Source organism: Anomaloglossus baeobatrachus, chromosome 12, assembly GCF_048569485.1.
Source record: "Anomaloglossus baeobatrachus isolate aAnoBae1 chromosome 12, aAnoBae1.hap1, whole genome shotgun sequence".
NCBI lineage: Eukaryota > Metazoa > Chordata > Amphibia > Anura > Aromobatidae > Anomaloglossus > Anomaloglossus baeobatrachus.
The window spans coordinates 105,331,000-105,619,357 of NC_134364.1; the positions used below are offsets into that span (position 1 = coordinate 105,331,000).

The window sequence follows — 288,358 nt, forward strand, 5'->3', positions numbered from 1 at the left end:
TCGAGACGACTAGGTCACCGTAGGCTCGTCCCACGGCTACATCTAGTTGTGTGTCAGGATTTGGTCTAGAATCTGTTAAGGTTCCAGCCACTCTGTTACCATTTGGGATTCCGCATTTTTTGGGATCATTCCCTGCTGGGAGTGTCTGTATACTTAGCTCCATGATTCTGCAAGATATTGTGTTTGTCATGCTTTGTATTAATTCAGTCCCTCATCTGTATTAGTGTTTTTGGATCCCAGTAACATTTGAGTGCTGGTACAGTTGGGGGAGAGGTTGTGTGACCTCGGGATTTTTCCATAACAGAAGTGCTAGTATATATTAGGGTTTTTTATGGTTGCAGACAGTTGCTCCTTCCTATGCTTTCCTATAAAGATAGTGTGGGCCTCACCTTTGCTGAATCCGTCTTTTCTAGCTTTGTATTGTGTTTTTCTATATCACAGTAGCCTTTACATGTGGGGGGGGGGCTATCTATCTTTGGGAACTGCTCCGAGGCAGATTAGCTTTCTTATATCTCTATCTGTAAGAATACTTAGTTCTCCGGTGGTGTCGAGACGACTAGGTCATCATAGGCTCATCCCACGGCTACTTCTTGTTGTGTGTCAGGATTAGGTCTGCAATCCGTTAAGTTTCCAGCCACTCTGTTACCATTTGGGATTCCGCATTTTTTGATCCTCGTTGGTCCCTGAATCATAACAGCGGACCCTGTGGGGAGGTAAGTGTCTGAACCCCGATCCTAGTTTACTGCTAATGCTCCCGGATTATTTGGTTCCATGAAGTCCGTGTAGGTGTCCTCAGCGGGCAGATATTTATCAAACCGTTTGAAACTGATGCTTGACCTAGGGCCCTGTGCCCCGTGCGTGCTCCGGTCCCAGCAGTATCTCCGGTACCTGTCCTGGCGACCTCTCTCCTGTGCCCCCAGGTTACCGTTACACGGACCAAACTCAGGCACGTCCGCACACCTCTTTTGTGTGTCGCTCGACTCACTACCGACTAACTGCTGACCCCTCCCACTAGGCTGGCTATACCCAGGGACTCGTTCCCATGGTGACTATCCCCTTACATGGTTAACCCTATATGCCCAGTGTGGAGTGCAGAACTAGGATTTTGGTCGTGTTTATGTGGAATCGGAACTGGTACTCCAGGACCCAGGGGGTAGGTCCTGCATCCCCAAGACGATGCAGTTCGCTGTAGTGCCCTGAGGGTCTCAGGGACGCTACAGTAGCGTGAACCCTGTGGTGTTGCAGTCTCTGGTCCTGTCCCCGGTTCTCCCATTGCTACTGAGTCTCGGATTTGTAAGGTCAGCGAGGTCCTTGATGGTCCCCTTGCTGTGCAGGTGTTAACAGGCCTGCCTGGAGTTTCTGCCTATCCTAGGGTCTTGTACCCCATCAGTGCGTAGTTCCGGGAGAACTCCACCGGCAACTACTCTTCTGGGCACCAGGTTACTGCTCACTCCAAGTCAGTCCATCTCTTCACGTCCATCTTCACTCCTCAACTCTCTTTCTCTGACTGTCCACAGTCTGCCCCTCCCACCTGGTCAACTAGTGGACTGGACTGGCTCCACCTCTATGCGGCCATCCATTGGTCCGACCCTAGCCTTGTACCATTCTATGGGGGATTGGTGAGGAAAACTGAGATTTTGTGAAGTGTTTGTGTGTGACCGGCACTGGTCTTCCAGGGCCCTAGGGGATAGGCCCTGCATCCTGGTGAGGATGCAGTACCTTGTAGCTCCCTGATGGCTTCAGGGGCGCTACATATATTTTTTCAAACTTGTACTATTTCTGTTATTCCTCTTGGAAGTGAATGGCGAATTTGACACCTGGGTGTTATCATTCCCGTTATCAATGGGAATTATCCAACACAGATAGATAGATGGATGGATAGATAATGGATGGATAGATAGATAGATATGAGAGATAGATATGAGAGATGAATAGACAGAAATGATTGATCGATAAATAGATGATGGATAGATAGATGATAGAAAGAGAGATATAGATAGAGAGAGAGATAGATAATGTAACATCTACCTGGAACCACAGACTCAGACGGGCTGTAATGGACAGGATAGAGGAAAACCGCTCACAAAGCAGGATCCCGAGAACACTGAAACCCTTTAACCGCTATACAGGGATCTGGACTTACACAGGGCCCCGGAGATCGCTACCTATGGAAGGCTGCAGTTCAGATGAGAGTAGTCGACAGGCATTGTCAAACCAGGAGGTACAAAAAGGGACAAAATCGGCATCGGCAGGCAAGAGCGTAGTCAGGAAATCAGGCTAAGGTCAAACTGGAGACGTCAGCAAGGTACAAAAACGGCAGGCAGGAGAGTAGTCATAGATCAGGCAGAGGTCAAAACACAGGGATCAATATACAGAGCAGGACGAGAACCAGAAACAAGGAAGACAGGAGGGAGAATAAGAAGGGTGTGGTGCCTTCTCATTCGCTGCAGCTGAAAGGTGGTAACTTCAGCAGTCAGCCAATGGTACTGCAGGTCCCAGGGAAACCCAGCTTAGAGGATGAGAGGAGCCTGCGCCCACCAGAGCCACTGGCACTAACTCCTCTCCCATCACCAGCCCTGTCCATGGTGGGAATAAGGAGGCACCTGGTGATCGAAGCAGATATCACAGGAGTGGACTCTGGTCTGGACGTGACAGAATGGATAGATAGATAGATAGATAGACAGAGGGATAGATAGAGGGATAGATAGAAGGATAGATAGAAGGATAGATAGAGGGATAGATAGAAGGATAGATAGAGGGATAGAGGGATGGATGGATGGAGGGATAGAGGGATAGATGAAAGATAGATAGATCTATCTCATTGTCAACCTAAGGTAGATAAATGGATGTAATCAGATGCAGATAATTTTATAGAAAAATGATGGCTAATCACATATAGAATTAGATTGATCGCTATAGATCCTTTGATATTAGATGTGATTAGATAACTCGATATTACGATCGTGCATTTATCATCATTAGGATTTATAATTTGCCGTTGATCATTTTTCTGTTTTATTACACAGTGTAAACACATATAGATATTTTTCATGGACGTGTTGATTTTCTCCATTTTGGGGCTTTTGCAGATAATGTGACCTCCGCGGCCAATTATTCTTTTCAGCAAAATGTCCTTATTTTCTAATCCATCTTAAACCAGTGAGTGCAGTGACAGACAAAGGCTTGGGCAGGCCATGAGCAGCGTGTGGGCTGAATGTGGACGTCGTGCGGACTCTTAAGCTCCCAGGGGAGATGCCACAAGGGATTTCTATTACATACTTAAGGTCTTAACACAAGATGGTCTCGTAAAGACCCCGTAATGAATTTCTTGGTGGCACACAAGCCTCCCGCTAATGCTTTTTATGCAGATGTATGGAAAACGTCATTGGTATTGATTGTGGCCTCAGTAATGGATCCCAGATATTACAATGACACCGTTATCCTGCCATCAGATACCAGGATTATGTTACAAGTATTTAGCTTTTTCTTAATTTTTCTGGCAACATAGCCAGACGAGGTCTTGTTTTTTGTGAGACGAGCTGCTGTTTTGAATGACACCATTCTTTATTACTTTTACAGAAAAACATGCTTTAAAATGGTGAAAAGAATGCAATTTTGCCATTGTGCTTCAGGTTTTATTTTTATAGTTTTCAGTTGTGCAATAAAAGTGACCTGGTAAGATGATTCCTCTGTAGTGGGGTAACTAAAGTCTGATGGGCCCTGGTACAAAATTCGGACCTGGGCATTCCCCTGCTTGCTGGTCAGATGTATGGGCCCATGTAGCATTCTAAATCCTATAAAAACACACAAAATGCCCCCTATCGTGTACTAATGTCCCCCATCCTGAGTCCAATCTCTTATGTATGTCCCCCCATCCTGGTATATATGTCTCCCATCCTGGTATATATTCCCCATCCTGGTATATATGTTCCCTATCCTGGTATATATGTCCCCATCCTGGTATATATGTCCCTCACCCGCGTATATATGCTTACCATCCTAGGCCCCATCTTGGTGTATATATATTTCCCATTCTGGTATATATGTCCCCAATCCCGGTCTATATCATCCTAGGCCCCATCCTGGTATATACAGTATATTTCCCATCCTGGTATATATGTTCCCCATCCAAGTATCTACAGTATGTCCATAATCGTGGAATATATGCTTAGCATTCAAGGCCCCATCCAGGTATTTATATTTCCCATCCTGGCATCTATGTCCCCATCCTAGTATATGTTGAGACATATATATATATGTATATATATATATATATATATATATATATATATATATCATGTCCCCATTCTAGTATCTATGTCCCCATCCTGGTATATATGTATATATGTCCTTATCCTGGGTCCCTCCCTGTATATATGTCGTTATCCTGGGCCACTTCCTGGTATATTTGTCCATATCCTGGGTCTATCCCTGGTAGATATGTCTTTATTCTGGGTCCTTTCTGGTATATATAGTCCACCTTCTGTGTTTGCAGTGGTTTGCAGCTGACGTCAGTCTGGCTGCTATGGGGACGCGTGAGTTCACTGTCATGCACTCCCAGTCACGGGCACCCTGACATTAGTTGCTGACCTCTGCTTGGCTGGCAGCGTGTATTGCAGTGCAGGGACCCAACGGATCTCCGTGCTGCAATGCATTTCAGCTGGATGTACAACTTCGGAGGCATATACAGCTAAAGGAGGTGCTGGGGGTCAGCGGGCCCCCTCCACCCCCAGGTCCAGTCGCGACCTTTGCAATCATGACTGCTACACCCCTTGTTCTTCCAATATTTTTTATATTTTTTTTCACCGTTTCACTGAACTTAGAATTTTTTTTGCCCATTTTTCTTGACAGTGTATGACACAATCAAAAGTTTTCATATGGCTGAGGGGACGGAAAATTAAAAAAGTTATAGCTCTTGGGAAAAGGAGAGTAAAAAACTAAAGCATATGATCAAAAAATACATATTATGCGTGTGTGCATGATGCCTCATTTTCTGTGTATTACTACATTGTATACAACACTTAGATGATTGCACAAAGTATATTTCAAATTTTATCAAGGACATGTATAATTAATGCACGGTAGGGATCATACATCACAAGCCCACAATAGGCTGCCACATTTCATCACATTCAGGTATATGCTAAACCTGCCATTACCTTAAATGATTTTCTTCAACAGTATCCACCAACAGGAGATGTTTTTTAACCAATAAAAAAATGTTTCACTCAAATGTATTTATCCAAAAATCTGATTAACAGTGCAGTACAAGGCAGAAAATGGCATAGGTTGGGTATCTCTGAACCATCTTCACCCTTATTTGCCCTTCGTATAGAAGTTATTCGGCCTTTATATGAAGAATTGTGTTTCGAGACAACCCCTTATGGAAAGACATAGCCTTTTGGCAATGTACAGCTAGGTTACCATCCCGTTTTTGAAATATTTTTTTGGCATATATACACCAAACAAATAAATAGGCCTCATTTGTACTGTTGTATGCCAAAATGTCTACTTTTGGCCTATACCCAGTCTGTAAAATTGTACTATACAGAGATTTAAAGACCCACTACACAGTAGATGACCATCAACCCAACCAGCTGCTATTTTCCATCTGAAGTTTTTGGTGTCTTCCTACACTCTCCACACAATTAGGCCTACCACAGCGATCAAATGATTGTTGGACAAATGATGGCTTGGCCAGTCGTTCGGTCAGAAGCCTGCTGAGCTGGATCTCCAGTATGGTCGAGCACTCTGATATCCTCCACCAGAGAACCATCACTAGACGTGTCTGCCAACAGCTTACCTCCAGGAGACATTACGATCGACAGTCTGAAATTGAACATGCTCGATCAATATTTCCCTAAACAAATAGTCCAGGTGCCCCCATACACACTGGCCAAAACCACCAATATCAACAGTAGTCTATTGAATGGAGAACTTTAATGTTGGGGAGAGAGAGGGATCAGGATGTTGGAATTAAGCCAATAAATCCTTTTTTTGAAAAGAGATGAGATACTCCCCATTGAAAACATATGAACCATCAACCAAACTGAGCCCTCATCTGTATGGGGCAGTTGAGAGAGATGGCTGTCTACCAAACTATTGTTCGGCCATCAGTTACCTCATCTATGTGGCCAGCTTTATTCAGAATCTTCTTCCACAAAGTTATCATGATGTAGACCTCTGTAACCACCAGGGTTTAAAGGATTTAGACCCATGGTAAGCCGTTGGTTCTTCACATAGAATAACCTCTTTAAGGCTTAATTGTTGAATGTTTTGAGTGCTCTGTTCACACAAGAGCAAAAGGGGTTTTCATACTATAGTTTAAAGTTTCTTCCCTATGTTACCAGCCATTGCTACATTCTCAAAGGTTGCCAGTCTCCTAGGAGCAGTGCTTGAACCAGTAGATCCAGTCATAACACTGCTCCAATGGTCCAGAAGCAAAGCTGCCTCTGCATGAATCACCGGAGAGTACATAGTTTGAACCAGCAGCTCTACCATGCTGCTAGCCAAAACTGTCAATCGTTCAGGATCACGTCGCTCCCTCCCCAGGAGGCAGGAAGCTGGGAGACAGGGGAGCAATGTGCTCCAGAACATTGATCTTGAGTAAGCCCCTGTAAAACTTTAACCTAGAATATAGACAGGACCTTTGACACATAATTTTTTTCATTGGTGCCAGATAGATTCAGGTATTTTTGACATTATTAATAGTGCTGAAGACTGCATCATTCTTTCGAAAAACGCTGGAAAGTTTGAACAAACCCCGGTAATATATACAGAACCTTTAGTATTCGTCACACCATGCCATTCTTCATCTCAACTTGCATTGTTAATCAGATATTTTTTCTAAAAGAACACATATTGTTTGAAAAACTCTAAAAGTTACACTGAAATGGACCAATGATGAAATCCCCATCGGCTCCATCATATTGTAAAGCCCTCCAGTTAATAATGTTACCAACTCTTCCCTTCTTATTATGGTAATAATCCTTGACCTCCCATGGGTTCAGCACTTTGTCCCACACGTGGACATCTGTGATTTCTCCCATACCCAACTTTGGTTTCCCACCTAGAAAAATTTGTCCTGGTCCTATAAAAATCCTAGGATTGACGTATTCTATTCCTCTTTTCTCAAACTCTTTTATCTCAATTATCTTTCCGTTAACCCAAAGCACCATCTTGGCGTTAAGGGAATCCCAGCTCAGACAAATACTTCTCCTTGGTCTAATGTCATCAGTTGGAAAATTAATATCCACTCTTTGTCCTTTCATCCAGATCAGGCCAGTGTTGGCGTCGGGATCGCCACCGAGAATGATAAAGAAGTAGTCGTGTCGGGCTCCACTCAGCATGCTGAACATGATGCTCTCAGTCATATTTGTGCAGGACCTTAGACAGACGGTGAACTTGGAAAGTTGGCCTCCTTCATAAGTGAGTTCTGCAGGGAAACTGTAGTTCTTGGCGAAAATGAGTGACTTGCAAGCCATGTCTGTATTGGAACAAGTTAATTATTGTGGTTACTACAAGGCACGATATATCAGTGTTGTGACCTAAGATATTTACTTCCCCAATGCGCTCCTTTTCTCGAAGGGTAAGTTGACATATGTATCACCTGGCTTCTTACAACTCTCCTACTTCTTCCATGTACTGCCCACCAACTACATAACCTTGGCTTGACTGACAACTTTCCTGACAACTGCAATTTTACCACATACCTGGATCTGTTTCATCATTGTTAAATGAACATTGGCTTTATGACTATGTTTATTGCACAACTCTGGTTTAGTACTTATCTTTTGCTATTTACTATTTGTTAAAATTTGCAACCATCCTTGAGATATTAACACTTTTGTTTTGTTTACAGTTCACTGACTAGGAGATTGACCACAGCTGTTATCTAACTTGTAAGTGCTGCGCTAAGGCTGGTCGTACTCCAGCAATCCTGGCCAGTTTTGAACTCATGCTTACAAGCTCACTAGAAAAGAGCTTGTAAGCACTGCACTCTTTTTTGTTTTTTTTTTGTTTTTTTTTGTTTAGCACTGGTGGTGTAATGATGACTATGGGATAGCGGGGAACTGGGGCTTCTAAGCTGTCCCACAAGCTAGAGGGTCCCTATGCTATCCCTAACCTCAGGGATACTACTGATGGTGGAGAGGCTTGATACTCTTTCCTGGTCCTGCTCCTGACCAGTCCTGATCTGATTACCCCTCCCCCCAGGGAGGGACGGGGCAGGAGTGAGATGAAACCAAGAGATAAAGACAAGACAGACAAGGGAAAACCAAAACTCTTGTCACACAGCAGGCACACACAAAGGTTAAGACAAAAAGAGATTTAGGAGGAAAACAAGAGCAGGAAGGAAGCTACAAAACAACAGGGGTAAACTCTACAACTGCACTAGCAATGAGCACACCTTTCACCAATAAGTCTGGGACGCCACACCTCACACACCAACAAAAACATAGTTACATAGGTTGAAAAAAAGCCCTTGGTCCAGTTACTTCAACCTTCCTCCACTAATTATACATTTGTCATTAAGTCATTTATAACCAACAATGTTGTGTGTACTGAGGAAATCATCCAGCCCTGATATAAAAGCTTTTATAGTATCTGCCATTACTACCTCTTGTGGTAGGGCATTCCACAGTCTGACTGCTCTAACAAACTATAGCTGGCATGGGTGGAAGGATTCAACCACCATAAATACGATAGAAGCAGATGTGATAGGCCTCCCCACAACATGTGATAAAAGTAGCAAGCAAACCAGCAGTGATTAAAGCCCACTTTACACGTTGCAATTAGTTGTACAATCGCATTTGCGATGTGACACGCCCAGGTTGCATACGGGATCTTATGAGATTGCACGTTGGTCGTTCATTTGCTGTCACACGAGCGTTAGTAGTCTATGTTAAATTGGTCAATTTTGTGTGCGATCCTTTAGATCATGTGCTCTGTGACGTATGCATTGGGCACCTTTTTTTTTTTTTTTATTTATTGACTTGCCAAGCGTGTGTACTGTGTAGGGATGCGTTTTTACTATGTCATCTGCCGTTCAGCTCTGCTACATGGCCGCTAACAGCAGACACAGACAGCCATGTAGCAGAGCTGAATGGCAGATGACAGCAGACACAGACAGCCATGTAGCAGAGCTGAATGGCAGATGACAGCAGCCACAGACAGCCATGTAGCAGAGCTGAATGGCAGATGACAGCAGACACAGACAGAGCCGCACTGTCAGAATGAACTCGGGTGAACTTTACCCGACTTCATTGTCATGCTGCGGCTCTGTCTGTGTCGCGTCCTGATTAGCGGTCACCTGTGAAGGACTCACCGGTGACCGCTAATCTCCTAAGTGACTGAAGTTAGCAGCCCTCTCTCATACTCACCGATCCCCGATCCCCGGCGCTGCACGGCGTTCACACTGCTCCGGCAGCTTTTACTGTTTTGAAAAAGCCGGCCGCCCATTAAACAATCTCGTATTCCCTGCTTTCCACGCCCACCGGCGCCTGTGATTGGTTACAGTGAGACACGCCCCCCACTCTGAGTGACAGGTGTCACACTGCACCCAATCACAGCAGCCGGTGGGCGGGTCTATACTGTGTAGTGAAATAAATAATTAAATAATTAAAAAAAACGGCGTGCGGTTCCCCCCAATTTTAATACCAGCCAGATAAAGCCATACGGCTGCAGGCTGGTATTCTCAGGATGGGGAGCTCCACGTTATGGGGAGCCCCCCAGCCTAACAATATCAGCCTGCAGCCGCCCAGAATTGCCGCATACATTATATGCGACAGTTCTGGGACTGTACCCGGCTCTTCCCGATTTGCCCTGGTGCGTTGGCAAATCGGGGTAATAAGGAGTTATTGGCAGCCCATAGCTGCCAATAAGTCCTAGATTAATCATGTCAGGCGTTTATGAGACACCCTCCATGATTAATCTGTACATTACAGTAAATAAACACACACGCCCGAAAAAATCCTTTATTAGAAATAAAAAACACAAACATATACCCTGGTTCACCACTTTAATCAGCCCCAAAAAGCCCTCCTTGTCCGGCGTAATCCAGGATGCTCCAGCGTCGCTTCCAGCGCTGCTGCATGGAGGTGACCAGAGCTGCAGCAGACACAGCCGCTCCGGTCACCTCCACACAGCTAATGAACACAGCCGAGCGATCAGCTGCTGCCACTGAGGTTACCCGCTGTCACTGGATCCAGCGGTGGCCGTGGGTAACCTCAGTGACAGCTCAGCTGATCGCGCTACTCACCTCAGTTGCTGCGTGGAGGTGATAGGAGCGGCGGTGAGTAGCGCGATCAGCTGAGCTGTCACTGAGGTTACCCGCGGCCACCGCTGGATCCAGTGACAGCGGGTAACCTCAGTGACAGCAGCTGATTGCGCGGCTGTTTTCATTACCTGCGTGGAGGTGACCGGAGCGGCGGTGTATTCTGCAGCTCCGGTCACCTCCATGCAGCAGCGCTGGAAGCGACGCTGGAGCATCCTGGATTACGCCGGACATGGAGGGCTTTTTGGGGCTGATTAAAGTGGTGAACCAGGGTATATGTTTGTGTTTTTTATTTCTAATAAAGGATTTTTTCTGGTGTGTGTGTTTATTTACTGTAATTTACAGATTAATCATGGAGGGTGTCTCATAGACGCCTGACATGATTAATCTAGGACTTATTGGCAGCTATGGGCTGCCAATAACTCCTTATTACCCCGATTTGCCAACGCACCAGGGCAAATCAGGAAGAGCCGGGTACAGTCCCAGAACTGCCGCATCTAATGTATGCGGCAATTCTGGGCGGCTGCTGACTGATATTGTTAGGCTGGGGGGCTCCCCATAACGTGGAGCTCCCCATCCTGAGAATACCAGCCTTCAGCCGTATGGCTTTATCTGGCTGGTATTAAAATTGGGGGGAACCGCACGCCGTTTTTTTTAATTATTTAATTATTTATTTCACTACACAGTATAGACCCGCCCACCGGCTGCTGTGATTGGGTGCAGTGTGACACCTGTCACTCAGCATGGGGGGCGTGTCTCACTGTAACCAATCACAGGCGCCGGTGGGCGTGGAAAGCAGGGAATACGAGATTGTTTAATGGGCGGCCGGCTTTTTCAAAACAGTAAAAGCCGCCGGAGCAGTGTGAATGCAGAGATAGTGACGGACTGACAGAGATTAGTGAATGACAGACATTGTGAGGCGCTTCAGAACGCAGCTTTTCAGCTGCGCTCTGAAGCGGACCTTTTGTAAGCTGCGGTGCAGAGCGCACACCTGCGCACATAGCCTCAGACACCAAAATCGTATGAGGCATGTCACATGTTACAATTCACTAGGTTCGTGCAACAAAACGCTCAATTCTAGAGAATGATACGATGTGTTTGCGATCAACGGTTTTGCGTTTAATCCTGATCGCACGTAGCTGTCACACGCAGATACCTCACAAACGATGCCGGATGTGCGTCACTTACAACTTGACCCCAACGACGGATTGTGAGATATATTGAAGCGTGTGTAGCGGGCTTAACTCTTGCTAGCCTGCCTGTGAATCAGCAGACAGTAGGTCAACACTCGAGGAGTCTGCCTGTGTTGGTCTCAGACACCAGAGAATCCATCAAGCAGAGTATCAGATTTCAATCTGAACAGCGCCAAATGCCACCATGACAGTCTTGGAAGTTTGTGCAAAACTCTGTGCGACAGGTGGTCAATATCCAAGCCAATGAGAAAAAAGTGTTAATATATCAAGAACGGCTGAAAATTGTAGTAAGCAGTACATTGAAAAATTGCTTGCATTGACAAGCACTAGAGCAAAACACCTAATTCTATAGCTGAGAATAACCCTCTAACCACTAGCCTAACCGGTGACATATAAATCTAGGGGCCAACAGTGGACTTTGATATTTCAGCACATGAGATAATAGCAATATGAAACAGCATAAGATGGACCCTTCCTATCAGCCCTCTCTTCTGCATGTACAGTTTTGACTACTGTAGAAGTAGATTGGTGTAATGTTGCAGGAGTCTAAACTTACCTGTCTGACCCAGGATGCCAGAAACACTTGCAAAAATGAGTAGAATGATCATCGTCTCCATTTCCTACGGATAGAAGAGCATGAGGACATGTCATTGTGACATATTCAGAATTTAGACTGTACAGATAGTGTGTGTCATCACATCAGACAAGAATAATTTATTTGACGCTATAGGTTTTAAACAACTTGACTAACGAGTGCAACCCAAAAATTGTAGTTAAGATATTTGTTGTTTTTAGTTTTAGAAATCCTAAACTGGACACATGGGACTCTGTTACATTCAAAAGTTAAAATGTCTTTTTGGATTGACTAGTTCCCTTTTGAATCGAAAAAAAACCCCAAACTAAACCATCAAAACATAACTAGTGTAGATAATCTCAGGATGGCGGCACAAAGTATAGCAAAACGCTTCCTGTTACCTAATACTCTAACACTCCCCTCAAAAACCCACATCGCAGCTGTCATAATAACTGAAGGGGTCTTCATGGCCCAAGACAAAAAGATTAAAAAAAAGGAACTAAATTACAGCAAAAGAACTGTAACAAGTTTCTTCCGTGACCACATTGCCCAAGGCTTGTTATGCTTTGCATTTTCAGAAGATATCAAACTCAATGACTAAATAATTTTCACGCTCAAACTTTTTTAAAATTAAGCTCCCACTACACAGACTACAATTGGTTGACTAAAAAAATCACCAAATCGACTTATACTTAGAACCTTACATCCTCTAGATCAAATTACTTATTTGTAGAGACTCAGATTTGCCCACCAGGGTACCCGAGGATCCACCGGTGGGTCAAGACTCTGGCATGATATTGAATCCCTAATACAACATGATTCAAAGATCTAGTAGACTATGGTCTTCTTCTTATTAAACCCATAAAACCCAAGATTATTTGTTCTGGGTGGCCCCTTAGAATGATTTTGGGGTCCAAGAAACCCCAATTTGGTGCTTTTTGTAAACTAGGACTACAGAAAAAAAATAGTAGTTATTTTTCTTTTTCTTATACTGTAGAAATTAAGTTATTTTTTAAGTGTTGTACGTTGAATGTTTTACTCATTTTAATCCTTGTTCTTCATCAGTACACAATATCAAATTTCCAAAATATTCTCTTACCAAATAATTTTTTTAAGTATCCAGAAATCAATATTTGGGAGGATCAAAGTGTAAAAACATACAAAACCAGTGTAGGACAAGGGGGCACAAAGACCCCCCAGTGACATTGACCTTGAGGGTCCACTGTTCAGCTACAAGCAAATATTACATTACCTTTTTTCACAAATTTACCTCTGCTTCTATATACAGTTAGGTCCAAAAATATTTGGACAGTGACACAAGTTTTGTTATTTTAGTTGTTTACAAAAACATGTTCAGAAATACAATTATATATATAATATGGGCTTAAAGTGCACACTCCCAGCTGCAATATGAGAGTTTTCACATCCAAATCGGAGAAAGGGTTTAGGAATCATAGCTCTGAAATGCATAGCCTCCTCTTTTTCAAGAGACCAAAAGTAATTGGACAAGGGACTCTAAGGGCTGCAATTAACTCTGAAGGCGTCTCCCTCATTAACCTGTAATCAATGAAGTAGTTAAAAGGTCTGGGGTTGATTACAGGTGTGTGGTTTTGCATTTGGAAGCTGTTGCTGTGACCAGACAACATGCGGTCTAAGGAACTCTCAATTGAGGTGAAGCAGAACATACTGAGGCTGAAAAAAAAGAAAAAATCCATCAGAGAGATAGCAGACATGCTTGGAGTAGCAAAATCAACAGTCGAGTACATTCTGAGAAAAAAGGAATTGACTGGTGAGCTTGGGAACTCAAAAAGGCCTGGGCGTCCACGGATGACAACAGTGGTGGATGATCGCCGCATACTTTCTTTGGTGAAGAAGAACCCGTTCACAACATCAACTGAAGTCCAGAACACTCTCAGTGAAGTAGGTGTATCTGTCTCTAAGTCAACAGTAAAGAGAAGACTCCATGAAAGTAAATACAAAGGGTTCACATCTAGATGCAAACCATTCATCAATTCCAAAAATAGACAGGCCAGAGTTAAATTTGCTGAAAAACACCTCATGAAGCCAGCTCAGTTCTGGAAAAGTATTCTATGGACAGATGAGACAAAGATCAACCTGTACCAGAATGATGGGAAGAAAAAAGTTTGGAGAAGAAAGGGAACGGCACATGATCCAAGGCACACCACATCCTCTGTAAAACATGGTGGAGGCAACGTGATGGCATGGGCATGCATGGCTTTCAATGGCACTGGGTCACTTGTGTTTATTGATGACATAACAGCAGACAAGAGTAGCCGGATGAATTCTGAAGTGTACCGGGATATACTTTCAGCCCAGATTCAGCCAAATGCCGCAAAGTTGATCGGACGGCGCTTCATAGTACAAATGGACAATGATCCCAAGCATACAGCCAAAGCTACCCAGGAGTTCATGAGTGCAAAAAAAGGGAACATTCTGCAATGGCCAAGTCAATCACTAGATCTTAACCCAATTGAGCATGCATTTCACTTGCTCAAATCCAGACTTAAGACGGAAAGACCCACAAACAAGCAAGACCTGAAGGCTGCGGCTGTAAAGGCCTGGCAAAGCATTAAGAAGGAGGAAACCCAGCGTTTGGTGATGTCCATGGGTTCCAGACTTAAGGCAGTGATTGCCTCCAAAGGATTCGCAACAAAATATTGAAAATAAAAATATTTTGTTTGGGTTTGGTTTATTTGTCCAATTACTTTTGACCTCCTAAAATGTGGAGTGTTTGTAAAGAAATGTGTACAATTACTACAATTTCTATCAGATATTTTTGATCAAACCTTCAAATTAAACGTTACAATCTGCACTTGAATTCTGTTGTAGAGGTTTCATTTCAAATCCAATTTGGTGGCATGCAGAGCCCAACTCGCGAAAATTGTGTCACTGTCCAAATATTTCTGGACCTAACTGTAATAATATATAATGAAAAAATCCCTAATTTAGGTGTCATGCAACGACCGAGTATTTCAAAAAGACCTTCCATGCAATAGGAAAATGCAATGCATGTAGGTCAAAACACCACAGCAATAATACAATACAATAACAAAAAATAGAAAATATTTCTCAAGTAATAATACAGTGTCTAGGCTCAATGTGATAAAGCACAGGGTTTGTTAAATGGCAACAGCAGAAATTGATGGAAAATAAAGGACCATTATAGGTAATCAATAACCACTACAGGAATCACAGTATAAGGGTATAAAGTCAATCTTAGAAAGTCCTGTGATCCTGTTAAAGTATAAAGCCATCAATGTAAATAGTAATCCTATAGCCAGAATAGCATATCTGCATAAGAAAACGTTAATGTGGTAATTATTTGTATTAAGGGTCTGTTAAGTCTGCGTGCGTGCAGCCCGACGTGCGTTTCGTTGTGATCTGACTTCCTTTGGGGGGAAGTTGATGTTTGAATGTATATAATAAGCCTGGTAGTTTGTTGAATGAATGATGAGATGTTGCTTTTGTCTGCACATAGTGAATCGAAGGTATGGTGCCACTCACTACTCATGTTAAGGATAAGAGAAGGTCTACTTGGAAATTCACCTGTTACCTGGTGGGCCAGTTTGAGCCTCTTTAAAACCTATATTGTTTCATGATTTTCTAACTTGATTCAAACTCGTGGCCCCTTTCTTAGTAGCGGTTCTGGCAGTAATTGCTGAAGCTTATGGCCAAGAGACATATTCTCTAAACAGATATTATCCAAAATGGACACACTTGTCCGTAAATGACAAGGAGATTGCCCATGATTTTAGGCAATGTCACAAACTTTCAATCAACTGTATTTCTATACAATTTACCCTTAGATGAGCATGTATATTATATGTTTTCAATATGTGTTGCCCCCTTCTTTCAATACCTTAAACCACCATGTTTTACGATATATCCCTCAATATTACGAACGAACGAACGTACCTTCAAAGAAGCCCACTCTTGCACTGCTCTCTGTACAGTCCTGCACTACTTTTGCTTCCCTGAGAATGTAGACATTGTATGAGGACAGATTTAAAGATTATGTATTTTAGCTTTTATGTTTATTTTATTAAGGAGCGTCACACCTTCAGTAAAGCTAGTGGGGTTTGTGAGCAACAAGCAAATATTCTTGTCATGCATCCAAAATCTGATAGAGTAAGAAAAAAATATTGTGAATAAGAGGTTTGTGCAGAGAAACAAGGGTCAGAGGGTGCTCTTGTGCCCTGGCCTGGCTGTCTTTAGAAAGACCGAACGGACCAGTGCTCATCCCACTGAACCCCTGTATTCCTTCACCATGGGCAGAACACTACACAGGCAACAGGTATCACACTCTGGTAAGACTTTATTGGGTCACCAAATGGCCAACAGCATATATTACATTCCCAGCAAGAACACAAGATAGTGCAAGCAACAGAGTATCGCCCATCTGCTGGCGCTCCATGGATTAGAATGTTTGAGACTTCGGAGCATACACAGTCAATTATGCCAGTCAGCAGCACCCCGCTTTTGTCAGACACCCACTGAGAGGAGATAGCAGCAAGCTTAGGAAGCTGACTGAGCACAGCGAGGCATGTAGCGAAGTGACAGGCTCATTGTGAGCTCAGTGTTGATATGTGGAGCAGTTCTGGTATCTTCCAGCTGGAACTATGGATCCTAGGCTGAAGTCCTGTAGAATGACACATGGTGACAGAAGCAGTCCCTTTTATTTATATCTCTCAGCTCCCATTTTAGGTCCCATTTTAGGGCATTGTGTCCCACAAGATTGGGAGGAAGATAATCATGGATGTTTCCTCATTGTTTGTTGATTTAGTTAGACTGTATAACTGTCCTTCAAATTCAGACTAGTATACTGCAAGGTCCTGATGCAATCCATAATCCGCAGACATTCCACAGAAAGAGGCACCAAACAGTCTTACATAAAACAATAGTTAATGTCTCTTGATTTACTGAAGAAGGAACAATACATCTGCCATAATTAATAATAGTTCATCCACGCACAAGTGGCCAGATTTTCCTCATTTACGCTAAGTCATCAGAGTTTGTAGCTTAAATATTGAGCAAATCTATATCAGGGTAGCTTAACGAGCACTTGGAATCTCAAGAAGCTCATTGTTGAGGTCAACAAGATGAATTCCACTGATCGAAATATAGCCAGAATAGATAAAGACATTGTTAAGGGAGTAATGATTTTAGAAGATAGATTTCTGATACTGTGTTTTTTGTGCTCATCTCTGATTGGAATGGTAACAAAATTGGTTTGAGTCCAATCTAGAGAGGAGCAGATCGATCTGTTGAGGATTGAGTTAGAATAGAATTTCCTTAAATTTGCTGTTACATGTGAATTCAAACATTTTGAGATTTGATTTCACAATTTCCAAAAAAGAAGGTTTTTGACACCATCTCCCACACTGATGAAGCATCAGAGAGTGGGTGAATGTTATTTTCACCAACCAATTGGGCTTTCCTAATATTCCCTATAACTAAAACATAATATCCCAGATTAAAGGCCACTTTACACACAGAGATAAATCTTTGGCAGATCTGTGGTTGCAGTGAAATCATGGACATATTGTTCCATTTGTACACAGCCACAAACCTGGCACTGATTGTCCACAATTTCACTGCAACCTGCCAAAGATTTATCTCTGTGTGTAAAGTGGCCTTAACAAGTGGATTTTCATACCTTGTACATTGGTGGTCAGTACAACACTTGTTCATCGGAAATTAGAAGTCCCCACTGGAGAATAGTTGGGTGCAGGACTGGTGATATGTACGATAGAGCTGGATTCCATCACTATCACTAAGTAAGACAGATCTTATTGAAACAAAATGTATTATTCTTGTGGTCTCTGACTCTTTCTCTCTCCTCTTATAGAGGGGTCAGGTTTATGCCCACCCCTGCAGAAGTAGCCGGCACATGGGTAATCCATGTTAGATGTGTAAATATTGAATTGTGTGTACTCTGTAATAGCCACCAGGTGGCAGTGTTATAGCTTAGCTGTTATGGCATCTGGGTGGGCAGGGAGAGAGAGTAATCAGAGGAGAAGAGTAGTGGATATAAAAGGGAGAGACAGAGTAGGAAGGAGGAGAGTCCCCCAGTTGGAGTTGTGATAAAAGCCCTTTTAAAGATACTGACCCTAAGGGTCACCCCTGTGATCGTGACACGTGGGATCCGCTTAGGATTAGTTTACTACGTTCCCAAGAAGAGGGCTATAGTCCTGACAGTCGGGGTCTAGCATTTGTATTGTCTGGCTCGGAATACTCCAAGATTTCCTCACCCAACTGAAGGTCAGTGCACTCTCAAGGAGTAGGATATGGCTGGATCCTGGTCTGGACATGAATGGAAGAGCACTGTCGGTTGCGGTCCTTCGTGTGCATTAGCGTTCCCTGTGGGTAGGTTGAAGTGGCTCAACGGACTTAATGAACCAGTCGGTGCCAGCGTGAAGTTGAGTGAAGGAATGAGAGGCCTAGAGGTGTCAGACAGAACCCAGGTGCCTGAAGTACGGACAGCTGCTAAATTGTATAATATACTGAGGTGTGGAAGGAATCCCCATGGGATGTGTAATGGTACCAGTGGAACGCGGATCGAAATAATGCAAGAGTGGAAGAACAATAAAGCTTACATGTTTGGAAGAAGAACCTCTGCCTTGACTATTTATTGAGAGGAAGAAAATGGTGTCACCTGAACAGTTGCTGAGTTCTCCTGTGTGGTGCGGCGACGAGGAGGCAAGGGGATAACGAACGGCTGCACTGCAGCCTGTTGACCCCTGCAACCATGACTACTACCATTGCTTACCCCATGCCCACCACCACACTCTCTCCATTCTCTTTTCTCCCCTCTCTCCCTACTCTTTTTTCTCTTTCCTCTCTCTCTCGTCTTTATACCTCTCTCTCGTATCTGCCTCGTCTCTCCCCTCTTTATCCCTTTTTTACCCGCTATTCTAACTGCAAGGTGAAAACTGGCTCATTAGTAGGGCAGCAGAACTATTTAAAGAATATTGTTTCTTATCCTGCATATGTAGCGGGCGGAGGGGCGCACTCGCCACGCTCTGGTCCGGGGCTTCTGCTGCTGCTGCTCGGTGGCTCGAGCGGTGGGCCGGACCCGGGGACTCGAGCAGCGCTCCTTACCCGTTAGTGAAAAGGGGTGGTTTGGTTAGGGAGATTGTTCGTGATGCCACCCACGGGACGTGGTGATGATGGCACCACCGCTGCTGGTGACGGGGATCCCGGGAGAGATGGCAGGGAGCAGCTAAGATGTTGTCCCCTCTGTGGGTAGGGGGTCGGTGCTCCCGGGGCCCGGTGATGTAACGGGGAGGCTGGATGGCTGGGGTGCAGGGTTGCAGGGACAGCACGGCGCGGTGCCGAATGGCACTGGTGTACTCAATCAGACAATCACTGACAGAGTCGCTGGTAAACCAAAACGGCCGGATGGACGGGTCCCGCAGCCGGCTGCAGTGTTGTTGTTGTGCTCTCCCCAGACGGCTGATGGTGGCTGTCTTTCCCTACACGTTTTAGAATGTTCTGACTCCTGTGGTTGCCCACCGGTAGTCTGCTCCCCGGCGTATAGGTGCCGTAGGAGCCCGTTTTGCCCACAGGCGCTGGCCCTTGGATCTCTAGCCTGTGGCGGTGGCTGTATATCCTCTCTGGGTGGACTGTTGCCTTCAATCGGGACTTGGTTGTTAGGAAACCCCTGGGGTTCCTGTCACACTTGGATTTGACTATTGACGGCGGCTCCAAGCCTGGTCGGGGTCCGATGGCCCTGCCTTTGTGCTTAGCTTCACTCCGTTCCCCGGTCCGGTACCGGCGGGCCGACGCTTGACCCCGGTCCTTACGGCTTTGCGGAGTTCCACCAACTCCTGCAGTTGGCCACCACCGTCTGCCAACCTTGCTGCCAGTGCCTGGGCTCCTACCCAGGCACACGCAGACGTTTTACTCCTCTCACTTTCACCTCCAGGACTAATCTGACACTTTTCCCGCCTCCAGGCCTGTGAACTCCTCGGTGGGTGGGGCCAACCGCCTGGCTCCGCCCCACCTGGTGTGGACATCAGGCCCTGGAGGGAGGCAACAAGGATTTTTGATTGACTGTTGTAACTGTCTAGGGTGGGGGGTGTGTGTGTTGGTATGTATGTGACTAACTGGCTAGTCCAGGGCGTCACACATATTTGAGTTAGAGACATTGGGTAACTGTAAGGCACAAAAACTAGAAAAGTATCTACTACCATTTAACTCAGGTGCCATTTTGCATATCCATTTTTAACTGTCCTGCCACCTCTCATGCTCCCTCTCTGATCGGTTACAATCTGACTTCTGAGTGTATCCTTCCACTAATGTCACCAAAGACCTACAAACTGTCAAAGCAAAGCAACACTAATCTGTCCTCTTCCTTCTGGACCTGTCCTCTGCCTTTGACACAGTGGACCATTTCCTCCTACTACAGATTCTCTTATCTCTTGGCATAACAGACTTGGCCCTATCTTTGATCTCTTCATACCTAACTAACCGGACATTCAGTGACATTCCCACTCTAACACTACCTCCTCATCTCGCCCCTGTCGGTGTCCCCTAAGGTTGCATTTTTGGATCCCTCCTCTTGTCTATCTTCACCTTTGGCTTGGGACAGCTAAAAGAGTCATATGGCTTTCAGTAACATCTCTATGCTGATGATACACAGATCTAACTCAAAAATATTTTCAAGATTCGCATATTCCTTACCCAAGATCTTGGAAAAACACTAGTGCATGTCCTCATCATCTCCATCCTTGACTACTGCAACCTCCTGCTCTGTGGAATCCCTACTAACATTCTTGTACCCATGCAATCTATCCTAAACTCTGTTGCCCAACTAATCCACCTCACCCCCCACTATTCCCCGGCCTCTTCACTCTACCAATCCCGTCATTGGTTTTACATTGGCCAAATAATCCAGTTCAAAACCCTAAAAATGACATACAAAGCCATCCACAACCTGTTCAGAGCTGCAACGTTACTGGAGTATCAAAAAGCATAAGGTGTGCCATACTCAGGGACATAGCCAAGGTAAGGAAAGCTGAAAAATGACCACCTTTGAACAAGAAAAATGAGCTAAAACGTCAAGACTGGGCCAAGAAATATCTTAAGACTGATTTTTTTTTTAAAGGTTTTATGGACTGATGAAATGAGAGTGACTCTTGATGAGCCAGATGGATGGGCCAGAGGCTGGATCAGTAAAGGGCAGAGCGCTCCACTCCGACTCAGACGCCAGCAAGGTGGAGGTGGGGTACTGGTATGGGCTGTTATCATCAAAGATTAACTTGTAGGATCTTTTCGGGTTGAGGACTCCCAGACCTACTGTCAGTTTCTGGAAGACAACTTCTTCAAGCAGTGGTACAGGAAGAAGTCGGTATAATTCAAGAAAAACATGATTTTCATGCAGGACAATGCTCCATCACATGCACCCAACTACTCCACAGCGAGGATGGCCAGTTAAGGCCTAAAAAATGAAAAAATAATGGCATGGCCCCCTTGTTCACCTGATCTGAACCCCATAGAGAACCTGTGGTCCCTCATAAAATGTGAGCTCTACAGTGAGGGAAAACAGTCCACCTCTCGGAGCAGTGTCTGGAGGCTGTGGTGGCTGCTGCGCACAATGTTGATGGTAAACAGATCAAGCAATGACAGAATCTATGGATGGTCGGCTGCTGAGTGTCATCAGAAAGAAAAGGGGCTATATTGGTCACTAATTTTTTGGGGTTTTGTTTTTCCATGTCAGAAATGTTTATTTCTAAATTTTGTGCAGTTCTATTGGTTTACCTGGTGAAAATAAACAAGTGAGATGGGAATAGATTTGGTTTTTATTAAGTTGCCTAATAATTCTGCACAGTAATAGTTACCTGCACAAACAGATATCCTCCTAAGATAGAAAATCTAAAAAAAAAAACAACCCTCCAACTTCCAAAAATATTAAGCTTTGATATTTATGAGTCTTTTGGGTTGATTGAGAACATAGTTGTTGATCAATAATAAAAAAAAAAATCCTCTAAAATACAACTTGCCTAATAATTCTGCACACGGTGTAAAGTGCTATGGAATAAATGGTGCTTTAATAATAATAATAATAATAATAATAATTTTGGGCTCTACTGTGTAGAGGGTAGATATTGTAGGATAAGATGTACCTCATCATGAAAACCAGCGCAAGAGAAAAGTGAAGACTTGTACTCCCGTTCAGAGTCCTCATTGAGGTCAATGTATTAAATATATATATACAGTATATTTGCTTTTCGAGCACGGAGTTGCTTTGTGACTCTCTGTGAACTCCGTCACTCTGTAAACTTACATCTCGTCTCCTGTTAGTAATTTTGGACACTTTCCAGAAGATTATGTGACCCTTTACAAACAGTATATTCTGCACTTTTAACACATTTGTTGATTGAACTGTTGGACCAAGAAAACTAAATATTTGACTTTATTTTATAATGATATATGACCATTTATTATTATTTTTAACCCCTTAAAAATGTATGTCCTTTTTCAGTGAATTGCTGATCACTAAGACCCCCACCAATCCTGAAGACAGGACACTAAAATGCCTTCTTAGAGCAAACCCATGACACTGAATCCTTTATTATCCACGGGACTGACAGCAATAGTCCAGAACTCTACAAGGCTATCTCCGGCAGTAACATAGACAACAAATATGTGCCACCTCTTGTAACGCCCTTACTGGTTTCCCTGCACCTGTTCTAGGTATCAAAATAGAAAGGATCCTACAGCAATTTTTTTTAAATTATTTAAATAAATAATTAAAGAAAAAAAGGCATAGCGTCTACCCTATTTTTTGATAACCATCCATGGTAAAGCAGACAGGTGGGAGCTAATATTATCAGGATGGGAGGAGCCATAGATATTGAACTTCCCCAACCTAAATACCAGCCCGCAGCTGCCCAGAAATAGCACATCACATTAGATGTGCCGGTCCTCACACTTTCCCCGGCGTATCCCAATTGCCCAGGTACGGTGGTAATCAGGGTAATATAAGGCACTAATGACAGCTGTGATTTGTCAAAAAATCACAGCTGCCATTAAGTCCTTAGTAATGGGAGACATCTATGAGACACTCCCATTACTAATCCTGTAAGTGAAAAGAAATAAAACACAAAAGCTGGAAAAATCCTTTATTTGAAATAAAATACACACACCCATTTATTAATCCCAAAAACACCCTTGCAGATCCAACGTAGTCCATACAAAGTCCCATGACGATCTTCAGCTTTGCTAAATCCAGAGGATGCAGAGAGGGAAAATATGTCTGCTCTCTGTAGGCTCTGGGAATCACTGACAGCCGAGCGGAACCTAGCTATGAGCAGGTGACATCACTCAGTTCACTGGAGGTCACACCCAGGTTCCCACAGTGTGACTTCAGGTGACCTGACTGCCAGAGTATCCCACAGTCCGGCACTCAGTTCACCTGAGGTCACACTGGATGCTCCTCTGCTGCCCTCAATGAATGTTGAAGCTGCTGCCACAATGTAGGATTGTGGGTCACGGCCGTGTTCTGCAGTCCAACAATCCAGCAGCACTTTCACTGAGGGCAGCAGTGGAGCCCCCAGTGGGACCTCAAGTGACCTGATGGCCGGACTGTCTGACTGTGTGTCATGGCCGTGTCCTGCAGTAAGGTCACCTGAGGTCACACCATGGGAGTCCAAGTGAACTGACTCCTCCTCCCAGCTAGGTCCCATTGGCTGTCAGGGATTCTGGAGCCTGCAGAGAGTAGACATGTTTTCCGTCTCTGCAGCCTCTGGATGTAGCAGAGCTGAGGATCATTTTGAGACTTTGTATGGATTATGTAAGATCTGCAAGGGTGTTTGGGGGGTTAATAAAGGAGTGAAAGATAGTGTGTGTATTTTATTATAAATAAAGGATTTTTTTTGGTGTTTGTGTGTTATTTCCTTACACTTGCAGGATTAGTAATGGTTAGAGAGGAGTGGACCTGTGGAAGTTTGGGTTTTGTGGTCCAGATGAACTTTTTTAAAGTTCTGTTTTGGACCCAAACTTGACCTAAACTTTATTTGAAGTCACTGATTGGCAGTTTGGGTGTCCGCCCACAGGCACCTAGCCATAAACAGAACAATTCTGGGAGAAGGTTGGTGCGTTTTTCCCATTTTTGGGGGGGTGAACATTACATTTGATCACGATGTTATCCCCAGTGCGGGCCATTCAAACACTGCAAGTGGCTTGCACTGGCCCGGAAAACGTGCATACGTTAGCACAGCAAAGTGAGTGATTTGAATTCGTAAAGCACCTGAACTCCGAACCCACATTTTGTTTTCTTGGAAAAGTCTGAGTTCGTAACGAGCACCAAACTTCAGGTTCACTTATTTCTAGTAATAACCAACCAAGTACACTAAAGGGGGCTTTACACGGTAGCGATATCACTAGCAATTTGTAGCGATAGCGAGTGTGGAAGTACCCGTCCCCGTCGCGCATGCGATTGTTTGTGATCGCTGCCGTAGTGAACATTATCGCTACGGCAGCGTCACACATACTTACCAGGTCGGCGGCGTCGCTGTGACTGCCGAACAATCCCTCCTTCAAGGGGGAGGGACGTTCGGCATCACAGCGACGTCACCGCAACATCACTAAGCGGCCGGCCAATCAAAGCGGAGGGGCGGAGATGAGCAGGACGTAACATCCCGCCCACCTCCTTCCTTCCGCATTGTGGCCGGCGGCAGGTAAGGAGACGTTCCTCGCTCCTGCGGTGTCACACATAGCGATGTGTGCTGCCGCATGAGCGATGAACCACCTGGATAAACAACCCTTACCGATTTTTGAGTTTGGGACGACCTCTCCATGGTGAACGATTTTCACCATTTTTAGGTCGCTTAAGGTCGCTGGTCGGTGTCCCACGCTGCGATATCGTTAATGACGCTGGATGTGCGTCACTAACAACTTGACCCCGACGACAAAACATTAACGATATCGTACCGTGTAAAGCCCCCTTTACTGTCATCCCTACTTAAAATAATTCCCCTTTTACAAGAGAAGCCCCAGGGCACGGGACCGGGCAATGGCCACCAGAGTGACATTCCCATTTGCAACCGCTTGGGACCAAGTACCCCCTTCCCTGGGCGACACAGCTGCATCCTCTAGGTGTTGTTTTACCCGCGTTGGCTATTAAAATAGGGTGGGAGCACACGTCATTTTTTAAAATTATTAATTTTTACACTACGATATAGCAAGCAGTAACTAGTTAGAAATAGTCACAGGGCAGGATGCGTGTATAGCAGACCTCCAGTGCATAAAAGACTGATGTAGTATGTGCCCTAGGTTCTGGGGTGTGGCATGAACTAACTACTTTGCCCTGCTGAAATTCACCCTAATTTGGATGCCGATAAGGACAAAAAAACATGGCCAAAACATGACAAAGTAGATTGCTCCTGAGCTGAACACAGCTGCATAAAATTTTGATAGCACATCAAGCAACAAATAAAGCTGCAAGGTCCTACCCATCCTGCCACTGGAAGAGAGATCTGATGTGGAAAATATCATTGTATGGGGACACCACACGAAGTGTGAACCTACAGAAGAGATTTTACTCAGGGGTATTTTGTTGACAGTGGCTGTGAAGTGGTCTATGAAAAAAGAATCTCTAAGCAAGATCAAGACTGATGGACTGGTGGAGTCCAGTTCACGTCTGGACGTTGCAATTGCGCCTATTTCAAAAATTGGTGTTATGGAGTATGCTACCCTATCTGGAGCCATAATCCGTGATGAGAGAGATCTACAGTGAGGAGGAGGATAGTGTATAGGTGTCCACTTCTAGGGTCTTGCTGGATGAGACAAGGTCCCATATCTGGGAACTATGGCATGAAACTGTCCAAATCAAGAATGTAGGTTCTGCCAATTAAGGACACTACTGGGGTAATAAGACTCCAAGTGCCAGTCCCTGCAGGCTTTGGCAGTGTGACCAACCCAGACAACTGGGTAGCCATGGCTGATCTACCTCAAACATTTGTTATGTGGCTCCAAATTTTCTAGTTAAATATACTCCTGCACTTTATCTGAGCTAACAACATTTCTACTGTTGATAAGAGAAATGGATCGTAATTGCCAAATGTTATCTCGAGTCATTTAGAAAGGTGAGCAAATTGCTTCAGAAGTAAAAACGGTTAAACGTCCGACCACATCCTGTTCCATCAAACATAACCAATAACTAACCGATAGATAAGGCTTAACGGTATATAAAGGCTACACCGAGTACAGGAGCATATACCTCAGATCATTGTTGTAAACGAGAGAGAGAAAGAGAAAACCGAGGGGACAATTGTAAGTAGATTTATACCTTTAATTGCTTGGTGTTACATGACCTGATTGTTGGTTAATTATTGCTTTGTGACCAGTATATACGTCATGCTGATCTCGCAGGTAGTAGTTTGGTGTAGAAACATAGTCGGTAGTGATGAGCGAACATGACCATGCTCAGGGGCTTGGTTCTCGTAAAGAGCAGTTAGACATTCGGACGGGCTTGACTCATGTACAAAGTATAATGAAAGCAAATGGAGAACTTGAGCATCTTTCCGAAAGCTCTTTCGGAAAAATGCCCCAGTTCCTCATTGACTTCCATTATACTAGGTACACGAGTTGCACCCATCCGAGCTTCTGACTTCTCGTTAAGAGTACCAAACACCAGAGTATGGTAGTGCTCTCTCATCACTAACAGCCAGGCTTCTACTGAAAGTACAGGTACCAATTTCCGCAGTTTAACCTCAGACGCTGCAGTTGTCGCAGGCGGCGGGGCGCTGCGCTCGCTAACACTCGGGTCCGGCGCTGCTGCTGCTGCTCGGTGGCTCGAGCGGTGGGCCAGATCCGGGGACTCGAGTGGTGCTCCTCGCCCGTGAGTGAAAAGGGGGTGTTTGGTTGGGGATTTAGTCCGTGACGCCACCCACGGGTTGTGGTGAAGATGGGCACCACCGCTGCTGGTGACGGGGATCTTGGGAGCAATGGTAGGGAGCAGCTGGGATGTTGTTTTCCCTCTCCGTGGGTAGGGGGTCGGTGGTCCCGGGGCCTGGTGGTGTGACGGGGAGGCAGGGTTGGTGAGGTGCAGGGTTGCAGGGACAGCGCGGCACGGTGCCGGACTGCACTGGTGTACTCACTCAGTCAATGACTGACAAAGTCTCTGGTAAACCAAAACGGCCGGATGGACGGGTCACGCAGCCGGCTGCAGTGTTGTTGTTGTGCTCTCCCCGGACGGCTGATGGTGGCTGTCTTTCCCTGCACCTTTAGAATGATGTTCTGACTCCTGTGGTTGCCCACTGGTAGTCCGCTCCCCGGCGTATATGTGCCGTAGGAGCCCGTTTTGCCCGCAGGCGCTGGCCCTTGGATCTCTAGCCTGTGGCGGTGGCTGTATATCCTCACGGTGTGAGCGGTTGCCTTCAATCGGGACTTGGTTGTTAGGAAACCCCTGGGGTTCCTGTCACATTCGGATTTGACTATTGACGGCGGCTCCAAGCCTGGTCGGGGTCCGATGGCCCTGCCTGTGTGCTTAGCTTCACTCTGTTCCCAGGTCCAGTACCGGCGGGCCAACGCCCGACTCCGGTCCTTACGGCTCTGCGGAGTTCCACCAACTCCTGCATACGGCCACCACCGTCTGCCAACCTTGCTGTCAGTGCCTGGGCTCCTACCCAGACACCTCAAGTGTTCACTCCTCTCACTTCTATTTCCAAAACTCAACTATCTGACACTTTTCCCGCCTCCAGGCCTGTGAACTCCTCGATGGGTGGGGCCAACCGCCTGGCTCCGCCCCACCTGGTGTGGACATCAGACCCTGGAGGGAGGCAACAAGGGTTTTTGGTTGACTGTTGTAACTGCCTAGGGTGGGGGGTGTGTGCATGTTGTTATGTATGTGACTACCTGGCTAGTCCATGGCGTCACCCAGTCAGAATTGATCACTGCACCTAAGCGGTTAGACAGAGAACGTTCCCACTGTCATGAGATTATTATTACCTTATCAGGGCAGACAGCAGCCTAAGGTTGTTCCATCTTAGTGCACCTAATAGTCCCTGCCAGGTAAAGGGACTAATATTGTCATGGCAGTCAGGGGCATCAAGTTTTTCCATCCCTTGACGTTTTTTCCAGGTGGGTCAACCTGACGAGGTTTTCAAGCTCAACCACTTCGGGAAATGTTAGAAGGTTCATTTTCCTGAAGTACAGTATCTCTTTGTAGCTTGTAGTTTGTGGGTGTCTTTTGAGTGTTTTGGGGGGGGGGGGGCAAAATCTTTTTTTTAGCCTTCCAATTGACATATTTTGTAAGTAAGGCGCATCTTCCAAGATGCCTGAAGAGTTTTCTTCTTGCTTGTTTAACCTCTTGGTGTTTTTGGAAAACTGAAGTGGGTAGAAGACACTCAAAAGAATAGCAAATAGTTTATATCTAGAAAAATGTTTATGTTCATTTGAGCATTTTCTCAGCGATTTTTCAGGACTTTTTTTTTTAAACTGGACCTGCGTTAAATCCACCTGAAAAAAACGTCTTGTGAACATACCCAAAATTCTCCTATTAGACCCTGCAAGATGTAACATCAAATAGGGTTAATACATGTTTGTTTGTTTTTTTTGTTTTTTTCTGCATGAAAAAAAGCATAAAAAGCCAAAAAAATCGCAGTAGTTCCATGTTAATTATGCATTTTGTTGCATTTTTGTTAATCTATTTTGATCAAATTATTTAAAGGAATTTTACATTTTAGGAAAATTCCTGTACCCAGTTGAAATTTATTTTAAAAAGTCAAACTGTCTTTACTCACTCTCCCCAGGTCCAGCTCTGATTCTAAGCTGTTGCGCCCAGTGTATATTATTGACTGCAGCGCTGATGTCACATTGATATTGCTGCAGCCAAGCAGTGAGCTCAGTATCTCTGTCAACTTCACGTCACGCTGCAGACAATAACAGACACTGGGAGCAACGGCGGAGACTCGCCACTGGACCTGGGAAGAATGAATAAAGCAAAATTAGATTTTTTTGTAAACAAACTGCAGCTGAAAGACAGGGGTTTTCTGGAAATCCCTTTTAAGTTCAAGTTCCCTTATAATACTGCAGTAAAATGTAAGAAAATGTAAAAATATTGTAAAAAAAAAAGATAAAAAATTAACTAAAAAATATCTATCTACAGTATGTATTTAATATATAAATCTGAGTGTATGTATGTGTGTGTGTGTGTGTGTATGTCCGCTACAGGAATCCGCAATGTCGCATTTACAATCACAAAAGTATGTACATCCACCTTATTTGACTCCGGGAACGTCATAGATTGTTTTGAGGGTAAAATTGAACCCCGCACTTTACAGTGATTCGCCAAAAAACCTGCTTACATTAAAGTCAATGGAGGTGGGAATGGATCTGTTATTATAGACTCTTTATGGACAGAGAGAGACACACAATAGACCCACACAAACACACACAGAAAGAGACCAACACACAGAGACACACACACAGAAAGAGACCCACCCGCATACAGAGACACACACACACACACACACAGAAAGAGACCCACCCGCACACAGAGACGCACACACACAGAAATATGCACACACACAAAGAGAGACCCACACACACAAAAGTAGACCCACACACACAGAAAGAGACCCACCCACACACAGAAAGAGACGCACACACACAGAAAGATGCACACACACACAGAGACCCACACACACAAAAATAGACACACACACAGAAAGAGACCCACCCACACACAGAAAGAGACGCGCACACACAGAAAGATGCACACACACAAAGAGAGACCCACACACAAAAATAGACACACACACAGAAAGAGACCCACCCACACACAGAAAGAGACGCGCACACACAGAAAGATGCACACACACAAAGAGAGACCCACACACACAAAAATAGACACACACACAGAAATAGACCCACCCACACACAGAAAGAGACCCATACATACAGAAAGAGACATACACATGTATAAAGATACATATACAGAAAGAAACATACACACAGAAAGACACACACACACACATACACACACACAGAAAGAGGCACATGGAGAAAAAGACACACACATAAACTGTTTGAATGTTTGAGGTAATAAATTGGCTGTTTTGACAGTTACCCTGGATATTTATCATGTGGCCTATAGGCAACGAAGGACATAGTATTACCCCACACATAAGCTTCTTATACTATTTCAGTGAGGAGTGGGAAAGGGGGGAAGTGGGAGAGAGACTTAGTTACCATCCAGATTCTTTAATGTGTATATATACAGTACATTGTGCAGGAGAAAAGCCCCACGAAAACAATCTTCCGCCTTAATTACCGCACTTATCAATATTCCCTGTTATTTAGTCCATATAGTGAACAGGATAAACAAGTATTACAAAATTGTTGTTTTTCCTTCTGGACTGATCCTTCCTTCTCAAAATTCTCAGTTCTTGGGTAAAAATCAGTCTTTGGCAAATACAGAATTTGCCACTATTGAGATAGGGGATGGCAGTTGGTGCCTTTAGAATGCTATGAAGGGGGAGGATCTAGAGCCAGATTCACATTCTGCAGCAAGTTCTCCTGACGTGAAAGTTACGGTTCTCCATAAAACATAAGCACCAACTGCCATCTCCTGAGTTTTCCTCTAGCTCCTCCCCCTCTGTAGGATTCTAAAGGCACCAACTGCCATCTCCTGAGTTTTCCTCTAGCTCCTCCCCCTCTGTAGGATGCTAAAGGCACCAACTGCCATCTCCTATCTCCGTAATGGGAAAATCTGTCTTTCCTGAATATGAAATTTTCAGCTTTTACCCAGGAATTGAGATTGAAAAATCAGTCCAGGAGGAGAAAGAAGCAAAGTTCTCCAATAAGATATATTACAAAGTTTCCTATTGTCATACATACTATGGATTTATTAAGTTAAAAAATAAAACGACAGTGACTCATTAAGTCGTGCTGCACATACCGATCATCTATGTAACCATGAAATTATATTAATCTTTTCCAGATCATGAAGAGAATAATCTGCTTATTTATTTTTGCCAGCGTCCCTGGTATTCTGGGACAGATCGGTGAGTTAAAGACATGGCAGCGCTAAAGTGTATAACTGTAAATGTTGGGACGTTTTCCAAAACATTTTGTCATCTCTGTTCAGTTTTTGGGGGGTAAATCTTTATTTTTTTGACAGTCAGATCAGGGTCTTGATAATTTTCTAAGAACTCATTCAGACATTTGTGCCAACCAGTCTGATCACTGGTCTCATGGACTTGAGAGGGACAGTCTCATAAATATATGAAGCTGTCATGCTTGGGTGACTAGAGCCACGGCAACTCCTTACTTAGCGTTCTGTGCTCAGACCAAATGGCATGGACGTACAGCTATGGACAGTATGGTGTGGTGTGGACAGGTAATTACAGCAGAGAAATATATAAAGCTATGACCCCCTGGTGTGGACAGGTAATTACAGCAGAGAAATATATAAAGCTATGACCCCCTGGTGTGGACAGGTAATTACAGCAGAGAAATATATAAAGCTATGACCCCCTGGTGTGGACAGGTAATTACAGCAGAGAAATATATGAAACTGTGACCCCTTCCTGGTGTGGACAAGTAATTACAGCAGAGAAATATATAAAGCTATGACCCCCTGGTGTGGACAGGTAATTACAGCAGAGAAATATATGAAAATTTTACACCCTCCCACCCTGGTGTGGACAGGTAATTACAGCAGAGAAATATATGAAACTGTGACCCCGCCTGGTGTGGACAGGTAATTACAGCAGGGAAATATATGAAACTGTGACCCCCCTGGTGTGGACAGGTAATTACAGCAGATACATATATAAAACTGTGACCCCTTCCTGGTGTGGACAGGTAATTACAGCAGAGAAATATATGAAACTGTGACCCCCCCCCTGGCATGGACAGGTAATTACAGCAGAGAAATATATGAAACTGTGACCCCCCCTGGTGTGGACAGGTAATTACAGCAGAGAAATATATGAAACTGTGACCCCACCTGGTGTGGACAGGTAATTACAGCAGAGAAATATATGAAACAGTGACACCCCCCCCTGGTATGGATAGGTAATTACAGCAGAGAAATATATGAAACTGTGACCCCACCTGGTTTGGACAGGTAATTACAACAGAGAAATATATGAAACTGTGACACCCCCCCCCCTGGTGTGGACAGGTAATTACAGCAGAGAAATATATGAAACTGTGACCCCACCTGGTGTGGACAGGTAATTACAGCAGAGAAATATATGAAACTGTGACACACCCCCCCTGGTGTGGACAGGTAATTACAGCAGAGAAATATATGAAACCGTGACCCCCCCTGGTGTCGACAGGTAATTACAGCAGATAAATATATAAGTCTGTGACCCCCTGGTCTGGACAGGTAATTAAAACAGAGAATTATATTTAACTGTAACCCCCTGGTGTGGACAGGTAATTACACCAGAGAAATATATGAAACTGTGACCCCCCCCTGGTGTGGACAGGTAATTACAGCAGAGAAATATATGAAGCTGTCATGCTCACGTGAGAAGAGCCGTGACAACTCCATACTTTAGCACTCTGTGCTCAGACCAAATGGCATGGATGTACAGCTATGACCCCCTGGTGTGTGAGGTAATTACAGCAGAGAAATATATGAAGCTGTGACACCCTTGTGTGGACAGGTAAGTACAACAGAGATTTATTTATGCAGAGGTTGGGAATTACATTTTCCAGGCTCAAACTTTCCCTGATCAAAGTAGGATCATAGGTTTTTTGGAGCAAGCATAGTTATGCATATTGGGTTTGCATCAATGAGATAATTATGGTAGACACATTTTCTGCATGATGCTTATGAGGGGAAAAACTTGCAGTTTTTTGAAAATTGTAAAGCCTGCCTATGAGCTCCAAATTAATATTGCTCAGCTGGATGATGCCATGCATGCCATGTTTCATCTCCATAGAAAGATAGACTCGTGATAAGAAACATGACCATGATATATTTCCATAGCATCGGGGATCATATAGGTTTATTCTTGTGAGAATTGTCACACCAAAGGAGTCTGAGTGTTGATGCCTAGATGTAAAGAAAATTGCCAAACCAGAGATTGCTAAAGACTGGTGCCTATGTGTAAGGGACTATGATGTTATAATTGAGTAAGTAGAACATAAGAGTGCCGAAGATTGCCAGACAAGAGCTACCGTTGAGCATTGCTGTCAAGAGAAGTGACAAGGAGACATATGACAAGTAGAGATGAGCAAACCTGAGGTTCGGAAACCGACTTAAAAAAAAAAAACAAGTTCGGGTTAAAAATTTTAGTGAGTTACAACTGCAAACCACTCAAGCGAGCAGCGCTGTGCTTGAGTATGAGTGATGCTTAGCCCTGTGCGAGCCGCGTTTAGTGTTTGAACGGCTCACATTTGGGGTAAAATCAACTGATTTTTCAAAAAATTGAAAAACCTTGCCACCCTCCCATGGAAGTGTTTTGCTTGTGGCTTCCTGCATGTGGGCGGAGACACAAACTGCCCAATTACTGACTTCCATTGAGGTTTGGTTAAGTCAGGGTCACAAACCGACCCTTTACGAAGGTTTGAATGCACCTGGTGAACTGAACCTCCAAAGGTTACCTCATCTTTAGTGACAAGCACTGTTAGTTTATGCTGTGACAACTGATAAAGAGAGTTTACAAGATTGAAGGAAGTGCAGCTGAAGTGAATGCCAGCAGACTGTTGCAGGCACACGTAAGATTGAAGGAAGTGCTGCTGAAGTGACTACCAGCAGACTGTTGCAGGCACACGTTGGATTGAAGGAAGTGCTGCTGCAGTGAATGCCAGCAGACTGTTGCAGGCACACGTTAGATGGAAGGAAGTGCTGCTGAAGTGAATGACAGCAGACTGTTGCAGGCACACGTAAAATTGAAGGAAGTGCAGCTGAAGTGAATGCCAGCAGACTGTTGCAAGCACACGTAAGATTGAAGGAAGTGCTGCTGAAGTGACTACCAGAAGACTGTTGCAGGTACACATTAGATTGAAGGAAGTGCTGCTGAAGTGATTGCCAGCAGACTGTTGCAGGCACATGTAAGATTGAAGGAAGTGCTGCTGAAATGAATACCAGCAGACTGTTGCACGCACACGTAAGATTGAAGGAAGTGCTGCTGAAGTGAATGCCAGCAGACTGTTGTAGGCACACGTTAGATTGAAGGAAGTGCTGCTGAAGTGAATGCCAGCAGACTGTTGCAGGCACACGTTAAAGGTCACATCTGCAAGTAAATCATTTTTTGAGGTGACAGTGTAAAGAGGCAAACCTAGCACCCTTTAACCATATATTACTTTCAATCGATCTCTAATTTTTGATCTTCTTCTTTCACAGATATGGACGGTAAAGCATTCTCGTTTTATGAGAGACGCACTGACTCTTTGAAAATGATACCTGCGTCAAAAAGCTTCAGTGAATTTACCACTTGCCTAAAATCATGCACCAACCTGAATGAGAACAACTTGCTCATACAACTGCTCAGTAAAGACAACTCCACTCGCTTTTTAGTCTTGTTTTTCTCCAGTCCCACAAAGACTGGAGTCCACATCCTCATTCATTACAACAATTTTGCAGAAAATTTCCAACTCAGTGACTCGAAAACGTGGAGCGACAACTGTCTGACATTTAATTTTTGTAGTGGAAAGCTGGTCCTGTTCCTTAACGGGAAGGAACATAAGATCTTAGGGCTGGGGCGCACTAAGCAAAATCACGTTACCGCACAGACTATTTTACTTGGGAAGACCAAAGCTTACCCAAACACAGATGTGGCTCAGATTACAAATTTTAACATTTGGAGTTCGGCAATGACTGAACGGGACATAGAAAGGGCTGCAAAGCAAAACAAGGGAGGGGATATCATTAACTGGCGGTCAATACTTTTTGAATCAGACCATGCCATCTCCATAGAACAGCCCAAGTGTTCTGCAAAGGATATATTCACTGCCAAATAATAAAAAAAGAAATTCCTGGAAATTACCAGAAAATTCTTTAAATCCGTCCTGAATTTCTGCTGATTGTTTCCAGCAGAGAACTGAAGAATAATATGGAATTTTATAAGATCCGGAGGTGAAGAGAGCAAGAAAATATCAGTGATGGCAGATTTTATGTCACCTTTGCTTATAGAAGTTATAGCTTTTTCAAGGAGGTCCGATAATCCAAAATATTGGATTATCTGTCTTGTCCAATATAGGAAAGTGGCTTATATGCAGCCTATACATGTATTGGTTGCTTATTCATTTGAATGCGTATTATGTAGTACCAAAACTCTCCACTAGTGGCTGCTGTAGGAATAGTGTTTCGCCAGCCAAAGCTTCATCTGGTGATACAAACAATGTTATTGTAGCCATGTTATTGTAGACTAAATTATTTTTTGCAGATCAATATTGACTTTACCAGATTTTATGTCACCAATTAACCTTTGCTTGTAAAAGTTATAGCTTTAGTATGGATGTACGATAATCCAAAATATTTGATTATCTGTCTTATCCAATATAGGAAAGTGGCTTTATATACAGCTTATACATGTATTGGTTGCTTATTAGTGATGAGCGAGTACTAAAAAGCTCGGGTGCTCGAAGCTCGGGCCGAGCCTCCCAAGATATTCGTGTACTCGGGCCGAGCAACGAGCCCAATGTTATCCTATGGGAGACCCGAGTATTTTTGTGAAATGACCACCGGCAGCATGTAGAAACCCTAAAAATGTCACAAAAGTCTCAGAAGAGTGCTCAAATGACATGGCAACAGCATGGGGAAGACCCCTTGAAGCATTTATCACTCAAAAGTCACAGCTGTGAACAATTTTGTCCGCGTTTCACGCCATTTTTACGGACTCACCAGAAAACCTTCCAAAATGACCCCAAAATGATTTTTCATGGCAGAAATGTTAAGGGCACATACCCAATAGTGAGATAGAGCTGGTGTATGTTACTTTTTGAGATTAATACATGAAAGATTTTACGTGAAAACATTGTGTGGCACTCCGATGTCCCTGAGAAGAGACGTACATGAAGGCCTCTTGAGTCTAATGTGCCCATTTTGAGGAAGTGAGTCTTTGTAGTATTTTCCTTTGCCAGGGCAGTCCAAAATTGTGAGGTTCACCAATGCCCCTGCATACAGACGTGCATGAGGGCCTGTAAACCTGAAGTGCCCATTGTAAGGAAGTGGGTCTATTTTAGTATAGCCCTTTGCCAGGGCATCCAAAAATTGGGAGGCTCCACGTTGTCCCTGGATAGAGACGTGCATGATGGCCTGTAAACCTGAAGTGCCCATTGTAAGGAAGTGGGTCTATTGTAGTATAGCCCTTAGGCAGGGCAGCCAAAAATTTGGAGGCTCCACATTGTCCCTGGATAGAGACGTGCATGATGGCCTGTAAACCTGAAGTGCCCATTGTAAGGAAGTGGGTCTATTGTAGTATAGCCCTTTGCCAGGGCAGCCAAAAATTGGGAGGCTCCACGTTGTCCCTGGATAGAGACGTGCATGATGGCCTGTAAACCTGAAGTGCCCATTGTAAGGAAGTGGGTCTATTGTAGTATAGCCCTTAGGCAGGGCAGCCAAAAATTGGGAGGCTCCACATTGTCCCTGGATAGAGACGTGCATGATGGCCTGTAAACCTGAAGTGCCCATTGTAAGGAAGTGGGTCTATTGTAGTATAGCCCTTAGGCAGGGCAGCCAAAAATTGGGAGGCTCCACATTGTCCCTGGATAGAGACGTGCATGATGGCCTGTAAACCTGAAGTGCCCATTGTAAGGAAGTGGGTCTATTGTAGTATAGCCCTTAGGCAGGGCAGCCAAAAATTGGGAGGCTCCACGTTGTCCCTGGGTAGAGACGTGCATGAGGGCCTGTAAACCTGAAGTGCCCATTGTAAGGAAGTGGGTCTATTTTAGTATAGCCCTTTGCCAGGGCAGCCAAAAATTGGGAGGCTCCACGTTGTCCCTGGATAGAGACGTGCATGATGGCCTGTAAACCTGAAGTGCCCATTGTAAGGAAGTGGGTCTATTTTAGTATAGCCCTTTGCCAGGGCAGCCAAAAATTGGGAGGCTCCACGTTGTCCCTGGATAGAGACGTGCATGATGGCCTGTAAACCTGAAGTGCCCATTGTAAGGAAGTGGGTCTATTGTAGTATAGCCCTTAGGCAGGGCAGCCAAAAATTGGGAGGCTCCACATTGTCCCTGGATAGAGACGTGCATGATGGCCTGTAAACCTGAAGTGTCCATTGTCAGGAAGTGGGTGTATTATAGTATAGCCCTTAGGCAGGGCAGCCAAAAATTGGGAGGCTCCACATTGTCCCTGGGTAGAGACCTGCATGAGGGCCTCAAAACATTAAGTGTCCATTGTCAGGAAGTGGGTGTATTATAGTATAGCCCTTAGGCAGGGCAGCCAAAAATTGGGAGGCTCCACATTGTCCCTGGGTAGAGACGTGCATGAGGGCCTCAAAACATTAAGTGTCCATTGTCAGGAAGTGGGTGTATTATAGTATAGCCCTTAGGCAGGGCAGCCAAAAATTGGGAGGCTCCACATTGTCCCTGGGTAGAGACGTGCATGAGGGCCTCAAAACATTAAGTGTCCATTGTCAGGAAGTGGGTGTATTATAGTATAGCCCTTAGGCAGGGCAGCCAAAAATTGGGAGGCTCCACGTTGTCCCTGGGTAGAGACGTGCATGAGGGCCTCAAAACATTGTTCCCATTGCAAAGGAGCGGGTCTCCTGTCGTTGTAATGTCCATTCTGCAAAGAATGGGCGAAAAAATTTACCACTGGGGGTATACCTGAAACAAAGGCCTAAGTATTGCAATTTGTAACGGTCATCATCATGGTGGCGCATGAGGAGAAGGAGGAGCAGTCCAGCGATTATCCAAAGTCCAGAAGTGTGTACCCATGGGTGAGTGGAGGTACATGGCAAACTTTAAATTCCGCTCTCATTTGCTGGTGGTGTGGTGAAGTCTGGCCCAATCCAACCCTTGTTCATCTTGATCAGAGTCAGCCTGTCAGCATTTTCAGTTGACAGGCGGGTGCGTTTATCTGTAATGATTCCACCTGCGGCACTAAAAACACGCTCTGACAAAACGCTAGCAGCAGGGCAGGCCAGGACTTCCAAGGCGTAGAGAGCCAATTCATGCCACGTGTCCAGCTTGGATACCCAATAATTGTAAGGCACAGAGGAATGTCGGAGTACAGTTGTTCGATCTGCAAGGTACTCCTTCAGCATCTGGGCAAACTTAGGATTTCTTGTGGCACTACCCCGCACCTCAGGGGCTGTGGTACGTGAGGGGCTGAGAAAACTGTCCCACATCTTAAAGACTGTTCCCCTACCTCTGGCGGATTGGACTTGTGCCTCTCTCGGCTGTACGCCTCGGTTGTCCACTGATTCCTGACCTATGCCGCTAGCGTTTTGTGAGGGGAATGCTTTGCCTACTTCCGTGACTATGGCCTTCCGGAACTGCTGCATTTTGGTTGACCTTTCCTCCACGGGAATAAGAGACAAAAAGTTCTCCTTGTAGCGTGGGTCTAACAGTGTTACCAACCAGTAATGATTGTCGGCCAAGATGTTCTTAACGCGAGGGTCACGAGACAGGCAGCTTACCATAAAGTCAGCCATGTGCGCCAGACTCTTAACAGCCAGGACTTCAGTAGCCTGACCAACAAGATGACTGAACATGCTGTCCTCCTCCTCCTCCTCCTCCTCCTCCTCCTCATCTACCCTGTCCTCTGGCCAGCCACGCTGAACCGAGGATATGACTGGTGTGCATGTCATATCCTCAATTTGGCCGGAGAGTTGCTCCATGTCTTCATCCTCCTCCTCGTCATAGTCCTCCACTGTACGTTGTGATGAGACGAGGCTGGGCTGTGTGTTATCACCCACATTCACTACTGTTTCTTGCTGCAACTCATCGCGCTCCGCCTGCAATGCATCATGTTTGTTTTTCAGCAGAGACCGTTTTAGAAGGCAGAGTAGCGGTATGGTGACGCTAATAATGGCGTCATCACCACTCACCATCTTGGTGGAGTCCTCAAAGTTTTGGAGGATGGTACATAGGTCTGACATCCATCTCCACTCCTCAGGTGTTATGTGTGGAGTTTGACCCATTTCCCGACGGCTTAGGTGATGCAGGTACTCAACAACTGCCCTCTTCTGCTCACATATCCTGACCAACATGTGCAGAGTTGAATTCCAACGCGTGGGGACATCACACACCAGTCTGTGAGCCGGAAGATGCAAACGGCGCTGAAAGCCGGCAAGGCCGGCTGAAGCAGTAGGTGACTTTCGAAAATGTGCAGACAGGCGGCGAACTTTTACCAGCAGATCAGACAGCTCTGGGTATGACTTTATAAACCGCTGAACCACGAGGTTGAGCACATGGGCCACGCATGGAACATGTGTCAGCTGGCCTCGCCTCAAAGCCACCACCAGGTTGCGGCCATTGTCACACACGACCTTTCCTGGCTTTAGGTTCAGAGGTGTGAGCCAGTGATCTGCCTGCTGTTTCAGAGCTGTCCACAGCTCTTCTGCATTGTGGGGTTTGTCACCTATGCAGATTAGCTTCAGCACAGCCTGTTGCCGCTTCGCCGAGGCAGTGCTGCAGTGCTTCCAGCTTGTGACTGGTGTGGTGGGTACAGTGGATGAGGATGCGCAGGAGGAGGAGGAGGCTGAAGAGCATGACATTCCGGAGCTGTAGAGTGTGGGTGAAACACTGACTGAGGTAGGGCCTGCAAACCTTGGTGTGGGAAGGACGTGTTCCGTCCCTCGCTCAGACTGGGTCCCAGCTTCCACAATATTAACCCAGTGTGCCGTCAACGAGATGTAGCGGCCTTGCCCACAAGCACTTGTCCACGTGTCTGTGGTTAGGTGGACCTTGGGTGAAACAGCGTTGTTCAGGGCACGTGTGATGTTTTGTGACACGTGGTTATGCAACGCGGGGACGGCACACCGGGAGAAATAGTGGCGGCTGGGGACCGAGTAACGTGGGACAGCTGCCGCCATCAGGTCACGGAATGCTTCTGTCTCCACCAGCCTAAAAGGCAACATTTCCAGCGCAAGCAGTCGCGAAATGTTAGCATTTAGAACTGTGGCATGTGGGGTGTTGGCAGTGTATTTGCGCCTGCGTTCAAAGGTTTGCTGAATGGATAACTGAACGCTGCGCTGGGACAAGGACGTGCTTGATGATGGTGTTCTTTCTGCGTAGGCAACTGCAGGTGCAGGAGTGGAGGAGGCTTGTTCGCAGGCAGCATGGACAGGGGATTGGCTCGCATGCACAACCTGCGAAGACGTAGCAGTGACATCAGCAAGCACTGCTCCTCGACACTGTTGTACTTCCCACAAAGTCGGGTGCTTGGCTGACATGTGCCTGATCATGCTGGTGGTGGTCAGGCTGCTAGTTTTGGTACCCCTGCTGATGCTGGCACGGCAGGTGTTGCAAATGGCCTTTTTTGAATCATCTGGATCCAACTTAAAAAACTGCCAGACTCTGGAAGACCTAACATTTGTACAGGCACCTTGTGTCGTCGTGTTGTTCCGGGGAATGGTTGCCTGACTTCTGCCTGGGGCCACCACCCTGCTTCTTACTGCCTGTTGTGATGCTACGCCTCCCTCCCCCTGTGCACTGCTGTCCTCGCTCTGCATATCCTCCTGCCAGGTTGGGTCAGTTACTGGATCATCCACCACGTCGTCTTCCTCTTCCGCACCCTGCTCCTCCTCCTGACTTCCTGACAATTGTGTCTCATCATCGTCCACCACTTGTTGAGACACGTTGCCAACTTCGTGAGAACGTGGCTGCTCAAATATTTGGCCATCTGTACAGACGATCTCCTCATGACCCACTTCAATATGAGCTGGCGAGAGGCCAGAATGTGTGAATGGAAACGTGAACAGCTCTTCCGAGTGTCCAAGTGTGGGATCATTAATGTCCGAGGAGGACGTGTACTCAGCCTGGTGGTAGGAAGGAGGATCAGGTTCAGAAATGTGCGGTGCAGTATCACGGCTACTGACACTTGACCGTGTGGAAGACAGAGTGTTTGTGGTGGTGCCAATCTGACTGGAAGCATTATCTGCTATCCAACTAACAACCTGTTGACACTGGTCTTGGTTCAAGAGCGGTGTACTGCTGCGGTCCCCAAGAATTTGGGACAGGACGTGCGAGCGACTAGATGTGGCCCTTTGTTGTGGCGAAATTAGAGCTTGCCCACGACCTCGGCCTCTGCCTGCACCACCATCACGTCCACTTCCTTGTTCCTTGCCAATGCCCTTGCGCATTTTGCAATGCTGTGCACTGCTGACGTGTATATTCACTACTTGTGCGTTATATCAAAGTTTCTGGAAATTGCACACAAGTGCACCTGTACGCTGCCACCAACAGGCACACACGTGCGGTTTTAAAAACCAAGCACGGACGCAATAAGAACCTAACAGGTTTTTTTGGGGAGCGACAATTACAGACAAGTCAGACACTATCTGGACTGTTTTACACTGTGTACACCAGCCCCAGATATGATGAAGGCTGGTATACGGTCACCACTACCCTGCCTGCCTGCCTGCCTGTATACTGGTACAATAGTCCTGACAAGGACTCTTTTGGTCACTAGCCTGTATTCAGACCTGGCTATACCCTGCCTGTATATAGCAACAATAGTCCTGAGAAGGACTCTGCTACTGTACTCCGACCTGGCTATACCCTGCCTGCCTGTATACAACTAGAATAGTCCTGAGAAGGACTTTTGGTCACACTGTTTGCAGCCCTGCAACTGAAAAAGCTATAAAGGGCCGCAAAGCTTTCCCTGAATCAGCGACACTCTCCCTACACTGACTGTCTGGATAGCTGTGAGCAGAGCACAGCGCGCCCGCCGGTATAAAGGCTCGGTCACGCTGTGCAGGCCGGCCAATCACTGCAATTCCACAACTAACAGGGCTGTGGCATTGCAGTGGTCTGCCAGCCAATCCCTGCATGAGGGCTGGCTCTCAAAAGAGCGCCAACATGCAGAAATGAAGACCACGAGTACAGCACGAGTATCGCGAGATTACTCGGTCCCCGCCGAGCAGCCCGAGTACAGCGATACTCGTGCGAGTACCGAGTAGTTACAAGCATGCTCGCTCATCACTATTGCTTATTCATTTGAATACGTATTATGTAGTACCAAATCTCTCCACTAGTGGCTGCTGCAGGGAATAGTGCAGCCAAAGCTTCATCTGGTGATACACACAATACGTGCTGGTTTATAATGTTAATGATAGATTGCAGCAATTTTATTGTAGACTAAATTAATTTTTGCTGACCAAGATTGAATTTAGCAGTCTTTATGTCACCAATTAACCTTTGATTATAAAAGTTGTAGCTTTTTCTTGGAGGTCCGGTAATCCAAAATATTTGATTATCTGTCTTGTCCAATATAGGCAAATGGCTTATATACAGCTTATGCATGTATTAGATGGTTGCTTATTCATTATGTAGTACCAAATCTCTCTAATAGTGGCTGCTGCAGGAAGAATGTTTCTCCAGCCAAGGCTTCATCTGGTGATGCAAACAATATATGCTGGTTTATAATGTTAATGATAAATTGCAGCCATTTTATTGTAGACTAAATCAATTTTTGCCAACCAATCGTGAATTTAGCAGTTTTTATGTCACCAATTAACCTTTGCTTATAAAAGTTATAGATTTATCATGCAGGTCCGATAATCCAAAATATTGGATTATTTGTCTTGTCCAATGTAGGAAAGTGGCTTACACATGTATTGGTTGCTTATTCCTTTGAATGTGTATTATATAGTACCAAATCTCTCTACTAGTGGCTGCTGCAGGAATAGTGTTTCGCCAGCCAAACCTTCATCCGGTGTTACAAACAATATGTGCTGGTTTATAATGTTAATGATAGATTGCAGCCATGTTATTGTAGACTAAAGTAATTTTTGCTGACCAATATTGAATGTAGCAGTTTTTATGTCACCAATTAACCTTTTCTTATAAAAGTTATAGCTTTTTCATGGAAGTCAACTAATCCAAAATATTTGATTATCTGTCTTGTCCAATATAGGAAAGTGTCTTATATACAGATTATGCATGTATTAGATGGTCACTTATTCATTCTGCAGTACCACATCTCTCCACTAGTGGCTGCTGCAGGAATAGCGTTTCGCCAGCCAAAGCTTCATCTGGTGAGACAAACAATATGTGCTGGTTTATAATGTTAATGATAGATTGCAGACATTTTATTGCAGACTAAATTAATTTTTGCTGACCAATATTAAATTTAGAAGTTGTCAGTGATTTGTAGATGAAATGCTTACTACTGAGAAAAGCTGCGGCATATAACAAAGCTTGGAATAGATTACAACTAAAGCTTCATCTGGTGGTAAAAACTGAACTAATGTTGATCACAGCAATTTTATTTTATTATAACCTGAATAATAAATTTTATGCACACAACCATAGGCTATGACACGCAGATTTTTTTCGGAGTGTTTGGAGCAGAAACTCAGCTTCAAAAACTTAGTAGTGGGTATATACCCCAAAAAAGCTTCAGAAAACGTTTCAGGAAAAAAAAAATGTTGAGGATTCATAAAACTCCATGTGAACCTAGTCTTAGCGAGACTGAACAGGAGAAGGCTGTGCTGCACAGTAGGAGGCTACAATCATGACTGTGAGGTGGGGGGAGGGGGCTGCAATTTCTTTCTGAAAATGATGATGGTCCCAACACCCACCAAACAAAAAGAAAATAGAAATCTTCAGATTGACCACTGGGGCAGCTTTAGACGCTATTTAAAGAATAGTTTTCAGCAGGCTCATTATCATCAGAGGCAGGATTACAATGACATGTAATGGCTGTAATACAATAGGCGATCTCATACTTTACCCTATCCAATGACCTTTGCACATGCTTATTAGATGTTTCCATGAAAATAAAAAGGGGCAGAGTCAGTCTAATGGTGCTAATGTACATGTGCATTTCCTGAAACCTCAAGTTCCTGAAAATTGCAAGATTCGCATTTTTATTTTCAACACAGATCATGATAAGAGGAAGAAAAAAAAGGCAATATTTCTTAAAAAATACATGTAACACAATAACAAAAAGTTATTTTCTTGACACATATCACCTTCAATGGGAATTGTAAAATTTGTGTGGTGAGCTCCCTCTAGTGGTGGCAACAGGGAAGCGCTATGATTTTTAGATTTTTGCTTTTGCGCAGAAAAAACTGTTCATTATTGTAAAATAAGGCTTCTGAATGAAGAAAAAATATAAATAAAAAATGCAAAAATAAAATGCTTTAAGGCAATCAAAGTCTTGCTATCTTTCATCTATATTGTTAAGAGTATACAGAAACGTATATAGAATATATTTGAGTTAATTTAAGACAACTATCAGCTAATTTATTTTTTTTTCCAGTATCCAGATAGGCAAATGAAAATAATGGGATTTTTTTTTTTGCAAAAAACTGTTTTACAATATACACAAAAAATGCAGAAATACAGGATAGGAGCATTAGAGCTTACAGGTCAACTGCGCCATCTGGTGTTGACAAAGCGGTATTATGGTCCTGTTTTAAAGCGTTTCCCACCACCATGTATATAAAATGTACTTTTTTTTTTAAATGTAAAACTTTGACCCTTTCCTTTTATGAGTTATAAAAAAAATCTCTGATACCAGTTTCTGCTATTGTCTGCTGTTGTGCTCACAACGCTGCCGCAAATCAGTTGGTTCAGCAGCTCGTGTCATCAATTTGGGCAGAGCCGTGGAGCTCGCTGACTGGCTGCAGTGCTGTCGACAATGCAAGCAATCAGTTTATAGTGATGGCTCGTACACTGGCGTTAAAGAGCGCAATGGCGGCCTCTGTGTGAATGACGTAGAATTCGTCATCCACATAGGGCTGAGAAGGACGGCAATGGAAGGAAGACAGAAGGCACCAGACCCAAGACCAGCGATGCCTATCTGACCCGACTGCCCCGCAGGTGAGTATAATACAACCTGCTTTTTTATGTTATAAAAATCGTCTTGGGCTCTTATATACAGTACTAGCTGTAGTACCCGGCGTTGCCCGGGATAGTAACTGTCTCTCTGTCTCTCTCCCAGTATCTCTGTTTGTCTCTGTCTGTCTGTCTCTGTCTGTCTCTCTCCCAGTCTCTTTCTGTGTGTCTGTCTCTGTGTATGTCTCTGTCTGTCTCTTTCCCCGTCTGTCTCTTTCCCCATCTGTCTCTGTCTGTCTCTTTCCAGGTCTGCCTCGTTCCAGGTCTGCCTCGTTCCAGGTCTGCCTCGTTCCAGGTCTGCCTCGTTCCAGGTCTGCCTCGTTCCAGGTCTGCCTCGTTCCAGGTCTGTCTCGTTCCAGGTCTGTCTCGTTCCAGGTCTGTCTCGTTCCAGGTCTGTCTCGTTCCAGGTCTGTCTCGTTCCAGGTCTGTCTCGTTCCAGGTCTGTCTCGTTCCAGGTCTGTCTCGTTTCAGGTCTGTCTCGTTCCAGGTCTCTTTCCCTGTCTCTTTCCTTGTCTCTGTTTCTTTCCCTGTCTCTTTCCCTGTCTCTTTCCTTGTCTCTTTCCTTGTCTCTTTCCTTGTCTCTTTCCTTGTCTCTTTCCTTGTCTCTTTCTCTGTCTCTTTCCTTGTCTCTTTCCTTGTCTCTTTCCTTGTCTCTTTCCTTGTCTCTTTCCTTGTCTCTTTCCTTGTCTCTTTCCTTGTCTCTGTCTCTTTCCTTGTTTTTCTCTTTCCCTGTCTGTGCCTGTCTATTTCCCTGTCTGTCTGTGACTGTCTGTCTGTCTGCTGCTTGTCTCTCTCTCTGTCTCTTTCCTTGTCTGTCTCTGTCTGTCTCTTTCTCTCTCTCTCTCTCTATCCGTCTCCCCACCGACATCTTATTACCTCACATATAAGCTTCTTATACTAACAATTTCCTTTGTTTTTATAGCAACCAATTATAGCTCCTATTAATAACCTGTAGCTCGCAGCTCCATTGACTTTAATGGAGGCAGTTTTTTTGGAGAGTAACTGTACAGCACGGGGTAAAATTGTCCCGTCAAAACATAGTCATAGTCTATGATGTTCTCTGAGTCACATGGGGCATCTGTGCAAAAGTTTGTGATTGTAAATAAGATGGTGCAAATTCCTTTAGCGGTCATACACACACATACATACAGACAGACACATACATACATACACTCAGCTTTATATATTAGATTCTAGAATGCTGTATATAAGGGCCCACTGGTGGTGGCCACAGCTTATAAGGAACAAATCTGGTGACAGTTTCCTGTTACGAGGGGGACCCGGGGAAGCGTGCCAAGATGGGAAATGGACTGCTTCCGCCGGTCAAGGTCCACTGTGCGGTGTAAGGGACCGCCGCTATGGTGGGTGAAGAGTGAGCGGGTTGCTGCTAGCGATCGTCTGGAATGTCACAGACGATCTATGTACACCGATCTGCCCTAACCCCTGAGGGTTGTATGGCACAGATCTCACGGCTCGGTGTACCTGTTGCACGGGGAAGCACAGAGGTGCCCACGCACGTGTGCCAGTGGAAGTCACGAGAATATGGCACGAGGGTAGCACAGAGGTGCCCACGCACGTGTGCTTTCAATAACCAGGTGACTCCAATGGAGACTTGAGGAGCTCACCTGGGACAGGAACACGGCCTGTTGACGGGGGTACTGCCGGAGCAGCAAGGGCCAAGCCCACAAGAGACAGTAATGCCTGAGCAGTGGCGTGGCAGCACGCTGCCAGACATCCAAACATAGAAGGACGGTCGCGCGCCGCCATGATGGCAGGGGGAGCTTTTAAGGAGGTGCAGCTCCACCCGAGGGCGGGCGCGAGGCGGAGATGACGGACTTGACCCAATCAGGGTCCACGACGTCCCAGCCTGGCCAGTCAGGATTCACCACGTCACCAGCCTTGTCATCAAGCCGTGTGACGTCAGTGAGCGAATCAGGACCCACCACGCATTGCACATGCTCACCCTCCTGCCTCTGGGAAATAGAGGCGGGATCCTCGGTCTCACAATGTGCAGAGATAACGGGAATCTCACTGCTTCCCTGAGCAGTAAACCTCTGCACATTGCGCAGCCTCGCAGACCTTCGGGGCCGCTGAGCAGGAGAGTCTGCAGCAGGCCAGGAATGGGAGACCGCTTCACTCCTTGTAACAGGAGAACCACTAGGTGTCACCCTTCTGCTGCCTCTCTGAGAAGGTATCTCCTGCACACTGCGCAGTCTGGCAGACCTTCGGCGCTGCTGAGCAGGAGTGCTCGTGGCAGGCAAGGAATGGGAGACTGCCTCAGTCCTTGCCTCAGGAGAGCCACGAGATGTAACATTACCCCCCCGTCTAGGCCCCCCCCCCTGTCTGTGCGCGAACGCCGCTATCAAACCCGGGGCGCGGATATGATCCTCCAACTCCCAGGATCTATGCTCCGGACCATGGCCGGCCCACTCCACGAGGTAGTACCTCTTGCCCTGTATGACTTTTGTCTCCACAAGTTTTGCCACCTCAGGGTCGTCGGACGGGGAGTCGGTTTCAGCCGGCAGGGACCCCGAGAATTTATTAAGTCGTACGGGTTTCAGGAGGGACACGTGAAAGGTGTTGGCTATAGCCCAGCGTGGAGGGAGCTGGAGTCGATATGCCACTGGGTTTACCTGCTGTAGTACTTTAAACGGACCCAGATACCTAGGGGCGAATTTGGCTGCCTGTACCCGTAGGTTAACATTCTTAGAGGACAGCCATACTAGGTCACCAGGGGCGAAGGATGGTGCAGGGCGGCGGCGAACATCAGCCGTTGTCACCATCCGGTCTTTGGCCCTTTTAAGAGCCTCTTGGGTATCATCCCAGATCTCCCGGGCCTTGGTCGCCCAATCCTCCACTCTAGTATCGGGTGACGTAATGGGCATCGGAACCGGGATTCTGGGATGTTGTCCGTTATTGAGTAGGAACGGAGTCTGGCCAGAGGATTCATGGACCGAATTGTTAATGGCAAATTCGGCCCAAGGAAGGAGGTTAGCCCAGTTGTCGTGGTGCGCGGATATAAAATGGCGGAGGTAAGTTACCAAGGTCTGATTAGTCCTCTCCACTAGTCCATTGGTCTCGGGATGGTATGCGGAGGAGATGTTCAGCTCTATCTGCAGGAGCTTACAGAGCTCTCTCCAGAAGCGAGACGCGAACTGGGGACCCCGGTCGCTCACCACCTTGTCAGGCATGCCATGCAACCTAAATACATGCCGAATGAACAAGGTGGCGAGAGCACATGACGTCGGGAGTCGTGGGAGAGGCACCAAGTGGACCATTTTAGAGAAGTGGTCCGTGATGACCCATACGACCCTGTGCCCTGCTGACTTGGGCAGATTTCCCAGGAAGTCCATCCCTACCACTTCCCAGGGACGATCCGGCACTGGCAGTGGGTGAAGAAGACCTGCCGGTCTCTGCCGGGACGGCTTATTCCGAGCACACGACATACAGGCTCCCACATATTCCTGTATGTCCTGGGGTAGTCTCGGCCACCAATAATGCCTGGTCACCAGGTCTCTGGTCCTTTTGACCCCGAAGTGACCCCCGACCTTGGAGGCATGGGCCCACGATAGCACCTCGTTCCGTAGTTCAGGGGGAACGAGGGTTTTGCCAGGTGGCACCTGGTCCAAAGAAGTGGGAGTGACCATCCTCAAGCTGTCCGGGGGTAGTATAAGACGAGGCTCCTCCTCGTCCTCCTCCAACACAACCATACAACGTGACAAGGCATCGGCCCGTACGTTCTTCTCACCGGCCAGGTGGCGGATAATAAAGCGGAACCGGGAGAAGAATAAAGACCAACGGGCCTGCCTTGGGTTTAGGCGTTGTGCTGTCTGGAGGTATGTGAGGTTTTTGTGGTCAGAAAAAACCTCAAATGGATGCTTCGCACCCTCCAGGAGATGCCGCCATTCCTGGAATGCTAGTTTCATCGCCAGTAACTCCCTATCCCCTATGGAGTAGTTCCTCTCGGCCGGAGAAAAGGTCTTGGAGAAAAAGAAACACGGATGTTTCCTTCCTCGTTCGTTTTTCTGGTACAGGACTGCACCTGCACCGACCGAAGAGGCGTCTACCTCCAGTAGGAAGGGTTTGGAGATGTCTGGACGATGAAGGATGGGAGCTCTGGAGAAGTGAGTTTTGAGAGTGTGAAATGCCTCTACCGTTTCCCGTGTCCATGCTTTGGGATTAGCGCCCTTGCGGGTAAGGGCAATGATGGGTGCTGCCACCGTCGAGAAGTTGGGAATGAACTGGCGATAATAATTGATAAACCCCAAGAATCGCTGGATCGCCTTCAGCGAGCGGGGCTCAGGCCAGTTCATCACTGTCTCCAACTTCCCCGGATCCATTGCTAACCCCTGACTGGACACTATGTACCCCAGGAACGGCAAGGATTCCTGTTCAAAAACGCACTTTTCCAGCTTAGCATATAACGAATGGGTGCGGAGCCTCTTAAGTACTCGGATGACATCCCTCCGATGGGTGGTAAGATCGGGGGAGAAGATAAGAATGTCATCCAGGTATGCAACCACGGAAAGATACAAATCCCGGAAAATGTCATTCACAAAGTCTTGAAATACGGCGGGGGCATTGCAGAGTCCGAAGGGCATTACTAGATACTCATAGTGACCGTCCCTGGTGTTAAAGGCGGTCTTCCACTCATCGCCCTTTCGGACTCGCACTAGATTATACGCCCCGCGTAGATCCAGCTTTGTGAAGACCTTTGCCCCGCGGAATCGATCAAATAGCTCAGTAATGAGGGGCAAAGGGTATTTGTTCTTGATTGTGATTGCATTTAATCCCCTGTAATCGATACAGGGGCGCAGATCCCCTTCCTTCTTCTGCACAAAAAAGAACCCTGCACCAGCCGGTGAAATAGACTTGCGAATGAACCCCTTCGCCAGGGGGTCCAAATATATTTGGACATAGCCTCCGTCTCTGGAGCAGAGAGTGGATACACTCTGCCCCTAGGGGGCTCGGAGCCTGGCTTCAGGTCTATTCGGCAATCATATGGCCGGTGGGGAGGAAGAGTATCTGCGGCCCTTTTGGAAAAGACATCCCTGTAGGCCTCATAAGGTGTCGGTAAACCCGGCCCCTCAGTATTCCCTGAGGACCCAACCGACCTAATGGTAGCGGGTGGTTCGGTAGTCACGAGGTGCTCTCTACAGGATCCTGCCCAGGATGAGATCTCCCCTGTTGCCCAGTTGAGTATAGGAGCATGCTGTCTCAACCAGGGAAGACCCAGTAGGATCTCATCCGTCCCCCCTGGAAGCACCAGGAAGGACACCTGCTCATGGTGTCCCGGTGGTACATCCATCCTGAGAGGGATGGTGATCTGGGTGATAGGATCGAGTAGTATGGACCCGTCGACTACCCGGACCCTGAGTGGCTTGGGCAACAGAACCAGGGGAACTGAGTATCGGGTTGCCAGGGAGGTCGAGATGAAATTGCCTTCAGCGCCTGAGTCCAAGCAAGCCAGGGCAGAGAAGAGAGTAGTGCCGAACTGCAACTGGGCGCTGATAGTCAACCTAGAGGGAGAAGTAGCGTCTAGAGTCCCCCCTCTGATAGAAACTAGACGCTGTCTTTTCCCGATGGTTTGGGACATAGGGTAGCTATGTGTCCCCTCTGCCCACAGGAAAAGCAGATGACACAAGACCGAGAACCTGGGGCAGAGGAGACCACCTTGGACACTTCCATTGACTCCACGGAGTCGCCTACAGGACTGGCTGGGGGACCTGTCTGATGGAAGACGGGAGTCAGACGCTTTTTAGGCCGAGAAGACGTGGGTGCTGAAGAGACCTCGAGCCTTCGCTCCGCCTGTAAGATGTCTATGCGAGAGGCAACCTGAATCAAGGACTCTAAAGTGGCAGGCACCTCACGTGTGGCCAGTGCGTCTTTGACAAACCCTGCCAGGCCCTCCCAAAACACAGGGACAAGGACCTTATCCGGCCAGTCCAGCTCTGCGGCCAGTGTCCTAAAGTGTACAGCAAAGTCCCCGACTGAAGCAGACCCTTGCCGAAGTCGTAGGAGGCGCAGCGCGGAATCGTGGGTGACTTGAGGCCCGAGGAACACCATTCTCATGGCCCCAAGATAAGCTGCTAAGTTATTCACCACACGATCTCCGCGCTCCCACAACGGCGTGGACCACTTCAGCGCTCTCCCTGTGAGCAGGGACTGGACGAAGGCTACCTTCGCCTTCTCGGTAGCGTAAAGAGTCGCGGACAGCTCTAAGTAGGTGGTAACCTGGTTTATAAACCCACGGCACTCAGAGCTGTTGCCGCTAAAGCGCTCTGGAAGCGCAAGGCGAGGAGACCTGCCGCCCAATAGCACAGCCTGGGTAGCCGCCTGGGTGGCGACTGTCGTCAGAGTAGTCTTATCGGAGGAAGACTGCTCCACTGCTGCCAATCGTGACTCCAACTGCTGCACATAACGCAGCAACTGCTGCTGCTCTTCAGCCATAGCCAGACCTTTGGCGCGACCGTAATGTTACGAGGGGGACCCGGGGAAGCGTGCCAAGATGGGAAATGGACTGCTTCCGCCGGTCAAGGTCCACTGTGCGGTGTAAGGGACCGCCGCTATGGTGGGTGAAGAGTGAGCGGGTTGCTGCTAGCGATCGTCTGGAATGTCACAGACGATCTATGTACACCGATCTGCCCTAACCCCTGAGGGTTGTATGGCACAGATCTCACGGCTCGGTGTACCTGTTGCACGGGGAAGCACAGAGGTGCCCACGCACGTGTGCCAGTGGAAGTCACGAGAATATGGCACGAGGGTAGCACAGAGGTGCCCACGCACGTGTGCTTTCAATAACCAGGTGAGTCCAATGGAGACTTGAGGAGCTCACCTGGGACAGGAACACGGCCTGTTGACGGGGGTACTGCCGGAGCAGCAAGGGCCAAGCCCACAAGAGACAGTAATGCCTGAGCAGTGGCGTGGCAGCACGCTGCCAGACATCCAAACTTAGAAGGACGGTCGCGCGCCGCCATGATGGCAGGGGGAGCTTTTAAGGAGGTGCAGCTCCACCCGAGGGCGGGCGCGAGGCGGAGATGACGGACTTGACCCAATCAGGGTCCACGACGTCCCAGCCTGGCCAGTCAGGATTCACCACGTCACCAGCCTTGTCATCAAGCCGTGTGACGTCAGTGAGCGAATCAGGACCCACCACGCATTGCACATGCTCACCCTCCTGCCTCTGGGAAATAGAGGCGGGATCCTCGGTCTCACAATGTGCAGAGATAATGGGAATCTCACTGCTTCCCTGAGCAGTAAACCTCTGCACATTGCGCAGCCTCGCAGACCTTCGGGGCCGCTGAGCAGGAGAGTCTGCGGCAGGCCAGGAATGGGAGACCGCTTCACTCCTTGTAACAGGAGAACCACTAGGTGTCACCCTTCTGCTGCCTCTCTGAGAAGGTATCTCCTGCACACTGCGCAGTCTGGCAGACCTTCGGCGCTGCTGAGCAGGAGTGCTCGTGGCAGGCAAGGAATGGGAGACTGCCTCAGTCCTTGCCTCAGGAGAGCCACGAGATGTAACAGTTTCCCTTTAACCTCTAAAATGCCACTGTCAATTTCTGACAGCGGCATTTAACACGTTTTGGCAGAGGGAACGCGTCATTCCCCAATCTCATCAGTGCACTAGTGATGTGATTGCGGGGCACCGATGGGTTGTCATGATAGATGGTTCCACTGATTACCTCTGTCATTATTATACTCCTATAAATAATGCCAGTGACAAGTGCTCATAGGAGATCATGATTATTGCTATACCTAGCACTGCTGATGCACTGCTATGTATAGCACAAGCGATCAGATGATTACAACTACAAGTCCCCTATAGGGACAATAAAAATTGGATTTTTTTTTTAAATCTGAAAACAATAAAAACACAAGTTCAAATCACCAATCTTTAACCTAATTAAAAAGAAAACAAGAAAAATACAAATATTTGGTATTGCTCCATTCAGAAATATCTGACCTATTAAAATCTAAAATAAAATAATCAGACTGGTAAATGGCGTAACATGAAAGAAATGTTATTGTTCTAAGAATAATGGGAGGAAAAAATGAAGACAAGAACCGAAACTTGCAAGGTTGTGACGGGTTAAACTGTTTTTATTAGGAGAAATGTGGCCTTTAATAAAGTAGATAAGAGGTTGTGGGGGACATAATGCAGGATATATCGAGCTGTGGTGGCCATCATACAGCATATAGGAATTAGTAGGCACCATCATACAGTGTATAGAGAGCAGTGGGGATCTTCATTGTCATGCCAGGGTGGTGAGCCGTGCGGCGCAAAAGAAGGGAAGAAACCAGGGACAAGGGTAGACATGGTGGCCCTGACAGTAGGGGTTAGTAGTAGTAGAGTAGGTAGGGGTGACCCCTAAACACCTGAGACTTAACCCTGCACACCCTATTGCCCCTAGACAGATCCTCCCCCCCCCATGCACGAATAGGTGTCTAAGCCATGGCTAATGAGCTGGGCATCAAGACTCTAGTCTTACTACTACAATAACACAACACTGGGAAAGAGACAAACAACAGACGGAACTCTAAAGCTTCCACAAGGATAACTTTTCCCGGGAGGTCAGCATAGAAGAACTATAACTGGCACATAGGAGAGTAAGGAGTAAGTTTAAATAATACAAGGGACTGGCAGCAAGGTGCAGTAGACGAGATCAGAGCTTTATGGAACCTCCGCAGGATCAGATAGGAACTCTTAACCCCTTCAGCACCAAATGAAAAAAAATCTGCTGTACTCATGTTAAAGAGGACCTACAATCTGCTAATCGCTGTGACCTTCCAATCCTGGATACCACAAAGGGCTCCGCCAGAAGCGACACAATCGTGGAACTGTAAGGACCATCATACAGTGTATGGGGTGCAGTAGGGACCATCATACAGTGTATAGGGAGCTGTAGGGACCATCATAAAGTGTAAAGGGAGTGGTGGGGACCTTGATACATTATATAAGGAGCTATGGGGACCATCATACCGCATATAGAAATCTGTAGGGACCATCATACAGTGCATAGGCAGCTGTCGGGATCATCATTCAGCATCTGTGGAGCTGTGGGGTCCATCATACAGTATATAGGACTCTGTAGGAACCATCATACAGTGTATAGAGAGGTGAAAGGACCAACATACACTGTGGGACCATCACACAGTATAAAGGCAGCTGTAAGGACTATTATACAATATATAAGGGGTCTGTGGGGGGGACTCAAGTCATTATCTCTTGTAAATGGGTGCATTATTAGTTTTGATTGGGGCTTTCAGTGTGAATTATGATATAACATTTAAAGGAGCATAATGGGCATTATTACTTGCTAGGTAGCACAGTGGGGGCTTCAATACATTCTATGGAACAGGATTATATTTAGAGGCCTCTATCTGGTGCACTGTCTTTGTAGTGTTAATTGGGAGAGAGGTGTGAAGATCTGAGGTTGTGGGTTGTATTAATCAGCTTGGCAGGTTAAAGATGCAGTTATTTGTATTCTTCTGTCCACGGTCTTAGAGAAAATCCGGGCACATGGCCAAAACGAGATGCCCCCAGTCCACAAGATCCTAAACTGGGATTGGCAGTTCCACTGCACCTGTACTAAGCGATGCCCACTGTCCCCCAACTTTTGGTTGGCCCACAGCTCTTGTATCTCCCGCCGTTATGGTCTGCAGTCACAGCCTATGCTGTTCCATGATTGTAGTGCGTGTATCCTGTTCCAGCCGGCAACAACTCCCCTCCCTTTGTCAGTGTTTTAAGTACCCCCAGCCACCCCCATGTTCGAGCCCGGCTCCTGGGAATACACCGCAATGATAACTGTTCATAAGTGGAGGCATTTTCCTGAGGTAGAATCCCTCACCAGGGTGTGCATGTGAAAGCCCCTGTGCTGACAGCTCCAATGGGTCTCCATAATGGGACTAGTGTCTGGGAAAACAATGGCTTAATTGAGGCCTCTGTGACTGACTCGCCCACCCCAGGGCTTTGGGACACCCGGTGTCGGGCCGGACTAGTCCAGGGGTAGTAAGTGGTGGCAGGGCCCAACTCCGTGACCCTGGCGGGGTCAACTAATATGGCAGTTGTGGGGGTGGTAACTTTAATTACTGTTTGTGGAAATATTCGTGACGCCACCTGTGGATTGCGGCTATAGAGCCGCCGCTGCTGGATGAGACCTCCGGGGCTGATGGATTAGCAGCTGGGATGGTTCTGCTCCCCACAGGTGGAGCGGTACCCCGGGGCAACCGTTGGTGCTTATTAAAGTCTATGGTGCTTTTGTGGATGGTGCAGTGCAGGGCAAAATAAAGAAGGCAACACCAGGGGGTGCAGTTTTAAGGTTTTTTACTCACTGTTCCAGGGCTGCAGCAAACTGGTTGCCCACTGTTGTGCTGGGATCCTCTGTCAGGGACCTCTGCCGATCCCGGGTAGTTCTTAGAGTAAATGCCGGTGCACCCTTGGTTGTGTCTCCTTCCTAGACTGACTTCAAAGCCTTGACCTTTATAGATAAACTCGTCTCGGCCTCCACCATAGGGTCTGGTCAAGAAGGCTTGCCTGGATGGAATCTTGCCCTCTTCCCAGGGGATCTACGGTGGGTTGTGGCCCTGGGTGCTTGCAACCACCCTGGGCCTTCAGTGTTTACTTTTGGAAATGTTTTTCTTCCCTTAGTTTCTAGGGACCTTTCTCTGGATGCATTGATATTCAAGTGTTCTGTTTACTGTTTTAGTACAGTGTGTCCGAATCCTGAGATATATCTGTCGCGGGCGGGGAGGAGGGTGTCAGCACACCGCGCTCACCCCTTCTGCTCGGGTCCGGCAGTTGCTCCTGGTGGCTCGAGCTGCGGGCCGGATCCCGGGGTGTCTCGAGCGACACTCCTCGCCCGTGAGTGAAAAGGGGGGTGGTGTTTGTTGGGATTATAGTTCGTGACGCCACCCACGGTTGTGGTGATGGCACCACCGCTGCTCAGTGTGGGGGGTCCCGGGGATGGTGATGGGAGCAGCCAGGTGTTGTGTTGCCCCTCCGTGGGTAGGGGTTGGTGATCCCGGGGCCCGGTGAAGAGATGTGAAGTGTAGGGCCTGGAGGGCGCAGGGACGCGGGGGCAGCGCTATGCCTTGCGGCACTGTGGTACTCACTCAGCCTGAGACACGGACACAGTTTGTACGGTAAACCAACGGCTGGTAGGACGGTCCCACAGACGGTTGCACCTGCACTCCCGGTAGGTGACGGTGACGTCTCTCTTCCTTGCACCTGTTTGACTGATGGTAGCGGTGGATTCCCTCCGGTTACCCGCTCCCCGACTGCAATCTGGGCCGGAGGAGCTCTACACTTTGCCCGCAGGCGCTGGCCCTGGGGAAACTGGTGCCTTGGCGGTGGCGGTGTCTCCCCGGTAATGGTCGGGCTGTTGCCGTCAATCGGGACTTTGTTGCTGGGGGATCTGCGTCCCCTTCGCTGACGGATTCGGCAAATTGGGCGACTCCTAGCCTTGCTGGGGTCCGAGAGGCCCCTGCCCTGGTGCTGACTGTCCTTCGGAACACTGCTCCAGACCACCGGGCACACAGCCAACGGGGTCCTTCCAGGAACTTCCAAACGGTCCCCCTCCGGACAGTCACCGCCGTCGCTGACCTTGCTGTTCTAGCCCTACACACAGCCGGGCTCTCAGGCTTCTCCTTCTCTCTGCTCTGTCACCACTTCTTGCTTTCCTCCTTTTCCACTTTCCTTTCCTTCACTTTCACTTCTGGTTGTTTCCTCTAGCCCCTGCCTGGGCTACTCTGCTGTTCACTCCTTCATGTCCCTGACAGTTCTGCCTGGTTACTTCCTGCCTCCAGAGTTGTGAGCTCCTTGGTGGGCGGAGCCAACCGCCTGGCCCACCCCCTGGTGTGCATCACAGACTCCTGGAGGGAGGCAACAAGGATTTCTGGTTAGCAGGTGTGCCTACCTGGAGTGTGGGGTGTAGTGGTGTTGTTATCTGTGTCCCCTGGCTTGCCCAGGGCGACACATATCTATCATGGATCTCAAAGCCAGAGAAACACTTTGGTTGAATAAGGCATCAAATTTATTCAAACAGGGAGCCCCGTCTGTCTTATCTGAAAATCTGGTTGACAATAAGGAGCACCTGAGACAATATAGAAACCTGGTACAAAAAAAGACGAGACTATGGTGGAATAAGGCCTCCCTCACTAATTATCATTCTCAGAAAATAATACCAAGGGGACTGAGAGTACAAGTGTTTCCTTCCTTTGAACTTAATAATGAGTTATTAACCAACAGATGGATTAGAGCTGCTGAGACATGTTCCCTTGAATTTATTCAAATTATTATAGAAAATAAGCTAATATCATTAAACAAAATTGATGAAGATCTGGAGGCTCTGATGCTTACCATCAAAAAAGATATGGCTGTAGACCAGATAAATAAATATATGGTTGATTTAGAAAAAGAAATTGACAAATGGGAGCAGGAAATAAGCCAAACTAAGTTAAAATATAAAAAAGCAAAAAAGAAAATATCATTACTTACAGCAAGATGGAATTGCAGCTGTATATTGCTCAGACCAAAAGACTACTACTCCTCCAGCAGGATACAGCTAAACCCCCACTAGGTGGAGGCAACACAGGTGCAGGTGGAGCCATTCACACTCACTTCCAAATATGGAGGAGGTGATGGCTGGATGGTAAAACTGCACACTGGTGGCTTGCATAGAGCACTGTTCACACTAGCAGATGCACAGTCACAAACCCGCAGCCTATTAGGTGACGCCCATACTATTAGATCAGGCGGGCTGCCAAGCCGTACCCCCACTGTGCGCTACGTAGGGACAGAAACTCTGATAGCAAGGCCTAACAAAAAGGGGCCTGGCTGTATCCTGTACAAAAAAGTCTTTGAGGTTTTTTGTTAGCGTTATGGCCATAAGACGTAAGCCTACAACCCTCGTCACGGGAACCTCATGCTTGTAGGTCCCTACACTATATATAATATAAAAAAAAAAATATTTGGAAGTGAGTGTGAATGGCTCCACCTGCACCTGTGTTGCCTCCACCTAGTGGGGGTTTAGCTGTATCCTGCTGGAGGAGTAGTAGTCTTTTGGTCTGAGCAATATACAGCTGCAATTCCATCTTGCTGTAAGTAATGATATTTTCTTTTTTGCTTTTTTATATTATATATAGTGTAGGGACCTACAAGCATGAGGTTCCCGTGACGAGGGTTGTAGGCTTACGTCTTATGGCCATAACGCTAACAAAAAACCTCAAAGACTTTTTTGTACAGGATACAGCCAGGCCCCTTTTTGTTAGGCCTTGCTATCAGAGTTTCTGTCCCTACGTAGCGCACAGTGGGGGTACGGCTTGGCAGCCCGCCTGATCTAATAGTATGGGCGTCACCTAATAGGCTGCGGGTTTGTGACTGTGCATCTGCTAGTGTGAACAGTGCTCTATGCAAGCCACCAGTGTGCAGTTTTACCATCCAGCCATCACCTCCTCCATATTTGGAAGTGAGTGTGAATGGCTCCACCTGCACCTGTGTTGCCTCCACCTAGTGGGGTTTAGCTGTATCCTGCTGGAGGAGTAGTAGTCTTTTGGTCTGAGCAATATACAAACTAAGTTAAAGAAATATCAACGAGACCTTGACGATTACGAAAATAAAAAAGTCTTTAAATGGCAGCAAAAGGGCCATAATATGCCCAAATACAGAAAAATCAATCTGGAACCACCAATGCAGCAATGTCCGACAGCTATGCGTCATCTAGCGATATGGATGAAGGTAGTGAGATATCGTTTAGAACCAGAGCCAAAAATTAAACTGGATCTAAATATCATGATGACATGTTTAAACCGAGAGATGGTAGACCTCACAAGGGACAAGATCACTACAAGGTAATTAATTTGTCTGAATATAATCTGACAGATGGGTGTGTTGGAGAGGGGTCGCACCTTCTCTCCCTCTCAACCTATGGATACGTTCACAGCGGTGAAAGACATTCATTTATTTTCCCGGAAGTTGATTTTACGCCGTCTACACCATAAATCTAGTGGAGGCGAACTGTTTAATACATCGGTTGAGAGGGAAGCATTGGAGACATTGGAATCTCTAGAAAGAGAGAGTGACACTACCCCCACAAGCCAGTTTCCAATGCACCTCATCCACAAGTCAAAAACTTTTCCATCACTTAGTTTGTGCCCGGCGGTGGATGTGTTTACCGAATTGGTTTGTGGAGATATTGAGCGGATGCGATTGGATGGATTTTCATCAAAATCTAATTTGAGTAAAGTAGAAAAAGAAGCACTTCAAGATCTCAGTCAACTAGAAAATGTGTTGTTTAAACCAGCCGACAAAGGCGGAAATCTAGTTGTCTGGCCGTCAATTTTGTATGAGAAACAAGCTTATAAATTACTAAACGACGGCAAGTGCTATAAACAATTGCCCAACAATCCGACCGCTCAGTACCAAAACAAATTGGTTTCCATTTTGGAGAAGGCTTTTGAGGATGGAATAATTCCAAAAAATGTTTAAATCTTGTGAAGAAACTCCATCCTCGTCTGCCGACTTTGTATTTGATCCCAAAAATCTATAAAGACCCTAGAGACCCTCCGGGACGACCCATAATATCGGGCAATGGCAGTTTATGCGAACACTTTCTCAAGCCTATTGTGGCAACCTTACCATCATATATTCAGGACACTACTTCCGCTTTGCGGAGAATAAGCCACATTCAGGTTGAGGGAGAGATGATCATGGTGACAGCTGACGTGGAAGCCTTGTATACATCTATTAAACATGCTGATGGGCTCCGAGCCACAAAAATGGTTTTTACAGACCAGCAATGTTGACGTGTCCATTTCTGAACTCCTACTGACCCTTTTGAAATTTGTTTTACATCACAATTTTTTTACTTTTAATAAAAGGGTTTATTTACAGTTACAAGGCACAGCGATGGGGGCCTCATGTGCCCCCTCGTATGCTAATTTATTTTTAGGTCTTTGGGAGCGCCACCTTTTTTCTGGCGACATTACATCAGCGGTGTCGGGAGTTCAGGAATGGATGCGTTACATTGATGACATCTGGTTTCTTTGGTCTGGATCTGAGTGTGGCTTAGTTGAGTTTATGAATGAGCTCAACAATAACGAATTAAATATCAAACTCACCTACAAATACGGCAGACGTCTTGAATTTCTGGACCTCCAAATTGAGGTCATGGATGACGGCTTTATACAAACAGACATGTTTCGCAAGCCGACTGCAACGAATTCTTTGTTGCATGCCACCTCATCCCACTTGCCTTCTCTGATATATGGTATCCCCATTGGACAATTTTTGAGGGCCAAAAGGATATGTTCTAGTAAAGCAACCTTTGAATCTCAATCAAGGGATATTTCCCGTAGATTCATTGAACGTGGATGTAGCAGGAGAAGTATCAAAAATGGCTATAAACGTGCAAAGAACAGCAATAGAAATGATCTCCTCTTTGCATCCACAAATAGATCTAAGGCAGGGCCTGAAGTGACTAGAGTAATAACAACGTATAACTCACAGTGGAGCGTACCTTACTTGGTTTATATCTGCATTTAAGTCCCAGCCCGCTGGTGGTGCGCATGCGCCGGTTTCCGCTCCTCATATTTCCTGATGTGCGCCTTATATGGGACAATGCGTGTCATGCTGCGTCCCAGCGCGTGCATTCAAGAAAGTAATTCACACAGAGGTAGGCGGGGACCGCCCCGCGCGCCGACGTCACCAGCGTCATGTGACAGGGGCGTTTATGGAGGCTCGTCCAGATCGCTCCTGCCATTGGCTGCTCCACGGAGTTAAATGCCCGGACATCTCCCCACCCTGACACGCCCCTTTTGAAGAAGCGAGGCAAAACGGCGTCAGGGGTGGTGGAGCGCTCGCCCAGGTCACCTTCTCCTCCAGGTATATTGGGTATATTGTCCTTAGTTGCACTATTCAGTGTTATTTGTTATTTGTGCAGGCTGCTATAATTGTATGCTGATCTTACTGGCCATTAACTGTTAAGACTCATAGTGATAATATTTCAACATAGCCAGCCTTTAGTGATTTGCTGAAAGGCAGCCAGCATTAAAGGACCTTTTATCACCTGCCTACCAGCACAGAAATTTGTATTACTGTGAATCAGTGTGCTTTATGCACACTGTGGACATTTATCACATTACATTATATATATATATTTATCACATTATATTTTATCTGTTGCTGGTCGGTAGTTGTCATAGCCTTAATATTCTCATGAATAGTAGCACTTTATCTACAATTCATAATTACGTTGCCATCTGCTGCATGACACAGTGGCTATGTTTTAATTGGGTTTATGTATACCCCAGAAATAAATAAATATACATTGTCCCTGTTATCAGCCAGCAGTGGCTACATTTAGTGACATATGCTTGTGGATTTATCCATGTATTTTTAGGGGTTATTACCTGGGGATGATGTGCTCCGCTTTGTGGTTTTTTTCCTGTTTTAATATGTGTGTATTTGTATCAATAAAGTTTTGTACTTTTAATGATATATTATGCATTTGGCTTTCACTTCTTACCTGAACATTATGGTGCTCAGGTTGTTGGTTTTGATCAGAATTGAAGTGTATATTATAGAGGACAATTGATATTCAAGCGTCCCTGGATGCAGCCTGATCCCTCAACCCGATGTTCTAGTGGAACAGGCCACGAGCTTGGAAGCCTTCCGTGGCCCTGGAATCCTTTCTTCACAGTCTGTGGTGTCACCTGAGCCTAGCTGGGCCCCAGGGTCTCCACCAGGAAGCTTCACTCTCTGTCACTTTTCTGAGGTATCAACCTCTCTCTCCTTCTCCAACTCCTCACTCTCCAACTCTCCACTTCTAACTGCTCTTGACCTTCCTGTATCTGCTCTCACTTTCTGTTGGCTCCTCCCACTTTCCCCGTTGCTAGGCCCTACCCTATGGGAGAAGAGATGGGTCTTACGGCCCCCCAGCATACAGCATGGGGGTAGCTGCCACTGTCTCCGGTCCCAAAATATGCCTAACAATAGGTGTAGTGTGAATTTGCCTGTGAACCGGCGTTTACCCTTGTCCTTACCCAGGATGGGACATCACACCTCTGGCTGGGGTGCAATGTTTCTGTGGCGACGGAAGCCTCAGGGGCGCTACATGACCTTATTGAGAAAAATTGAATGATTACTTTATTCTAATTACCAATCCCATGCCTGGCCTTCTGTGTACATAAGAATCAGCTGACAAGTCTACTGTCTCATGGCTCTGGATGAGCATGGTTTGTGTATGTATGAACGGTCACCCACGGCGCACCTCCCGATCCATTAACAGTTTATTATGCATAAAAAGATGATCAAGAAAATATCTAATAAAACACAATAAGATTGCAGTAACCATCGCTCCGTGCAAGAAAAATCTGCATCCCCTAGATCCGTGGCCTCAGATCACCGTCTTTAGTTCGCAACCAGCTACTCATAAGGGGTAATCATAGCAATGACATGTGATTACTTTTCCATGGTGGAAGAGCAGGCAGGATAGGAAGTTGCGCAGGTTGGGGACAGTGCTAGAAATATGAGACGTCAATGTGTATTTGTTCTGTCTTTGAGTCCACAACAACAGCGACACATATGACAACCGCTGTGCCCATGTGGTGCCCCTGAGGTTCTGGTCGCCACAGGGTACTGCACCTCAATTAAGGTATGGTATCTATCTCAGGTAAGGAGGGGGTTAATCACCGGTGTTTCACATTCACACACTACATACAGCCTAGGAGCCTTCACCCAGGTGGGTTGACTAAAGGCCGCTTTACACGCTACGACATCGCTAGCAATTGCTAGCGATGTCGAGCATGATAGCACCTGCCCCCGTCGTTGTAACGATATGTGGTGATCACTGCCATAGCGAACATTATCGCTACGGCAGCACCACACGCACATACCTGTGCAGCGACGTCACTGTGACCGGCAAACCGCCTCCTTTCTAAGGGGGCGGTTCGTTCAGCGTCACAGCAGCGTCACTGAACCGCCGCCCAATAGAAAAGGAGGGAAGGAGATGAGCGGCCGGAACATGCCGCCCACCTCGTTCCTTCCTCCTTTTCCAGTGGACGCAGGTAAGGAGATGTTTGTCGTCCCAGCGGTGTCACACATAGCGATGTGTGCTGCCGCAGGAACGACAAACAACATCGTTACTGCAGCAGCAACGATAATTGGGAAGAGGGGCCATGTCACCGATGAGCGTTTGTGAACGTTTTTGCGACGATTCAAAATCGCTCATAGGTGTCACACACAATGACATCGCTAAAGTGGCCAGATGGGCGTCACAAATTCCGTGACTTCCAATGAGATCGCTTTGGCGATTTCGTAGCGTGTAAATCCACCTTTAGGGTAGGCAGGGGGGTGGTCATAACAGTCATGGGACTTCCCGGTCACTAAAGCCAGCCACCTGGGTGGCGGTTTCCACCTGGGGTAGAAAGAGGCGCAACACACTCATATCAAAAACAGACCCATCCGGACCATAGTTCTGGCAAGACATCTCTGGAAAACTTGGGAGTTTACTGGGCCCGGGGCTTGGAATGGGAGCTCACCCAGGGTACCTAACTGCGGAGGGGAACACCCTAGAAATAGGACTTTCACTCCTTCTGCCTTCAAACCTGCCCCAGAGAGGAATCCTGCAGCAGCGGCTACTATTGGCTGTATGGCGCCCCTGCGGCTACCGTCACCACAGGAACATTGCACCCCAGCCAGAGGTGTGATGTCCCATCCTGGGTAAAGAAGGGGGTAAACACCGGTCCATAGGTAAATTTGCACTACACCCATTGTTAGGTACACACAGGGACCGGGGATAGTGGCAGCCACCCCCCATGCTGCATGCTGGGGGGGCCGTAAGACCCATCCCTTCTCCCATAGGGTGGGACTTAGCAACTGGGTAGGTGGGAGGAGCCAACAGAGTGTAGAGCAGATGCAGGAAGGTCAAGTTTCAGTTTGCAGACAGAGGAGGGAGTGAGAGGAGTTGAAGTGAGGAGGAGAGCTGAGAGAAGTGAGAAGTGAAACATAAGGAGAAAGTGACGCTTCCTGGTGGAGACCCTGGGACCCAGCTAGGTCCAGGTGATACCACAGCAGAGAAATGCAGAAGGGATTCCAGGGCCACTGCAAGGCTTTCAAGCACAGGGCCTGTTCCACAGAAAGATCAGGTGGAGGCATCAAGCTGCAGACAGGGGACGGTCCCTAGAAACTGGAGGAAGAGAATTCAGTTCCAAAGGTAAAAACCGAGGCCCAGGGTGGTTGCAAGCACCCAGGGCCACAGCCCACTGCAGAACCCCTGGGAAGAGGGCGAAGTTCCAGCTAGGCGAGCCCCCTTGTCCGGAGGCTGTAGTGGAGGCCAAGCCAGGTTCATCCAGCAAAGGCAAGGCTTAGAAGACAGCTGAAGAGAGGAACACAATAGAAGGGTGCACCGGCTTTTATTCCCAGATCTACCCGGGATCAGTGGAGGTCCCTGACAGGGGCTTCCAGCAGTCCAAAGGCACAGTGCACCATAACCCAGGAACTGTGAGTAAACATCTTGAAACTGCACCCCCTGGTGTTGCCTCTGTTATTTCGCCTGCATTGCACCATCTACAACACCCCCATAGACTCTTACAAGCACCAACTGTTGCCCCGGGGTCTAGCTCCACCTGTGGGGAGGAGTACCACCATTGCTGCCGTTCCATCACCCCCGGAGGCCCCATACAGCAGCGGCGGCTTAATAGCCGCAAACCACAGGTGGCGTCACGAATATAAACTTTAAGCACCCCCACTGAAGCCATATTAGTTGACCCCACCAGGGTCATGGAGTCGGGCCCCGCCACCACTGACAACCCCCGGACTAGTCCGGCCCGGCACCGGGTGTCCCATAGCCCTGGGGTGGGCGAGTGAGCTGCATACCACAGGTGGCGTCATAACAAACTTTTCACAAATACCCCACTTCCCCCCACAATTTACTGTACACCTCGGGGAAACGGAACCAGTTAAGGCCATCCCGTGACAACGCCTGATACGACCCAAAACGGTCCGGCGACTGGTAGTGTGTCGCCCTGGGCAAGCCAGGGGACACAGGTCACAACACCACCACACCCCACACTCCAGGTAGGCACATCTGCTAACCAGAAATCCTTGTTGCCTTCCTCCAGGAGTCTGTTGATGCACACCAGGGGGTGGGCCAGGCGGTTGGCTCCGCCCACCGAGGAGCTCACAACTCTGGAGGCAGGAAGTTCCAGGCAGAACTGTCAGGGAGGAGGAAGTGGAAGGAGTGGAGGAGTAGCCCAGGCAGGGCTGAAGTAAACAGCAAGTGGAAAGTGAAGGAAGGAAAAGTGGAAAAGCAGGAGAGCAAGAAGTGGTGACAGAGCAGAGAGTGTGCAGAGCCTGAGAGCCCAGCTTTGTGTAGGGCCAGAACAGCAAGATCAGCGACGGCGGTGACTGTCTGGAGGGGGACCGTTTGGAAGTTCCTGGAAGGACCCCGTTGGCTGTGTGCCCGGTGGTCTGGAGCAGTGTTCCGAAGGACAGTCAGCACCAGGGCAGGGGCCTCTCGGACCCCGGCAAGGCTAGGAGTCGCCAAATTTGCCGAATCCGTCAGTGAAGGGGACGTAGATCCCCCAACAACCGAGTCCCGATTGACGGCAACAGCCCAACCATTACCGGGGAGACACCGCCACCGCCAGGGCACCAGTTTCCCCAGGGCCAGCGCCTGCGGGCAAAGTGTAGAGCTCCTCCGGCCCAGATTGCAGTCGGGGAGCGGGTAACCGGAGGGAATCCACCGCTACCATCAGACAACACAGGTGCAAGGAAGAGAGACGTCACCGTCACCTACCGGGAGTGCAGGTGCAGCCGTCTGTGGGACCGTCCTACCAGCCGTTGGTTTACCGTACAAACTGTGTCCGTGTCTCAGGCTGAGTGAGTACCACAGTGCCGCAAGGCACAGCGCTGCCCCCGCGTCCCTGCGCCCACCGGGCCCTACACTTTACATCTCTTCACTGGGCCCCGGGATCACCAACCCCTACCCACGGAGGGGCAACACAACACCTAGCTGCTCCGCATCACCATCCCCGGGACCCCCATACTGAGCAGCGGTGGTGCAATCACCACAACCGTGGGTGGCGTCATGAACTATAACAATCCCCACACCCAACAAACACCCCCTTTCACTCACGGGCGAGGAGTGTCGCTCGAGGCACCCCGGGATCCGGCCCACAGCTCGAGCCACCAGGAGCAGCTGCCGGACCCGAGCAGAAGGGGTGAGCGCGGTGTGCCGACACCCTCCTCCCCGCCCGCGACAGTAGGTTAACCACCTGCCCACTGGGCGCTACATTTGGCGTCATGAACAGGATATTATGCACATTAAACCGGGTACTGTGCGCCTACAAAACTGTGTTAAACCGGATTATTTGGTGTTGAACCATTCAATAACAAAAAGGACAGTCGCCATTTATTATTCTGCGCAGGAAAATATAGGGCATGCTTCATAGGCGGAGCCTGTAAAAGAGGGCGAAAGTGAGACAGGAGCCCAGATAAGCACGTGACAGGAGTGAGTCCCGCTGCCGGAAGGATGTCTGAGGAGGAGAATCAAGCTGCTCCCACTGCTGAGGCTGTAGCACCAGTAGTAGCTCCGGTGATACTATTTTCCATGCCTTACCTCCCAGGAGCAGCCTGGCTCCCCAGTACTCGGGGGAGGCCTATACTCTGACTGATTTGAAGGAGAGAATGTACAGCTTATTCCAGGTGTATCCAATGTTGGAAGATCAAAAGACCAGCATCCTTATTGGCCAACTAACCGGAGTGGCTTGGCGTGAAGTTAAAGGTGGTGTCACACACAGCGACAACGACGTCGCTGCTACGTCACCATTTTCTGTGACGTTGCAGCGACGTCCCATCGCTGTCACTGTGTGTGACATCCAGCAACGACCTGGCCCCTGCTGTGAGGTCGCCGCTCGTTGCTGAATGTCCAGCTTCATTTTTTGGTCGTCGCTCTCCCGCTGTGACGCACAGATCGCTGTGTGTGACAGTGAGAGAGCGACGAAATGAAGCGAGCAGGGAGCAGGAGCCGGCGTCTGGCAGCTGCGGTAAGCTGTAACTAAGGTAAACATCGGGTAACCAAGGTGGTTACCCGATATTTACCTTCGTTACCAGCCTCCGCCGCTCTCATGCTGCCAGCGCCGGCTCCTGCTCTCTGCACATGTAGCTGCAGGACACATTGGTTTAATTAACCCGATGTGTACTGTAGCTAGGAGAGCAAGGAGCCAGCGCTAAGGAGTGTGCGCGGCTCCCTGCTCTCTGCACTGTGACATGTAGCTGCAGTACACATCGGGTTAATTAACCCGATGTGTACTGTAGCTAGGAGAGCAAGGAGCTGGCGCTCAGTGTGCGCGGCTCCCTGCTCTCTGCACATGTTGCAGCACAGCGACGCGTGTCGTTATGATCGCTGCTTCGGCTGCTGTGTTTGACAGCTAAGCAGCGATCATAACAGCGACTTACAAGGTCGCTGCTACGTCACAGAAAATGGTGATGTAACAGCGACGTCGTTGTCGCTGTCGTTTAGTGTGACCCCAGCTTAAGTCCTGGTCGGAGGCCGATAAGAGGGTGTTGAAAGATATCCTGACAAAACTCAAAGAAACCTTTGACACTCGCACAGCCTTCGAGATTAAAATGCAATTTTATGGATGCAAGTGTACCACCCCTGTGTCAGCAGCTGGAACTGCTCGGATCCAGATCCGCAGTGGCTCGAGGGGTCTCCGGACCCGGGGGTCATGCGGCCACTCAAAACAAAAAGGGGGGTACAGGGGACTGTACATTTAAAGTTCGTGACGCCATCCACGTTATGTGGTAAGGTGGAATACCACCGCTGCCGTTGGGAGCACCTGGTGGCGGTGGTATGGCAGCCAGGTGTTTAACCCCTCCGTAGGTAGGGGGGATGCCCCGGGGCTCGGTGATGCTGGTGGAGGGTTACCGTTGGGGAGGTAAAGGTCTCTGCGTACTCACTCAGTCCAATAACACTGACACCGACAACTTGTAAACCGAAGTTCTGAGCACCGCAACAGCAGGGAGGGAGCACGCCTGGATCCCGTGCCTGTTGGCGTTGCTTGTTAGCCTGTGACCCTTTCCTTGGCACCTTTCTACTGATTGGTCCCTGTAGTGTAAAACTAGTCAGGTCCCACTCACCAGTATGGCTAACTGGGTGAGCTTGCTCTCAGGGTTCACACTTGGGATTTTCTGGACTGCGGATTGGGAAAGTTCTATCCCCCTCGTTGTGCTAGTACCCCGATTTTGGAGCGGGTGGAGAACAAATCTTGAAGGCTCCGTCCTCCTTGGTTGAATTACCAGGACGCTTGAAGCTACTTCCCGTCCTAGGATCCACGTACCCCGTCGTGCCCTGGCCCCTGCCCGGAGATGGTACAAGGCCGCCGGCTGCCCTCCTCGGCAGTTCCGTGCCCCTTGTCATGATCCCCTGTGACCGGGGCTCCAGCTCCTACCAGGCCCAGACCAACGGCTGCCACCTAGTAACAAGGAGCCCAGCTCCTGACCTCCTCTCCCTTTCGCCTCCAATACAACACTGAACTGCTCCTACCACTCCTGACCTCCCCTTACCAACCCCCCCAAGTGGGCGGCCCTATTCCCTTTAGGCTGCCCATTGGTGTGTCTGGTGGGTGTGGTGCAGAGTATTCCTAGGCTTTTGATTAGCTTGTTCTTAGCAACACCAAAGGCCAGGGACCCGTAACCAAGGAAGATGCAGATACTGTGCAGAAGGGCAGATTTCACAATACCCTGTGATGACCTGATAGGCCAGGGCATCACACAAGCAAAGGATACAGGACAGTATCCGGGATTATGCTCTCAACCTTCAAGAAGCAATAAAAGCGGTACAACAGGTGGATCCAGGAGAGATAACGGATGAAAACCGCCTGTTAATTGACCAATTTATTGAGGGACTGTTGTCTGATAATCATCACACCCAGCTCCGAATCCTGGCCATGCAGCACTCCAGCCTCAGCTTTGCAAAGTTCAAAGATCGGGCCATCCGTGTGCTGCATGAACTGGCTCCTGACAACGCTGTACTCCAACCAACCGGGATGATACCAGCCACCCCGGTGGTGGCAGAGGCTAAAGAGCAAATCTTGGTTAAAGAGTCCATCAACAAGTTGCAGCTCCAGTTCCTGGAACTGAGCAGGGGCATAACCACCCTGATCAAGGTAATGCAAACCAAAACCGGGACTCAGCAACCGGTGACCTTTTGAACTGGCTTCCAGTGCTGATGATCTACCCTGGCGGCGACGTGGGAAGAACCCACCGGCCCCAGCCACTGATCATTTGGCTGCCCGTTAGCATCATATCTGCCGCCGGTGCGGCAAGTCAGGACATTATGCCACAGGATGTCCAGTTATCGTGCCAATCCTGGGGGTCGGGATTGGCCCTTTGGATACACCAGCAACCATGCAAGAATAATTGTTGATGTTTTTCTATGTTGAATGTTTTCTCATTTCTGATATTTTCTGACTTGAAATGTTTTGATGACCTGTGACCGGTAATGTTGAAAAGTTTGAAACCTTTGAAGTCAATGCTGCTTCCCAAAAAGGTAAAACGATGTTTTTTTGTTAACTTGTTACATGCATATAAAAATTGCGGTGTTAACTGTGTTTTGTTGCAGCCCAGGAGTGCTGCCATTTGCCGTGGGGGAACGTAGCGTTCCTGAGGCTCTGGTCGCCACAGGATACTGCACCTCAATTAAGGTGCTGTATCTATCTCGGGTAAGTGGGGGGTTAATCACCGGTGTTCCACATTCACACACTACATACAGCTTAGGAGCCTTCACATTGGGTGAGTTGGCTCAGGGTAGGCAGGGGGGTGGTCATAACGGTCTTGGGATTTCCCGGTCACTGAAGCCAGGCACCTGGAGGGCGGGTTCCACCTGGGGTAGAAATAGGCGCAACACACTCACATCAAAAACAGACCTGTCAGGACCATAGTTCTGGCAAGATATCTCTGGAAAACTTGAAGTTTACTGGGCCCGGGGCTTGGAGCAGGAGCTTAGCCAGGGTACCGAACTGCGGAGGGGGACACTATATAAATAGGACTCTCACTCCTTCTCGCTCAAAACACCGATGGTGACCCCTTACCAGATCTGGGATTGACCGGAGCCCATCACGGCAGTGATCAGTGTGACCGGGCTTTCAGCTGAAGTTGTGAGTAAACTACACCCTGAACCCGCATACAGTAGACTGTGTTGGCTCATCCTTACTGGCGCCGCTACCCAGTGCGTAGGCGCCAACGGCCATTACCTTCCCTCATCATCACCCGGGGCTCGGTCCGCCTGTGGGGAGCGATACCATCCTGGCTGCCATAACACCTGCCCCGGAGAGGAATCCTGCAGCGGCGGCTACTACTGGCCGCATACCAAAGGTGGCGTCACGACAAACTTTTCCCAAATACCCAGCTTCCCCCCCACCATTTACTGTACGGCTTGGGGCAACAAAATCGGGCAAGGCCCACCAGTGACAAAACCTGACCCGACCCGAAACAGCCCGGCGATTAATAGGTTAACCGCACACATTATGACACCAGTAGAGTGTTCCCGCATATGGTGGCTCAGTGATTACAACTACAATCTTGCAGCACTTGGGTCCTGGGATCATATCTCACCAAACACAACATCTGCAATAAGTTTATATGTTCCCCCGTGTTTGTGTGGGTTTCTTATGGGGACTAAGGTTTCCTTCCACACACCAAAGACATACTAATAGGGAATATAGTTTGTGAGCCCCAATGGGGACAGTGTTGCTGAAGTATGTAAAGTGCTATGGAATCAATGCTGCTATATAAGTGAATAAATATTATTATACTATTATTATGCCACCACAGTGTCCCCTGCACAATACATCCCAAGAGAGCACCGATACAGTACACCACCAACGTGCCCCTCTACACAGTATAATACTACCACATTGCCTTCATACAGTGTGACTCCACCTCAGTGCCCACACACAGTCACACAGTATGATGCCTCCGCAGAGCCCCCTACACAATACAATGCCCCCTACACAATCATACACAATACCACCGCACAATACGAAACCAACAGTTCCTCTGACAATCATACTTTAGTGTCCCTCCACACATTGATGCCTCCTCTCCTAAATTATGATGCTAAAAAATGATGACCCAGTGCCCCCACCACATTACGATAAACAACGGTATGATGTCTTCACTGTGCCTGCCGCTCCTATGATTCTCCTACGGTGCCCTCCACGTGGTATGACACCACCAGTATGCACACTCCTAGTTGGAAGTGGGATGACTTCCCACAAGGGCCGGGATCACCACCCGGGCAAGTGCTGAGGCCCTGGACAAACAGGTAGGCCCACTCGCTAGCGGGGAAACAGTCAGCGTTGTTTGCCCGAAGGTGTCCCCAGCCCTTTATAATGTATGGGGCACGTGTAACTGTCTCCTACTGCTCTTTCCTCCCGTGCACTGTCTCTCTGCACTATGTGATGAGCACAGCGTCCTCCTGACTGCTCCTGGCTTATGAATAGTAATAAGCCAGGAGCAGAGACCAGTGACGTCACCTGACACCTGTGGTCAGCACTGATCTCCTGCAATGCTGGGACACCGCTCAGCAATAAGGATGCTGCGCTCATCACAGCGCAGGGGGAGAAGAGAGAGCACAAGGGAGAAGAGACCCGCAGTGGAGAGATCGCACAAGGGGAGAAGAGAAAGCAAGGAGGAGAGTCCGCACAGGAGTAGAGGACAATGCATGGGGGGAGACACTGCCCAGGGGGAGAAGAGAACGCACGGGAAGAGACTACACAGGGGAGCAGAGAGAGCACAGGGAAGAGACTGCACAGGGGGAGCAGAGAGAGCACAGGGAAGAGACTGCACAGGGGGAGACTGCACAGGGGAGAAATAACGCACAGAGGAGAGAACATGGGGAGAGACTGCACAGGGGGAGAAGAGAGAGCGAGCACAGGGGAGACACCACACAGGGGGAGAACAGAGAGAACAGGGGAGAGACCACATAGGGGAGAGAGAGAGTGCACAGAGGAGACAATGCAGATGGGGAGAAGAGAGAGCATAGGGGAGAGACCACACAGGGAGAATAGAGAGCATAGGGGAGAGACTGTGTGACGCCCTGGGCAAGCCAGGGGTCACAGGTCACCACACCACCACACCCTACACCCCAGTTAGGAACACCAAGGCTAACCTAAAATCCTTGTTGCCTTCCTCCAGGGGCTGATGTTCACACCAGGGGGTGGGCCAGGCGGTTGGCTCTGCCCACCGAGGAGTTCACAGCCCTGGAGGCGGGGAGAACCAGGCAGATAGAGTTTGGACAGGAAGAAGAACAGAGTTAAGCTAGGGAAGTGGAGGAGTAAACAGTAAGAGTAGGGACAGTGCAAAAAGACAGTTAAGAAAGCCTGAAGTTGGTCCGGGTGTGTGCCCCGGACAGTGACAGCAAGGTCAGCAGACGGCGGTGATAGTCTGCAGGGGGACTGCTCGGAGGTTGCTGGAAGGACCGCGGACGGGTGGTGACCCGGCGGTCTGGAGCAGTATATGAAGAACAGTCAGCACCAGGGCAGGGGCCTTTCGGATCCCGGCAAGGCTAGGAGTCGCCATAATTTGCCAAATCCGTCAGTGAAGGGGACGTCTGTCTCCCAACAGCCAAGTCCCGATTAAAGGCAACAGTCCAACCGCAACGGAGAGACACCGCCACCGCCAGGGCACCAGTTTCTCAGGGCCAGCGCCTGCGGGCAAAGTAGGGCTCCTCGGCCCATATCCAAGCCGGGAAGCGGGTTACCGGTGGGAACCCATCGCAACCATTATCATCATAGGTGCAGGACAGAGGGACCGTCACCGTCACCTACTGGGGAAAGCAAGTGCAGCCGTCCGTGGGAACCGTCTTTCCAGCCGTGTGTTTTACCGAGAACTGTGTCATCGTCTCAGGCTGAGTGAGTACCACAGTGCTGCAAGGCACAGCACTGCCCCCGCGTCCCTGCGCCCACCAAGCCCTGCATCACCCACCTCATCACTGGGCCCCGGGATCACCAACCCCTACCCACGGAGGGGCAACACAACAACTGGCTGCTCCATACCATCCCTCCCGGGATCCCCATACAGAGCAGCGGTGGTGTCAACAAATCACCACAACCGTGGGTGGCGTCACGGACAATAAACAATCCCCACACCCAAAAACCCCCTTTCACTCACGGGCGAGGAGCGCCGCTCGAGTCCCCGGGATCCGGCCCATCGCTCGAGCCACCGAGCAGCAGCAGCAGGCCACAGTGCCAGCCGGACCCGAGCAGTGGGAGAGCGCGGCGTCCCCTCCTCCGCCCGCGACAACTGCACAGGGGAGAGAGAGCGCACAGAGGAGACATTTCAGATGGGGAGAAGAGAGAGCACAGGGGAGAGACCGCACAGGGGGAGAACAGAGAGTACAGGGGAGAGACCACACAGGGGGGAGAGAGAGCGCGCACAGAGGAGACATTGTAGATGGGGAGAAGATAGAGCACAGGGGAGAGAGAGAGCAGAGTGGAAAGGCCGCACAGGGGCAGAACAGAGAGCACAGAGGAGAGACTGCACAGGGGGAGAACAGAGAGCACAGAGGAGAGACTGCTCAGGGGTGAGAGAGTACAGAGGAGACATCGCACAGGGGAGAGAGTGCACTGAGGAGACATCGCACAGGGGAGAGAACGCACTAAGGAGACATCGCACAAGGGAGAGAGCACACTGAGGAGACATCGTACAGGGGAGAGAGAAAGTGCGCAGAGGAGATATCGCACAGGGGAGAGAGTGCACAGAGGAGACATCGCACAGGGGAGAGAGAACACTGAGGAGACATCGTACAGGGGAGAGAGAAAGTGCGCAGAGGAGATATCGCACAGGGGAGAGAGTGCACAGAGGAGACATCGCACAGGGGAGAGAGTACACTGAGGAGACATCGCACAGGGGAGAGAGAGCACTGAGGAAACATCGCACAAGGGAGAGCGCGCACTAAGGAGACATCGCACAGGGGAGAGCGCGCACTAAGGAGACATCGCACAGGGGAGAGAGTGCACTGAGAAGACATTGCACAGGGGAGAGAGCGCACTAAGGAGACATCGCACAGGGGAGAGAGTGCACTGAGAAGACATCGCACAGGGGAGAGAGCGCACTAAGGAGACATCGCACAGGGGAGAGAGTGCACTGAGAAGACATCGCACAGGGGAGAGAGTGCACTGAGAAGACATCGCACAGGGGAGAGAGTGCACTGAGAAGACATCGCACAGGGGAAAGAGTGCACTGAGAAGACATCGCACAGGGGAGAGAGTGCACTGAGAAGACATCGCACAGGGGAGAGAGTGCACTGAGAAGACATCGCACAGGGGAGAGAGTGCACTGAGAAGACATCGCACAGGGGAGAGAGTGCACTGAGAAGACATCGCACAGGGGAAAGAGTGCACTGAGGAGACATCGCACAAGGGAGAGAGAAAGTGCGCAGAGGAGATATCGCACAGGAGGAGAAGAGATTACAGGGGAAAGAGTGCATAAGGGGAGAAGAGAGAGCGCACGAGGGGGGATTATATTTACTGGAATTGTATTATTTATATATCCAGCCCTGTAACCTCTATATTCTAATCATGAATCGTGGTATGTGTTAGGCCCCCTTCACACGCTCGTGTCTCCGGTACGTATTAGGTCCGTTCCTACACGGACACACGTACTCCAATGTTAATCAATGTATGGAGTTACACGTGCGTTATTCCATGCGGTGCGTGTGTCCGTGATACGTTTGTTTGTCTGTAAAATACGGATGCATGTCCATTTTCCTCACAGAACACGCACAGACTCACCCATTAAACTCAATGGGTCCGTGAGCACACATACGTGACACGGATGCATCTCTGTATGGTCCGTGTACGTTATGTGCTTTTTTTTAAGCGATGTCGGTCAATCTTTTTTTTCTGTGTATTTCAGTCAATCTCCGTCAGTCCGTTGGTCGGTCTCTCTCTCTGTCTGTCCCTTTCTCAGTCCGTCGGTCAGTCTCTCCCCCGCTCTCATACTCACCGATCCCCGATCACCAGCGCGGCGCTGCACAGCTGTTAAAAAAACAGTGGCTTTTACTATTTTGAAAAAGCCGGCCACTCATTATTCAATCTCGTATCCCCTGCTTTCCCCGCCCACCGGCGCCTATGATTGGTTGCAGCGAGACACGCCCCCACGCTGAGTGACAGCTGTCTCACTGCAACCAATCACAGCCGCCAGTGGGCGTGTCAATATCGAGCAGTAAAAAAAAAATAATTAAAAAAAAACAACGTGCGGTTCCCCCCAATTTTGATACCAGCCAGGGTAAAGCCAAACGGCTGAAGGCTGGTATTCTCAGGATGGGGAGCTCCACGTTATGGGGAGCCTCCCAGCCTAACAATATCAGCCAACAGCCGCCCAGAATTGCCACATACATTAGAGGCGACAGTCCCGGGACTGTACCCGACTCATCCCGAATTGCCCTGGTGCGGTGGCAATCGGGGTAATAAGGAGTTAATGGCAGCAACCCATAGCTGCCACTAAATCCAAGATTAAGCAAGCGTCTCCCCGAGATACCTTCCATGATTAACCTGTAAGTTAAAGAAAATAAACACACACAACGAAAAATCCTTTATTTGAAATAATAAACAAAAAAAACCCACCTTCGTTCACCACTTTATTAAGCCCCGAAAACCCCTCCAGGTCCGGCGTAATTCACGTAGGTCCCGTGACTCTCTCAGCTCTGCTACATCGGAAGCTGACAAGAGCTGCAGTAGAACACAGCTGCTCCTGCCAGCACCACACAGCAACTGAGGTGAGAAGCGCGATCAGCGATGATGTCACTCAGGTTACTCGTGGCCACCGCTGGATCCTCCAACTGTGACAGCAAGTCGCCCGAGTGACAGCGATGAAGTCACAGGTGAGTTGCGGTCTCGGGTGGAGGACCATAGCTGGCCGCGGGAAACATGAGTGACGGCAGCACTAATCGCGCTGCTCACTTCAGTCACTCAGGGGATTATCGGTCACCGATGAGTCTGTAGTGGGTGGGCCTACCCCCTACTAGTTTAGCATAGTTACCCGGCATTGTGATTATTAAAAGTGTTGATTTTTATTATTGTATATGATGTGTTAGGGCACCCCCCTAGTGGCCGGGTGGGACGGCTGTTGCCACCGGGGAGGAGGAGTCGGCCGGATATCTAGGCAAGGTCTGAATGTGTGTGGAGAGAAAGATCCGGGGGAAACGGAGAGTGCACATCTGCAACGGCAAGTGTGATTGTGTGAGCGGACCATCAAGGGACACCGGAGATAAGGAGGTGAACGCAACCTCAAAGCCTATTCTGCCGGTGTGGGTCCGGTGTATGCTTGGCTGAAGAGTGGAAGCCCGTAGGAAGTGGAGTACTTTGGGCATATTCCCACCAGAGGGTGCGTTTGGGCAGGGTGTCCCCAGCTCCACTAATATTGCCGGAATCTGCTGCCCGGAGTGTTTTATCTTTGAGAATAAATGTCGTTTTTATTGCATCTGGACTTTTGCCTGCAGCCTTTTTGTGCATCGGCCGATGAAGACACCGACATACACTCTCTCAACATTAAAGAAGTGATGAAGCCAGGGATGTGCCTTGAATACAGTGCTGCCACGACTACACAGCCAGAGGCCTCCCAGACTTGTCACTTCAAGTGGCGTAGTCGGCAGGATCCGATTCCCCTGCCAGGAACCCAAGAAGCCGGAGACCAAGTGGTGCCGAGTGCACCGTCTCCGGGCTATGAGAACAGATTTCCAGTCCCATGGTGGGAGGAAGAAGTGCCCAAGGCGTTGGACCGGGCACAAGATGGCGGCAAGATGGCCGTCGTCTGTGAAGATAACGAGAGCGCGCGAAAAGTTGGCGCCGAAAGAAGAGCCTGGGGCTGGCCGGTGCCGAAGAGAAAGCATGGAGTACTCCGCCCAAAGAGGGGAGGCGCCAGCTCCAGGGCGCGGAAGAAGAAAAAGAAGTACCTCAGCGGAGGAGTCAAGATGATGCGTGAGTCTGGAGGTGGAGTCCGTGTAAGAGCGGGAAACGAAGACCCGCCTCCACTCTACCCAGGCTCAGCATTGACACCGCCGCCGTTATCAGCAAGATTGTCAGGGGCAGCGACGCCTTCACCACCGAGAGGAGCTGCAGCAGCTGCGCCTGTGGAGCCACCCTACGCCCCTGCGTCCTTCCAGAGGATCCGTCAGCAGCCGGGACAATCCCTGGGGGCATACATCCAGGCCCAAGCGGAGGAATGGAAGAGGGCCTGGCCCCCAGAGTAAGTCACCACTGCTGATCTGTTGTTTAAGTCCGGCGCCGTTTAGCCGGCAGAAGTTCTTTTAAAGTTTCACGGGACGAGCTCCCTTCTGTGTGTTTGTACGGGCAGTCGCCCCATCTAAGACCGGCAGAAAGTTCCATTGTTGTTGAAAAGTTTTACGGGCCCGTTGCCCTCCAGCAAAGACCGGGAGCGCTTTTGAAGCCTCCGGGCACCTTCAGCAAAGACCGGGAGCGCTTTTGAAGCCTCCGGGCACCTTCAGCAAAGACCGGGAGCGCTATTGAAGCCTCCGGGCGCCCATCTAAGACCGGGAGCGCTGTTGAGCCTCCGGGCGCTATCCAGAGACCGGGAGCGCTGCTGCGCCATTAAGCGCCCCTAAAGACCGGGAGTGCCGCTGAACTGGTGCCGCTGTTGAGGACTGACCCAAAAGGTTTTTATGTGTCAATATGTTTAAAGTTTTAGAGCCTTGCCGGGAGGCTCGGATTTTAAGAGGGGAGGCATGTAGTGGGTGGGCCTACCCCCTACTAGTTTAGCATAGTTACCCGGCATTGTGATTATTAAAAGTGTTGATTTTTATTATTGTATATGATGTGTTAGGGCACCCCCCTAGTGGCCGGGTGGGACGGCTGTTGCCACCGGGGAGGAGGAGTCGGCCGGATATCTAGGCAAGGTCTGAATGTGTGTGGAGAGAAAGATCCGGGGCAGCGGAGAGTGCACATCTGCAACGGCAAGTGTGATTGTGTGAGCGGACCATCAACGGACACCGGAGATAAGGAGGTGAACGCAACCTCAAAGCCTATTCTGCCGGTGTGGGTCCGGTGTATGCTTGGCTGAAGAGTGGAAGCCCGTAGGAAGTGGAGTACTTTGGGCATATTCCCACCAGAGGGTGCGTTTGGGCAGGGTGTCCCCAGCTCCACTAATATTGCCGGAATCTGCTGCCCGGAGTGTTTTATCTTTGAGAATAAATGTCGTTTTTATTGCATCTGGACTTTTGCCTGCAGCCTTTTTGTGCATCGGCCGATGAAGACACCGACATATGTGAAGCCCCGCTAGTATGTGTCTGTGCATAACCTTCAGGGACTCCACGTGGATGGAACAGTCTGGTCACAGGTAGGAAATCTTCTATTTGGGATTGTCGTGACGCCACTCTCAGTATTGCGGTCAGCAGGGACCGCCACTGCCGATTAAGGGATGCCTGGGGCTGATGGTGGGTGCAGTCAGTATAATAGCCCCCTGAGAGTGAGGCAAGCCCCAGGCCCCGGTGTATGTGTGTGGGACCACAGGTCGCAGAATGACTCAAACACAGTCCAAGAAGTCTTTCAACGTGTTTACTCACTGTTTGGAGGTCACGGTGAGATGCCCGGGCGACACTGTGATAACCAGGTTGAACCAGGAATTCCAGGAGGCCGTTCTGAGGGTAGCTGTCCACTCGCCTTCCTTGCACTCTTTCTGTTTTAGGAGGATCCTTTGCTTGAAGCGTGGTAGGACCCCTCCAGGGAAGCTGTTACCACCCTGCTCCCCTCTCTCTCTGGCTCGTCTGCCGGCAGCGTGGCCTTGGTGGGATGGCTTCTGGCCCTGTCCCCTTATGGGCCTGGTGATTGCTGCTTGGCTCAAGCTCTGTGTAGTCGTGGTGAGGGCATGAAATACCCCCCCCACCTGTAGGTTAAGCAGCTCTGGATGATCTGCTGCATGAACTGGGGATCTAGTTCCCCTTGTGTGCTCGGATACCGGGATCTCCGTACTCAGCCACCCTTCTCTCTCTGGATGATTTTCAGGCCGACCCACGGTACTCCTTTCTCCCCCGCTTTCAGCTACTGCACTCCTCAGGACCTGTCTGACACGAGAGCTCCTCTGCTCCCTTCCACACACTTCAACTTCTTCCTCCAGACTCTCCTCTTCCTCTCTCTGCCCTGCTTCCTAGCAACCAGCCCCTGAACACACCCCCAGCTGGGAATTGAAAGTTAACTCCTTCTGGCTACTCAAGGGTCCCCTCTGGTGATGTGGGAGGCCTGGTCACTATATGTTTGTGTGTGCACCTCATCCTGGCCTTTGGAGATTACCTGGAAGCATTGCTCCCGCATGGGTGCAATACTCTGTGGTGCCTGACCAGGTCAGGGGCGCCACATTCCCCCTTAGTTATCATCAGCACGTCCTCGGGCTGCAAAGACAAGAGAAAAAGGTAAATACAAACTTTTCCCACACAGGGGCAATTATTTACATTTAAACATACCAGGTACCATTCCACCACCAACCACCCACATGTCCGAACCCCACCCAAAAACCTCCAGGAGGTAGGTCGCCGGTCCTTTTGGTGACCAGGGCTGGGCCATCACATTCCCCAGACCTTTCCTCCAATCTTCCTCTCCTGAGGGGAGTGGTGTAAGGTAGGCCCCATAAACAGGCGTACCCGCTTCCGAGTGTTGGAGGGCAGGCCCCATAAACAGGCGTGCCCCCTTGTTGGTGCAGAGCCATGCCCCTCAACAGGCAGACTCTGTGGTTGATACCAAGGAGGTAACTTTTTACAATGCAAAGTTTGTGGTTAAAGCCAGTTCATAACCAGTGGTCTAACATTTTAAGGAGGTCTCACAATAGTCCTTGTGGGCACATTTCGCTTAAACGTTACTTAACTATAAACAGGTGAAACATTACATTTCATACCGTCACTTTGAACTAAACTGTACTTTCCCTATAGCGTAATGGGAGCTGACCAAAGTTGCTGCGGGTTGACCTACGCAGTACTATACTGTCATCTGTCTGAGGTTGTGTCCTCCCACCCGATGTATGTGTCTCGATGTGAATAATAGGTGTACTAGGTATTGATACCAGTGCATGGTCTTCTGCTTCAGCTACATTTGGCTCTTCCAGGTTCTGAACAGGTTCTTCTGGGTCTCTTACTTCTCCAGATTGAGGGAATGTAATAACCGGAATAACTACTGCTCCATTGTATTGAGGCCAACTTGCTGGAAAATCTCCAAGTACAGTATGGATCATCTTTTCTTTTGGTTCTTGAGCTGGCAAAGGGTTGGGAATTTCTTCAGGGGTTCTTAGTTGTTCAGGACATTTCTTTAGGCGATCTCTAGAAACGACAGCTGTTGTTTTTCCTCCATCTTTGCTGATACGGCATGTCTTTTCATTGCTAAGCGTCGATGGTAACACAGTATAGGGTTCTTCTTCCCAGTGATTGTCAAGTTTATGACGTCTTCTCTTCCTTTTGAGAACTATATCTCCTGGCATCAAAGGAACAGCAGGTGCTTTTCGATTGTAGGCCTTTTCTTGTTTCTCACGCTGCTGAGTCAGGCTTCGCTCCACACACTCTTGTACTTTCTTGTATTGGGCTTGGCGGTTGGAATCCCAATCAGCACCTTGTAGATGGTCTTCAGGGGTCTCAACTCCCATTTCCAGATCTACTGGCAATCTCCCGGGTCTGGCCCTCATCAGGTATGCCGGTGTGCAGTTCGTGGAACTCACAGGGATGTTGTTATACATGTCCACTAGATCGGGCAGTTTTTCCGGCCACTGACTTCGTTCTTCTAGTGGGAGCGTCTTCAGAAGGTCGAGAATGATGTGGTTCATCTTCTCACACATGCCATTGGTCTGAGGATGGTAAGGTGTGGTACGGATCTTCTTGCAGCCGTAAAGGTTACAAAACTCCTTAAACACTTCAGCTTCAAAGGCTGGTCCTTGGTCAGTGAGCACTTGGTCTGGATAGCCATGTGGTCGACAGAAGTGTGTCTGGAAAGCTTTGGCTGCAGTTTGACCTGTCAAGTCCTTGACTGGTACTACCACCAGGAATCTGGAGTAGTGGTCAACCATAGTGAGAGCGTAGTTGTAGCCTTGTCTGCTGGGTGCCAACTTTACATGGTCCAGGGCCACGATCTCCAGGGGCCGTTTAGTTTGGATTGGCTGGAGTGGTGCTCTCTGGCTGTGCTGGTCTTTTCTTCTAAGATTGCAGGGCCCGCAGTTTCGACACCACTTCTCTAGGGCAGATCTCATACCCACCCAGTAGAATCTTACTTTAAGTAGGGCCTCCAGTTTCTTCCAACCAAAGTGGCCTGCACCATTGTGATAGGCTTCTAGCACCATCCTCGTGTCCTTCTGTGGTACAATCACTTGCCACACCTTCTCATGCGTCCTCGGGTCAATGATACTCCTGTAAAGTTTGTCTTGATAGATGAATAATCGACCCCTCTCCTTCCATAGGTACTGTGCCTCAGGTGGGGCTCCTTTGTCAAGGCTGGCGCCCGGCTGGCTGATCAGTTTCTTTACCAAGCCTACCGCTGGATCATTTTCCTGGGTCTCCTTCCAGTTGTAGTGAGGTAGTGGGTTCAGGGTCACCTCTTGGCGGTTGGCACGCGACTGCCGACACTGTTTTGCTCCATGGCGATGGAACGCTGGCAGCTCAATCTCTTCAAGATCATCTACATCTTCACCCTCGTCTGCTAGGTGAGGCATCCTGGACAGAGCATCTGCGTTGCCGTTCTTGCGGCCAGCTCGATACTTGACAGTAAAATCATAATTCGCCAGTCGGGCTACCCAACGCTGCTCCATGGCACCCAATTTAGCAGTATCCAAGTGGGTCAGGGGGTTGTTGTCCGTGAAGACAGTGAATTTGGTGGCTGCCAGGTAGTGCTTGAACCGCTCTGTGATAGCCCATACCATGGCCAGGAACTCTAGCTTGAATGAGCTATAATTCTCTGGGTTTCTTTCAGTAGGCCTGAGCTTCCTGCTGGCGTAAGCAATCACACGCTCTTTGCCTCCCTGCACCTGTGAAAGCACTGCTCCCAGTCCCACATTACTGGCATCTGTGTACAGTACGAAGGGCAGACCGTAGTCAGGGTAGGCTAGGATCTCTTCACCCGTCAAGGCCCCTTTCATTTGTCTGAAGGAGTGTTCCTCTGCTTCTCCCCAGTGAAATGGCGGGCCGGAGGTCTTTCCTTTCTTCTTTGGGTGGCCTACCAGGAGCTCTTGCAAAGGCGCTGCCATTTTCGTGTAGCCCTTGATGAACCTTCTGTAGTAGCCTACCAAGCCAAGGAACTGACGTACCTCCCGAACGGTAGTAGGTGTGGGCCATTCCTGGATGACTGTGACCTTCTCTGGGTCCGGTGCTACTCCTTCTGCACTGACCACGTGACCTAGGTACTGGACCTTTGGCTTCAGTAAATGGCACTTGGATGGTTTCAGCTTCATTCCATATCGGGATAGCGCTTCAAAGACTTCAGCCAGGTGTTTCAGGTGGTCCTCGTAGGTCTTGGAGTACACGATGACATCATCCAGGTAGAGCAGGACGGTTTCAAAGTTGAGGTGCCCTAGGCAGCATTCCATAAGCCTCTGGAAGGTCCCGGGGGCATTGCAGAGTCCAAATGGCATGCTGTTGAACTCACAGAGGCCCATTGGGGTGGTGAAGGCCGTCTTCTCCCGATCTTCTTCTGCTACAGATACTTGCCAGTAGCCACTAGTAAGATCTAGGGTAGAAAAGTAGTTAGAGGTTTTCAAGGCAGCGAGGGATTCCTCTATCCTTGGTAAAGGGTAGGCATCCTTGTGTGTTATCTGATTTATCCGTCTGTAATCCACACACATCCTCATCGTGCCATCCTTCTTTCTTACCAGGACCAGGGGAGCCGCCCAGGGGCTACAACTGTCCCTTATGACGCCTGCCTCCTTCATGTCCTTCAGCATGTCCTTTGTGCGCTGGTAATGGGCTGGTGGAATAGGCCTATGTCTTTCCTTAATGGGAGGATGACTGCCTGTGGGTATGTGATGTTGCACCCCTTTGATCCTACCAAAGTCTAGTGGGTTCTTACTAAAGACCTGCTCGTATTCCTGCACGACCCTGTAAACCCCATGTTTCTGGTAGTCGGGTGTAGAGTCAGTCCCCACGTGTAGTTTCTGGCACCAATCCTCTAACTGCTTTTGGGAGGTCTCGCCCTCTTTTGAGTCAGCTTGTGTCAGGGGACCTACAGGTGTTATGGCGTCATCTGAGCATGTAAACAGTTTGGCTATGGTAGCGTACCTTGGTAGTCTGGCTTCCTCCTCCCCACAGTTCAACACTCGTACAGGCACTCGTCCCTTGTGTACATCAACTACCCCCCTGGCTGTCAGAATCGTGGGCCAGTGGTCTGAATGAGTGGGCTCTAGTACAGCCTGGTAATCTTGTCCTCTGAGACCTACCGCTGCTCTACACCACATCATCATTTCACTCCGTGGGGGTATCACAATGGGGTTTGCATCCATCACCCGTACACTACCAATCTCACCGCCAGTCTGTTTTACCTGTTGCTTCCTCAGAATGATTCGGATCTCCTTTTGCAAGGCTCTTTGCGACCTGCCCTCAGCACCTTCAACAATCTGGTGAAGCAACAACAACACTTCCCCTAGGCAATTTTCTATGACATTAGTGCCTAAAATCATTTGCGGGTTCCTTGCTCTAATATCAGTGTCCACAACAATCAGTCCTTGTCCCTTCATTTCCTGCCTTCCCACCTTTATGGTTACCTCTTTGACCCCGATCTGGTCTATAGGTTGTCCGTTGGCAGCATAGATGGTGAGGGAGGGGTCCGGTGGTCGGAGATCGTCGTCCGACCAAAACCTCCGATAAAGGACATATGGGATCGTGGTGACCTGAGAGCCGGTGTCCAATAACGCCGGGGTAGGGATCCCATCCAGGACGATGGACAGGACAAGACGTCCACCCACGTACTGATCACAGCAGCGACTTGGGCCTGATCTTCTTAATCCTGAGGACTGGCCCCCGGCCCCAGGTTTGGCTCGTTTAAAGGACAGGCCCTTGCATAGTGTCCTGCCTCCTGGCAACGACGACAGATGGGTTGTCCAGATGAGTCATAGCGATCACTGCTCCTGCCTCGGGTTGGGGGACCTCTTCTCCTCCGCATCCAAGGGACGTCCTCTGGGTTGTCAGCTAGCAGGATCCGATGAGGGACTTTGGTCTCTGAGGGCAACTGCATTGCTTTCAGGATTTGTGCGACGTCCTTAGTGAGCTGTTGCACCTGGGAGGATAGCGTATTTATGGTCTCTGCTGGCGTGTTGAGTCCTTTTGCAGTTACCAGGGCCTGCGAGGAGGATTCCGCTCCTGCAGCCGTGGAACTGGCAGGCCATGCTGGTGCGACGGGGTCTGTGTCCACAGGAGGTTGGAGTGCTTTCACTGCCCTGTCTTTCAGAATGGCAAAGTCCACGTCAGGGTGTTCCAGGGACCACAGCTTCATCTGCTTCCCATCCTCAGGAGAGCGCAGGCCCCGCAAGAATTGTTCCTTCATCATCCGGTTTCCTTCCTGATCACTGACAGGGTCCACCAGCTTGAGAGCCCGTAGTGCAGCCTGCAGCCTGAGGGCATAGGCTCTTATGCTATCTTGGGGCTTCTGCCGGCAGTTATAGAAGTCCGTCCTCAGCTCTCCCTCGGTGCGGTGTTCAAAAGCAGCTGCTAGTTTGGCAAAGATGGTCTCAACAGAGCTCCGGTCATCATTGGTCCAGGACTCAGCTTCCAATTCTGCTGCCTCAGTCAATTGTCCCAGCACCACAGCGGCCCTCTGCTTACCAGTCATCGCGTGCATGTCTAGCAGGGTGCTGATCTTCTTCTTAAACCCGGTCAGCGTGTCTATTTTACCGGCGTATTGGGGCAGCCATTGCGCTCCTGGGACATACAGCAAGGAAACTGGCATTATGGGGGAGATTTCAGCCGGCGCGGCTGCGACCGCGGCACCGGCACCAGGCGCTGCTGCATCCAGCGCGACGGGGGCTGGCATCGCTTGGGCTGCGTCGCCCTGACCAGGGGCATTACCTCCTGCAGCGTCCATTTTTCTTCAAAAATCTCCGCGCCCCCTTTCCACTTCCTGGGTCAGAACGCTCTCCGAATTGTGGGGGTTCTGGGGCGGCCACACCTCTTTGTGGGCGGTGCTCTTCTCCCTCGCGCGGGCTGCAGCGCGCGCTTTTGAAGATGGCAATATGGCGGCGGTTCAATTTTTGCGGTCGGACCTCTGAGGCACACGGTCACCTGCCTGAACAGGTCTAGTCCTTATCCTGTTCGTGACGCCAGAAGTTGTGAAGCCCCGCTAGTATGTGTCTGTGCATAACCTTCAGGGACTCCACGTGGATGGAACAGTCTGGTCACAGGTAGGAAATCTTCTATTTGGGATTGTCGTGACGCCACTCTCAGTATTGCGGTCAGCAGGGACCGCCACTGCCGATTAAGGGATGCCTGGGGCTGATGGTGGGTGCAGTCAGTATAATAGCCCCCTGAGAGTGAGGCAAGCCCCAGGCCCCGGTGTATGTGTGTGGGACCACAGGTCGCAGAATGACTCAAACACAGTCCAAGAAGTCTTTCAACGTGTTTACTCACTGTTTGGAGGTCACGGTGAGATGCCCGGGCGACACTGTGATAACCAGGTTGAACCAGGAATTCCAGGAGGCCGTTCTGAGGGTAGCTGTCCACTCGCCTTCCTTGCACTCTTTCTGTTTTAGGAGGATCCTTTGCTTGAAGCGTGGTAGGACCCCTCCAGGGAAGCTGTTACCACCCTGCTCCCCTCTCTCTCTGGCTCGTCTGCCGGCAGCGTGGCCTTGGTGGGATGGCTTCTGGCCCTGTCCCCTTATGGGCCTGGTGATTGCTGCTTGGCTCAAGCTCTGTGTAGTCGTGGTGAGGGCATGAAGTACCCCCCCCACCTGTAGGTTAAGCAGCTCTGGATGATCTGCTGCATGAACTGGGGATCTAGTTCCCCTTGTGTGCTCGGATACCGGGATCTCCGTACTCAGCCACCCTTCTCTCTGGATGATTTTCAGGCCGACCCACGGTACTCCTTTCTCCCCCGCTTTCAGCTACTGCACTCCTCAGGACCTGTCTGACACGAGAGCTCCTCTGCTCCCTTCCACACACTTCAACTTCTTCCTCCAGACTCTCCTCTTCCTCTCTCTCTGCCCTGCTTCCTAGCAACCAGCCCCTGAACACACCCCCAGCTGGGAATTGAAAGTTAACTCCTTCTGGCTACTCAAGGGTCCCCTCTGGTGATGTGGGAGGCCTGGTCACTATATGTTTGTGTGTGCACCTCATCCTGGCCTTTGGAGATTACCTGGAAGCATTGCTCCCGCATGGGTGCAATACTCTGTGGTGCCTGACCAGGTCAGGGGCGCCACACATACACTCTCTCAACATTAAAGAAGTGATGAAGCCAGGGATGTGCCTTGAATACAGTGCTGCCACGACTACACAGCCAGAGGCCTCCCAGACTTGTCACTTCAAGTCCTTCAGGGGTGACCGCTAATCAGTACGCGACACACAGACAGAGCCGCGGGATGACAATGAAGTCAGGTAAAGTTCACCCGAGTTCATTCTCATCGCGCGTCGCTGTCTGCTGTCAGCCGGCATGTAGCAACGTCATTGTGCATCACACACGGAACATTTCACACGGGCAACACACGGACATAACACGCACACACGGCTAGCATACGCAATCACACGGATGTCACACGTACCGGAGAAACTGACATAAAATACGGAATATGGACTCGAAAAATGGAACGTAAAACACGCACTGAGGCCTTAAAGGGGCCCACTAGGACTCTTTGGCTCAGGGCCTACCAAAACCTGGAGCCAGCCCTACTTCGCACCATGGTGGACCAAATCTGGGAAGGCTGTGACGCATGAGACTGTTTCCTGAGAAGGTTGAGAAATTCTACACACACACACACACACACACACACACACACACACACACACACACACACACACACACACACACACACACACACACACACACACACACACACACACACACACACACACACACACACACACACACACACACACACACACACACACACTTTTATATTGTTTCCATTTATTTGTACAACAGTATACACAAAACAGTTTGGCTCCAATAAACTACAACTCCCAGCATGCTTTTCTAGCTTTTTTCAATTAGAGAAGTATTAGGATTTCTGGGACTTGTAGTTCCAAAGAATCTAATTGCATTTCCAAATCCACCAACCCAATAGTATCTGGAGCAAGAAGGTCTAATAGTATAAAATGTTGCTTGAGCATATTTTTTAATCCATAAACCAATTTATGTATTTAATATTTCATTATATATATATATATATATATATAAATAAAAAATGTTTTAATAGTGTACACTTTTATATATACAATATATAGTTACTAGTATTATTAATTTATATGGTATATATGTAATTTATAAATCTTGTTTTTCTATTAAACTGCATTTAGCTGAGGTATTTGTAAGCAAAAACTACAACCCCCAGAATCCTTTGCATTTACTCTCTACGATACTTTTTATCCGGGAATTCTGGGACTGGTAGTTTTTCCGGCAACCTCCCGCGTGCCGCAAACAATAGATCCTTCTCCCGCCTTCCAGCGCAGCCAATCACATTTCGTCCCCTCTCAGACAGCGCCACGCCCCATTACCCTCTGCTAAGAGCCGCGCTCTTATTGGTCGAACGCTACCTCATCGACTGGAAAAAAAAAAAAAAAAAGGGCGGGAAGTAAACCGGAAGTGGTCATTCTTTATCTCCCTCTCCTCGTAGCTTCCGGCGCACCGTATTTCACCCGTTACTCGGCGGCTCTGCACGGTGTAGTTACCGGCTCCGCAGCTGGGATGTAGGCTGTAAACGCTCACGGTTCAGTGTAAAAAAAAAAAAAAAAAAAGATAAAGAGAATTTGTATGTAGTTAATAATAGAGCGAGTGTAGAGAGAGTAGCGCAGGCGGGTGCCGGCAGACATGGCCTTTGAGAGCCTGTTCTCCAGACCCCCCAACCCGGCCCCAGACACCCACATGACAGAGTGTCAGCATGCGGGGGACGAAAGGTCGAGTACTTACCTCTCTTATTATTTCTCCATCTCTTTCCGCCATCCTGTCTTCTGTCTCCGGGGCTGGGGGAGGGGAGGGCTCTTCTGTCTCATCCACATCCATCTTCTCCGCATCTCCATGCCTGCCATGCCTCTTTATTTATTTTTTATTTTACTTTTTAGCCCCCCAAATCTGGGGGCTTGTTGTGTTTTTGTCTAATATGGGGAAAAAAAACAACAAAAACTCTAAATGTGATGTAAAAGCCAAGAGAAAGGGGGGAATTTATAGTGAAATTGTATGTGCACGTGTCGCCTCTGGTGTAATGGTGTAAAATAATGAGAAATATTAATGATGACTTATTAAAACTGTGTGCGACGGCCGGGGGAGGTGTGCCGGGTACAGTCAGGATCTATATTAGTATTGAGGCGCATATATATGTATATGTGTGTATATAATGTGTATGTGTGTATATGTATATAGTAAAAACAGGCAGCGCTAAAGGGTCTAAGCGATAAATTCAATACTTTTGTTCCCCCATCGTGCTGCGTTTATCAATTAAGATGTCAGCGAGAAGCTAAAATAATCCCTGGTGGGTGGAGAAAGTGATTATTTATATATATATATATATATATATATATATATATATATATATATATATATATATAGCAAAGATTTGTCTTATGGTGAACCCTACGCAGGAATCGTGGCCCTAAGTGACGACTGTTATAATTTTTGAGGCAGTGTGTGTATGTACATGTAGGCACAGATAATATTGGTAGACAAATGGTGATATTACATATCATGTATATCATGTGCAGTAATGTATATTGTGCAGGGGATATCGGTGGAGGCAGTGATGGTACATAATGTGTAGGTGTCCTGTATGTTATGTACATAGATGTGTAATTAATAGTGATGGGCGATTGTGCTCATGTAGGTGTCCTGTATATCATGTACAGTGGCGACATAGATGTGTAGTAAGTGATGGGCGATTGTGCTCATGTAGGTGTCCTGTATATCATGTACACTAGTGGCATAGATGTGTAGTAGCTAGTGATGGGCGATTGTGCTCATGTAGGTGTCCTGTATATCATGTACACTAGTGGCATAGATGTGTAGTAGCTAGTGATGGGCGATTGTGCTCATGTTGGTGTCCTGTATATCATGTACACTAGTGGCATAGATGTGTAGTAGCTAGTGATGGGCGATTGTGCTCATGTTGGTGTCCTGTATATCATGTACACTAGTGGCATAGATGTGTAGTAGCTAGTGATGGGCGATTGTGCTCATGTTGGTGTCCTGTATATCATGTACACTAGTGGCATAGATGTGTAGTAGCTAGTGATGGGCGATTGTGCTCATGTAGGTGTCCTGTATATCATGTACACTAGTGGCATAGATGTGTAGTAGCTAGTGATGGGCGATTGTGCTCATGTAGGTGTCCTGTATATCATATACACTAGTGGCATAGATGTGTAGTAGCTAGTGATGGGCGATTGTGCTCATGTAGGTGTCCTGTATATCATATACACTAGTGGCATAGATGTGTAGTAGCTAGTGATGGGCGACTGTGCTCATGTAGGTGTCCTGTATATCATATACACTAGTGGCATAGATGTGTAGTAGCTAGTGATGGGCGACTGTGCTCATGTAGGTGTCCTGTATATCATGTACACTAGTGGCATAGATGTGTAGTAGCTAGTGATGGGCGATTGTGCTCATGTAGGTGTCCTGTATATCATGTACACTAGTGGCATAGATGTGTAGTAGCTAGTGATGGGCGATTGTGCTCACTGCTGCTCGTTATTTGATCAAGCCTTTAGCATCAGCGTTTCCTATTGACTTCCATTATACTTATCACTGGAGCACCCCGATGCTTGATAGAGAAACTAACAGCGGCGACACAAAATATACACACAATCCTGTACTGTACGATATATACATGACATGACTACCCCTGTAACAAACAGTATGTACATTTTATATATAATCTCACAGTACAGAGTTCCAGCTGTAGTGATTGTACATGGTAAAGTGTAGGTGTTTGGTAATATGTTGTACAGAAGTAAAGGTATAGATGTTTTATATTGTACAGTGAGGTGGATGTGTATACTGTACAGGATAGAGGAATATCTGTACTGATGTGGTGTATAGGGCTTTATGTGTAGCTATTAGGGATGATCGAATACCTCAAATATTTGGCTTTGTGGATATTGGCCAAATAAATCGCCAGTATTTGCGAATATTCGATGCGCACTGTAAGTCTATGGGAAACCCGAATAACAACTATTCTGAACTATTTGGGCTTCCCACAGACGTACATTGTGCATCGAATTTTCAAATAGCGGCGACCTAGTCAGAAAATATTTGCGAAGCCGAATATTTTAGGTATTAAATCATCCCTAGTAGATGTGTATATACATTGTAATGTAAAATAAGAGAGAAATCTACTATAAATAGTTAGTAAGAGACAGTGTATATTGGAAGTATTTATATAAAGTACAGTACAGGGGTATATCTGATGTGATGTATATCAGTTATAGGTATCGAATTGTGTATGTGTGTGTATTTATATATATTATACATATATGTGTATGTATGTGTGTGTATATATATATGTGTATATATATATATATATATATATATATATATATATATATATATAGAGAGATAGATTATTTTTATATCTATGTATATTAGTATTGCTACAATGTATTGATATAGATTTGTAGTAATATATAATGTACCCTGTAGGGGTATATGTATGGATAATAGTACTTGTAATCAGCAGTTGGATGCTCTGACGGCCTCGACTCGTGTCATGAACATAATGGAAGTAAATGGAGAACTTGAGCATTTTTTCAGGAAATCTTCTCCATTGACTTCCATTATACTCAGTACTCGAGTCTAGCCCGTCAGAACATCCAAGTACAGAGCACCCGAGCATGGTAGTGTTTATATCTGCAGTGATGTGCATAATATAATGTTTAGATGTGTAATGGCCTGTGTGTATATAGTTAAGTACAGGAGTATCTGTAGTGATACTTGTAAGAGAACTTAGATGTTTATTGACATATATAAGGGGTGATGTGTAATACTTAATATAAGACACATGCAATGATGTATGTAATGTACAGGAAGTAGAAATGTAAATACTTGAGGACCCGTGCACACGTTGCAGTTTTCTCAATGTTTTTGTCGCTTTTTTATGGTTTGTTTGTGCACAGCATTGTCGCAAAATTTAAAGCACTTCCTAGTCCTAGCGAATTAGAATCCTAGGGAGTTATCCACTTATCCAACTAATTATAATAAATAATCCTATACGCCGGTGGTGGCGCTGTTTCAGTGGTGTCGGTGCTCGAAGATGGTTGTTGATGTCATGTGAGCCCAGCGCCCGGTCTCTGCCGGCTTCTCTCTTCTGCCTTCAAATGTGACTAATCAAGTCGTCTGTTATGTGTCCGAAAGCAGGAGAGCGATGCAGACGGTGACTGGATACCGGTGTTCACGTGACATCTCAAGCAGCGCAACCAATGAAGCAACGCTGAATGTAACGTTATTTGCTTGCGTCAAAATGATGCCGACCAGGGGATTCCGTTGCTTCCGTTAAAATTTATAATGGCTCCCTATGGTAGCGGATTCCGTTGCAAAGTGCTTTACAACGGAATCCGCTGCTGGATTCCGCTAATTTCTACTGAGCATGCCCAGAATGAAAAAAATGAAAAAAAAGAGCCGACGCATTCTGTTAGACGGACGCCTAACGTACGCCAAACGGATGCAACGGTCCGTTATTTCACAGGAATCAGCTAATGGATTACTGCGAAATAACTGATCCGTTGCATTCGTTGACACCACAAAAATAACGGATGCGTCAAAACGACGCCGCAACGGACCCAGCGGATTTCACCCAAAGGAAGTGTGAAACTAGCCTAAGTCTTCATCAAAAATGCATGTGGCAAAAAAGCGTCTATTTAAGTGTTTTTCTTGCCAAGAGCTGGAGACATTTCGTAGTTAACATGTGCACATAGCCTAATATTGTATTTCATATCCTACATAGGTGTAGCTGTGTAGTGAGAGAGTATAATTTATGCTAAAGTATAGGTGTGGGGATGTATATAATGTACGATAGATGTGAGATGTGTAATGCTACTGTATGATGTGATGTATAAGTTGTACAATGCAGGGATATATATATATTATATATACATATTATACACACACACAGAGTAAGGTCTAGGTGAGGTACTGCATATAGTGTTCAGTTATGTGTACAGTTTATTGCCAAATTTATTATTTTTATTTGTACTGTTGATTAATGAAAGGAAAAAAACATAAAACATAATCATCTCTTGGTGTTTTGTGTAGCTGCTAAGGAAGAGATTGGATCAATATTTCAACTTGTTGCAATTTAGAAGTAAATATATTTTATATCGCTCACAATCATATTTAATGCTGATATTCAGCTTTTTTTTTTTTTCTTTTCATTAAGGCCTTTGTTTTTTTTTGTAAGGTTTTGTGCGCATGCTGCATTTTTTGCCGCAGATTTGCTGCGGTTTTGCTGCGTGAATTGCTGTAGAAAATGTTCATAACCTCGCTGCAGTCATTCCCCAGCAAAACCTATGGTAAAAAAAAATGCTGTGCACACACCGTGTTTTTTCCCCTACAAGGTTTTGCTGCGGAATTTCTGCAGCAAAAAGAATGAGCATGTCACTTCTTTTCCGCAGGTACCTGCGGTTTTTGCCATAGATAATGCTAAAAAACCCCCAGGGAACAACTCAGAAAATTAGCGGCATATCGCAGTAAAACTGCATGTGGTTTTTGGGTGCGGTTTGCTGCGTTTTTTACAGCAGGTGCAGTAATCTTTCAGAGGGTGCGGAATTTTCTTAAGAAAATTCCATTTTCTAGTGCGCACAGGGCCTAAGGTAGTTCATTCCGTCTTGGATCCTCACACTTCTGTCCCGTGGACAGAATATATGTCCACAATGGGCTGTGTATCTTCTGTGGAGAGACCACAGGACTGATATGGGGACGTCACACACAGTTTCTTCTTAGGCTATGTGCGCACAGTGCGTTTTTTTCGCGGCGTTTTTGCACGTTTTTCGGGTGCGTTTTTGGCCTCAAAACTGCAGGACTTTGCTTCCCCAGCAAAGTCTATGAGTTTTCATTTTTGCTGTCCGCACACATCTGTTTTTGTTACCTGCGTTTTTGAGTTAAAAAAAAAATGGACATGTCAGTTCTTTCCTGCGTTTTTCTGCGTTTTCCCCCCATGCAATGCATTGGAAAAACTCCGCAAAACGCAGCCAAAAAACGCACCAAATCGCGGCAAAAACGCATGCGTTTTTTGATGCGTTTTTTCGACGCAGGTGCGTTTTTAGCAGCCAAAAACGCACAACAACGCAGCGTCAAAAAGACGCAGTGTGCGAACCTAGCCTTAGGCTGCTTTCACACTTGTGTTGAACGGCATCCGTTGCTATCCGCCACCTTGAGGAATTACGGTAACCGTTGCAGAAAACCGTTTTATTCCTCATAGATTTTTAGTAGCTACGGATAGCAACGGATGGCTTTGAGTTGCATCTGTCAGTCGAAGCTGCGTTGCATCCGCCTATTGGATGGAACGCTGCATGTAGCGTTTTTCTGCGCCTGGCGGAGTGTAAAAAAAATGCAACCTGCAGGATTCCGTCGGCGTCCGTTGTTTTTATAATGGACGCCTATGATGGCGGATTCCGTTAGAATCCATCATTTGACGGATTCCGTCAACGCAACAGTCTTTACACAACTGCACAAGCCCAGATGTGTAAAGTCAAGAAAAACAAACTAACGGATTGCGTTGTTTTGTACGATCCGTTGTGCCACTATATGCAACGCATCCGGTGCATCCGTCACACAACGCAATGCAACAGATGCCATTCAACGCAAGTGTGAAACCAAGTGTGAAATTTGTTAGAATTTTTTAAAACCTTTTTCCTTACTACTTTTTTAGTCACCAATAGGATGCTTCAACTCTTGTACTGGTGATTTATTTTTGGCTTCGGACGTCTTACCGGACGTCTTACAGGGGAGACTGACCTTTCCATGCATCATTTGAGTTGCTGGAAACCTATGTCTCCCCCGGCGAAACACAAGTTTGGTACCCAAACTCGTGATGCTCAGCTCATTGCTGGGATTGTCACTGATGGTGCAGGCAAAAACAAACTTTTCTCTCCCTGCAAAACCCCACGCTGTAGCTACCACATGTTTCTTTTCCTTTCATGCTTCTTTATATTGATCCCTTCCTTTGCCTCTTTACAGAAAGGAGGGCGAGTTGGAAGACGGTGAAATAGACGATGCCGGATTTGAGGAGGAAAAGCCGGAAGAAATAAAGGAAGAGGTAAAAGATGAAGAAGAGGAACCGCAAGAAAAGTCTCATAAAAAGTCAAAAAAGCAGAAAAAGAAAGTAAAAGCAAAGAAGAAACGGCGCCATAAAACGAAACAGAAGGTGAATATATGTCAGCTTTTTTTTTTTTTTTTTTGTTTTGCATATTTTATTTTTCTAACTGGGTTAACCGACTTTTCTAGTTATGTTTAAATGATTCTCTTTTCGCATTGTTTCTCCAGCACAGCGCACCATCCAGTGATGACAGCTCCGACTACAGCTCTGAAGATGACCACGCCAAGCGGCCTCGCAAAAGTTCCTCTTACCGAGATTATGACTCCCATTATAAACATGTAAGAATTCACTCACCCTCAGTATTTACTTAAAGAACCCCAACAATCCAGAGCCGGTCCGGTATAAATGGAGTGACAGTCTATCGTGCTTGTTTCTGCTCCCTCCCCCCTTCCCAAGGCTATGTGCACAGCGTTTTTTTCACGCTGCCTTTTTTGTGCATTTTTGGCCGCACAAAAACGCAAAAAAAAGCACTGGTAAAAAAATCATGCATTTTTACTGCATTTCAATGCGTTTGTGATCACTGCGTTTTGCTGTGTTTTTCCAATGCATGGCATGGGTGAAAAACGCAGTAAAATGTAGGAAAGAATTGACATGTCCATTTCTTGCGGACAGCAAAAATGAAAAATGAAAACTCATAGACTTTGCTGGGGAAGCAGAGTCATGCAGTTTTGAGCCCAAAATGCCACGCAAAACGCTCAGTGTGCACATAGCCTAAGGCTGCAGAAATGTACAAAGCAGCCGAGAACAGCGTTCATAGGCTATGAATTAATTTTCAGAATCCCAGTTTTTTCTCATCTTGGGGGTCCAAGTGATAAGTCTATGGATTTTTAAATCTGAGTTGAAATATTTAATAGGTTAAATGATGATCCCCTAAAAATGAAAGGGTTTTTCCTGTCTTCATAGACTGATATTGTCGGACAGAGGTTATTAAAACAAGCACTTTATTGTTAATTACATTGCGGATAGCTTAGGTATACACCCCACCTCCAAATGGGTGACACTGGGTAAACAGAAATTGTTTTTACCCCTGTCCTCAAACATTAGGTAGCTCAATTTCAGCCAAAGTCTATGGGAGGCAAACAGGATCTGTATCTGGTTTTCTGCATGTTTGTTTTGTTTTTTTTTGGGTGGTGGGAATGTTCTCTCCTTAGATCACCATCCCATGGAGGAGACACCTTGCACTTCACAGTAGTAGTGTACTTTAATTTCATCTCCGGTCACCCATGACTGTTGCCCAGTGGAGTGACAGTGCAGTCAAGGGGTCAGGTCTTTCATTGACACTTCTGCCATTTCATGGATTTGCTTTCCCAATTTGCTTTCTGATGTAGAGTTTGAGGAGCCGGCCTCACCTCCCCACAGACGCTCTCACAAGAGACATAGGATCTCATTGTGCGGATCATACTATAACAGGCCAACAGCGGATATAACACCGCTTATCCTCTGGACTAGTCTGAGATACGGAGGACATCTCTAAATTAGTTAATGCAGCATCTCTGTGACCCGCTGGGAATAGAATCCCTCTCTAAAGAGGCCTTTCCAGTAGTAGGCTATGCTGGTGTGTTGATCCTACTTTCAAATAGACTCTCAGCGTGCTGCACTATGTCGGAGACAGGATCTTTAAAAGGCGTCTACAAAGCAGATGGCGTTCTTTTGATCCTGGCCAGGAATGGGACTATGGCCTTATCTTGTTGGCTACAGATGCTCCATGAGCTCTTCCTCCTCTTAACGACTTTCGCAAGGCCTTTTGTTTGACCCCAGTTTGACTAAGCAATGATAAACAGTGGAGGTTATGAGATACAAGGGTCTGACTCTTTCTAACCAGAGGATGCTGAGAGTTCAGAAGCAGCATTCTGCCAAGCTTTACCACCTTTCTTCAAGGTCCTGCGAAAAGAGCAAATTCCATCCATTCCATTTTTGCTTTCTCTAGATCGATCTAACAGCAGTGGCCTGAGAGGAGATCCGATCACTGCTATCAACCATTTATATGCTGATGTGCAGCATTAAAATATAGCTTCCATCAGTCCTCTGTAATGCCATCGTAGGGCTCCCATGAGTCACTGTGTCAGCCTACGGGATACTGAAGGCTGCCAACGCTGCTGTCTTTGCTGAGTGTAAAGGAAAACCATGATTTTTTTATTATATACTGCCATACCCTTGTGTTACGAGGGGGACCCGGGGAAGATGGTATATGGACAGCTTCCGCCGGTCAAGGTCCACTGTGCGGTGTAAGGGACCGCTGCTATGGTGGGAGATGAGTGAGCGGGTTGCTGCTAGCGATCGTCTGGAATGTCACAGACGATCTGCGTACACCTGTCCGCCCTAACCCGTGGGGGTTGTATGGCACGGGGCTCACAACTCGGTGTACCTGTTGCACGGGGACGCACAGAGGTGCCTACGCACGTGTGCCAGCGGGAGTCACAGGAATATGGCACGAGGGTAGCACAGAGGTGCCCACGCACGTGTGCTTCAGAAACCAGGTGAGTCCGACAGAGATTCAAGGAGCTCACCTGGGACAGGAACACAGCCTGTTAAACGGAATACTGCCGGAGCAGCAAGCCAGGGGCAAGACCTGCAAAATACAATGACGTCTGTACAGTGGCGTGGCAGCACGCTGCCAGACATCCAAACATAGAAGGACGGTCGCGCGCCGCCATGATGGCAGGAGGGGTTTTTAAGGAGATGTAGCTCCAGCCAAGGGCGGGCGCGAGACGGATGTGACCCAATCATGATCTGTGACGTCCTGGCCCGGCCAGTCAGGATTCAGCACATCACCAGCCTCGTTATCTGGCCGTGTGATACCAGTGAGCAAATCAGAAGACGTCACGTGGGGCATATGCTCAACCTCCTGCCTCTGGGTCATAAAGGCGGGATCTTCGGTTTCACAATGTGCAGAGCTAAGGGAAGTCTTGCTGCTTCCCTGAGCATCTATCCTTTGCACACTGTGCAACCACTCCGACCCTCTGCGATGCCGAGCAGGAGGGCACATGGCAGGCAAGGGATGGGAGACCACTCCATTCCTTACAAGGAGTAAACCACTAGTCACCCTTCTGCTGCATCTAGGAGGAGGAAACTCCTGCAGTCTCCCAGGCCTTTGGCGCTGCTGAGCAGGAGGGCTCGCGGCAGACAAGGAATGGGGGACCACCTCATTCCTTGCAAGAGGAGAGCCACGAGATGTAACACCCTTGTATATAGTAGAAGTGATAAGATGATCTCATGTTCAACTCACCTCACAATAAAAAAAAAAGTTTTGTCAAATATTTACAAGTGCATAATAAATTAGAATATCATCCAAAAGTTAATTTATTTCAGTAATTCAATACAAAAAGGGAAACACATATATTATATAGTCATTGCACACAGTGATCTATTTAACGTGTTTATTATATATAGTCATTACATACAAAGGGATCTATTTCAATTGTTTATTATATATTATATAGTCATTACACACAGAGGGATCTATTTCACGTAGTTTATTATATATTATATAGTCATTACACACAGAGGGATCTATTTTAAGTGTTTATTTCTGTTAATGTTGATGATTATGGCTTACAGCCAATAAAAACTCAAAAGTCATTATCTCAGAAAATCAGAATTACCAATAAACACCTGCAAATGCTTCCTAAGCATTTAAAATGGTCCCTTAGTCTGGTTCAGTAGGCTACAGAATCATGAGAAAGACTGCTGACTTGACAGATGTCCATAATAATAATAATAAAGTTTTATTTCTTTGTCGCTCCATTGGGAGACCCAGACAATTGGGTGTATAGCTTCTGCCTCCGGAGGCCACATAAAGTATTACACTTAAAAGTGTAAGGCCCCTCCCCTTCTGCCTATACACCCCCCGTGCCTCACGGGCTCCTCAGTTTTTATGCTTTGTGCGAAGGAGGCTGACATCCACGCATAGCTCCACATCTTAGTCAGCAGCAGCTGCTGACTATGTCGGATGGAAGAAAAGAGGGCCCATAACAGGGCCCCCAGCATGCTCCCTTCTCACCCCACTATGGTCGGCGGTGTTGTTAAGGTTGAGGTACCCATTGCGGGTACATAGGCAGGAGCCACATGCTGTTTTCCTTCCCCATCCCTTAAGGGCTCTGGGTGAAGTGGGATCCTAATCGGTCTCCAGGCACTGGGACCGTGCTCCCTCCGCAGCCCCTGGGGAATCTGCTGGACAGGAGCCGGGTATCGTCAGGGACAAGGCCCTGCTACTGTGAGGTACTCTGTGTCCCCGTGAGGGACCGCGCATGGAGCGCTTGTGCCATACACACTGCAGCACTGCTGGGTGTGTTAGTGCGCCGGGGACTACCGCGCCGACCGCGCTTATTTGCCGGCCGCGCTTATAACTTTAGTCCCCGGCTTTTGCGGCCTAGTATCGCATATTCCCGCCCCCAGGCCTGCCAGTCAGGGGAAGGGCGGGACGCTGCACAGGACGTCAGCGCTGAGGGCTGGAGCATACTTTGTATCCTCCTCCCCCCTCACTCAGCACAGTGGGGCATCAGATTCCCGCACTTTCTAGGGCACGCCCACGGCCCCCTCCTCCCCACAGAACGCCGGCAGCCATTCCTGTCAGCACTTCTGACGCTGGAGAGGAGAGACAACACGGCTCTGGGAGGCCCAGGCAGGGAATCTGGTGATCACACAACCGCTTTGAGCGGTCTGTAAGCAGCACCTGTGGTGCTGGCCCCACTGAGTGCCGAAGTGTACATATATATATATATGCTTATATGCTATACATTTACACTGTACGGTCGCACTGTTGATTTTTGGCTATATACCCTCCTGGATTGTACTCAGAGGAGACAACAGCATGTCGTCCGCAAAAAGCAAGGGTGCCAACGCACAGGCTTACTTTGCAACCTGTACCTCATGTGCGGCTATACTACCGGCAGGTTCCACTGACCCTCATTGTGTGCAATGCTCGGCCCCTGTGGCACTTACTCAGCCGGAGCCTCTGCCACTGGTGGCCCAGGTGGAACCACCTGCTACCACTGTCCAGGTGACAGGGACGGAGTTTGCAGTTTTTGCTGACAAACTGTCTGAGAGTATGGATAAATGGTCTGCTAAGATACTGGAAGCCTTACAGTCCAGACCGATGACTCAGGCCCCGGGCACTGTTGAATCATTGACCCCAGGCCCCCCTCAGTTGGAGCAGCAAAGTGCTCCTGGGGTGACTCATAGGTCCCAGGGTGAGGTCTCGGACACGGACCGCAGTCCCAGGCCGCCTAAGCGGGCTCGCTGGGAAATTCCCTCGACTTCATCACACTGTTCAGGGTCTCAGCAGGAGGACTCTCTGGATGATGAAGCGGAGGTAGCAGATCAGGATTCTGATCCTGAGGCCGCTCTCAACCTAGATACACCTGAAGGTGACGCCATAGTGAATGACCTTATAGCGACCATCAATCAGGTGTTGGATATTTCTCCCCCAGCTCCTCCAATTGAGGAGTCAGCTTCTCAGCAGGAGAAATTCCGTTTCAGGTTTCCCAAGCGTACATTGAGTACGTTTCTAGATCACTCTGACTTCAGAGAGGCAGTCCAGAAACACCGAGCTTGTCCAGATAAGTGTTTTTCCAAGCGCCTTAAGGATACACGTTATCCCTTCCCCCCTGACGTTGTCAAGGGCTGGGCTCAGTGTCCCAAGGTGGATCCTCCAGTCTCCAGACTGGCGGCTAGATCCATAGTTGCAGTGGAAGATGGGGCTTCACTCAAAGATGCCACTGACAGACAGATGGAGCTCTGGTTGAAATCCATCTATGAAGCTATCGGCGCGTCTTTTGCTCCAGCATTCGCAGCCGTATGGGCACTCCAAGCTATCTCAGCTTGTCATGCGCAGATTAATGCAGTCACACGTACATCTGCTCCGCAAGTGGTGTCCTTAACCTCTCAGGCGTCGGCGTTTGCGTCCTACGCCATTAATGCTGTCCTGGACTCTGCGAGCCGTACGGCGGTAGCATCCGCCAATTCGCTGGCAGTCCGCAGGGCCATGTGGCTACGTGAATGGAAGGTAGACTCTGCTTCCAAAAAGTTCTTAACCGGTTTGCCATTTTCTGGCGACCGCCTGTTTGGTGAGCGATTGGATGAAATCATTAAACAATCCAAGGGAAAGGACTCATCCTTACCCCAGTCCAAACCAAACAGACCTCAACCACGGAAGGTACAATCGAGGTTTCGGTCCTTTCGGTCCGCGGGCAGGTCTCATTTCTCCTCGTCCAAAAGGCCTCAGAAGGATCAGAGGAACTCCGATTCATGGCGGTCTAAGTCACGTCCTAAAAAGAACGCCGGAGGAACCGCTCCCAAAGCGGCCTCCTCGTGACTTTCGGCCTCCTCACACCGCATCCTCGGTCGGTGGCAGGCTTTCCCGCTTTTGCGACGCCTGGCTGCCACAGGTAAAAGACCGTTGGGTGAGAGACATCCTGTCTCACGGTTACAGGATAGAATTCAGCTCTCGTCCTCCGACTCGATTCTTCAGAACATCTCCGCCCCCCGAGCGAGCCGATGCTCTTCTTCAGGCGGTGTGCACTCTGAAGGCAGAAGGAGTGGTGATCCCTGTTCCTCTTCAGCAACAGGGTCACGGTTTTTACTCCAACTTGTTTGTGGTGCCAAAAAAGGACGGATCTTTCCGTCCTGTTCTGGACCTAAAACTGCTCAACAAACACGTAAAAACCAGGTGGTTCCGGATGGAATCGCTCCGCTCCGTCATCGCCTCAATGTCCCAAGGAGATTTCCTAGCATCAATCGACATCAAAGATGCTTATCTCCACGTACCGATTGCACCAGAGCATCAGCGCTTCCTGCGTTTCGCCATAGGGGACGAACACCTTCAGTTCGTGGCACTGCCTTTCGGCCTGGCGACAGCCCCACGGGTCTTCACCAAGGTCATGGCAACAGTGGTAGCAGTCCTACACTCTCAGGGACACTCGGTGATCCCTTACTTAGACGATCTGCTTGTCAAGGCACCCTCTCGAGTGGCATGCCAACACAGCCTGAACATTGCTCTGGAGACTCTCCAGAGATTCGGGTGGATCATCAATTTCCCAAAGTCAAATCTGACACCGGCCCAATCACTGACATATCTTGGCATGGAGTTTCATACTCTCTCAGCGATAGTGAAGCTTCCGCTGGACAAACAGCGTTCACTACAGACTGGGGTGCAATCTCTCCTTCAAGGCCAGTCACACCCCTTGAGGCGCCTCATGCACTTCCTAGGGAAGATGGTAGCAGCAATGGAGGCAGTTCCTTTTGCGCAGTTTCATCTGCGTCCACTTCAATGGGACATTCTCCGCAAATGGGACAGGAAGTCGACGTCCCTCGACAGGAACGTCTCCCTTTCTCAGGCAGCCAAAGCCTCCCTTCGGTGGTGGCTTCTTCTCACTTCATTGTCGAAGGGGAAATCCTTCCTACCCCCATCCTGGGCGGTGGTCACGACGGACGCGAGTCTATCAGGGTGGGGAGCGGTCTTTCTCCACCACAGGGCTCAGGGTACCTGGACTCAGCCAGAGTCCTCCCTTCAGATCAATGTTCTGGAGATAAGGGCAGTGTATCTTGCCCTAAAGGCGTTCCAGCCGTGGCTGGAAGGCAAGCAGATCCGAATTCAGTCGTACAACTCCCACCGCGGTGGCATACATCACCAACCAAGGCGGAACACGCAGTCGGCAAGCCTTCCAGGAAGTCCGGCGGATTCTGCTGTGGGTGGAAGCCACAGCCTCCACCATATCCGCAGTTCACATCCCGGGCGTAGAAAACTGGGAAGCAGATTTTCTCAGTCGCCAGGGCATGGACGCAGGGGAATGGTCCCTTCACCCGGACGTGTTTCAAGAGATCTGTTGCCGCTGGGGGATGCCGGACGTCGACATAATGGCGTCCCGGCACAACAACAAGGTCCCGGCATTCATGGCACGGTCTCAAGATCACAGAGCTCTGGCAGCAGACGCATTAGTTCAGGATTGGTCGCAGTTTCAACTGCCTTATGTGTTTCCTCCTCTGGCACTGTTGCCCAGAGTGTTACGCAAGATCAGGTCCGACTGCCGCCGCGCCATCCTCGTCGCTCCAGACTGGCCGAGGAGGTCGTGGTACCCGGATCTGTGGCATCTCACGGTGGGCCAACCGTGGGCACTACCAGACCGACCAGACTTGCTGTCTCAGGGGCCGTTTTTCCATCTGAATTCTGCGGCCCTCAACCTGACTGTGTGGCCATTGAGTCCTGGATCCTAGCGTCTTCAGGGTTATCTCAAGAGGTCATTGCCACTATGAGACAGGCTAGGAAACCAACGTCCGCCAAGATCTACCACAGGACGTGGAGGATATTCTTATCTTGGTGCTCTGATCAGGGTTTTACTCCCTGGCCATTTGCCTTGCCCACTTTTCTTTCCTTCCTTCAATCCGGATTGGAAAAGGGTTTGTCGCTCGGCTCCCTTAAGGGACAAGTCTCAGCGCTCTCTGTGTTTTTTCAGAAGCGCCTAGCCAGACTTCCACAGGTACGCACGTTCCTGCAGGGGGTTTGTCACCTAGTCCCTCCTTACAAGCGTCCGTTAGAACCCTGGGATCTGAACAGGGTGCTGATGGCTCTTCAGAAACCACCTTTCGAGCCAATGAAGGATATTTCTCTTTCACGCCTTTCGCAGAAAGTGGTCTTCCTAGTAGCAGTCACATCACTTCGGAGAGTGTCTGAGCTAGCAGCACTGTCATGCAAAGCCCCTTTCCTGGTGTTTCACCAGGACAAGGTGGTTCTGCGTCCGGTTCCGGAATTTCTCCCTAAGGTGGTATCCCCCTTTCATCTCAATCAGGATATCTCCTTACCCTCTTTTTGTCCTCATCCAGTTCACCAATGTGAAAAGGATTTGCACTTGTTAGATCTGGTGAGAGCACTCAGACTCTACATTTCTCGTACGGCGCCCCTGCGCCGCTCGGATGCACTCTTTGTCCTTGTCGCTGGCCAGCGTAAAGGGTCACAGGCTTCCAAATCAACCCTGGCTCGGTGGATCAAGGAACCAATTCTCGAAGCCTACCGTTCTTCTGGGCTTCCGGTTCCCTCAGGGCTGAAGGCCCATTCTACCAGAGCCGTGGGTGCGTCCTGGGCTTTGCGGCACCAGGCTACGGCTCAGCAGGTGTGTCAGGCGGCTACCTGGTCGAGCCTGCACACTTTCACGAAACACTATCAGGTGCATACCTATGCTTCGGCAGATGCCAGCCTAGGTAGGCGAGTCCTTCAGGCGGCGGTTGCCCACCTGTAGGAAGGGGCCGTTTTACGGCTCTATTACGAGGTATTATTTTACCCACCCAGGGACTGCTTTTGGACGTCCCAATTGTCTGGGTCTCCCAATGGAGCGACACAGAAGAAGGGAATTTTGTTTACTTACCGTAATTTCCTTTTCTTCTAGCTCCAATTGGGAGACCCAGCACCCGCCCCTGTTCCCTTCGGGCTGTTGTTCTTTGTGTACACATGTTGTTCATGTTGAATGGTTTTCAGTTTTCCGAACTTCCTTCGGATTGAATTTACTTTAGACCAATTTATAAGTTTCCTCCTTCCTGCTTTCTTCAGCGCTCTATTGGGAGACCCAGACGATTGGGTGTATAGCTACTGCCTCCGGAGGCCACACAAAGCATTACACTAAAAAGTGAAATCCCCCTCCCCTTCTGGCTATACACCCCCAGTGGGATCACTGGCTCACCAGTTTTTCTGCTTTGTGCGAAGGAGGTCAGACATCCACGCATAGCTCCACTGTTTAGTCAGCAGCAGCTGCTGACTATATCGGATGGAAGAAAAGAGGGCCCATATAGGGCCCCCAGCATGCTCCCTTCTCACCCCGCTTGTGGTTTGTAAGGTTGAGGTACCTATTGCTGGTACGGCGGCTGGAGCCCACATGCTGTTTTCCTTCCACATCCCCCTGAGGGGCTCTGAGGAAGTGGGATCTTACCGGCCCCAAAGCCCTGAGGCCGGGCTCCATCCACAGACCCATTGAACCTGCTGGATACGGAGCTGGGTACCGTTCAGGGACATGGCCCTGCACCATTCAGGTACTCTGTGTCCCCGTACACACAGGCACAGCACACTCCAGACTTGCTGGGTGTGCTAGTGCGCCGGGGACAGTAAAGGGTTACAGTCACTGCAGCCTAGCTGAGTGACTTTATGTATGGGGAACTACCGCGCCGGACGCTCCGGGAGCGGCGGCGCGGCTGGGACTTGTAGTGCGCCGGGGACTTAGCGCCGACCGCGCTTTTACGGAGGCGGCGCTTATAAATCCAGTCCCCGGCTTTTGCGGCCTAGCTCCGCTTCGTTCCCGCCCCCACCCTGTCAATCAGGGTAGGGGAGAGACGCTGTACAATCAGCAGCGCCGAGGGCTGGAGCCTTATTTACATGCTCCAGCCCTCTCACTGGACACTGTGGGACGCCGGTTTCCCGCTCTGACTTGGGGGCACGCCCACGGCCCGCCCCTACTCACACGAGCTGGAGAAGGACGCCGGCAGCCATTCCTGCAGTCCGAGCTGAGAGATCGGACTCTGGGCAACCAGGCACAGGACTAGGGCGACCACACACCCGCTTATAGGCGGGCGGTAAGCGGCACCTGAAGTGCTGACCCCACTAAATACCGCAGTTGTCCATTTGTATTTTTATGCTTATACTGCATAGGTCGCTATTTTTGGCTATATGCCCTCTTAGATGGCGACACATCAGCAGCAGGAAAGCAAGGGTGCTAAGGCACAGGCTTTCTATGCTGCTTGTATTGCATGTACTGAAGTGTTCATGTGTATTTATGCTTGTATGCTATACACTGCACTGTACGGTCGCTAGTCTGGACTATTTTCGCCTAGAATGACTAGACTACAGCAGCAGAAAAGCAGGGGTGCTGAGGCACAGGTTTTTTCTATGCTGCTTGTATTGCAGGGGTTGCAGTGTTCATTTGTACTTATGCTTGTATGCTATACATTGCACTGTATGGTCGATATTCTGGCCTATATTCCCCTAGATGGCTAGTCTACAGCAGCAGAAAGGCAGGGGTGCCAAGGCACAGGCTTTCTATGCTGCTTGTATTGCATGTGCTGCAGTGTTCATTTGTACTTTATGCTTGTATGTTATACATTGCATTGTACGGTCGCCATTCTTGGCTCTATGTCTTAGATGGCTAGTCGGCAGCAGCATATAAGCAAAACAGGCTTTCGATGCTGTTTTTACTGCATGTGACACTGTTCCACGGCACTGAACCCCATTGTGTGCAATGCTCCCCTGGAGCACTTGGTCAGCCGGGGTCTCTACTAGACGTGGCCAAAGGAACCACCTGTCAACCCTGTCCAAGGACAGGGATGGAGTTGCATTGGGATAGAGACTTGCAGTCCGGACAGGCCATGGGCAAATCATTGCTCCCTGGCCACCCTCATTGGGAATAAAATCGGTTCCCCGGGGGGGGTCCCAGGAGGCTCTCTGTATGATGAGGCAGACGTAGCTCATCAGGACTTTGATCCTGACAACGCTCTCAATCCGGATACACCGGATGGTGACGCCATAAGGAATGATCCTATAGCGTCCATCAATGGAATGTTGGATCTTTCTCCCTCAGCTCCCCCAGCGGAGGAGTCAGCTTCACAGCAGGAGAAGTCCCATTTCAGTAGCTCAAACGTATTTTTAGTTTTTTTCTGGCCACGCTGACTTCAGAGAAGCAGTCCAGGAACACCACGCTTACCAGATAAGCGTTTTCCCCAAACGTATTAAGGATACACGTTATCCTTTTCCCCCTGACGTGGTCAAGCGCGGGACCCAGGGTCCAAAGGTGGATTCTCCAATCTCCAGGCTTGCGGCTAGAGCTATAGTTGCAGTGGAGATGGGACTTCACTTAAAGATGCCAGACAGATAGACTGTGGTTGAAATCTGTCTATGAGGCTATCGGCGTGTCGGTTGCTCCGGCATTTACAGCCGTATGGGCACCCTAAGCTTTTCAGCTGTCCTTGCACAGCTGGTCTTGAGCATATGTACATTTGTGCCGCAGGGGCGTCCGTATCCTCGCAATGTCTGCATTGCGACTTACCCTATTAATGCTGTCCTGGAAGGACAGTTGAGGTTTCGGTCCTTCCCAAGCTCGGGCAGGTCCCAATTGTCCTCGTCCAAAAGAGCTGAAAATCCTCAGAGGGGCTCAGTTTCCGGGGGCTCAATCACGCCCAAGGAAGGCAGCCGGAGGAACCGCTACCAAGGCGGTCTCCTCATGACTCTCAGCTCTCTCATCTCTCCGCATCCGCGGTTGATGGCAGACTCGCTCGCCTTTGGCGACATTTAGCTGCCACAGGTCACAGACCGGTGGGTGAGGGACATTGTGCCCACGTGCACAGGACAGAGTTCTGTTCTCGTCCTCCGACTCGATTCTTCAGAACGTCCCCACCTCCCCACCGAGCCGATGCTCTTCTGCAGGCAGAAGGAGTGGTAATCCCTGTTCCTCTTCAGGAACAAGACACGGTTTTCCTCCAATCTGGTTGTGGTGCCAAAAAAGGATGGCTCTTTCCGTTCCGTTCTGGACCTAAAACTGCTCAACAAGCACGTGGAGGCCAGGCGGTTCCGGATGAAACCCTCCGCTCCGTCATTGCCTCAATGTCTCAAGGATATTTCCTAGCATCAATAGACATCAAAGATGCTTATCTCCACGTGCCGATTGCTACAGAGCACCAATGTTTTCTACGTTTCGTGATGGGAGACGACCATCTTCAGTTCGTAGCTCTGCCATTCGGTCTGGCGACAACCCCACGGGTGTTCACCAAGGTCATGGCGGCAGTGGTAGCAGTCTTGCACTCACAGGGACACTCTGTGATCCCTTACTTGGACGATCTACTTGTCAAGGCACCCTCTCAAGAGGCATGCCAATTCAGCCTGAATGTTGCGCTGGAGACTCTCCAGACGTTCGGGTGGATCATCGACTTCTCAAAGTCAAACCTGTCACCGACCCAATCACTAACGTCTCTTGGTATGGAGTTTCATATTCTCTCAGCGATAGTGAAGCTTCCGCTGGACAAGCAGCGGTCACTACAGACTGGGGTGCAGACTCTCCGTCAAGGTCAGTCGCACTCCTTAAGACGCCTCATGCACTTCCTCGGGAAGATGATGGCGGCAATGGAGGCGGTTCCGTTTGCGCAGTTTCATCTGCGTCCTCTTATTGGGACATTCTCCGCCAATGGGACGGGAAGTCAACATCCCTGAACAGGAAAGTCTCCTTTTCACAGAAGGACTCTCTGCAATGGTGGCTTCTTCCCACCTCATTATCACAGGGAAGATCCTTCCTACCACCGTCTTGGGCGGTAGTCACGACAGGCGCGAGTCTGTCAGGGTGGGGAGCAGTTTTTTCTCCACCACAGGGCTCAGGGTACGTGGACTCAGCAGGAGTCCACCCTTCAGATCCATGTTCTGGAAATCAGAGCAGTGTATCTTGCCCTACTAGCCTTCCAGCAGTGGCTGGAAGGAAAGCAGATCCGAATTCAGTCGGACAACTCCACAGCGGTGGCATACATCAATCACCAAGGAGGGACACGCAGTCGGCAAGCCTTCCAGGAAGTCCGGCGGATTCTGACGTGGGTGGAAGCCACGGCCTCCACCGTATCCGCAGTTCACATCCCCGGCGTAGAAAACTGGGAAGCAGACTTCCTCAGCCGCCAGGGCATGGACGCAGGGGAATGGTCCCTTCGCCCGGACGTGTTTCAGGAAATCTGTAGCCGCTGGGGAAGGCCGGACGTCGACCTAATGGCGTCCAGGCACAACAACAAGGTCCCAACCTTCATAGCACGGTCTCGCGATCACAGAACTCTGGCGGCAGACGCCTTAGTGCAAGATTGGTCGCAGTTCCGGCTCCCTTATGTGTTTCCACCTCTGGCACTCTTGCCCAGAGTGCTACGCAAGATCAGATCCGACTGCAGCCGCGTCATACTCGTCGCCCCAGACTGGCCAAGGAGGGCGTGGTATCCGGATCTGTGGCATCTCACGGTCGGCCAACCGTCGGCACTACCAGACCGACCAGACTTACTGTCCCAAGGGCCGTTTTTTCCATCGGAATTCTGCGGCCCTGAAACTCACTGTGTGGCCATTGAGTCCTGGATCCTAGGGTCTTCAGGATTATCCCAAGGGGTCGTTGCCACCATGAGACAGGCTAGGAAGCCCACGTCCGCTAAGATCTACCACAGAACGTGGAGGATATTCTTATCCTGGTGCTCTGCTCAGGGAGTGTCTCCCTGGCCTTTTGCATTGCCTACCTTTTTTTCTTTCCTGCAATCTGGGTTAGAAAAAGGTTTGTCGCTCGGCTCCCTTAAAGGGCAAGTCTCGGCGCTATCCGTCTTTTTTTTCAAAAGCGTCTAGCACGACTTCCTAAGGTGCGCACGTTCCTGCAGGGGGTTTGTCATATTGTACCCCCGTACAAGCGGCCGTTAGATCCATGGGATCTGAACAGGGTACTAGTTGCCCTCCAGAAGCCGCTCTTCGAGCCTCTGAGGGAGGTTTCACTTTCTAGACTATCACAGAAAGTGGCTTTTCTGGTAGCGATCACATCTCTTCGGAGAGTGTCTGAGCTAGCAGCGCTGTCATCCAAGGCTCCTTTCCTGGTCTTCCACCAGGACAAGGTAGTGCTGCGCCCCATTCAGGAGTTTCTCCCGAAGGTGGTATCCTCTTTTCATCTTAATCAGGATATCTCTTTGCCTTCGTTTTATCCTCATGCAGTTCATCGGTATGAGAAGGATTTACATTTGTTAGATCTGGTGAGAGCACTCAGAATCTACATTTCCCGCACGGCGCCCTTGCGCCGTTCGGATGCACTCTTTGTCCTTGTCGCTGGTAAGCGCAAAGGGTCGCAGGCTTCTAAGGCCGCCCTGGCTCGATGGATCAAAGAACCAATTCTTGAAGCCTACCGTTCTGCTGGGCTTCCGGTTCCATCAGGGCTGAAGGCCCATTCTACCAGAGCCGTGGGTGCATCCTGGGCATTACGACACCAGGCTACGGCTCAACAGGTGTGCCAGGCAGCTACCTGGTCGAGTCTGCACACTTTCACCAAACATTATCAGGTGCATACCTATGCTTCGGCGGACGCCAGCCTAGGTAGAAGAGTCCTGCAGGCGGCAGTTGCCTCCATATAGGGGAGGGCTGTCTTGCAGCTCTAACATGAGGTATTTCTTTACCCACCCAGGGACAGCTTTTGGACGTCCCAATCGTCTGGGTCTCCCAATAGAGCGCTGAAGAAGAAGGGAATTTTGTTACTTACCGTAAATTCCTTTTCTTCTAGCTCTTATTGGGAGACCCAGCACCCGCCCTGTTGTCCTTCGGGATTTTTGGGTTTTTTTCGGGTACACATGTTGTTCATGTTGAACGGTTTTTCAGTTCTCCGATGTTACTCGGAGTGAATTTGTTTAACCAAGTTATTGGCTTTCCTCCTTCTTGCTTTTGCACTAAAACTGGTGAGCCAGTGATCTCACTGGGGGTGTATAGCCAGAAGGGGAGGGGCCTTACACTTTTTAGTGTAATGCTTTGTGTGGCCTCCGGAGGCAGTAGCTATACACCCAATCGTCTGGGTCTCCCAATAAGAGCTAGAAGAAAAGGAATTTACGGTAAGTAACAAAATTCCCTTCTTTGCACCAAAACTGAGGAGCCCGTGATGCACGGGGGGTGTATAGGCAGAAGGGGAGGGGCTTTACACTTTTAAGTGTAATACTTTGTGTGGCCTCTGGAGGCAGAAGCTATACACCCAATTGTCTGGGTCTCCCAATTGGAGCTAGAAGAAAAGGAATTTACGGTAAGTAAACAAAATTCCCTTCTTCTTCTGGAGGAAAAGTGGAGAGGCCACAATCCAAGCTGCTGAGGTCTAGTGTGAAGTCTCCACAGTTAGTGATGGTTTGGGGAGCCATGTCACCTGCTGGTGTAGCTCCACTGTGTTTTATCAAGACCAAACTCAGTCAATTTTACAGCACTTCATGCTTCCCTCTGCCAAGAAGCTTTTTGAGTATGGAAATTTGTTTTTCCACTATAACTTGGCCCCTGTCCACACTGCCAAAAGTACCAATACCTGGTTTACTAACCACAGTATCGCTGTGCTTGTTTAACCAGCAAACTCTCCTGACCTAAACCCCATAGAGAATCTATGAGAGACACCACAGCCAACAATGCAGATGAGCTGAAGGCTACTATCAAAGCCACCTGGGCTTCCATAACACCTCAGCAGTGCCACAGGCTGATTGCCTCCATGCCACATTGCCGCATTGATGCAGTAATTCATGCAAAAGGAGCCGCCACCAAGTATTGAGGCATTTACTGTACAGACTTTTCAGGAGGTGCCAAGATTTCTGAGTGTAAAATAATTTTTCTTCGGCGCTCTATTGGGAGACCCAGACGATTGGGTGTATAGCACTGCCTCCGGAGGCCACACAAAGCAATTACACTAAAAAGTGTAAGGCCCCTCCCCTTCTGGCTATACACCCCCAGTGGGATCACTGGCTCACCAGTTTTCGGCTTTGTGCGAAGGAGGTCAGACATCCACGCATAGCTCCACTGTTTGTAGTCAGCAGTAGCTGCTGGCTCTATCGGATGGAAGAAAAGAGGGCCCATATAGGGCCCCCAGCATGCTCCCTTCTCACCCGCGGTTGGTGCTTGTAAGGTTGAGGTACCTATTGCTGGTACAGAGGCTGGAGCCCACATGCTGTTTTCCTTCCACATCCCCTGGAGGGCTCTGTGGAAGTGGGATCTTGCCGGCCCCCAAGCCCTGGGGCCGGGCTCCATCCACAGACCCATAGAACCTGCTGGATTGGGAGCGGGAGTGCCGTTCAGGGACAAGGCCCTGCAACTTTCAGGTACTCTGTGTCCCCGGCAGGCACGGACACTCTCAGGGCTTGCTGAGCGTTGTAGTGCGCCGGGGACAGTGGCGCTGTACGCTGGGGGTTAGGTCACTGCAGCTTTGCTGAGTGACGTTGTGTGTTGGGAACTACTGCGCCGACCGCTCCTGGAGCGGCGGCGCAGCTGCGACTTGTGGTGCGCCGGGGGCTTTGCGCCGACCGCGCTTTTACGGCGGCGGCGCTTTTAACTTTAGCCCCCGGCTTCTGCGGCCTAGCGCCGCTTCGTTCCCGCCCCCACCCTGTCAATCAGGGTAGGGGAGAGACGCTGCTCAATTAACAGCGCCGAGGGCTGGAGCTTTATTTACATGCTCCAGCCCTCTCACTAGGCACAGGGGGAAGCAGACTTCCCGCTCTTCGTCGGTGTACGCCCAGGGCCCGCCCCCCCTCTCCACAAGGACGCCGGCAGCCATTACACATGCGATCTGGCTGGGGAGAGGCAGCAGGCTCTGGGAGACCCAGACTAGAGGGATTTCTGGCGACCACACACCGCTCCTAAGCGGGCGGTAAGCTGCACAGTAGTGCTGGCCCCACTAGTGCCTCAGTGATATATTAGTGTACTTTTTTCTTGGTACCATATATATATATATAGTTGCACTGTAAGGTCGCTTCTTGGCTGGACACCCTGTACTGCTCTGAGGAGGCAGCAACATGTCATCCGCAAAACGCAAGGCTGCCAAGGCACGGGCTGTGTACACTGTTTGTACTGCATGTGGGGCTGATCTACCGGCAGGCTCCAATGATTCACATTGTGTGCAATGTTCAGTCCCAGTGGCACTTCGTCAGCCAGAGCCTATTGTGGTGGTAGCCCAGGCAGAGACGCCTGTGAACCCTGCCCCGGTGACGGGGACAGACTTTGCAGTGTTTGCTGATAAAATGTCTGAGGCTATGACAAAAATCCTGGAGACCTTGCAGGCCAGGCCAGTTCCTCAGACCATGGACACTGCTGTGGCTATGCTCTCTAGTCCCCCTCAGTTGGAACTAATCCGTACTTCAAGGGGGTCTCAAGCATCACAAGCTGAAGTCTCTGACTCAGATGACAGTCCCAGGCAGCCTAAGCGAGCTCGCTGGGAAAGACCCTCGACGTCATCACACTGCTCAGGGTCTCAGCGAGAAGAATCTCTCTATGATGAGACTGAGGACGGTGATCAGGATTCTAATCCTGAGGCCCCTCTCAATCTGGATGCCCCTGATGGTGACGCCATGGTTAATGACCTTATATCGGCGATTAATAGGCTGTTGGATATTTCTCCCCCAGCCCCTTCTGCAGAGGAGGCAGCTGCACAGCAGGAGAAGTTCCATTTCCTGTATCCCAAGCGTAAATTAAGTGCTTTTTTGGACCACTCTGACTTCAGAGAATCAATCCAGAAGCACGACGCTCATCCAGACAAGCGTTTCTCTAAGCGTTCTAAGGATACCCGTTATCCTTTTCCCGCTGAAGTGGCCAAACGCTGGACCCAGTGCCCAAAGGTGGATCCCCCAATTTCCAAGCTTGCGGCTAGATCCATAGTCGCAGTAGAGGATGGGGCTTCACTTAAAGATGCCAACGACAGACAGATGGACCTTTGGTTGAAATCTGTCTATGAAGCTATCGGCGCGTCGTTTGCTCCAGCATTCGCGGCCGTGTGGGCACTACAAGCTATTTCAGCTGGTTTAGCACAGGTGGATGCTATCATGCATCCAGCAGTGCCACAGGTGGCGTCCCTAACCTCGCAAATGTCTGCGTTTGCGACCTATGCTATCAATGCTGTCCTAGAATCTACGAGCCGTACCTCTATGGCGGCCGCCAATTCTGTGGTTTTGCGCAGAGCCTTATGGTTAAAGGACTGGAAAGCAGATGCTGGTTCCAAAAAATGCTTAACCAGCTTGCCATTATCTAGAGACAGCCTGTTTGGTGAGCCATTGGCTGAAATCATAAAACAGTCCAAGGGTAAGGACTCTTCCTTGCCACAGCCCAGAGCAAGTAAACCTCAACAGAAAAAGTGGCAGTCGAGGTTTCGGTCCTTTCGAGGCTCGGGCAAGCCCCAATTCTCCTCGTCCAAAGGGACTCAGAAAGGACAAGGGAGCTCAGATTCCTGGCGGGCTCACTCACGCCCCAGGAAAGCAAATGGAGGAACCGCTTCCAAGGCGGCTACCTCATGACTTTCGGCCTCCTCCCTCCGCATCCTCGGTCGGTGGCAGGCTCTCCCGCTTTTGCGACATTTGGCTGTCACAGGTCAAAGACCGGTGGGTAACAGACATTTTGTCTCGCGGGTACAGAATCGAGTTCAGTTCTCGGCCTCCACTTCGGTTCTTCAGAACCTCCCCACACCCCAACCGAGCAGATGCCCTGCTGCAGGCGGTGGACTCTCTAAGAGCAGAAGGAGTCGTGATCCCTGTTCCCCCTCTGGAACGGGGGCGAGGATTTTACTCCAATCTCTTTGTGGTTCCAAAAAAGGACGGCTCCTTCCGTCCTGTTCTGGACCTAAAACTGCTCAACAAGCATGTGAACGCCAGGCGGTTCCGGATGGAATCCCTCCGCTCAGTCATTGCCTCAATGTCCCAAGGAGATTTCCTAGCATCAATAGACATCAAAGATGCTTATCTCCACGTGCCGATTGCTACGGAGCACCAACGCTTTCTGCGCTTCGTGATAGGAGACGAACATCTTCAGTTCGTGGCTCTGCCATTTGGTCTGGCGACAGCCCCCCGGGTGTTCACCAAGATCATGGCAGCAGTGGTAGCAGTCTTGCACTCTCACGGACACTCTGTGATCCCTTACTTGGACGATCTACTGGTCAAGGCACCCTCTCAGGAGGCATGCCAACTCAGCCTGAATTTTGCACTGGAGACTCTCCAGGCGTTCGGGTGGATCATCAACTTCCCAAAGTCAAATCTGTCACCGACCCAATCACTAACGTATCTTGGCATGGAGTTTCATACTCTCTCAGCGATAGTGAAGCTTCCGCTGAGCAAGCAGCGGTCACTACAGACAGGGGTGCAGGCTCTCCTTCAAGGTCAGTCGCACTCCTTAAGACGCCTCATGCACTTCCTCGGGAAGATGGTGGCGGCAATAGAGGCGGTTCCGTTTGCGCAGTTTCATCTGCGTCCACTTCAATGGGACATTCTCCGCCAATGGGACGGGAAGTCGACATCCCTGGACAGGAAAGTCTCCCTTTCCCAGACGGCCAAGGACTCTCTGCAGTGGTGGCTCCTTTCCACCTCATTATCACAGGGAAGATCCTTCCTACCACCGTCCTGGGCGGTGGTCACGACAGACGCGAGTCTGTCAGGGTGGGGAGCAGTGTTTCTCCACCACAGGGCTCAGGGTACGTGGACTCAGCAGGAGTCCAGCCTTCAGATCAATGTTCTGGAAATCAGAGCAGTGTTTCTTGCCCTACTAGCCTTCCAGCAGTGGCTGGAAGGGAAGCAGATCCGAATTCAATCGGACAACTCCACAGCGGTGGCATACATCAATCACCAAGGAGGGACTCGCAGTCGGCAAGCCTTCCAGGAAGTCCGGCGCATTATGATGTGGGTGGAAGCCACGGCCTCCACCATATCCGCAGTTCACATCCCCGGCGTAGAAAACTGGGAAGCAGACTTCCTCAGTCGCCATGGCATGGACGCAGGGGAATGGTCCCTTCACCCGGACGTGTTTCAGGAAATCTGTCGCCGATGGGGAAGGCCGGACGTCGACCTAATGGCGTCCCGGCACAACAACAAGGTCCCAACATTCATGGCACGGTCTCGCGATCAAAGAGCTCTAGCAGCAGACGCCCTAGTGCAAGATTGGTCGCAGTTCCGGCTCCCTTATGTGTTTCCACCTCTGGCACTCTTGCCCAGAGTGCTACGCAAGATCAGATCCGACTGCAGCCGCGTCATACTCGTCGCTCCAGACTGGCCGAGGAGGGCGTGGTATCCGGATCTGTGGCATCTCACGGTCGGCCAACCGTGGGCACTACCAGACCGACCAGACTTACTGTCCCAAGGGCCGTTTTTCCATCGGAATTCTGCGGCCCTCAACCTGACTGCGTGGCCATTGAGTCCTGGATCCTAGCGTCTTCAGGCTTATCCCAAGGGGTCGTTGCCACCATGAGACAGGCTAGGAAGCCCACGTCTGCTAAGATCTACCACAGAACGTGGAGGATATTCTTATCCTGGTGCTCTGCTCAGAGAGTGTCTCCCTGGCCATTTGCATTACCTACCCTTCTTTCTTTCCTCCAATCTGGGTTAGAAAAAGGTTTGTCGCTCGGCTCCCTTAAAGGGCAAGTCTCGGCACTAGCCGTCTTTTTTCAGAAGCGTCTAGCACGACTTTCTAAGGTGCGCACGTTCCTACAGGGGGTTTGCCATATAGTTCCCCCGTACAAGCGGCCGTTAGATCCATGGGATCTGAACAGGGTACTAGTTGCCCTCCAGAAGCCGCCCTTCGAGCCTCTGAAGGAGGTTTCACTTTCTAGACTATCACAGAAAGTGGCTTTTCTGGTAGCGATCACATCTCTTCGGAGAGTGTCTGAGCTAGCAGCGTTGTCTTCCAAGGCTCCCTTCCTGGTCTTCCACCAGGACAAGGTAGTGCTGCGCCCCATTCAGGAGTTTCTCCCGAAGGTGGTATCCTCTTTTCATCTTAATCAGGATATTTTTTTGCCTTCGTTTTGTCCTCATGCAGTTCATCGGTATGAGAAGGATTTACATTTGTTAGATCTGGTAAGAGCACTCAGAATCTACATTTCCCGCACAGCGCCCCTGCGCCGTTCGGATGCACTCTTTGTCCTTGTCGCTGGTAAGCGCAAGGGGTCGCAGGCTTCTAAGGCCACCCTGGCTCGATGGATCAAAGAACCAATTCTTGAAGCCTACCGTTCTGCGGGGCTTCAGGTTCCATCAGGGCTAAAGGCCCATTCTACCAGAGCCGTGGGTGCGTCCTGGGCATTGCGACACCAGGCTACGGCTCAACAGGTGTGCCAGGCAGCTACCTGGTCGAGTCTGCACACTTTCACCAAACATTATCAGGTGCATACCTATGCTTCGGCGGACGCCAGCCTAGGTAGAAGAGTCCTGCAGGCGGCAGTTGCCTCCCCGTAGGGGAGGGCTGTCTTGCAGCTCTAACATGAGGTATTTCTTTACCCACCCAGGGACAGCTTTTGGACGTCCCAATCGTCTGGGTCTCCCAATAGAGCGCCGAAGAAGAAGGGAATTTTGTTACTTACCGTAAATTCCTTTTCTTCTAGCTCTTATTGGGAGACCCAGCACCCGCCCTGTTGTCCTTCGGGATTTTTGGTTTGTTTGCGGGTACACATGTTGTTCATGTTGAACGGTTTTCAGTTCTCCGATGTTACTCGGAGTGAATTTGTTTAAACCAGTTATTGGCTTTCCTCCTTCTTGCTTTTGCACTAAAACTGGTGAGCCAGTGATCCCACTGGGGGTGTATAGCCAGAAGGGGAGGGGCCTTACACTTTTTAGTGTAATTGCTTTGTGTGGCCTCCGGAGGCAGTGCTATACACCCAATCGTCTGGGTCTCCCAATAAGAGCTAGAAGAAAAGGAATTTACGGTAAGTAACAAAATTCCCTTCTTTCAGTTGATCTTATATAGTAATCTTCTGAGATAATGACTTTTGGGTTTTCATTGGTTGTAAGCCATAATCAACATTTAATTAATCAAAATGGGAAAAAAATAAATATATATCGAGTCACCCCCAATTTTTCCCAATTTTTAAAAGTATGTATGTTATTGCATGTGCGTAACTTCTACTCTTGTCTCACAGCACGGACACAGCAATTACATGAGCTCCTCAAAATTTGGGCACAGCAAGAAAACTCCTCCGGATTACGACAGCTACAGCAACTATAGCGATGGAAATTACAATGAAGAAGAGGAGGAAGATTTCGCTGAACAGCTAAAACACTACAGGCAGGCAAAGGAAAACCCCGACATGTCCGAAGCAGCTTATAAAAAGGCCATGATGAAAGGGATGTCGACAGGTAACAGCTTGTGAAAACCACCTATTAATCTATTGTCCTGTGAGGTCCACGTGCCGCTGACAGCGTATGGAATAAAGAATGGGTTAGGGCTTATTTCTCTCTCGCCTTATTGGGGGACACAGGACCATGGGTGTATGCTGCTGTTGCCAGGAGGCTGACACTTCGCAAACTAATAAGAAAAAAGTTATCTCCTCCGCAGTGTACACCCTGTGATCGACTAGGAACCAAGACAGTTTTTGCTTAGTGTCCTAGGAGATGGACATGGGTCTGTCTTCAGGACGTTCTTTTTTCCGTTTTTTCCAGGTTCGTTCGCGTTGTTTAGCCCACTAACCTCTCTCTGTTCTTTTCACTTGTAGATCTAGGCGACGGGGTGTTCCACACTCCTTCTCTCCCTTACTGTGGGAAAAGGGTCACAGGGTGGCTTCGCTTCCAGGTCTCCACTTTTCCCAAGTGGCCGGACGTCCTATGCTCTGCGTCACCTCAGTGCCCAGAGTCCTGCAATCTATATTACGTCTGCCCAGGCTCCCCCTCGTCGCGCTTCTAGGCCAGCGGTGCCGAGAGTGGCGACGTTCGGCAGTTCCAGGATCAAACCTGCTGTCCGCCTACCTGCTCTGTGGCAGCGGAGCCGAAATCTGCGTCCTCCAGGTTTCCAACCTGCACCTGGCCGGCGTGGCTTACCATGGACCTCCTGGATTCAGGTAGGGAGACGTCATCCTCTCGAGGCAGGTCCGGATCAATGTTGGAGCGGCGGGGGAGAAGTCTCCCTGCATCAGCGACATCTGCCCCGCAGCATCGCTCTATTCTCGACCTGCATGCTCCTTACTCCGGCAGCTTATCAGGCTGGGCACTAATTTAGACCCCGGCTTCGGGCCTAGTCCTCACTGCAGCCACTCTGCGAGAAGCTCCACCCTCGCAAAGATGGGGGCCGCTTCCTCTCTTCCATGCTTCGGCTGGGAAGCGTCTCTCTCTCTGCTTGAGCAGCACGCTCCCACAAGGGTGGGGCCCATTTTCACTCATCTGTGCCCAGGAAGCCCTGTCCCCAGAAAGGTGGTGGCTCTGACCATTTTTGTTCGTGCCCTGCAACGTTACTTCGAGTGGGCTTTTTTTCTCGCTTTGGCGCCTTCAGGCTGTGGACACGCCCACACTCTGCACAGCAGCGCCATCTTGCAGATTTCACTGTTCTCCTGGACAACAGCCAGCAGGCCAGGACGGGGTAAGCTCTCCTTGCTTAGGAGGCTCTGCGCTGCACAACACCAGTTAGTTACTGGAAATGTACTGAAGTGTAGCCCTTCTGCGCACTAGGGGGTCCTATAACTTCCATAGAAGTTAAGGAAAGCTGGCAGCTTTATACATCTCTCCGCATTATGTCTAATCCTAAAGCGTGGAAGACCCAGGCTCCCACTGTGGTATATTTCTTCGCTTGCACATCCTGCAATCAGAAGTTCTCCTCAAGCCAATCATCCCCCGTGTCAGGACCTGCAATGCCCCAGTCACGGTGGCTTCCCAGGACCCCCTCGCCACCGCAGATGAGGATTCTCGCGCCCCCTAAGTGGGCTGCCTCCCTCTCCAATCAGTAGCTGACTTAACCAAAGTCTCCCAGTCTCTGATTTCCATCTTACAGCACCTACCAGCTCTCCAACCTTCCTCGGAGAACCAGAGCGACCATGATCCCCAGGTGCAGGATAGCGTCCCCTCTAGGAGCCAGAAGAAAGCCGCTAAACAAATTCACACCAGCCCAGCCGAGTCTTCCACATCCCATGATGACTCCGGGTCCGATTTGGTGACAGGGTCAGGCAACGATGATATGTCTCCAGAGTCGGATTCCGACCTGGAACTAGACGCGGAACAAGCGTCCAATATCCGGAAAATGGTCGACAGTTTAGTTTTCGCTGTCAACCAAACCCTGTCGGTGGAGGAAGATCCGCCTGCGGCGGCTTCAAAAACGTTTTCCTTCAAAAAACTAGGTGAGCCCCCAGATATTATTCCAATAATCCAGACTTTCCCGCTATTCTGGTCAAGCAGAGAGCTCACCCAGAAAGACTGTTTGCCGGCAGGCGACGCCTTTCCCTTCTCCATCCATTCCCTCCAGAGGTAGTCAAGGATTGGGCAGAGTCCCCTGCTGTCGACCCTGCCGTGTCCCAACTGGCCACGCACACAGTACTTTTCATTGCAGACAGTGACTTCCTCAACCCACCGACCGCACCATTGAGACTCTGGCCCGGTCTATTTTTGGGCAAGCGGGTTCCTCCCTCTGTCTCATTTGCCGAAGTATGGTTGCTAAGGCTCTTGCGGTCTGGAGTAAGAGTTTACGGAGAGGCCTCCGCGCGGAAGGCTTGCCTTCCGAGTTGATTTAGTTGGCCGACCAGATGTCCATGGCCACCAAATACCTCATTTACGCCTCTCTAGACTCTGCAAATTATGCCGCCATGGTGGCCAGCAATTCTGTGGTGATCAGTCGGATTCTCTGGCTAAAAGCCTGGAATGCAGATAATGCATCTAAGAAATCCTTGACGGGGTTACCCTTTCCTGGCTTTCGCCTTTTCGGCGAATTGTTTGATAGAATCATTGCTGATGCAACAGGGGGGTAAGAGCACCTCTCTCCCACAACGGCGCCCTAAGCGCGCACCTTGCAAGAAATTCTCCTGGCGGTTTCGATTGTTTCGGAACTTTGCCTCTCAGCCACCCGCAAAGTCTGACCAATCCTCTCTGCGCAGCGAGTGGAAACCTGGCTCCTCTAAAACAAACACGACCTGGCGCTCCCGTCCTAGACAGCCCAGGTCCGGTGGTTCCCGCTCTTACCATTCCTCCTCAGCATGATGCCAGGCATCCCCCGGTGCCATCCACCGTAGGGGGTCGTTTACTCTCAGGACGTTTGGCTTTCCTACATAGAGGACGCCTGGGTACGAGAACTGGTGTCTTCAGGTTACAAAATCGAGTTCACCCTTCTTCCTTTTGCGTCGCTTCCTGCAATCATGCATCCCCCAAATCCGGCGGCGTCATCGTGCCAGTTTCCACCGAACAACGTTATACAGGTTTTTACTCGAACCTCTTCGTTGTTCCTAAAAAGACGGCTCTGGTCGGCCTATTTTAGATCTCAAGATGCTAAACAGGACAGTTTGGACTCACCCCTTTCACATTGGATCCTAAGATCTGTGGTGGCGTCCACGGAACCCGGAGAATTCCTAGCCTCCATCGATATACAAGACGCCTACTTGCACGTTCCAATCTGCACAGATCACCAGAGATTCCTTCGGTTTGCTGTCGGGGAGGAGAACTTCCAATTAACGGCTCTCTCTTTTGGTCTTGCCATGGCGCCTCGAGTTTTTAGCAAGGTCATGGCGGCTGTCATGACCGTGCTTCGACCCAGAGGTATTGTAGTCATTCCTTATCTGGACGACTTACTCATAAAGCAACAGTCATTTCTTGCCTGCTCAGAGAGTGTGCACATCTGCTTGGACACTCTCTCGAGGTTGGACTGGCTCTTCAACCACCAAAAGTCATCCTTAGTCCCGTCCCAACGCCTCGTTTTTTTCGACATGGTTTTAGACACTTCTCTAGCTCAGGTGTTCCTACCACTAGAGAAACGGACCTCCCTGAGACAAGACATTCATGTCCTCCGGTGCAAGCGCCTGCTATCTCTGCGGTTCAGGATGAGAATTTTGGGGAAGATGGTAGCGGCTATAGAAGCCATCCCCTTCGCTCAGTTTCACCTTCATCCTCTTCAGCTAGCTCTCCTATCTGCGAGGGACAGGAACCTGGTGTCCCTAGATCACCCTGTCAGTCTTTCCCAGAGGGTGATTCACTCTGTACTGTGGACGCCAGCCTGATAGGCTGGGGAGCCGTGTTCTTTCAACACACGGTTCGGGGTCGCTGGTCTCTCGCGGAATGCACTCTCCCGATCAGCGTTCTGAAGTTAAGGGCCATTTTTCTGGCCCTTCAAGGATTCCTTCCGCTTCTCTTGCGTCTCCCGGTGTCTTGCTAAATTCTCCTAAAAAGGGGCTGAAAGCCCGTACTTACGAAGCGCTCACTGATATCTTAATCAGGCACGAATACTAAGATTCTTTATAGCAAGTTATTTATTTTAATAGCACATGAATAATCAATGGTACATAGGCATTAGAACTACTTTATAGTCATATAATCTTATAAATAACAGAAATATGCATCAACATTACTGTATGTTGTAGCATTCCTTCCTCATCGGAGGGACTCGATTAGTGAGAAGGAAAACAACCCGGCCTCTGCATCACAGGCGCAGTGCGTCCACTTTGAGCGTCCTGGAAATGTCCCTGTCTCACTAAGCGAGCCCTGTATTTTTATACCAAACTTTGTACATTGTGGTGTCATGTGCACGGAGTATTGCATTTGGTGACCAGCATGTGATTGCTGATTCATGGTCATGTAACCTGACCACACACTGCTGTGGGCACCAGTAGCTTCCTGCACATGTTGCTGGCTTAACCACTGGTTTCCTGCATATGTTGAAATGAGCCTTGAATTTTACATCGCTAGTTTCCTACACATATTTCTAACTAACCACTTGTTTCCTGCATATGTTGAACTATAAGCGTTCCTTCCTCATAATAGTGGTTTGTTCAAGACCTACCTAACATGTACTCTTTATCATGGTGAAATCGGGTCAACCAGAGGACACCTCTCTGATACTGAGTTTGGATGGCTCAAATAATACCTTTTGATTAGCATTCCTATCTAATCACACTCATTCTTTAGTCCTTGATCCCAGGGATTATTTTCCATCATCAGTATTCCACTAGAGCAGGGGTGGGGAACCTTTTTAATGCCGAGGGCCATTTGGAATTTTCTACCAACCTTCGGGGGCCGCACAAAACTATCAACTTAAAATTACCCTGCTATACTTAGTCAAACAATTAACTCATCGTGGCGGCTGAAGCTTCTTGTTTTTGGTGCGGCTATATTATTCAATATTGATCTTATTGCTTCTCACAACTGTTTTTCCACGTTTGTGTCAGCTGGGATTGCTGTAAATACATCACAGGAGATGCTGAGGGCATATACATCACAGGAGATGCTGAGGGCATATACATCACAGGAGATGCTGAGGGCATATACATCACAGGAGATGCTGAGGGCATATACATCACAGGAGATGCTGAGGGCATATACATCACAGGAGATGCTGAGGGCATGTACATCACTGGGGAGGGCTGGAAGGAATATACATTGCTGGGAGAACTAGACATCACTGGGGAGGGCTGGGAGGACTAGACATCACTGGGGAGGGCTGGGAGGACTAGACATCACTGGGGAGGGCTGGGAGGACTAGACATCACTGGGGAGGGCTGGGAGGACTAGACATCACTGGGGAGGGCTGGGAGGACTGGACATCACTGGGGAGGGCTGGGAGGACTAGACATCACTGGGGAGGGCTGGGAGGACTAGACATCACTGGGGAGGGCTGGGAGGACTAGACATCACTGGGGAGGGCTGGGAGGACTAGACATCACTGGGGAGGGCTGGGAGGACTAGACATCACTGGGGAGGGCTGGGAGGACTAGACATCACTGGGGAGGGCTGGGAGGACTAGACATCACTGGGGAGGGCTGGGAGGACTAGACATCACTGGGGAGGGCTGGGAGGACTAGACATCACTGGGGAGGGCTGGGAGGACTAGACATCACTGGGGAGGGCTGGGAGGACTAGACATCACTGGGGAGGGGTGGGAGGACTAGACATCACTGGGGAGGGCTGGGAGGACTAGACATCACTGGGGAGGGCTGGGAGGACTAGACATCACTGGGGAGGGGTGGGAGGACTAGACATCACTGGGGAGGGGTGGGAGGACTAGACATCACTGGGGAGGGGTGGGAGGACTAGACATCACTGGGGAGGGCTGGGAGGACTAGACATCACTGGGGAGGGCTGGGAGGACTAGACATCACTGGGGAGGGCTGGGAGGACTAGACATCACTGGGGAGGGCTGGGAGGACTAGACATCACTGGGGAGGGCTGGGAGGACTAGACATCACTGGGGAGGGCTGGGAGGACTAGACATCACTGGGGAGGGCTGGGAGGACTAGACATCACTGGGGAGGGCTGGGAGGACTAGACATCACTGGGGAGGGCTGGGAGGACTAGACATCACTGGGGAGGGTTGGGAGGACTAGACATCACTGGGGAGGGCTGGGAGGACTAGACATCACTGGGGAGGGCTGGGAGGACTAGACATCACTGGGGAGGGCTGGGAGGACTAGACATCACTGGGGAGGGCTGGGAGGACTAGACATCACTGGGGAGGGCTGGGAGGACTAGACATCACTGGGGAGGGCTGGGAGGACTAGACATCACTGGGGAGGGCTGGGAGGACTAGACATCACTGGGGAGGGCTGGGAGGACTAGACATCACTGGGGAGGGCTGGGAGGACTAGACATCACTGGGGAGGGCTGGGAGGACTAGACATCACTGGGCAGGGCTGGGAGGACTAGACATCACTCGGGAGGGCTGGGAGGACTAGACATCACTGGGGAGGGCTGGGAGGACTAGACATCACTGGGGAGGGCTGGGAGGACTAGACATCACTGGGGAGGGCTGGGAGGACTAGACATCACTGGGGAGGGCTGGGAGGACTAGACATCACTGGGGAGGGCTGGGAGGACTAGACATCACTGGGGAGGGCTGGGAGGACTAGACATCACTGGGGAGGGCTGGGAGGACTAGACATCACTGGGGAGGGCTGGGAGGACTAGACATCACTGGGGAGGGCTGGAAGGACTAGACATCACTGGGGAGGGCTGGGAGGACTAGACATCACTGGGGAGGGCTGGGAGGACTAGACATCACTGGGGAGGGCTGGGAGGACTAGACATCACTGGGGAGGGCTGGGAGGACTAGACATCACTGGGGAGGGCTGGGAGGACTAGACATCACTGGGGAGGGCTGGGAGGACTAGACATCACTGGGGAGGGCTGGGAGGACTAGACATCACTGGGGAGGGCTGGGAGGACTAGACATCACTGGGGAGGATTATATATCACTTGGGAGGGCTGGGAGAAATTTAAGGACATTGCTAGGGGTTCTGACATACCAGGGGGGCACAGGCAGCAGTGTGAAGGCCGCAGGGGCATAGGCAGCAGTGTGGAGGCCACAGGGGCACAGGCTGCCGTGGGGAGGCCACAGGGGCACAGGCTGCCGTGGGGAGGCCACAGGGGCACAGGCTGCCGTGGGGAGGCCACAGGGGCACAGGCTGCCGTGGGGAGGCCACAGGGACACAGGCTGCCGTGGGGAGGCCACAGGGGCACAGGCTGCCGTGGGGAGGCCACAGGGGCACAGACTGCCGTGGGGGAGAGTGAGGAGCACAGGCTGCCGTGGGGGAGAGTGAGGAGCACAGGCTGCCGTGGGGGAGAGTGAGGAGCACAGGCTGCCGTGGGGGAGAGTGAGGAGCACAGGCTGCCGTGGGGGAGAGTGAGGAGCACAGGCTGCCGTGGGGGAGAGTGAGGAGCACAGGCTGCCGTGGGGGAGAGTGAGGAGCACAGGCTGCCGTGGGGGAGAGTGAGGAGCACAGGCTGCCGTGGGGGAGAGTGAGGAGCACAGGCTGCCGTGGGGGAGAGTGAGGAGCACAGGCTGCCGTGGGGGAGAGTGAGGAGCACAGGCTGCCGTGGGGGAGAGTGAGGAGCACAGGCTGCCGTGGAAATGCACGAGGAGGACGGGACACTGCACGGAGAACAGGCTGCAGTGGGAATGCGCAAGGTGGATGGGACGCTGCACGGAGCACAGGCTGCAGTGGGGATGTGCAGGGGCACACACAGGCATGGGAGCACAAACACACCTGTCGGACGCTGAGGTAGTAGCTTCTCTTCTGTGGAAAAAGAGCGAGTTGAGCGCTAACTCCACCCACAAAGTACGTCCTCACGCTAGCATGAGGACGTAAGCCATACAGGGTTTAAAGGGCCAGCAGCAAGCAAGACGCTGCTGCCTCCCGAGCTCTGTGGACTGTGCAATGTGCCCGGGGGCCGCAGAAAAGGTCATGGCGGGCCGCATACGGCCCGCGGGCCGGAGGTTCCCCACCCCTGCACTAGAGGAAGATCACTCGGAAAACGCCATACCATGACCTAGAGATATTGCTTTTAATAGGACACTATCATTGACTTTGCCACAAATTTTGATTTCTTGGTTTGTTTGGATAAACGTTGAATCACAAATATAATCACTTTCACTACTATGTATATTAAAACTAAAAGCAATATTATCTGAAAAGCTCCCTGCAAAAGCCCCATTACCCATCCTCCTAACCCCTTAAACCAATTTGCAGGGTTTAGGAAGGAAAAGGTATTCGCCCACCAACTATCTTTATTTACATCATTATCTTTTTGATATTTATCTCTTAATTTTTGTATGTCATTTAACTTTGCTCGTAATTGTAGCTGTCCTTCGGGATCTATGTAATGGCAACAGGCGGGGCCTATTATCTGACACATACCCCCTTGGGCTGCTGTTAGGTAATAAATTACCAAAGTATGCTGGCTAGTAACTATAACTAACTGCTGTTGTACAGCTACAGAGGTGTTTACTATATCCAAAATTGCAAATATTTGATCATCCAGATAATCAGTAGATTCTACTAATTTATCCCACATTTGCATTACCATTGGATATAGGAACAAAGTACTGAAAAACGTATTCGCTGTTCCCATTTGTACCACATGGGGTCGCCCTGATTCCCTTGGTTTATTATCTGCAGCTCTCTTGAATATCATGTGTTTTGGCAAAACCTGAGCATCTGATTGATCATAAGGTAATATAAAGGTGGTTGGGGTCAAACGAGCTATAGTAAAGCTTCCCTTGACTCCTACTGGGAGCCATTTATAGGCATGATACCCACATACCCAATACATTCCTCTAGGTAAATCCCGTATAGCCGAGTGTTGCAAAACTAAACGATGAACCAAGTCAACAAAAATACTAACATTTGAGAACAAACACCACCCGGGCTGTTGTTCAATTGGGCTACAGTAACATGCATTAGGGTTTTCTTTATCGTTCCTTTATGGGAGACCCAGACCATGGGGTGTATGCTACTGCCCCCCGGAGGACACACAAAGTTACTACACTCAAAAACGTGTAGCTCCTCCCTCCTAGCATATACACCCCCTGCCAGCCAGATCTAGCCAGTTTTTTGCTTTGTGTCAGGAGGCACACACATGTATTCTCTTTGGAAGAAAAGTTGATTTTTTTTTTATTTTTTTTTTTTTTTTTTCTAAAGATTTGGAAGAAAAGTGGGTCCACTGGACTCCCGGCATGTCCCTTCACACTCCCCTGGCGGCAGTGCTGTTAAGGTTGATTCAGGGCAGGAGCCCTTCATGCCGCGCTCCTTCACCATCCCTAGTGGCTCTGGCTTGAAGTTGGAGCCAACACGGTTCTCTCTGCCTTGCAGGAGACCGGCCTCCATCCGCAGCCCTTGTGCAGGACCCTGCTGGAAGGAGCACTGGACCCCCACCCCACCAGGGACTGGACCCTGCGTCTCAAAGCTAAGTACAGAGACGTTATTCAGAGGGTCCTTTCTGCAATGTGGGGCACTTTTAATGTGGGGGACAGTGATGCTTGATAATGCTGCTTTTTTACTGTGTTTCCGGCCGGTTCCACGGTTTTTTACTGGGAACCGCGCCGATGTTGCCTGATTCTCGGCCGCATGTATAACTCTAGGCCCCGGCTTCAGCCGCGGCCTAGTTTCGTTTCGTTCCCCTGCATGTCAGACATGCAGGGGGACGCTGCAGAGCCGCCCGCCGGCCGCTCTGCACAGGGGAGGACACTCCTATCTGAGGAGATGATTACCTCCCCTGTACATCTCCTTCGCCCTCCGATTCCCGCTTCTGGGTTAACCCCCGCCCCCCCCCCTCGCTCTGGCGCCATTTTCTCAGCGTCTTAGTACACTGGACGGCGCTGGCTGCTCTGCAGCAGAGGGAGGGAATATCTGGCTGGGGGTCCAGGCTGGAATCTGGAGGGCACACATATAGCGGCCTGATAAGTCACAACCTCTGGTTGTGCACTTTTATTCACTCTCAGGGCATGAAGGAGTTAATTCTTTATCATAGAATCTCCTCCTCAGCAGCATGTCTCACTCTAGCAGCAAAGCTCTACATGTTCTGCATGTAACCTTATATGCCTGAACCGACACACTGTAACGGTTCTTATGTGGTGGATAGTAGCAAGATGCCTCAGCCGGGATTCTTCCCAGGCTGAACCTCTGTCTTGGGTATTCTAGCCATTCCAGACAGAGCCCCCACCTCTGCAGCATGTCACAGAGCGAGACTGCAGGCTGTTTTTATTATCCCCTGCAGGTAGTCTCGTACGGCTATACATGGGAGCTCATTAATGGTCCCTCCAGCTGCTCCGGTTCGGTGGCTGACCCCCGTAGGAATCTCCAGGGGTCGGCTGTCCCGGCATCTGCTGAGCATGCAGCCCCCTTCTCAGGGCGTTTTCTGCTTCGCTCAGCAAAGCTCACAAGGGACTCTCCTTCTGGACACAGACCCCGTCCTCCTGACAGGGAGACGCAGGGTCCCCTGTCCTCCCCGTCCCGCAGCTCCGATTACGAGCTGACTCGCTGGACGAGGAGGATGTCTCTACCACGGGCTCGGACGATCCGTCCGTAGGTGACGCAGATGCGAATGATTGGATTACGTCCATTATTCTTTTACTGGACCTCCATCCGCCTGATCGGGGAAGTGTTCCCCGCTGGCAGAAATGCATCAGTATGCTTTAAACATGACGAGGAGTGTGTTCTTTCACCACTCCAGTTTTCAGCCCGCTGCGTCCAAGCCCACAGCCTATCCTGCAGACCCCACAGCGGAGTTCTGCTGCCTGTCTCCCCCTCCCATCTGAGGTGGTCAAGGAGTGTACTCATCCGCCAAGGGTAGCCACTCCGGTGTCTAGACTTTCAGCCCAGATAGTTGTATCAGTGGCGGACGGCACCTCTATATGGATCCTACGGTACATTAATTTTGTACTGGACCTCAATCCGCCGGTGTTACCTTATCTAGGTGAACACAACGTGTGTTCCTTAACCTCTCCAGTTTTCAGGCCCCTGGGACCAGCCAGGGTCCGCTCTGATCGCTTCCCATGAAGCGTGATTCTGAGGACTGGATTTCCCCTGTCCACCAACGGTGGTCAAGTAGTGGGCTCATTCACCTCAGGTGGCTCAGCCCGGGCCGTTATGTCAGTGCCTGATGGCTCCTCACTTACGGTTCTGCGGTCCGCCCGGTTGTCCTTTGGGCCAAGTCGGTATGAGGACGGCAGGAGCTTTCTTCCCCTCAGCTTACAGCAGTGCGGTTTTTTTGTACCTTCTCTGCTTCTCTGGAGGAGATGCATCCTCCCACAGGGACTCTATGCCAAAACGGTTGCCTGAACTTACAGACTTCAGTTCTTTCATCCTATACCAGGTCTGCCATGCTGGACGCCGCACGGCGGTGATCTGGGCTCCCTTCCTCGCTATCCGCAGGCTCCTGTGGCTTCGGATTTGGAAGGCAGATGCCTCTATGGAGGTTCCCTGCTGGGCTCCCACTTGGTGAGACCAGTTTCCTCGGAACCAACTGCGTGAAATTAAGGAAGCTCTTGGCGGGAAGTGTTCTTCCTTGCCACAAACCTAAACCAGGGCACCTGTCCAGGACAGGAATCAGTTGAGGTTTCGGTGGTTTCCGTTCCTCCGTCTGATCGTCCTCTAGGTCAGCCTAGGTCCATAGAACCAAATAGCTCGAAGCTGCGTCTTCAGAAGGCCGCAGGAGATGCTGTCACTGAGTCAGCTTCCTCCGAGCTATTTAGCCACGCCAACAACCTCCTTGGTCGGTGGCAGGCTCTCTCCACTGGCGACGTAGGGTTCTAACACGTCTCCGTTCAGTGGGGGCGAGACTTTATCTCCCTTGGCTACAGGATGGACTTCTGTCCACCCGCCAAACAGTTTTTCTCTGTCATCTCCTCCCTGCTCCAAGGCCGCCACCTTCTCACAGGCCGTGGCATTCCTGGCAGGCCAATGGAGTAATTGTACCGGTTCCCGTCTGGGAACGGTTCTGAGATTTTTGCTTAAATCTATTCCTAGTCCCCGAAGAGGGCGGTGCTTCCGACCTGGATCTTTAGCTTTTCAAGCATAGCCAGGTGTGGCGTTTTCTCATTGAGTCTTGGTTTTGTTCCGTGTGTTTTTTTCACCGGATCAATCAAGACTCCATGGAGATCCCTAGCAACCATCGGCATCAGAGATGCCTATCGGCAGGAGTCAATCGCAGTTTCACACCAGCGTTGACTGCGTTTTGATAATCGGAGTGGTCCAATTCGTGGCTCTTCCCTTGGGGTCAGACAAGGCTCCTCCAGTATCCTCATTGGGGCAGCTGTGATCAGGGTCCTGCCCCCCTAGGGTTTGGCAGTGATCTTTGGCCCTGGACGGTTTTCTTGTTGGGTTTTCATCCAGTGCTGACTCTTAGCAGAGTGCTTCGTTCACTCTCGCCACTCTGACCTATCGGGTGGCTTGTCTTTCTGTCCAAGTCCACTCTGACCTCGAACCAGAGGTTCTCAGGGCGTCAATGGAAGTGGTTCCTTGCCCAGTTTTTCCTGCGTCCTCTGAGACTGGATGTTTTCCGCTGTACTAGCGAACTCACTCCTCCCACGGGGTGGTGGCTTCGCCACTGACCAGGGGCTCGTTTCAGTGGTGGCTTCGGCCACTCTGTCTCAGGGGCGCTCCTTTTCTGGTCCGTTCCGGGTGATCCTCACCAGGATGCTACCCTATCCGCCTTGGGAACAGTATATCTCCACCGTGGAGCGCAGGGCGCTTGGACTCTGTCCGAATCAGCCCTCTGGATCAATGTGCTGGAAATCAGGGCTGTATTTCTTGCCCTCTAAGCCTTCACCATCTGTGGGCGGCTAGGCACATTCGAGTCCAGTCGGACAACGTGACAGCGTTTTCCTACACCAGCTTCCAAGGCGGGACACTCAGCCGCCTGGCAATCATGGCGGCTCAACATCCTTCAGTGGACAAGGGACTCCTAGTCCACCGTATCCGCAGTCCACATGCTAGATGTGAAAACTACGAGGCAGGCTATTTCTGCTGTCCTACCGTGGTCCACAATCCTCAGGTTTTGCGGTAGCCACACTGGTTCATGTTTGATCCCAGCTTTGTCTCTTTACGAATTTCCCCCTCTACCTCTTGTCCAGAGTCCTGCGCAAGATCGGTAACGGGGGCCGTCGGGTCATTCTCCAGATTGACCCAAGCAGGCTTCGTACTCTGACCTGCTCCTTGGGTTGCCTTCGCATCTTCCGGACCGTTCAGACCTTTTCTCAAAAGGTCCGTTTTTTCCCCGTCAGAATTCTGGATTCTCAGAATGACGGCGTAGCTCTTGAGTCCTGGATCTTAGCGACTTCTGATATCCTTCCTGAAGTCATCTCCACTATGACTCGAGCTCCAAAGTGTCCTTTGACCTTTTTTTGGCCTTGCCGACCCTCCTGTCCCTTCCACAGTCCGGTCTACAGCTAGGACTATCCCTCTTTAACGGACAGGTCTCGGCTCTGTCAGTATGTGCCAGCGGCGAATCGTCCGGCTGGCTCCGGTGCGCTCCTTTAAGGGCGCATCCCACATCATTCCGCCTTCCGGCGGCCTATGGAGACCTCGGACCTTAATCCGGTCCTCCCGGTTCCCGGAAACCCCCCTTTGCGCCATCTTCGGGAGGTTTCTTTGTTGTGTCTTTCACAGAAAGTACTCTTTCTAGTGGCTATCATTTCCCGCCAGAGAGTTCTGGCTGCACTCCCTCGGAGTCACCCCCTTTTTTTGGTCTTTTGCATCAAGACAAGGTGGTCTTCATCCGACTCCGGACTTTTTCCCTAAGGCGGTTACTGCTTCCACCTTATTCGGGGCAATTTTCCTGCCTTCCTTTTGTCCGGCTCCTATTCATCGCTTAAGAAAGCGTTGCATATCCTGGATCTGGTGCGGCCGCTCCGGATCTATGTGTCTCGCACCGCCGTTATTAGGCGGTGCACCTCTCTGGTGCTGACTGTTCGTCAGCGTAGCGGTCTCTCGGCATCTATGCCGACCCTGATTCGTTGGCTTAGGTCGGCCATTTCCGAGACCTACAAGTGTACTCAAGTGCCTTCCCCGCCGGGGATCAGAGCACATTTGATCAGACCTGTCGGCGCCTTTTTGGGCTTTCAAGCACCAGGTTACGGCTCAGTAGGTCTGTCAGACTCCAGCTCGAATTAGTCTGCTTACTTTTTCGAAGCACTACCCAAGGCATGCTCATGCTTTGGCAGACGCGGGCTTGGGCAGACGCATTTTTCCGGCGTCTGTCGCCCATTTGTGAAGTTAGGTTTGCCTGCTTCTCAGTGTCTGTTTATTCCCACCCATGGACTGCTTTGGAACGTCCCATGGTCTGGGTCTCCCATAAAGGAACGATAAAGAAAAAGAGAATTTTGTTTACTTACCGTAAATTCTTTTTCTTATAGTTCCGACATGGGAGACCCAGCACCCTCCCTATTGCCTGTTGGCAGGTTTCTTGTTCCGTGTGTCTTCACCGGCTGTTATTGTTGTAGACAGAGGTTCCGGTTCTGCCGGATTTTACTCCGTCTCTTCTTGTGGGTGGATGTCCTCCTTCAGCTTTTGCACTAAACTGGCTAGATCTGGCTGGCAGGGGGTGTATATGCTAGGAGGGAGGAGCTACACGTTTTTGAGTGTAGTAACTTGTGTGTCCTCCGGGGGGCAGTAGCATACACCCCATGGTCTGGGTCTCCCATGTCGGAACTATAAGAAAAAGAATTTACGGTAAGTAAACAAAATTCTCTTTTTTACAGGTCGGATCATTTGCTCGATATTCAGAGGAATCGTTACACATTAGATTTCCCGATATGTTACTACAAGTTTCACTAGTCCCATTTATGAACATATTGGCATAAGGCCGTAACATATCATGAATTGTCCTTTCCACTAAGCTCGGTTTAAAAGCATCTACAGTATTTACAGTTGTCCCAAAACTTATTTTTATATTCTCCATAGGGATGAATCCCAGGTTAGTCAGTCCAGTCTTATTTTCTTCGTACCCAAATTCTTCCCTTAAAAGCCAGATATTGTAAATTGGTGACTGTTCCACTCAAACTGCCTTGCCACCATGGAAGGTTGATCCATCCCACTACGGGAATGGGTACTGTAGTATTCCATAGACGAACATTTTGAGTGTCTTTATCAGCAAGATGATCAGAACAACTTTTCCACTTAAAGATTTCCTCCATCGATACCGGGGTAGCCAGATAAGGGGTACTGGTGGTTGTAACCGGAGAATGTGTACAGATCCAGCAATCTGTGTGTTGGCTACTGTTCAGCGCATCAGTTAAAATGTGATGGTGCATCAGAAATGTATTCACTATAGGTTCCTCCTGATGTAGACTTGTCCATCCAACGACCAAAGAGCAAACATCAAACACAGGAATTTCTCCATCTCCTCACTATCGAGCTCTTCCCAGTAACCAAATACCATGGATTCCGCTTATTTACAACACCATCTGCAAATAGAGATACACTATTATTCTGGTAAATAACATTTCTTTATCGCTTCATTGGGGGACACAGAGACCATGGGTTGTATGCTGCTGCCACTAGGAGGCGACACTAAGCAAAAAACAAGGAAACTCCTCCTATGCAGTATACACCCACCAACTGGCAATTGTACCCCAGTTTAAGCTTAGTGTCCATAGGAGGTGGACACACTTGGGGCTGCTCCAGCCCCTCAGGTTTGTATTTTTAATCTTTTCCCCTTTTTCTTTTCAGACACAGCTCGTCGGGCGACAGGGTGTAATTGCTCACCCTGCTCTCCCCCCTAGAGGCCGGTCGCACAGAAGTGGGGTCTGTCCGCCACTTCCGTTGACTTCCGTGCCTGTCTGGCAGGACCCTACCCCCCTAACACTCTCAAGACTGTTTGGGGGGCATCCGCACAGAGGGACAGGCGGATGGTCCTTGCCCCCCTCCCCCTGCACGCCCGCCCTCCACAGCCGGCCTGATCAGGGAGGGGAGACGAAAAAAAAATCATTGAAAGATCCCCGTCTCCCTATGTCCTTCCCAGGGATCAAGCCAAGGAGGACAGGATCAAGCAAGAGGACTATCGGCCACCGGGACAGGTACCCATCCCTGGTCCCGGGTCATGGGGGGCTCCGTTCCAAAAAAAAATAAAAAATGTCTCTTTAAATCATTATCTATCAAGCTTCGTTCTTACCCGGGTCAGCTCAGGCAGTACGCTCGGCTCCCCCACAAGGAGGGGGCACCCCAACCCCGTCCTCGGCGCCGTCCTTGGCTCCCTCTGCAGCCTCACCTAAAAATCTAGTCCCCGGCTTCCCTCCGGCCTAGCTCCCGTCCGGCCACGCCCCCTCCCGGCCAGCCTATCGCATGTGCCCTCACTTCTAGCAGGCCCGCCCGCTCCAGCAGCCAGTCAGGGGAGGCCTCTGCGTGCCCTTTCCCAGCCAACCACGGGCCTCCTCTCTCTCTCTTCCCGGCCGATTCCTGCAGTCTGTGCGCCGTTTTTTCGCGCTCTTTTTTCGGCCCCTCCTCCGGCCTGGGCTCTCAGCACTGCCCTGCGATCTCTTGTGCGGCAGACACGCTCCACGTGCAGCCACCGGCCTCACGTCCCTGCAGCTCCTCGGAGCCCCCACCTCTGCTCCCTCAGCCTGCATAGCTGAACAGGAAGCGCCTGCATACAGAGACGGCTCAAACACAAAACGACAGAATCTGGGTAAGCTCTGCCACTGGGAGGCAGCTCCTTCCTCAGTACCTCACCCACCTGGCATCCTCCTGTCTCTCTTCCCTTGCCTCTTTTCCTCTCTTCTGTCCCATGTCCAGCACAAGAGCGACCCGCTCTCAACCACAGGCCATAGTGCTTCACTTCGCCTGCTCCTCTTGCCTAAAGAAGTTTCCCTCAGGGCAGTCCTCCCCCATCTGCGTAGCCTGTAGCACCCCTAACATGACTAATACGGAGCCCCCCACCGCCCGTAACGAGGACTCGGCCCCCATGCCTGGGTGGGCTTCAGCTCTCTCCCAGTCCGTGGACAAGCTAACTGACATGTCTCAATCCTTAGCATCGGCCATAGATCGGCTGTCCGCCTCCTCCTCTGGTGTCCCTCCGGCGACCCAGAGCGAGTCTGAGCCCGCAGCGCCTCCAGCCCGGCAGGGCAGAACACACAGGAGGTCTAGGAAGCGGTCCCTCTCTGGGTCTTCCTCCAGCTCCCCTAGCCCTGCTATGGCCGCCAGAGCATCACGCTCGCTGTCTCCTGTCTCTTCTGCGGCAGCTCCAGATTCGGACCAGGACTCTGCTTCTGACTCCGATCTGGACTCTGAACATATATCCAAGCTGACCGGTATGATGGACAGTCTGGTCATTGCTGTCAATCAGACCCTAGAGGTACAGGACATTGACCCGGCGCCTACCTGTCAATCAGTCCCTTTCAAAAGAGCCAAGAAGCTGCCAAAAGCTTTGGCAACCACAGGGAATTTGAGGATATTTTTTCCAGACAGTGGGAACATCCCGACAAGCGTTTCCAGAAACGCAAGCGGGCTCAGGTCCTTTATCCCTTCCCACCGGAAACTTCTCCAGTCGATCTCCCGACTCTCGTCCAGCACCACCCTGTCGCTGTCCGATGGAGCCTCCCTGAAGGATCCCTCGGACAGGACCATAGAATCCTTAGCCAGGTCGGCCTTTGAGGCCTCCGGCTCGGCCATCACTCCAGCCTTTGCGACCACCTGGGTTTCCAAGGCTGTCTCCGCCTGGGCAAAGATACTTCGCCGTGGTATCCTGGCTGATGCTCCCAGACCAGAGCTGGCAGATCTGGCAGATCAGATCACTCATGCCGGAAAATATCTAGTCGCTGCGTCCCTTGACTCTGCTGCTTCCGCTGCCCTGGCAGCCGGCAACATTACTGCAATCCGCAGAGCCCTGTGGCTTAAGGCGTGAAACGCAGACTCCGCATCCAAGAAGTCTCTCACCAGTCTTCCCTTTGTCGGTGCCAGGCTATTCGGAGAAAAGCTGGACAAGCTCATCTCTGAGGCTACGGGAGGCAAGAGTACCTTCCTCCCCCAACAGAGGACCCCTCGTGCTCCTCCAAAGCGGCGGCTTTTTCCCTTTCGCCAATTCTCCACCAACGCCAACTCACGTCGGGAGCGGTCCCCGGCGCGTCAGGAGAGACGGAAGCCCTCCTTTAAGGCAGCACCCCACTGGCGTTCCTGGCGTTCCCGTGGCCAGCAGTCCAAGCCCTCCAGCTCCAGATCCAACAGATTCTCCTCTGCATGACTGGGCTCCCGTCCCCGGATCCTCATCCAGGGTCGGCGGTCGCCTCCGCATGTTCAGAAGCGCGTGGCTTTCTGTGATAGACGACGCCTGGGTCCGAGACGTCGTCTCTCACGGCTACAAGATAGAGTTTTCTTCTCTCCCATGCTCACGCTTCGTCAAGTCCAAACCCCCCAAGGATCCCTCGCTCACCAAGGGTTTCTTTGCAGCCATCCAGTCCATGCGAGACTCTGGGGTCATCACCCCCGTCCCCCCTCAAGACAGATTCCGGGGTTTTTATTCAAACCTCTTCGTTGTCCCGAAGAAGAATGGCACAGTGCGTCCCATTCTGGACCTCAAGCGCCTCAACAGGCGGGTCCGTCTCCGGCGATTCCGCATGGAGTCTCTGCGCTCAGTGATAGCATCCATGGAACCCAGGGAGTTCCTTTGTTCGGTGGACATCCAGGACGCCTATCTCCACATCCCGATCTTTCCAGCTCATCAGAGATTCTTACGCTTCGTGGTTCAGGAGCAACACTTTCAATTCACAGCTCTCCCATTCGGGCTCTCGACAGCTCCCAGAGTCTTCACCAAGGTGATGGCAACTGTCATGGCTATTCTTCGGACCCGGGGAATTCTAGCCATCCCGTACCTGGACGACATTTTGATCAAGGCTCCCTCGGCGTCGGAGTGCCGCGACAGTCTCAACATCACTCTGGATACTCTAACCCGTCTCGGCTGGTTGATCAACAGACCAAAGTCATCTCTGATCCCGGCTCGACGCATCTCATTCCTCGGCATGATCTTCGATACCACGCAGGCGAGGGTTCTTCTGCCCAAGGACAAGCTCTCAGCTATCCTCAGGGGGATTTGGAAGCTCCAACGCGCACCCCGCTGCTCTCTTCGGTACTGCATGAGCATTCTCGGGAAGATGGTGGTGTCAATGGAAGCGGTGCCCTACAGTCAATTCCATACTCTCCCTCTTCAGGGTCTCCTTCTAGCAACATGGGACAAGTCTCTTCACTCCCTGGATCGGCCAATTGCGCTCCCTCCTCGAGTTAGAGAGTCATTGGAATGGTGGAAACGCTCTCCCCTCACCCTCCAAGGGAGATCATTTCTTCCCCTTCGATGGAAGGTCATCACGACAGACGCCAGTCTTCTAGGCTGGGGAGCCACGTTCCAGGACCTCACAGTTCAGGGTCGCTGGACCGAGCCGGAAACCAAGCTTCCCATCAACATCTTGGAACTCAGGTCAGTTCGCCTAGCTCTCTTTCATTGGAAGTCCCTGCTTCGCGGACACCCAGTTTGGGTACAGTCTGACAATGCAACCACTGTGGCCTACCTAAACCATCAGGGCGGAACACGCAGCCGAGCGGCGATGAGGGAGGTATCTCAAATCCTCGACTGGGCCGAACAGAACATCCCAGCGATCTCGGCGGTTCACATCCCGGGCGTGGACACTTGGGCCGCCGACTTCCTCAGCCGAGAAGGACTCGACACGGGAGAGTGGTCCCTCAATCCCAGAATCTTCCAGCAGATCTGTTCCAGGTGGGGGACCCCCGACGTGGATCTCCTGGCCTCCAGGTGGAATCACAAGGTGCCCCAGTTCGTCTCCAGAGCAAGAGACCCACTGGCGCTCGCAACGGACGCCCTAGCGATCCCCTGGTCGCAGTTCTCTCTGCCGTGCCTCTTTCCTCTGCTTCCGCTTATCCCCAAGCTAGTCAAGAAGATCAAAGCGGAAGGAGTTCCGGTGATTCTCGTGGCCCCAGATTGGCCCCGTCGCCCGTGGTACGCAGAGCTCGTGCACCTTCTCGCCGACGTTCCGTGGAGACGTCCCGGACCTTCTCACTCAGGGACCTTTTCTTCACCAGAATTCACAGTCGCTCAATTTAACGGCATGGCTGTTGAAGCCGCAGTACTAACTTCCTCGGGATTCTCAGAAAGGGTCGTCCAGACAATGATCAAAGTACGGAAGCCTTCCTCTTCCCGCATCTACCACCGTACGTGGAAGGCCTATTTCCGCTGGTGCGAAACTAACCAGGTCACAGCCATGACCTTCACCTTGCCAGTCCTGTTGTCCTTCCTGCAGTCTGGTCTGGATGCTGGGTTAGCACTCAGCTCTCTCAAGGGGCAAGTGTCTGCTCTTTCCATTCTCTTTCAAAAGAGGATTGCCTCTCGCTCACAGGTTCGCACATTCATTCAGGGGGCTGCTCATTCGGTGCCACCCGTTCAGCCTCCGGTGGAGCCCTGGGACCTCAACCTGGTTCTGTCTGTTCTAACGTTCCTCTCTTGGAAGGTCGCCTTCTTAGTTGCCATCACGTCAATCAGGCGGGTATCTGAACTAGCAGCGCTTTCCTGCCGCTCTCCATATCTTGTCATCTTGTCTTCCACCAGGATAAGGTAGTCCTCCGTCTGGTACCGTCCTTTCTGCCCAAGGTGGTCTCCTCTTTCCATCTTAACGAGGACATTGTTCTTCCCTCCTTTTGTCCGAACCCTTCGCACCCTCGTGAGGTTCTTCTCCACAAGCTTGACTTGGCTTTTTCCCTTTCGCCCCTTTCGTCAATTCTCCACCAACGCCAACTCACGTCGGGAGCGGTCCCCGGCGCGTCAGGAGAGACGGAAGCCCTCCTTTAAGGCAGCACCCTACTGGCGTTCCTGGCGTTCCAGTGGCCAGCAGTCCAAGTCCTCCAGGTCCAGATCCCACAGATTTTCCTCCGCATGACTGGGCTCCCGTCACCGGGTCCCCATCCAGTGTCGGCGGTCATCTCCGCAGGTTCAGAAGCACGTGGCTTTCCGTGATAGACGACGCCTGGGTTCGAGACGTCGTCTCTCACGGCTACAAGATAGTTTTCTTCTCTCCCACGCTCACGCTTCGTCCAGTCCAAGCCCCCCAAGGATCCCTCCCTCACAAAGGGCTTCTTCGCAGCCATTCAAGCCATGCGAGACTCTGGGGTCATCATCTCCGTACCCCCTCAAGACAGATTCCGGGGTTTTTATTCAAACCTCTTCGTGGTACCGAAGAAGAATGGCGCAGTCCGCCCCATCCTGGATCTCAAGCACCTCAACAGGCGGGTCCGCCTCCGGCGATTCCGCATGGAGTCTCTGCGCTCAGTGATAGCGTCCATGGAACCAGGGGAGTTCCTTTGCTCGGTGGACATCCAGGACGCCTATCTCCACATCCTGATCTTTCCAGCTCATCAGAGATTCCTACGCTTCATGGTCCAGGGGCAACACTTCCAGTTCACTGCCCTCCCATTCGGGCTCTCGACAGCTCCCAGAGTCTTCACCAAGGTGATGGCTACTGTCATGGCTATTCTTCGAACCCGCGGAATTCTAGCCATCCCGTATCTGGACGACATTTTGATCAAGGCTCCCTCGGCGGCGGAGTGCCGCGACAGTCTCAACATCACTCTGGATACTCTATCCCGTCTCGGCTGGTTGATCAACAGACCAAAGTCATCTCTGATCCCGACTCAACGCATCTCATTCCTCGGCATGATCTTCGATACCATGCAAGCGAAGGTTCTTCTGCCCAAGGACAAACTCACAGCTATTCTCAGGGGGATTTGGAAGCTCCAACGCGCACCTCGCTGCTCCCTTCGATACTGCATGAGCATTCTCGGGAAGATGGTGGCGTCAATGGAAGCGGTGCCCTACAGTCAATTCCACACTCACCCCCTTCAGGGTCTCCTCCTCGCAGCATGGGACAAGTCCCCTCACTCCCTGGATCGACCAATTGCGATCCCTCCTCGAGTCAGACAATCATTGGAATGGTGGAGATGCTCTCCCCTCACCCTCCAAGGGAGATCATTTCTTCCCCTTCGATGGAGGGTCGTCATGACAGACGCCAGCCTGCTAGGATGGGGGGCCACTTTCCAGGACCTCACAGTTCAGGGTCGCTGGACCGAGCCGGAAACCAAACTTCCCATCAACATCTTGGAACTCAGATCAGTTCGCCTAGCTCTCTTTCATTGGAAGGCTCTGCTTCGCGGACACCCAGTTCGGGTGCAGTCCGACAATGCAACCACTGTAGCCTACATAAACCATCAAGGCGGAACACGCAGCCGAGCGGCAATGAGAGAGGTATCTCAAATCCTCGACTGGGCCGAACAGAACATCCCAGCGATTTCGGCGGTCCACATCCCGGGCGTGGACAATTGGGCCGCCGACTTCCTCAGCCGAGAGGGCCTCGACGCCGGAGAATGGTCCCTCAATCCCAGAATCTTCCAACAGATCTGTTCCAGGTGGGGGACCCCCGACGTGGATCTCCTGGCCTCCAGGTGGAATCACAAGGTTCCCCAGTTCGTCTCCAGGGCAAGAGACCCACTAGCGCTCGCAACGGACGCCCTAGCGATCCCCTGGTCGCAGTTCTCTCTGCCGTTCCTCTTCCCTCCACTTCCGCTTATACCCAAGCTAGTCAAGAAGATCAAGGCGGAGGGAGTTCCGGTGATTCTCGTGGCCCCAGATTGGCCTCGACGCCCGTGGTACGCAGAGCTCGTGCACCTTCTCGCCGACGTTCCGTGGAGACGTCTAGACGTCCAGGACCTTCTCACTCAAGGGCCTTTTCTTCACCAGAATTCGCTCAATTTAACGGCATGGCTGTTGAAGCCGCAGTACTAACTTCCGCGGGATTCTCAGAACAGGTCGTCCAAACAATGATCAAAGCTCAGAAGCCTTCCTCTTCCCGCATTTACCACCGGACGTGATAGGCCTATTTCCGCTGGTGTGAAGCTAACCAGGTCACAGCCATGACCTTCTCCTTACCAGTTCTGTTGTCATTCCTACAATCTGGTCTGGAGGCTGGATTAGCACTCAGCTCCCTCAAGGGTCAGGTGTCTGCTCTTTCCATTCTCTTTCAAAGGAGGATTGCCTCTCGATCACAGGTTCGCACATTCATTCAGGGAGCCGCGCATGCGGCGCCCCCCGTTCAACCTCCGGTGCAGCCCTGGGACCTTAACCTGGTTCTGTTTGTTCTCCAGCATTCCCCCTTCGAACCTATGCAGGAGGCGTCCCTCATGTTCCTCTCTTGGAAGGTCGCCTTCTTAGTTGCCATCACGTCATTCAGGCGGGTATCTGAGCTAGCGGCGCTTTCCTGCCGCTCTCCATATCTTGTCTTCCACCAAGATAAGGTAGTCCTCCGTCCGGTTCCTTCCTTTCTGCCCAAGGTGGTTTCCTCCTTCCATCTTAACGAGGACATTGTTCTTCCCTCCTTTTGTCCGAATCCTTCACACCCTCGTGAGATTCTTCTCCACAAGCTGGACTTGGTCAGAGCTCTCCGTTTGTACATTTCCAGGACCTCTCAATTCAGACGGTCGGATTCCCTTTTTGTACTTCCGTCTGGCCCGCGCAGAGGCCTACCTGCCTCCAAGTCCTCCATTTCGCGATGGATTCGCTCTGCCGTACTGGAAGCCTACCGGGTAAGAGGGAGAACGCGCCCACTCAGGATTACGGCCCATTCCACCAGGGCGGTGGGAGCCTCGTGGGTGGTCCGTCACCACGCTCCAGCGTCGCAGCTCTGCAAAGCGGCCACCTGGTCTTCGCTCCACACTTTCATTAAGTTCTACAGAGTCCACACTTTCGCATCCTCCGATGCGAGCCTCGGTAGACGAGTTCTGCAGGCTGCAGTGGACCGAGGTCAGCCCTGAGAGTAACACTAGACCCACCCGCGGGACTGCTTTAGGACGTCCCATGGTCTCTGTGTCCCCCAATGAAGCGATAAAGAAAAGTAGATTTTGGGTGCTCACCGTAAAATCTCTTTCTTGGAGCCTTCATTGGGGGACACAGCACCCGCCCTTGTGTTGGACATATGTTACTGTTCAATGTTTCTGTTGACTGTTCAGTTTAATGTCCACTTCTGTACGATTGTGCGTTTTGTTCTACTGTTGTCTCCTATTGCTTTCTCACTAACTGAGGTACAATTGCCAGTTGGTGGGTGTATACTGCATAGGAGGAGTTTCCTTGTTTTTTGCTTAGTGTCGCCTCCTAGTGGCAGCAGCATACAACCCATGGTCTCTGTGTCCCCCAATGAAGGCTCCAAGAAAGAGATTTTACGGTGAGTACCCAAAATCTACTTTTTTCTTGTGGAACATATTCCCACTTCTCCACTCCTGGTCTCATTATGAGGAGAGTATGATCTTTTCTGACCACTATAACCTCCTTGGAGGTTTGAATCCATATTTTTGCTCCTACATTTGTAATATTAGAGGATCCAAAAAACCTCTAGTACCCCGTATTGTTAATTCTGCCGGGACAGTTCCTTCTCTTATCTCAGACAAGTTTATTGGAATTATCAACATCTGAGCCACCCTCTGCTGTTTCACCAAGATCAAAGGTTAATTTGCCAAATTTAGCATCAGTACCTTGATTTCTAAATTTCTCTCAGTACTCCACTGGGTTGCTGCCTTACAGGGAAAACCCACCATCAGACCTGAGTATGTGTCTACTGCAGTGCAGATGTATTTGCTCCTCCCTCTTTTGTGAATGTTAGCACACTGGACAGTGTAGAATGGTTTCTTTAATGATATCAAGAGTAAGAGGCACACCCCTTTCCTGAGCCCACCTGTAAGTGGCTTTTTCTCCCAAATGTCCACTTTTCTGGTGTGCCCAAACAGCTGTACCTTGCAACCTCTTTTTCCTTGTCAACTGTTGGACTGACTTGTCTGATGGCTGCTGCTTTATCGACATGAAATACAGTGGTCTTGGTAGAGTGAATAATCTCTTCAATGTCTTGCCCCAAATATCTTTTCCATGAATTAACCAATTGTGTTTTTTCCATCCCATCATCCATGTGGCTAATCCATTTGCTACTGACCAAGAATCGGTATAAAGATGACACTCTTTTTCCCTGTTCAAAGATAATGCCAAGAATCTGGCATAGAGTTCTGCATATTGGCTACTTTCTTCATCGTTCCTTATGGGAGACCCAGACCATGGGTGTATAGCTTCTGCCTCCGGAGGACACACAAAGTACTACACTCAAACGTGTAGCTCTTCCCACCTAGCATATACACCCTCTGGTAGCCAGTCCTAGCCAGTTTCAATGCTTTGTGTTCAGGAGGTCACACACACACATGCATTCTCTGATTTTTGATTTTTTGGATTTCAAAGATTTGGAAGAAAAGCGGGTCTAGTCTGGACTCCCGGCATGTCCCTTCTCACCCCACTGTGTCGGCGGTGCTGTTAAGGTTGATTTTACAAGGCTGGAGCCTTCACATGCCGCGCTCCTTCACCATCCCCTGGGGCTCTGGCTTGAAGTGGGAGCCATCACGGTTCTCACTTCTTTGCAGGAGACCGGTCTCCATCCGCAGCCCTTTCAGGATCCTGCCGGACGGAGCGCTCACCTCCCAGGGACCTGGCACCTGCGTCTCACAAGCTAAGTACTGAGACGTTTTTACCACAGAAAGTGGTCTTTCCAGGGGTCCCTTGTACTTTATATATTGGGGAGAGTGTGTTATATGACTGTGTTAACATTTCCGGCTGGTTCTCCAGTTTTCACTGGAGAACCGCGCCGATGGTGCCTGCACGCTGGCCGCATGTTTAAATCTAGGCCCCGGCTTCGCCTGAGGCCTAGTTTCGGTTTCACTGCCCCTGCATGTCAGTCATGCAGAGGGACAGTGCGGCTCCGCCCAGCGGCTGTTCAGCACAGGGAACGGACACTCCTCACTGAGGAAAGATTCCCTCCCCTGTATACCTCATTTGCCCGCTCTGAGTAGGCCCCGCCCCCTCTCCTCGCTCCGGTCGCCATTTTCTCAGCGTTCTCAATGTCTGCATAGGCACAGAGATACCACATTGTGACAAATGGGGGCCTGGGCTGGGGGACTGGAGGGCACAGAAATGTATGTTAAACGGTCTGGCAAGCCACAACCTCCGGTTGTGCAGCTGCTTATATTCTCTGTTTATATACTCTGCTGGGGGTCATTCTGGACAGAGTCCCCACTTCTGCAGCATGTCTCACATCAGAGCAAGGCTGCAAGGCTGTTCTTAATATGCACTGCATGTAGACTCGTTCTGCCTGTACCGAGCACATAAACACAGTGGTCCCTCAGCCTGGAGGCTCATCGGTGGTCCCTCCAGCTGCTCCGGCTCCGGTGGTGCTGAGCATGCATTAGCCCCCTTCTCAGGGCGCTTCTGCTGCTACGGCTCGCTCAGCAAAGCTCACAGAGGACTCTTCATCTGGTCTCAGACCCCGTCGTCCTAAAATGGAGACGCAGGGTCCCCTGTCCTTCCCCGTCCCGCAGCTCTGATTCACAAGCTGACTCACAGGACGAGGAGGATGTCTTTACTAGGGGCTCGGACGCTACTTCATGTACCATTGATCTGTCCGAAGGTGATGCAGATGCTAATGATTTGATTGCGTCCATTATATTTGTACTGGACCTCAATCCGCCTGTATCAGGGGAGCATCCCCCTCTGGCAGAAAGGCATCAGTATACCTTAAAGAGAACAAGGAGTGTGTTCCTTAACCACTCCAGTTTTCAGCCCCAAGCCCAGAGCCTGTCCTGACAGACGCTCCCAAAGCGTGGTTCTGATGACTGTTTCCCCCTTCCACCAGAGGTGGTCAAGGAGTGGGCTCATTCACCAAGGGTGGTCCCTCCGGTGTCTAGACTTTCAGCCCGGATAGTTGTATCAGTGGCTGACGGCACCTCTCTAAGGATCCCACTGTACATTAATTCTGTACTGGACCTCAATCCGCCAGTATCAGAGGAGCAACCCTCTCTGGCAAAAAGGCACCAGTTTACCTTGCCTAAGAGAACAAGGAGTGTGTCCCTTAACCACTCCAGTTTTCAGGCCACTGTGACCAAGCCCAGGGTCTGCTCTGACAAACGCTTCCCAAAGCGTGGTTCTGATGACAGTTTTCCCTTTCCACCAGAGGTGGTCAAGGAGTGGGCTCATTCACCAAAGGTGGTTCCTCCGGTGTTTAGATTCTCAGCCCGGACCGTTGTATCAGTGGCTGATGGCTCCTCACTTAAGGTTTTGCTGTCCGCCAGGTTGTCCTTCTGGCCAAATCTGTATGGAGGCGGCAGGGGCCTCGTTCTCCCCAGCTTTTGCAGCAGTGCGGGCTTTCAAAGCCATCTCTGCTTCTCTAGAGGAGATGCATTCCCTCACAGGGACTCTATGCCCGAAATGGTTGCCTTAACTTCCAGACTTCACTCTTTTCATCCTATGCCATGTCTGCCATGCTGGAGACTCTCACCGCACTGCGGTGGCCTCGGCTAATTTCCTCGCTATCCGCAGGCTCCTGTGGCTTCGGAAGTGGAAGGCAGATGCTTCTAAAGAAGTTCCTTGCTGGGCTCCCTTTTGCTGGGACCAGACTATTCGGGAACAACTGGATGAAATTATTAAGGAAGCTCTTGGCGGGAAGAGTTCTTCCATGCCACAAACCTAAACCAGGAAACCTGTCCAGGGCAGGAATCAGTCGAGGTTTCGTTCTTTTCGTTCCTCCATCTGATCGTTCTCTAAGCCCTCGGCCTCGTCCACTAGCTCAGCCAAGGATCGTAAACCCAAATGGCGCACGAAGCCGCGTCCTCAGAAGACCGCAGGAGATGCTGCCACTAAGTCAGCCTCCTCCTGGCTATCTGGCCACGCCAGCAACGTCCTAGGTCGGTGGCAGGCTCTCCCACTTTGGCGACGTATGGTTTTAACACGTCTCCGATCAGTGGGTGCGGGATACCATCTCCCACGGCTACAGGATAGAATTCTATCCAGCTCGCCAAACAGATTTTTTCTGTCAACTCCCCCCTGCTCCAAGGCCGCCGCCTTCTCACAGGCCATGGCATTCTTGCAGGCCAATGGAGTAATTGTACCGGTTCCCGACTGGGAACGGTTCTGAGATTTCTGCTTAAATCTATTCCTAGTCCCCGAAGAGGGCGGTGCCTTCCGACCTGGATCTCAAGCTTCTCAAGCATGTTCAGGTGCGGCTTTTTCGCATGGAGTCTCTGCGATCAATCAATGACCCAAGGAGATTCCCTAGCATCCATCGATATCAGAGATGCCTATCTGCATGTGCCAATCGCAGTTTCACACCAGCGTTGGCTACGTTTTGCAATCGGAGTGGTCCAATTCGTGGCTCTTCCCTTGGGGTTTGCCACGGCCCCTCGAGTATTCTCAAGGTCGGGGCAGCTGTGATTGTGGTCCTGCACCTCTAGGGGTTGGCAGTGATCCTTTTGTCCTGGACGGCCTTCTACTCTGGGCTTCATCCAGTGCAGACTGTTAGCGGAGTGCCTCGCTCACTCTCGCCACTCTAACCAATTCGGGTGGCTTGTCATTCTGTCCAAGTCCACTCTGACTTCGACCCAGAAGTTCACGTACCCAGGGACGCAATTCGAGACTGTCGGCACTTGTGAAGCTGCCCTTAGTCAAACAGCAGTCCCTCCGCTGGCGGTCGACGTCGTTCCATCAGGCACCTAATACAGGTGCTGGATCAGATGGTGGCGTCAATGGAAGCGATTCCCTTGCCCAGTTCCATCTGCGTCCTCTGCGGCTGGATATTTTCCGCTGTTGGAACAAGCGGACTTCCTCCTTCCACGGGGTGGTGGCTTCGCCACAGAGCAGGGGCTCGTTTCAGTGGTGGCTTCGGCACCTCTGTCTCAGGGACGCTCCTTCCTGGCCCCGTCCCGGGTGATCCTCACCAGGATGCTAGTCTATCCGGCTGGGGAGCAGTATATCTCCACCATGGAGCGCAGGGCACTTGGACTCTGTCCGAATCAGCCCTCTGGATCAATGTGCTGGAAATCAGAGCTGTGTTTCTAGCTCTCTAAGCCTTTCACCATCTGTTGGCGGCCAGGCACATTCGAGTCCAGTCAGACAACGCGACAGCGTTTGCCTACATCAACCTCCAGGGCGGGACACTCAGCCGCCTGGCAATGTTGGAGGTTCAACGCATTCTTCAGTGGACGGAGGACTCCTAGTCCACCATATCCGCAGCCCACATCCCAGACGTGGAAAACTGGGAGGCAGATTATCTCAGCCGTCAAACCGTGGCTCCACGATCCTCAGGCTTTTGCGGCAGACGCACTGGTTCAAGTTTGGTCCCAGCTTCGTCTGTCTTACGTGTTTCACCCTCTAGCTCTTGCCCAGAGTCCTGCGCAAGATCAGAAAGGAGGGCCGTCGGGTCATTCTCATTACTCCAGACTGACCCAGGCAAGCTTTGTACCCTGACCTGCTCCATCTGTCCGTAGAGGTGCCATGGCATCTCCCGGACTGTCCAGACCTTCTCTCACGAGGTCCGTCTTTCCGCCAGAATCCTGCGGCTCTCAGATTGACGGCGTGGCTTTTGAGTCCTGGATCTTGACGACTTCTGGTATCCCTCCTGAACTCATCTCCACTATGACTCGAGCTCGGAAGTATCCTTTGGCCTTTTTGCCTTGCCGACCCTCCTGTCCCTTCTACAGTCCGGTCTGCAGCTAGGACTATCCCTCAATTCCCTTAAGGGACAGGTCTCGGCTCTGTCAGTGTTGTGCCAGCGGCGTATCGCCCGGCTGGCTCAGGTGCGCTCCTTCATGCAGGGCGCATCTCACATCATTCCGCCTTACCGGCGGCCTTTGGAGCCCTGGGACCTTAATCCGGTCCTCACGGCTTCCGGAAACCCCCCTTTGAGCCTCTTAGGGAGGTTTCTTTGTTTCGTCTTTCACAGAAAGTGGTCTTTCTAGTGGCCATAACTTCCCTCAAGAGAGTCTCTGTTTTGGCTGCACTCTCTTCGGAGTCACCCCTTTTTTGGTTTTTCATCAAGACAAGGTGGTTCTCTGTCCGACTCCGGACTTTCTCCCTAAGGTGGTTGCTGCTTCCACCTTAACCGGGGCATTTTCCCTGCCTTCCTTTTGTCCGGCTCCTGTTCATCGCTTTGAAAAGGCATTGCATACTCTGGGTCTGGTGCGGGCGCTACGGATCTATGTGTCTCGCACCGCTGTTCTTAGGCGGTGCACCTCTCTTTTGTGCTGACCACTGGTCAGCGTAAGGGCCTCTCGGCATCTAAGCCGACCCTGGCTCGTTGGATTAGGTCGGCCTTTTCCGATACCTACCAGTGTACTCAAGTGCCTCTCCCGCCGGGGATCAAGGCACACTTGACCAGAGCTGTTGGTGCCTCTTAGGCTTTCAGGCCCAGGCTACGGCTCAGCAGGTCTGTCAGACTGCCACTTGGATTAGTCTGCATACCTTTTCGAAGCACTACCAAGTGCATGCTCATGCTTCGGCAGATGCGAGCTTGGGCAGACGCATCCTTCAGGCGGCTGTCGCCCATTTGTGAAGTTAGGTTTCGCCTACTTCTCAGTTTTTCTGTTTATTCCCACCCATGGACTGCTTTGGAACGTCCCATGGTCTGGGTCTCCCATAAGGAACGATGAAGAAAAAGAGAATTTTGTTACTTACCGTAAATTCTTTTTCTTATAGTTCCGACATGGGAGACCCAGCACCCTCCCTGTTGCCTGTTGGCAGGTTTCTTGTTCCGTGTGTTTTCACCGGCTGTTGTTGTTGTAGACAGAGGTTCCGGTTGTTCCGGGTTTTGCTCTGTCTCTACTTGTGGGTGGATGTCCTCCTTCAGCTTTTGCACTAAACTGGCTAGGACTGGCTACCAGGGGGTGTATATGCTAGGAGGGAGGAGCTACACGTTTGAGTGTAGTACTTTGTGTGTCCTCCGGAGGCAGAAGCTATACACCCATGGTCTGGGTCTCCCATGTCGGAACTATAAGAAAAAGAATTTACGGTAAGTAACAAAATTCTCTTTTTCTTTATCGTTCCTTTGGGAGACCCAGACCTTGGGTGTTTAGCTTCTGCCTCCGGAGGACACACAAAGTACTACACTTAAAAGTGTAGCTCCTCCCTCTGAGCTTATACACCCCCTGGTGAGCCAGTCCCAGCCAGTTTATCGCTTTGTGTTCAGGAGGCATACATCCACACATGCATTCTCATGATTTTTTTCCTTTTTTGGAAGAGATTGTAGAAGTGCGGGTCCACGTCTGGACCCCCGGCATGTCCCTTCTCACCCCACTGTGTCGGCGGTGTTGTAAGGTTGATTTCCAAGGCTGGAGCCTTACATGCTGTGCTCCTTCACCATCCCTCCTGGGCTCTGGCTTGAAGTGGGAGCCAGCACGGTCTCCATGCCTGGCAGGAGACCGGTCTCCATCCGCAGCCCCTTGAGGATTCTGCTGGACCGGAGCACTCACCCCCAGGGACCTGGCCCTGCGTCTCAGCAGCTAAGTACCTGAGACGTTTATATGTTGGGGGTCCCTGTTCTTTATTGTATGGGGAGAGTATGCTGAATGTATTTATTTTGGCATTTCCGGCGGGTTCTCTAGCTTTCGCCCGAGAATCGCGCCGATGGTGCCTGCGCGTCGGCCTCGCCGCTTAAATTTAGGCCCCGGCTTTGCCAGAGGCCTAGTTTCTGTTAACTATCCTCGCATGTCACTCATGCAGAGGGACAGGCTCGGCTCCTCCCAGCGGCCGTCCTGCACAGGGGAGGGACACTCCCCACTGCTGGGGGGTGTCTCCTCCCCTGCAGGTCTCTATGGCCCTCCAGTTCCTGCTCTCCTACAGGAACGCCCCCAAGTCCCGCCCCCCCTCTTCGCTCCGGCGGCCATTTTCTTAGGCAGAGTTCACTCTGCGCTGGGCTTTTCTGCACTCTGCATCCCTGCTGAGGTGCTGTGCATTGGGGGTCCGGGCTTCGGGATCTGGAGGGCACACAACACCGCTTCCAGCGGTCTGGTAAGCCACAGCCGGTCTCTGGTTGTGGACCTCTGTAATTCTCCCTGGGGTTCATTCTCTTGCAGAACCCCCACTCCAGCAGCATGAGGAGCAAGGCTCCAAAGCTTTATACTGTATGCGCTGCCTGTAAGCTCCTGCTGCCTGAACCGAGCACCTATCCACATTGTGATGTCTGCTCTAACTTGGCGGTGCCACAGCCTGGAGTCTCACCCCCAGTGGTCTCTCCGGCTGCCTCTGCACCTGTGGCTGAACCCCCGGCCTGGGTAGAGTCCTTCTCTAGGTCTATATCCCAGTCATTTGCTTAGTACATGGGACTTTTGTCCAGGACTTTGATGAATATGCATCAGCCCTCCTCACAGGGTGCCTCTAATGCTCTTGCTAAGGGTTCTTTAGGATCCCTATCCTCTGACCTCCGTCCATCGGAGCTCACAGAGGATTCATCATCAGGTCCCAGACCCCGTCCTCCTAAGAAAAGGCGCAGGGTTTCCTCTCCCTCCTCCTCCCGCGGCTCTGATTCAAGAGCTGACTCGCAAGATGAGGAGGATGCCCTTACGGGGGGCTCGGAGGCTAACTCCATGTACCCCATCGATCTCGAGGGTGACTCAGGTCTTAGTGACTTGATTGCTTCTATTAATTCTGTGCTGGATCTCAATCCGCCAGTATCAGAGGAGCAACCCTCTCTGGCAGAAAAGCACCAGTTTACCTCGCCTAAGAGAGTAAAGAGTGTGTTCTTTAACCACTCCAGTTTTCAGACCGCTGTGACCAAACCCAGGGCCTGTCCTGACAAACGCTTCCCAAAGCGTGGTTCTGATGACCGGTTTCCCTTTCCACCTGAGGTGGTCAAGGAGTGGTCTCACTCCCCAAAGGTAGACCCCCCGGTGTCTAGGCTCTCAGCCCGGACCGTTGTGTCGGTGGCTGACGGCACCTCACTTAAGGATTCCTCTGACCGTCAGATTGACCTTCTGGCCAAATCTGTGTATGAAGCGGCGGGGGCCGCGTTTTCCCCGACTTTTGCAGCAGTGTGGGCTCTCAAAGCCATCTCTGCTTCTCTAGAGGAGATGCATTCCCTCACCAAGGAATCTGTGCCTGAGATGGTTGCCTTAACTTCTCAAGCTTCAGTTTTTTCATCTTATGCCATGTCTGCCATGCTAGAGGCTTCTCACCGCACTGCGGTGGCTTCGGCTAATTCCCTCGTTATCCGCAGGATTTTGTGGCTTCGAGAGTGGAAGGCAGATGCTTCTTCAAAGAAGTACCTTGCTGGGCTCCCTTTTGCTGGTTCCCGGCTGTTCGGTGAACAGCTTGATGAAATTATTAAGGAAGCTACTGGCGGGAAGAGTACTTCAATGCCACAAACCAAGACCAGGAAACCCGCCCAGGGTAGGAATCAGTCGAGGTTTCGTTCCTTTCGTTCCTCCAACTGGTCGTCCTCTAAGCCCTCCGCCTCGTCCGCTAACTCAGCTAAGGACCAGAAATCCAACTGGCGCCCAAAAGCGCGTCCACAGAAGACCGCAGGAGGTTCTGCCACTAAGGCAGCCTCCTCGTGACTCTCTGCTCGCTCCAGCAACGTCCTTAGTCGGTGGCAGGCTCTCCCACTTTGGCGACGTTTGGTTTCAACAAGTCTCTGATCAGTGGGTGAGAGATATCATCTCTCACGGCTACAGGATAGAATTCTCTTCCAGCCCGCCAAACAGATTTTTTTCTCTCAACTCCCCCCTGCTCCAAGGCCGCCGCCTTCTCACAGGCCGTGGCATCCTTGCAGACAAACTGAGTAATTGTACCAGTTCTCGCTCAGGAACGGTTCAGAGGTTTTTACTCAAATTTCTTCCTTGTTCCCAAAAAGGACGGTACCTTCCAGCCCATCCTGGATCTCAAGCTTCTCAACAAGCATGTTCGGGTGCGGCATTTTCGCATGGAGTCTCTGCGATCAGTCATTGCCTCAATGACCCAAGGGGATTTCCTGGAGTCCATCGACATCAGAGATGCCTATCTACATGTGCCAATTGCAGTTTCACACCAGCATTGGCTACGTTTTGCAATAGGAGAAGATCATTTCCAATTCGTGGCTCTCCCCTTCGGGTTAGCCACGGCCCCTCGGGTATTCACCAAGGTCATGGCAGCAGTGATTGCGGTTCTGCACCTCCAGGGGTTGGCAGTGCTCCCTTACCTGGACGACCTTCTAGTCAAGGCTCCATCCAGCGCAGACTGTCAGCGGAGTGTTTCGCTCACTCTCGCCACTCTAGCCCAATTCGGGTGGCTTGTCAATCTTCCCAAATCCACTCTGACTCCGACCCAGAGTCTCACGTACCTAGGGATGCAGTTCGAGACTTTGCCGGCACTTGTGAAGTTGCCCTTAATCAAACAGCAGTCACTCGAGCTAGCGGTGCGCTCTCTGCTCAGGCCCCGCCGTTATACCCTCAGGCGTCTGATGCAGGTGCTGGGTCAAATGGTGGCGTCCATGGAGGCTTTTCCCTTTGCCCAGTTCCATCTGCGCCCCCTGCAGCTGGACATTCTCCGCTGTTGGGACAAGCGGCCTTCCTCCTTACACAGGTTAGTGGCTCTGTCGCCACAGACCAGGAGCTCTCTTCAGTGGTGGCTTCGGCCCCTCTCCCTGTCCCAAGGGCGCGCCTTCCTGGCCCCGTCCTGGGTGATTCTCACCACGGATGCCAATCTATCCGGCTGGGGAGCGGTATGTCTCCACCACAGAGCGCAGGGCACTTGGACTCCGTCCGAGTCAGCCCTTTCAATCAATGTGCTGGAAACCAGAGCCGTGCTTCTAGCTCTCCTAGCATTTCACCATCTGTTGGCGGGCAGGCACATTCGAGTCCAGTCAGACAACGCGACAGCGGTTGCCTACATCAATCACCAAGGCGGGACACGCAGCCACCTGGCAATGTTGGAGGTACAACGCATCCTTCAATGGGCGGAGGACTCCATGTCCACCATATCTGCAGTCCACATCCCAGGCGTGGAAAACTGGGAGGCAGATTATCTCAGCCGTCAAAGCGTGGACGGTGGCGAGTGGTCCCTGCAACCGACAGTGTTTCAGTCAATCTGCCGCAAATGGGGCACTCCGGACGTGGACCTAATGGCATCCCGTCACAACAACAAAGTTCCTGTTTACGTGGCTCGCTCCCACGATCCTCAGGCCTTCGCCGCGGACGCTCTGGTTCAGGACTGGTCCCAGTTTCGTCTGTCCTACGTGTTTCCCCCTCTAGCTCCCTTGCCCAGACTCCTGCGCAAGATCAGAATGGAGGGTCGTCGAGTCATCCTCATTGCACCGGACTGGCCCAGGCGAGCTTGGTATCCGGATCTGCTCCAACTGTCCGTAGAGATGCCGTGGAATCTCCCGTACCGTCCAGATCTACTCTCGCAAGGTCTGTTTTTCCGCCCGAATACTGCGGCCCTCCAATTGACAGCGTGGCTCTTGAGTCCTGGATTTTGACGGCTTCTGGTATCCCCCCTGAAGTCATCTCCACTATGACTCGGGCGCGCAAGTCTTCCTCCGCTAAGATCTATCACAGGACTTGGAAAATGTTCCTGTCCTGGTGTCGCTCTACCGGCTATCCTCCTTGGCCATTCTCTTTGCCGACCCTTCTGTCTTTTCTACAGTCCGGTCTGCAGCTAGGACTGTCCCTCAACTCTCTCAAGGGACAAGTCTCAGCTCTGTCAGTTCTGTTCCAGCGGCGTCTCGCTCGGCTGGCTCAGGTCCGCACCTTCATGCAAGGCGCGTCTCACATTCCGCCTTATCGGCGGCCCTTGGATCCCTGGGACCTTAACTTGGTCCTCACGGTATTGCAGAAACCCCCTTTTGAGCCTCTTAGGGAGGTTTCTTTGTATCGTCTTTCTCAGAAAGTGGCCTTTCTGGTTGCCATAACTTCTCTCAGGAGAGTCTCTGATTTGGCTGCGCTCTCCTCGGAGTCACCTTTTTTAGTTTTTCATCAAGACAAGGTGGTTCTCCGTCCGACTCCCGACTTTCTTCCTAAGGTGGTCTCTCCCTTCCACCTTAACCAGGACATTACCTTACCTTCCTTCTGTCCGGCCCCTGTTCATCGCTTTGAAGAAGCGCTGCATACTCTAGATCTGGTGCGTGCTCTCCGGATCTATGTGTCTCGCACCGCTGCACTTAGGCGGTGCACCTCTCTTTTTGTGCTAACCTCAGGTCGGCGCAAGGGCCTCCCTGCTTCTAAGCCGACCTTAGCCCGTTGGATTAGATCGACTATTTCGGATGCCTACCAGAGTACTCAGGTGCCTCCCCCGCCGGGGATCAAGGCACACTCGACCAGAGCTGTCGGTGCCTCTTGGGCTTTTAGGCACCAGGCTACGGCTCAACAAGTCTGTCAGGCTGCCACTTGGGCTAGCCTGCATACCTTCTCGAAGCACTACCAAGTGCATGCTCATGCTTCGGCAGATGCGAGCTTGGGCAGACGCATCCTTCAGGCGGCTGTCGCCCATTTGTGAAGTTAGGTTCTGCCTACTTCTTAGTTTATTCTGTTTATTTCCCACCCAGGGACTGCTTTGGAACGTCCCATGGTCTGGGTCTCCCAAAGGAACGATAAAGAAAAAGAGAATTTTGTTTACTTACCGTAAATTCTTTTTCTTTGTCGCTCCTAATTGGGAGACCCAGACAATTGGGTGTATAGCTACTGCCTCCGGAGGCCACACAAAGTACTACACTTAAAAGTGTAAGGCCCCTCCCCTTCTGGCTATACACCCCCTCGTGGGATCACGGGCTCCTCAGTTTTATGCTTTGTGCGAAGGAGGCCAGACATCCACGCATAGCTCCACTGTTTAGTCAGCAGCAGCTGCTGACTATGTCGGATGGAAGAAAAGAGGGCCCATACTAGGGCCCCCAGCATGCTCCCTTCTCACCCCACTTTCTGTCGGCGGTGTTTGTTAAGGTTGAGGTACCCATTGCGGGTACGGAGGCTGGAGCCCACATGCTGATTCCTTCCCCATCCCCATTAGGGCTCTGGGTAAAGTGGGACTTTACCGGTCTCCGGGCACTGAGGCCGTGCTCCATCCACAGCCCCTGGAGGATCTGCTGGATACGGAGCGGAGTTTTCTCAGGGACAGGACCCTGCTCCATCAAGGTACTCCGTGTCCCCGTGCTTATCGCACGCACACTGCAGCATTGCTGGGTGTGTTAGTGCGCCGGGGTAAACAGCGCTGCTGCGCTGGTGCCGTTACTCACTACAGCTCTGCTGAGTGAGGTGACTTTGTACGATCGGCCGATCCGGTCGCTGGGGTCAGTGTTTACTGGTCGCGGCTGGGATTTGTGGTGCGCCGGGGACTTCCGCGCTGGCCGTGCATATATGACGGCCGCGCTAGATTACTACAGTCCCCGGCTTTTGCGGCCTAGTTCGTATCGTTCCCGCCCCCGGACCTGCCAGTCAGGAGGAGGGCGGGACGCTGTACAGTCCAGCAGCGTTAAGAGCTGGAGTCTGTTTTACATACTCCAGCCCTCACACTAGGCACAGGGGGACGCAGCTTCCCGCTCTTTTGTTTGGGAAGCCCACGGTCCGCCCCTCTTCACAGGACGCCGGCAGCCATTCCTGCCTGCACGCTGAACTGCGGAGGGGAGGCTGGGAGAACCAGACAAGGGATTCTACGATCTCACACCCGCTTTTCAGCGGGCGGTAAGCAGCCCTCAAGGGCTCTCCCCCACTTGTGCCATAGTGTACTTTTGTATTTTGTGCTGGCAATACTTTGCACTGTACAGTCGCTGGTGGTTTTCTGCTATATACCCTCCTTAGATTTCTCAAGGAGATAACAGCATGTCGTCCGCAAAAAGCAAAAGTGCCAAGGCACGGACTTTATATGCTGCTTGTACCGCATGTGGGGCTACTCTACCGGCAGGTTCCACTGACCCCCATTGTGTGCAGTGCTCGGCCCCTGTGGCAATTGCTCAGCCGGGGCCGCTGCTAGAGGTGACCCAGGGAGAACCACCTGTAAATGCTGTCCAGGTGACAGGGACGGAGTTTGCAGCTTTTGCTGACAAATTGTCTATGACTATGTCTAAAATTCTTGAAACATTGCAGTCTAGACCAGTAACTCAGACCATGGGCACTGTTGATCCATTGCCCCCTGGTCCCCCTCAGCTGGACCACTTCCTAGCTCCGGGGGTGTCATATGCACCCCAGGGTGACGGCTCTGACTCGGACGACAGTCCCAGACAACCTAAGCGGGCTCGCTATGAGCGACCCTCAACTTCATCACACTGGTCAGGGTCCCAGCGGGACGACTCTCTGTGTGATGAGGCGGATGTAACTGATCAGGAGTCTGATGCTGGGGCCGCTCTCAATCTAGATACCCCGGATGGTGACGCCATAGTGAATGATCTTATAGCGTCCATCAATAGGATGTTAGACATTTCTCCACCAGCTCCTCTTGCGGAGGAGGCAGCTTCACAGCAGGAGAAATTCCATTTCAGGTATCCCAAGCGTAAATTAAGCACGTTTCTGGACCACTCTGACTTTAGAGACGCAATCCAGAAACACCACGCTTATCCAGATAAGCGTTTTTCCAAACGGCTTAAAGATACACGCTATCCTTTTCCCCCTGACGTGGTCAAGGGCTGGACACAGTGTCCCAAGGTGGACCCTCCAATCTCCAGGCTTGCAGCCAGATCTCTAGTTGCAGTGGAAGATGGGGCGGCACTTAAAGATGCCACTGACAGACAGATGGAGCTCTGGTTAAAATCCATCTATGAAGCTATTGGAGCGTCGTTGGCGCCAGCATTCGCAGCCGTATGGGCACTCCAAGCTATTTCAGCTGGGCTTACACAGGTCGACACGGTCACACGTACATCTGCTCCGCAGGTGGCACCCTTGACCTCTCAAATGTCTGCATTCGCGTCTTACGCGATTAATGCTGTCCTAGACTCTACGAGCCGTACGGCGGTGGCGTCAGCTAACTCTGTGGTTTTACGCAGAGCCCTGTGGTTGAGAGAATGGAAGGCAGATTCTTCTTCCAAGAAGTGCTTAACCAGTTTGCCTTTTTCTCGTGACCGATTGTTTGGTGAGCGTTTGGATGAAATCATTAAAAACTCCAAGGGTAAGGATTCATCCTTACCTCAGCCCAGACAAAACAAACCTCAACAGAGGAGGGGACAGTCTGGTTTTCGGTCCTTTCGAGGCTCAGGCAGGTCCCAATTCTACTCGTCCAAAAGGACTCAGAAGGATCAGAGGGGCTCAGATTCTTGGCGGACTCAATCACGCCCAAAAAAGCCAGCCGGAAGAACCGTTACCAAGACGGCTTCCTCATGACTCTCAGCCTCCTCTCTCCGCATCCTCGGTCGGTGGCAGGCTCTCCCGCTTTGGCGACATTTGGTTGTCACAGGTCAAAGACCGTTGGGTGAGAGACATTCTGTCTCACGGGTACAGGATAGAGTTCTGCTCTCGTCCTCCAACTCGCTTCTTCAGAACTTCCCCACTGCCCGACCGAGCCGATGCTCTGCTGCAAGCGGTGTCCGCTCTAAAGGCGGAAGGAGTGGTGACTTCTGTTCCTCTTCAGGAACAAGGTCACGGTTTTTACTCCAATTGTTTGTGGTGCCAAAGAAAGACGGGTCGTTCCGTCCCGTCCTGGATCTAAAGCTGCTCAACAAACACGTAAAAACCAGGAGGTTCAGGATGGAATATCTCCGCTCCGTTATCGCCTCAATGTCTCAAGGAGATTTCCTAGCATCAATAGACATCAAGGATGCTTATCTCCACGTGCCAATTGCGCCAGAGCATCAGCATTTTCTACGCTTCGTTATAGGAAGCGAACACCTGCAGTTCGTAGCTCTACCTTTCGGGCTGGCGACAGCCCCTCGGGTCTTCACCAAGGTCATGGCAGCAGTAGTAGCAGTCCTGCACTCACAAGGTCACTCCGTGATCCCGTATTTGGACGATCTACTTATCAAGGCACCCTCTCAAGAGGCATGCCAACACAGCCTGAACGTGGCACTGAAGACTCTCCAGAGTTTCGGGTGGATTATCAACTTTTCAAAGTCAAATCTAACCCCGACCCAATCACTAACATATCTTGGCATGGAGTTTCATACTCTCTCAGCGATAGTGAAACTTCCACTGGACAAACAGTGCTCGCTACAGATAGGGGTGCAATCTCTCCTTCAGGGCCAGTCGCACCCCTTGAGGCGCCTCATGCACTTCCTAGGGAAGATGGTAGCAGCAATGGAAGCAGTTCCTTTTGCGCAGTTTCATCTGCGTCCACTACAATGGGACATTCTCCGCCAATGGGACGGGACGTCGACGTCCCTCGACATGGAGGTCTCCCTCTCTCAGGCAGCCAAGGAATCTCTCCGGTGGTGGCTTCTTCCCACCTCATTGTCAAAAGGAAAGTCGTTCCTACCCCCATCCTGGGCGGTGGTCACGACAGATGCGAGTCTATCAGGGTGGGGAGCAGTGTTTCTCCACCACAGGGCTCAGGGTACGTGGACTCGGAAAGAGTCCACCCTTCAGATCAATGTTCTGGAGATCAGAGCAGTCTATCTTGCCCTACAAGCCTTCTAACAGTGGCTGGAAGGCAAGCAGATCCGAATTCAGTCGGACAACTCCACAGCGGTGGCATACATCAACCACCAAGGGGGAACACGCAGTCGGCAAGCCTTCCAGGAAGTCCGGCGGATTCTGACGTGGGTGGAAGACACGGCATCCACCATATCCGCCGTTCACATCCCAGGCGTAGAAAACTGGGAAGCAGACTTTCTCAGTCGCCAGGGCATGGACGCAGGGGAATGGTCCCTTCACCCGGACGTGTTTCAAGAGATCTGTTGCCGCTGGGGGATGCCGGACGTCGACATAATGGCGTCCCGGCACAACAACAAGGTCCCGGCATTCATGGCACGGTCTCACGATCACCGAGCTCTGGCGGCAGACGCCTTAGTTCAAGATTGGTCGCAGTTCCGACTACCGTATGTGTTCCCACCTCTGGCATTGTTGCCCAGAGTGCTCCGCAAAATCAGGTCCGACTGCCGCCGCGCCATTCTCGTCGCTCCAGACTGGCCAAGGAGGTCGTGGTACCCGGATCTGTGGCACCTCACGGTAGGCCATCCGTGGGCACTACCAGACCGTCCAGACTTGCTGTCTCAAGGGCCGTTTTTCCATCTGAATTCTGCGGCCCTGAACCTGACTGTGTGGCCATTGAGTCCTGGATCCTAGCGGCCTCAGGTTTATCTCATGAAGTGGTTGCCACCATGAGACAGGCTAGGAAACCATCCTCCGCCAAGATCTACCACAGGACGTGGAGGATATTCCTATCTTGGTGCTCGGCTCAGGGAGTTTCTCCCTGGCCTTTTGCATTGCCTACTTTTCTTTCCTTCCTGCAGTCTGGGTTGGAAAAAGGTTTGTCGCTTGGCTCCCTTAAGGGTCAAGTCTCCGCGCTATCCGTATTTTTTCAGAAACGCCTGGCGCGACTTCCTCAGGTACGCACGTTCCTGCAAGGGGTTTGTCATATCGTCCCCCCTTACAAGCGGCCATTGGAGCCCTGGGACCTGAACAAGGTTCTAATTGCTCTCCAAAAGCCGCCTTTCGAGCCTATGAAGGAGGTTTCCCTTTCTCGTCTTTCACAGAAAGTGGCCTTTCTAGTGGCGGTCACGTCTCTTCGGAGAGTGTCCGAGCTGGCGGCGTTATCATGCAGATCTCCATTCCTGGTGTTTCACCAGGACAAGGTAGTTCTGCGTCCAATTCCAGAATTTCTTCCCAAGGTGGTATCTTCCTTTCATCTCAATCAAGATATCACTTTACCATCTTTGTGTCCGCATCCAGTTCACCAATTTGAAAAAGGTTTGCATTTATTGGATCTGGTGAGAGCACTCAGGATCTACATTTCCCGCACGGCGCCTCTGCGCCGCTCGGATGCACTCTTTGTCCTTGTCGCTGGTCAGCGTAAAGGGTCGCAAGCTTCCAAATCCACCCTTGCGCGTTGGATCAAGGAACCAATTCTTCACACCTACCGTTCTGCTGGGCTTCCGATTCCATCAGGACTGAAAGCCCATTCTACCAGAGCCGTGGGTGCGTCCTGGGCATTACGGCACCAGGCTACGGCTCAGCAGGTGTGCCAGGCGGCTACCTGGTCGAGTCTGCACACTTTTACCAAGCATTATCAGGTGCATACCTACGCTTCGGCGGATGCCGGCCTAGGTAGACAAGTCCTTCAGGCGGCGGTGGCTCACCTGTAGGAAAGGGCTGTTTGACGGCCCTATCACGAGGTATTCTTTTACCCACCCAGGGACTGCTTTTGGACGTCCCAATTGTCTGGGTCTCCCAATTAGGAGCGACAAAGAAGAAGGGAATTTTGTTTACTTACCGTAAATTCCTTTTCTTCTAGCTCCAATTGGGAGACCCAGCACCCGCCCTGTTTTTCTTAGGAAATTTGTTTTTTTCGGGTGCACATGTTGTTCATGTTGAACAGTTCAGTTCTCCGAGGTTGTTTCTCGGGTTGAATTTGTATTTAAAACAGTTATTGGCTTTCCTCCTTCTTGCTTTTGCACTAAAACTGAGGAGCCCGTGATCCCACGGGGGGGTGTATAGCCAGAAGGGGAGGGGCCTTACACTTTTAAGTGTAGTACTTTGTGTGGCCTCCGGAGGCAGTAGCTATACACCCAATTGTCTGGGTCTCCCAATTGGAGCTAGAAGAAAAGGAATTTACGGTAAGTAAACAAAATTCCCTTCTTCTTATAGTTCCGTATTGGGAGACCCAGCACCCTCCCTGTTGCCTATTGGCAAATTCTTGTTCCGTGTGTTATCACCGGCTGTTGTCGTGGACAGTCTCCGGTTGTTCCGGCTCTTGCTCTGTTCTACTTGTGGGTGGCTATTCTCCTTCAGCTTTTGCACTAAACTGGCTAGGACTGGCTACCAGGGGGTGTATAAGCTCAGAGGGAGGAGCTACACTTTTAAGTGTAGTACTTTGTGTGTCCTCCGGAGCCAGAAGCTAAACACCCAAGGTCTGGGTCTCCCAATACGGAACTATAAGAAAAAGAATTTACGGTAAGTAACAAAATTCTCTTTTTTGCCTTCCCCTTCTACTGACAGAAATTTTTCCAATCTGGGATTATATGCAACACTTTTCCACAACGTTTTCCCACTCACATAATGAGCCAATCAGTCTGTGCTGTGAACCATGTATGTGTTTGTTGATGATCGGTTAAATCTTCATATGCTTTCCCCCACTTCACCGGGGATTCTTCTAGCATGGCAGCTTTGCTGGGAAAAGATGTTTCCTTGGCTACCTCTGCCACTTTTTCATGTAGAGTGGCGAATCCCGCCTTCTCCCTTCTTGGCTCTTTCTGAAATGTACCATTTCATGATTCTTTGTTCTTGAGCGTTCCCCACCCTATTGGTTTTAGGATTGGACAACACCCACTGCATTATGGGTATTGCTGGTCTCAGCAATACCTCATGTTCAATGGTTAATTGTCCCGCCCAATAACAAGTTAACAATTACTGTTCAAAAGGAGTGTATTTTTCTTCATCATCTGGTAATTTTCTTTTCCAAAGTCCAAGAGAAACTTTTTTTTTCCCCCTTGTTTTTGCTAAAGTGACCAATTGGCATACATATGTTGAACTGAACACATGCAGCTCCACTTGTCCTGACAACATTGGCCATAGATCCACGGCTTGTTTTATCACTTCCTTGACCATCTCAAACGCATTTTGCTGTTCCTCTCCCTAGTGGAACTCATATTTTTTCCTCGTTACTTTGTACAAAGGAGCCAACATTTGTCCCAAAGGAGGAATATGTTGTCTCCAAAAACCAAACAATCCAATATAAGATTGAGTCTCCTGTTTGGATTTAGGGACCGGAAAATTAATAATTTTCTGTCTGGCATTGGGCAAGAGCTCTCTGTGCCCCTTGTTCCACTGAATCCCTAGAAATTTTACCACCTGAGACTGTCCTTGAACCTTGGCATGATTGATTTCCCATCCTTTACTCCTCATATGAGCAACCAGTTTTGTCAATTGATCTTTCACACTTTGCTCATCTTGTCCTTGTATCATTATATCATTGATATAATGTGAGATCTGCATTTCTGATGGTAGATCGAATCCATTCAAATGCTCTGCCACCGTCCGGTGACAGATTGTGGGGCTAGGTAACCACCCTTGGGGTAACCTGGTAAACGTATATTGTGTCCCTAACCAAGTGAATGCAAATTGATCTTGAGCCTTCTCTTGTATAGGTATAGTAAAGAAAGCATTTGCCAAATCATCCGGAACTGCAGCTGTCAAAGGAGGAGTGTTTTTGTTTAACTCCCTATAATCAACTGTCATGCGCCAGGAGCCATCACTCTTTTTAACTGGCCAGACAGGATTATTCCATGCGGTAGTAGTAGGGCGCATTACCCCAGTGTCTACCAATTCTTTAATGGTTTCTCCTATCTCTCTGTGACCTCCTGGTATTTGATATTGTTTCATAGCCACCATTTTTGTAGCTGGTGGCACATGGACGGCGGGCATTTTGACTTTGCCCAACACCATCGGTCGCATTTCCTTATGACAAGACTTAACCCCCAAAGGAGAATTTTCCTTCTGTTAGATTAAGAGTCATCCCTTTTAGGACATCAATTCCCAAAATATGTTCTGGTATAGGAACTATCAGCACCGTATACTTCTTGATAGGTAAATTACCTATCTTCAAAGCTACCTGTGTCTGAACCCCGGTGATCACTTGACCACCTAGTCCAGCAATTTTTACTCGAGGTCCTTTTATTTTTTTTCTGGGTTTCCATGAATTAAAGTAGCCTCCGCCCCCGTGCCAATCAAAGCTGGGACTCATTGAACATTTCCCTCTTTCCAATGTATGCTAAGATTGACGTAGGGACGTTCGTCCCTTTTTATCAATAGGGGGGCTTGGCTGGCTACCTATTGTAAATCACTTCCTTCTGAACTTTCATTTACACAGACTTCAGCCCTTCCTTCTGTGACCTTTGGAAGATTTTCAGTCAGTTTACCCATGGGAAGAACTGGCTGCAGCCGTGGCCACAAAGACACTTTCTTTGGAGGTTTTTCCCCTTGTCCTTCTGATTTCTTTACCTTGGGGGGTTTTGAGCCCCCCTCCACATTTGTAGTGGTCACTTTGTTTGCGGCTAGAACTTTCTGTTTGTACAACTTCCATAATTCTCCTGTCTCCTTTCTATCAATCCTTTCCTTATTGATCCCGGCTTTATGCAAAGCCTGGAACATGTCTTTGCGAGACACCCGTGGGGCCTCCCCTACTGATTTCTCTTTCCAATCAGGATTGTTTTGCTTACTGTTACCAACATGGTCCCCAGGGGACGGTTTATCCCACTGTCCCTTATCCTGTAACTCCCTCATCCTCCCCAGAACTACACCAATTGATTCTCCAATCAGCGCGACAGTTAAGGTTAAAATAACTGTTTTGTATGCTGGAGGAGCATGTTTAACCAGCCTATTTCTTATGCTGGCTGTCAATGGGTACTGGAGATAATCATCATTCCTAAAAGTGGAAGAGCATTCCTCATTGCTTCTTCCTTCAGCCTTTCCATACCATATTTTAAGGTATACCAAGGTTTATCATTGATAGGAAAGTCTGCTTCTGATGGATATTTGTCCAGAAAAGCATGGGCTAAGATCATGATTAAGTTTTGAGTGCCTTGCTCATTATGATCAACAAAATAATTTTTTATTGATCTCTGAATTACTGGGTTCCGAGACATGGTGACAAATTTTGCCACGTCTCCGGCGTCAAAGTGCACTCCACTTCCTCCGAGATCGTGCACCCTGACCAACCAGGGAATTTCTCCTTCTCCTGGTTTTTGTCTAAACTGTGTTTATAATGCTATCAACTTCTCCCTGAGAGTAATCTTCAATGGCTACTCGATTCTTTACATGAGGCATCGTTCTCTCATTTGTGATAGCATTACCATCTTCGTCATATTGCAGATTTCCCGGACGTGTTCCCGAAAGATCTCATTCTCTTTCCTCTCTAGGCGCTTCCTTACTGGGTTAGCCTGAATCCTCCCTTTATCAATGGATCAATCCTCCTCATCAGATGATGAAGATGAATCCCACACATCCCCATCCTAAGTATCGGGATCCCAGTTTACAGAAGCTAAGGCAATACTTTTATGTACCTTGGTTTTATTTACCTTTCCTCTTCTTTTCTTGTACTTATTTTGAGCAATATTTACGGCAGCTTTTTCTGCCACATTATGATAATCCAATTTATCCTTCAACAGTCAGGTATTACTATTACATTCCAGAAATGTTTTCTGGCCACCTAATTCTATCATCTTTAGTTCCATCTGGGAACATTTCTTCTGCATCTTCAGATTACGCTCATGCGTCGCGCGATATGCACTTGCCAAAATCCAGATGCGCCATCCTAAAGACACTACATAACCTGCTTTCACAGGGACACTACTGAGTACATTCACAACATCAGTAGCTTCACAACCTTTGAGCTTATTCTGCTATTGTTCTGCCAATCCACAATTGACCAATTCATGTGCTATAAGATTGTAGGGAGCCTCAGTCCAGCTGGGAATCTCCACAACAACCTCCTTAACACTATCCTTACATTTTCTGAACATTTTGATACTATGCAAAAAGATAAAAAAAAAAAATCTGGAAATTTGCCAAATATGTTTGTAATTTCTAAATTACAAAAATTCGTTAATTACTTCTTATAGAAGTAATCCTGCCGACTACGCCAATTTATGTCTTGCTAAATTCTCCTAAAAAGGGTCTGAAAGCCCGTACTTAAAAAGCGCTCACTGATATCCTAATCAGGCACGAATACTAAGATTCTTTATGGCAAGATATTATTTGTTTTAATAGCACATGAATAATCAATGGTACATAGGCATTAGCACTACTTTATAGTCATAGAATCTTATGCAATAACAGAAATATGCATCAACATTACCGTATGTTGTAGCATTCCTTCCTCATCGGAGGGACTCGATTAGTGAGAAGGAAAACAACCCTGCCTCTGCATCACAGGCACAGTGCGTCCACTTTGAGCATCCTGGAAACGTCCCTGTCTCACTGAGCGAGCCCTGTATTTTTATACCAAGCTTTGTACATTGTGGTGTTGTGTGCACTGAATATTGCAATTGGTGACCAGCATGTGATGGCTGAGTCATGGTCATGTAACCTGACCACACGCTGCTGTGGGCACCAGTAGCTTCCTGCACATGTTGCTGCCTTAATCACTGGTTTCCTGCATATTTTGCAGTAAGCCGTGAATTTTACATCGCTAGTTTCCTACACATGTTTCTAACTAACCACTTGTTTCCTGCATATGTTGAACTGTAAGCGTTCCTTCCTCATAATAGTGGTTTGTTCAAGACCTACTTAACATGTACTCTTCATCATGGTGAAATCTGTTCAACCAGAGGACACCTCTCTGATACTGAGTTTGGATGGATCAAATAAGACCTGTGATCACTATCTTTTGATTAGGATTCCTATCTAATCACACTCATTCTTCAGTCATATCACATTGGTATCACACCCGTTTCGGATTCAATCCGACAATGCCTCGGCAGTGGCATACATAAATCTTCAGGGAGGGACCCGCAGCTTGCGATGAAGGAAGTCACCAAGATCCTTCGCTGGGCATAGACTTACGCCTCTGTCATCTCCGCGGTTCATATCCCAGGAGTCGAGAACTGGGCCTAGGACTTCCTAAGCAGACAAGGTCTAGCAGCGGGAGAATGGTCCCTCCACGACGATGTGTTCAAGCAGATTTGTCACAGGTGGGGGGCCTCTGGACTTGGACCTCATAGCATCTCGCCAAAACGCCAAGGTCCACCTTTTCATAGCCCGATCCCGCGACCCGCATGCAATAGGCTACAACGCTCTGGTCCCGCCATGGTTGCAGTTTCGTCTCCCTTACGTATTCCCTCTACTTCCACTCATTCAGAGGGTGATCAAGAAGGTCAAGGCAGAGGGAATCTCGGTGATACTGGTAGCTCCCAGATTGGCCCAGGAGGGCTTGGTACTCTGAGCTTGTTCAGCTACTAGGCGACACTCCCTGGCAGCTTCCTGACTGCCAAGATCTTCTGTTGCAGGGGCCTATTTGCCACCAGAACTCCGCACGACTGCGTTTGACGGCGTGGTTCTTGAATCCTGGATTCTAGATAGAGACAGTCTACCCTCCCAAGTAATTTCCACTATGGTAAATGCTAGAAAGCCCTCCTCTGCTCGCATTTATCATAGATCCCGGAGATCTTTTCTTTTGTGGTGCAAACAACATGGAAAGTTGCCGATTATCTTCTTCTTGTCCAATATCCTGATTTTGCTACAAGCAGGACTTGATTCTGGGTTAGACCTTAGTACCCTCAAGAGACAGGTCTCCGCCCTTTCGGGTTTTTTTTCCAGAAGCGACTATCGTCTCGCTCTGATGCATGCCTTTCTTCAGGGAGTAGCCCATTTGGTTCCTCCTTATCGTAAGCCTCTGCATCATTGGGACCATAATCTGATTTTAGGGGTCCTAAAGCAATTGCTATCACGTGTGTGAGGCGAGTTTTGGAATTGGCAGCCCTTTCATGCCAGGCTCCCTACCTGTTTTTTCACCAGGACAAGGTAGTTCTCCAGCCTTCTCAGTCTTTCCTCTCAAAGGTAGTTTCTCCTTTTTATCTCAATGAAGAAATCGTCTTGCCCTCATTCTGTCCTGCTCCGGTCCATTCATTTGAGAAGGATTTGCATAACCCAGACCTTGACAGAGCCCTGAGGATTTATGTTTCTCGGACTGCGCCTTTTCTCAAATCGGATGCTCTTTGTTCTCACGGAGGGGCACAGGAAAGGTGCCTCAGCCTCGAAATCCACGATTGGCCGTTGGATTAGGTCAGCTATCCAAGAGGCATACAGGGTCAAAGGAGCCACCTTCCTGGGCAGGGTGAAGGCTCATTCCACCCGAGCGGTGGGAGCTTCTTGGACTGTTCGCCATCAAGCCTTGACGTCTCCACTTTGCAAAGCCACTACCTACTCCAGAGTTCACACGTTCACCAGGTTCTACAGAGTACATATGCAGGCCTCTGCGGATGCTGCCCTGGGGAGACAGGTTCTGCAAGCTAGGTGGCTCACCTCTGACTCTGACAGTTCTTTACTACCTTTCTAGTTAACAGTCAGTCTGTTGTTCTGACTTTACTAGTTGTTAATGGTGTTGATTCCACCCAGGGACTGCTTTGGGACGTCCCATGGTCCTGTGTCCCCCAATAAGGCGAGAGAGAAAAAAAGATTTCTGTGTACTCACCAGAAAATCTTTTTCTCTGAGCCTTCATCGGGGGACACAGCACCCGCCCTGTTTGGATTGTGTATTTCTTGAATAACTGCAGCTACAGCTTCTCCTAATACTTGTACAGTAAACTGGCTTGGTTCCTAGGGTGTACGCTGCTGCTGCGGAGGAGATAACTTTTTTTTCTTATTAGTTTGCCTAGTGTTAGCCTCCTGGCAACAGCAGCATACACCCATGGTCCACGGTCCTGTGTCCCCCAATGAAGGCTCAAAGAAAAAGATTTTACGGTGAGTACACAAAAATCTTCCTTTCCCCATTAAAATGTATTGAAATGCTAATTATCTGTTACAGCAACCACTTATGGTCCTCCATCCTGGTTTATTGCCCATCCTGGTACGGTATATATGATACCCCAACCTTGTAATTGACCCCCATCCTGGTCTATATGATACCCCCCATCCTGGTCTATATGATACCCCCCATCCTGGTCTATATGATACCCCCCATCCTGGTCTATATGATACCCCCCATCCTGGTCTATATGATACCCCCCATCCTGGTCTATATGATACCCCCCCATCCTGGTCTATATGATACCCCCCCATCCTGGTCTATATGATACCCCCCCATCCTGGTCTATATGATACCCCCCCATCCTGGTCTATATGATACCCCCCCATCCTGGTCTATATGATACCCCCCATCCTGGTCTATATGATACCCCCCCATCCTGGTCTATATGATACCCCCCCATCCTGGTCTATATGATACCCCCCCATCCTGGTCTATATGATACCCCCCCATCCTGGTCTATATGATACCCCCCCATCCTGGTCTATATGATCCTAATACATGGGCCCCCATTCTAGTACATGCCTCCCATCTTGGTACATGGCCCCTCATCATGGTACACGTACCTCCATCCTGATATTTATGATCTCCCCATTCTGGTATTTATGATCCTTCATCCTGGTACATTGCTGCCGTCACGCAGCACACTTAAAACAAACTCTTATACCTCCTTAAGTTCCCTACCATCCAGCAATTGCCCCCTCCATGTTTTGTAAGTGTGTGTGATTTGCTCCTCCTGCCCCTGTGATGCCTTCACCTAGTGGGGGTTTAGCTGTATCCTGCTGGAGTAGTACTTTTTGGCCTAGGTAATGTACAGCTGCAGTTCCATCTTTGCTGTAAGTCATCATGAAGCTAAAAAGATACAGTGACAGCTCGTATCCTTAACAATTTGTTAGTTGAGACCCTGTCAACTCAAGGTATTACTGTATTCATAAACACAAATAAAAAGTGTCTAGAAAGCTAATGAAAAAGACCTATTCACATATTCACAAAAGATATATAGCCATGAATAAATTATAAAAGTATATATATTTTTTTTTCTTGAATCAAATATCACAAAAGTTTAAAACCAAGAAGTGTGCTCCTCTTGTTCTTAACCTTTTGTGATATTTAATACAAGTAATGAAGATATACTTTTACAATTTATTCATGGCTATACAACATTTGTGGATAGGTCTTAACACATGATATTTGTTTTATAGTTCTTAGGGTGCTATTATTGATATGACGACGACGACTACTACTACATTACCTATACTATATGTGTATTTAGCGACCTCTCTGCTGGCTAAGTTTTTGTTATGATTAATGTAAAAAAGTGAATAGAGTTCAGCAGGGCCCATGCTGTAGACCCTTCGTCAAACAAAGCAGACAGCCCCAAAATAATCGCACTCCTCAGACCCCCTTATATTCAAAACAATTAGAGTTGGCAAGTGCTGATGGTGGATAGACTCTCACACACAGATCTGGCTGTGTCAAATGTGCATCATTGTCAGGTCCCTTGCAATTCCAGCTGCGTTCCAAGTCAAGTGTAGTGGTTGGCTCCCCCTGGTGACTGGAAGCAGCCTCAACACTTGGGTGTGGAGTGATGCCAGCGGTACTACAATATCTGTGTGTGAGAGCCCAACACTAGCAATCCCCTTATGATTCTGGGGTCTATTGAGTGCAAGTCTTTTTGGGGTGTCTGCTTTCCTTGATGAAGTATCTACTGTATCTGTTCAGCTGTATAGCGGTAGCTCTCTGGACCTCTGGACAGTTTTTTTTTTTTAACTGAACTGTAACTAGAGCTTATTTTTTTTTTAGCATACTCCCAAAATCCTGAAAAATCATGCAGTGCTTCTTTTCTGGGAAACAGGGTAGTATAGTCCTTTGTTTTGGATGCAATATGATTTGTTTTTATTAGTCAGATCCTATGTGTGTAAAACTTTTAAAGGGAGCCTGTCACCACTTTTTCGTCCTATAAGCTGCGGCCACCACCAGTGGGCTCTTATATAAAGTATTCTAACATGCTGTATATAAGAGCCCAGTCCGCTGTGTAGAACATAAAAAACACTTTATAATACTCACCTAACAGTCATACTGCAGTGGAGTTGGGCCTTATGGGTGTCTCCGTTGTCCGGTGCCAACGCCGCCTCTTTCATCCATCTTTGTTGTCCTTCTTCTGAAGTTGGAGTACATGACGCGTTTACATCATTCGCACTCGCCGGCATTGAGGTCCTGCGCAGGCGCACTTTGATCTGTCCTGAGCAGGGCAGATCAAAGTATTATAGCAGGACCGGTGAGTGTGTATGACGTAGGACGCGTCATGCACAAAGGCTTCAGAAGGAGGACAAAGATGGCCAAAAGAGGCGGCGCTGGGACCGGACAACAGAGACACCCATAAGGCCCAACTCCACCACAGCACGACCGTTAGGTAAGTATTATAAAGTGTTTTTTATGTTGTCACAGCGGCCTGGGCTCTTATACGCAGCATGTTAGAATGCTGTATATAAGAGCCCGGTGGTGGTGGCCACAGCTTATAGGCCGAAAATGTGGTGACAGGTTCCTTTTAAAGCATTACACAAAAATCCACCTTTGGGCATTTCTATTTCTTTATCGTTCCTTTGGGAGACCCAGACCATGGGTGTTTAGCTTCTGCCTCCGGAGGACACACAAAGTACTACACTTAAAAGTGTAGCTCCTCCCTCTGAGCTTATACACCCCCTGGTAGCCAGTCCTAGCCAGTTTATCGCTTTGTGTTCAGGAGGTCATACATCCACACATGCATTCTCATCTGATTGTTTGACTTTTGGAAAGAGTTTGAAGAAAAGCGGGTTCATGTCTGGACTCCCGGCATGTCCCTTCTCACCCCACTGTGTCGGCGGCGGTGTTAAGGTTGATTTACAAGGCTGAAGCCTTACATGCCGCGCTCCTTCACCATCCCTTCTGGGCTCTGCCTTGAAGTGGGAGCCAGCACGGTCTCCATGCCTGGCAGGAGTCCGGTCTCCATCCACAGCCCCTTGAGGATTCTGTTGGACCGGAGCACTCATCCCCAGGGACATGGCCCTGCGTCTCAGCAGCTAAGTACCTGAGACGTTTATGTTGGGGGTCCCGGTTCTTTATTGTAAGGGGAGAGTATGCTGTATGTGATTGTTTTTAACTTTTCCGGTGGGTTCTCCAGCTTTTGCCTGAGAACCGCGCCGATGGTGCCTGCTTGTCGGCCTCGCCGCTTAAATTTAGGCCCCGGCTTCGCCGGAGGCCTAGTTTCGTTTTCCTGCCCTCGCATGTCACTCATGCAGAGGGACAGGTTCGGCTCCTCCCGGCGGCCGTTCTACACAGGGGGAGGGACACTCCCCACTGCTGGGGCGTCCCTCCTTCCCGGCAGGTCTCTATAGCCCTCCAGTTCCCGCTCTTTTATAGGAACGCCCCTAGTCCCGCCCCCTCCATTTTTCAGGCAGAGTTCACTCTGCTCTGGGACATCCTGCATTCTGCATCTCTGCTGAGGTGCTACGCTCTGGGGGACCGGGCTTCGGGATCTGGAGGGCACACAATACCGCGCTCAGCAGTCTGGTAAGCCACAGCCGGTCTCCGGTTGTGGACCTCTGTATATTCTCCCTGGGGTTCATTCTCTGCAAAGCCCCCACTCCAGCAGCATGTCTCACACAAGGAGCAGGCTCCAGAGCTTTATTCTGCATGCACTGCATGTAAGCTCCTGCTGCCTGAGCGGAGCATTTATCCACACTGTGATGGTTGCTCTAACTTGGCGGTGCCACAGCCTGGAGTCTCACCCCCAGTGGTCTCTCAGGCTGCTGCTGCACCTGTGATTGAACCCCCTGCCTGGGTAGAGTCCTTTTCTAGGTCCATATCCCAGTCATTTGCTGAGTCCATGGGACTTTTGTCCAGGACTTTGATGAATATGCATCAGCCCCCCTCTCAGGGTGCCTCTAATACTCTTGACAGAGGACTCCTATCCTCTGACCTCCGTCCATCAGAGCTCACGGAGTATTCATCATCTGATCCCAGACCCTGTCCTTCTGAGAGAAGGCGCAGGGTTTCCTCCCCCTCCCCATCCCACGGCTCTGTCTCAAGAGATGACTCTCAAGATGAGGAGGATGCCCTCACTGGGGGCTCGGAGGCTATGTATCCCATCGATTTCTCTGAGGGTGACTCAGATCTTAGTGATTTGATTGCTTCTATTAATTCTGTGCTGGATCTCAATCCGCCAGTATCAGAGGAGCAACTCTCTTTGGCAGAAAAGCACCAGTTTACCTCGCCTAAGAGAGTGAAGAGTGTGTTCTTTAACCACTCCAGTTTTCAGACCGCTGTGACCAAACCCAGGGCCTGCCTTGACAAACGCTTTCCAAAGCGTGGTTCTGATGACCGGTTTCCATTTCCACCTGAGGTGGTCAAGGAGTGGTCTCACTCCCCAAAGGTAGACCCCCTGGTGTTTAGGCTCTCAGCCCGGACCGTTGTGTCGGTGGCTGACGGCACCTCACTTAAGGATTCCACTGACCGTCAGATTGACCTTCTGGCCAAATCTGTGTACGAAGCTGCGGGGGCCGCGTTTTCCCCGACTTTTGCAGCAGTGTGGGCTCTCAAAGCTATCTCTGCTTCTCAGAGGAGATGCATTCCCTCACCAAGGAATCTATGCCTGAGATGGTTACCTTAACTGCTCAGGCTTCAGCCTTTTCATCTTATGCCATGTCTGCCATGCTAGAGGCTGCTCACCGCACTGCGGTGACTTCAGCTAATTCTCTTGTTATCCGCAGGATTTTGTGGCTTCGAGAGTGGAAGGCAGATGCTTCGTCCAAGAAGTTTCATGCTGGGCTCCCTTTTGCTGGTTCACGGCTGTTTGGTGAAATGCTGAATGAAATCATTAAAGAAGCTACTGGCGGGAAGAGTACTTCCATGCCACAAACTAAGACCAGGAAACCCGCCCAGGGTAGGAATCAATCGAGGTTTCGTTCCTTTCGTTCCTCCAACTGGTCATCCTCTAAGCCTTCCGCCTCGTCCGCTAACTCAGCCAAGGATCAGAAATCCAACTGGCGCCCAAAAGCGCGTCCGCAGAAGACCGCAGGAGGTTCTGCCACTAAGGCAGCTTCCTCATGACTCTCGGCCCGCTCCAGCCACGTCCTTAGTCGGTGGCAGGCTCTCCCACTTTGGCGACGCTTGGTTAAAGCAGGTCTCCGATCAGTGGGTGAGAGACATCATATCTCACGGCTGCAGGATAGAATTCTCTTCTAGCCCTCCAAACAGATTTTTTTCTCCCTACTCCCCCCTGCTCCAAGGCCGCCGCCTTCTCGCAGGCCGTGGTGTCCTTGCAGGCAAACGGAGTGATTGTCCCAGTTCCCACTCAGGAACGTTTCAGAGGTTTTTACTCAAATCTCTTCCTAGTTCCAAAAAAGGACGGTACCTTCCGGCCCATCCTGGATCTCAAGCTTCTCAACAAGCATGTCCGGGTGCGGCATTTTCGCATGGAGTCTCTGCGATCAGTCATTGCCTCTATGACCCAAGGGGAGTTCCTGGCGTCCATCGACATAAGAGATGCCTATCTACATGTGCCAATCGCAGTGTCACATCAGCGTTGGTTACGTTTTGCGATAGGAGAGGATCATTTCCAATTCGTGGCTTTCCCCTTCGGGTTAGCCACGGCCCCTCGGGTATTCACCGAGGTCATGGCGGCAGTGATTGCGGTCCTGCACCTCCAGTGGTTAGCAGTGCTTCCTTATCTGGACGACCTTCTGGTCAAGGGTCCATCCAGCGCAGACTGTCAGCGGAGTGTTTCGCTCACTCTCGCCACCCTAGCCCAATTCGGGTGGATTGTCAATCTTTCCAAATCCACTCTGACTCCCGTCACAACAACAAGGTTCCGGTTTACGTGGCTCGCTCCCACGATCCTCAGGCCTTCGCCGCGGACGCTCTGGTTCAAGACTGGTCCCAGTTTCGTCTGTCCTACCTGTTTCCCCCTCTAGCTCTCTTGGCCAGAGTCCTGCGCAAGATCAGAATGGAGGGCCGTCGAGTCATCCTCATTGCACCGGACTGGCCCAGGCGAGCTTGGTATCCGGACCTTCTCCAACTGTCCGTGGACATGCCGTGGCATCTTCCGGACCGTCCAGACCTGTTCGCGCAAGGTCCGTTTTTCCGCCCGAATTCTGCGGCACTCAAATTGACGGCGTGGCTCTTGAGTCCTGGATTTTGACGGCTTCTGGTATTCCTCCTGAAGTCATCTCCACTATGACTTGGGCCCGTAAGTCTTCCTCGGTCAAGATCTATCACAGGACTTGGAAAATTTTCCTGTCCTGGTGTCGCTCTTACGGCCATTCTCCTTGGCCATTTTCGTTGCCGACCCTTCTGTCTTTTTTACAGTCCGGTCTGCAGCTATGACTGTCCCTCAACTCTCTCAAGGGACAAGTCTCAGCTCTATCAGTGCTGTTCCAGCGGCGTCTCGCCCGGCTGGCTCAGATCCGCACCTTCATGCAAGGTGCGTCTCACATCATTCCGCCTTATCGGCGGCCCTTCGATCCCTGGGACCTTTTGTTTGTCCTCACGGTATTGCAGAAACCCCCCTTTGAGCCCCTTAGGGAGGTTTCTTTGTATCGTCTTTCTCAAAAGGTGGCCTTTCTAGTTGCCATAAGTTCTCTCAGGAGAGTCTCTGTTTTGGCTGCGCTCTCCTCGGAGTCACCTTTTTTTGGTTTTTTACCAAGACAAGGTAGTTCTCCGTCCGACCCCGGACTTTCTTCCTAAGGTGGTCTCTCCCTTCCACCTTAACCAGGATATTTGCTTGCCTTCCTTCTGTCCGGCCCCTGTTCATCGCTTTGAGAAAGCGCTGCATACTCTAGATCTGGTGCGTGCTCTCCGGATTTATGTGGCTCGCACCGCTGCGCTTAGGCGGTGCACCTCTCTTTTTGTGCTAACCACAGGGCGGCGCAAGGGTCTCTCTGCTTCTAAGCCGACCTTGGCCCGTTGGATTAGATCGACCATTTCGGATGCCTACCAGAGTACTCAGGTGCCTCCCCCGCCGGGGATCAAAGCACACTCGACCAGAGCTGTCGGTGCCTCTTGGGCTTTTAGGCACCAGGCTACGGCTCAACAAGTCTGTCAGGCTGCCACTTGGACTAGCCTGCATACCTTTTCGAAGCACTACCAAGTGCATGCTCATGCTTCGGCAGATGCGAGCTTGGGCAGACGCATCCTTCCGGCGGCTGTCGCCCACTTGTGAAGTTAGGCTCCGTCTACTTCTTAGTTTTTTCTGTTTATTCCCACCCAGGGACTGCTTTGGAACGTCCCATGGTCTGGGTTTCCCAAAGGAACGATAAAGAAAAAGAGAATTTTGTTACTTACCGTAAATTCTTTTTCTTATAGTTCCGTATTGGGAGACCCAGCTCCCTCCCTGTTGCCTGTTGGCAATTTTCTTGTTCCGTGTGTTATCACCGGCTGTTGTCGTGGACAGAGTCTCAGGTTGTTCCGGTTCTTACTCGGTTCTACTTGTGGGTGGCTATTCTCCTTCAGCTTTTGCACTAAACTGGCTAGGACTGGCTACCAGGGGGTGTATAAGCTCAGAGGGAGGAGCTACACTTTTAAGTGTAGTACTTTGTGTGTCCTCCGGAGGCAGAAGCTATACACCCATGGTCTGGGTCTCCCAATACGGAACTATAAGAAAAAGAATTTACGGTAAGTAACAAAATTCTCTTTTTTTTTTTTATTTATTTTTTATTAAACTTTTTATTTTATTTTATATTTTTTTTAATTGTATAGTTTTTTTATATTTAATTTTTTTTTTTCCTTTTTTGAATATTTTTATTTTTTCTTAATGCATTTTTCTGGCTCAAATTTTTTTGTGTGTTTCATTAAACATTTTGCATTGTTTACCTTTATAGGCTCCTTGTTACCTTACACTTTGATGTGGTCACAAATCAGCTGAGATGAGCTTAAAACCCTCCCAAAAAACTTTTCATAGTGAGCTGACTGACTTATTCTGTTACGCTCAGAAATAGATTCATATATTGAAAAAACTCCGGCACACAGAATGTTATCAATTATTGTTTATTTATATTTTATATTATTCGGATATTCAGAAATGATAATGACGTTTCGGCTGTTTGCCTTCTTCACAACTGAATTATATGTAACAGAGATAGAGAATAACAAAAGGAAAAATGAGTACCAATATTCATTCATATTTGTATCATATAGAAAAGAATAATAACAATTTATATCCTTTATTACCTATACGGTATTTTGAATGTTATCTGAGAAGAACGTCAGACGTGTATAATCATTTATATCTGAAAGAATAATAATAACAATGCCCATATTTTAGGAATTATAGAAATCACTTGAAAGTAAATGTCATGACCAATATTAGGTTTATAAACATGTCATTTCAGTGCATAAGCACTTTCACCAACATATAATCATAATTGATAAATTAGGAAACAATATTACCTTTCTGTTGGAAAGGGCAGTATATAATTGTAATGTCCACAATGGGAAATGGTCACAATATTGAATCGCTATAAGACTGGAAAATAGAGTAAGGAAATCACTATCAGTGTATCAGAAAAAAGGAATACAAGTGTATTAAACATTGGTGATCTATAGTGGGAAAGTGCCAGTCAGCAAAGGGTTAACGGAGGAGAAAGACATGACATACCTGTTTAGCCAAGGATCAGCGGTGGAGTGAAAGAGAATGACCGCGCTGGGGTTTAAATGTGCTGAAGGGGCGGGACTAACAGAACAATTTCCTGTGTTTATGGAACGCATAGAGACGAGTGACACGCAAGCCGCGCGTGCGCAGTGTGCCCGGAAGTGCGCGCATGCGCAGAAGTGAAAATCGGGTATAAGTAAGTTACGGCGCCCAGATATCATTATGAACGGAGAAATGCTAAGTACGCATCTGAAAAAGAAAAAGGGAAATAAATAGGGCTTTTGAGAAATAGATTCAGGCTGTAGAAGGCAAGCTGTGCAACATTTATAATGTAACCCAATTGCAAAAAATGTTTAAAAAAAAAATGGCCCTCCGAAGGTGAATAATTTCTTTAATAATGTTTTATTTCCAGGAGCAGAACAGAAAGGGTATTATTACGCTCGAGGCCTCGGCCCTTCACCCGGCCCACACAAGAAAGCGATGCATAAAGAGCGAGGCAGAGGGAGAGGTTCACATAAAGGTCTGAACCCTTATTACCAAGAGGTGAGGACCACAAATAACTTGCAGGGGAGGAGCCGACTTTTTCTTTGTATTTTTTAGCCACTGAGAAAGATAATTTTCCAGTTTTGTGACACTAATATTCACTTGTGCCCAACAGGACAAACCGGCAAAGAAATGGGTGGCCATGAGTCAGGAATTCATAGACCAGCATACGGTGGAACGAAAGGGGAAACAGATTTGCAAGTATTTCCTGGAGGCGCGATGTATCAAGGTAAGGAAAAAAAAGAATGTTGGAGGTAGATTGAGCCATAAAAGATTTAAGGGTATCCCAAACCAGCTTCCCTGGCTATCAGAACAGTGCTCTGCAAAACTCCAACTTTGCAGAGCTCTGGTCTGATGGCACACTAGAGCTTTCGATATTAAGGAAAACTAATGGGACTGGTTATTACCCAAGAGTTTGCTTGTGATGGGTATGAAGGGGCCTGGCTCAGATCATTAGCTAAGCCGGTTCGGTAAATCATTTATAGGATCAGGATTTCTTTTTCCTATTGTCTATTGATGGCCCAGCCTAATGGAAATTGATGACGCTATTGTCTTATTTCAGGGAGATCAGTGCAAGTTTGATCATGACGCAGAAATAGAAAAGAAGAAAGAAATCTGCAAGTTTTACATACAAGGATATTGCACCCGAGGAGAGAACTGCATCTATATGCACGATATCCTTTTATTATAAACAACGCCCGACACTGTTTCACAGACAATTTAGAGCCAGTAACCTTCAACTGTACTTAAGTCATTTGTTTATTGAGGAGCAATGATGAGAGAATGAAGGCTAAAGGGTACTTTACATGCTGCGACATCGCTAGCCGATGATAGCGATGCCGAGCACGATAGTACCCGCCCCTTGTCGCACATGCGATCTCTTGTGATAGCTGCCGTAGCGAACATTATCGCTACGGCAGCTTCACACGCACATACCTGCCCTGCAACATCGCTCTGGCCGGTGACCCGCCTCCTTTCTAAGGGGGCGGGTTGTGCGGCGTCACAGCGACGTCACACGGCAGGCGGCCAATAGAAGTGGAGGGGCGGAGATGAGCAGGCGGGACGCAGGTAAGGAGATGTGCCTTGCTCCTGCGGCTTCATACACAGCGATGTGTGCTGCCGCAGGAACTAGGAACAACATCGTATCTCCTATTGGTGCGACATTATGAAAATGGCCGACGCTACACAGATTACTGATTTTCGATGCTTTTGCGATCGTTTATCGGTGCATCACATTGCAACGTCGTTACTGGCGCTGGATGTGCGTCACTTTCGATTTGACCCCGACGAGATCGCAGTAGCGATGTCGCAAAGTGCCCCTAAGACAATCATCCTGTCCCCCACACAGGCGAACCGTTTTCGTCATTCATTGGTTGATTGGCTTATTTTGATTTTATTAAATTGTTCCCGATTATCAGCTTTTCAAAAAGGTCCTTTAAGATCTTCCACCTTCTAGCTGACAAACCCTTTTAGTTATGAATGATTTTTCTTTGTCGCTCCATTGGGAGACCCAGACAATTGGGTGTATAGCTTCTGCCTCCGGAGGCCACACAAAGTATTACACTTTAAAAAGTGTAACCCCTCCCCTCTGCCTATACACCCTCCCGTGCATCACGGGCTCTTCAGTTTTTTTGCTTTGTGTTGAAGGAGGCACACATTCACTCAAGCTCCCATTTTAGTCAGCAGCAGCTGCTGATTGTATCGGATGGAAGAAAAGAGGGCCCCCACAGGGCCCCCGGCATGCTCCCTTCTCACCCCACTAAGTCGGCGGTGCTGTTAAGGTTGAGCTACCCATTGCGGGTTCAAAGGCTGGAGCCACATGCCGTTTTCCTTCCCCATCCCTTAGAGGCTCTGGGAGAAGTGGGATCCTAACCGGTCATCCATTCACTGGGACCGGGCTCCCTCCGCAGCCCCTGGGGGAATCTGCCGGACAGGAGTCTTGGAACAGAACAATGGAAAAGATCCAGCTGGACTCCAAGGAGATGAATAAAAATGCTTCTTTATTTGTAACTTGGTTAAAAATAAATATCCATATTGCAAATGAAAACACCGGCTTGTGCACACTGATGAATGGCAGATGTATACCACAACGCGTTTCGGCGGAACGCCTTCCTCAGGTCCAAAGAGGACAGGAGTCTTGGTATCATCAGGGACAGGCCCTGCATCTAAAGGTACTCTGTGTCCCCATGGGGACGGTGCATGGAGCGCTTGTGTCACAGACGCTGCAGCGGCTGCTGGTTTTTTGTGACGACCGGGACTACCGCGCCGACCGCGCCTGTTTGCCGGCCGCGGTATTAAATTTAGTCCCCGGCTTCTGCGGCCTAGTACTATAACTCCCGCCCCCGGGCCTGCCAGTCAGGGATAAGGGCGGGACGGTCGACCTGACGTCGACAGTGAGGGCTGGAGCATACTTTAGGTGTCCTCCTCCCCCCTCACTAATCACTGAGGGGCACCAGATTCCCGCACTTTATTAGTCGCCGCCCATGGCTCCCTCCTCCCCTGAGAGCTCCGGCAGCCATTTTTACAATCACATTCTGCCGGTGGAGGATTTCAGGAACGAGCTCTACAGCTCTGGGAGGCCCAAGGCAGGGAATCTGGTGGACACACAACCGCTTTGGGCGGTCGGTAAGCCACACCGGTCACCCGGTGCTGGTCCCCCTAGGGTGCCGAAGTGTATATATATATATATATTTGTATACATTTTCTCTGTTCGGCCGCATTGTTTTGCTTTTGGCTATATACCCTCAGTGATCACTCTCCTGCAGGTTCCACCTACCCTCACTGTGAGCAATGCTCGGCCCCTGTTGCACTCGCTCAGCCGGAGCCTCGGGCACTGGTGGGACCCTCGGCTCAGGTAGAACCGCCGGCTTCCCCTGTCTAGGTGGCAGGGGCAGAGTTTGCAGTTTTGGCTGAGAAACTCTCTGAGTCGCTTTCACAATCCATGGCTCAGTCTATGGACAGATGGTCTGCTAAGATACTAGAAGCCTTGCAGTCCAGATCGGTTCTTACACAGGCCCCGGGCACTGTGGGATCATCGCCCCCAGGCCCCTCTCGGTCTGCGCCGCAGCGTGCTCCTGGGGTGGCACCTAGATCTCACGGGGAGGACTCCGGCACGGACCGCAGTCCCAGACCGGCTAAGCGGGCTCGCTGGGAATCTTCCCCGACTTCATCACGCTGTTCGGGGTCTCAGCTTGAGGACTCTCTGGAGGATGAAGCGGATGTCGCAGCTCAGGGCTCTGACCCTGACGTTGCTCTCAATCTGGATACACCTGAAGGGGACGCCATAGTAAATGACCTTATAGCGTCCATCAACCAGGTGCTAGATCTTTCTCCCCCAACTCCACCTATAGAGGAGTCAGATTCGCAGCAGGAGAAACACCAGTTTAGGTTTCCCAAGCGTACACGGAGTGCGTTTTTCGATCACTCTAACTTCAGAGATGCTGTCCAGAAGCACAGAGCATTTCCGGACAAGCGCTTTACTAAGCGCCTTATTGACACACGTTACCCCTTCCCCTCTGATGTAGTTAAGAGTTGGGCTCAATGTCCCAAGGTGGATCCTCCAGTCTCTAGACTGGCGGCTAGATCTGTAGTATCAGTGGCAGATGGTTCATCGCTCAAGGATGCCACTGACAGGCAGATAGAGCTCCTGATGAAATCCATCTATGAAGCCACAGGCGCGTCTTTTGCCCCGGCCTTTGCAGCCGTGTGGGCACTCCAAGCTATCTCAGCTTGTCTGTCTGAGATTAATGCGGTCACAGGTACCTCTGCTCCGCAAGTTGCGTCTTAGACTTCTCAGGCGTCGGTATTTTCATCCTACGCCATGAATGCCGTCCTGGACTCTGCTAGCCGTACAGCGGTAGCGTCCGCCAACTCGGTGGCAGTCCGCAGGGCCATGTGGCTACGCGAATGGAAGGCAGACTCTGCTTCCAAGAAGTTCTTAACCGGTTTGCCATTTTCTGGCGACCGATTGTTTGGCGAGCGATTGGATGAAATTATTAAGCAATCCAAGGGAAAGGACTCGTCCTTACCCCAGTCTAAACCAAACAGACCTCAGCAACGGAAAATTCAATCGAGGTTTCGGTCCTTTCGGCCCTCAGCTAGGTCCCAATCCTCCTCGTCCAACAGGCCACAGAAGGGCCAGAGGAACTCCTATGCATGGTGGTCTAAGTCACGTCCTCCAAAGACCGCCGGAGGCACTGTCTCCAAGACAATCTCCTAGTCAAGGCACCCTCCCGGGTGGCATGTCAACACAGCTTGACTGTTGCTCTGGAGACTCTCCAGAGGTTCGGGTGGATCATCAATTTCCCAAAGTCAAAATTGACACCGACCCAATCACTGACTTACCTCGGGATGGAGTTTCATACTCTCTCAGCGATAGTCAAGCTACTGCTGGACAAACAGCGTTCGCTGCAGACAGGGGTGCACTCTCTTCTTCGGGGCCAGTCACACCCCTTGAGGCGCCTCATGCACTTCCTGGGGAAGATGGTGGCAGCAATGGAGGCAGTCCCCTATGCGCAGTTTCATCTGCGTCCACTTCAATGGGACATTCTCCGCAAATGGGACAGGAGGTCGACGTCCCTAGACAAGAACGTCTCTCTTTCCCTGGCAGCCAAAACCTCTCTTCAGTGGTGGCTTCTTCCCACTTCTCTGTCGAAGGGAAAATCCTTCCTGCCCCCATCCTGGGCTGTGGTCACGACGGACGCGAGTCTGTCAGGGTGGGGAGCGGTTTTTCTCCACCACAGGGCTCAGGGAACCTGGACTCCGACAGAGTCCTCCCTTCAGATCAATGTTCTGGAGATAAGGGCAGTGTATCTAGCCCTAAAGGCGTTCCATCGGTGGCTGGAGGGCAGGCAGATCCGCATACAGTCGGACAACGCCACGGCGGTCGCGTACATCAACCACCAGGGCGGCACGCGCAGCCGTCAAGCCTTCCAGGAAGTTCGGCGGATTCTGCTGTGGGCGGAGGCCACAGCCTCCACCATCTCCGCAGTTCACATCCCGGGCGTAGAAAACTGGGAAGCAGACTTTCTCAGTCGCCAGGGCATGGACGCAGGGGAATGGTCTCTTCACCCGGACGTGTTTCGAGAGATCTGTTGCCGCTGGGGAACGCCGGACGTCGATCTCATGGCGTCTCGGCACAACAACAAAGTCTCGGCATTCATGGCACGGTCTCAAGATCACAGAGCTATGGCGGCGGACGCATTAGTTCAGGATTGGTCGCAGTTTCGACTGCCTTATGTATTTCCTCCTCTGGCGATGCTGCCCAGAGTGTTACGCAAGATCAGGTCCGACTGCCGCCGCGCCATCCTCGTCGCTCCAGACTGGCCGAGGAGGTCGTGGTACCCGGATCTGTGGCATCTCACGGTGGGCCAACCGTGGGCACTACCAGACCGACCAGACTTGCTGTCTCAAGGGCCATTTTTCCATCTGAATTCTGCGGCCCTCAACCTGACTGTGTGGCCATTGAGTCCTGGCTCCTAGCGTCCTCAGGGTTATCTCAAGATGTCATTGCCACTATGAGACAGGCCAGGAAACCACCGTCCGCCAAGATCTATCACAGGGCTTGGAGGATCTTCTTATCCTGGTGCTCTGATAAGGGTTTTACCCCCTGGCCGTTTGCCTTACCCACTTTTCTTTCCTTCCTTCAATCCGGAATGGACAAGGGTTTGTCTCTCGGCTCTCTCAAGGGACAAGTATCGGCGCTTTCCGTGTTTTTTCAAAAGCGTCTAGCCAGGCTTCCGCAGGTCCGCACGTTCCTGCAGGGAGTTTGCCACATAGTCCCGCCTTACAAGCGGCCGCTGGAACCCTGGGATCTTAACAGGGTGCTAAGGGCTCTTCAGAAACCACCTTTCGAGCCGCTGCGGGATGTCTCTCTATCACGTCTTTCGCAGAAGGTGGCTTTTCTAGTGGCAGTTACATCACTCCGAAGAGTGTCGGAGCTAGCAGCGTTGTCATGCAAAGCCCCCTTCCTGGTTTTTCACCAGGATAAGGTGGTTCTGCGTCCGGTCCCGGAATTTCTCCCTAAGGTGGTATCCCCTTTTCATCTCAATCAGGATATCTCCTTACCTTCATTTTGCCCTCATCCAGTTAACCAATGTGAAAAGGATTTGCACTTGTTAGATCTAGTGAGAGCACTCCGGCTCTACGTCTCTCGCACGGCACTCCTGCGCCGTTCTGATGCGCTCTTTGTCCTTGTCGCTGGCCAGCGTAAGGGGTCGCAAGCTTCCAAGTCAACCTTGGCTCGGTGGATTAAGAAACCGATTCTTGAAGCCTACCGTTCTTCTGGGCTTCCGATTCCTTCAGGGCTGAAAGCCCATTCTACCAGAGCCGTGGGTGCGTCCTGGGCATTGCGGCACCGGGCTACGGCTCAGCAGGTGTGTCAGGCGGCTACCTGGTCTAGTCTGCACACTTTCACGAAACACTATCAGGTGCATACCTATGCTTCGGCAGATGCCAGTCTAGGTAGGCGAGTCCTTCAGGCGGCGGTTGCCCACCTGTAAGAGGGGGCCGTTTTTCGGCTCTTTTTATCGAGGTATTCTTTTACCCACCCAGGGACTGCTTTTGGACGTCCCAATTGTCTGGGTCTCCCAATGGAGCGACGACGAAGAAGGAAATTTTGTTTACTTACCGTAAATTCCTTTTCTTCTAGCTCCTATTGGGAGACCCAGCACCCGCCCCTGTTCCCTTCGGGCTGTTGTTCTTTTGTGTACACATATTGTTCATGTTGAATTGTTCCTTTGGTTCATGGTTTCAGTTCTCCGAACATCCTTCGGATTGAATTTACCTTAGACCAATTTATAAGTTTCCTCCTTCCTGCTTTGGCACCAAAACTGATGGGCCTGTGATGCACGGGAGGGTGCATAGGCAGAGGGGAGGGGTTACACTTTTTAAAGTGTAATACTTTGTGTGGCCTCCGGAGGCAGAAGCTATACACCCAATTGTCTGGGTCTCCCAATAGGAGCTAGAAGAAAAGGAATTTACGGTAAGTAAACAAAATTCCCTTCTTTTTTTCTTGCATATACAGCAAGTTGTTTTTCTTTAGGCTGTTGTTTTTTTTTGTCATGTTATCCACAGCATTTCAGCAATTTTTCTGCAGTTTTTCTCCAAAAAGAAAAAAAGTTGCATCAAAAACACCCTATGTGAACATATCTCCTGCAGTTTAAATCCTCTCGCAGGAAAAATGCAGACTATGTCCAGAAATATGCAGCAGAAAATTCAGATGAAAAATGCTTTTTTTTTTTTTTTTTTTTTCTTTGTCGCTCCATTGGGAGACCCAGACAATTGGGTGTATAGCTTCTGCCTCCGGAGGCCACACAAAGTATTACACTTTAAAAAGTGTAACCCCTCCCCTCTGCCTATACACCCTCCCATGGATCACGGGCTCCTCAGTTTTATGCTTTGTGTGGAAGGAGGCACACATCCACTCATGCATTCTCATATTAGTTATGTCGGTTGGAAGAAAAGAGGGCCCCCACGGGGCCCCCGGCATGTTCCCTTCTCACCCCACTACGTCGGCGGTGTTGTTAAGGTTGAAGTACCCATTGCGGGTACAAAGGCTGGAGCCACATGCCGTCTCCTTCACCATCCCTTAGCGGCTCTGGGAGAAGTGGGATCCTAAGCGTTCATCCATTTACTGGGATCGTGCTCCCTTTGCAGCCCCTGTGGGAACCTGCCGGACCGGAGCCTATTCAACCTCAGGGACCGGGCCCTGCAACTCAAAGGTACTCTGTGTCCCCATTGGGGACTGTGCAGGAGCGCACCTTCTTCCCGGAAACCGCGGCAGCTGCTGAATTGAGAAGGCCGGTGGACTTCCGCGCCGACCGAGCCTGCTTGTCGGGCGCGGTCTCAAATTTAGTCCCCGGCTTCATCGTGGCCTAGTCGCAAAAATCCCGCCCCCGGGCCTGCCTGTCAGGGGTAAGGGCGGGATTACCGACCTGATGTCGGATGTGAGGGCTGGAGCATCCTGCATGTTTTCCTCCCCCCTCACTGAGCACTGTGGGGACCCCAGATTCCCGCACTTTCCTGGCGCCGCCCACGGCTCCACTCCTCCCCTGAGAGCTCCGGCAGCCATTTTTTGGCATTCTGCCGGTGGAGGATTCTCAGTGAACAGCTCTGCAGCTCCGGGGGACCTAAGGCAGGGAATCTGGAGGACACACTCCGCTTGTTATCGGTCGGTAAGCCACACCGGTCACCCGGTGCTGGTCCCCCTAGGGTGCCGGAATAGATATATATATATATATATCTATATCTGTTCGGTCGGGCTGTATACCCCTTGTTTCCCATATACCCTCAGTGATCACTCTCCTAGGAGACAACAGCATGTCGTCCACAAGGAGCAAAGCTGTTAAGGCACAGGGTTTTTCTTCGGCGCTCCATTGGGAGACCCAGACGATTGGGTGTATAGCACTGCCTCCGGAGGCCACACAAAGCAATTACACTAAAAAGTGTAAGGCCCCTCCCCTTCTGGCTATACACCCCCAGTGGGATCACTGGCTCACCAGTTTTCTGCTTTGTGCGAAGGAGGTCAGACATCCACGCATAGCTCCACTGTTTAGTCAGCAGTAGCTGCTGACTATGTCGGATGGAAGAAAAGAGGGCCCATATGGGGCCCCCAGCATGCTCCCTTCTTACCCCACTTGTGGTTTGTAAGGTTGAGGTACCCATTGCGGGTACAGAGGCTGGAGCCCACATGCTGTTTTCCTTCCCCATCCCCCTGAGGGGCTCTGAGGAAGTGGGATCTTACCGGCCCCCAAGCCCTGAGGCCGGGCTCCATCCACAGACCCAGTGAACCTGCTGGATACGGAGCTGGGTACCGTTCAGGGACAAGGCCCTGCAACTTTCAGGTACTCTGTGTCCCCGTACAGACAGGCACGCACACGCCAGACTTGCTGGGTGTGTTAGTGCGCCGGGGACAGTAGCGCTGCACGCTGGGGTTTGAGTCACAGCAGCTTAGCTGTGTGACTTCATGTGCTGGGAACTACCGCGCCGGCCACTCTTGAAGCGGCGGCGCGGCTGGGACTTGTAGTGCGCTGGGGACTTAGCGCCGACCGCGCTTTTACGGCGGCGGCGCTTATAAATTTAGTCCCCGGCTTTTGCGGCCTAGCTCCGCTTCGTTCCCGCCCCCTCCCTGTCACTCAGGGAATGGGACAGACGCTGTGCAATCGTCAGCGCCGAGGGCTGGAGCCTTATTTACATGCTCCAGCCCTCTCACTAGGCACAGTGGGACGCAGGTTTCCCGCTTTTGGTCTGAGCACGCCCAGGGCCCGCCCCCCCCTCCACAGGACGCCGGCAGCCATTCCTGCATGCAGTCTGGCTGGAGGACGGACACAGGCTCTGGGAGACCCAGACTAGGGATTTCTGGCGACCACACACCCGCGTTTAGCGGGCGGTAAGCAGCACATTAGTGCTGGCCCCACTAGTGCCACAGTGTTGTATTGGTGTACTTTTTCCTGTACCAGATATATATATATATATACTGCACTGTACGGTCGCTTCTTGGCTGTATACCCCTATATTGCTCTGAGGAGACAGCAACATGTCATCCACAAAACGCAAGGGTGCCAAGGCACGGGCTGTATACACTGCTTGTACAGCATGTGGGGCTAATCTACCAGCAGGCTCCAACGACTCTCATTGTGTGCAATGTTCAGTCCCAGTGGCACTTCGGCAGCCAGAGTCTATGGTGGTGGTAGCCCAGGCAGAGACGCCTGTGAACCCTGCCCCGGTGACGGGGACAGAATTTGCAGTCTTTGCTGACAAAATGTCTGTGACAATGACAAAAATCCTGGAGACCTTGCAGTCCAGGCCAGTTGCTCAGACCATGGACACTGCTGTGTCTATGTTCCCCGGTCCCCCTCAGTTGGAACTAATCCGTACTTCAAGGGGGTCCCAGGCATCACAGGCTGAGGGCTCTGACTCTGACGACAGTCCCAGGCCGCCTAAGCGAACTCGCTGGGAGAGACCCTCCACGTCATCACGCGGGTCAGGGTCTCAGCGAGAAGGGTCTCTATATGATGAGACAGAGGTGGGTGATCAGGAGTCTGGTCCTGACACCGCACTCAATTTGGATACGCCGGATGGTGACGCCATGGTAAATGACCTTATAGCGGCCATCAATAGGCTGTTGGATATTTCTCCCCCAGCCCCTTCAGCAGAGGAGGCAGCTGCCCAGCAGGAGAAATTCCATTTTCTGTATCCCAAGCGTAAATTGAGTACTTTTCTGGACCACTCTGACTGACTTCAGAGAATCAATCCAGAAACACCATGCTTATCCGGACAAGCGTTTTTCCAAACGTCTGAAGGATACACGTTATTCCTTTCCCCCTGACGTGGTCAAGCGCTGGACCCAGTGTCCGAAAGTGGACCCTCCAATATCCAGGCTTGCAGCTAGATCCATAGTTGCAGTGGAGGATGGGGCTTCACTTAAAGATGCCAATGACAGACAGATGGACCTTTGGTTGAAATCTGTCTATGAAGCTATTGGCGCGTCGTTTGCTCCAGCATTCGCGGCCGTGTGGGCGCTCCAAGCTATTTCAGCTGGTCTGGCACAGGTGGACTCTTTCTTAAGTCCAGCAGTGCCGCAAGTGGCGTCCTTAACTACGCAAATGACTGCGTTTGCGACCTACGCTATCAATGCGGTACTAGACTCTACGAGCCGTACCTCAATGGCATCCGCCAACTCTGTAGTTTTGCGCAGAGCCTTGTGGTTAAAAGAATGGAAAGCAGATTCTGCTTCTAAAAAATGTTTAACCAGCTTGCCATTATCTGGAGACAGACTGTTTGGTGAGCAATTGGCGGAAATCATTAAACAGTCCAAAGGTAAGGACTCTTCCTTACCCCAGCCCAGATCAAACAAACCTCAACAGAGGAAGTGGCAGTCAAAGTTTCGGTCCTTTCGAGGCTCGGGCAAGCCCCAATTCTCCTCGTCCAAAGGGACTCAGAAAGAGCAAAGGAGCTCTGATTCCTGGCGGACTCACTCACGCCCCAAGAAAGCAACCGGAGGTACCGCTTCCAAGGCGGCCACCTCATGACTTTCGGCCGCCTCCCTCCGCATCCTCGGTCGGTGGCAGGCTCTCCCGCTTTTGCGACATTTGGCTGCCACAGGTCAAAGACCGGTGGGTAACAGACATTTTGTCTCACGGGTACAGGATAGAGTTCAGTTCTCGGCCTCCGCCTCGGTTCTTCAGAACTTCCCCACACCCCGACCGAGCAGATGCCCTTCTGCAGGCGGTGCATTCTCTAAGAGCAGAAGGAGTGGTGGTCCCTGTTCCTCTTCGGGAACGAGGACAAGGTTTTTACTCCAATCTATTTGTGGTGCCAAAAAAGGACGGCTCATTCCGTCCTGTTCTGGACCTAAAACTGCTCAACAAGCATGTGAACGCCAGGCGGTTCCGGATGGAATCCCTCCGCTCAGTCATTGCCTCAATGTCTCAAGGAGATTTCCTAGCATCAATAGACATCAAAGATGCTTATCTCCACGTGCCGATTGCTACAGAGCACCAACGCTTTCTACGCTTCGTGATAGGAGACGACCATCTTCAGTTCGTAGCTCTGCCATTTGGTCTGGCGACAGCCCCACGGGTGTTCACCAAGGTCATGGCGGCAGTGGTAGCAGTCTTGCACTCTCAGGGACACTCTGTGATCCCTTACTTGGACGATCTACTTGTCAAGGCACCCTCTCAGGAGGCATGCCAACTCAGCCTGGATGTTGCACTGGAGACTCTCCAGACGTTCGGGTGGATCATCAACTTCTCAAAGTCAACTCTGTTACCGACCCAATCACTGACGTATCTTGGCATGGAGTTTCATACTCTCTCAGCGATAGTGAAGCTTCCGCTGGACAAGCAGCGGTCACTACAGACTGGGGTGCAGGCTCTCCTTCAAAGTCAGTCGCACTCCTTAAGACGCCTCATGCACTTCCTCGGGAATATGGTGGCGGCAATGGAGGCGGTTCCGTTTGCGCAGTTTCATCTGCGCCCTCTTCAATGGGACATTCTCCGCCAATGGGACGGGAAGTCAACATCCCTGGACAGGAAAGTCTCCCTTTCCCAGACGGCCAAGGACTCTCTGCAGTGGTGGCTTCTTCCCACCTCATTATCACAGGGAAGATCCTTCCTACCACCGTCCTGGGCGGTGGTCACGACAGACGCGAGTCTGTCAGGGTGGGGAGCAGTTTTTCTCCACCACAGGGCTCAGGGTACGTGGACCCAGCAGGAGTCCACCCTTCAGATCAATGTTCTGGAAATCAGAGCAGTGTATCTTGCCCTACTAGCCTTCCAGCAGTGGCTGGAAGGAAGGCAGATCCGAATTCAGTCGGACAACTCCACAGCGGTGGCATACATCAACCACCAAGGGGGGACACGCAGTCGGCAAGCCTTCCAGGAAGTCCGGCGGATTCTGATGTGGGTGGAAGCCACGGCCTCCACCATATCCGCAGTTCACATCCCCGGCGTAGAAAACTGGGAAGCAGACTTCCTCAGTCGCCAGGGCATGGACGCAGGGGAATGGTCCCTTCACCCGGACGTGTTTCAGGAAATCTGTCGCCGCTGGGGAAGGCCGGACGTCGACCTAATGGCGTCCCGGCACAACAACAAGGTCCCAACCTTCATGGCACGGTCTCGCGATCACAGAGCTCTGGCGGCAGACGCCTTAGTGCAAGATTGGTCGCAGTTCCGGCTCCCTTATGTGTTTCCACCTCTGGCACTCTTGCCCAGAGTGCTACGCAAGATCAGATCCGACTGCAGCCGCGTCATACTCGTCGCCCCAGACTGGCCAAGGAGGGCGTGGTATCCGGATCTGTGGCATCTCACGGTCGGCCAACCGTGGGCACTACCAGACCGACCAGACTTGCTGTCCCAAGGGCCGTTTTTCCATCGGAATTCTGCGGCCCTGAACCTGACTGTGTGGCCATTGAGTCCTGGATCCTAGCGTCTTCAGGATTATCCCAAGGGGTCGTTGCCACCATGAGACAGGCTAGGAAGCCCACGTCCGCTAAGATCTACCACAGAACGTGGAGGATATTCTTATCCTGGTGCTCTGCTCAGGGAGTGTCTCCCTGGCCATTTGCATTGCCTACATTTCTTTCTTTCCTGCAATCTGGGTTAGAAAAAGGTTTGTCGCTCGGCTCCCTTAAAGGGCAAGTCTCGGCGCTATCCGTCTTTTTTCAGAAGCGTCTAGCACGACTTTCTAAGGTACGCACGTTCCTGCAGGGGGTTTGTCATATCGTACCCCCGTACAAGCGGCCGTTAGATCCATGGGATCTGAACAGGGTACTAGTTGCCCTCCAGAAGCCGCCCTTCGAGCCTCTGAGGGAGGTTTCACTTTCTAGACTATCACAGAAAGTGGCTTTTCTGGTAGCGATCACATCTCTTCGGAGAGTGTCTGAGCTAGCAGCGCTGTCATCCAAGGCTCCCTTCCTGGTCTTCCACCAGGACAAGGTAGTGCTGCGACCCATTCAGGAGTTTCTCCCGAAGGTGGTATCCTCTTTTCATCTTAATCAGGATATCTCTTTGCCTTCTTTTTGTCCTCATGCAGTTCATCGGTATGAGAAGGATTTACATTTGTTAGATCTGGTGAGAGCACTCAGAATCTACATTTCCCGCACGGCGCCCCTGCGCCGTTCGGATGCACTCTTTGTCCTTGTCGCTGGTAAGCGCAAAGGGTCGCAGGCTTCTAAGGCCACCCTGGCTCGATGGATCAAAGAACCAATTCTTGAAGCCTACCGTTCTGCTGGGCTTCCGTTTCCATCAGGGCTGAAGGCCCATTCTACCAGAGCCGTGGGTGCGTCCTGGGCATTACGACACCAGGCTACGGCTCAACAGGTGTGCCAGGCAGCTACCTGGTCGAGTCTGCACACTTTCACCAAACATTATCAGGTGCATACCTATGCTTCGGCGGACGCCAGCCTAGGTAGAAGAGTCCTGCAGGCGGCAGTTACCTCCCCGTAGGGGAGGGCTGTCTTCGCAGCTCTAACATGAGGTATTCTGTACCCACCCAGGGACAGCTTTTGGACGTCCCAATCGTCTGGGTCTCCCAATGGAGCGCCGAAGAAGAAGGGAATTTTGTTACTTACCGTAAATTCCTTTTCTTCTAGCTCCTATTGGGAGACCCAGCACCCGCCCTGTTGTCCTTCGGGATTTTTGGTTGTTTTTCGGGTACACATGTTGTTCATGTTGAATGGTTTTCAGTTCTCCGACGTTACTTCGGAGTGAATTTGTTTAAACCAGTTATTGGCTTTCCTCCTTCTTGCTTTTGCACTAAAACTGGTGAGCCAGTGATCCCACTGGGGGTGTATAGCCAGAAGGGGAGGGGCCTTACACTTTTTAGTGTAATTGCTTTGTGTGGCCTCCGGAGGCAGTGCTATACACCCAATCGTCTGGGTCTCCCAATAGGAGCTAGAAGAAAAGGAATTTACGGTAAGTAACAAAATTCCCTTCTTTTGCGGCCTGTACCTCTTGTGGGGCTATGTTACCTGCGGGTTCCACCTACCCTCACTGTGAGCAATGCTCGACCCCTGTTTCGCTTGCTCAGCCGGAGCCTCGGTCACTAGTGGGCCCCTCGGCTCAGGTAGACCCCCCTGCTCCCCCTGTCCAGGCGGCAGGGACAGAGTTTGCTGCTTTTGCTGAGAAACTCTCTGAGTCACTTTCACAATCCATGGCTCAGTCTATGGACAAATGGTCTGCCAAGCTGCTAGAAGCTTTGCAGTCCAGACCGGTCCTTTCACAGGTCCCGGCCCCTGTTGGCTCGTCGCCTCCAGGCCCCTCTCGGTCCGCGCCGCAGCGCGCTCCCAGGTTGGCCCCTAGGTCTCAGGTGGAGGACTCCTGCCCGGACCACAGTCCTAGACCGGCTAAGCGGGCTCGCTGGGAATCTTCCCCGACTTCTTCACGCTGCTCGGGTTCCCAGCTTGAGGACTCTCTGGAGGACGAGGCGGACGTCGCAGCTCAGGGCTCTGACCCTGACGTCGTCCTTAACCTTGATACACCTGAAGGGGACACCTTAGTGAATGAGCTTATCTCGTCCATCAACAAGGTGTTGGTTCTCTCTCCCCCGCCTCCTACTGTAGAGGAGTCGGCGTCTCAGCAGGAGAAACACCAGTTTCGGTTCCCCAAACCTACACGCAGTGCGTTTTTCGATCACTCTACCTTCAGAGACGCTGTCCAGAAGCCCAGAGCGGTCCCGGACAAGCGCTTTACTAAGCGCCTCACTGACACGCGTTACCCCTTCCCATCTGAAGTCGTTAAGGGTTGGGCTCACTGTCCCAAGGTGGATCCTCCAGTCTCAAGATTGGCGGCTAGATCCGTGGTATCGGTTGCAGATGGCTCATCGCTAAAGGATGCCACTGACAGGCAGATAGAGCTCCTGGTGAAGTCCATCTATGAGGCCACGGGCGCGTCTTTTGCCCCGGCCTTTGCAGCCGTGTGGGCACTCCAAGCTATCTCGGCTTGTCTGGCTGAGATTAATGCTGTCACACGTAATTCTGCTCCGCAAGTTGCGTCTTTGACCTCTCAGGCGTCAGCCTTTTCATCCTACGCCATGAACGCAGTCCTGGACTCTGCTAGCTGTACAGCTGTAGCATCCGCTAACTCTGTGGCAGTCCGCAGGGCCATGTGGCTGCGCGAATGGAAGGCAGACTCGGCCTCCAAGAGGTTCTTAACTGGTTTGCCGTTTGCTGGCGACCGTTTGTTTGGCGAACGATTGGATGAGATTATTAAGGAATCCAAGGGAAAGGACTCCTCTTTACCCCAGTCCAAACCTAAGAGACCTCAGTAACGAAAAATACAATCGAGGTTTCGGTCCTTTCGTCCCTCCGCGAAGCCCCAATCCTCTTCGTCCAGCAGGCCGGAGAAGGGCCAGAGGAACTCCTATCGGTCCAAGTCACGCCCCCAAAAGGCCGCAGGAGGCACTGCCTCCAAGACGGCCTCCTCATGACTCTCGGCCTCCCCTAGCCACATCCTCGGTCGGTGGCAGGCTCTCCCGCTTTGGCGACGCCTGGTGGCCACATGTTCAAGACCGATGGGTGAGAGACATTCTGTCTCACGGTTACAGGATAGAGTTCAGCTCTCGTCCTGCGGCTCGTTTCTTCAGAACCTCTCCGCCCCCCGCTCAGGCCGACGCACTTTTTCAGGCAGTGGACGCTCTGAAGACAGAAGGAGTTGTGATCCCTGTTCCCCTTAAGGAACGTGGTCGCGGCTTTTACTCCAACTTGTTCGTGGTGCCAAAAAAGGACGGATCATTCCGTCTCGTTCTGGACCTCAAGCTACTCAACAGACATGTGAGAACCAGACGGTTTCGGATGGAATCTCTCCGCTCGGTCATCGCCTCGATGTCACAAGGAGACTTCCTAGCATCGATCGACATCAAGGATGCTTATCTCCACGTGCCGATCGCACCCGAACATCAACGTTTCTTGCGTTTCGCCATCGGGGACTAACACCTTCAGTTCGTGGCATTGCCATTCGGCCTGGCGACAGCCCCACGGGTTTTCACCAAAGTCATGGCACCCGTCGTGGCGGTCCTGCACTCTCAGGGCCACTCGGTGATCCTTTACTTAGACGATCTCCTAGTCAGGGCCCCTTCTCGGGTGGCGTGTCAACAAAGCCTTACCGTCGCTCTGGCGACTCTCCAGCAGTTTGGGTGGATCATCAACTTCCCGAAATCCCAGTTGACACCGACCCAATCACTGACTTACCTCGGGATGGAGTTTCATACACAGCCAGTGGTAGTCAAGCTACCGCGGGACAAACGGCTTTCTCTGCAGGCAGGGGTGCAATCACTTCTTCGGAGTCAGTCACACCCCTTAAGGCGCCTCATGCACTTCCTGGGGAAGATGGTGGCAGCTATGGAGGCAGTGCCGTTCGCGCAATTTCATCTACGGCCACTCCAATGGGACATTCTCCGCAAATGGGACAGGAGGTCGGCTTCCCTCGACAAGAACGTCTATCTTTCCCTTGCAACCAAGACGTCACTTCAGTGATGGCTCCTTCCCAATTCTCTATCGCAGGGAAAATCCTTCCTACCCCCAACCTGGGCTGTGGTCACCACGGACGCGAGCCTGTCAGGGTGGGGAGCGTTTTTTCTCCACCACAGGGCTCAGGGAACCTGGACTCCGATAGTCATCCCTTCAGATCAATATTCTGGAGATAAGGGCAGTGTATCTAGCCCTATTGGCTTTCCATCGGTGGCTGGAGGGCAGGCAGATCTGTATCCAGTCGGACAACGCCACTGCCGTCGCATACATCAACCACCAAGGCGGCACTCGCAGTCGTCAAGCCTTCCAAGAAGTCCGGCGGCTTCTGCAGTGGGTGGAAGCCACAGCCTCCACCATCTCCGCAGTTCACATCCCGGGCGTAGAAAACTGGGAAGCAGATTTTCTCAGTCGTCAGGGCATGGATGCGGGGGAATGGTCTCTGCACCCAGAAGTGTTTCGAGAGATCTGTCGCCGCTGGGGAACGCCGGACGTCGATCTCATGGCGTCACGGCACAACAACAAAGTCCCGGCATTCATGGCACGGTCTCAGGATCACAGAGCTCTGGCGGCGGACGCGTTAGTTCAGGATTGGTCGCAGTTTCGACTGCCTTATGTGTTTCCTCCTCTGGCGATGCTGCCCAGAGTGTTACGCAAGATCAGGTCCGACTGCCGTCGCGCCATTCTCATCGCTCCAGACTGGCCGAGGCGGTCGTGGTACCCAGATCTGTGGCATCTCACGGTGGGTCAACCGTGGGCGCTTCCAGACCGCCCAGACTTGCTGTCACAAGGCCTGTTTTTCCATCTGAATTCTGTGGCCCTCAACCTGACTGTGTGGCCATTGAGTCCTGGCTCCTAGCGTCTTCAGGGTTATCTCAGGATGTCATTGCCACCATGAGACAGGCCAGGAAGCCAACGTCCGCCAAGATCTATTACAGGTCTTGGCAAATCTTCTTATCCTGGTGCTCTGATAACGGTTTTCCTCCATGGCCGTTTGCCTTACCCACATTTCTTTCATTCCTTCAATCCGGAATGGACAAGGGTTTGTCACTCGGCTCTCTCAAGGGCCAAGTATCGGCGCTCTCTGTATTTTTTCAAAAGCGCCTAGCCAGGCTTCCGCAGGTCCGCACGTTCCTGCAGGGAGTTTGCCACATAGTCCCACCATACAAGCGTCCGCTGGAACCCTGGGATCTTAACAGGGTGCTAACGGCTCTTCAGAAATCACCTTTCGAGCCACTGCGGGATGTCTCTCTATCACGTCTTTCGCAGAAGGTGGCATTTCTAGTGGCAGTTACATCACTCCGAAGAGTGTCTGAGCTTGCAGCGCTGTCATGCAAAGCCCCCTTCCTGGTGTTTCACCAGGATAAGGTGGTTCTGCGTCCGGTCCCGGAATTTCTCCCTAAGGTGGTATCCCCTTTTCATCTCAATCAGGATATCTCCTTGCCTTCATTTTGCCCTAATCCAATTCACCAATGTGAAAAGGATTTGCACTCTTTGGATCTGGTGAGAGCACTCCGGCTCTACGTGTCTCGCACGGCGCCCCTGCGTCGTTCAGATGCGCTCTTTGTCCTTGTCGCTGGCTAGCGTAAGGGTTCGCAGGCTTCCAAGTCAACCTTGGCTCGGTGGATCAAGGAACCGATTCTCGAAGCCTACCGTTCTTCTGGGCTTCCGCTTCCTTCAGGGCTGAAAGCCCATTCTACCAGAGCCGTGGGTGCGTCCTGGGCATTGCGGCACCGGGCTACGGCTCAGCAGGTGTGTCAGGCAGCTACGTGGTCTAGTCTGCACACTTTCACGAAACACTATCAAGTGCATACCTATGCTTCGGCAGACGCCAGTCTAGGTAGGCGAGTCCTCCAGGCGGCGGTTGCCCACCTGTAAGAGGGGGCCGTTTTTTCGGCTCTTGTTATTGAGGTATTCTTTTACCCACCCAGGGACTGCTCTTGGACGTCCCAATTGTCTGGGTCTCCCAATGGAGCGACAAAGAAGGGAATTTTGTTTACTTAACGTAAATTCCTTTTCTTCGGCGCTCCATTGGGAGACCCAGACGATTGGTGTATAGCTACTGCCTCCGGAGGCCACACAAAGCACTACACTAAAAAGTGTAAGGCCCCTCCCCTTCTGGCTATACACCCCCCGTGGGATCACGGGCTGCCCAGTTTTATGCTTTGTGCGAAGGAGGTCAGACATCCACGCATAGCTCCACTGTTTAGTCAGCAGTAGCTGCTGACTATGTCGGATGGAAGAAAAGAGGGCCCATACTAGGGCCCCCAGCATGCTCCCTTCTCACCCCACTTTTGTCGGCGGTGTTTGTTAAGGTTGAGGTACCCATTGCGGGTACGGAGGCTGGAGCCCACATGCTGTTTTCCTTCCCCATCCCCCTGAAGGGCTCTGGTGAAGTGGGATCTTACCGGCCTCCAGACTCTGAGGCCGGGCTCCATCCACAGACCCGGAGATCCTGCTGGATACGGAGCTGGGTACCGTCAGGGACAAGGCCCTGCAACATTCAGGTACTCTGTGTCCCCGTACAGACAGGCACAGACACACTCCAGTGTTGCTGGGTGTTCTAGTGCGCCGGGGACAGTAGCGCTGCGCGCTTGGGTTATACTCACTGCAGCTTTGCTGAGTGAGTTTATGTGTGGGGAACTACCGCGCCGGCCGCCATGGTGACTGCGGCGCGGCTGAGACTTGTGGTGCGCCGGGGACTTCGCGCCGACCGTGCTTTTACGACGGCAGCGCTTGTAAATCTAGTCCCCGGCTTCTGCGGCCTAGTTACGCTTCGTTCCCGCCCCCAGCCCTGTCAGTCAGGGAAGGGGAGAGACGCTGTACAATAGTCAGCGCCGAGGGCTGGAGTCTTATTTACATACTCCAGCCCTCTCACTGGGCACAGTGGGACGCCAGTTTCCCGCTCTTTGTCTGCAGCACGCCCACGGCCCGCCCCTCTTCACAGGACGCCGGCAGCCATTCCTGCATGCAGTCTGAGCTGGAGAACGGACATAGCCCTGGGAGACCCAGACAGGGGATTCTGGCGACCACACACCCGCTGTTAAGCGGGCGGTAAGCAGCACCTAGGTGCTGACCCCACTAGTGCCACAGTGTTGTTTTGTGTACTTTTGTCTGTACCTATATATTGCACTGTACGGTCGCTTCTTGGCTTATACCCCTATATTGCTCTGAGGAGACAACAGCATGTCATCCGCAAAAAGCAAGGGTGCCAAGGCACGGGCTTCATATGCTGCCTGTACCGCATGTGGGGCTGATCTACCGGCAGGTTCCCCTGACCCCTATTGTGTGCAATGTTCGGTCCCTGTGCCACTTCGTCAGCCGGAGTCTATGCTAGTAGTGGCCCAGGCAGAGACGCCTGTGAACCCTGCCCCGGTGACGGGGACAGAGTTTGCAGTTTTTGCTGATAAGATGTCTGTGACTATGACAAAAATTCTAGAAACCTTGCAGTCCAGGCCGGTCACTCAGACCATGGGCACTGCTGATTCAATGTTCCCCGGTCCCCCTCAGTTGGAACTAATCCGTGCTCCAAGGGGGTCCCAGACATCACAGGCTGAAGGCTCTGACTCGGACGACAGTCCCAGGCAGCCTAAGCGAGCTCGCTGGGAGAGACCCTCGGCGTCATCACGCTGGTCAGGGTCTCAGCGAGAGGATTCTCTGTATGATGAGACAGAACTAGGTGATCAGGAGTCAAATCCTGAGACTGCTCTCAACCTGGATACCCCTGATGGTGACGCCATGGTGAATGATCTTATAGCGGCCATCAATAGACTGCTGGATATTTCTCCTCCAGCGGAGGAGGCAGCAGCACAGCAGGAGAAATTCCATTTTAGGTATCCCAAACGTAAATTGAGCTCTTTTCTGGACCACGCGGACTTCAGAGAAGCAGTCCAGAAACACCATGCTTATCCAGATAAGCGTTTCTCCAAACGTCTTAAGGATACACGTTATCCCTTTCCCCCTGACGTGGTCAAACGCTGGACCCAGTGTCCAAAGGTGGACCCCCCAATCTCCAGGCTTGCGGCTAGATCCATAGTTGCAGTGGAAGATGGGGCTTCACTTAAAGATGCCAATGACAGACAGATGGACCTTTGGTTGAAATCTGTCTATGAAGCTATCGGCGCGTCGTTTGCTCCAGCATTCGCAGCCGTGTGGGCACTCCAAGCTATTTCAGCTGGTCTGGCGCAGGTGGACTCTATCATACGTCCATCAGTGCCGCAGGTGGCGTCCTTGACTTCGCAAATGTCTGCGTTTGCGACTTACGCTATCAATGCGGTCTTGGACTCTACCAGCCGTACGTCAATGGCGTCCGCCAACTCGGTGGTTTTACACAGAGCCTTATGGTTAAAGGAATGGAAAGCAGATTCTGCTTCCAAAAAATGCTTAACCAGTTTGCCATTATCTCAAGACAGGCTGTTTGGTGAGCAATTGGCGGAAATCATTAAACAGTCCAAGGGTAAGGACTCTTCCTTACCCCAGCCTAGATCAAGCAAACCTCAACAGTGGAAGGGACAGTCGAGGTTTCGGTCCTTTCGAGGTTCGGGCAGGACCCAATTCTCCTCGTCCAAAAGGACTCAGAAGGAGCAGAGGAGCTCAGATTCCTGGCGGACTCACTCACGCCCAAAGAAAGCAGCCGGAGGAACCGCTTCCAAGCCGGCTGCCTCCTGACTTTCGGCCTCCTCTCTCCGCATCCTCGGTCGGTGGCAGGCTCTCCCGCTTTTGCGGCATTTGGCTGCCACAGGTCAAAGACCGGTGGGTAACAGACATTTTGTCTCACAGGTACCGGATAGAGTTCAGTTCTCGTCCTCCGCCTCGGTTCTTCAGAACTTCCCCACATCCCGACCGAGCCGATGCTCTTCTGCAAGCGGTGTGCTCGCTAAGGGCAGAGGGAGTGGTGATCCCTGTTCCTCTTCAGGAACGAGGTCAAGGTTTTTACTCCAATCTGTTTGTGGTGCCAAAAAAGGACGGCTCTTTCCGTCCTGTTCTGGACATAAAACTGCTCAACAAGCACGTGAAAACCAGGCGGTTCCGGATGGAATCCCTCCGCTCCGTCATTGCCTCGATGTCTCAAGGAGATTTCCTAGCATCAATAGACATCAAAGATGCTTATCTCCACGTGCCGATTGCTCCAGAGCACCAGCGTTTTCTACGCTTCGTTATAGGAGACGAACACCTTCAGTTCGTAGCCCTGCCATTTGGTCTGGCGACAGCCCCACGGGTTTTCACCAAGGTCATGGCAGCAGTGGTAGCAGTCTTGCACTCTCAGGGACACTCGGTGATCCCTTACTTGGACGATCTACTTGTCAAGGCACCCTCTCAAGAGGCATGCCAACACAGCCTGAACGTTGCGCTGGAGACTCTCCAGACTTTCGGGTGGATCATCAACTTTTCAAAGTCAAATCTGTCACCGACCCAATCGCTAACATATCTTGGCATGGAGTTTCATACTCTCTCAGCGACAGTGAAGCTTCCGATGGACAAGCAGCGTTCACTACAGACAGGGGTGCACTCGCTCCTTCAAGGCCAGTCGCACCCCTTAAGACGCCTCATGCACTTCCTGGGGAAGATGGTGGCAGCAATGGAGGCAGTCCCGTTTGCGCAGTTTCATCTGCGCCCACTTCAATGGGACATTCTCCGCCAATGGGACGGGAAGTCGACGTCCTTAGACAGGACAGTCTCCCTTTCCCAGACGACCAAGGACTCTCTTCAATGGTGGCTTCTTCCCACCTCATTATCACAAGGAAGGTCCTTCCTACCCCCATCCTGGGCGGTGGTCACGACAGACGCGAGTCTGTCAGGGTGGGGAGCAGTTTTTCTCCACCACAGGGCTCAGGGTACGTGGACTCAGCAGGAGTCCACCCTTCAGATCAATGTTCTGGAAATCAGGGCAGTGTATCTTGCCCTACAAGCCTTCCAGCAGTGGCTGGAAGGAAAGCAGATCCGAATTCAGTCGGACAACTCCACAGCGGTGGCATACATAAACCACCAAGGCGGGACACGCAGTCGGCAAGCCTTCCAGGAAGTCCGGCGGATTCTGATGTGGGTGGAGGCCACGGCCTCCACCATCTCCGCAGTTCACATCCCCGGCGTAGAAAACTGGGAAGCGGACTTCCTCAGTCGCCAGGGTATGGACGCAGGGGAATGGTCCCTTCACCCGGACGTGTTTCAGGAAATCTGTCGCCGCTGGGGAAGGCCGGACGTCGACCTAATGGCGTCCCGGCACAACAACAAGGTCCCAACTTTCATGGCACGGTCTCGCGATCACAGAGCTCTGGCGGCAGACGCCTTAGTGCAAGATTGGTCGCAGTTCCAACTGCCCTATGTGTTTCCCCCTCTGGCACTCTTGCCCAGAGTGCTACGCAAGATCAGGTCCGAGTGCCGCCGCGGCCTGCTCGTCGCCCCAGACTGGCCGAGAAGGTCGTGGTATCCGGATCTGTGGCATCTCACGGTCGGCCAACCGTGGGCGCTACCAGACCGGCCAGACTTACTGTCACAAGGGCCGTTTTTCCATCTGAATTCTGCGGCCCTGAACCTGACTGTGTGGCCATTGAGTCCTGGATACTAGCATCTTCAGGATTATCTCAAGGGGTCGTGGACACCATGAGACAGGCTAGGAAGCCCACGTCTGCTAAGATCTACCACAGAACGTGGAAGATTTTCTTATCCTGGTGCTCGACACAGAGAGTGTCCCCCTGGCCATTTGCATTGCCTACTTTTCTTTCCTTCCTGCAATCTGGTTTGGAAAAAGGCTTATCGCTCGGCTCCCTTAAAGGGCAAGTCTCAGCGCTATCGGTATTTTTTCAAAAGCGTCTAGCACGACTTCCTCAGGTACGCACGTTCCTGCAGGGGGTTTGTCACATCGTCCCTCCGTACAAACGGCCGTTAGATCCATGGGATCTGAATAGGGTACTAGTTACTCTCCAGAAGCCGCCCTTCGAGCCTCTGAAGGATGTTTCACTTTCTCGACTTTCACAGAAAGTGGCCTTTCTGGTAGCGGTCACGTCTCTTCGGAGGGTATCCGAGCTGGCAGCGTTGTCATCCAAAGCTCCCTTCCTGGTTTTTCACCAGGACAAGGTAGTGCTGCGCCCGGTTCAGGAGTTTCTCCCTAAGGTGGTATCCTCTTTTCATCTCAATCAGGATATCTCCTTACCTTCCTTTTGTCCTCATCCAGTTCATCGGTTTGAAAAGGATTTGCATTTGTTGGATCTCGTGAGAGCACGCAGAATCTACATTTCCCGCACGGCGACCCTGCGCCGCTCGGATGCACTCTTTGTCCTTGTCGCTGGTAAGCGCAAAGGATCGCAGGCTTCCAAATCCACCCTGGCTCGATGGATCAAGGAACCAATTCTTGAAGCTTACCGTTCTGCTGGGCTGCCGGTTCCTTCAGGGCTGAAGGCCCATTCTACCAGAGCCGTGGGTGCGTCCTGGGCATTACGACACCAGGCTACGGCTCAACAGGTGTGCCAGGCAGCTACCTGGTCGAGTCTGCACACTTTCACCAAACATTATCAGGTGCATACCTACGCTTCGGCGGACGCCAGCCTAGGTAGAAGAGTCCTGCAGGCGGCGGTTGCCTCCTCGAAGGAGAGAGCTGTTTTGCAGCTCAAACTTGAGGTATTAATTTACCCACCCATGGACTGCTTTTGGACGTCCCAATCGTCTGGGTCTCCCAATGGAGCGCCGAAGAAGAAGGGAATTTTGTTACTTACCGTAAATTCCTTTTCTTCTAGCTCCAATTGGGAGACCCAGCACCCGCCCTGTTTCCTTCGTGATTTTTGGTTTTTTCGGGTACACATGTTGTTCATGTTGATCGGTTTCAGTTCTCCGATGTTACTTCGGATTGAATTTGTTTAAACCAGTTATTGGCTTTCCTCCTTCTTGCTTTAGCACTAAAACTGAGCAGCCCGTGATCCCACGGGGGGTGTATAGCCAGAAGGGGAGGGGCCTTACACTTTTTAGTGTAGTGCTTTGTGTGGCCTCCAGAGGCAGTAGCTATACACCAATCGTCTGGGTCTCCCAATTGGAGCTAGAAGAAAAGGAATTTACGGTAAGTAACAAAATTCCCTTCTTCTTCTAGCTCTTATTGGGAGACCCAGCATCCGCCCCTGTTCCCTTCGGGCTGTTGTTCTTTTGTGTACACATGTTGTTGTTGTTGATTTGTTCTTATGGTTCATGGTCTTCAGTTCTCCGAACATCCTTCTGATTGAATTTACCCTAGACCAATTTATAAGTTTTCTCCTTCCTGCTTTTCCACCAAAACTGAGGAGCCCGTGATCCACGGGAGGGTGTATAGGCAGAGGGGAGGGGTTACACTTTTTAAAGTGTAATACTTTGTGTGGCCTTCGGAGGCAGAAGCTATACACCCAATTGTCTGGGTCTCCCAATAGGAGCTAGAAGAAAAGGAATTTACGGTAAGTAAACAAAATTCCCTTCTTTTTGGGTAATGAGGGTAAAGCAATGCCGTAAAAACATAAACGGATGCAAAAGCATTGCCAGTGTCAGAGTTTTGTACAGCAAAGCTTTGTTTACACGCCTGTTCTTTTTTACCTTTTATTCTGCACTCAATTAAGAAATGAGAAGCAATTGATAAATTGATTTGTCTTCTTGTTAGACGGCCTTTGCCCGTTCATAGTCTCGATGTTCAGAGTCGCCCTTAACATTTCATTCCATACGGGAATTTCCTTGCAAGTTTCACCATACGGGGTCGAAGTGCTACCAAAGAGACAACTGCAAGTTTTCTCACGACCCACTTACCGACGAAACCAGGGACTTATTACACAAGGTAAGTGTCTGAGGCCACACAAGAGCACGAGGCCATATAAGAAAGAAGCCTCAACTCCCTTAGTTTTGTGACACTGATCCTAAATATCTCCATACGTCCTTGCGTACCAAAAAGGCAGTGGTTAATGCATCCACCTATGCAAAAAGTTATAAGGATCCTGTTGGCTAAGAAATAATTGCAACAGGATACATGACATTTAACCATGTGTAGCTTCTCTCTCGAGCCGCTTGTATATATTATTATTATTTATTATTATAGCGCCATTTATTCCATGGCGCTTTACAAGTGAAAGAGGGTATACGTACAACAATCATCAACAGTACAAAACAGACTAAGTTGGCGGGGAAGTCGAACCCGATCCATACATGCTGGGCGCCGGCTCTTTTTTTTTTATCTACGTTTAACAGTAGTGCCCAGAGCTAGCTCCGATCTCTGCTCTGTAACTATTTAAATGCCAATGTTAATCTCCGACCACGGCACTTAAATGGCTGGGACATGCACTTGTGCCTGTTCTGGCACAAATACTGATGGGTGAAAAATGTTAACTGGGGGCTTGCTAGCTGAAGCGGCTTCTTTGGAGACCGTGATTTGTTTTAGATACTGCAATAGGGCTCAATCTAATATATAAAGCTGAGTGTATGTATGTGTGTATGTCCGCTAAAGGAATCCGCACCGTCGCATTTACAATCACAAAATTTCTCTGACTCCTCATTGGAGGACACAGGACCATGGGTGTTATGCTGCTTCTCCATAGGAGGACACTAAGTAGATGCAAAGATGTTAGCTCCTCCCCTGCAGTATACACCCCCTGGCTCAGCCAGGCTACTTCACTTTTAGCTTAGTGTCTATAGGAGGCACATCTCTGCAGACTACTGCAGCAAGAATTTTTTGTTTTTAGAGGGCGACGGTTCCTTCGGGGACCAATTTCCCAAAACCATCAACAGGCGGGAACGCGGAGTATCGCCTCCCCGTACCCCCTCCTGCGACACTGGATCCTGGGCTGTTACTCACTGGACGACAGGTCTCATGGCACTGATTTTCCAGAGCCCAGAGCAGATGAAAACTTCCTCAGCCCCTCTTGCAGGCTCTGAGTTGATACACGTTCTGCACCAAGTGTGACCAGGCATCAGACTGCCATCTCCATCAGACTGCCATCTCCACAGGAGCTGAGGTGAGATCATTCTGATTTTTCCAGAGCCCAGAGCAGATGAAAACTTCCTCACTCCCTCTGGCAGGGTCTGAGTTGATACAAGTTCTGCCAGCAGGCGTCAGAATCTGCACACTGGCTTCCTGACAGGAAATTGGAGCAAAGGTCACACTGACTGGATGCACCTGGGCTGTGATTGCAGACTCCTGCATAGCATTCCACCTGTGGCGGGGGGAGGGGAGAGCTCCCAGGACTCAGTGCAGCCGCAGCTGTGGTAGACTTAGGCTGGTTTCACACTACGTCTTTTTAACATGCGTCAGGAACGTTTTTTTGCTGCAAAAGCGGATCCTGCTTTTACAGCAAAAAACGCATGCAAACGCATCTGTTATTTTGCAGGATCCTGTCACTGGATGTTTAGGGGCGGGCATTGGAGTCATGTGATCGGGAGTGAGGGGAACTAAACGTGCCAGACTGGGAGCCGGCTTCTGACAGCTGCAGACGTTGGTAACCAAGGTAAACATCGGGCTTGGATACCCGATATTTACCTTGGTTACGAGTGTCCGCAGCTCTCAGGTGGGAGAGAGAGGGAGGAGAGGGAGGGGGAAAGACAGAGATAGGGAGGAGGAGAGAGAGACAGATCACACGAGACTGGTTCTGGGCATGCTCAGTACTTTCTGGGCATGCTCAGTACAAAAGCAGGATCCTGTTACAACGCAACTCAACTCATTCTGCTAGGCAGGATCCAGCGCTCATTGAAATGCATTGCAGCTCGCGGCGCAATGTGAAGGATCCTGTGAGATGCGTTATTTTGACAAAGGTAAAAAACGCTACAAGTAGCGTTTTTGAAACATGTTAAAATAACGCAAAAGTACGGATCCTGTGTCTAACGCACGCAAACGCATGCGAACGCAGGTGGACGCGAGTCCATTGCAAATGCATTGAAGTGAAAACGCATTTGCACTGGATCCGTTTTTCCGCTAAAAAACGTTATGGACGGATGTTAAATAAACGTAGTGTGAAACCAGCCTTAGATTTTTTTCTGTCCATCATTGTTGTGCAGGGCTGGAGGGGGGAAGGGGAGTCCCTTCCCACCATTTTTTTGTTTTTTTGTTTATTATATTTTCTCATGCCTTCTTGTCAGAGCTAAGCCCCGTCCCCTCCAACACTCAATAAGCCACACCTCCCCCCACAGGATCTGCAGAGCATTGCTCCCTCTTGTTGTGATGAGGGCCTGTGGGCGTCTCTCAGAGCTGGCTTCCTCCTTCCCACAGGAACTGTGACACAGGAGGAGGGGAGGGGGAAGGGCCATCAGTGTTCTGGGTGAGTTATAGCCTCACTTGCATATTAGCTATGCAGAGCATTGCTCCCTCATTACAATCAGTTTGTGGCTCATCAGCCAGGGGCTGCAGTCACATGTTTGATGCCCTGCACAACTACAGCAACAGCTATACGACGCTGAGCTACTAGGGGATGATAGCACCTCTTCCTTCTGTGAGTCCGGTGCCCCTGTAGCTTACCCCCCCGCCACCACCGCAGCAACCGCTGCCAGCCCAGAGCCTACGGCTCCCAGTCCCCCGGAATGGGCACAGTTCCCAGTACCTGGTGCTGGCTATGCAACATCGTCCTCACACCCCTCAGGGCCCATGGACAGAACGCAGCCTGATTACACCTCTATAGAGGGTCCTTCTGATAAGAATCAGCCCTCTGCTTCACTGGTTGCAGATCAAAAAAGAGCATGACCCCCATGGTTCTCCCTCTGGGGTACACAGATGGGGTTCTCCCACATGTTCCGCGGTCTCTGAGGAGCCGGAAGAAAGGGGAATGATGTTTGTACCGGGATGATTCCTTGGTTTCAACCTCCCCGAGCGATCAAGCTGCGATGGACGTATTGCAGCAATCAACCAAAACTCTGCATGTGGAAGATCTCCCATCCACTATTACTGACCCTGTGGTCTCCTTTTAAAAGGGTGAAGAAACCTCAAAGAAAAAAGGGATTTTAACGCCACTTCGGTATCCGTAAACTCATGGAGTCCCGGTACCCCTTTGGCTTAGCTGTCTCTAAGGGCTGGGCTGATCCGGCCTCGGTGGACCCTCACCCGGCTTCCGCCTGCCTGAAGGACCACTCCTGTCTTTTACTTGATGGATCCTCCTTCAAGGACCCGACAGACAGACAAGTGGAGCAGCTCGATCGCTCTGCCTCGAGGCCGCGGGTCCCTCTCCCCTTCCATGTGGGTCGCACAGGCACCAGGACTACCAGTTTCCCTCAGACCCTCACAGATGTAACAGTTCACATTGCTGCGGCGGCAGAGTACCTCATGCAGGCCTCCCTCGGCGCTGCTACCTGCACAGTTATTGCTGCCTCAAATACCATAGCCATCCGTAAGGCCCTCTGGTTCCGATAATGGAGAGCGGACTCGGTCTCTAAGAAGCCTCTCACAGTACTCCTTCCAGACCGATGGTTTGCCGATCATCTGGACAGGCTCTTTTTTCTTCGGCGCTCCATTGGGAGACCCAGACGATTGGGTGTATAGCTACTGCCTCCGGAGGCCACACAAAGCATTACACTAAAAAGTGTAAGGCCCCTCCCCTTCTGGCTATACACCCCCAGTGGGATCACTGGCTCACCAGTTTTCTGCTTTGTGCGAAGGAGGTCAGACATCCACGCATAGCTCCACTGTTTAGTCAGCAGCAGCTGCTGACTATGTCGGATGGAAGAAAAGTGGGCCCATATGGGGTCCCCAGCATGCTCCCTTCTCACCCCACTTGCGGTTTGTAAGGTTGAGGTACCCATTGCGGGTACGGAGGCTGGAGCCCACATGCTGTTTTCCTTCCCCATCCCCCCTCAGGGCTCTGGGTGAAGTGGGATCTTACAGGTCTCCAGGCACTGAGACCGGGCTCCATCCACAGACCCAGAGAACCTGCTGGATATGGAGCTGAGTATCGTCAGGGACAGGCCCTGCTACATTAAGGTACTCTGTGTCCCCGGGCAAGCGCGCACACACACACCAGCATTGCTGGGAGTGTTAGTGCGCCGGGGGCAACAGCGCAGAGCGCTCGTGCTATTAGTCACTACAGCTTTGCTGAGTGACTCTATGTATGGGAACTGCCGCGCCGGCCGTTGCTGGGTGTTTTTTACACTGTGGCGCGGCTGGAACTTGTGGTGCGCCGGGGACTTCCGCGCTGGCCGTGCACATGGACGGCCGTGCTTATTACTCGAGTCCCCGGCTTTGCGGCCTAGTTTTCGTTTCGTTCCCGCCTCCAGCCCTGCCAGTCAGGGGAGAGGCGGGACGCTGTACAGACAGTCAGCGCCGAGGGCTGGAGTCTGCTTTGCATTCTCCAGCCCCCTTCACTGGACACAGTGGGACGCCAGTTTCCCGCTCTTGTCTGGGGCACGCCCACGGCCCGCCCCTCGTCACACGAGCTGGAGAAGGACGCCGGCAGCCATTCCTGCACGCCGTCCGAGCTGGGGAACGGAGACATGCTCTGGGCAACCAACACAGGGCTCTGGCGACCACACACCCGCGTTATAGGCGGGCGGTAAGCAGCACCTGAAGTGCTGACCCCACTAACTACCGAAGTGTCCATTTGTATTTTATGCCTGTATGCTATACACTGCACTGTAGGTCGCTATCTTTGGCTATATGACCTTCTAGATGGCGAGATAACAGCAGCAAAAACGCAAGGGTGCTAAGGCACAGGTTTTCTAGGCTGCTTGTATTGCATGGCTGAAGTGTTCATTTGTACTTATGCTTGTATGCTATACATTGCACTGTACGGTCGCTACTCTTGGCTATATTCTCCTAGAGGGCTGGACAACTGCAGCAAAAAAGCATGGGTGCCAAGGCACAGGCTTTATAGGCTGCTTGTACTGCATGTGCTGAAGTGTTCATTTGTATATATGCTTGTATGCTATACATTGCACTGTACGGTCGCTACTCTGGGCTATATTCTCCTAGATGGCTGGACAACAGCAGCAAAAAAGCAAGGGTGCCAAGGCACAGGCTTTCTATGCTGCTTGTATTGCATGTGCTGAAGTGTTTATGCTTGTATGTTGTACATTGCATAGATGACTAGAATACAGCAGCAAAAAAGCAACACAGGCTTTCTATGCTGCTTTTCCTGCAGATAACTGTTCCACCGGCAGGTTTCACTGACCCCCATTGTGGGCAATGCTCCCCTGTAGCACTTGGTCAGCCGGGGTCTCTACTAGAAGTGGCCAAAGAAACCACCTGTGAACCCTGTCCAGGGACAGGGACGGAGATTGTCATGGGATGGAGACTTTGCACTCCAGACAGGCCATGGGCAATCTTGATTAATGCTCCCTGGCCACCCTCATTTGGAACGTACTCAGTACTCCGGGGGGGTCCCAGGCATTCCAGGGTGAAGGCTCTGACACGGACGGCAGTCCCAGACAGCCTAAGCTAGCTCGCTGGGTACGACACTCGGCTTCATCACTGGTCAAGGTCCCAGCAGGACGACTCTCTGTATGATGAGGCAGACGTAGCTGATCAGGGCTTTGGTCCTGACACCGCTCTCAATCCGGATACACCGGATGGGGACGCCATAGTGAATGATCTTATAGCGTCCATCAATGGAATGTTGCATATTTCTCCCTCAGCTCCCCCAGTGGAGGAGTCAGCTTCACAGCAGGAGAAATCCTTTTTCAGTACTCATGCGTAGATTGAGTACTTTTTCTGACCACGCTGACTTCAGAGACGCAGTTCAGAAACACCACGCTTACCAGATAAACGTTTTCTCCAAACTTATTAAGGATGCACGTTATCCCTTTACCCTGATGGGGTTCAGCCCTGGACCCAGGGTCCAAAGGTGGATCCCCCAATCTCCAGGCTTGCGGCTAGATCCATAGTTGCAGGGGAGATGGGAATTCACTTAAAGATGCCATTAACAGACAGATAGACCTCGGGTTGAAATCTGTCTGTGAAGCTATCAGCGTGTCGGTTGCTCCGGCATTCGCAGCCGTATGGGCACCCTAACCTATTTCAGCTGGTCTTGCGCAGCTGGTCTTGAGCACATGTACATCTGTGCCGCAGGTGGTGTCCTTAACCTCGCAATGTCTGCATTGCGACTTACCCTAGTAATGCTGTCCTGGGGGGACAGTCGAGGTTGGTCCTTCCCAGGCTCGGGCAAGTCCCAATTGTACTCGTCTAAAAGGGCTCAAAAGGCTCAGAGGGGCTCAGATTCCGGCCGGGCTCATTCACGCCCAAGGAAGGCAGCAGGAGGAACCGCTGCCAAGGCGATCTCCTCATGTATTTCAGCTCTCTCTCCCCGCATCCGCGGTTGGTGGCAGAATCTCCCGCTTCTGGGTACATTTAGCTGCCACAGGTCACAGACCGGTGGGTGAGAGACATTGTGTCTCACGTGTACAGGATAGAGCTCTGTTCTCGTCCTCCGGCTCGATTCTTCAGCTCCCCCCCCCCCCACCCCCCCCCACCGAGCCGATGCTCTTCTGCAGGCAGAAGGAGTGGTAATCCCTGTTCCTCTTCAGGAACAAGACACGGTTTTTTCCTCCAATCTTATTGGGGTGCCAAAAAAGGGTGGCTTTTTCCGTTCCGTTCTGGACCTAAAACTGCTCACCAAGCACGTGAAGGCCAGGCGGTTCCGGATGTAACCCTCCGCTCCGTCATTGCCTCAATGTCTCAAGGAGATTTTCCTAGCATCAATAGACATCAGGATGCTTATCCCCTCGTGCCGATTGCTCCAGAGCACCAGCGTTTACTACGTTTCGTTATTGAAGACGAGCATCTTCAGTGCGTAGCCCTGCCCTTCGGTCTGGCGACAGCCCTACGGGTTTTCACCAAGTTCAGGGCAGCAGTGGGAGCAGTCCTGCACTCTCAGGGTCACTCTGTGATCATTACTGGACGATCCACTTGTCAAGGCACCCTCTCAAGAGGCATGCCGACACAGCCTGAACGTGGCGCTGGAGACTCTCCAGAGTTTCGGGTGGATCATCAACTTTTCAAGGTTACATCGGGCACCGACCCAATCGCTGACATATCTGGGCATGGAGTTTCACACTCCCTCAGCGATAGTGAAGCTTCCGCGGGACAAGCAGCGTTCACTACAGACGGGGGTGCAGTCTCTCCTTCAAGGCCAGTCACACCCCTTAAGACGCCTCATGCAGAGGCAGTCACTTTCGCGCAGTTTCACTGCGTCCACTTCAATGGGACATGCTTTGCCAATGGGTTGGGGAGTCGACGTCCCTAGAAAGGAACGTTTCCCTTCTCAGACGGTCAAGGACTCTCTCCAGAGGAGTCCATCCTTCAGATCAATGTTCTGGAAATCTGGGCAGTGCATCTTGCCCTGCAAGCCTTCCAGCAGTGGCTGGAAGGAAAACAGATCCGAATTCAGTCGGACAATTCCACAGCGGTGGCAGACATCGCCCACCAAGGCGGAACACGCATCGCCAAGCCTACCAGGCAATCCGGCGGATTCTGATGTGGGTGGGGGACAGAGCATCCACCATATCCGCAGTTCACATCCCGGGCGTAGAAAATTGGGAAGCAGACTTCCTCAGTCGCCTGGGCATGGACGCAGGGGAATGGCCTCTGCACCCAGTATGGTGTCAGGAAATCTGTAGCCGCTGGAGGATGCCGGACGTCGACCTAATGGCGTCTCGGCACAACAACAAGGTCCCGATTTTCATGGCGCGGTCTCACGAGCAAAGAGCTCTGGCGGCAGGCGCCCTAGTTCAGGATTGGTCGCAGTTCCAGCTACCCTATGTGTTTCCTACTCTGGCACTGTTGCCCAGAGTGCTACGCAAGCTCAGCTCCGCTTGCCGCCGCGCCATCCTCGTCGTCTCAGACTGACCGAGGAGGTCGTGGTCCCGGACCTGTGGCATCCCACGGTCGGCCAACCGTGGGCACTCTCAGACCGGCCAGACTTACTGTCCCAAGGGCCGTTTTTTCCACTGAATTCTACGGCCCTGATCCGGACTGTGTGGCCATCGAGTCCGAGATCCTAGCGTCTTCAGGATTATCTCAAGACGTCATTGCCACCATGAGACGGGCTAGGAAGCCGACGTCTGCCAAAATCTCCCACAAGACGTGGAAGTTATTCTTATCTTGGTGCTCTGCTTAGGGAGTGTCTCCCTGGCCATTTGCATTGTCTCCTTTTTCCCCCCTTCCTGCATCTGGATTGGGAAAAGGTTTGTCGCTCGGCTCCCTTAAAGGACAAGTCGCAGCGCTGTCGGTATTCTTTCAGAAGCGCCTAGTACGACTTCCTCAGGTACGCACGTTCCTGCAGGGGGATTATCACATTGTCCCTCCGTACAAGAGGCCGTCAGACCCATAGGATCTGCACAGGGTATTAATTGCTCTCTAGGAGCCGCCCTTCGAGCCTCTGAGGGTTGTTTTCACTTTCTCGACTTTCACAGAAAGTGGCCTTTCTGGTAGCGGTCACGTCTCTTCGGAGAGTGTCAGAACTAGCAGCGCGGTCATCCAGAGCTCCCTTCCTGGTGTTCACCAAGATAAGGTAGTGCTGCGTCCGATCCCAGAGTTTCTCCCTAAGGTGGTATCCCCTTTTTATCACAATCAGGATATCTCCTTACCTTCCTTTTCTCCATTTCATCGATATGTAATGGCTTTGCATTGTTGGATCTGGTGTAGAGCACCCAGAATCTACATTCCCGCACGGCGCTCCTGCGCCGCTCGGATGCACTCTTTGTCCTTGTCACTGGTCAGCGCAAGGGATCGCAGGCTGCAACATCCACCCTGGCTCAATGGATCAAGGAACCAATCCTTGAAGCCTACCGTTCTACTGGGCTTCCGGTTTCATCAGGGCTGAAGGCCCATTCTACCAGAGCCGTGGGTGCGTCCTGGGCATTACGGCACCAGGCTACGGCTCAACAGGTGTGCCAGGCAGCTACCTGGTCGAGTCTGCACACTTTCACCAAACATTATCAGGTGCATACCTATGCTTCGGCGGACGCCAGCCTAGGTAGAAGAGTCCTGCAGGCGGCAGTTGCCTCCCCGTAGGGGAAGGCTGTCTTGCAGCTCTAACATGAGGTATTTCTTTACCCACCCAGGGACAGCTTTTGGACGTCCCAATCGTCTGGGTCTCCCAATGGAGCGCCGAAGAAGAAGGGAATTTTGTTACTTACCGTAAATTCCTTTTCTTCTAGCTCCTATTGGGAGACCCAGCACCCGCCCTGTTATCCTTCGGGATTTTTGGTTGTTTTCGGGTACACATGTTGTTCATGTTGAATGGTTTTCAGTTCTCCGATGTTACTTCGGAGTGAATTTGTTTAAACCAGTTATTGGCTTTCCTCCTTCTTGCTTTTGCACTAAAACTGGTGAGCCAGTGATCCCACTGGGGGTGTATAGCCAGAAGGGGAGGGGCCTTACACTTTTTAGTGTAATGCTTTGTGTGGCCTCCGGAGGCAGTAGCTATACACCCAATCGTCTGGGTCTCCCAATAGGAGCTAGAAGAAAAGGAATTTACGGTAAGTAACAAAATTCCCTTCTTTTGTCTGATGCCATGGGAGGAAAAGAGTACCTCCCTCCCCCAACTGTAGGCCAGGATGTTTTTTACTAGACACGCAGGGCCCGACCTTCTCAGCCCTCCTCGAGTCCACTTCGTCCTGGCAGTCTAGACAAAGACCGAGGAGTCTCGTCCTCCTCCATCTGGGCCGCCGCCTCAGACCACAAATGGGTGTGATACCTTGTGTCTTCCGGTTACCACATTGAATTCTGGACCCGATCCCCTGGTCACTCTTTTCTCTCAAACCCCCCCAAAGGCTCCAAAACACCACGAGGCCTTCTCCTCAGCAATCCACTCCCTCCAAACGGCGCGGGTGATGGTACCTGTTCCGGACGGCGAAAGGTTCAAGGCCTTCTATTCCAACCTCTCGTAGTCCTTAAAAAAGGACGGGTCAGTTCGTCCCATCCTGGACCTCTAACACCTGGGCAAACATGTGCACGTAAGGAGATTCAGAATGGACTTCATAGGGTCCATTATTACCTTTATGGTCGAAGGAGAATTCCTTGCCTCCCTAGCTATCAGGGACGCGTACCTGCACATACCCATCGCTCCAGCTCACCAAAAGTTCCTCCGCTTCGCGGTTCAGGACTTCATTTTTTTTTATTTGTGGCCCTACCCTCGGCTCTGCCACAGCACCAAGGGTCTTAACTAAGGTCATGGTGGCCGCCATGAGTGCCCTTCACGCCAGGAGAGTGGCTGTTCTGCCTTGCTTGGATGACCTCCTCATCAAGGGCTCAACCAACGTGCAGATCTCTGTGGGCACCCTATCCCGCTTAGGGCGGCTTCTGACTCCAGTCAAATCATCCCCGGTCCCGTCAAAATCCGTCACCTCCCTGGCCATGTCCCTGGACACTCTTCGGGGCTTGATATTTTCCCCTCAAGACAAGGCGACTGCTCTACAACAAGCGGTACACTGCCCTCTACGTACTCTTCTCGCTCCATACGATTCAGTATGAGAGTGCTAGGTAGGATAGCGGCGGCTATAGAGGCAGTGCTGCTTGCTTAGCCACACCACCGCCCACTGCAGCTTGCGCTTCTAGCTCCCTGGGACAAGAGCCCCTTTTCCTTGGACGAACCTTTCACCTGACACCTTCAGTCAGGTATGCGCTTTCCTGGTGGCTTCAGTCCTCTTCCATATCGAGGAGTTTTTTCTTCCCCAAGTGGATTGGCTACTCCTGACCACGGACGTCAGCCTCTTAGTCTGGGGAGCAGCGTACTGGCTCCACACTGCTTCCGGACGTTGGACACCCCAGGAGTCTTCCCTTCCCAGAAATCATCCTGAAAATCAGCACGATCTTCTCGCCCTCAGGTCATTCCCCCCTTCTGCTAACAGGTCGTTTGATTCGGGTCCAATTGGACAATGCAACAGCTGTGGCGTCAGTCAATCGGCAGGGAGGTACCAGCAGCAAGACAGCTTATCTCTAGGTCCTCAGGATCCTCACCTGGGCCGAATCGACGGGGGTCTGTGTTTTCAGCGTTCCACATACCAGGAGTAGAGAACTGGGCGGCGGACCTTCTAAGTCACCAAGGACTGCCTGTCGGAGAGTGGTTTTCTTCACCCAGAAGTGTTCTCACACATCTGCACTCATTGGCGTACACCAGACGTGGATCTAATGGCCTCAAGGTTGAACGCAAAGGTACCCGCGTTCTTAGCCAGGTCACGTGATCCACAGTCCATTGGCGTGGATGCTCTAGTCTCCTGAAGTCGTTTCAGTCTGCCTTACATGTTTTTCGCCTCTGCCCCTGCTGCCGCGAGTAATCAGGAAGATCAAGGCAGAAGGAGTCCCGGTGATTCTAATAGCTCCGGACTAGCCCAGGTGCACCTGGTATGCTGAACTAGAACAATTGCTCATGGCGCCTCGTAAGCATCCCAGACCTGCTGACCCAAAGGCCCATTTCCCATCAGAACTTCAGAGCCCTGAAGCTGACGGCCTGGCCATTGAGACCTGGACTTTAGCAAGAGCGAGATTCTCTCCTGCGGTCATCTCCACCATGTACAGTGCCCGAAAGCCGTCCTTCATCCCGTTTTTACCACCGTACGTGAAAAACTTTCCTTTCCCAGTGCAGGGAATCTAATGTCCAACCTATGCCCCTGGCGATCCCCAGAATTCTTGATTTTTTTATTTATTTTTTTTTGCAGTCAGGTTGCAAAAGGGGTTGACCCTCAGCTCCCTTAAGGGGCAGGTTTCATCTCTCTCGATATTCTATCAATACCACCTAGCTTGCAATCCGCAAGTCAAGACTGTCCTCAAGGGTGTTTCCCATCTAGTTTCCCTGTATAAACGGTCGCTGGACCCATGGGACCGCAATCTCGTTTTGGACGGTATCCAGAGGTCCCCTTTTGAACCTCTTAAGGAATCTTCTCTTCCTCTTCTCTCCTGGAAGGTAACATTCTTAGTGGCGATTACGTCCATCAGACAAGTTTCGGAACTGGCAGCACTCTCTTGCCGCGAACCCTTTTTGATCTTTCATCAGGACAAGGTGGTTCTACGCCCCCTTCCGGATTTTTTTCCGAAGGTTACTTCCCCGTTTCATATGAACAAGGACATTGTTCTGCCTTTTTTTTTGTCCACACCCAGTCCTTGGGGTGGAAAGGGTTCTATATTCGCTAGACCTTGTGAGGGCTTTCAGATATTACGTACCTAGGATAGCCCCTTTAGGAACATAGACTCCTTGTTCGTCATTCTTGAAAGGCCTAAGAAAGGAGAGGCAGCTTCATAGGCAACGCTGGATTCGCTCTGTGATCCAGGAGGTCTACCGCTTACAACTCAAGCCCATTCCTAGTGGGCTGCGGACTCATTCCACGCGAGCAGTTGGCGCCTCTTGGGCCATCAGGCTTCAGTGGAACAGAGGTGTAAGACTGCGACCTGGTCTTGCCTACATACTGTTTCAAAGCATTACTGAGTCCATACCCAGGCTGAGGCGAACCTAGGTAGGAAAATTCTGCAAATGATAGTGGAGTACCTATCTCAGTAGGCGCTCCTGGCTATCTGGGACTGGTTCCTAGTCCTTGGGTCGTGTTGTTTGTTTACCCACTCATGGACTGCTTTAGGATGTCCCATGGTCCTGTGTCCCCCAATGAGGCGTCAGAGAAAAACGGATTTTTGTGTACTCACCGTAAAATCGTTTTCTCTTAGCCATCATTGGGTGACACAGCACCCTCCCTTTTGCCCTATTGGGCCTTAGCTTTTTTCTGTCTCAGTATTTTTTTGTTATGATTATTCACTCACATTTTTTGTTACTTGTTCTCCTACTGCTTTGTACTAAAACTGAAGTAGCCTGGCTGGGCCAGGGGGTGGAGCTAACATCTTTGCATCTACTTAGTGTCCTCCTATGGATAAGCAGCATAACACCCATGGTCATGTGTCCCCCAATGATGGCTAAGAGAAAACGATTTTACAGTGAGTACACAAAAATCCGTTTTTTGCACAGACGCCTCATGTGACTCAGAGAAAGTCATAGACTATGTTTGGATGAGAAAATTTAACCCCGCGCTTTACAGTTACTCTCCAACAAACCTGCCTCCATTAACGTCAATGGAGCTGTGAGCTAAAGGTTATTAATAGCGCTGTGAGTGGTTGTTATAGGAACAAAGGACATTCATAGTATAACAAGCTTATGTGTGAGGTAATAAGAATGGGATTATGTCGGTGGGGAGACGGATAAAGAGACAGACAGGCACAGACAGTCAAAGACAGAGAGACAGACAGAGACAGACAGGGAAAGAGACAAAGAGAAGTTAAGAGACAGCACGTAAGAAAGGCAGACTGTGAAAGAGGCAGACTGTGAAAGAGGCAGACTGTGAAAGAGGCAGACTGTGAAAGAGGCAGACTGTGAAAGAGGCAGACTGTGAAAGAGGCAGACTGTGAAAGAGGCAGACTGGGAAAGAGGCAGACTGGGAAAGAGGCAGACTGGGAAAGAGAGACAGACACACACACAGACAGATAAAGAAATAGAGAGACGGAGAGACAGTTACTATCGCTAGGTACAGTATATAGTACAAATGATCACAGGTTCGAGTCACCTAAGGCGGCTGCAAAATTAAATGAAAAGGCATAAAACAAAGTTGAAAAATATTATTAAATAAAGTAATTACTCCCTTTTCCCTTATCCAAAAATAACAAAATATAAAATTAAGCCTCTAAAGTATCGTTCACTCCTAAACAATCCGACCTATCGAGATATGAACATTTTTAACTCAAACGTTAAATGCCATAAAGAAGAAAATTGAGATGCAAGAATGTGTAATTTATTGTTTCATTGGGAATCACAAGAAGTCACAGAGAGGCCGGCTGGTGGCAGCAGCACACATCCAGGGTTTCCCATGCCTCCCACTGAAGGCTACAAGAAAGGGATATTTTTTTCCCGTTTTTGGCACCTGCCTTAAAAAAAAAATTAGACAATGAAAAGCAATCATATGCCATATGTTGGCCAAAATCGTATCTTCTTTGTATTGCTCTGAAGAGAATGCTGTTGCAGGTCACTTAATTGCACAGTGAACACCATAAATACAAAACCCAGAATTGTGTTTTTGTTTTTTCACCATTTCACTGCCCGTTAAATTAATTTTGTTTCCTAGCTTTCAGTACCTTGAATTGTAAAATAAACAAAGTCATACAAAACTACTACATAAAATCATACTGCCATGTGGATGCTCCTGGAAGAAAGAAAGGGAAAAAAGGGGCAAACACAGAAAAATCAATTGGTCTTGCAGGGACTAGAATGTGTCGTGACTCTGTTTCCGAAAATAGTGAATCACCCCTTGTTTTACAGATATTATTCCTATTATTGTCTGCAGGTGTTAAACACTGAAGAAGAAGAAGAAGAAGAGGAAGAGGAGGAAATGGAGGAGGAGCCGGAGGAAATCCCAAGACATGGGTAAGTTTATCTTGTCAGTACACTTCACAGAAACATACCGCTCATTTGACCCCATCCTTAGCGCATCCGACAGCATCGCCGGGTCGTACTTCCACATGACTGTTGAGTTGCATGAGGAAAAATCCACTCTCACCATGTTGATCCCTAAATATTAGCTGTGCTGTTCTGATGGAGTATTATTTTGCCTCCAATGCAGGTCAAACTTTTACAACCAGCCATATACAGGAGTGCCGTACCAAGGAAACCACCCACCTATGTACAATTCTGAGCCGCTACCCAAACCAGGCCCCCCGCCCCCAATGTACGGAAATCCGGCCATGAACGTATCATACAGCCCCCCTATTCCTCCCGGCGGCCACGGCATTAATCATCAGAGAGAGGCACCCATTGTGCACGTACCACCTTACCACGGCCCAGATGAGCCACCACAAAACAGTTATCAACCAGGACAAAGTGCTCCTGGATACTACGAGAACTACTACTCCCAGCAGGCTGTGCACAATGTCAGGACTTCCAGCGTACCTGAAGGTAAGTGTAGGCATTATATATACTAATCTGAAGCTTTTTCGATATGGAGTGATGATGTCAAGAACGACTTGAATTCACCCCCTGTGTTATCTTTTTGACTTTTTAGCCATGCATAAGGTTTTATTCTCAAGAATTGGAAAAGTATTGGATGGCACGGACACCAGTCAACCTCCACCGCAGAGGGCCATGAGCAGAGAGGAAGGTGTGTATGCCATAAAATATGTCCACACTTTTATTTTGTGTTTGGAGGGAAAAAAATGGTGGCCACAGTTCCCAGACCACATGCTGTAAATGCCACTGTCAAAGATTGACATTGGCAGTTAGGGGGTTAGCAGGGTTTTCTCCCTCTACAGCTGACTGCGTATGTGTATATATATACAGTGCCTACAAGTAGTATTCAACCCCCTGCAGATTTCGCAGGTTTACACATTCGGAATTAACTTGGCATTGTGACGTTTGGACTGTAGATCAGCCTGGAAGTGTGAAATGCAGCAAAAAAGAATGTTATTTGTTTTTTGTTTTTTTTTTAAATTGTGATAAGTTTATTCAGAGGGTCATTTATTATTCAACCCCTCAAACCACCAGAATTCTGTTTGGTTCCCCTAAAGTATTAAGAAGTATTTCAGGCACAAAGAACAATGAGCTTCACATGTTTGGATTAATTATCTCTTTTTCCAGCCTTTTCTGACTAATTAAGACCCTCCCCAAACTTGTGAACAGCACTCATACTAGGTCAACATGGGAAAGACAAAGGAGCCTTCCAAGGCCATCAGAGACAAGATCGTGGAGGGTCACAAGGCTGGCAAGGGGTACAAAACCCTTTCCAAGGAGTTGGGCCTACCTGTCTCCACTGTTAGGAGCATCATCCAGAAGTGGAAGGCTTATGGAACTACTGTTAGCCTTCCACGGCCTGGACAGCCTTTGAAAGTTTCCTCCCGTTCCGAGGCCAGGCTTGTCCGAAGAGTCAAGGCTAACCCAAGGACAACAAGGAAGGAGCTCCGGGAAGATCTCATGGCAGTGGGGATATTGGTTTCAGTCAATACCATAAGTAACGTACTCCACCGCAATGGTCTCCGTTCCAGACGAGCCCGTAAGGTACCTTTACTTTCAAAGCGTCATGTCAAGGCTCGTCTACAGTTTGCTCATGATCACTTGGAGGACTCTGAGACAGACTGGTTCAAGGTTCTCTGGTCTGATGAGACCAAGATCGAGATCTTTGGTGCCAACCACAAATGTGACGTTTGGAGACTAGATGGCACTGCATACGACCCCAAGAATACCATCCCTACAGTCAAGCATGGTGGTGGCAGCATCATGCTGTGGGGCTGTTTCACAGCCAAGGGGCCTGGCCATCTGGTCCGCATCCATGGGAAGATGAATAGCACGGCCTACCTGGAGATTTTGGTCAAGAACCTCCGCTCCTCCATCAAGGATCTTAAGATGGGTTGTCATTTCATCTTCCAACAAGACAACGACCCAAAGCACATAGCCAAGAAAACCAAGGCCTGGTTCAAGAGGGAAAAAATCAAGGTGTTGCAGTGGCCTAGTCAGTCTCCTGACCTTAACCCAATTGAAAACTTGTGGAAGGAGCTCAAGATTAAAGTCCACATGAGACACCCAAAGAACCTAGATAACTTGGAGAAGATCTGCATGGAGGAGTGGGCCAAGATAACTCCAGAGACCTGTGCCGGCCTGATCAGGTCTTATAAAAGACGATTATTAGCTGTAATTGCAAACAAGGGTTATTCCACAAAATATTAAACCTAGGGGTTGAATAATAATTGACCCACACTTTTATGTTGAAAATTTATTAAAATTTAACTGAGCAACATAACTTGTTGGTTTGTAAGATTTATGTATCTGTTAATAAATCCTGCTCTTGTTTGAAGTTTGCAGGCTCTAACTTATTTGCATCTTATCAAACCTGCTAAATCTTCAGGGGGTTGAAGACTACTTGTAGGCACTGTATGTGTGTATATATATATATAATATATATATGTGTATATATATGTATATATATATATATATATCTCATACATACATACAGACACACTACACACACACACACACATATATATATATATATATATATATATATATATATATCTCTATATATATATATATATATATATATATATATAATAAAATATATTGTATTATATTTCTGTGCAAAAAAGTGAAGTAATAGAGATAGAAGACATTTTATCACTTATCACAATATTAACTCAATGAACAAAAGCAAAGTTAAATCAATGTGAATACCTCCCTTCTCCTCCATCACTTCTTCTCAGTCACTTGTACACAGTTTCTGAGGGAACTCTACAGGAGGTTGTTACAAACATCTTGGAGAACTGACCACAGATCTTCTGTTTGAGGCTTCTGCAGATCCTTAATTTGATCCCAGACAGATGGGACGATGTGAAATCAAGGCTCATTCTCCAGTCTGTCTGGGACCACATGAAGGATCTCAACAACCTCCTGCTGAGTTCCTTAATGAAGTGATTCTGAGCCCCCATTTTAACATTGCTTGTGATTTATTTCAGATGAATTTGCAAACTGGTACAGCAGTGAGGAAGAAGACGGGAGCGGCGTCAGTTCTATCTTAAAAACGCTGCGCAACCAAACCAAACTGGCAAGGAACAACTCCACTGAGCAGCAGTGCGCTCCTCAAAGTTGCGACCCAAGGTTGGCAAAAGACCGGACAGCTCTTGGCGGTGGTCAGACCTATGACCCAAGGCTAAGACTGAACCCGGGCCTGAGTCCTGCACAGTACACCGAGAGCAGCATATCTGACCCAAGAGTGGCACGCGACCCTAGGAAGGTTAAACATGAGCCTCCCCCTGGAAGTCACCTTCCTCACTCTGCAGTCAACGTCAAGCAGAAAGGGATTGATGATGACGACGAAGACGCCGAAAGGGAGCTAAGAGAGAAGACGGCCATCATACCGTTAGATATGTTACCAGGAGTGACTTTGAGGGACCCACGTTGTAAGCTGAGACAGTTCAGCCATATTAAAATGGACGTCGTTCTGTCCAAACCCAACTTTGCTAAACTTGTTGTCTGGGCACCGGAAGATCTACTCCCAGTTCCCCCTCCAAAACCTGATTTTGTTTCATCCATCAATTTGCCATTACCCCCACTTATCGCTGACCAGAGGCTTAATAAAAGCAGGTCACTGTCCACAGAGGTTCACCAGTCCGGTGCCGACCCTAGACTGGAAAGGGTGGATCCCAGACTAGAGCACAAAGCCAAACAAGCGAGTGTTTTATCTAAGGGCGGCTACACCGAACCACCTGATACACATGTTACTATCAACAAGATGAACGACCCTCGGCTTCAAAAAAGCCTCCATAGCAGACTCCATAGATCCCCCAGCTCTGACAGTCAGCACAACACAGTGAAAGAACCACTGTCACCCAAAGGGGATCCCCGCTTAGCAGCCAGATCATCAATGGGTTCACCGCCGTCATCCATTAAACCTGCCCAAGACATCCTTTCATCGTTTGCTCCGAAAGTGTCTCCTGCTAGTACTAGATTGACCAGTCCTGGGTCTATCCTAAAAAATATCAGTCTGTACAGTCAACGGGACGACACCACAAGTTCAACAGAGACTGTTGTGCTCCCTGTAGGACAGAATGGAGATCACCCCCCGAAAAAGACCATCGATGAAGCCAAGTCTGAGGAAACAGAGGAAACTCAGCAACAACCCACTGAAGGACCGACTGGAAGTCAGGAGGACGCCGAGGACAAAACTGACTGTTCTGCTGATAAAATAGAGACGACAAGTAAAACCACAGCAGCGCCGGCAGTTCACAACCTTCCCGTCTCGGCTTTGGCAGGACTCATACGACCTCAGTACAGTGATCCCAGGCAGATCAAACCAGCAGCTCCCGCCAACCAAGAAAGCAAGGGCGATGGTGACGACGACGATGACAAACCTCTCAAAGAAGTTTTCAAAACCTTCGACCCCACGGCTTCTCCATTCTGTTAGCGGCACTTTTTTTAGTTGTTTTTTTTTTCCCCATCATGGTCAGCTTGTATCTAGCTTCTTCCCTTCTCTATTTATTTGTACATTAAACCACGCACTTTCGCGATGTCGCCGCCATCGTTGGTCCCCACTATGCCACCTGCATCTCCTGTGGTATTATTATTTTTTTTCCTCATGTAATAGTGAATCATGTGATAGAGAAACCACCGGCTACAATAAAAGCACCTTCATTTATAAATAGGACACGATGTGAAGATTATAGACTTATAACGGGATATGTGGTGCTCATGGACTCAACGGCTTTTGGAGCGAAACCTTGTAAATGGAAGTCACGGTCCCGGGGAGGCTTTACTTTGCTTTTACTACATGCGGGATTCACCAAATAATGAAGTAGGGTAGATTGTCTTAAGAAAAAATACTAATGTCATCGATCCCTGCCTCGACGATTAGGTGGTCACGATGTAGTCAGTCAATACATTTTTATTTTTTTTACTAGACTTCGTAATTCCTCATCCGAAAGTAAAGTTTCAGAATAATTAAGAGTCCATCACCAGGAGCTTCAAATATTTTTTAACAGGGTCTCACTCCAGTGGCTGACGTTCAAGTGTATCTTCCAAGCCGAGCTAAATTTTGGGTGGGCACCTTTTTGCCAGGGGTGTAATCTATAGATAGGAGTAATTCTGTAAAGGAAGCTTGGCTTTTTGAGGCACTGAGGACACTAGATTATGAATTCTTTCTTCTATTACGAAAACGGAGATATTGAGGTAACTGCAAGAAAAAAAAATAATAAAGGACATTTTGTACGTGATCCTCCACCGTAACTGTGATTGGAGAGAATAGCCGCTCTGTTACCCAAATCGATGCATGTTAGTAAATCACTTATAATTGCGAAAACTATATCACATCCGTTAAAATGGCTGGTGTATAAAATCATGCTGACGTGTTCTAGGTAAATGACGTTTTAAACAATTTTTATGATATACCTGTAAAGCGAACAGAGAGTTCTGACTATAAAAGAGAGAATTTGCCAGATTGTTTTTTTTGGTTTTTTTTTATTACATTTGTTTGGTTAAGTATAGACAACGAAGATGATGTATTTTGCATGGCATTTTGTACTTGCATATATTTTTTTGTGTCTTTTCAGTACATAATGATGAACTTTGATGTTTTAACTGAATATTTAAGCTGCGATATTTCACAGTTTTAGCGCACTGCTTGTTTGTTTTTTTCCTTTGTTTACCGCTTGTAAAACTATTATTGGAAATATATGTCGTTCTATTATTTTGTATGTGCTTCTTTTTTACCTGTGCATGGAATATATATGCTTGTAAAATGTAGAGACATTTAAAAGACTTTTTTCTCTTGTTTAATTATTATTTCTTAATATGCTTTCAAAGTTTATATAGCAGCATGGTTGGTGTGTACATGAAATACGTTGTTTTTTTTGGGGGCATTTTTTAAGCTTTTTTTTTTTTTTCTGCTTCCTGGAGTAAAATTTTACAAGTCCAGACTGTATAATCTTTATGACCCAGAGAGACAAGCCATGAAAGAGTACATTGCTGAAAGTCTGGAGAAGTGAATTAGGTTACTTTCACACTTGCGTTCAGCGCAGTCCGTCACTATGGAGAATAGCGCAGTCCGTTAACGCACTGCGCTATTCTCCATAGACTTGTACGGACGACGCACTGTAACGCAAGTGTCAGTGTTGCATCCGATGGACGACGCAGCGTCGTTATATTGACGCTGCGTCGGGCGGAATGAATGCAGCATGTAACGTTTTTTTGAGCGGCAGAAACCTTTATTTCTCACTGCGCGTACTCATTTTTTTTTTTAAATCACAGAAACTTTATTTTGTTTCTCGGTGGCCGAACGTTCAGCTGAGTGCACCTGGCCGCCGGCATGTGAGAGCGTTCAGCTGAGCGCCCCTGGCCGCCGGCATATGAGAGCTCTCAGCTGAGCGCCTGCGGCCGACGGCATGTGAGAGCACTCAGCTGAGCGCCCCCGGCCACCGGCATGTGAGAGCTCTCAGCTGAGCGCCCCTGGCCGCCGGCATGTGAGAGCGCTCAGCTGAGCGCCCGGCAGCTGGCTATTGAGAGATCTCAGCTGAGCCGTTCACAATAGTCTGCTGCCGGTAAAACTGTAAAGAAGAAAAAATAAATTTAAAAAAAAAGCTTTCCGTTTTGTACAATCCGTTGCATCCGTTGTGCCATTATATGCAACGCATCCGTTGCATCCGTCACACAACGCAATGCAACGGATACCGTTCAACGCAAGTGTGAAAGTAGCCTTATCCAGACCCTCCTCTTTGCCTGTGGTTGCAGGGTTCTTCTTCGTTAAGAAGTAAGACGGGGGTCTCTGCCCTTGTTTGGGTTTTCGGAAATTGAATCAGATTACTGTCTGAGACCCTTATCCTCTCCAAGTTGGACTTAAGGGGGGCTTACAATCTGGTTAGAATCAGAGAAGAGGTTGAATGGAAAACCGCTTTCAATACCATTGGGCATTTTGAAAGTTTGGTCATGCCATTTGAAGTTTACGAATACTTCAGGTGCTTTATAGGAACTAAAGCAATGTGGAAGGGAAAAAAGAGAATTTTACTTTATCCCACAAAAATGTTATTTTAGCCCATACGAAGTGAAGAAGGAAAAGCGCGCCATATTTGAGTTGAGATTAAGTTGGAATTATTTGGAGGTGCCATGTGACATTGGGAAAGCCCTTGAGGTGTCAGAAAAGCAGAAATCCCCCACAAGTGACCCCATTTTAGAAACTGAACTGCTCATCTAGTAGTACAGTGAGCACAGTTGACACCACAGGTGTGTCACAAAATGTTATACTATTGGGCTGTTTGGCCGCACTGCAGGGCTCAGAAGGGAAGGAGCGCCATTTGACTGGAGCGCATTTTTCTTTGTCGCTCCATTGGGAGACCCAGACAATTCGGTGTATAGCTTCTGCCTCCGGAGGCCACACAAAGTATTACACTTAAAAGTGTAAGGCCCCTCCCCTTCTGCCTATACACCCTCCCGTGCATCACGGGCTCCTCAGTTTTTATGCTTTGTGTGGAAGGAGGCACACATCCACTCATGCATTCTCAGATTAGTTATATCGGTTGGAAGAAAAGAGGACCCCCACGGGGCCCCCGGCATGCTCCCTTCTCACCCCACTATGTCGGCGGTGCTGTTAAGGTTGAGGTACCCATTGCGGGTACAAAGGCCGGAGCCTCATGCCGTTTTCCTTCACCATCCCTTAGTGGCTCTGGGAGAACTGGGATCCTGACCGGTCATCCATTCACTGGGACCGGGCTCCCTCCGCAGCCCCTGTGGGAATCTGCCGGACAGGAGTCTATTCATCCTCAGGGACCGGGCCCTGCATCTATAAGGTACTCTGTGTCCCCATGGGGACTGTGCATGGAGCGCCTTCTTCCCGGACGCTGCAGCAGCTGCTGATTTGTGAAGACCGGCGGACTTCCGCGCCGACCGCGCCTGCTTGTCGGCCGCGGTCTTAAACTTAGTCCCCGGCTTCATCGCGGCCTAGTAGCAAAAATCCCGCCCCCGGGCCTGCCTGTCAGGGGTAAGGGCGGGACTGCCGACCTGACGTCGGATGTGAGGGCCGGAGCATCCTGTATGTTTCCTCCCCCCTCACTGATCACTGTGGGGACCCCAGATTCCCACACTTTTTCTAGAACCGCCCACAGCTCCACTCCTCCCCTGAGAGCTCCGGCAGCCATGTTTTTGGCATTCTGCCGGTGGAGGATTATCAGGGAAGAGCTCTGCAGCTCTGGGAGACCTAAGGCAGGGAATCTGGAGGACACACACTCCGCTTTTTAGCGGTCGGTAAGCCACACCGGTCACCCGGTGCTGGTCCCCCCTAGGGTGCCGGAATAGATACGTATTTATATACATATTTCTGTTCGGTCGGGCTGTATACCCCTTCCCATATACCCTCAGTGATCACTCTCCTAGGAGACAACAGCATGTCGTCCACAAGGAGCAAAGGTGCTAAGGCACAGGTTTTTTTTGCGACCTGTACCTCTTGTGGGGCCATGTTACCTGCGGGTTCCACCTACCCTCACTGTGAGCAATGCTCGACCCCTGTTTCGCTTGCTCAGCCGGAGCCTCGGTCACTAGTGGGCCCCTCGGCTCAGGTAGACCCCCCTGCTCCCCCTGTCCAGGCGGCAGGGACAGAGTTTGCTGCTTTTGCTGAGAAACTCTCTGAGTCACTTTCACAATCCATGGCTCAGTCTATGGACAAATGGTCTGCCAAGCTGCTAGAAGCTTTGCAGTCCAGACCGGTCCTTACACAGGCCCCGGTCCCTGTTGGATCGGCGCCTCCAGGCCCCTCTCGGTCCGCGCCGCAGCGCGCTCCCAGGTTGGGCCCTAGGACCCACGCGGAGGACTCCTGCCCGGACCACAGTCCCCGACCGGCTAAGCGGGCTCGCTGGGAATCTTCCCCGACTTCTTCACGCTGCTCGGGTTCCCAGCTTGAGGACTCTCTGGAGGATGAGGCGGACGTCGCAGCTCAGGGCTCTGAACCTGACGTTGCCCTCAATCTTGATACACCTGAAGGGGACGCCTTAGTAAATGATCTTATCTCGTCCATCAACCAGGTGTTAGATCTGTCTCCCCCGCCTCCACCTGTAGAGGAGTCGGCTTCTCAGCAGGAGAAACACCAGTTTCGGTTCCCCAAACGTACACGGAGTGCGTTTTTCGATCACTCTAACTTCAGAGATGCTGTCCAGAAGCCCAGAGCGGTTCCGGACAAGCGCTTTACTAAGCGCCTTACTGACACACGTTACCCCTTCCCCTCTGACGTAGTTAAGGGTTGGGCTCAGTGTCCCAAGGTGGATCCTCCAGTCTCTAGATTGGCGGCTAGATCTGTGGTATCGGTTGCAGATGGTTCATCGCTAAAAGATGCCACTGACAGGCAGATAGAGCTCCTGGTGAAATCCATCTATGAAGCCACGGGCGCGTCTTTTGCCCCGGCCTTTGCAGCCGTGTGGGCACTCCAAGCTATCTTGGCTTGTCTGGCTGAGATTAATGCAGTCACACGTAATTCTGCTCCGCAGGTTGCGTCTCTGACTTCTCAAGCGTCAGCTTTTTCTTCCTACGCCATGAACGCAGTCCTAGACTCTGCTAGCCGTACAGCGGTGTCATCCGCTAATTCTGTGGCAGTCCGCAGGGCCATGTGGCTGCGCGAATGGAAGGCAGACTCGGCCTCCAAGAGGTTCTTAACCGGTTTGCCGTTTTGTGGCGACCGTTTGTTTGGCGAGCGATTGGATGAGATTATTAAGGAATCCAAGGGAAAGGACTCCTCCTTACCCCAGTCCAAACCTAAGAGACCTCAGCAACGGAAAATTCAATCGAGGTTTCGGTCCTTTCGTCCCTCCGCCAAGTCCCAATCCTCTTCGTCCAGAACCGCATCCTCGGTCGGTGGCAGGCTCTCCCGCTTTTGCGACGCCTGGTGGCCACATGTTCAAGACCGATGGGTGAGAGACATTCTGTCTCACGGTTACAGGATAGAGTTCAGCTCTCGTCCTCCGACTCGTTTCTTCAGAACCTCTCCGCCCCCCACTCGGGCCGACGCACTTTTTCAGGCAGTGGACGCTCTGAAGACAGAAGGAGTTGTGATCCCTGTTCCCCCTCAGGAACATGGCCGCGGCTTTTACTCCAACTTGTTCGTGGTGCCAAAGAAGGACGGATCATTTCGTCCCGTTCTGGACCTCAAACTACTCAACAGACATGTGAGCACCAGACGGTTTCGGATGGAATCTCTCCGCTCGGTCATCGCCTCGCTGTCACAAGGAGACTTCCTAGCATCGATCGACATCAAAGATGCTTATCTCCATGTGCCGATCGCACCCGAACATCAACGTTTCCTGTGTTTCGCCATCAGGGACGAACACCTTCAGTTCGTGGCATTGCCTTTCGGCCTGGCGACAGCCCCACGGGTGTTCACCAAAGTCATGGCATCCGTTGTGGCGGTCCTACACTCTCAGGGCCACTCGGTGATTCCCTACTTAGACGATCTCCTAGTCAGGGCACCTTCTCGGGTGGCGTGTCAACACAGCCTTACCGTCGCTCTGGCGACTCTCCAGCAGTTCGGGTGGATAATCAACTTCCCAAAATCCAAGTTGACACCGAACCAATCACTGACTTACCTCGGGATGGAGTTTCATACACAGTCAGCGGTAGTCAAGCTACCGCTGGACAAACGGCTTTCTCTGCAGGCAGGGGTGCAATCTCTTTTTCGGGGTCAGTCACACCCCTTGAGGCGCCTCATGCACTTCCTGGGGAAGATGGTGGCAGCGATGGAGGCAGTGCCGTTCGCGCAATTCCATCTGCGGCCACTCCAATGGGACATTCTCCGCAAATGGGACAGGAGGTCGACTTCCCTCGACAGGAACGTCTTTCTGTCCCTTGCAACCAAGACCTCTCTTCAGTGGTGGCTCCTTCCCAATTCTCTATCGCAAGGAAAATCCTTCCTACCCCCAACCTGGGCTGTGGTCACCACGGATGCGAGCCTGTCAGGGTGGGGAGCGGTTTTCCTCCACCACAGGGCTCAGGGAACCTGGACTCCGATAGAGTCATCCCTTCAGATCAATATTCTGGAGATAAGGGCAGTGTATCTAGCCCTATTGGCTTTCCATCGGTGGCTGGAGGGCAGACAGATCCGTATACAGTCGGACAACGCCACTGCCGTCGCATACATCAACCACCAGGGCGGCACGCGCAGTCGTCAGGCCTTCCAGGAAGTCAGGCGGATTCTGCAGTGGGTGGAAGCCACAGCCTCCACGATCTCCGCAGTTTACATCCCGGGCGTAGAAAACTGGGAAGCAGATTTTCTCAGTCGTCAGGGCATGGACGCGGGGGAATGGTCTCTTCACCCAGACGTGTTTCGAGATATCTGTCGCCGCTGGGGAACGCCGGACGTCGATCTCATGGCGTCACGACACAACAACAAAGTCCCGGCATTCATGGCCCGGTCCCAAGATCACAAAGCTCTGGCGGCGGACGCATTAGTTCAGGATTGGTCGCAGTTTCGACTGCCTTATGTATTTCCTCCTCTGGGGATGCTGCCCAGAGTGTTACGCAAGATCAGGTCCGACTGCCATCGCGCCATTCTCGTCGCTCCAGATTGGCCGAGGCGATCGTGGTACCCGGATCTGTGGCATCTCACGGTGGGTCAACCGTGGGCGCTTCCAGACCGCCCAGACTTGCTGTCACAAGGGCCGTTTTTCCATCTGAATTCTGTGGCCCTCAACCTGACTGTGTGGCCATTGAGTCCTGGCTCCTAGCGTCTTCAGGATTATCTCAGGATGTCATTGCCACTATGAGACAGGCCAGGAAACCAACGTCCGCCAAAATCTATTACAGATCTTGGCGGATCTTCTTATCCTGGTGCTCTGATAATGGTTTTACTCCCTGGCCGTTTGCCTTACCCACTTTTCTTTCCTTCCTTCAATCCAGAATGGACAAGGGTTTGTCACTCGGCTCTCTCAAGGGACAAGTATCGGCGCTCTCCGTATTTTTTCAAAAGCGCCTGGCCAGGCTTCCGCAGGTCCGCACGTTCCTGCAGGGAGTTCGCCACATAGCACCCTGTTAAGGTCCCAGGGTTCCAGCGGACGCTTGTAAGGTGGGACTAACGGCTCTTCAGAAGCCACCTTTCGAGCCGCTGCGGGATGTCTCTTTATCACGTCTTTCGCAGAAGGTGGCATTTCTAGTGGCAGTTACATCACTCCGAAGAGTGTCGGAGCTTGCAGCGCTGTCATGCAAAGCCCCCTTCCTGGTTTTTCACCAGGATAAGGTGGTTCTGCGTCCTGTCCCGGAATTTCTCCCTAAGGGGGTATCTCCTTTTCATCTCAATCAGGATATCTCCTTACCTTCATTTTGCCCTAATCCAATTCACCAATGCGAAAAGGATTTGCACTCATTAGATCTAGTGAGGGCACTCTGGTTCTAAGTGTCTCGCACGGCGCCCCTGCGCCGTTCAGATGCGCTCTTTGTCCTTGTCGCTGGCCAGCGTAAGGGTTCACAGGCTTCCAAGTCAACCTTGGCTCGGTGGATCAAGGAACCGATTCTTGAAGCCTACCGTTCTTCTGGGCTTCCGCTTCCTTCAGGGCTGAAAGCCCATTCTACCAGAGCCGTGGGTGCGTCCTGGGCATTGCGGCACCGGGCTACGGCTCAGCAGGTGTGTCAGGCAGCTACCTGGTCTAGTCTGCACACTTTCACGAAACACTATCAGGTGCATACACCTATGCTTCGGCAGACGCCAGTCTAGGTAGGCGAGTCCTCCAGGCGGCGGTTGCCCACCTGTAAGAGGGGGCCGTTTCGGCTCTTTTTATCGAGGTATTCTTTTACCCACCCAGGGACTGCTTTTGGACATCCCAATTGTCTGGGTCTCCCAATGGAGCGACAAAGAAGAAGGGAATTTAGTTTACTTACCGTAAATTCCTTTTCTTCTAGCTCCTATTGGGAGACCCAGCACCCGCCCCTGTTCCCTTCGGGCTGTTTGTTCTTTTGTGTACACATGTTGTTCATGTTGAATTGTTCTTTTGGTTCATGGTTTTCAGTTCTCCGAACATCCTTCGGATTGAATTTACCTTAGACCAATTTATAAGTTTTCCTCCTTCCTGCTTTTGCACCAAAACTGTGGAGCCCGTGATGCACGGGAGGGTGTATAGGCAGAGGGGAGGGGTTACACTTTTAAAGTGTAATACTTCGTGTGGCCTCCGGAGGCAGAAGCTATACACCCAATTGTCTGGGTCTCCCAATAGGAGCTAGAAGAAAAGGAATTTACGGTAAGTAAACAAAATTCCCTTCTTTCCTAGAATAGTTCACTACAACAATGCCAAATATATGGCCATTAACTGTGGGTTCGACACACTGTGTGTCTCAGAAGGGAGAAGGGCATTGGTATTTCTGAGCACAGAATTTATTTTTTTTGTAAAAGCCTCTATTTCTGTTAACAGGTGATGACCTCAGTGGGTGAGGACTTGTGTTTTTAATGGGTTGAGTTGACTGCTAGCAGAACATTAGTACACATTTATCCTATTCTCTATGCTGAGTGCTTACATCGGGGGTTCCATCTACATCTCCAAAATTTGTGAATCAGTTGATTCACTAATGAAGCAGCAGAGTTACTTCTGACTCAATTTGGCCTCAGCTCAGAAGTGCACAAAACTATTGATGACTACACTTTTGAGCACGTCTTAAAAGACTCATAAAAAGATGGACACCGCCGGACGAAAGGCAAGATGGGAGTTCAAAGGGACTCCCGCTGCCTCATTTCAGTGAATTTTCTGTTAAGAATTTTGTCATCTGTATCACGTTTTTACAAATTTACCCACATATCCCGATGTAAGCGCTCAGCGTAAAGCGCAGGATAAATGTGAGCCATGTCAATGTGATCTCTGGGAGGCAGAATAAACAAATCAACAGCAGTTGAAGAATTTATTATTTATTACAACTATACAGAATTTATATTTTTCTTGTTTTGCTGCTTTTACACTAAAAAAAAAACATTCTGCAGAATTAAGGAAAAAAAATGAACTCAGAAGCTGTCAGAAGAATCTCAACTATCCCTGCTGGTCAGCAGCATACATGCTATAGTTCTTAAAGTAAAATGAACTCCTGAAAGCTGTCATGATCTTAAATAGCAAAAGCATATTACAGTGGGGGAAAAAAAGTATTTAGTCAGCCACCAATTGTGCACATTCTCCCAACTTAAAAAGATGATAGAGCCCTCTAATTGACATCGGTGACCACAACTATGAGAGACAAAATGAGAAAACATCCAGAAAATCACCGCGTCTGATTTGGAAGATTTTTTTTGCAAATTATGGTGGAAAATAAGTGTTTGGTCAATAACAAAAGTTCATCTCAATATTTTGTTATATATCCTTTGTTGGCAATGACAGAGGTGAAACATTTTCTGTAAAGGGTGCTTTACACGCTGCGACATCGCTAGCGATGTCGCATGTGATTGCACCCGCCCCCGTCGTAACGATATGTGGTGATCGCTGCCGCAGTGAACATCGTTTCCTCTTGTAATATATACGAATCTAATCCCGTCCAAAGGGCCTTTTGCTATCTGTAACAGGTGTTCGAACTATCTGTAGAAGGTTTTGGTGGTGGCAGTGGAATTATTGTGTGTAGAATTATTGGGGTGCTATCAGCAAGGGGGTACTAAGGTATATATATGTTTCATTAGTGGGAATCGGTGATATATATGTTACCCATTGTGAACCCCCACCCAGCTGTTCTTGATAAATTGGGAGGCAGCGGTGGGATATAGATCTGATTTGAGCAATCCTCCCTCACTAAAAAACTACAGGATCTGTGCAAAAGTTTTGAGGATCGAACTCAGTGTTTAATATATCTGGAACAATACTGTACTTGTAGCAGTTATTTCCCCCCCCCCCCCCCCATCACTTCTCTCTTGTTTTTCTATCCTATCTTTTATTTGGCAATGATGGATGCAGTGACCAAAGCCTGGTACAGCCAACAGAAGAAGGATGTCCTTGCTGCTCTGTTCAAACCCAGACTGATTGATGCCTGTGGCACAGACAGGCAGGCCATTATTAAGGAACTGTTGCAATGGGAAGCAGAGCACGTCCGTTCCCTCAGTGCTGATGAAGGGGAAGCAAACCAAGCCCAGGATGGTGCTGCTGCAGAGGTCCCACCATCAACTTCAAGCCAGAGCAGCGACCGGGGCAGCATGGACTCCATGGGCTCCTACTTGCAGATGGCCCTACAGCAACTCACTGCAGATGACCGTGATGGACGGCTGAGAGACGAGAGGGAGCGCCAGGCGTAGAGAGACCACAAACTGAAAGTCCTCCAACAGCAGACACCGGCATCTTCCTCACTGAATGATGAGTCCAATAATGCCAACAACTTTAAGGCCCGACCTGAGCATTTTCCTGTGTTGGAAAAGGACAGGTGAATTGAATGCCTTTCTGAGGTGATTTGAAAAGGCTTGCAGTACCAGTTTCCCTTGAGACAAAGGGCACGATGCTTAACCCTAGGGCTGTGAGGCAAGGCCCTGGATGCGTTTACCGGATTTCCTCAAGAGCAGAGTGGAGACTATGAGGCCCACCAGCGTGGATCACACAACAGCAACAGGGACGTTGTGGATGGACTCCGGACCAACTTTGAGCAATGGGTCCAAGGACTGTCAGCCACTACTGCTGAGCAGATAAAGGACCTGATGGTAAAGGACCAATTCTTACACCTTTGTCTTGCGGATGAGCGATAGTTGGTGATAGACCGGGAACCAAAGGATACGAATACAGCAGCAATGATTACTGACACCTATGAGGCCAACCGTGCATCGGAGGTGCATAAGCCGTCCGCCGCCAGCTGGAAAGGGAGTAAGATGACAACTACAACACCTGCCCCTGCCAGCTGGCCACCTGTAGGTCCTGTGTCATCCACCAGCGCCCAACCCACCTCTGACACTTGCAGGTGTTCTTCCTGCGACTGGCCTGGACACCTCAGCTCTTCTTGACCAGACAGGCAGAAGAGGAACCCCACACCCAAGGGCCTAGTCCAACTGTTTTTGTTGTGGGGGAAGAGGGTGATATGGCTTGTTAAAACTTACACTCCATCACCGTGGGCAACACCATCACCATGGGGCTCAAGGACACTGCAGCCCCACACACCCTGATCCATCCTAAGCTGGTGCCCCCTGAAAACTTTATTCCTAAAAAACTCCTGACTGTCACTGGGTTCAGGGGTGAGCGTCACTCTTTTCATATGGCCCACGTTTACTGGACTGGGATGCTGGGAAACAGTGGAAAGACATGGGTGTATCTGAGCACCTCCCAGTGCATGTTATTCGGAACTGATGTGATGCGGATGGTTGCGCATGTGATACTTGATGACCCTCCCCAGTCCGAAAAGTCATGAGATCCAAATGTTGCTGATCAGAATGTAATTACTAATGATGTGTATGGTAATAAAGTGGAGGAGTATGCAGAGAACCCCAGTCATGCTGCGCTGCAGGGTGACATGGCTGAGGATTTCCCAAAGGTAGTAAGTGTCTGCGCTAATGGAGGTGAAGGCAGGCATGGAGACCGTGAGGAAGGTGGTTCCATGCACCTGTCCAGTGTCACAGCAGACGGTGACACGGCTGGTGGTAGCTGCCCCATGATTGGCACTGCTCCTAAGGTATTACGGAATGAGGAGCAAGTAGCACCCAGAGCTTGTCAGGCTGAAGGGAAGGAGTTGTTATCCCCCGGGGGGATAGACTTCATCGGCACTGTCACCTGCAGTCGGAGTGCCCAGAACGCAAATGACACCTTGCCTTCTGACACCTCTTCACCAAGAGGTATAACTGAACTGGTTACGGACCCAGAGCAGGTCCCACAGGGTCCCGGTGAGGTTGGAACCTTAACGTCACTTTTGGCTGCCTCTAGCCAAGAGTTCCAGGCGGCTCTATGAACCGATGCCAGGCTGGAGACGTTAAGGGACCTTGCAGAGAAACCCTCCTCCAAGACCGATAAGGAGAGAGTATTCTGGGACCAGGGGAGGTTGTACCGGGAGACTGTAATAGTGGCTGAGTGGAAGACAGCTGGTGGTGCCCTATCGTTTTAGGGGTGAGTTGCTGCAGATTGCTCACCGGATACTTGGGGTCAGCAAAACCAAGGCCTGGCTGTTTCACTACTTCTACTGGCCCAAAATGGGGATAGATGTTGCCAATTACTGACGCTCCTGTATCACGTGTCAAAGAGTGGGAAAGTCAGGGCCTGCTCCCAAAGCTCCCCTGATCTCTTTGCTGGTGATAGAGGAGCTTTTCCAGAGGATCGCTGTGGACATTGTTGGACCTCTGCCCGTCCCCAGCAGTTCTGGGAAACGTTTCATCCTTACTGTGATAGACTATGCTACCCAGTATCCGGAGGCAGTGGCTCTGTCCTCAGTTAGGGCAGTTAAGGTGACAGATTCCCTCTTGACCATATCCTCCTAAGTAGGATTTCCCAGAAAGATGCTTACCGACCAGGGGACTCAGTTCATGTCTTGTCTAATGGAGGCTCTCTGTAAGAAATTGCAAGTGCAGCATCTGGTATCAAGCGCCTATCACCGACAGACCAATAGTTTGTGTGAGGGATTTAATGGTACGAATGGTGCTTAAGATACTGGTTTAGTCACATGGACGTGACTGGGAGCGGTATCACCCACACCTGCTGTTTGCTTACCGAGAGATACCACAGGTTTCAACGGGGTTCTCCCTCTTAGAGCTCCTGTATGACAGACGAGTCTGGGGGCCTCTTGGTCTGGTAAAGGAATCCTCTGAAGAGGAACTAAACTCCCCTGAAGTGTCCGTTGTGGAGTATGTCATGCGTCTCCATGACACAATGCAGTCAGTGACGTGGTTGGTGCAATCGAATATTGTGCAGGCCCAGGCCAGCCAGAAGCTATGGTACGAGCAACATGCTCGGGAGCGGGTGTACGAAGTGGGTCAGAAGGTGTGGGTCCTAGTCCCAACGACCCAGAACAAGCTTCAGGCAGCCTGGGAGGGTCCATATCTTATGGATCAGCGCCTCAATGCCTTAAATTATGTGGTTACCATCAACCATGCCAGGAAGAGGCATGACAGGCTGTTTTGCTATATTTTTAGCACTAAGGTTCAGATACGGCTTTAAAGAAGGTAAATAAGTAATTTTATTATAAAGGTTAATATGAAATACAAACTTAAAGGAAAAGTATGATATTGCGTACACTTTTGTATATTGAACATACAAAGGTTAAGTACAGTTAAATACTTACATCACCAAGGAGTTTTGGTACATCATCTGTCTGGAGGTCAGAGAAGCATGACATAGACAAAGAACTCCTGGACATCACTGCCCGGACGTCTCACAGAGCAGGAAACACGAGCTTCTGTCTGTGCTATACTTGAGCTGATCTTTAATAGAAGTTTGCCCAAAAATGACAAACCTAAAGGTGGCTTTACACACTGCAACATCGCAAACGACATTGCTGTAACGTCACCGGTTTTGTGACGTAATAGCGACCTCCCCAGCGACATTGCAGTGTGTGAAACACATCAGCGACCTGGCCCCTGCTGTGAAGTTGCTGATCGCTACAAATCGTTCAGGACCATTCTTTGGTCCTTTGTTTCCCGCTGTGCAGCAGGGTCTCAGTGTGTAAAGGGGCCTTTACAGCGACTTCCCTTTCAAAAAGCTGCTTTACAACGTCCCCAATGACTAGCTAGGTCGTTCTGCAGGTCCGGATCGCTGTTGCGTCGTTGGCCAGGTCTGCCTGTTTGATAGCTTACCAGAGACTTGGTAGCGATCCCGGCCAGGTTGAGATCGCTGGTGGGATCACTAGAAAGTCTGTGTGTAAAGGGGCCTTTAGAGTTAATGTGTTGCAGTCTTATTGATCCATGCCCTTTGATGGCCAATCTTTGGGCATAGATGAATCAGAGATACACCACACATCAGACAATGGGGTAATAAACCCACAGCATTCAAATCTTCCAAGAGTACACATTAGGTATTTGAGTTAAGGTCCAGTCACACTAAACAACTTACCAGCGATCCCAACAACGATAGGGATCGCTGGTAAGTTGCTAGGAGGTTGCTGGTGAGATGTCACACTGCGCGACGCTCCAGCGATCCCACCAGCAACCTGACCTGGCAGGGATCGCTGGAGCGTGGCTACACGAGTTGCTGGTGAGCTCACCAGCAACCAGTGACCAGCCCCCAGCGCCGCGTGGAAGATGCTGCGCTTGGTAACTAAGGTAAATATCGGGTAACCAACCCAATATTTACCTTGGTTACCAGCGCACGCAGCTACACGTGCAGGGAGCAGCGCACACTGAGCGCTGGCTCCCTGCTCTCCTAGTTACAGCACACATCGGGTTAATTACCCGATGTGTCCTGCAGCTACATGTGCACAGAGCAGGAGCCGGCACTGACAGTGAGAGCGGTGGAGGCTGGTAACAAAGGTAAATATCGGGTAACCAAGGACAGGGCTTCTTGGTTACCCGATGTTTACTGTGGTTACCAGCCTCCGCAGAAGCCGGCTCCTGCTGCCTGCACATTTAGTTGTTGCTGTCTCGCTGTCACACACAGCGATCTGTGCTTCACAGCGGGAGAGCAACAACTAAAAAATGGCCCAGGACATTCAGCAACAACCAACGACCTCACAGCAGGGGCCAGGTTGTTGCTGGATGTCACACACAGCGACATCGCTAGCAACATCGCTGTTACGTCACAAAAGTTGTTTGTTAGCAGCGATGTTGCTAGCGATGTTGCTTAGTGTGACGGGGCCTTTAGGTAAATGGATATATTGTCTGTGTATATAGCAAACACATAAAACATCAGATATTTGAGGAAAGTAAATCATAAGCATTCTGCTACAATGGTATTTTGGCTGCGTTTATATTCAAGACAAACATACAGAAACCCTTAAGGATACACAAGATTTTGTAACCATGTACACTTTGTCTGTCTGATTAAACAATATGTTATAGTATAACATAATGTATGTGCTCAAAAATAGCCATTTTTATATTTGCAATACACAGGCTTATCATGACAGGGAAGCCTTTGCTCTTCCTGTGTGTAGCTTTCCCGAGGAAGATGAAAGCAAAGTGTTGGCGGTCCTATCTGCGGGAGGTATTATGGCCCTACCTGTTGACCTTCACGAATGTCCAGGAAAGACTTTGCTAGCCACCCACCAGGTAGACACAGGGACACAGTCCGTCAACTCCCATATCGTGTCTCCCTAGAGGTACAGAAGGACATAAAGAGGGAGATTTATGAAATGCTAACCCTGGGGGTGATCCGGAGATCCAAAAGTGCATGGGCCATGCTGTTTTGCTAATATTTTTAGCACTAAAGTTCAGATACGGCTTTAAAGAAGGCAAATAAGTAATTTTATTATAAAGGTTAATATGAAATACAAACTTAAAGGAAAAGTATGATATTGCGTACACTTTTGTATATTGAACATACAAAGGTTAAGTACAGTTAAATACTTACGTTTTGGACTTCATCTGTATCACCAAGGAGTTTTGGACATCATCTGTCTGGAATATTAAGAATCAGAGAAGCATGACATAGACAGAGGACTCCTGGAAATCCCAACACTGACCGGACATCTCGGTACAGGTAACACGAGCTTCTGTCTGTGCTATACTTCAGCTGATCTTAAAAAGGCTTGAACAATATTACAAGCCTTAAAGTTAATGTGTTGTAGTCTTATTGATCCATGCCCTTTGATGGCCAGTCATTGGGCATAGATGAACCAGAGATACACCACACATCAGACAATAAGGTAATAAACCCACAGCATTCAAGTCTCCCAAGAATACACATCAGGTATTTGAGCTAGGTAAATGGATATATTGTTTGTCTGTATATTCAAGACAAACACACAGAAATCCTTAAGTATATACAAGATTTTGTAACCATGTACACTTTGTCTGTCTGATTAATCAATGTTATAGTATAACATAATTTATAAACTCCAAAATAGCCATTTTTATATTTGCAATACACATGCCTGTAGTTTTGGTTCCAAAAAAGGACTGGACAACCTGGTTTTGTGTGGACTATAGGAGGCTAAATGCCATTACAGCACCCGATGCATACCTAATGCCGTGCATCGATGAGCTGTGGCCCGGTATCTGACGATCATGGACCAGAGTCGAGGGTACTGGCAGATTCCTATGTCCAAGGAAGCACAAGAAAGGTCCGCATCCATCACCCCATTAAGGCTGTATGGATCTTGTCATGCCCTTTGGCATGAGAAATGCTCCTGCCACTTTACAGCGATTGGTCAACCAGCTGCTCGAGGGACTAGAAGGGATTGCTGTTGCTTACCTGGATGACATTGCCATCTTAGGCCCACTTGGTAGGAACACCTGGGGCACCTGAAGCAGTTGCTCAGGCAGATTCAAAGCACTGGTCTGACTATAAAGCCAGGGAAGTGTCAGATCGGCATGACGGAGGTGCAGTACCTCGGGCACCGGAATTATAGGGGTGCTATCAGCAAGGGGTACCGAGAGTACCGAGGTGTGTATATATATATATATATAATGTCCCATTAGTGGGAATCGGTGATATATACATTAATTACCCATGCTGGCAGACCTTCAATTTTTGGCAGCCTGCTGACAAGAGGGGCCCCTCCCGTGGCTGTTCTTGACATGGCGCCAGGGCCGGCTCCAGGTTTTTGTGGGCCCCATAAACACGCACACACACGTACATATACATATTTAAAGACAAACTCACAAAAATACATATAAACAGACAACTCTATACAGTCATATACACTGACATACATAGATACACATCATACAGACACAGCTCTGCTGCACACATACATACATACAGACACCTTGCTCTGCGGGGCCCACACAGCGCTGGAGGGAAGCGATGTGCTGGGGGTCGCTGGCTGGCACTGTGACTCCTTCATCTGTGCGACCGAGCAGGACGCCGGGTGGTAGCTCCGCCCACAGATGATGCTCAATGCAGGAGAACACAGTGAACGTTCGGCCCGGGGGCAGCAGAACTGACGCCGGCCCTGCATGGCGCATATATATATATATGCTATATATGTAATACTTGGTGTCTGTCTGTCTCTACTGATATCATATTACCTCACACATAGCTTCTTATACTTAGAATGTCCTTCATTGCCTATAGCAACTAATCACAGTTCCTATTATTGACCCGTAGCTCCCAGATTCATTGACATTACATTAAAGTTTTTTGCATATAACTGTAAAGTGCGAAGTTTAATTTTTCCCTTCAACACATAGTCTATCACATCATCTGATTCATATGAGGTGTCTGTGACGAAATGCGACAGTGTGGATTCCTTTAGTGGACATACGTACACTCAGCTTTTCATATTAGATATCGACTATATTCCTTTATATTACAATATACACCTGGTTTGGTGTGTTCACTAGCTAACTGTGCCCCCTGCTGTTAGGTTTCTTCTTCTTTTAGCCTTGGAATAAAGACCCTCAGTGCTACAATTTTATATACTGTATCTTATAGTATATATTTCTTTGAACTCCTATAACAACTGTCATGATCTTAATTAGCAAAACCCCCTGGTGTGGGGTGTGTATCACTAGCTAACCGTTTAGATGCTGCTGTCGAAAAGAGACAGCAGCATCTAAACGTAACCCACTGCTGGATCCTTAACAGCACGGTCAGGAAGCACAGTGGGTCCCTCTCTCCCTACCTGTGTATGTCTTTGGAGTGTGGGGGAAACCGGAGATCCCGGAGGAAACCCACGCAAGCACAGGGAGAACATACAAACTCCTTGCAGATGTTGTCCTTGGTTGGAATTGAACCCAGAATTAACCAACTCCACAAAGCCCAGTGCTAGACCACTGAGCTACCGTGCCGCCCTAACTAGATGCTGTTTGTTTCTTCTATATAACATCAAACTAAGAATTGCACTTGTTTTAAGGAACTGATGGAATGAACCCAGGACCTCACCAAAACAGCACTATTAAACATGTCATCTTTGGAGGGATTTGAACCCTGGACTCCAATGCTGCCCAATCTTAGCACTAACCACTGAGCTACTACTAAATCAGGTTCTTTCTTTCCTATAGCAGAAGTGACGAAACCACCACCAGGTCAAAAGTCAATGATTGTTTTCAGTTCCTTTACCTTTTGACCTTAGGGAGTGTTGAACTCTGGACCTCAGTGCTGTTGAATATCACTGCTAACCTCCGAGCTACCTAGGATGGAGATAATACTTTGTTTGTCTAGTGGTATAAAGAAGACGTGATGAATCCACAGTCATGAATCCATGAGGCATGGACCTGGGCGGCTTCCTCAGTGAGAACTGCACAAGTGCAGACTAATTAATCAGGTCTCCTGTGTTGCAGAGCTTGTGTGGATCACTAGTAAAGAAGGCCCCATGCTAGGAATAGGAAGAGGGACTTAGGAGGCAGCAGAAACTTGTCAGCGAGCTTCATGTATCTCCAAGCCTTCTACAGGAACATCAGTTATGGATGATGACTATAGGGGCTGAATTTCTTGTTTCGGATGAATTATATGTGATGTCGGCCATTGTGGAAATCAGCAGTCCTGGGACATGGTCAATGAATAGTGGCAGGAAGGTAAATGACGGCACCAGGATTTTATCTGCAAATCTGTTGTGTGTATTTTTTGGCTCTGTTCTTCTGTTTGTTTGTTTGTTTAATGTTTTATATAATGTTTCTTTGTTTTTGATACGTCCTGGTATTTTGCTTTGACAAAACTTTATTGACACAGACAGTTTATCGGCATCTAATGCAAATTGATAGGTAAAATCCTGCGGTGAAGCTCAGGAGCTGCAGAGAGATGGTCATGTTCCAGATTTTGCTGTGTGAAATGAAAGCCCCGGGGTAGGAGATGTGTAGAGATCCCATCCAACAGGCTGCAACTTTAATTGTTGTGTGGTGGAAATACGGATAGTCCAAAACTCACTGTGTGAATGTGACCTTAAATGTAACTTTATCATACAACTAATATCTCATCTAGCATCTGATATTTGACATTTTCCTCACATTTCCACAGTAAGTTTATAGGAATACTAGCTGTAGTACCCAAGTGTTGCCCAGGATAGTAACTGTCTGTCTGTATCCGTCTCTCCACTGACATCATATTACCTCACATATAAGCTTCTTATACTAACAATGTCCCTCGTTGCCTATAGCAATTAACCACAGCTCCTATTAATAGCGTGAAGTTTCTTCTTTGACTTTAATGGAGGCAGGTTTTCTGAGAGTAACTCTAAAGCACGGGGTTACATTTTCCCACCAAAACATAGTCTATGACGTTCCCTGAGTCACATGGGGTGTCTGTGCAAAATTTCGTGATTGTAAATGCGACGGTGCGGATTCCTTTAGCAGACATACACACATACGCTCAGTTTTATATATTAGATTTGCTTCATATTAATCAGTTGGGTCAATTTCTAAGTTTCATACATCTTTTTATAAAGAGTGCTATATAGAATGCTGGTATAACCTGGGCATCTCCTGTATATAATTATATATGTACAGCCGGTATAACCTGGACATCCCCTGTATATAATAATATATGTACAGCCGGTATAACCTGGGCATCTCCTGTATATAATTATATATGTACAGCCGGTATAACCTGTATAGAATTATATATGTACAGCTGGTATAACCTGGGCATCTCCTGTATATAATTGTATATGTACAGCCGGTATAACCTGGCCATCTCCTGTATATAATTATATATTTATACCTGGTATAACCTGGGTAGACATTTAGATACTGGTGATTCACTGACCTCACCACTGCTCTGAAAGGCTATCAGGTTGCAGAGCAAGATAGCAATTTATTCTGGAAAGGTGGTTTAACCTCTTCAACTATGAGTGTTTTGTCATAGACGTAATGTTAACTGTATATTGGTCTGGAATCTGGGTGAGCAACGTCCTGAAGACAAAAATGTTAATGTGTTTTAATTGCCATTTTTCTGTTCAGCAAGCCAGGCTGTATGTTTGTAATTCTCTGAGGAGCCTGCGTTGCCCAAATGTCCTCCTATGGCCTGCAGCGTGTTGTATCGAGCACATCTGGGGGGCAAAAAGTAGCTGCCAGCAGTGGATTTTGAACATTTTGATTTGATTTTTCATCACTTACACATCAGTAATATGTCCATCCATCCACATCATATGTGGCAGTGCACTCCGGAGAGTTGTGATGATGATGGTTGTGTCTGAGTGCATTGGAGATAAGTGGGTGCAGGTTATTGTCAGACCTGTGACATGGGCTCTGCTAATGGAGAAGATGGAAATAGATCTTGCACAAGGATGATTATCATATCCTCAATGGTGGAACCTATACTATGCAAAATGGTAGAAGTTATCTGTATCTGATTGGAACTGGAGAAATAAGTGACATTGTGAGAGCGGGCTTTATGGTGAGAAAGTCTCCTAGATCAGAAGTATATACACAAGGCAAATAGTACCACATGAGGTCAACCTATAGACCCCCTCTGTATGTCTGGGAGTAGATGAGTTGAGTTTGAGAGATAAGGCCCCGTCACACGCTACGATATATCTAACGATATGTCGGCGGGGTCATGGAGTTAGTGAAGCACATCCGGCATCATTAGAGATGTCGTAGCGTGTGACACCTCCGAACGACACGTCGTTCATTTTCATAATGTCGGTCCTCCTTCTGTGCTCCGGTTGTTCATCATTCCCGAGGCAGCACACATCGCTCCGTGTGACACCCCGGGAACAACGAACACAGCTTACCTGCGTCTCGCCGGCAATGCGGAAGGAAGAAGGTGGGCGGGATGTGAGCAAAATACTCACCGCACACACTTCCGGTTCTGTACATCCACCGCGTTCTGACCTGCTCTTACAGTCCACACAAACACACATGCTCACCTTACCTTCCGTTCTCTCGCTGGCCTCACGGTTCGTGTAGTTTGCCGCTACAGGATGTGTATCAGTCACCAGCGCGATGAGGGAGGAACTTCCGCTGTTAGCGGCTTCTGAAAGGCAGCACGCTGACCAATCAGGCAAGCAGCTCCTGCATTTGACGTCAGCAGAAGGTCCTCCCTCGTCACACATCCTGTACCGGTGAACTACAAGAATCGGGAGGCCAGCAATGGAACGGAAGGTAAGGTAAGCATTGTATGTGTGTGTGTGTGGAATGGCTTTACCTTAGCTGCCTACCAAAAACAAAAGGGACCCAGACTTTTTTTTTTTAAATTATTGACTTTAGGACTAAACACCCTATAGTGCCAAATAAGACACTTTCCATCAATTCATCTATTTAGCTTTGGACCATATGTAAACATCCATGTTGAAAATGCATGTCACACGGATGACATATTTAGACTGGCAAGGAGGAAAAACGCACTTGCATGACATGCAGAATGACACTCGCATGTCTTACTCCAAGACAATTCAGCAACTGAGCTTCATTTTACACTTAGACGTGAGTGAGCCCTAAGTCTAAGGACACACGGCGAGTAATATCGAACAAGTGAAATGTGATAAAAAAAATAATTGCATTCCACTCGGACCATTGTTACTCTATGGGGCCGTTCCGATCTGTGTTTTGTTTTTCTCAGCTCTAATCCGACCGACAAAACAATCACAGCTTGCTATGGGTGTCAGCAAGAGACGTGTCTTGCAAGTCTATGGGTGGGAGTGAAACATTGGACTGCACTCAAATGACCTCTAGCATGATAGACGCATCAGCTGACAATGGAGATGGAGAGATTACCGTATTTTTCGGACTATAAGATGCACTCCCCCCCCCCCCCAAATGTTGGGGGAAAGTGGGGGGGGCATCTTATAGTCTAAATGTAGTGCTGAGGGGAATGAGGGTGCTGCGGTGGAGTGGGTAATTGGGGGCATGAGCAGGCTGCAGCAGCACCTGCCGTGACCAGTTGGCCCGCTCATTACATATGCACGCTCATCTCTCAGCTCTGAAGCCGGCGCCGACAGGTGGGCAGGGGATGCGCGCTTACTAAACAGCTGCCCGCATGATCACCCCTGGCAACTACAGCCTGGAGTGATCATGTGCGGCTGTATTCACTATCCCCCACGCATCATCATTAGCGCGGGGTGCAGTGATTCAGTATACTCACCGTTCCCCTGCAGCACCGCGATCTCTTCCTGTCTGCATGGAGACTAGCGGTGCTCACAGCGATGACTTCATCGCTGTGCGCACGTGTCCACACAGCCGCGCCGGCACAGACAGGACGACATCGCGATGCTGCAGGGATCAATGCTGGCTCCACACAGCGCTGCCGGCACAGACGGAGGAGCCATGCTGCGTGGAGCAAGGAAAGGCGAGTATAAACGTTTATTTTTTTGTGTGCCACGGATGCAGGACATATAGCAGGATGGGGGTATATGAGCAGGACGGGTGGGTATAGCAAGATAGGGCTATACCAGGATGAGAGACATTATATATATATATATATATATATATATATATAATCATCTCATATATCATCTCATCTCATATACATCTCATATATATATATATATGAGACAAGGCTGGAGGATCATTACCAGGATGGGGTACCTTAGTAGAGGATTTGGGGACATTACCCCCATAATAGTGTCGGCAGCAGATCCTCGCCCCATAACAGTGTGTCATGACCACATTTTTTGCTTAAAATTTTATTTTACTATTTTCCTTCTCTAAAACCAGGGTGCGTCTTATAGTCCGAAAAATACGGTAATCCCTCCCTCTTCTCCGCAGCGGTGATCAGATTGCAAGACCGGATTACAATATAATGACACCCTGCTCACGCTCGCAGCAGGCGAGAGCTGGGGGCATCAGCATATTGCCTCGGATGGTATACGCTTGTGTGGCCCTAGCCTCCTATAGATACTGAGGATTACACCCAGTATACAGGACAAGAGAAGTGGTACTGTGCAGTGTATATATACAGAATAATACAGGTACTGAGGATTACACTGACGGGGTGTGCAGCAGAGCAAGGAGAGACAACAGGCCGAGAGTGATCCAACAGGTTTACTAACAGGAATACAGGAACAGCACACGACAAGTCCAAATAAAACAGATTCAGGGGCACCTCCCGATAATCCAAAGTGCCAGATCACGACGTAATAGTCCTTTTCAGAGTCCCAGAAATCCCACACAATCCACTGGACGGCGAGATCTGTCCGCAGAATCAGATCTCGCTCCCTTCCTCTTCAAAACTCAGCTCCCAACTGCACTTAGAAACAGGAGTGTATTGTCTGAGCTCGTGGGCCCGCCCCTCAAGGGTAGGGGTCTATGCAATGGTTGGGCCCACTAGAAGATTCTAGAAGGTTGGCTCCGCGATGTCTACAGGTTTGTGTAGTTGGCATTATCCACTGCTTACGAAACAATGGGAAGGTCCCCTGGCTGTGTGGACAAGAGATAATTGCATTATGTGCCCAGAGACACAGGAGATGGGGGGAAGGTATGGTTACTTACATCCCAAGACATTTCAAAGTGTTCAGTAAGTACAACCAAAGGAAAGTTACATCACATCCTGACATAGTATTACAGCAAATACAGTGAGAAGGTAAAATACATCACATGGCATCTTATACAAAAAATATGGGATGGTGAAAAGCACATACATCATTACGTACACCCAGTATACAGGACAGGAGAAGTTTATATACACTGCCTTGCAAAAGTAGTTATACCATGAGAACTTAATCACATTTTTTTCACGTTACATGCACAAAGTTAAATCTATCTTATTGAGACTTTCTTTGATACCAACACAAAGTAGCAATTATTTGTGAAGTGTTTGTGTTTTAATAAATATTTTAAATACATAAATCTGAAAATTGTGACTTGAATTTGTATTCAGCCTCCCCTCCCCCCCGGAGTCAATACTTTGTAGTACCACATTTCACTTCAAGTCTTTTGGGGTCTGTCTATCTGCTTTGCACACCTAGAGGTGACATTTTTGCCCCTTTTTTTTGCACACGACTTCTCCCTTGGTGAGATTGGATGGAGACGTCTGAACAGCAATTTTCCAGTCTTGTCTCAGATTCTCAATAGGATATAAGTCTTGACTATGAATGACATTCTCACACATGAATATGTTCTGATCGAAACCTCCCATTATAGCTCTGGCTGGATGTGTAGGGTCGTTGTCCTGATGAAAGCTGAATCTATGCCGCAGTCTCAAGTCTGTTGCAGACTTGCAATTTGGGTCAAAAGCTGCAAAATATTTTGGCACTCTGGAAGTAAAAAGGTTTTCATTATTAATAAATGCGCATGGGATGAAAACATAAAACAGCCTAAAATAGAGCACAATTTAAAAATAAAAATATGCAGGTAAAATAGTGTATGTTAAACAAAAAAAATAGTACGGTATATGGGATGTGTGTGTCAAAGTGCACAAAAACAATAATAGCCGATGTAAAAAGCGCATGCAAAAAATAATTAGGTGAAAAACAGCAAGTTGAAAAGTGCAAGATAGCATGAAAATCTAGAACAAATAAAAAGCAGCATAAAAGCTAGCATCAATGCACATGGGAATTTTGGGACAAAAATCTGGCTAATAAAAGTGTATGCTAAAATAAAAAAAAGAAAGAAAAACACACGAAAATAGCATAATATAGCGCAGGTAAAAAATAATGGTCAAAAGGTGTATGTAAAGTATCATTTTTTACATGTGTTAGTTTTTATGCTACTTTTTACTCTATTTTTCATCTTTTTATATGCGCTGTTAATTGTCAGTTTTAAACTCAAAATTTCCATATGCATTTACTATGTGCTCTATTTTTTTAATGCCACTTTTATTTGTCAATATCTGACCCAATTTTCCTATGAGCATTTATAACATGCGCTGGGTTCTTTTTTGCTAGTTATTTTACTTTGTTTTTAGATTTTATTTTGTGATAAGTTATTTTTTTTTAATAAGGCATATAAAAAGGTGCACAATAATAATGTAAATTAAAAAAAAAATATTGCATGTTAGAAAAGCACATAGGAAATTTGGGTCAGAAACTGGTAAGTAAAATCAGCATGAAAAGAATGAAAAGAATGGCGCACGAAAAAAAAAAAATTCACATAAGGCCTTATAAATATATATATATAAAAATCGCCTCTACTCTTTCCGGTTCCCCTGTTTTGGTGGCAGTCGAGGTTATGGTTTTTGGGGTTGATGTCAGCTGTGTAATGTCAGCTGGCATCAAGCGGGCTTTACACATTGCGACATCGCTAGCGATGTCGAGCGCGATAGCACCCACCCCTGTCATATCTGGTTATCGATATCTGGTGCTTGCTGCCGTAGCGAACATTATCGCTACAACAGCTTCACACACACATACCTGGGCGGCGACGTCGCTGTGACCGCCGAACAATCCCTCCTTCAAGGGGGAGGTGCGTTCGGTGTCACAGAGACCTCACTAAGCGGCCGGCTAATAGAAGCGGAGGGGCGGAGATGAGCAGGACAAAACATCCCACCCACCTCCTTCCTTCTGCAATGCCGGTGGACGCAGATAAGGAGATGTTTGTCGTTCCTGCGGTTTCACACACAGCGATGTGTGGAGCTGCAGGAACAACATTATGAAAATGAACGACGTGACACAAATCAGCGATTTTTTTTTTTTTTTTTTTTTTTTTTTATGCTTATGCGCTCGTTCATCGTCGCACCTAGGATTTACACATTGCGATGTCGCTACCGGCGCCGGATGTGCGTCACTAACGACGTGACCCTGACGATATATCGGTAGTGATGTCGCAACGTGTAAAGCCTGCCTTAGACTATTGGACACCCCCCATTACTTACCTAGGAGGTAAAAAGATAAAGAAGATAAATCAAAACAAAACAAAACACTGCTTTCTAAAAAAATTGGTGAGTGAGGAACAAAGTTCCCAAGTTAAAAAAAAAAAAAAAAAGCGCACATAAAAAGGTCATGGGGAAATTTGAGAACACCCCCCCCTTCCCCCCAAAACTGGCAAATAAAAAGCACACATAAAAATAGCACACATAATAAAAGTGCAAGGAGAATTGAGAAAACAGAAAAGTTGAGAGCTTAGAATAGTCATATGTAAGAAAGTCCTTCCCTGACACAGGGACCTGGATGAGAATGTGCACAAGTCCATTGTCTTGAGTCCCCCCCCCCCCCCCCCCCCGTCACATAACAGGGAGGGAGGGACCTTCATTAAGCACACGGCCCCCCCATCCCGTCAACTATATTACACAGAAAATATGATTGTCTGAAAGATGCTAAAATCACAGGATGCCGAGCATTTAAAGTAGCAGCCATAAGCTCCCTGTAGATTACCCTGTAAAAAATAGCACACAAGACACATGTAAAAAATAAAATGGTAAAATAAAACCTGAAAAATATAGCATTAAATAAAATATTGCATAAAAATGGTGCCTGTTAAAAGTAGCACATGTAAAAAAAAGTGCAAAACAAAACACATACAAAAAGATTGTAAAAAAACAAACAAACAATAGGGTACATAAAAATATTGCAAAATACTGGTGCACAAAAGGATTAAAAACTCACAAATTTATAGTAGTGTAGACCGTGGAGATGAAGCGTGCATAAAAAAATAGCAAAAAAGAGCGCACATAAAATGTACAAAAAAATATTACCTGTAATAAAAGCGGATGGGAAATTTAGATCAAAAATAGCAAACAGGAAAAAAAAAACAAAAAAAAAAAAAAAAAGAGTAAAACAAACAAGCAATAACAGTGGCGCATGAAAAAAATTATAAAAACAGTGCCTGTAAAACATAGCATAAAAAAGCATATGTATAAAATGTGCTTTAAAAAGGTTCACGTAAAAAGTAGCGTAAAGAAGAACGCACATAAGCGCAGGTGAAATCTAGTGAATTAAAAATAAATAAATAAATTTAAAATAATAAAAAAAACGTGAGTTAAAAACAGCACATATAAAAGTACATGTAAGAAATTACACATTTAAAATGGTGTATAAAAATTAGCGCACAAACAATAGTGAAAATAAGATTGATTTAGTAAAAAATCTAAATCCACATGTGACGCACCCCAGGGCTTTGGGGTACTTGGTCCCGGGCTGTATATTACTGGAATATTTCACTGGGTGGCCGTTGCCCGGTTCTGTGACCCTGGGGGTTGCTTAAAAGGGGTTTTGTAAAAGGGAAAAAAAAAATTAAAAAGGTTTTTCGTGATGTCACTTGCGGTATGTGGCTATATGGGGAAAACTGCCGCTGCAAAGACTCTCACTGCTGGGGCCGGTGGTATTGGGCAGCTTAGGTGTGATGGCTCTCCACAAGTAGAGCCAAGTCCCAGGGGAGGATGATGATGGTTATAGTATATGGGTGCAGACGTGTAGGAAGAATTCAGACAACACAGGGGCTGTGGTTTAACTTATGCTTTACTCACTGGTTTGGAGTTGCTGCTACCTGGTTTGTGCTGGTCTTTACCAATCCGGTATTGCCTTTGTTCCAGTGCCGGTGTAGTGAACTGGTGAGCTTTACTTCCATGCACCCTGTAGTAGTTGGTGGGTCTCCGTGGCTTGGAGCATTTTTGGGTCCCTTTTTGTAGTTTCCGTCTTGGCCCATACGGCAGGCAGCTTGAACCTCTCTTGGGTCGGACCTCTGTTCCCGTTCTCAGGTTCCCTCTCTGCTGCTGTGCCCTGGACACCAACGTTGGTGAGGTCCTTGATGGTCCTCTCACCGGGCAGATTGTTATCAGGTGAGCCTGAAACGTCTTCCTGAACTAGGGTTCTGTACCCAGTCAATGCTCGGTCCAGTGAGTACTTGCTCCATACTCTCCCTGGCAACCGTACTCCTGTTTACTCATTCACTTTACACTTTGTCAGCACGTCAACTTCTGACTGTCTGACTTTTCACTAACAAGATGTCAGTCATCCGTCCACTTCACTGACTAGCCCCTCCTCCGCCCATGTTTCTGACTAGTGGATTGGATGACTCCCAACCAATAGGTGGCCATCCATCCTATCCATCTCAAGCCTGTTGCCCAGTCTGGGGAAAAGGGCTTGGACTGTGTGTGTGTGTTGTGGTGGTTACAGACACTGATCTTCCAGGAATCCGGGGTTAAATGTAAAACCCTGGGGTGCCAGCCATGCACAAAAAATAAATAAATAAAAAAATAGCATATTAAATAAAGTGAATTGAAATTTTGGGATAAAAACTGGGAAATAAAAAGACACATAAAAAATAATGCAACTTATAGCGCATGAAAAAAATGTTATAAGTAACAGTACCATAAAAATAATGCCCGTAATAAGTAGTGCACATATTATAAGTGCATGGGAATATTTAGGGCTAAGTGCTCCAGTAAAAAGTATTGCATACAAAAAGTAAAAAAAAACAAAACAGAATGGAAAAATTAGGGTAAAACAGTGTAAGGAAGAGAGTATGTAAGTTATATTGTAAGAAAAGCGTATGTGAAACTTAGGAAAAAGTTGCAAAACTAGTGAATGCAAGAAATAGTGCACAGAGAAAATCGGGGGTTGAAAACAAAAGAGAACAGGTCATAAATAAGAAAATGAAAATACAGGAGTGTGCATAAGGCCTCATTCACATGTCCAATGTTTGCGTATGAGTGCCAGCCATGTTTATCACCCGGGTCCTCCTTTTTATAGTGTTGTTGTTTCTCCACCATCATTCAGGAAAGGAGCAGCAGCTGACGGAGCACAAATACTTCACTAATTTCTGTGTGTCTTCACTTTGTATTGGGCACTGAGTCTTTTATAGCAAGTATTAGAATGTATAGGCTCCTGGGAGGAGGTCCTAGAATTTATGGACTCGTGGGAGGTCCCTTCTGCAGTTCATGTGATGTGGAGCACCTAGAATGTACAAGCTCCTAAGTACTACTAGAGGTAAACCATCTAGTCATTAGAAGTGGCAACAATGCGGTGGGGAGGGTGAGGGGGGGGGGGTCATGACATGTCAGATAAAAACTCTTAGAATCCCATTTTGTGTGTCGGGGATGCATTTTGAGACACACAAAAAAATAGCACATACAAATAATTAATAGCAGAACCAACTAACAAAAGGTAGATCTTGCACAGCTTAGGGTTACCTTTAGGGTTCTGGTGGCAGTAGAAAGGCGGCTCCTGTCCGTCGTATAGCGCCGAGTCTGAGGAGGTGCGCGCTCCGAAGGTAGCTCGTATACAAGGCAAATTCACATTTGAAGAAGAAAAAAAAGAGCGGTTGCACTCCAGTGTGCATAAAAAACTTCGGCTTTATTGTATTAAAAATTCAGCGATAAAGCCGTGTGCAGGCTCCCTACGACGACAGCCGTTTCGCACTGTCAAGTGCTTCTACGGGTCCATGTTTTTATGTACACAAGTGGAGCCGCTCATTTTTCTCTTCTTTAAATGTGAATAATTAATAGCAGACATAAATATTAGAAAAAATAGTGAACAGAAAAAAAAATGCACAAAATGAAAGGGCAAGTATTAAAAAATTACAAGTAAAAAATATTGTAAAATAGCAACGCACAAAAATTGAATAAAAATGTGAAAAAAGTGCACAAAATTTCAGTTTAAAAACGGCAAAAGCAGTGACGACAACATATGGCAAACGTAAATAGCCATGTAAAAAAAAAGAGTACTAAAAATAATGCATGTAAAAAAAACCATCAAAAAATCAGTTTTTGATGCACAAAAAACTGTACCATGTTAATTATTTGTGCATCTGTTAGTTCCTTCCAGCCATATATCCTAAAAGTGCGCAAAAAACAATGCATACTGTGAAAAACGAAAATTCACACCCTGAAAAAACTTCTCCAAAAAACATCCCTGAAAAATAACCCCTGAAATTTGCACTTTGAATATTGTCTAAAATTTGCAACCTGAAAAAAAAATCCCACCCTCAAAAAGTCCTGAAATTTGCACCCTGAAAAAAATCCTCCGATAAAACATCCCTGAAATTTAAACCCTGAAAAAAAAATCCCTGAAATTTGCATCCGAAAACAAATCCCTGAAATTTGCACCCTGGAAACCCCCCCCCCCCCCCCCTGAAATTTGCATCCTGAAAAAAAACCCCTGAAAATAAAATCCCTGAAATTTGCATTCTGAAAAAAATCCCTGACATTTGCACCCTGAAAAAAATCTCTGAAATTTGCATCCTGAAAAAAATCCCTGAAATTTGCACCCTGGAAAAAGCCCCCCCCCCCTGAAAAATCCCTGGAAAAAAAATCCCTGAAATTTGCATCCTGAAACCCCCCCCCCTGAAAAATGCCTGGAAAAAAAATCCCTGAAAAATCACTGAAATTTGCACCCTGAAAAAAACCCCTGAAAAATGCCTGGAAAAAAATCCCTGAAATTTGCATCCTGAAAAAAAAATCCCTGAAAAATCCCTGAAATTTGCATCCTGAAAAAAAAAAAACCCTGAAAAATCCCTGAAAAAAAATCCCTGAAATTTGCACCCTGGAAACCCCCCCTGAAAAATGCTTGGAAAAAAAATCCCTGAAAAATCCCTGAAATTTGCACCCTGGAAAAAAAATCCCTGAAATTTGCACCCTGAAAAAAAAAACCCTGAAAAATGCCTGGAAAAACAATCCCTGAAATTTGCACCCTGGAAAAAAAAACCCTGAAAAATCCCTGGAAAAACAATCCCTGAAATTTGCATCCTGAAAAAATCCCTGAAATTTGCACCCTGAAAAAAATCCCTGCAATTTGCACCCTGGAACCCCCCCACCCCCCTAAAATTTACATCCTAAAAAAAAAAATCCCTGAAATTTGCACCCTGAAAAAAAAATTCCCTGAAATTTGCATCCTGAAAAAAATCCCTGCAATTTGCACCCTGAGAAGAAAACCCTAAAAAATCCCTGAAATTTGCATCCTGAAAAAAATCCCTGAAATTTGCACCCTGGAAAAAAAATCCCTGAAATTTGCACCCTGAAAAAAAAAACCCTGAAAAATGCCTGGAAAAACAATCCCTGAAATTTGCACCCTGGAAAAAAAAACCCTGAAAAATCCCTGGAAAAACAATCCCTGAAATTTGCATCCTGAAAAAATCCCTGAAATTTGCACCCTGAAAAAAATCCCTGCAATTTGCACCCTGGAACCCCCCCACCCCCCTAAAATTTACATCCTAAAAAAAAAAATCCCTGAAATTTGCACCCTGAAAAAAAAATTCCCTGAAATTTGCATCCTGAAAAAAATCCCTGCAATTTGCACCCTGAGAAGAAAACCCTAAAAAATCCCTGAAATTTGCACCCTGGAAAAAATCCCTGAAATTTGCACCTTGAAAATAAAACCCTGAAAAATCCCTGAAATTTGCATCCTGAAAAAAATCCCTGAAATTTGCACCCTGAGAAAAAACCCCTGAAAAATCCCTGAAATTTGCACCCTGAAAAAAATCCCTGAAAAATCCCTGAAATTTGCATCCTGAAAAAAATCCCTGAAATTTGCACCCTGAGAAAAAACCCCTGAAAAATCCCTGAAATTTGCACCCTGAAAAAAATCCCTGAAATTTGCACCCTGGAAAAAAATCCCTGAAATTTGCATCCTGAGAAAAAAAAAAACCCTGAAATTTGCATCCTGAATAAAAAAAAAAAACCCTGAAAAAAAATCCCTGAAATTTGCACCCTGGGAACCCCCCCACCACCCCTAAAATGTGCATCCTAAAAAAAAATCCCTGAAATTTGCACCCTGAAAAAAAAAAAACCCTGAAAAATGCCTGGAAAAAAAATCCCTGAAATTTGCATCCTGAAAAAAAAAACCCTGAAAAATCCCTGAAAAAAAATCCCTGAATATTGCATCGTGAGAAAAAATCCCTGAAATTTGCACCCTGGAACCCCCCCACCCCCCTGAAATTTGCACCCTGAAAAAAATCCCTGCAATTTGCACCCTGAGAAGAAAACCCTAAAAAATCCCTGAAATTTGCATCCTGAAAAAAATCCCTGAAATTTGCACCCTGGAAAAAAAATCCCTGAAATTTGCACCCTGAAAAAAAAAACCCTGAAAAATGCCTGGAAAAACAATCCCTGAAATTTGCACCCTGGAAAAAAAAAACCCTGAAAAATCCCTGGAAAAACAATCCCTGAAATTTGCATCCTGAAAAAATCCCTGAAATTTGCACCCTGAAAAAAATCCCTGCAATTTGCACCCTGGAACCCCCCCACCCCCCTAAAATTTACATCCTAAAAAAAAAATCCCTGAAATTTGCACCCTGAAAAAAAAAATTCCCTGAAATTTGCATCCTGAAAAAAATCCCTGCAATTTGCACCCTGAGAAGAAAACCCAAAAAAATCCCTGAAATTTGCACCCTGGAAAAAATCCCTGAAATTTGCACCTTGAAAATAAAACCCTGAAAAATCCCTGAAATTTGCATCCTGAAAAAAATCCCTGAAATTTGCACCCTGAGAAAAAACCCCTGAAAAATCCCTGAAATTTGCACCCTGAAAAAAATCCCTGAAAAATCCCTGAAATTTGCATCCTGAAAAAAATCCCTGAAATTTGCACCCTGAGAAAAAACCCCTGAAAAATCCCTGAAATTTGCACCCTGAAAAAAATCCCTGAAATTTGCATCCTGAGAAACAAAATCCCTGAAATTTGTACCCTGAATAAAAAAAAACCCTGAAAAAAAAACCCCTGAAATTTGCACCTTGAAAATAAAATCCCTGAAATTTGCACCCTGGAAAAAAAAACCCCTGAAAAATCCCTGAAATTTGCATCCTGAAAAAAATCCCTGAAATTTGCACCCTGAAAAATCCCTGAAAAAAAATCCCTGAAATTTGCATCCTGAAAAAAATCCCTGAAATTTGCATCCTGAGAAAAAAAACCCCTGAAATTTGCATCCTGAATAAAAAAAAAAGAACCCTGAAAAAAAATCCCTGAAATTTGCACCCTGGGAACCCCCCCACCCCCCCTAAAATGTGCATCCTAAAAAAAATCCCTGAAATTCGCACCCTGAAAAAAAAAAAAACCCTGAAAAATGCCTGGAAAAAAATCCCTGAAATTTGCATCCTGAAAAAAAAAACCCTGAAAAATCCCTGAAAAAAAATCCCTGAATATTGCATCGTGGGAAAAAAATCCCTGAAATTTGCACCCTGGAAAAAAAACCTGAAATTTGCATCCTGAGAAAAAATCCCTGAAATGTGCACCCTGAAAAAAATCCCTGAAATTTGCACCCTGTAAAAAAAATCCCTGAAATTTGCATCCTGAGAAAAAAAATCCCTGAAATTTGCACCCTGGAAAAAAAATCCCTGAAATTTGCACCCTGGAAAAAAATCCCTGAAATTTGCACCCTGGAAAAAAATCCCTGAAATTTGCACCCTGGAGAAAAAAATCCCTGAAATTTGCATCCTGAAAACAAAAACCCCCTGAAAAATCCCTGAAATTTGCACCCTGGAAAAAAAATCCCTGAAATTTGCACCCTGGAAAAAAATCCCTGAAATTTACACCCTGGAAAAAAATCCCTGTAATTTGCACCCTGGAAAAAAATCCCTGAAATTTGCATCCTGAAAAAAAAGAACCCTGAAAAATCCCTGAAAAAAAATCCCTGAAATTTGCACCCTGGAAAAAAATCCCTGATATTTGCATCCTGAGAAACAAAATCCCTGAAATTTGTACCCTGAATAAAAAAAAACCCTGAAAAAAAACCCCCTGAAATTTGCACCTTGAAAATAAAATCCCTGAAATTTGCATTCTGAAAAAAATCCCTGAAATTTGCACCTTGAAAATAAAATCCCTGAAATTTGCACCCTGGAAAAAAAACCCCTGAAAAATCCCTGAAATTTGCATCCTGAAAAAAATCCCTGAAATTTGCACCCTGAAAAATCCCTGAAAAAAAATCCCTGAAATTTGCATCCTGAAAAAAATCCCTGAAATTTGCATCCTGAGAAAAAAAACCCCTGAAATTTGTACCCTGAATAAAAAAAAACCCTGAAAAAAAAACCCCTGAAATTTGCACCTTGAAAATAAAATCCCTGAAATTTGCACCCTGGAAAAAAAAACCCCTGAAAAATCCCTGAAATTTGCATCCTGAAAAAAATCCCTGAAATTTGCACCCTGAAAAATCCCTGAAAAAAAATCCCTGAAATTTGCATCCTGAAAAAAATCCCTGAAATTTGCATCCTGAGAAAAAAAACCCCTGAAATTTGCATCCTGAATAAAAAAAAAAGAACCCTGAAAAAAAATCCCTGAAATTTGCACCCTGGGAACCCCCCCACCCCCCCTAAAATGTGCATCCTAAAAAAAATCCCTGAAATTCGCACCCTGAAAAAAAAAAAAACCCTGAAAAATGCCTGGAAAAAAATCCCTGAAATTTGCATCCTGAAAAAAAAAACCCTGAAAAATCCCTGAAAAAAAATCCCTGAATATTGCATCGTGGGAAAAAAATCCCTGAAATTTGCACCCTGGAAAAAAAACCTGAAATTTGCATCCTGAGAAAAAATCCCTGAAATGTGCACCCTGAAAAAAATCCCTGAAATTTGCACCCTGTAAAAAAAATCCCTGAAATTTGCATCCTGAGAAAAAAAATCCCTGAAATTTGCACCCTGGAAAAAAAATCCCTGAAATTTGCACCCTGGAAAAAAATCCCTGAAATTTGCACCCTGGAAAAAAATCCCTGAAATTTGCACCCTGGAGAAAAAAATCCCTGAAATTTGCATCCTGAAAACAAAAACCCCCTGAAAAATCCCTGAAATTTGCACCCTGGAAAAAAAATCCCTGAAATTTGCACCCTGGAAAAAAATCCCTGAAATTTACACCCTGGAAAAAAATCCCTGTAATTTGCACCCTGGAAAAAAATCCCTGAAATTTGCATCCTGAAAAAAAAGAACCCTGAAAAATCCCTGAAAAAAAATCCCTGAAATTTGCACCCTGGAAAAAAATCCCTGATATTTGCATCCTGAGAAACAAAATCCCTGAAATTTGTACCCTGAATAAAAAAAAACCCTGAAAAAAAACCCCCTGAAATTTGCACCTTGAAAATAAAATCCCTGAAATTTGCATTCTGAAAAAAATCCCTGAAATTTGCACCTTGAAAATAAAATCCCTGAAATTTGCACCCTGGAAAAAAAACCCCTGAAAAATCCCTGAAATTTGCATCCTGAAAAAAATCCCTGAAATTTGCACCCTGAAAAATCCCTGAAAAAAAATCCCTGAAATTTGCATCCTGAAAAAAATCCCTGAAATTTGCATCCTGAGAAAAAAACCCCCTGAAATTTGCATCCTGAATAAAAAAAAAAGAACCCTGAAAAAAAATCCCTGAAATTTGCACCCTGGGAACCCCCCCACCCCCCCTAAAATGTGCATCCTAAAAAAAATCCCTGAAATTCGCACCCTGAAAAAAAAAAAAAACCCTGAAAAATGCCTGGAAAAAAATCCCTGAAATTTGCATCCTGAAAAAAAAAACCCTGAAAAATCCCTGAAAAAAAATCCCTGAATATTGCATCGTGGGAAAAAAATCCCTGAAATTTGCACCCTGGAAAAAAAACCTGAAATTTGCATCCTGAGAAAAAATCCCTGAAATGTGCACCCTGAAAAAAATCCCTGAAATTTGCACCCTGTAAAAAAAATCCCTGAAATTTGCATCCTGAGAAAAAAAATCCCTGAAATTTGCACCCTGGAAAAAAAATCCCTGAAATTTGCACCCTGGAAAAAAATCCCTGAAATTTGCACCCTGGAAAAAAATCCCTGAAATTTGCACCCTGGAGAAAAAAATCCCTGAAATTTGCATCCTGAAAACAAAAACCCCCTGAAAAATCCCTGAAATTTGCACCCTGGAAAAAAAATCCCTGAAATTTGCATCCTGAGAAAAAAAATCCCTGAAATTTGCACCCTGGAAAAAAATCCCTGAAATTTACACCCTGGAAAAAAATCCCTGAAATTTGCACCCTGGAAAAAAATCCCTGAAATTTGCACCCTGGAAAAAAATCCCTGAAATTTGCACCCTGGAAAAAAATCCCTGAAATTTGCACCCTGGAAAAAAATCCCTGAAATTTGCACCCTGGAAAAAAATCCCTGAAATTTGCACCCTGGAGAAAAAAATCCCTGAAATTTGCATCCTGAAAACAAAACCCCCCTGAAAAATCCCTGAAATTTGCACCCTGGAAAAAAAAAATCCCTGAAATTTGCATCCTGAGAAAAAAATCCCTGAAATTTGCACCCTGGAAAAAATCCCTGAAATTTGCACCCTGGAAAAAAATCCCTGAAATTTGCACCCTGGAACCCCCCCACCCCCCTAAAATTTGCATCCTAAAAAAAAATCCCTGAAATTTGCACCCTGAAAACAAAAACCCCCTGAAAAATCCCTGAAATTTGCACTCTGGAAAAAAAAAACCCTGAAAAATCCCTGAAAAAAAAATCCCTGAAATTTGCACCCTGGAAAAAAATCCCTGATATTTGCATCCTGAGAAACAAAATCCCTGAAATTTGTACCCTGAATAAAAAAAAACCCTGAAAAAAAAAAAACCCTGAAATTTGTACCCTGGAAAAAAATCCCTGAAATTTGCACCCTGGAAAAAAAATCCCTGAAATTTGCATCCTAAAAAAAAAAAAAAATCCCTGAAATTTGCACCCTGGAACCCCCCCACCCCCCTAAAATTTGCATCCTAAAAAAAAATCCCTGAAATTTGCATCCTGAACCCCCCCCCCCCCGAAATTTCAACCCTTGAAAAAAAAAACCCTGAAAAATCCCTGAAAAAAATCCATGAATATTGCATCGTGAGAAAAAATCCCTGAAAAAAAATCCCTGAAATTTGCACCCTGAAAAAAAAATCCCTGAAATTTGCATCCTGAAAAAAATATCCCTGAAATTTGCACCCTGAAAAAAATCCCTGAAATTTGCACCCTGGAGAAAAAAATCCCTGAAATTTGCATCCTGGAGAAAAAAATCCCTGAAATTTGCACCCTGGAAAAAAAAACCCTGAAATTTGCATCCTGGAGAAAAAAATCCCTGAAATTTGCATCCTGAAAACAAAAACCCCCCGAAAAATCCCTGAAATTTGCACCCTGGAAAAAAAAATCCCTAAAAATCCCTGAAATTTGCACCCTGGAACCCCCCCCACCCCCCTAAAATGTGCATCCTAAAAAAAATCCCTGAAATTCGCACCCTGAAAATAAAATCCCTGAAATTTGCATCCTGAATAAAAAAAAAACCCTGAAAAAAAAATCCCTGAAACTTGCACCCTGGAACCCCCCCACCCCCCCTAAAATGTGCATCCTAAAAAAAATCCCTGAAATTTGCACCCTGAAAAAAAAGAACCCTGAAAAATCCCTGAAAAAAAATCCCTGAAATTTGCATCCTGAAAAAAAATCCCTGAAATTTGCACCCTGGAAAAAATCCCTGAAATTTGCATCCTGAGAAAAAAAATCCCTGAAATTTGCACCCTGGAAAAAAATCCCTGAAATTTGCATCCTGAAAACAAAAAACCCCTGAAAAATCCCTGAAATTTGCACTCTGGAAAAAAAAAAAAAACCCTGAAAAATCCCTGAAAAAATCCCTGAAATTTGCACCCTGAAAAAAAATCCCTGAAATTTGCACCCTGGAAAAAAATCCCTGATATTTGCATCCTGAGAAAAAAAATCCCTGAAATTTTTACCCTGAATAAAAAAAACCCCTGAAATTTGCACCCTGGAACCCCCCACACCCCTAAAATTTGCATCCTAAAAAAAAAAAAAATCCCTGAAATTTGCACCCTGGAACCCACCCCCCTAAAATTTGCATCCTAAAAAAATCCCTGAAATTTGCATCCTGGAAAAAAAAAACCCTGAAAAATCCCTGAAAAAAAATCCCTGAATATTGCACCCTGGAAAAAAATCCCTGAAATTTGCACCCTGGAGAAAAAAATCCCTGAAATTTGCATCCTGAATAAAAAAAAACCCTGAAAAATGCCTGAAAAAAAAATCCCTGAATATTGCACCCTGGAAAAAAATCCCTGAAATTCGCATCCTGAGAAAAAAAATCCCTGAAATTTGCACCCTGGAACCCCCCCACCCCCCCTAAAATGTGCATCCTAAAAAAAAAATCCCTGAAATTCGCACCCTGAAAAAAAAATCCCTGAAATTTGCACCCTGAAACCCCCCCCCCCCCCCCTCACCCCCATAAAATTTGCATCGTAAAAAAAATTCCTGAAATTTGCATCCTGGAAAAAAAAACCCTGAAAAATGCCTGGAAAAAAATCCCTGAAATTTGCACCCTGGAAAAAAATCCCTGAAATTTGCATCCTGAGAAAAAAAATCCCTGAAATTTGCACCCTGAATAAAAAAAAAAAACCCTGAAAAAAATCCCTGAAACTTGCACCCTGAAACCCCCCCCCTCACCCACCTAAAATTTGCATCGTAAAAAAAATCCCTGAAATTCGCACCCTGAAAATAAAATCCCTGAAATTTGCACCCTGAATAAACAACACCCTGAAACCCCCCCCCACCCACCTAAAATTTGCATCGTAAAAAAAAATCCCTGAAATTTGCATCCTGAAAAAAAAGAACCCTGAAAAATCCCTGAAAAAAAATCCCTGAAATTTGCACCCTGAAAAATCCCTGAAATTTGCACCCTGAAAAAAATCCCTGAAATTTGCATCCTGAAAACAAAAACCCCCTTAAAAATCCCTGAAATTTGCACCCTGGAAAAAAAATCCCTAAAAAATCCCTGAAAAAAAAATCCCTGAAATTCGCACCCTGAAAATAAAATCCCTGAAATTTGCACCCTGAAACCCCCCCCACCCCCCTAAAATTTGCATCGTAAAAAAAATTCCTGAAATTTGCATCCTGGAAAAAAATCCCTGAAATTTGTATCCTGAAAAAAATCCCTGAAATTTGCATCCTGAGAAAAAAAATCCCTGAAATTTGCATCCTGAGAAAAAAAATCCCTGAAATTTGCATCCTGAGAAAAATCCCTGAAATTTGCACCCTGAAAAAAATCCCTGAAATTTGCACCCTGGAAAAAAATCCCTGAAATTTGCACCCTGGAACCCCCCACCACCCCCCCTAAAATGTGCATCCTAAAAAAAAAATCCCTGAAATTCACACCCTGAAAATAAAATCCCTGAAATTTGCACCCTGAATAAAAAACACCCTGAAAAAAAAAATCCCTGAAATTTGCACCCTGGAAAAAAATCCCTGAAATTTGCACCCTGGAAAAAAATCCCTGAAATTTGCATCCTGAATAAAAAAAAAACCCTGAAAAAAAAATCCCTGAAATTTGCATCCTGAAAACAAAAACCCCCTGAAAAATCCCTGAAATTAGCACCCTGGAAAAAAAACCCCTGAAATTTGCATCCTGGAGAAAAAAATCCCTGAAATTTGCATCCTGAAAACAAAAACCCCCCGAAAAATCCCTGAAATTTGCACCCTGGAAAAAAAAATCCCTAAAAAATCCCTGAAATTTGCACCCTGGAACCCCCCCCCACCCCCCTAAAATGTGCATCCTAAAAAAAATCCCTGAAATTCGCACCCTGAAAATAAAATCCCTGAAATTTGCATCCTGAATAAAAAAAAACCCTGAAAAAAAAATCCCTGAAACTTGCACCCTGGAACCCCCCCACCCCCCCCTAAAATGTGCATCCTAAAAAAAAATCCCTGAAATTTGCACCCTGAAAAAAAAGAACCCTGAAAAATCCCTGAAAAAAAATCCCTGAAATTTGCATCCTGAAAAAAAATCCCTGAAATTTGCACCCTGGAAAAAATCCCTGAAATTTGCATCCTGAGAAAAAAAATCCCTGAAATTTGCACCCTGGAAAAAAATCCCTGAAATTTGCATCCTGAAAACAAAAAACCCCTGAAAAATCCCTGAAATTTGCACTCTGGAAAAAAAAAAAAACCCTGAAAAATCCCTGAAAAAATCCCTGAAATTTGCACCCTGAAAAAAAATCCCTGAAATTTGCACCCTGGAATAAAATCCCTGATATTTGCATCCTGAGAAAAAAAATCCCTGAAATTTTTACCCTGAATAAAAAAAAACCCTGAAATTTGCACCCTGGAACCCCCCACACCCCTAAAATTTGCATCCTAAAAAAAAAAAAAATCCCTGAAATTTGCACCCTGGAACCCACCCCCCTAAAATTTGCATCCTAAAAAAATCCCTGAAATTTGCATCCTGGAAAAAAAAAACCCTGAAAAATCCCTGAAAAAAAATCCCTGAATATTGCACCCTGGAAAAAAAATCCCTGAAATTTGCACCCTGGAGAAAAAAATCCCTGAAATTTGCATCCTGAATAAAAAAAAAACCCTGAAAAATGCCTGGAAAAAAAATCCCTGAATATTGCACCCTGGAAAAAAATCCCTGAAATTTGCACCCTGGAAAAAAATCCCTGAAATTTGCACCCTGGAAAAAAATCCCTGAAATTTGCATCCTGAAAACAAAAAACCCCTGAAAAATCCCTGAAATTTGCACCCTGAATAAAAAAAAAAAAACCCTGAAAAAAAATCCCTGAAACTTGCACCCTGAAACCCCCCCCCTCACCCACCTAAAATTTGCATCGTAAAAAAAATCCCTGAAATTTGCACCCTGAATAAACAACACCCTGAACCCCCCCCCCCTCACCCACCTAAAATTTGCATCGTAAAAAAAATCCCTGAAATTTGCATCCTGAAAAAAAAAGAACCCTGAAAAATCCCTGAAAAAAAAAAATCGCTGAAATTTGCACCCTGAAAAAAATCCCTGAAATTTGCATCCTGAAAACAAAAACCCCCTTAACAATCCCTGAAATTTGCACCCTGGAAAAAAAATCCCTAAAAAATCCCTGAAAAAAAAATCCCTGAAATTTGCACCCTGAAAATAAAATCCCTGAAATTTGCATCCTGAATAAAAAAAAAAAACCCTGAAAATAAAATCCCTGAAATTTGCACCCTGAAACCCCCCCCCACCCCCCTTAAATTTGCATCGTAAAAAAAATTCCTGAAATTTGCATCCTGGAAAAAAATCCCTGAAATTTTGCATCCTGAAAAAAATCCCTGAAATTTGCATCCTGAGAAAAAAAATCCCTGAAATTTGCATCCTGAGAAAAAAAATCCCTGAAATTTGCATCCTGAGAAAAAAAATCCCTGAAATTTGCATCCTGAGAAAAATCCCTGAAATTTGCACCCTGAAAAAAATCCCTGAAATTTGCACCCTGGAAAAAAATCCCTGAAATTTGCACCCTGGAACCCCCCCACCCCCCCCTAAAATGTGCATCCTAAAAAAAAAAATCCCTGAAATTCACACCTTGAAAATAAAATCCCTGAAATTTGCACCCTGAATAAAAAACACCCTGAAAAAAATCCCTGAAATTTGCACCCTGGAAAAAAATCCCTGAAATTTGCATCCTGAAAAATAATCCCTGAAAAATCCATGAAAAAAAATCCCTGAAATTTGCACCCTGGAAAAAAATCCCTGAAATTTGCAAACTGAAAAATAATCCCTGAAAAATCCATGAAAAAAAATCCCTGAAATTTGCATCCTGAAAAATAATCCCTGAAATTTGCACCCTGGAAAAAATCCCTGAAATTTGCACCCTGAAAAAAATCCCACCAAAATATCCCTAAAATTTGCAACCTGAAAAAATCCCCCCCCAAAAAAATCTGAAAAAAATATCCTTAACTTTTGTACCCTTAAAAGAATCCCTGAAAATGCTGATTCCTCCCCCCCCCCCCTCAAAAAAAAACCAAAACAAACCTTGAAAAAGTACAGCCTGAAATAGTACCCTAATAAAGCCCATCTTGGGGAGAAAAAAAAAAAAAAAACCCCAAAACTATATTTTTAGAGGGTAGAAATAAGTGCACAAAAAAGTACAGTCAAGAGGGGACAAAAGTTAGAAGGAAAAGTAGAGTTTGATATAGTCCGGGGTCTAAATACAGTATGTTTCTCATCAGTAGGTGGGTGGGGAGGGAGCAGAGTCAGTGTGGTAGGAAGAATAGATTCTCCCAGATGGAGGAGGAGATGAGAACATCTCAATCATCTCCACCAGGTCGGTGCGGAGATCGGATGGGTCTTCTGTCCGGCTATTTCTTTGCACTCACTGACTTACATTGCTGAGTGTGACCAGTTATCAAAATTTGTCGGACAGTCGGTCTGTGGAATAAATTGCAGCCGGTCAGAGACCAAACGATCGGACGAGTGAGCGGCCCCATAACATTGCTCTCTTGTTTTGTTGGATCGCACTCGGACACAATACGGCGGTGTGAGCAATCCCATAGAAGGGATATCAGAATAATAATGAGAACCAAAAGGTCATAAATAAGGGCAAGAAAACCCAGGAATATAAACCCTGAAAGAAGAGGAACAAACGGTAAAAATATATAAGAAGTTTATTTACAAATAAATACAAACAAAAATATCTGAGAAGAGAAATCCCCAATTCTACAGAATATTGTACAACAGAAACAGAGGAAGAAGCCGCTGAGCAGACGCCTCAGTGATGTGACCGCGGCCGGTAAATCCAGAGGATCACTGTGTGAGGTGGAGGAACCTGGCGGAGGAAGAGGAGTGGCTCCATCACAGTCACTATTACATGTGAGGACACAGGTGTAGAAAGCGGCATCTGGAGAAAATGGCAACTCCGAGGCAGAGATTGTCCCTGATCATCAGGGGTTGGATCGTCCGTCCCACAGATTGTAGGTCACAGGAAACCGCAGCAGATAAGTCAGTCTGAACACCGTCCAAGAATGTGGTGATGGGTAAGTTCTCACCTGTAGTGGGAGAAGAAAGAATGAATCCGGTGTTTGAAATTTCAAGAAAATCTTTCCCTGGCGCCTTCCTCCTTTTTTGTCATTTCTATTAGTAAGTCTGACAATTACTTAAGAAATAATGTATGAGTTATTGCACTTATTGTTTTGCTAATTAGTAATTACATCCCATCCCCACATTTGGAGCTTTTACCATTTCCCCCTATGTCTGTGCTCTGTTAGGCTATGTCCGCACTTTGCGTCGTCCTAGTTGCAGTTCTAAATGCATATTCTGGCAGAATTTGTCTTTGCCAAAGTTTGGTCGGATCGCAAAAACGCAGTAAATATGCATGCGTATTTACCGCTTTTTACCTTCTTGGTTGCTTTTACTCAAATGCGTTTTGATTAAAAAGACACTTGAAAATAAAGTTTACATATACAAAAACAATGAAAAAAATAAAGACAGATATGATTTAAAACTTTAAAAAAGATAATAATATATTAAATATGTTAATTATATTTAACGAAAAAATATGGAATTTCAATCTTTTAATTGTCAGACTGTGTGTAAAGGGACATATCGTGCCATTAATATATAGTTCAAAGAACATGCGTTTACAAAGTCCATAACGCATGTTTTCAGCATCCAAAAAGCATGTAAAATGCTATATCTGGAGACAGTGGGGGAAATCTCCACATCAGGTACAATCACACACACCACACTTCCTAACCCAGGCCAGAAGAGGGAGCTCAAGTCCTGTTTGGGGCGAGCTTCCCTGTGCATTCTGGGCTGGGGAGGGGTTAGACAGAGCAACAGGAAGGGAGACCTCAGAACATGAGAGGCGAGGAAAGAACGGTCGCTGTAAGAGCTGTCGTGTAAGCTTTCCAGGACCAAGCGCAGGAATCAGGACATTAGTGTCCTCGACTGTCGGGTGCTAATGGCCCAGCAGTGAAACCCGGAGGGCAGGAGATTCCACAGCTCCTGGCCCACAAGGTGAAGAAGCACAATAGAGCTCGGGGCCGCAGAAATATAAGAGGGCCCTACATCCGAGTTGCGCTGCCCACCACAAGGGGCAAGGCATGCAGTGGCGACTAATCCCTAGCCACACACCACAGGTGGCATCACGAGACAACTACTGCAAACATTCCCACCATCTTCCCCTTCATCCCTTCGTGGACACCTCGAGGTTATGAAACTGGGCAGGGCCACCCAAGACATCCCTGACTCTCACAGTCCTGGTGACTAGTATTCCCAAGACTCCATGCGGTGCTTCATATATACAATCTGAGCAGTCCGACACTGGAGCACCTACAATGTACGGGCTTCTAGACAATACAATCTGCAGCCCATACAGTCTGCTCAGCAGATGTGCCAACATTGCCGAAGGTCCTAGGATGTATTTGCTACTTGGAGATCTTACCTTCAGCCCATACTATCCTGTTAGTCCAGTCATGAAGTACCTAGAATGTACGGGCTCCTAGGAGGGCCAAAAAAAAAAAAAAAAAAAAAATGTACAGGCTTCTATAGAGTTCCTTTCCACAGACCGGACAATGTAGTGAGTCCCAACTTTGAAAGACGCTGGCGTACATGGCATAGTGCGGCAATTTCAGTTTTATGCCATGTACACCACAGTATGGCACTTACTATATTGTCTGGCCTGAGAATGGGAACTCTTCAAAGCCCGTACATTTTTTAGACGTCCTAGGAGCCCTGACATTCTAGGTATCAGTACTGGACTGTCTACATAGTATGGTCTGCAGGTAGGACCTCCTGGAATAAACACATCCTAGGACCCCCTGCATTGTTGGCGATTCTGCTGGCCAGACTGTATGGATGGCAGATAGTAGCGCCCAGGAAGCCCAGACATTGTAGCTGCTACAATAACAGACAGTTCAGGTAAGCACTGTAGGAAGGACCTCCTATGAGGTCCAAGAATTAATGATCTCCTAGGAACCCAAACATAATTTGCACTTACATCACATTGTGCGAGGAATATGCTGTAATGAGCATTACCCTGTGTGCTTAGGGGGCCGGGGGGGGGGGGGGGGGGGGGGGCCGGGGGCGGGGAAAGAGACTTTTTTTGGCACATGAAAGAGGAAGGTATTGTAGACTGTGTATGTTAGGGACATCACACTGTATATGTGAGGGGGACGTTGTAACATCCTGTGGGGAAGGGGAAGTTGAGGAAATCTTTACAGGCATCATATTGTGGGTGTAGGGGCATCATACTGTGTGGTTGAATATACTGTAAGGGGAATTTTATTATATGCAGGTTTTGTCGTTGAGGCCAATAAAGTGGTACCATGTTTGAATATACAGTATTAATGGGCATCACTAGAAAGAATGATGCTGTAGTGGGGATGTGACGCCCTGGCCTATCAGGTCGTCACAGGGTATTGTGCAATCTGCCCTTCTGTGCAATATCCACCTCCTCTGTTACGGATCCCTGACCTTTGGTGTTGCCAAGAACAAGCTAATCAAAATCCTAGGAACACTGCACCACACCCACCAGTGGCTAACCTGAAGGGAATAGGGTTGGAGGAGAGGTCAGGAGCTGGGCTCCTTGAGACTACTAGGTGGCAGACGTTGGTCTGGGCCTGGTAGGAGCTGGACCCCGGTTGCAGGAGATCGTGACAAGGGGCACTTACTGTCGAGGATGACAGCCGGCAGCCTTGTGCCATCACCGGGTAGGGACCAGGGCACGACGGGGTACATTGACCCTAGGTCAGGAAGTAGCTTCAGGCGTCCTGTCAACTACCCGACGAGGACGGAGTCTTCAAGATCCGTTCTCCACCCGCTCCAAAAATCAGGGTACTAGCGCAACGAGGGGGATAGCACTTTCCCACTACATGATCCAAAAAATCTCAAGCGGGAACCCCGAGAGCAAGCTCACCCAGTTAGCCATACTGGTGAGCGGGACCCGACCAGTTTTATACTCAAGGGACCAACCAGAGAAACTAGGTGCCAAGGTAAAGGTCACAGACTAACAGCCAACACCAACTGGCACGGGATCCAGGTGTGCTCCCTCTCAGCAGCAGCGGTGTCAAGAACTTTGGTTTACCACGGTTGTCTGTGTCAGCGTTATTGGACTGAGTGAGTACACAAGTGACCCTTACCACCCCAACGGCACCTCCCCATCACCCTCAGAGTCCCAGGCATCCCCCTACCCGTGGAGGGGTTAAACACCTGGCTGGCCACACCATCGCCACCGGGTACTCCCAACTGCAGCGATGGTACTCCACCTTACCACACACCACAGGTGGCGTCATGAACTTCAAACATAACACCCCGTGTAAATATCCCCCCATTATTCCGAGTGGCCATGCGACCCCGACCCACGGGTCCGGAGATCCCTCGAGCCACCGTGGCTTCGGATCCGAGCAGCCCAGCTGCTGACGTGGGGGAGGCACAGGGATATACAAAGAACATGGCGAGACTAAAGGAGGGAGTTGGTATGGTGCAGCAATTTTATACCAAGTCACTCCCCTAGCCTCAATTTTTTACATGTCCCCTGCTACAGCATGATTGCTTCTAGTGAAGCCCACTAACATTCCCACACCGCACCCCCACATTTAAAAATGTTCCTTTCCCTATAGTCAATCCCCACAGTATGATGCCTCTACATTGTCCCCCCACCCACTGTATGATGCTCGTAAATAACCTCTCCTCAACTTTCCCAAACCGTATGTCACAAAGCCTCTCAGTTAATAGTGTTCCTCTCTGTCCCTCTCAAATACTGCATTGTGCCCCTACAATCTCTGCTTCCTTTATGTGCCCTAAAGAGGCCCCCCCCAAAAAAAAACCACTGATGCTTATCACATAATACAAATGTACTGTGACGTGTAGATAAAATTTAATAGAGGCATTACGCCGTGTGTGGATATAATATACTATGAGGCCACCGTACTGTGCTGTGTGGAGAGTAATGTACTGTGGGAATATATTGTGTATGGGTTGATGGATTGTACTGTGGGGCCATTGTGTTGATATGTACTGTGGGGGTCATAGTGTATGTGTTGCACCCTGAGGCTTCAGTCGCCACATAGTATTGCACCTTATTTAAGGTGCGATATTTGCCTAATGTAAAGAGAGGGGGGGGGGGGGGGTGTTTAATAACTGGTCTTTGACGTTCACACTTACATATAGCTTAAGAGCCTTCCCACAGGTGAGGATGGCTCAGGGTAGGCAGGGGGGTGGCCATCATGAGTGATGGGACTTTCCTGGTCACTGATGCCAGCCACCTGGCGGGCGGGTTCCATGGGGGGTAGAAGTAGGAGCAACACACACACACACACACACACACACACACACACACACACACACACACACTTCAGTCTACCCGGAACACCAGTTCTGGGACACGACACCATCACCTCTCGTCTTCACGGGGCCTTAGACTTGGAGCGGAGCGCTCAGCCGAGTTCCAAGGCTGGAAGGGCAACTCTGTCAAAAGGACTTTCTTCTTTCCAACACCAGTGACTGCTTCAAACTTATCTGAGGTTGACTGGGCACAACACAGTGGGTTAACAGTACTACCCAGGCAAGCGGCACAAAGTGTGTAAAGACACCTGGAACCGCAGAATCTGACTGACATAACGGCGCCCTGCTCCTCGGCGCCAAAGGCCTTCTCAATCACTACTCCCATCATTGTCCCCAGGGCCCGCTCCACCTGTGGGGAGCGACACCATTTTGGCTGCTATTACCATCCGCCCCGGAGGACAGCAACAGCAGAGGTGGCTAATCTCTGGCCGCGTACCACAGGTGGCATCACGACAATTCTACTACTCCCATCATCTTCCCTCGTTATTGGTGTACATCTCAGGGCAAGAAGCCAAGCAGGCCACCACGACATCCCAGATCACCACACCGGCCCGGTGAGGAGTAACTCTGGTACGAGACCCCGTGCCTGATTCCCCATGCCCCCTTGGTGCTACATATGCATGTATACTGTACTGTTGGGACAATCCCCCCGCCCCCTCCCCCCCCCCCCCCCCCCCCCCCCCCCCCCCCCCACACACACACACACACACACACACACACACACACACACACCACCTCATGGTATCTGCAGTACGATGACTCCACAGTATATTGTCACCACAGTACATTCTACCAGTCCTAACAGTAACATTCCCACAGTACATTCCCTCCGCACACGGATCTCTACACAGAATGAACCCCTAGATATTTAGTTGTGACAGTATGGTTCCCCAAATCCCATTACCTCTATACATTAGTACTGTCCCACAATACATTTACCGCACAAACTGTATAATGTTCGCATAGCATATTCCATCCCCTTACAGTCCCCTCAATACAACACACACACACACACACTATAATGCCCTCACAGTATATTTCCCCACAAACAGTAAAATGTCCACACAGTACATACCCCCCACACAGTATAATGCCCCCAGTGTATTCTTCCTATACAGTATAATGTCCCCACAAAAGGATAATTTTCTGACAGTACCCTCCCTCCACACAGTACAATGGACCTGTAGAATATTATATCCATAGACAGTATGATGTTCCCAAAGTATGTTACTTCTATACACATACTTATGTACCCCCGATTCATTTAGTGGACCCACAGCGTGATTCCCCAAATCACATTACTGTATGTGTGAAGGGAATGAATTGTAAGGATGTGTGGATGGAGGTATAGTCCCCCCCCCCCGACATCACACCCTAAAGTCCCCACATTACATTTCCTCTACACACAGGGATTTTATTACAGTAAATTACCTTAAAGTTACACAGGACACATACAAAGAATTGTGGGAGGTTAGGGCAGTGATTTACCATAAAACTGAAATTGCCGCACCATGCCAAGTCGCACCCCCAGCCTCTCCCAATTCTTTACATTTTTTCCATACATCCAGTATATTCAACCACAGTGCTGATGCCCTTACATCGCCCCTCTACCAAAAGTATGATGGCCATAAAGTCCCCCCCATAGACAGAATCCCTCCTTACATAGTGTAATATCACCACATGGTACAACACAAAATATATGAAATAAAATTGTAATTTAAGCGTTTTGTTTTCCCATTAAAATGCTATACAAAAATAATGCAGATGCCACGTCTTTGTAAAGAATTAGGTGACATATATAGTACACAATATACTCATATACAGTACACACACACACACAGTCTGCAGTCACTCTCCTTGCAGTACTTATTTACTCATAGGAGAAAACAAAGAGCCCCCCCCTATAGGTCTATATGGACCAATAGTTAATTTTCAATGTCAAGTATATCTGATACAACGGGTTGGGAGTAATGTAGAGACATTTTGTAAATAGAAACACCACAGTGGGTCTGTAACTTTACAACTTAAGAGGTGGACATGAATGATGGCTTTTTTAGAAGGTTAATGTTACAAAGTGGGACAGATGGAAGTAAATATGTCTCCCCAGCCCCAACGCATATTTCGTAATTCACTTCAGGAGGCCCATTTACAACAACCACATTTGTCTCCCCTGAATCTTAGCACAAAAGTAGCATCTCTATTTTTGTATAGAATTTTAATGGAAATTATGTTCTGTTAAAATACAAATTTTATTAAACCAAATAAATCATGTTCAAGTTAGTTTTTTTTCTATATTTACTAGTGGATACAATAGAATCATATCCAAGCAGTATATTGTTACCACAGTGCATTCCATCAACTTAAACAGATATTCCCACAGTAGTTTCCCCCCCACACACATTAATCTGGTCCAATAGTACATTACCGTCACATAGCATAACTTAACCACAGAATACAGTAGTGGTGAAACCGCATTACATTACCCCCACACGGTATAATGATGTCTAAATTGCATCCCCCCCCCCATACAGTATGATGTCCTCATAGTACATGTCTACGGACAGTATGATGATGCCCCCATAGTATATTCTCGCCACAGATTCCTTTCATACACAGTATATCGTCGTCCCACCACCACCAATGGCCCGACAATACAACTTCTGCACTGTATACTGTGTACACTCTACAAACAATATTGCAAAACAATACATTTACCACACACAGTAAGAGAATGAACTGTGGGAACTCTACATAGTAGATCCTTTCATACACTCAGTATGTCCTCACACAATATTCTCACAGTACTTCCCCCACATTTTCTCCACACACTCCCATAGTACAATGTCCCTACAGCAAATTACCTCCACACAGCAATAGGGCTCTACAATAAATTACCTCCACACAGTAACATACCCACAGAATGATGTACCCACTGAATGTCATGGGCGGGGGCGCAGGCCACGGCCAGTGGGGAGCTACCAGAGGCGCTCTGATCCGGGATAGTGGTTGTGGCTTGAGTGACAGCCGGATCCGGGGCTCGTGCAGCAGCCCGTTGCCCACAACGTAATAAAGGGAGTATTTACAGGGGAAGAGTTTGTCAGTGACTCCACCCATGGGTTGCGGTGAGGGTTGGTGACACCGCCGCTGCCTTGGTATGGGGCGCCCGGGGCTGATGGAGCGGGGCAGCAAGATGGTATCCCATCCATGGGTAGGGGAGGTATTGTCCCAGTGGCCCAGGTGTAGGTGGGGTGCAGTGCAGGGGCGCCGTCTGCGGACTGGACCGGGTGACACCGGTGTACTCACTGTGTAGAAATAAATCACTCAGAGTCCAAGTAGTAAACCAAGTGCCGGATACCGGTATCCTCCGGAGGGGTGTTCTCTGGTCCCACATACCGGTTGACAGGACAGGGGCCCCTCCTCCTGCACTTCAGTGTTTTTGGTCTTATGCGGACCAAACACACAAAACAGGAAAAGTCTGCTCCCGGTGTCTTTGCTGTGGGAGCTGTTGCCGGCGAGAACTGACCCTTGGGATTTTTGCAGGCACTTGCAGACGCCCTATCCCCCGCATTGGGCTTCCATCTCGCTCTCTGGTGGGACAAGATGTGGAATCTTGTCCCCTGCCGGCTAATTGACAAGGGGCTTGAAGCTGTCCTCAACCAAGGGTCCAGGCACCCCGGCTGTGCACGGCCTCTGGACAGGATTCCCGCTGTCGGCACCGGGGCGGGCTACAACCCTGCCCCGGTCCACTTAAGGTCTCCTGCGATCGAATCTCTGTCGCCTGTGGCCCTGCTCTGCCATCTGCCACCTAGTCAGCTCAGGTAGTCCGGGAGCTACGACCCCCCCCCCGACCACCACTCTACTCTCACTTCCACTGTCCAGACTTGTCTGTGTCTCCTCTCTAACTAGTGAGGTGTCAGTCGTGAATAGAGATGAGCGAACCGGTCGCGGTTCGGCTCGAGGTCGGTTCGCCGAACGGAGCTCCCGTTCGAGTTCGGTTCGTCGAATCGAACTCGAACCAATAGGCTATAATGGGAGGCAATCACAAACACATAAAAATGCATTAAAAATGTACACATACAGTTAATAAACATTGCCATAACACTTACCGGTCCCCGCGATCCCTCCTGCACTCTGTCTCCTGCCGTTATTCCATCCGATGATCGCTGAATTTTCCTCGTGACCGGCACTGCCAGCAGAGATGCAGGACCTATCGTGACGTCAAAATAGCCATGTGACCAGTCACGTGGCTATTATCTCATTGGCTACAGACTGGTCACATGACTATGACGCGTCACGTAGGACCTGAGAGTGCATCTCTCCGGTACACGGTGCACATTTGTGTATCGCCGTGTACCGGCGACATGCTCTAGCACACGGTCGACTCCCCGTTCCGTTAGGGACCGGCTGACACAGATCACCGTTTGTGTCTAAAACAAGTATAGCATTTAGGAAAAAGGTGCACAGCACTGTTGACATGGGAAAGATAACAGGGTGCTGCCACAAGCAGTTTAATTATAATTACTGGACATGAGAAGAAGGAAAGAACTGCTTATCACGGGAAGCACACCTAGTCAATATTAAATAGAAGGGTTTTTATTGAATCACAAAAAAGGTTTTAAAAACATATAACCCACACCTGGGTATCTCCATAGCCCATAAATATTTGTGTGAAATACAACTTGCAATAAATCACATTCACAGTGCAGTATAATTCAAAACACACCAACACTTAGTATGGCAGATGGAAAAATAGGCACTAGGGCAATCAATATATCAAGTCATCATATATAGTCCCTGAAATGGGGAGTCAAAATATACTTTCCACTGTAGGAATAGACAGACTGATACACAGCCCTAGTAAGTTTGTTGCAGACAAATAGTGAGCCAAGCCAAGTAACACACCAGGTGGTGTGAATCATGGCATGCCAATACTGAGTATTGTGAATGAGGTTAAGTTAACCGAAGAGCCCAATGTATTAACCCATCATATAAACACTCTAAATAGAAAGGGCAATCTCTTGCATATCATCAAGTCCCGGCTCCTGTGAGTGAGCTCGTATCGCGCGCATGCGCATGTGTACCCCTCACACCGTCAGCGTCTCTAATCATCATAAGCATGGAATGAGTATACAGAGGGAGGGGAACTACTACCTGCGCTTGCGCAGTATTGCCGAAATCATGACATAGAAGGTATTTCTAAAGGAGAAGTATCGCAATGCCATAACGAATCCAGGGAAAAGGACATGCATAAACTATATCTGACATCACATTAAAATTAATGTGATGTCAGATATAGTTTATGCATGCGCGCGATACGAGCTCACTCACAGGAGCCGGGACTTGATGATATGCAAGAGATACCTGCGCGGCGTCGGCCATGGGCTGGAGCTACCATGGCCGACGGTCTGCACACGTGGGGCACTTTTTGCTCTAAAACGGTCCGGACCGGAGCACACAGGTGACACTTGGCCATATGTAATTGTAACTACATTATGTACACTATATAAGAGGATTGGTGTTTGAATCACTACTATTGTCTGTCCCTGAGGAAGCCTAGCGGCGATACGCGTGGGGCGTATCCCTGGGGTCTCCATGCAGTGAGGTTTTCTATATGACTGGGTCCACCATCGGTTTGTAACTACTTGTTTAGGGCGCCTTACCACCTGGTTCCTTACTGGAACAATTGCCCTTTCTATTTAGAGTGTTTATATGATGGGTTAATACATTGGGCTCTTCGGTTAACTTAACCTCATTCACAATACTCAGTATTGGCATGCCATGATTCACACCACCTGGTGTGTTACTTGGCTTGGCTCACTATTTGTCTGCAACAAACTTACTAGGGCTGTGTATCAGTCTATTCCTACAGTGGAAAGTATATTTTGACTCCCCATTTCAGGGACTATATATGATGACTTGATATATTGATTGCCCTAGTGCCTATTTTTCCATCTGCCATACTAAGTGTTGGTGTCTTTTGAATTATACTGCACTGTGAATGTGATTTATTGCAAGTTGTATTTCACACAAATATTTATGGGCTATGGAGATACCCAGGTGTGGGTTATATGTTTTTAAATGTTTTTAAAACCTTTTTTGTGATTCAATAAAAACCCTTCTATTTAATATTGACTAGGTGTGCTTCCCGTGATAAGCAGTTCTTTCCTTCTTCTCATGTCCAGTAAAACAAGGATAGCAATAAAAAGTATAAAATATTAATAAAAAAACCTTATCAGCGCTGGTTTATTGGGGATTTATTGGGCTGACAGGGGGTAATAAAGATGGAGTCTCTAATGTGTCTGTGTATTTATTTCTATTAAAGTATTTTTTCTCTGTGTGGTGTCTTTTGTTTAACCCTTTATTGGAGATTCTTAATGACCGGGTCAAACGTGCCTGACATTAAGAATCTCTGGCTTAATACTGGCTAGTAAAACAAAGCCAGTATTAACTCATGATTACCCAACAAGCCACCCGGCTTTAGGGCTGTTGGAAGAGTTGGATACAGCGCCAGATGATGGCGCTTCTATGAGAGCGCCATTTTCTGGGACGGCTGCGGACTGAAATCCGCAGCAGAGGCGCCCAGAAACCTCGGGCTAACCTGTGCCGCGGATTCCAATCCCCAGCTGCCTAGTTGTACCCGGCTGGACACAAAAATGGGGCGAAGCCCACGTAAATTTGTTTAATTATTTCATGAAATAAGTGAAACAATTAAAAAAAAACGGGCTTCCCTATATATTTGGTTCCCAGCCGGGTACAAATAGGCAACTGGGGGTTGGAGGCAGCCCGTGGCTGCCTGCTGTACCTGGCTAGCATACAAAAATATGGCGAAGCCCACGTCATTTTTTTGGTGGGCAAAAAACTTCTGCATACAGTCCTGGATGGAGTATGCTGAGCCTTGTAGTTCTGCAGCTGCTGTCTGCTCTTCTCCATACAGACACACAGCAGCTGCAGAACTACAAGGCTCAGCATACTCAGCATACTCCATCCAGGACTGTATGCAGAAGTTTTTTGCCCCCTGAAAAAATTATGTGGGCTTCGCCATATTTTTGTATGCTAGCCAGGTACAGCAGGCAGGTACGGCTGCCCCCAACCCCCAGTTGCCTATTTGTACCCGGCTGGGAACCAAAAATAAAGGGAAGCCCTTTTTTTATTATTTCATGAATTTCATGAAATAATTAGAAAACAAATGACGTAGGCTTCGCCCCATTTTTGTGTCCAGCCAGGTACAACTAGGCAGCTGGGGATTGGAATCCGCAGCACAGGTTGGCCTGAGCTTTCTGGGCCCCACTGCTGCGAATTGCAGTCTGCAGCCGCCTCAGAAAATGGCATTTTCATAGAAGCGCCATATCTTCTGGCGCTGTATCCAACTCTTCCAGCACCTGCTTGCTATACCTGGCTAGCATACAAAAATATGGCAAAGCTCACGTCCTTTTTTTGTAGTTTTTTGGCAAAAAAAAATAAAAAATGCTTCCCTGGATTTTCCATTGCCAGTGAAGGTAACACCAAGCAGTGGGGGTTAGCAGCCAGTAGCTGCTTGGATTACCCTTAGCTAGCAATACAAAAAATGCAGCGGGAGCCCATATATATATTTTTTAATTATTTATTTAAATAACTAAAAATAAAATGGGCTTCCCTGTATTTTGATTGCTGGACATCACAGTGCTGTAAAAATAAATCTTTAAAAAAATGACGTAGCGCTCCGCGGTATTTTTGATTCTCAGCGCAGATAAAGCAGACAGCTATGGGTTGCCACCCCCATCTGCCTGCCGTTACCTTGGTTGGCAATCAAAATACAGGGAAGCCCATTAATTTTTTCTATTTAAAAAAGTTAGAAAAAAAAGGACGTTGGGTCCCCCCCATTTTTGATAGCCAGCTAGGGTAAAGCAGACGGCTGTAGCCTGAAAACCACAGCTGGCAGCTTTACCGTGGTTGGGGATCCAATGTGGAGGTCCCCTCAGGCTCTTTTTTATAATTATTTTATAAATATTAATAATTACACAAAAGTAGGGTCCCCCCCCAAATTGGATCACCAGCCAAGGTAAAGCGGACAGCTGTGGTCTGGTATTCTCAGGGTGGGAAGGTCCATAGTTATTGGACTCTCCCCAGCCTAAAAATAGCAGGCCGCAGCCGCCCCAGAAGTGGCGCATCCATTAGATGCGCCAATCCTGGTGCTTCGCCCCAGCTCATCCCGCGCCCTGGTGCGGTGGCAAACGGGGTAATATATGGGGTTAATACCAGGTGTAATGTCACCTGGCATCAAGCCCTGGGGTTGGTGAGGTCAGGCATCTATCAGATACCCGACATCACCAACCCAGTCAGTAATAAAAAAAAATAGACGACAAACACATTTTTATTTGAAAAAACACTCCCCAAAACATTCCCTCTTTAACCAATTTATTAGAAAGAAAAACAAATCCAGGTCTGGTGTAATCCAAGGGGTTGCCATGACGATCCACACTGTCCCAGTCAATGAAGAGCCGGATGTTCCCCATTGGCTGGGAGAGCAATGCAGTGACCTGAGCTAACATCAATGGGTCAGCCCAGGTCACTGCAGGGGATGACAAGTGCTGCTGTCAGCGAGGTACATTACCTGCGCTGATCTCCAGCACACTGACAGCACCTGTCACTGAGTTCAATGACCGCCGCCTTCACAGCCAAGTATCGCGAGAGGCGTGTGACATCTCCGCTAGTCAGTCTCGGGTCGGAAGCGAGAGAAGGTGATGTGACAAGCGGCGGCCATGGAGGACAGTGACAGCGCTGAGGTTGGGATGGCGGGACTATGTGCGCAGAGTGTGTGTGTGTGTGTGTGTGTGTATATATATATAATATACACATGCCGCGGGCAAGAGGGGGCGGAGCGAGCTGAGCGGGGAAGTGTGGGCTTCCTGCACGTAACTAGGATAAACATCTGGTTACTAACCAAAGCGCTTTGCTTGGATACCCGATGTTTATCTTGGTTACCAGCTTCTGGCAGGCTGCCAGCGATGGCTCCTGCACACTGTAGCTGTAAAAAGCCCTGCTTTTTGCTGCTAGAACCGTTCTCGAACGTATCTAGAGCTATCGAGCTTTTAGCAAAAAGCTTGAGTTCTAGTTCGATCTAGAACAGCCCCCAAAATCACTCGAACCGCGAACTGGAGAACCGCGAACTGCGCTCAACTCTAGTCGCGAATGATCCGACACAAAGATCCAGCTCCCTACTGTGAACGACAGGAGCCGAATCACCAGTGTGAGCCACTGAAATCACTAAACGGCTCTTTTCACAGTCAAAACCCCGCCCACCTGCGGCTAAACTCCGCCTACTAAGCAATCTATTTGGCCGCTTGTAAGTGGGCGCAGCTTAGCCACGGGTTGGCGAGGCTTTGGCGGCGTTACTATAAACTTAAATATGTGTTCATCTGGGGTGAACACATTTAATAAGGAGCCGAGAACGATCTAAAAGATCCGGCTCTTTTTGGTGAACGGAGCCATAGTAACCGGATCACCAAAAAGAGCCGGACTGCCCATCACCATCTCTAACTGACTTGTTCCCTCCCCTGACACCTCAGGACCCCTAGGTGGGCATCACCATCTGCCTGGCCCCGTCCACTGGTGTGTCCCTATTGTACTGGGGGGGGTAACTAGGCTTTGTGGTTAATGTTTGTACCTGTGTGTGGGGTTTGTGTTGGTATGCCAAGGAGGATGGAGTCCTGCACCTGGAAGATTTGTGCAGTCTGTGACAACCTGGTTTTGCCAGGGCATCACAATTACAATACAGTATGGTTTCACCACAGCACATTATATCCACAGACAATATAGTATTGTCGTCAATTGCTGCACTTTGTGTGCGCGTACACACACACACACACACACACACACACACACACACACACACACCTTGCTGTCCCCACAGTACATTCTCCTAGGATAATTTTTGCTTTCCAGCTAGTATAATGTCCTTACAAACAGAATAAAGTTCTCTCAGTAGGATTGCCTCATAATGTACTATACAGTACATACCGTATACTATCCCCACACACCTCTAATACATCCCCCCTTCATGTGCCTCAGTGAACCCCCCAAAACACAATGTAATGCTCAACAGCATATTCCAGTCATTAGGTCCACACAATATAACACTGCATTCTGTAATATATCCACCACAGTACCTCCACAAAAGGAATCATTTCCCCACAATAAGTTTCACACAGTATAATGTCCCTACAGTAAATAACCTCCAGAGAGAATATCGCCAAACCGTACGATTATCCACAGCACATTCCACTAACACTTTCTTTCTCCATCCCCCCTACAGTAAAATGCCTCCACATATTACATTGTGTGTTAAGGGCACATGAAAGGTAGGTACTGTGCACCATACAATGTGCAGGAGACACTGTATATGGGGGCTTTGTGGCATCATACTGTACGTAAGAGGTAAGACGGTAGGACGTTTCTGGCATCATACAATTGCTAGAGAGGCAATGTACCGCCCCGCGCTCGGCTGCAGCTGAGTTGCTCGGATCCAGGCTCGTCTGTCGGTGGCTAGAGCGCCTCCAGACCGGAGGTCACTTTGCTCTGAAAGGGGCTGGCGCTTTGAAGGAGGGGGGGGGGGGGGTGTTTCGGTCACGGCCGGGGCCGTGGTTTGTTTGTTAGAGTTCGTGACGCCACACGGGTTGTGGTGAATGTGGGCACCACCGCTGTTTACTAAGCGCCTGGGGAAGATGGTGTGCAGCAAAGGTGTTAACCCCTCCATGGGTAGGGGTGATGGTCCAAGGGCCCGTTTGGGATTGTGTAGTGGTGCTTGGCAGTGCAGGGCGATGCGCGGCCCGAGGGCACACTATTAAAGATGCACTGAGTGTTTGGAAACCAAAAAGATTGTGGTCAGTGCCCGCAGCCGGCTGTGTCTGGTCCCCCAGTCGGGTTGGTGGTCTCCGCCTTTCTCCTGCACCTTCTTAGTAGTTGAACACCTGTGCTGTGCTTCAGCTACGGGAGTCCCGCTCCTCGGTGTGTATGTGTCTGGAGAGCCAGTTTGCCCGCAGACGCTGGCCCGTGGTGTTTCTCCCTCTCGGTGGGCTGTTGTCTTCTTTCGGGACTTGGGTGGGAAAGGACCTAGAGTCCAGACCTCAATCAGTTAATTATCGGGGTCCGGTAGTTTCGGGACCGCGTTTCAGGGTCCGAGTACCCCCACTTGTGCTCCGGCTTCCAGTCGGATCCCCGGTTTGGTATCGGCGGGCTACTACCCTGTCCCGGTGCCTTACAGTTCCACCTGGCCGTCTCCTGGAGGCTGAGACACCTGGAGTTAAACTGCGGCAGACCTGGGCACAGGTCTGCCTCCGCACTTGAACTTGACTCCTCTCTTCCCTAACTGATCTAACTTGTTTTTCCTGCCTCAGGACCTGTGAACTTGGTGGGAGTGTCCAACCACCTAGTTCCGCTCCCTGGTGTGAACATCAAAACCTGAGGGAGGTGACTAGGGTTTTAAGGGTGGCTGCTGTTACCCTTTTTAGGGGACAGGTGTTTGTGCAAGGGCCTACCTGTGACTACCTGGCTAGTCCAGGGCATCACAGCAATATAGGTTAACTATACTGCAAGGAGAAGGTGTGTGTGGGCGCTGCTGAGGGGCTTATAAAAAGTGCTACCATATCGTGTGCTAATATTAATAGGCCTCACTAGGAGTAATGTAGCATGGGAACATACAAAGAATTGGAGGAGGGTAGGGGAGGGATTTATAATAAAAAAATGAACATTGCTGCACCATGCCAAGTCACACCCCTAGCCTACCCCAATTTTAAATAGCTCCTCTTCTAATAAAGCCCAATAATATTACTACATAGTATAGTACCACTTTAGTGGCCCATCACCACCAAAACGCACAGTAAAATTCTTTTTACAGTACATGTGTGACGCCCTGGACTAGCCATGTTGTCACAGATAGCGCCTCGCACAACACCTGTCCCCTAACAAGGTGTCAGCAGCCAACCACTAAAACCCTAGTCACCTCCCTCAGGGCTTGATGGACACACCAGGGAGGGCGTTCCCAGGCGGTTGGACACGCCCACCGATTAGTTCAGAGAGCCTGAGGCAGGAAGAACAGTAGTCCAGTCGAAAAAAGACCTATTTAATGAAACGAGTAAATCGAGCCAAAGAATAAATTCCATATATAAAATTTAGAAATCTTTATTGAAAAAAATTAAAAATATTTCCTAAAAAAGAGGACACTGACAAAGGTTCACGGTTACCAAAATGCTAATGTACTTACACGTGGACATACATAAATACAAATTTATTAATTGATGAGACACACAATAATCACTACAAGTGCTGCCAGGTAGATATAAAGAGAACAAATCTCCTGAAGAATACAAAGATGGACCCCGCCAGACTAAGGCTATTTGCTTTAATATATTTCCATGGGGATACCCCTAAGGAAGAGGGGAGAAGAAAGCTCCAATCACTACATATAAGAATATTATCAGATCACAATATTCGCCATACTCATATCATCAAGCATATTCACCATGTTCATATCTCAGCCTTAATGGCATATAATGGAGAAAACAAATCCACAGATAAATAGGAGAAACGTGATGAAAAAAAGGTTCTCCTAAGAACAATGGCCAAGAGCAAGCGATGATAGAAACTACGCAATTAGCTCTATCAGAAGAGGTACAATGTAAAGAACCCCAAAGATAAGACACTTGCTGCCATACCATGAGGTTTATACATAAAGACAAAGCCAAACAATGGCAAATGGTAAGAATGGCAGACAGCTATATAGGTGGTTTAGAGATGAATAAAACCCGAAGTGGGACAACAGCAAGGAAGTATAGAAACAATCCAAGAGGCAGCAGAAAGGTTACCTAAAATAAGCGTGTGCTCAGAATATGACAGCCGAGAACCATAAAGAATGCCCCTACGCGCGCGTTTCGCGTCTAGCTTCTTCCAGGGGGTGCAGATAGGCAGTATACCCAAGTTTTTTATACTCACTACAGGCCGTGATGATTGATGGCGCTCCTGCGTCCCGCCCTGCCCCCACGACCGCCGGGCGCGGCGTCTGACGTCACCGCGCTCAGCCCACGTCAGACGCGTCATGACGTGGACGGAGGGCGGCGAGGTACATACGACGCGTTGCCATAGCAATCTGGGAGCCGGCCAGGACACAGCAGCGCACGTCACGGTAGATCATAGAGCCTGAGCAAAACTCCATGGTGGCATAATAACGGACCATCCGAGCATAATTAAAGTGAGAACGTGCATAAGTTTAAGAATGCAACCATCGAAACCATATGGTATGCATATAATATATGTTACATTAAATAAGTGAACAGTGTGAAGAAAAAAGGGGGAATTGAATAAATAAGAGCAATAAAAATATAGGATAAAAAAGAAAAATAAATAAATAAATAAAGGAGGATAAGAGATATAATAAAGAAGTGGCAGTGATAGCAGATACACATATAGTAAAATCAAATGAGACCAATAAATAGATATATTGATATACTAAATAGATACATACATGAGTGACATACAGGATAAAAATTAATAGAATCAAACCTACTAGATTAGAATTAAATACATAAAACACAAGGTCAAGATGACAAAATAAATAAATGGCCGAAAAAAATGAAAAGAGACATGACATCAAATAAAAGAAATATGAAGATAAGAAAAAAATCAAAAAATGAATAAAAATGAGAGGGGAAAAAATTATAAATAAATAAATAATAAAAAAATAAAAATGGGAATAGAGGGAGTATAACAAAAAAATAAAATAATAATGATAAAAAATAAAAAATGGAAATGGTGAAAAAGTATATGAAACAATATGGTGATCACGTGGATAGTGCCAGTAGATAAAAACTACAAACAGTAGCACATAAATAATTTAATTCGTTGAAAGGTGCAGGTGCAGCTGATGGATTCATAGGTCCGTGGAGTAGCCCAGGTGAGATTTATGGAGTCAAATCTATGAGTAAAAACATGAAAATTAAAAAAGTTAAAACCAAAAGTGTTTATTAAAATGATACCAAAGGGTATACAAAAATGGTTAAAAATCTACAGGAAAGGGGCAAAACTGAGTACATCATTAAGGCCATTGGGGCGGACACATCCAATTTTAGAGATCCATCGGGTTTCCAGCTGAGCTAATCTTTTTTTATAATCTCCACCTCTCTTGTCCAGATTAATCCGATCGATGCCAAATGCCCGCAGACCGCTGGCATCACAATTATGTTTAGATCTGAAATGTCTGGGAATAGGTTTCAGAGAAGAGATGTCTTCAACTGTTGCTGCCTTCGCAATGTCCCGTACATGCTCTCTTATTCTGGTTTTTAATTGCCGTGATGTCAAACCAACATATATTAGTTTACACGGACAAACCGCATAATATACAACGTACGTGGTATTGCAGGTGATATGTTGGGTAATTTTAAATTGACGAGTACCATCACTGGATGTGAAATCAAAAGCCCTGATCATATTAGGGCAAGCAATACAGTCATGGCAAGGAAAAAAGCCCCATTTAGGGCCCATTGTTCCAAAAGGATTCTTTTCCCTGTTGGATCCCTCATAACAACTATGGGTGAGTAAATCACGAAGATTCGGAGATCTCCTATAGGTGATGGAAGGCTTGTCAGTAATCGATTTTGACAAAACAGGGTCAGCAGTCAGTATAGGCCAAAACTTGTCCAAGGCCATCCTAACCTCATGCCATTTAGAGTTATACGTGCTGATGAATCTTACCTGTTGGTCAGCTTTAGGAGTTCTCCTAGAATGTAGAAGTGTTTCTCTCTTCGTTACCAGAGCTCTTTGATAGCCTTTCTTGATGCTCCTCCCCGTGTAGCCTCTATCCTTAAAACGACCCTTAAGGTCTTCCGCATATCTGTGAAAGGTTTCATCGGATGAACAAATCCGTCGAGTTCTCAGGAATTGTCCTATGGGAATGCTAGAAATTAAAGGGTAAGGATGGGACGAAGAGGCATGTAACAGTGAGTAACCGATGTGGACTTCCGATGTACCTCTGTTTGTAGAAATCCAGTGTGATCCTTGAAGACATGCACATGCAAGAAGTCAACATCGGATTGGCTATAGTGATATGTCACTTTGATATTCATCTGGTTTTGATTAAGTTCATGAAGGAATCCTTTCAAGGCATATTCAGAGCCCTGCCAAACCATAAATACGTCGTCAATATACCTGGTCCAAATAAGGACCCCTTCGACATATACCGAATGTTCAGGTGAAAAGAAGACCTCCCTCTCCCACAGCCCCAGGAATAAATTTGCATAGGAGGGCGCAAAGGCCGCTCCCATTGCAGTACCCTGGAGCTGCAGGTAGAGGGCGCCCTTGAACAAAAATAATTGTGTGTGAGGGCAAAATCAAAGAAAGCAAAAATTGAGTTTTTTTAATGTCTAAAAGAGACATACTCAAAAGCATTTCTACTGCCCTCATACCATCCTGGTGCCGAATGGATGTATATAAGGACTCGATATCACAAGTCACCAACCACATATCCTTCTCCATCTGAACATTTTCAATTTTTTTGAGAAACTCATTGGTGTCTTTGAGATAAGATGGCAAGCTCTCCACAATAGGTTTTAAATGAAAGTCAATGTACTTACCTATTGTTTCACAGAGACTGCCATTCCCAGAAACAATAGGACGACCCGGAGGGCAAGATAAATCCTTGTGAACTTTTGGTAACAGATACAAACAAGCTGTCCTAGGACAGTTCGGTAAAAGGCCATCTCTCTCTTTACTGATAGTACCCTCTTGAAATGCATTCTCTAAGTTGAGCAAGTTGAGCCTGAAAAGAGGAAGTAGGATTGAAAGTGAGTCTCTGGTAACACGCTTTGTCATTTAATTGTCTAAAGGCTTCCTTCTCGTATAGAGCACAAGGCCACACCACAATATTATCCCCAACGAATTAAATTATTTATGTGCTACTGTTTGTAGTTTTTATCTACTGGCACTATCCACGTGATCACCATATTGTTTCATATACTTTTTCACCATTTCCATTTTTTATTTTTTATCATTATTATTTTATTTTTTTGTTATACTCCCTCTATTCCCATTTTTATTTTTTTATTATTTATTTATTTATAATTTTTTCCCCTCTCATTTTTATTCATTTTTTGATTTTTTTCTTATCTTCATATTTCTTTTATTTGATGTCATGTCTCTTTTCATTTTTTTCGGCCACATTTATTTATTTTGTCATCTTGACCTTGTGTTTTATGTATTTAATTCTAATCTAGTAGGTTTGATTCTATTAATTTTTATCCTGTATGTCACTCATGTATGTATCTATTTAGTATATCAATATATCTATTTATTGGTCTCATTTGATTTTACTATATGTGTATCTGCTATCACTGCCACTTCTTTATTATATCTCTTATCCTCCTTTATTTATTTATTTATTTTTCTTTTTTATCCTATATTTTTATTGCTCTTATTTATTCAATTCCCCCTTTTTTCTTCACACTGTTCACTTATTTAATGTAACATATATTATATGCATACCATATGGTTTCGATGGTTGCATTCTTAAACTTATGCACGTTCTCACTTTAATTATGCTCGGATGGTCCGTTATTATGCCACCATGGAGTTTTGCTCAGGCTCTATGATCTACCGTGACGTGCGCTGCTGTGTCCTGGCCGGCTCCCAGATTGCTATGGCAACGCGTCGTATGTACCTCGCCGCCCTCCGTCCACGTCATGACGCGTCTGACGTGGGCTGAGCGCGGTGACGTCAGACGCCGCGCCCGGCGGTCGTGGGGGCAGGGCGGGACGCAGGAGCGCCATCAATCATCACGGCCTGTAGTGAGTATAAAAAACTTGGGTATACTGCCTATCTGCACCCCCTGGAAGAAGCTAGACGCGAAACGCGCGCGTAGGGGCATTCTTTATGGTTCTCGGCTGTCATATTCTGAGCACACGCTTATTTTAGGTAACCTTTCTGCTGCCTCTTGGATTGTTTCTATACTTCCTTGCTGTTGTCCCACTTCGGGTTTTATTCATCTCTAAACCACCTATATAGCTGTCTGCCATTCTTACCATTTGCCATTGTTTGGCTTTGTCTTTATGTATAAACCTCATGGTATGGCAGCAAGTGTCTTATCTTTGGGGTTCTTTACATTGTACCTCTTCTGATAGAGCTAATTGCGTAGTTTCTATCATCGCTTGCTCTTGGCCATTGTTCTTAGGAGAACCTTTTTTTCATCACGTTTCTCCTATTTATCTGTGGATTTGTTTTCTCCATTATATGCCATTAAGGCTGAGATATGAACATGGTGAATATGCTTGATGATATGAGTATGGCGAATATTGTGATCTGATAATATTCTTATATGTAGTGATTGGAGCTTTCTTCTCCCCTCTTCCTTAGGGGTATCCCCATGGAAATATATTAAAGCAAATAGCCTTAGTCTGGCGGGGTCCATCTTTGTATTCTTCAGGAGATTTGTTCTCTTTATATCTACCTGGCAGCACTTGTAGTGATTATTGTGTGTCTCATCAATTAATAAATTGTATTTATGTATGTCCACGTGTATGTACATTAGCATTTTGGTAACCGTGAACCTTTGTCAGTGTCCTCTTTTTTAGGAAATATTTTTAATTTTTTTCAATAAAGATTTCTAAATTTTATATATGGAATTTATTCTTTGGCTCGATTTACTCGTTTCATTAAATAGGTCTTTTCTCAGTGTTTAAGTAAGAGCCCCTCTTTGTATCGGGTTTTCATGTAGGTTTTCTTAGTAGTCCAGTCGAGTTGAGTTGAGGAGTGGAGTAGTAGAGTTCAAGAAGAGTGGAGGCAGGCCTGTGCTCAGGTCTGCAGCAGTCTGACAGGTGTCTGGGTTGGAGCTCGGGCACCTTTGGCTAGGAGGCATACGGTGGCCTCAGCCTGCAGGAGCCAGGAAGACTGCTCTGTGGAACCGTAGTGGACCGGGACATAATAGTGGCCCACTGGTACCGACCCGGGGAACCGACTGGAAACCGGAGCACAAAGGGGGGGGGGTACTCAGACCCTGAAATGAGGTTCAGAAGCTACTGGACTGTGTTAATTAACTGATTGAGGCTAGGACTATAGGTCCTTTCCCACCCAAGGTCCCGACTGAAGACAACAGCCCACCGAGGGGGATAGAAAGCCACTGCACAGGCAGAGATCCCACGGGCCAGCGTCTGCGGGCAAATGGCTCTCCTGACATCCACAAAGCCGGGGAGCGGACTCCCGACGCTGAAGCGCAGGCATACAGTGCAGGAGAAAGGCAGAGACCACCAACCGGGTGGGAGGACCAGACGCAGCCAGCGGCGGGCATCGATCATCATCATCTTGGTTTACAAGAGACTTGTGTGTATCACTAATCGTGAGTACAACAGTGCCCTCTGGCCGCGCACCTCCCTGCACCACCCATCACACAGAACCCAATGGGTCCCGGGGCCACCATCCCTACCCATGGAGAGGTTAACATCTTGCTGGGCAACATCTCCCCCGGGTGCCAAGTAACCGCAGCGGTGGTGCCCACCTTCACCACAACCCGTGGGTGGAGTCACAAACTCTAACACGGCTCTGGCCGTACACTTATGTCCCCTTAAAGCACCAGTCCCCTTTCAGATCGAAGTGGACCACGGGCCCCCGGGTCCGGAGACGCTCGAGCCACCACCCGGCGAGTCCAGATCCGAGCGGCTTGGTTGCTGACGAGTGCGGGGCGGTACACATGCAATCAATGCTGTTGCCCCTACACCAATGGTATAATGCCCTCCCTTCAACATCCCACACAGTGATGTCAAAGCCCAACATCCTCAATATGATGTCCACTGCAGTACCTCACACCGTATAGTGACCCTACAGTACTTCCCTCATGTGCCCCAAAGTCCCCAACACAATCATCACAGCATATTTCCCTCACAATGACACCCACAAGGTACAGTCCCCCAATCCCCCCCGCCCCCACACAGTATGGTCTCCCTACAAATATATATTCCCCACACAATGTGCGCAGTGTACATTCCCACAACGCGCATAATAACCCCCATAACACAGTACATTACACTGTATAATTTCCAACACATGGTGTATTATACCTACACACACTCACAGAAAAATGTCACTAGAGTGCATTCTATGAACTAAAAAAAAAGTATGTTGTTATTCCCACAGTACTTCCCCCCCCCCCCCCCCCCACACACACAGTATAATGTCCCAACAGTGCATTCCCTCACATATCATCATGACCACACAATACATTCCCTCCACACAGTATGGTTCCCCAAATCACATTGCCGCTAGACATAATATACTTTCCCCACAAACCGTATGATGTCCCCACACAGTCCCACAGTATATTCCCTTCAGAAACAATATAATATCACTAAAAAAGGTACATTTCCTCCAGACACTCCCACAGTGATATCCCCACAGCACATTCCCCTCCACACACCGTATAATGTTCCCACAACACATTCCCTCCACAGACAATATAGTATCTCCAAACTGTTCATTTTTACACTATTTTCTCAGTTCTTTCCCTTCTTACACTGTACATTTGTCCACAGACTATGTCCTCATAGCACAATTCCCACTCTAATACCACCACATGGTACATGATAACACAGAACCCATTCATTCTCATACCAATAAACTGACACAGACACTTGAATATGGTTGGAAAAAATTGGCCGTATTGTTTTTATTAAGGGTTACCAAACTTAACCAGATCTCATAAAAACCATAACCATCATAAAAATACCACTTTAACCTTAAAGTTACCATTTTACTGTACTGAATACCAGAATCCACCCATGGCCAATGGGCGATTTTACCCCACTAGGACACTAATGCCTCATTAGTGACTCCCCACACAACCACAGCCGTTTTTCCATCATACTCTGAAGTCCAAGATTGAAAATATCAATATCTATGTCCGTCCAATAGATGTACTCCATCAGGCCAATAAAGGCCACCCTCAAAACTCCCTAAATCCACATGCCTAAATGAAAACTCACCAAAGGAATTGAAAACTTTAGCAAAAACCCTATTTATTCTTTTCCTAATGTTTTTTCATAAATCCAAAATGAGAACAATTCCAACCAATTCAGGAATGATTTCCGAAAATACAACGGAAGCTGTAGGAAAAAAGGTTCTTAAAAAAAAATGTCCCTTTCAGCCCGAGAGATAAACTCAAGATTCTTCACCCTACTCAAATCTTAACCTCCCAAGTGGATTATTAAAAAAATCCGGTGACTGATCTCGCCTAGCACTCCTCTTCAGCTCAGCTATCAGGTGCTCCCATCTCATACCTCT

The 288,358-nt window shown here is 48.8% G+C and overlaps 3 protein-coding genes across 3 annotated transcripts; 2 read left to right on the forward strand and 1 right to left on the reverse strand.

Annotated features, from left to right (window-relative positions):
• Positions 1 to 5,063: 5,063 nt before the first annotated feature.
• LOC142257887 (serum amyloid P-component-like) lies at positions 5,064 to 88,109 on the reverse strand. The gene is made up of 3 exons (XM_075330158.1): positions 88,079 to 88,109; positions 12,023 to 12,086; positions 5,064 to 7,486 (listed from the first exon to the last, which is right to left on the reverse strand). The coding sequence occupies exons 2-3, from the start codon at positions 12,081 to 12,083 to the stop codon at positions 6,876 to 6,878; spliced, it is 672 nt and encodes a 223-aa protein (XP_075186273.1). The 5' UTR covers positions 12,084 to 12,086; positions 88,079 to 88,109; the 3' UTR covers positions 5,064 to 6,875.
• On the forward strand, positions 26,280 to 35,778 carry LOC142257886 (mucosal pentraxin-like). Its single transcript, XM_075330157.1, has 3 exons — positions 26,280 to 26,338; positions 31,011 to 31,074; positions 34,377 to 35,778. Exons 2-3 carry the CDS (start codon positions 31,014 to 31,016, stop codon positions 34,991 to 34,993), a joined length of 678 nt encoding a protein of 225 aa, XP_075186272.1. The 5' UTR covers positions 26,280 to 26,338; positions 31,011 to 31,013; the 3' UTR covers positions 34,994 to 35,778.
• On the forward strand, positions 87,779 to 222,066 carry ZC3H6 (zinc finger CCCH-type containing 6). Its single transcript, XM_075330155.1, has 12 exons — positions 87,779 to 88,065; positions 94,334 to 94,520; positions 94,640 to 94,750; positions 117,044 to 117,260; positions 175,799 to 175,929; positions 176,045 to 176,158; positions 176,492 to 176,603; positions 201,565 to 201,674; positions 216,119 to 216,198; positions 216,395 to 216,726; positions 216,833 to 216,928; positions 219,270 to 222,066. Exons 1-12 carry the CDS (start codon positions 87,980 to 87,982, stop codon positions 220,715 to 220,717), a joined length of 3,024 nt encoding a protein of 1,007 aa, XP_075186270.1. The 5' UTR covers positions 87,779 to 87,979; the 3' UTR covers positions 220,718 to 222,066.
• The last annotated feature ends 66,292 nt before the right edge of the window (positions 222,067 to 288,358 follow it).

Excerpts from the sequence above, each read along its gene's own strand:
- LOC142257887 (XM_075330158.1), bottom strand. The coding sequence starts at position 12,083 with ATGGAGACGATGATCATTCTACTCATTTTTGCAAGTGTTTCTGGCATC. Across the intron at positions 7,487-12,022 it reads TGGCATCCTGGGTCAGACAG|ACATGGCTTGCAAGTCACTC; the intron begins GTAAGTTTAGAC and ends GTTCCAATACAG.
- LOC142257886 (XM_075330157.1), top strand. The coding sequence starts at position 31,014 with ATGAAGAGAATAATCTGCTTATTTATTTTTGCCAGCGTCCCTGGTATT. Across the intron at positions 31,075-34,376 it reads TGGTATTCTGGGACAGATCG|ATATGGACGGTAAAGCATTC; the intron begins GTGAGTTAAAGA and ends CTTCTTTCACAG.
- ZC3H6 (XM_075330155.1), top strand. The coding sequence starts at position 87,980 with ATGGCCTTTGAGAGCCTGTTCTCCAGACCCCCCAACCCGGCCCCAGAC. Across the intron at positions 117,261-175,798 it reads GATGAAAGGGATGTCGACAG|GAGCAGAACAGAAAGGGTAT; the intron begins GTAACAGCTTGT and ends TTTTATTTCCAG. Across the intron at positions 201,675-216,118 it reads CCAGGGACTTATTACACAAG|GTGTTAAACACTGAAGAAGA; the intron begins GTAAGTGTCTGA and ends TATTGTCTGCAG.